At 40.6% G+C, this 288,358-nt stretch overlaps 2 protein-coding genes across 25 annotated transcripts; one reads left to right on the top strand and one right to left on the bottom strand.

Annotated features, from left to right (window-relative positions):
* Window positions 1–106,617: 106,617 nt before the first annotated feature.
* CEP162 (centrosomal protein 162) lies at window positions 106,618–191,914 on the top strand. 15 transcript variants are annotated; one of them, XR_011522560.1, is made up of 29 exons: window positions 106,620–106,894; window positions 107,957–108,072; window positions 112,349–112,463; window positions 115,365–115,511; window positions 115,847–116,030; window positions 118,056–118,123; window positions 123,611–123,729; window positions 125,589–125,619; window positions 131,556–131,672; window positions 137,430–137,624; window positions 138,494–138,575; window positions 142,607–142,889; window positions 143,764–144,025; window positions 151,466–151,599; window positions 151,867–152,094; window positions 152,628–152,768; window positions 155,060–155,172; window positions 157,053–157,158; window positions 162,916–163,042; window positions 164,267–164,430; window positions 165,168–165,272; window positions 168,419–168,631; window positions 171,993–172,440; window positions 172,525–172,642; window positions 175,432–175,573; window positions 178,326–178,424; window positions 187,141–187,275; window positions 190,457–190,761; window positions 190,967–191,914. XR_011522560.1 is itself a non-coding variant. In XM_070559152.1 (29 exons), the coding sequence occupies exons 2-28, from the start codon at window positions 108,016–108,018 to the stop codon at window positions 190,664–190,666; spliced, it is 4,143 nt and encodes a 1,380-aa protein (XP_070415253.1). In that variant the 5' UTR covers window positions 106,620–106,894; window positions 107,957–108,015; the 3' UTR covers window positions 190,667–190,705; window positions 190,967–191,914. The 15 variants fall into 15 exon arrangements, 11 of the variants coding, with proteins under 11 accessions (XP_070415254.1, XP_008512132.2, XP_070415253.1 ...); XR_011522562.1 differs by adding an exon at window positions 184,926–185,024 and having other exon boundaries at window positions 190,457–191,914; XM_070559152.1 differs by having other exon boundaries at window positions 190,457–190,705.
* Window positions 191,915–203,731: 11,817 nt separating this feature from the next.
* Window positions 203,732–248,862, bottom strand: MRAP2 (melanocortin 2 receptor accessory protein 2). 10 transcript variants are annotated; one of them, XM_070559146.1, is made up of 6 exons: window positions 246,927–247,067; window positions 246,088–246,304; window positions 245,400–245,487; window positions 230,534–230,667; window positions 214,676–214,775; window positions 203,732–205,260 (listed from the first exon to the last, which is right to left on the bottom strand). In XM_070559146.1, exons 3-6 carry the CDS (start codon window positions 245,402–245,404, stop codon window positions 204,867–204,869), a joined length of 633 nt encoding a protein of 210 aa, XP_070415247.1. In that variant the 5' UTR covers window positions 245,405–245,487; window positions 246,088–246,304; window positions 246,927–247,067; the 3' UTR covers window positions 203,732–204,866. The 10 variants fall into 10 exon arrangements, with proteins under 10 accessions (XP_070415247.1, XP_070415244.1, XP_070415245.1 ...); XM_070559143.1 differs by lacking the exon at window positions 245,400–245,487; XM_070559144.1 differs by lacking the exon at window positions 245,400–245,487 and having other exon boundaries at window positions 246,088–246,300; window positions 246,927–247,025.
* Between the last annotated feature and the right edge of the window lie 39,496 nt (window positions 248,863–288,358).

The following is a 288,358-nucleotide window of genomic DNA, read 5'->3' as shown; positions in this document are numbered from 1 at the left end:
CATATTTAAACTCTGCCTCTCAGTTTCCACGGAATCATGTGTTTGCCCATAGGTCTCATTAAATACAAGGAAGGGCAGTGGTGCAGTTTCAAAACGCTCTGGGGGAACAGACCGTCTACATAAAAGGGTGGTCCAAGAGCCCTTACACTAATTTGCTGGCTTACTGTTTTTTCTTTTCAATATACAGAGGAATTTTCTATAAAGAAACAAGATAAGTGGAAAATATATGCAAAGTGATCTATAGCAAAAAAGAATGATGCGTACATTAACAAGAGAAAAAAGAAATCTTTCTGTTACAAATCAGTTCCTTTAAAATCAGCTCTCAAAAAAAAAATTCTTGCACGAACTCTCATTGCTTGATTTGATTTAGAAATAAATGAATCGTTCATAATAATTCCTGGTCTTACCACCAAGAGCCTAGTCGAGGGGGAAATTCAAGAACATGGATAGATGCAAAGTCAGAATTGTCAAACCTGCTGCCCGAAGGTTAATTGAACTGTCTTTAGTAAAGCCCAAAAAGAAAATGAAAGTGCATCTACTTCCGTACTGTGGAAAGGGTTAAAACACTGGACTTCTAAGTGAACAGGATATGAATTTAAAAGTCTATTCTGAGGGATAAGGCTAGGAAGCAATTAACACCAGGTAAACCAGGCAAATTAGAGTGGATATCAGGGCATTTGGGGTTCCATTTTTCATAGGTGCAGTATAGATATTTTGGCTGGTCTCCTAAATACCTTTCAATTTCACTGCCATCAGTCTGCTGAGACCAAGGTCAGACTGTAAAATCAATCATGATGAATATTAACCAGGGCACACTCTGCTAAAGCCAGCCCATCAACAGAATGATCAGAAACACAAATCAAGTAGCAAGCCTAAGATTTCACTTGTGCATCACAGGAACGGCTGCTGTGTTTGCATCTCAACTAATACAGTCTGTTTCAAAGGCGAAATTAACAGTGGCATTCCCAAGACTCTCGGAATCATACTCGGCTCTGATGCATCAAGTCACACCTCTTGGGCTCTCTCCGCTTTTAGTTTCTCCCTCCTTTTCCTTGTCAGGCACGCTCATATACATACTGCGCCTTACCCATCCAATCACCAGGTACTACAAAATAACATGTCGTTAGTGTTTTCATAGGGAAAATTATTTCGCACAGAAATCCTCTCTGTGCTAGACACACATTTTAATTTTAACTCAGTTTGTGGTTTTGGTTTTTGTGCACTATTTTTCGTGATTACTTTGGGGACAAATCCTCAAAGGGAATTTTCAAGATTTTTCAAGATTGGTGGGCAAGGGGGATCTACCTATGCCCCTTTCTTCACATTTAAGCTTCTACCCTTAAAAACGGCATTTTCTCTGGGAGTGTCAGACAGAAATAGAGAAGGGGCATTTCCTCCCCTCTTTCTGCCTTCCTGTACTTCTGAGAGACTGAATATATGAATGGACAACGCTCAGACCATGTATAAAAGTAGAACTCTGACCCAACCTACAGCCACATTCCCAGGAAACCAACTCCTTTATCTATCATAACCAGCCAGGAAGGCAGCCTGCTGTAGTCAGACTTGTAGCAAGTCAACTGTTAGCCCTAGGAACAATCCAGGAAAGCAAACAATAACCCCCATAAAAATGAACCCCAAATGGCCAGGACTTGATGAATAACTGACAGCTTCCCTAATTTTTGTCCCTGCCTCCAGTTTTGTCCCTGCCTCCAGTTTAGCAGAAAGCCAAATATGCACCCCTAACCAATCACATGGAATGCCTACCTCAATGTGCCCATGTCAGTAGCCTCCAATCAGGACATGCCTGAAGCTTTCCCTGTTTTCCACTATAAATCTTTCCCACTCCTCTGCTTTCCTTCAAGTCTCTGCCAAAAAGCAAGTGATAGTGTTGACTCCCTTGCTATAGCAAGCTCTGAATCAATAGCCTTTGCTTGTTCTCCTCTGATTGGCCTTGGTTTATTTCCACACTTCCAGCAAAGAGCTGCTAATCTGAGCGTCCAATTGGTGTCTTGGATAAAACACATTTTTCCAGTCTTTTTGGCAGTAACTAAATTTGTACAAAAGTTAATATGATCTGCACTCATTTCCCTTTTTCTCCTGCATGTATCCTCCATTTACCAAAACCTCAGAGTGAAGGAGAAGGTTATTAGCATCCCCAATCTCAACTCATTGTCTTGCCACATGGAGTTCACTGGATATAGGTGCAGGCACTAGCATTTGGGGGCCCAAATATCCAGTGGGGAGAACAAAGCTCTTTCACTTGATATCAAAGGTATAGCACCATAGGCCTACTTGGCTTTAGACAAAGGCTACAGCAGCTGGCTTTGGCTCCCATGGGCTGAAGTGGTTTGTAGTATGGCCACAACTGGTGTTGTAAGATGGCATTAAATTAGCAGACCTTGAATGCCAGAACAGATGTCTAAATTTTGCAAGAATTTCAGGGCACCAGTGTTTGAGATTTGGGACCTTTAAATGGTTGCTATCAAGCATTTCACATGCCTGGTGGCATTTGGCAGCTCTTGGATTCATTCTGTTCTTCACAGGCTTCTGGGGTACTCAATGCTCTGACTCCACCATACGTTCTCAAGCTAATGTAAGATTATTTATTACATAAATGCTAATCTAGATCATGGGTTTGACCAAGTGAGGAGATGGACTTCATCAATGAACCATATAAGAAAAATAGGAATCCTTATTACAAAATATATGTATTATACTTTGGGATAAGGTATAAAAAAAATCTGTATAATTTTTTTGGTTGTATAATATTACAAACTCAGAGCTAAGAAGAAAATTTAAAATGTGTATACCAGAAAACTGTTTCTAGGAACCAGAGAATTGGGGAAGAAGATGATCAGTTTTTAAAACAGGATTTTTAGTCTTTCTATCATAGAAGGAATGATGAGGATATAAAAGAAGAAAGAGGGGACAGCCTGGTGGCATAGCCATTAAGTTTGCACTCTCTGCTTCTGAGGCCTGGAGTTCACCAGTTCAGATTCTGAGTGTGGACCTACACACTGCTCATCAAGTCATGCTGTGGTGGCATCCCACATAAAAGAAATAGAAGGACTTGCAACTAGAATATACAACTATGCACTGGGGCTTTGGGGAGGGAAAAAAAAGGAAGATTGGCAACAGATGTTAGCTCAGGGCCAGTCTTTCTCACCAAAAAGCATACCTTAAAATAAAAGAAAGAAGAAAGAGAGAAAGAAAGAAAGAAAAAGAAAGGAGGGAGGAAGGGAGGAAAGGAGGGAAAGACAGACACACTGACTTACCTAGAGGAAGAGAATTTTACTCAGGAAAAAAAGCTGAATGCTTAGAAGCCAAGCTAAACAGATATGGAAAATAAAAAGAAAATATACTCCCGACATAACAAATTTTAGAGCTAGAGAATGAATCAGTACTGGATCTAGGTCAGGAAGTGTAACAGGACTTTAGTGCAGGAACCTGACTGACAAAAATCTGGGGACCCTGTGGAACATTCCTTGGAGTGTAGGTTTCTTGGGCCAAGGGTGTAGGTGGAGTAGCCAGCCCTTTGAATGAAACTCAGAGAGATGCCTGGTATACCACAGCTACAGGAATTGGAGCCTGTGGTCACGAAACAGAAACTCTACTCATGTCACCGCTGGAGTTCCCAGAAACACAAAAGGAAAAAGAAAATTAAGTGGCTTTAAATATGTAAATGAGTACTAAGGAGAAGAAGACAGCCTTGGACTCAATAAGGAGGTTGCCACTAATTTATAGGAAGACAAGCTTGTCTCAAATGCCTCTTTTTGAAGTAAGATGAATGCATAGAGTCACATTTAACTTAACGATGGAATTTCCCCCAAATTCAAACAGATTTGAATTTCCAGGTCATGAACTCAGAAGACTAGAACAAACTGATTAATTGATCCTGTGGTAAGGCTGAAAGATTTTTTCCTTTTTTCTCTTACTATTGTTTGGAAAAGACTTTTGTTGCAAGAGTTACATTGGCTTTAAAGTGTGTGGTCATGGGTTTACTATATATATATTTGTTGTATTGATCTTTGGAACTTTGAAAAACCCAAACTGTTGCAATACAGAGTAGGATTCACCTTTGAAGATGCTGAAGGAAAGGCCTCTGCAGTCGTACTGCCACCTAATTTAGTTTACGCCGTAAGTGCCAGAGGCACCAGGTGTCTGAATGGGATGGGATGATCTTCATTCATGGGCACATTCAGCAAATATTTACTGAAGACATACAATGTGTTCAGTGCCAAGAATTATTCTAAATTCTGTAGATAAAACAGTGAGCAAAAACACAGTTTTTGGAAAGACAGACGTTAACTAAATAACTACCCAATGAATGTTTTCTTTCCAATGGAAATAAGCATTCTAAAGGGAAGAAACATCTGCGATGCAAAAGGTTTTAACAAGAGAATCTTCATCAAGGAAAGCTCTCCTACAGAAATACCATGAGCTGCCACCAGCAGGAAGAGTAAAATTTAACTACCGTTAAAGGGAGAAGAAGAGCTTTCCAGAAAGACAGAAACTGCTACAGCGAGGGCCTGAGATTCTGAGATTCCAAGATATGGATAAACCAGTGTAGGGGAATGCAAAGAGTGAGATAGAGATGGTGAGACATGAAGCTGAGAGAGAAGCACAGGTGAGACCATGTAGGGCCTCAGGGGCTATGTTATAGATTTTAATCTTTATCTTAAGAGCATTATAAAGCCATTGACAGGGTTCAAGCAATGAGGTGACAGGATCAGATTTGTTTCTAAAAACTTTATTCCAAAAATACAACAGGCTAGGGATACAGGAAGAGAAGATACAGGAGGATAGAGTGTCAAAATAGTACAGGTGAGTGTTGAAAGAAGCTTGGACTAAGGTGTTGAATGGAGATAAATTGGTGAATTTTAAAGTTTTAAAGAATAACAGTTGACAGGACTTGATTATAGATTTGAGGTAAGAATGTGGAAGGTACCCAAGATTACTCCTTGGTTCCTGACTTACGTAATTGAAGAGGTGGGCACTGGTGCAGTTCACTGAGACAGGGAACAGTGTAAAGAGAGGGAGCTTGGAGGCAGATCATACTTTCAATTTTGAATTTAAGGAATCTTTGATATATCTAAGTAGATATGCCAGATTGTCATGAAATATGAGTCACAAGCTCAGATGAGAGGTTTCTACTTGAGAAATAAATTTGCAACTTATAGTTGTATTATTTATGAGGCAAAAGTCAAGCCACAGGCATGAATGAAATTGCCTAAGGAGAAATTATATAGTGGGAGAAGGGGCTGTGGAACTGAGACTCAGGGAATTCTAGCACCTAATGTCCAGAGAAGGAAGGATGAGCCTTCAAGGTGACTGAGAAGGAGGGCCCAGAGACGGAAGAGGAGAACCGAAGGGAATCCACCTCCCCAGTATTCACTCCTCCTCAGAAGAGGGACATCTGATTGTGAAACTTAAAGTTCTTAAAGATTCATCTTCATGGTGTGAGGGGGTTTCAAATAAAGATGGTGTTTCAAGTAGAAAGTTGACTCTAGTTTCAAATGTTTCTGGTAGATTACGTGAGATGAGGATTGAAAACTGCCCTTTGGATGTAGTGTTATGGAGGTCCAGGCGGAGGCGTTTAAATCAATGGGATAATGAGAAGTAAGACAGATGGGAGTTGGTTGAGAGGTGACAAAATTAGACAATGAATTTAGACCACTTTTTCAAGAAATTTTGCTGTGTAGGGAAAAACACAGATAATTTGGGAGCTGGAGGAACACGTGTGTGTGTGCATGCACATGTGTTAATGGGAGGCACCTCACCAATTTACCTCTTATCGTGAAGGGAAAGTGTTGACTATACAGAAAAGAGAGAGTAATTAGCAATTCAAGGCAGAAAGTGTCTGACTCTAAAGCATGGTTGAAGGAATTAGGTGGGAGAGAAAGAAAGATAGATAGATAGATAGATAGATAGATAGATAGGTAGGTAGACACAAAGAGAGAGAGAGAGAGAACACAATTTGCAAGAAATATGAGGTGATGGTACAGACGAGGCCAGAGGTTTGGTGTGAAAAGTTGAGGGAATCTCACCACGTAATGTCTTTGATTTTTTCTGTGAAGAAGATAAACTTTTCTACAAAGACAGGAAGTTCTGGTCTGATACTTAGCAAAATAGAAAATTGGAGAGGTAATCTGGAAAATACAAAATTGGGGAGGTGGGAATTTTGGATGATGATTTACAGCAAAGGGCATTTCATTCTGTTGTTTGAGCTTGCTGTGAGGTATCTGAAGAGCTTTGCTGAGTATTTTAACAGAGCGTTATTTGAAAGGAGAAGTGCCATACAGGATGAATTTTGGGTCCAGAGTGCAAGAGGTTAGCATAAAAGTCCTTCTCTGACCCACTTCAAAGTCTCTGGGACAATAGCTGAATTATCTATCCATTGGCTTAGAACATAAGGAGCAGAGCTAGAATCACTGGAATTGAACCACTTATATGGGCCAGGACTCACCTCCAAAATTCTGACCTCTTCTTTAAGAAGACAGTGAGATCCTAAATTTATACTAAGTTTGGCTGGAGAAAGAAGACCAAAAAAAAAGGTTTGAGCAGTGTAGAGAAATTGGGGAAATAAACATTTATGACCTTCTTCTTGTGGTTCTCCATCAGCCCATAGAGGAGGGGATTTCTATCTCCTCTTTTACTGCAGGGGAACATTTGGATGGAGTTCCCTTTCTTTTCCCCATGTCCACCTATACTCACTGATGCCCTGGGAGAGGGTCTTGTCTGCTAAAGCTTGATGTCCATTGGGCCCCATTTCAGTGCACGTGATCCCAAGGAAAAATGCATCCTCTTCTCTCTTTGTATCAGCTTCTCTGCCTGGATCCAGGGAATAAGTCAGGAGGGGCTGCCCCAAGCACTCTCTTGTCTTCAGTTCAGTGTCAATGTTATAGCAGCCTCACTTAGGCCTCCTGGGTTCCACCAAATCTTTGTATTGGAGTGTTAGGTAATTACCCTGCCCATATTTGTATAATTGTTTTCTCCTCATTTGGCTAATTATCTTTGTGAATTCCACTGGTCAATGCTCCTAAGTGGGGAACCCTTATATTCTACACTGAGAGATTCAATAATAACTTCTTAGAATAAAGGTAAAACAAAAATATTGGGACTAGAAGGGATCTTCAAAAGCATCTATTGGGAGAGTGACATCAGAGACATGGCGGAGTCAGCAGTTTCCTTGTCTCTCCCCCTTTGAACTACAACTAAATAGACATTCATTAGTCAATGGAAGATACTCACACAGCATCTCAGGATGCCTGAGATACCCGCATTGCTATACATCTGAAGGTGGATGGACTACCCCTGGGGAGGAGGTGGAGATAGGTGAGAACTCTCTGGCCCCCAGACAGCCCAGTACCCATGAGCTACTCTCTCCTGGCTGAAGTGCTCATAGCACCACCACAGCCCCAAGGGTGGGCGTGTGCCTTACTACAACTGTGGAAACAGGTGACTGTACTCATGAGCCCCCCGTGATTGCTCTTTGGACCAGTGGGAAAATCCACAGTCCCACTGCAGCCCCAGGGAGTGACTCAGGCTCAGACTTGGTAGGGAGGCCCCGCCCACAAAGCACAAAGGCTGGTGCAACCTAGGAGCAAATGCAGCATGGCTGGGTGAGGAAACTGCCGACTGGCTTAAATGCCCATAGCTCTGCTACGGCCCCGAGGGGGCAAGTGAGATCCAGCAGGACCACGGGAGTGGGTGGTGACAATCTGAGCCCCAGTGTGATCACTCCTGGGTCCAGTGGGAAAATCCTTGTCCCATGGTGGCCCCAGGGGAGGCTCAGCTCGGCCCCAGTGGGGAGGCCCTGCCCACCAAGCACAAAGGCTGGTGCGACCTAGGAGCAGGCATGGTGTGGCTGGGCAAGCAAACCACTGGCTGCCTTAAATGCCCATAGTTCTGCTGTGGCTCCAAAGGGGAAAGTGAGAACCAGTGGGACTGCAGGAGTGGGCAGGGACAGCCTTCAGCACTAACATGATCTCTCCTAGGTCCAGTGGGAAAGTCCACATTCCCACTGTGGCCCCAGGAAGTGACTTGGGCTGCATCCCAGTTGGGAGGCCCCGTCCACCAAACTCAAAGTCTAGTGCAACCTAGGAACAGACAGCGATATATCTGCAGCCTGGGCAAAAGTGCCCCCAGCTACCATAAATGTCCACAGTAGCATGGCAGCCCTGAAGAGGCAGTATGACTGGTGGGACTGTGGAAGAAGGTGACAGCAGCCTTGAGGCCCTGTGTGATCACTCTCTTGACCAGTGGGAGAGTCCAGAAGCCCACCACAGTTGCAGGGAGTGGCACTGGCTCAGACTCAGTGGGGAGGCCCCAACCAACAAGCACAACAGCTGGTACAACCTAAGATCAGATGGCGGGGAACTGCAAGTCTGAGTGAACAAGCTCCTGGCTGTCTCAAAAGGCCATAACACCATTGCAGTCCCTAAGGGGGGATTATGTCTAGGTGGGTGTGTGGGAGCAGGTGGCAGCAACCCAGAGCCCTCATGTGATTTTTCCCACAGTTGATGGGAGACCCCACAGGACCACTGCCGTCTCAAAGACTGTCCCAGGCTGGGTCAGGAACAGCTGACGGGGATCCTGGTGGGTGCAGATTACACATCTCCTGCCCCCTCCCCTCCTGTGGCAGCAAGTGGAAGCAGTAACTGAACTCTATCTCTATGTGGAGGCACAAATCGAAACCATCAAGCAGTATGAAAAAATAAATTAAATCTCCAGAGCAGAAGGAAAATGATAAATACCCAGAAAACAATCCTGAAGACACAGAAATCTACAACCCAAATGACAAAGAATTCAAAATAGCTATCATTAAAAAACTCAATGAGTTAAAAGAGAATATAGATAAACAATGAGTTCAGGAGATATGTCACAAAAGAGCTGGAAACTATAAAGAAGAACAAATCAGAAATGTTGGAGATGAAAAACACAATAGATGAGATAAAGAAAAACCTGGACTCTCCAAAAAGTAGGGCTGATAATATGGAGGACAGAAATAGCAGTCTGGAGGATAGGAATATAGAAATGCTTCAGATAGAGGAGGAGAGAGAACAAAGACTAAAAAGAAATGAAGAAACTCTCCAAGAAATATCTGACTCAATTATGAAATGCAACATAAGGATTATAGGTGTCCAAAAGGGAGAAGAGAAGGATAATAGAGCAGAAAGCTTATTCAAAGAAATAATAGCTGAGAACATCCCAAACCTGGGGAGGGAGCTGGAAATCCATGTGACAGAAGCTAATATATCTCCAAACTTTATCAATGTAAAAAGACCAACTCCAAAGCATATAGTAGTAAAGCTGGCAAAAGTCAATGACAAAGAAAAAATATTAAGGGCAACAAGGCAGAAGAAAATAACCTACAAATGAACCCCTATCAGACTGTCAGCAGATTTCTCAGCAGGAACCTTACAGGCTAGAGAGGATAGAGTGGAATGATATATTCAAAATTCTGAAAGACAAAAACTTTAAGCCAAGAACACTCTATCCAGCAAAAATATCCTTGAAATATGATGGAGAAATAAAAACTTTCCCAGATAAACAAAAGTTAAGGGAGTTCATTGCCACAAGACCCACCCTACAAGAAATCCTCAGGAAGGCCATATACCTGAAAAATAACAAAAAGGAAATGGGTTACAAAACCCTTAGCAAGGAGATAAATAGATAGACAAAATCAGAAAATTGCAGCTCTCCATCAGAACAGGTTAGCAAATGCTTAATTATAACATTAAAGATGAAGGTAAGGAAAACAGCAAGAATAAATATAATCTTGTCATTTTAACCACAAACTGATGACACAAGACAGAAGATGTGACAGTAACAACTTAGAGGGGAAAAGGAAAGGGATGAAACTGGCTTAGTCTAAGGAAATAAGTGGCTATCATAAAATGGACTATCTCGTCTAAGAGATGTTTTATACAAAACCACATGGTAACCACTAAACAAATAATTAGAACAGAGGCACAAATTATAAGTAAGGAGAAAACTAAGAAAAGCAGCATAGAAAAATACCTAAATGAATTGGTAGTCTGAAATACATGGGATGAGAAACAAAGAAAGTGCAGAAGAACCAGAAAACGAGTGATAAAATGGAAGCATTAGGTCCCCACATTTCAATAATCACTATAAATGTGAATGGGTTTAATTCTCCAATCAAAAGACACAGAGTGGCAGGATGGATTAAAAAACAAGACCCAACAATATGCTGACTCCAGGGTACACACTTCAGGCCCAAAGATAAACACAGACTCAGAGTGAAGGGATGGAAGATGACACTCCAAGCTAACAGCACACAAAATAAAGTAGGTGTTGCCACACTTCTATCAGACAAAGTAGACTTCAAGACAAAACAGGTAAAGAGAGACAAAGAGGTGCAGTATATAATGATAAAAGGGACACTCCAGCAAGAAGACATAACACTTGTAAATATATATGCACCCAATACAGGAGCACCAAAGAACATAAAACAACTATTAACAAAACTAAAAGGAGATATCAAGAACAATACAATAATAGGGGACCTAAACACCCCACTTACACCAATAGATAGATTATCCAGACAGAAAATCAACAAGGAAATTGTAGAATTAAATGAAAACCTAGCCCAGATGGACTTAATAGATATATATAGAACACTCCATCCAAAAACAGCAGGTCACACATTCTTCTCAAGTGCATATGGAACATTCTCAAGGATAGACCATATGTTGGGAAACAAAGCAATCCTCAACAAATTTAAGAGAACTGAAATAATATCAAGCATCTTTCCTGACCATAATGCTATGAAACTAGAAATCAATTACAAGAAAAAAGCTGGGAAAGGGGCAAAGATGTGGAGATTAAACAACATGCTACTGAACAAACAATGGATCATTAAAGAAATCAAAGGAGAAATCAAATATTATCTGGAGACAAATGAAAATGAAAAGACACCATACCAACTCATTTTGGATGCAGCAAAAGAAATCCTAAGAGAGAAATTCATTGCAATAGAGGCTCACCTCAACAAACAAGAAAAATTTCAAATAAGCAATCTCAAACTACAACTAACAGAATTAGAGAAAGAAGAACAAACAATGAAAAAGTCAGTTGAAGGAAGGAAGTAATAAAAATTAGAGCAGAAATAAATGAAATCAAAACAAAAAATAGAAAGGATCAATGAAACAAAGAGCTGGTTCTTCAAGAAAATAAACAAAATTGGCAAACTCTTAGCCAGGTTCACTAAGAAAAAAAGAGAGAAGACTCTAAAAAACAAAATAATAAGTGAAAGAGGAGAAATTACAATGGATACCACAGAAATACAAAAGATTATAAGAGAATACTATGAAAAACTATATGCCAACAAATTGGAAAACCTAGAAGAAATGGATAAATTCTTAGACTCTTACAACCTCCCAAAACTGAATCAAGAAGAAATAGAGAATCTGAATAGACCAATCACATGTAAAAAGATTGAAACAGTAATAAAAAACCTCCCCAAAAATAAAAGTCCAGGGCTGGCCTGGTGGCGCAGTGGTTAAGTGCACACATTCTGCTTTGGCGGCCCAGGGTTCGCCAGTTCAGATCCCAGGTGCGGACATGGCACCACTTGGCACACCATGCTGTGGTAGGCGTCCCACATATAAAGTGGAGGAAGATGGGCATGGATGTTAGCTCGGGGCCAGTCTTCCCTGGGAAAAAGAGGATTGGCAGCAGTTAGCTCATGGCTAATCTTCCTCAAAAAAGTTTAAAAAAATTAAAAAAATAAAAGTCCAGGACCAAACGGCTTCTCTGGAGAATTCTACCAAACATTCAAAGAAGATTTAATATCTATTCTATTCCAGAAAACTGAGGAAGATGGAACACTTCCTAACACATTCTATGAGGCTAACATGACGCTGATACCAAAGCCAGACAAGGACAACACAAAGAAGGAAAATTATAAGCCAATATCTCTAGATGCAAGACGAACATAAATGCAAAAATCCTCAACAGAATATTGGCAAACCAAATACAGCAATACATTGAAAAGATCATACACCATGATCAAGTGGGATTTATACCAGGGACACAGGGATGGTTCAACATCCACAAGTCAATCAATGTGATATACCTCATTAAGAAAATGAGGAACAAAAACCACATGATCATCTCAATAGACACAGAGAAAGCATTTGACAAGATCCAACATCCATTTATGATAAAAAGTCTCAATAAAATGGGTATGGAAGGAAAGTACCTCAACATGATAAAGGTCATATATGACAAACCCACTGCTAACATCATACTCAGTGTGGAAAAACTGAAAGCCATCCCTTGAGAACAGGAACAAGACAAGAGTGCCCACTCTCACCACTCTTATTCAACATAGTACTGGAGGTTTTGGCCAGAGCAATTAGGCAAGAAAAAGAAATAAAAGGAATCCAAATAGGCAATGAAGAAGTAAAACTTTCACTTTTTGCAAACAACAGGATTTTACTATAGAAAACCCTAAAAAATCAATCAGAAAGCTACTAGAAATGATCAACAATCTCAGCAAAGTTGCAAGGTACAAAATCAACTTACATAAATCAGTTGCATTTCTATACTCTAATAAAGAACTAACAGAAAGAGAACTCAAGAACACAATCCCATTCACAATCACAACGAAAAGAATAAAATATCTTGGAATAAATTTAACCAAGGAAGTGAAAGACATATACAATGAAAACTACAAGTTTCCTGAGAGAAATTGATGATGAAGTAAAGAGATGGAAAGACATTCCATGCACGTGGATTGGAAGAATAAACATAGTAAAATGTCCATACTACCCAAAGCAATCTACAGATTCAATGCAATCCCAATTACATTCTTCACTGAAATAGAACAAAGAATCCTAAAATTCATATGGGGCAACAAAAGATCCTGAATTGTTAAAGCAATCCTGAGAAAAAAGAATAAAGCTGGAGGCATCACAATCCCTGACTTCAAAATACGCTACAAAGTTATAGTAATCAAAACAGCATGATACTGGTAGAAAAACAGGCACATTCATCAGTGGAACAGAACCAAAAGCCCAGAATTAAAACCTCACATCTATGAACGGCTAATCTTCAACAAAGCCACTGAGAACATACAATGGAGACAGGAAAGTCTCTTCAACAAATGGTGTTGGGGAAACTGGACGGCCAAATGTAAAAGAATGAAAGTAGACCATTCTCTTACACCATTCACAAAAATAAACTCAACTGGATCAAAGACTTAAAGGTAAGACCTGAAACCATAAGACTTCTAGAAGAAAATATAGGCAGTACACTCTTTGACATCATTCTTAAAAGGATCTTTTCAGATATCATGTCTTCTTGGACAAGGGAAACAATAGAAAGAATAAACAAGTGGGACTTCATCAGACTAAAGAGCTTCTGCAAGGCAAGGGAAAACAGGATTGAAATGAAAAGACAACTCACCAACTGGGAAAAAATATTTGCAAATCATATATCTGACAAAGGCTTAATCTCCATAATATATAAAGAACTCACACAACTCAACAACAAAAAATAAAACAACCCTATCAAAAATTGAGCAGGGGATATGAACAGATATTTCTCCAAAGAAGACATACAGATGGCTAATAGGCACATGAAAAGATGTTCATCATCACTGATGGTCAGGGAAATGCAAATCAAAACTACACAAGATATCACTTTACACCCGTTAAAATGGCTATAAACACTAAGAGAAAAAAGTAACAAATGTTGGAGAGGTTGTGGAGAAAAAGGAACCCTCGTACACTGTTGATGGGAATGCAAACTGGTACAGCCACCATGGAAAACAGTATGGAGATTTCTCAAAAACTTAAAAATAGAAATACGATATGACCCAGCCATCCCACTACTGGGTACCTATCCAAAGAACTTGAAATCAGGAAATCAAAGATACTTATGCACCCCTATGTTCATTGCAGCATTATTCACAATAGCCAAGACATGTAATCAACCCAAGTGCCCATCTACTGATGACTGGATAGAGAAGATATGGTATATAAATACAATGGAATACTACTCAGCCATAAAAAATGGCAAAAATCATCCCGTTCACAACAACATGGACGGACCTTGAGGGTATTATGTTAAGCGAAATAAGCCAGATAGAGAAAGACAAACACTGTATGATTCCATTCATATGTGGAACATAAACAAATGGACAAAGAGAACAGACTAGTGGTTACTAGGAAGAAGGAGGGGGGGTGGGCACAAAGGGTGAAGGGGTGCACCTATAAGATGACTGACAAATAATGATGTACAACTGAAATTTCACAATATTGTAAACTGTCATAACCTCAATTAAAAAAATGAAAAGAAAAAGGAGGGGGAAAAAGCAGCTATTCAAAATTCCTCGTTTTATGAGGAAATTGAGGTCCAGAGAAATTAAGTGCTTTCCCAAGGCACTGAGCTGGTAAATGGGAGATATGAAATTAGTGGTCATTATATTAAGGGATTTTACTATTGGACAGACCTGAGTTTGAAACTATCTTTATCCCTTAGTCACTGTAGAATCTTGGGCAAGTTGCTTAACCTCTCTGACACTAATTTTCCTTTTTCTATAAAGTGGGAATTATAAATACCTGCCTTATAGGACTATTGTGAGGAATAAATGAGATAATATTCAAAGCTTTTAGGCAATGTATGGCATATAGTAATTTATCACTTCAAAATAGTTGTTCGTGCTAAAAATAGCATCATCTCTATCATCACCACCATCTCCTGATTGTTGTCACAAGTCCCAGTCCACTCCACCATGCTGATTCTCGTGAGATTCATACTGTCACTACAATTTTTAGAGGGAAGGGTCAGATGACACTGACACAAGTAAAAGAAGGTAGAATATTTTATTTATAATTAATTTATTTGATTTTTGTTCCCACAAGTAAGAAAAAAAGGGAACTTAGATCTAATATTGTACAGTCTTTCCATAGGATAGATAAGGAATATTAATTTGAGATACTTATTCAAAGTTATTAGGGTTAATTAACTGCAAAGCCAAAACGACAACTCCATGTTCCCAAGCTAAATTTTTTTTGCTTTTCCTTTTATTATAATAAATATTTTATTTCAGAATAAGCTTTACAGAAAAATTATAAAGATAGTACAGACAGTTTCCATATACCACATACCCAAGTTCCCTTATTATTAACATCTTACATCAGTATGGTACATTCATCATAATCCATGAGCCAATATTGATTTTATTATTATTAATTGAAGTCCATCCATACCTTATTCAGGTTTCCTTAGTTTTTACCTAGTATCCTCGTTCTGTTCCAGGATCCCATTCAGGAAACCTATGGCTACTCTTGGCCATGGCAGATTCTCAGACTTTCCTTGCTTTTGATGACCTTGATAGTTTTGAGGAGTACCGGTCAGGCATTTTGTAGAAAACCCTTCATTTTGGATTTATTTGATGTTTTCCTCATAATTTGACTGAAGTTACGGGTTTGGGGGAGTAAGGCCACAAAATTAAAGTGCCCTTCTCATCACATAATATCCAGGGCACATACTAAACACACGCCTTATCACTGTTGATGTTGATCTTGGTCACTTGGGTGAGGTGGTGTTTGTCAGGCTTCTCCACTGTAAAGTTACTCTTTTTCCACTTTTCTTAATGTACTGCTTTGAAAGAAGTCACTATATGCAGCCCTCACTTAAGGACTGAGGAGTTATGCTCCACGTCCTTGAAGGGACAGTATCTACATAGATTATTTAGAATTATTTTGTCTATTCTTCTCCATTTATTTGCCTACTTGATAATTTCTTTATGTCAGTGTGGACACATAGATATTTATTTTATGCTTGGGTTATAATCCAATATATTTCTTTTCTTTCTCAAATTATTCCAGTGTTGGCCATTGGGAGCTTTTACAGTTGGTTCCTGCGTCCCTTTGACACACTCCCATCATTGTGGATTTCTTTTTCTGAGCACTTCCTTACTTCCAGGCACTACAAGATGCTCCAGTTCATCTTGTATATTTTCCAGTTAATTTTTCCCTTCACATCTCACAACATTAATATTGTGTTTTTATCTAATACTATTATCCCAGCAGACTTCAAACAAGTTACCAAAATAAGGGATTTACTCCAATTCCCAAGAAAATTTTAACTGCACATCTGGTAACCAATAGGATAAATAAAAAACAACAAAACAACAAGAAAATCATGAACGCACTCCAAAGATATGCCAATAATTGTGTAAGTATCCAGAAGATATGAGATACAGGCAGCATCCTTTCCAAAAATATGGATCCTTGAAATTCTGTTTCCATATGGTTGACTAGAAATTCTGACAGACCTTTCTTCTAAGAAGAACTTAAAATGCTGGATAATTTCTAAAGTATCTTTTTAAATGCATCTATAATTTGTCAAGGAATTAAGACATTTTCAGACTCTAATAACTAAGGGAATGAAGGAACCCAGAGCTACTAGCCAAGAACTAAGAACAGCCTGCATCCTGAGGCTGATCCAAAGTTAACTTGAGTGTCAGTTTTTAAGGCTTACCAAGCTATAGAAGACAAGAGATAAAGGCCAGGGCCCACACACCATATATGTAGTTGATGCCTGAAAGGCATCATCCATGTTATGGTGAGCTATAAATAAACACATCCTTCTCCTGTTCCCCAAGAAACAGCAAGGGAAATTGTGTCAGGTGTTGGTGCTGGGAGAGGAGAAAAAATAAACTCTCTTTAAAATTTGTCACTACAAGCTTGCCTTTCATGGTTATAGCCTAAATTCACTCTACCTTGAAGATAGGAAGAACCTCAAACCCAGAGTTCAGTTTAATGTGATTCCAAGTTGGTGGTATCCCCAGGTGACTAGCTGAACAAATATAAATCATCCCTGGAGAATTCCACCTTCAAACTAGTCCTCAGAAGGATTTACTCAGATGAAATTCCAAGGAATTGAAATTCACAATTTAATAAAATTCCTAACAGGTACAAGGAAATAAGATACCATGAACAACCCAAAACACCATCAGCTATTGGTATCACCAGGCAAATTATAAGTTAAGTATGTTCTATATGTTTAGCAAAATAAAGTGGGAGGTTTTAAAAAATGTGAATGAGGAGAAAGAGACTTTAAAAATGATCAAACAGTTGTTTAAAAAGCAGTAGAACTTCAAAAAATAAAAATATAATTATTAGAATTAAAACAATGGAAAAGTTCAACAGAGATTAAATATATCTGAAGAATGAATGAAGAAAAATACAAACCTAAAAAATGTCTATAATGCAGCAGAGAATGACAGAGCCAAACAGAGATGAAAGTCAGGGAAGACAGAAGGAGAAGTTCAGACAGTTCCCAAAGGGAAGTGATCAAGAACAGAGAACAAGTCACATTTGAATAGATAATGGCTGAGAATTTTCCACAATTGATTTCTCATCCAATCTTCTTATCCAGGAGGCCTAAAAGCCCAAGACAAGATGAATATAAAGAAACCCACGCCTAGACACATCATGATGAAAATACACAATAGCAAAAGCAAAAGAAGTGTAAAAGGAGCCAGAGATAAAAGTCAGTTCACCTAAAAGGAAACAACAATTGGTCGATGAAATGACTTCCCAAAAACAACAGAAGGAAAAACATAGTGGATTTGTATCTTCAGTATGCTGAGAAAAAATAAGTATATACCTAGAGTTGTACATTCAACAACATATATTTCAAGAATAATGTATAAAGACATTTTCAAACAAATATAAATTGAGAAAGTTTGCCACCAACAGACACTCAATAAGGAATTTCTAAAGGATGTACCCTCAGGCAGAGAGAAAGTAATCACAGAGGATCTGAGATGCAAGAAAAAAGAATGATGTGCAAAGAAAATGGCAACTAGGAGGATAAATCATCAAGTGTTGAGTAATGATCTCTTGCAAGGATGAGGTGAAGAATAGACGTAAAATACATGCCACCAATAGCATGTAAGCCTGCAGACAGGTGATTGGAGTTCCAGTGTTCTGGGGGGCCTGGTCGTATTCAGGCGTGGATATAGATACTGATTAATTTTAGACTTTGATAAGTTGAGTATGCAAGCTAAAATGATTTGGATAATCAATCAGAATACCAATATTGCATTTAATTTCCCAACAAATAAAAGACATAGAATAAGGAAAAATATTCCATCAATCCAAAAGAAAACAAGAAAAAATTACAGAAGAAAGAGAAAGATGAGAGAAAAGATGGGAGAAAAGGAAGTAGAAAATAAGATGATAATACTAATCCAAATTTATCAGTAATGACAATAAGTGCAAAAATACTAATTGTTCCAACTAATTCAATGGAATCAAAAGACGGAACATATAATAGCATCAAAAATATAAATGTCCCAGGAATAAATCTAGCAAGATACGTATAAGAGCTTTATGGAGAGATTCATAAAATTTTATTGAAATACATTAAATAAGACTGTAAATGGAGAGATAGGCCTTATTCACAGAAATAAATTGATTATGTATGTGTGTGTGTATATATATATATACAAACATATAAACAATATGTGTTTGTGTGTATATATATAAATATACGTAAATAATTTATGTATATATAAATTGTGGGAAGATAAATATGGAATACTGTGCAGCAACTAAAAGCAACAATTTTTAATTCCTTACAACAACACAGATGAATCTCAGGACATAGGTTGAGTGAAAGACAATTTACAGATATGTAATATATCATTTAGGGATACAAAAATATGTTGAAATATATAAAGATAAGTGAGGAAATAAAAAACAAAAACTTCAGAATGGTGATTACCCTCTGAGAGAGACGAGAGGAGGATAGACAGGAAGAGTGCATGGGTGACCTTGAAGAAAATGGTAACCTTCTGTACCTTAATCTGAATGGGAGCATACAAGTGTTCAATGTATCATCCCCCTTCACACCCCATAAATATTTTATTAAAATTTTTTTTGCTTCTTAATTGTCTTATTAAACAGTCAAACAATCTCCTAAACACACACACACACACTCCAATCCTGCTACGGACCAGTTGCCCCACTGCATATATATACCTCATCTGACTCCTGAGGTGCAGCATGACCAGAGTTTATGAGCAAAGTTTAGATCAGTATGAGGGAAAACTAGTAAAAGTTGCTACAGACCACCAGCTTTTGTAATCTACTATTCTTGTTACATTTCTTGTTGCTTAGAATAACATTTGTCAAAATCACATTTTCTAACGTACTCTGGAAATAGTGTTCTCTTTTCAATGAACACTCATATGAAGGCCTATTTCAGTCATGTGCATTGTATTCTTTGCTCTTCCATCACTACAATTTAAAAATATATTTTAATATCTAGTAGAGTAAGGGCATTATTATCAGTCTTAGGTTTTCCTGACTATTAATACGTCTAGATGATCTTCAAAATCATAACAAGTGTAAGCATTGTTATTTTTTATTAAGATTGCATTAAATTTATAAAATAATTTATAAATAACCTATGTATCATGTTTCCAAGAAGAATCAAGAAATATGTCTCCATGTATTAGGATTTCTTGTTATATCATTCTATAGTTTACTAACTTTTTTTATAGTTCCCATAATTCTTTCAGAAGCTATTTCAAGGTATTTTCTGTTTTGTTGCTATTTAGAATACCACATTTTTAATATCCTCTAACTGGTTGTTTTTGCAATATAAGAAATATTATTTGTATTTATTGTATGTCTGATAATTTTACTTAAAATTCTTATTATTTATTGGATTTTTTAATTCATTTTTTGTTTTTGCTAAGTGTATAATTATATAGTGAATCAAAGATGTAATCAACTTTCCAGTTACAAAATCTCATTTAATTTCACATCTAATTTCATTGGTCAGATATTTAGGAAACTACTAAATAATAATAATGATCATGAGCATCATATTCCTCATGCTAATAGAAATGTCTCTACTATTTCACCATTAAATATGGTGGTGTTACCTGTTGGACTAAGGTAGATATTCTGCACCAAGACATATTCTAGTTTTTTAACTTTTAAAATCAGGAATGGATATTAAATGATGCCAAATGCCTTCTCAAAAATCTATTGCAATTATCTCATAGATATTCTTATCAGACCTATCGATGGAATATATTAACAATTTTTTTAATGTTAAGCCCTCTGTGCATTCCTAAGGAAAAACTTGATGGGTTGGAGTGACTCATTCTTTATAATTTTAACATTTGCCACTCTTTATAGTAAATTATCTTTTTTTCTTAATGTCTTCTCTGAGTAATGGGATTAGGAGATTTTTTCTTCCTCCCCAAAACCCCAGTACATAGTTGTATATTCTAGTTATAAGCCCTTCTAGTTCTATGGAAGCTGCCACCAGAGCACAGCTACTGGCAGCAGTGGGGTTCCACACCTGGGAACCAAGCCCAGGGGGCTGAGGTGGAGCATGCCGAACCTTAGCCACTAAGCCATCAGGGCTGGCTCTTCAATGATTTTTAAAAGAATATACCATCAATTGAAAAAAATTCTACGCCCGCTACTTTTTTGAAGCAGTCACCTACTAGTTAGAATTTTCTTTCATAGTTGATGGTCTATTCAAATATTTTACATCCATAATCTTTTAGTATTCTAAAACAAGATCACTTGTTTTATCAAGATTTTCAACTGCCTAAGTATATCAAAGAAGTAGGCATCGTATACTCTTATTTTGTAAATATGTTTGTCTCCCATTCCTTTATTATATTTGCCATATATTTTTCTATGTTATTTCTTGCTCGTCTGTCTCTATTTTTTTAAAAAAAATCAATACCTGTGCTGTTTCAACAGTTAACCAGTGTGACAAATCAGTTCCCCTAAATTTTTCTACCCTAAAATACTTTTTAATGTCTGGATAGTTAAGAGTTCAGAATGGTAAATTCGATGAGATGTTTTTACTGCTCAAATGATACAACTTGTTATTAAGCTAAGCATGCAAACAGCTGTTAGCACACCAATCTGGACTAGCTACAATCTCTAGGACAATTAATCCACTGTTATTTATAAACAACACATCTATTAACTTTATCACAACCAGGAGACCGACTACACTGTCAGATCTCATAGATCAACATTTTGGATTGTTGAAAAGAAAAGTAATAGCTGGAAACTCTGGTATTAAAACAGGCAGTGGAAATCTAGGTATAATTGAAAAATGATCAAAATTCTTCACCAACTAAACCAAGTATACAACACGTCGAGTTTGAAATTATTGTCCTGTCACGAATTTCTCTGACAGTGGCCACAGGTGGCACAGAGCTGCAACCACAAACAGCTAACATTTGAGTGCTTACTGTGTGCCAGGCATTTCACTAAGTGCTATTTAATTGCCACAAAATCCCTGCGAAAAAAGTACTATTATTATAGGTGGAGATTGAGGGTTAGGTTAATTAACTTATCCAAGGTCAGACAGTTCTAAGTGACAGTTTTGGATTTGAATCCAAATTTACCTTTCAATAATATTCACTGAGTACCTACTGTATGCCAAGACTTGTGCTAGGTATCGGGTATCCAGAGGGGACTAAGACAGACAAGCCTCCTATTTTTGTGTAGTTCTTATTCTAGCAGAGGAAAACAGATATTAAGTAACAGGTAAATATTTATATACACTTATAGTAATATAATTATTTCAGAAAATGAGAGTGCTATGAATATCTACCTCAGACATAGTCATTTAAAACGTAGAGAATGAACAGGAATGCAAATCCTTGATTAAACTAGCCCTTCTGAAGAGTTCAAAGGTACAGAGCTACTGAAAACAGAGGTTTTATTGCTTAAAAAAGGAGACTGAAAATATCTTAGGGTAGCAATATTGGTTTAAATCATCTCCTAGAAACTGTTAACATCGTTATCAAAGGAAAAAGAAAAAGGACTGGCCTGGTGGTATGGTGATTGGGTTCACATACTCCGCTTCAGTGGTCCAGGGTTCATGGGTTCATATCCTGGACACGGACCTACACCACCACTTGTCAGCCATGCTGTGGCAGAATCCCATGCACAAAGTAGAGGAAGATTGGCACAGATGTTTGCTCAGGGCCAAGCTCCCTCACCAAAAACAAAAAAAGGGAAAAAGAAAAAAGATACCGGGATGGCCTCCTGAAACTCTTTAGTCCTGAGGGGCTTAGCAAAACCTCCATAGTCTGGTCTGCTCATTTGGGGCTACTTTCCCCTCCCCCTCCCTGTTCCCTGTCTCAACACCTCATTTATCACTTCACAATAGTTCATCCAAGAGACGATGAGCACAAAAATGGTTCTGGCAAGCTTTCCTGGCAAGGTGAGGGTGGAAAAATAATTTAGCCATTGATGTCCAAGGAAGTCAGGAGTTCGGAATGACTCTGGTAAGAACTTAAGGAACTTAAGATTTCCATCTCAGCCTCAGAACTTGGGGGTGAACTTCCTCAATCCACAATGAAGCCCTATTTCTTGCCGGTTATTGAAGTGCTTTCCCCTGTCAATCAACATCACTTTGGTTGAACGTAAGCCATGTGGATTTCATCAGGACCATTATTTTAAACAGAATCTCAAGGAAACTGTTCTGTTTGGGTTTAGAACACATACACTCTATGTTCTTGTAAAGAGTGACCCTCTGATAGAGGTGTGTATAAGAAGAGAAATTTGTTTTATGATCTCTGGCTCTTCCATTGTTGAAAGCAAAATGGTAACAACTGCAGTAATAATTTACGCTTAATGTGGAAACGATTTCTCATTGTATGCTCCTTTCACAGCACAAAGACAGAGGCCGCCGCTGCCATTGTCTAGCAGGGAGAAGAATATGTTTGGTTTCCCCTCAAAGTAGCTTAGTTTCTAGTGAGAAATAACTGAGTTTTACTAACATTTGGTTTTGAGATTCTTTTCTTGATGTATGGGATGCCAGAATGCCTTCCACCACTCGCTCAGCAGCACAAAACCCCAGTGAACTTCTCCTAAGAGAGGGCACACTTTAGGCTTTCTGTGAGTCTTCGCATAATTCTGAGGTGACGCCCACTTTCTAATTTAAGGGAATTGTTAGTCTGTCTAGATAAATCAAGACTGACCAACAAACGTTAGCATAAACATACGCATTCATTTATTCACTTGTTCCCTATTTCCAAAACTGATTTAAGCCAGTTTAAAATAAAAATATCAGAAAACATTGTGACACTGGCCTTGGTATGCTTCTAGTTCACTTTTATTCAATCCATAGTACTTGATTTCAGAGAACGAGCGGTTTTCTTTTTTCTGAATGATGTCATCTGTTTTCTTCTTAAACTCAATTTACTTAATTTACTAAATGTGTATTACCTTCACATCTTTCAAAAATAAAATAAACAATAAGAGGTCACACAATGAAAAGCCTAGCTCTTACCCCTGTCCCATACTCCCTATTTCTCTCTTTCTACTTTCCTAATGGGAACCATTCTTAGGAATTTTCTTAGGTATCCTTTGTGAGTTTCCTTATACCTGTTCAGCATGTACATAAATTACATACATGTATATGTACATATGTGTATGTATGCACACACACATACATACTTACATAAAATCTTTTTTACACTTTATACCCAGTTTCATGCCTTGCCTTTTTCTTCACACAAGTATCTTGGAGGTCTTCCTTCAGTACATAAGAGAGTGACATCATTCTTTTTTAAATTCAGTTATATCCTATTACATGGGTGTCCTCTAATTTATTGAACTAGTCTCCTTTAAATGAACATTATGTGGCCAGGTCAATACCCATAACTTTCTATTTTCATGTATTTTACATAGTTTATGCATGTATAATTTTGATAGCTATTGCTGAGTTGCTTTCTGTAAATGTTTATCAATTGACACTACCTCCAACAGGTGTGAGCGGGCATATTTCCCCACAGCCTCACCAATCATGCAGTGTCGATCTTCTACTGGATTGTCAATCTGGGTCTTTTTCTTGATGATTTCTAGGAACTCTTAATATATTAGGGAGTTCAGCATTTGTTTCTGCGATAAGAATTGTGTATTTTTCTCTTATATATATATTTCTCCTATAACTTCTTGGGACCCATTTGTGCTCAGCATGGACAAATTCACTGTATGCCTTTACATATTTGAGCCTGAGTCCTTGAAATATTGAGATATTCAGAGAAGAGAAATCCTGGTTGCATAGTCAGTGCTCTTTAATTTGGCAGGTTCCAGAAATGATAGTCTAAAAGCAAAGCACCTCAGCACCTACTATTGTTGCCAGATAAAATATACTTACCTGAAAATGAGTAGTACCTGTCAGCCAGTCTCCTGTACTGTTAGAGATTCTTATAAACAAAATTCAATAACAGTTAACAACTTAAAAGGAAATCCCTAAGTTTTGGTTTTAGATTTTTTTTAAATTTTTGTTTTGTTTTGTTTGTGTCTTTTTGGTGAAAACACCAAGACTGGGGAGAAATACACCATAAGGAAAGTGAGAAGAAATTTCAAAATAAACAAATAAAAATACAGCAAATTGATAAATTTGCTTAAAACAGTTTCTTCTATATTGAAACCTCACTAATCATGTGTTTCCAGGCTCATTAACAAGACTGACACTTGTTGAGGACCGACACTGAGGGACAGGTATGAGGGTGGGATGTTTGGGGCTATTTCTACTAAAGGCATGGTTACTTGATGCATAAGGGGAGCAGTGAGATGGATATCCTGGAAAATAGAGCAGAGAGTCGGCAGCTTGAAGGAAGTCAATGCTGCATATGTAAAAGAGATGACACGGAAGAGGTGAGACAGACATTGATAAGGGTAGAGGATAAAGAGAACAACAGGTAACTAGATTCCAGCTAGTTTAGGATGGTGTAAGGAATCAGCCCGGTGAACACAGAGAGTCTGTGCGGTCTGCGGGTCACCTACGACAAGCAGGCAGTGTTTCTGCTGAGCCCAGAGTAGGCCCTTTAGAGCTGTGCTGGGAAAACAAGTTCAGACCACCTGGGCGAGGGCTGGTCTCAATTACAGGAAAGTCTGAATTAGAGAACATTTTAAATAAAATGCAATTTTTATGTTCTCAAGTATATTCAAAAGCATGGGTTTCTCTAAACGTATAGAACAATCCATTCTCTTCCACAGAATAATCCTATTTACCCTCCTAATTTGCCTAAAATTCTTCATAGATAGGACATAAACTAATTGTAGTCCCTGCCCTGACCAAATGAGCAAAGACATTTTCTTAATGAAGCTCATTGACCGAGGTTTCCCCGAGTCTGGCTCCCTCGTGCTCCCTCTCTCATTCTGAAAGGCAGCTCGAGTCTGTTTCTATTTCTAAGTCTACCATCCTCTTCTATAAACTCAGGTTGCTGTGGTGGGGCCTCCCAGGACAGAGTATACCTGGAGTGCCGTAAAGAGTGGAGAGGATGGATGCTCAGTTAGACAAGGAGTCAGAGCAGTCTGTGACATCAGCATTTATTAGACTCCTATGCTGGCCGTCTCCTCCTGGCTGCCTGGAATTGAAATTCCCTATGGCTGGAAATGACTTCCCCAGATGTTGTTCTTCCAGAATCCCTAAAGTCAGGTGCTGCTTTGATTCAGGGGGCTCAGGAAATAAATAGTTTTGAAGCACCTTCTAGTAGGGGGAACCCCTTTTCGCCTCCTTTCATCGAGGAGAGTGGGAGTAGGCAATTCTGCTGAGGCTGATCAGAAACACTGGAGCCACCGGCTGGCAAAAAAGCATCCTTTTGTGTCCCAGCTCTGATTGGTAGGAGCTATCTGGAGATGCCACTGAGAAAGACTCCGAAGCATGCTCAACACCTGTGGGAAGGTGTGCCAGGATGGAAGGAATGTCTGCCACGGACATTGAGGGGAAGTGGCAGAACGTGGGCCAGTTATGTGTCGTTACGAGTCACAATTGCTCCGCAAATTACCTTCTGAAAAATTCTTAATGAGCAACTAGCTGCTCTTCTGGTTGTAAAAAAAAGAATGAGACTCTAGTATTTACACAGAAACAAAATGGTAAGGAGTTATATTCTATTGGGAAGGTGTCTGTCCACCTTGGAAGAGGGCTCTGATTTTGAGGGAAGAAACATTGCGACTTGGCACATACCTAGAGAGGCAATGTTTGATTAAAAGAGAGAAAAAAAAAATCCTCGTTTATAGATCCTTGGTGAAAAGAGGAAGAAAAGAAATCTAAAGGAAGGGTAATTTTTTTAGTTGCTAAAGTTAAGGAAGCTTGTAGCAAGCCAAAAGGCTTAAATGTGGTAGCAGTTGGTGATAATTATGTGGAAAATCCACAGAGCAGAAAGCAAGGAGCTCCCTAGCCCCACACGGTGCCTCTGTCTCTCGTTGCCGCCATTTGAGGAGCTGTGCAAATGTTTACTCAATGGTTTCTCACCTCTGTGCAGTTTCCATTTCCTCTTGGTGCTGCTCTTTATTCACGTAACTCATATGACTTAATAAAAGAATGAATAAAAATATTGTAATTTTCAAAAACTGGCAAACCTTAACAAAAATTGGTACTTGATCCGTGAGGGCATCAAGCTTTTAAATTAGTACCTGGGCCTCCGGTCTCTGAATGATTCCATTTAAGTTCTGCACCACCACTTCAACCCACAGCTGCTGCATGGGTCCAGTTGGTGTGGATTCTACTCCAACAACAACACCGCACCACCAGAGACTTGGCCCGAACGTTCCTACCACACGGCATCAGTGGCAAGAGGCAGTTCCCTTGCCAGTCAGGACGACTGACAAATCACTGGATGTTTTTCCACACATTGGGCCAAACAGTGCATTCAGTTACTCAGAAATCGTGGACGCTTCAACACACGGTGTTATGAAAGGAAAAAAAAAGGTATATCAAGCGTCTTTTTTCATTTTAGGTTCTCGTTTGTTCTTTTGCATTCCTTTAGCATTTCAACATGTTTTGCAGTGTGCAGCAGGAGAAGGAAGCGAGAGAAACAGGCAGAGACATCCCCTGGATGCTGGAATCCATTATTGCTGAGTCAGCTGCACGATGCCAGAAGTGGGTCAAACTCAAACCAATCACAGTCTGGTAGTTAGAGCCAGGACTGAGTCTGAAGACCTGGAAAGTGGTAACAAGACTCATGGCAGAGAAAAAGGGCTCTGCTGAGATCCGCAGAGCAGGCTTGAGAGAGATGGGGGAAAAGGGCGAGGTAAAAGAAAGGAGAAGCAGGAGATAGAGTCACAAATGTGTGTTTGTTTTACCGGGATGTTCCAAGGGTGTTGAGTGATTCCAGGTGTTTGGGTTTTGCTAATTACTTCTAAGCTTTTGCTTTTCTCTGGAAATTTGAAAGCACAATCTTCGAAGTTTACAAGGAAAAAAATGCTTAAATACTTTAAATCTTCCTAAACGCTAGGTTTCTTTAAGCTTGCAAATTAAATGTGTGCCCTGGAGTCTGATAGTGTCAAATGCTGCTTCTCCATCAAAAAGCATGGGGGAGCTCTTGAACATCGCTCACCCTCTCCACAGCTAAACCCCGATGAGTGTGCTGTGATGTCTGGGTGACCAAAGACTCCCCAAGCTACCTTCTGTACCTCCAAACCAGATACATAGCCCTGAGCTTGACTCATAGAACCTAAAACTTTTTGGAGCTTCAAAGATTTACCAAGAATTTTATTTGGCCACTACTTTAAGGTTTTGCTTATAGATTTAGATAGTTCATTTCATAGTTCAATTCTAAGTCAAATCAGATAAAGTAAGAAGGTGTCTATCATAGTGTCTGCTCATAAGAGATGCTAAATATGCCTGTTATGGCCTTAATTACCACAATGCTGATTATTTTGTGAAAAATCTGGTGCAGCTTGACAAGTCATCAGTACATCAGTTTCCTAATTTGAGACTGGAGTTGTTTTTTTAAACAGCCTGTCATGCTCATAGACTTGGCTCAAAAACAAATGCCAGCCTATATAGCAGACAGACCCATCCAGTGCTATTCAACCTCAGCAATCTAAACTCACGCCATGTTGTATGTAGCTGGCTGACCCCATGAACCAGAGTCAGGGTTTGAAAATGGTGAGGCAGTGATAAGCGACCACAAGCCCCACCCACTGTGGCCCTCTCCCCTGACCAATTGTATCAGAATTGTCTCAGGATTGAGACACCTCTTGGGATAAAACACAAAATAAATAGAATTAGAACAGTGTTGATGACTGCTTCTATGCAGATATGTTGCCTGAATTTGGGAAGACCAAATGAGAGCCAAATAGCAATGGGAGTGGAGGCGTCTGGATACCTGAGGGTTGTCCCCTCACAGGGAAAGGAAACTTGTACATGACCTGCCCTGCGGTGGAGCCCAAAGGAAAAGGGCAGAGGGGCCCCAGGTATAGAGCCTGGCTTAGACTCTCTGAAGATGCACAAATGTGGCCACTGAAAGGGTCGTCTCCACTCTACTTGGTAACACTTTGGGACTCAAGGAGCCTTGCTTTAGGACTGCTAAATGAAAGCACACATGGGGGCCTTTCCCCTCTTCACATTCAGCAACCTCCCAGAGCTGTCAGCAGGGATCTCTCCCTGTGCTGGGGGCTCTACCTGCCAGAGACAGCAGCACCTGTGCCAGCAGTTTTCAGGCTTAGCTCACACTGAGAGCAGCAGAGCCTCCTCTGAGTCACTCCCAGTAATGTGGCAACAGAAAGGGACAACCCAGACCAATTCTAGAGGCACTTAACACCCCTCTTAGAACCCCCAGAAATACTCTGGGAAGAGTTTAGAGAGGGGGAGAGTTCTCATGAAATAGGATCTTTGGGGTTACAAGTGGTGGAAACCCAACTCAAACTGGTTTAAATCAAAGATTTACTGGCTCAAATAATGAGTAATTGAAGAAGATGGTGTTGACTTCAAGTATGGCTGGTGTGGGGGACTGGAATTGGCCACTCCAAGATATGTCTGTTTAGCATGAGGATTATTTTGGACTAGTTACTTTCAAAAACTTCAGACATGAGAAAAACTCTGAAAAGTAGAATTTACTTAAAGGAAATCTCCATCTGTAAAGATATCTCCTCCTCTATACCAGGAAGAAGGGAGGATGACCTTATCTTTAGAAATTCTTAATCAATATGGAAGTCAAGGACTTAAATCTGCATAATAACCTTACCCTTGTTTACTGTGCTTTTCTGGTAATGTCCCATAACTGACTTACCCCACCCCCAATATCCTCCTTTGTCTTTAGCTGAGGATGGTATTTAAGGTAAGAGCTTCCACCATTTTGGCAAGTTACTCAGTTTTTCTGGGTCTCTCCCATGTATACACGTTATAAAGCTTTGTTTAATTTTCTCCTGTTATCCTCTCTCATGTGAATTTAATTCATTGTCCAGCCGGAAGGACCCAGACTGGGTAGAGGAAATATTTTCCTCCTCTACACTGGATTCAGTTTCAGATGATGTCTTTCTCTGTGTCTCTGTGTCTATCTCTGTTTCTGTTTCTTTCTATATATATCTCTCTGTCTCTCTCCTCCCTCTCAGTTCTGCCTTTCATCAAGAAGTTTTTCCATGTAGCCAAAAATAACCACCAGGTTCATATCATCTTTGGTTCACATCATCTTTGTAGCCAGTGTTCGTGAAAAAGAGTACAACCTCCCAGTGTCCACATCAATTTTCAGAAGGACTCAAATGTGCCTAGATTGTGTAATTTGCCCATCCCAGAGCCAATTATCATGGCCAGGGGTTTGAAGCACTCTGATTCTCCAGCCTGACTCAGGATGCCTACTCCATTCTTACTTACTAAGAGGTAGCTCATGCCTGTCAGTTGACAGTGCCCAGGACGGAAAGGGGTACTTCTTAAAAGACCAGAAAAGGATCACTGGAGGGAGATGTCACCAAGATGGCAGAGTGAGTAGTCTTCTTTGTCTCTCCCCCTTCGAATCTACAACTAATTGGACATTCATCGGTTTACAAAGGATATCCATATAGCATCTCAGGACCCCTGAGAGACCCGTGCTGCTATACATCGGAAGGCAGATAGACTTCCCCCCAGGAGGAGGTGGAGATAGGTGAAAACTCTCTGACCCCCGACCCCCAGACAGACTAGTACCTGCAAGCAGCTTTCTTCCAGTGGACTACCATAGCATTACCATGCACCCAAGGCAGGAGTGTGCACACTGGTGGAGCAACAGTGGAAACAGGTGACTACAGCCCTACCTAAGCCCCCCACAATTACACCTAAGCCCAGGGGGAAAATCTAGGGTCCCACACCGATGGCAGGGAAAGCCTCTACTCACCACTAGCGGAGGGGCCCTGTCCAGCATTCAGAACGCTGGGAGGCTCCTGAGGAGGAGGAGGATCCTGGGCAGGGCAGCAGCCCGCCAGCCACCACTGGACTCACAGACTCCAGCTGTGTCCCAGAGGGGGCAAGGGGCACCCAGGGATCCTGTGGGAGTGTTCGGGGGCTGGGTGGAGCTCCGGCGGCCTGGCTCCATGGCCCGGGGGAAACTCTATGGTCCCACAGCAGCCTCAGCGAAAGCCTCTGCACAGCACTAGTGGAGAGGCCCCGACCAGCAATCACAAGGCTGGAAGGCCCTGGGGCAAAAGTAGCACAGCTAGGTGAGCTAACCACAGACTGCAGAAGATACCCATAGCTCTGCTGTGACCTATAGTGGACAAGTGAGATTTTGTGGGCTCTGACAGTGACAGAGCTGTGATTATAAGTGATCCTGCTCCTGGCCACTGGGAAAGCCCATAACACCACTGGAACTCCAAGGAGGGAGCACGTCTAGGTGGTCTGCAACAGTAGGCACCAGCAGCCTGAAGCCCCCTTGCAATTGCCTCCACAGCTGACGAGGGTCCCCCACAGGACCACTATGACTACGAGGAGGGGCCCAGGTCCAGTCAGCAACAGCTGACAGGGTTCCCTGTCAGTGCAGTCTAAACAGCTGCAAGCCCCCCACACACCAGTAGAAACAAGTGGAAGCAGTAGCTAAACTCTATGTCTATGCAGAGGCACAAATCCATGCCATCAAGCAGTATGAAAAAATATATTAAATCTCCAGAACAGAAGGAAAATGATGAGTACCCAGAAGACAATCCCAAAGACAATGAAATCTATAACCTAAATGACGATGACTTCAAAACAGCCATTATTAAAAAATTCAACGAGGGGCCGGCTCCATGGCCGAGTGGTTAAGTTCGCAAGCTCCGCTGTGGCAGCCTAGGGTTTGGATCCTGGGCACGGACATGGCACTGCTCGTCAGGCCAAGTTGAGGCGGCATCCCACATCCCACAACTAGAAGGACCTGCAACTAAGATATACAACTATGTACTGGGGGGGTAGGGTGGCAAATAAAGCAGAAAAAAAAAAAAGGTTGGCAACAGTTGTTAGCCCAGGTGCCAATCCTTAAAAAAAAAAATAAAGGAAGATTGGTAACAGTTGTTAACCTAGGTGCCAATCTTTAAAAAAAAAAACTCAACAAGTTAAAAGAGAATACAGATAAACAACTCAACGAGTTCAGGAGCTATGTCACAAAAGAGCTTGATACTATAAAGAAGAACCAATCAGAAACCGGAGATGAAGAACACAGTGGAGGAGATTAAGAAAAATCTGGACTCTCTGAACAGTAGAGTCAATAATATGGAGGACAGAATTAGCAATTTGGAAGATAGGAATATAGAAATGCTACAGATAGAGGAGAGAGAATTAAGACTAAAAAGAAATGAAGAAACCCTCCGAGAATTATCCGACTCAATTAGGAGATGCAACATAAGGATTATAGGTATACCAGAGGGATAAGAGAAGGAGAAGGGGGCAGAAGGCCTGTTCAAAGAAATAATAGTTGAGAACTTTCCAAACTTGGGAAGAGAGATGAAACTTCACGTGACAGAAGCCAATAGATCTCCAAACTTTATCAATGTAAGAAGACCAACTCCAAGGCATATAATAGTGAAGCTAGCAAAAGTCAATGACAAAGAGAAAATACTAAAGTCAGCCAGGCAGAAGAAAATAACCTACAAAGGAACCCCCATAAGGCTATCAGCAGATTTCTCATCAGATACCTTACAGGCTAGAAGAGAGTGGAATGACATATTCAAAACCCTGAAGGACAAAAACCTGCAGCCAAGAATACTCTACCCAGTGAAAATATCCTTCAAATACGATGGAGAAATAAAAACTTTCCCAGATAAACAAAAGTTAAGGGAGTTCATTGCCACAAGCCCTCCTCTTCAAGAAATGCTCAGGAAGACACTCATACCTGAAAAATCAAAAAAAAGGAAAGGGGTTACAAAATGCAGAGCAAAGGAAATAAGTAGAAGGACAATAACAGAAAGTAGCAGCTCTCCATCAGAACAGGTTAGCAAAAGTTAAATAAAACATTAAAGATAAAAGGACGGGAAACACCAAGAACAAATATAATCCTATCATTTTAACCACAAACTCACAACACAAGAAGGAAGAGGAAAAATATCTGACAATAACAACCTAGAAGGGGAAGAGAAAAGGGATGGAACGTTTTAATTCAAGGAAATAACAAGCTATCAGAAAATGGACTATCCCATCTATGAGATGTTTTATACAAACCACCTGGTAACCACTAAACAAATAACAAGAATAAAGACACAAGTTACAAATAAGAAGAAAGCCATTACAGAAATTTACCTACCTGAATTAGTAATCCAAAAATCATGAGACGAGAAACAAAGGACGTGCAAGAGAACCGGAAAACAAGTGATGAAATGGCAGCGGTAGGCCCCCAAATTTCAATAATCACTCTAAATGTAAATAGATTGAACTCTCCAATCAAAAGACACAGAGTGGCAGGATGGATCAAAGAACATGACCCAACAATATGCTGCCTCTGGGAAACACACCTCAGCCCCAAAGAGAAACACAGACTCAGAGTGAAGGGATGGAAGACAATACTCCAAGCTAATAATGAACAAAAGAAAGCAGGTGTCGCCATACTTATATCAGACAAAGTAGACTTCAAAGCAAAACAGATAAAGAGAGACAAAGAGGGGCTGTTTATAATGATAAAAGGGACACTCCACCAAGATGACATAACACTTATAAATATATACGCACCCAACACAGGAGCACCAAAATTTGTAAAGCAACTCTTAACAAAACTAAAAGGAGACATCAACAACAATACAATAATAGTAGGGGACCTCAACACCCCACTGACACCAATGGATAGATCATCCAGACAGAAAATCAACAAGGAAATTATATAATTAAATGAAATATTAGACCAGATGGACTTAATAGATATATATAGAACACTTCATCCAAAAACAGCAGGTCACACATTCTTCTCAAGTGTGCCTGGAACATTCTCAAGGATAGACCATATCTTGGGAAACAAAGCAAGCGTCAATAAATTCAAGAGGGTTGAAATAATATCGAGCATCTTTTCTGATCATAATGCTATGAAACTAGTAATCAACTACAAGAATGAAGCTGGGAAAGGGGCAAAAATGTGGAGACTAAACAACACACTACTGAACAAACAATGGATTATTGAAGAAATCAAAGAAGATATCAAATATTATCTGGAGACAAATGAAAATGAAAACACACCATACCAATTCATTTGGGACACAGCAAAAGCAGTCCTAAGAGGGAAATCCATTGCAATACAGGCTCACCTCAATAAACAAGAAAAATCTCACATAAGCAACCTCAAATGACATCTAACAGAATTATAAATAGAAGAACCAAGTCCAAAATCAGTTGAAGGAGGGAAATAATGGAAATTAGAGCAGAAATAAATGATATTGAAACAAAAAAGACAGTAGAAAGGATCAATGAAACAAAGAGTTGGTTCTTTGAAAAAATTAACAAAATCGACAAACCCTTAGCCAGACTCACTAAGGAAAAAAAAGAGAAGTCTCAAGTAAATAAAATTAGAAATGAGGGAGGAGAAATCACAACGGATACCAAAGAAATACGAGGGATCATAAGAGAATACTATGAAAAACTATATGCCAACAAATTGAACAACCTAGAAGAAATGGATAAATTCTTAGACTCTTACAACCTCCCCAAACTGAATCAGGAAGAAATAGAGAATCTGAATAGACCAATCACAACTAAAGAAATTGAAACAGTAATCAAAAACCTCCCCAAAAATAAGAGTCCAGGACCAGACGGCTTCTCTGGAGAATTCTACCAAACATTCCAAGAAGATTTAATGCCTATGCTTCTCAAACTATTCCAGAAAATTGAGGAAGATGGAGCACTCCCTAACACATTCTATGAAGCCAACATCACCTTGATCCCAAAACCTGACAAGGACAACACAAAGAAGAAAAACTACAGGCCAATATCACTGATGAACAAAAATGCAAAAATCCTCAACAACATTCTGGCAAACCAAATGCAGCAATACATCAAAAAGATTATACACTATGATCAAGTGGGATTTATACCAGGGACACAGGGATGGTTCAATATCCACAAGTCAATCAACGTGATACACTACATTCACAAAATGAGAAACAAAAACCACATGATCATCTCAATACATGCAGAGAAAGCATTTGACAAGATCCAACATCCATTTATGATAAAAACCCTCAATAAAATGGGTATAGAAGGAAAATACCAAACATAATAAAGGCCATATATGACAAACCCACAGCCAACAACATACTCAACGGACAAAAACTGAAAGCCATCTCCCTGAGAACAGGAGCAAGACAAGGGTGTCTACTTTCACCACTCTTATTCAACATAGTACTGGAGGTGTTGGCCAGAGCAATTCGGCAGGAAAAAGAAATAAAAGGAATCCATATAGGCAACGAAGAAGTAAAACTCTCACTGTTCGCAGATGACATGATCTTATATACAGAAAACCCCAAAGAATCCAGAGGAAAACTATTAGAAACAATCAACAGCTACAGCAAAGTTGCAGAATATAAAATCAACATATACAAATCAGTAGCATTTCTATACGCTAACAAGGAACTAATAGAAAAAGAACTCAAGAACTCAATCCCATTCACAATCGCAACAAAAAGAATAAAATACCTTGGGATAAATTTAACCAAGGAAGTGAAAGATCTATACAACAAAAACTACAAGACTTTCTTGAAAGAAATTGATGACGACATAAAGAGATGGAAAGACATTCCATGCACATGGACTGGAAGAATAAACATAGTTAAAATGTCCATTCTACCTAAAGCAATCTACAGATTCAACGCTATCCCAATCAGAATCCCAATGACATTCTTTACAGAAATTGAACAAAGAATCCTAAAATTCATATGGGGCAACAAAAGACCCCGAATTGCTAAAGCAATCCTGAGAAAGAAGAACACAGGTGGAGGCATCACAATCCCTGACTTCAAAACATACTACAAATCTACAGTAATCCAAACAGCATGGTACTGGTACAAAAACAGGTGCACAGATCAGTGGAATAGAATTGAAAGCCCAGAAATAAAACCACACATCTGTGTACAGCTAATCTTCAACAAAGGAGCTGAGGGCCTACAATGGAGGAAAGAAAGTCTCCTTAACAAATAATGCTGGGAAAACTGGACAGCCACATGTAAAAGAATGAAACTAGACCATTCTGTTTCACCATTCACAAAAATAAACTCAAAATGGATCAAAGACCTAAAGATTAGGCCTGAAACAATACATCTTCTAGAAGAGAATATAGGCAGTACACTCTTTGACATCAGTTTCAAAAGAATCTTTTCAGACACCATAACTCCTCAGACTAGGGAAACAATAGAAAAATTAAACAAATGGGACTTCATCAGACTAAAGAGCTTCTTCAAGGCAAGGGAAAACAGGACTGAAACAAAAAAACAGCCCACTAATTGGGAAAAAATATTTACAAGTTATTTATCTGACAAAGGGTTAATCTCCATAATATATAAAGAACTCACACAGCTTAACAACAAAAAAATCAAACATCCCAATCAAAAAATGGGCAGGGGACACGAACAGACATTTCTCCAAAGAAGATACATGGATGGCCAATAGACACATGAAAAGATGCTCATCATCACTAATCATCAGGGAAATGCAAATCAAAACTACACTAAGATATCACCTTACACCTGTTAGAATGACAAAAATATCCAAAACCAAGAGTGACAAATGTTGGAGAGGTTGTGGAGAAAAAGGAACCCTCATACACTGTTGGTGGGAATGCAAACAGGTGCAGCCACTATGGAAAACAGTATGGAGATTTCTCAAAAAGTTAAAAATAGAAATACCTTATGACCCAGCCATCCCACTACTGGGTATCCATCCTAAGAACCTGAAATCAGCAATTCCAAAAGTCCCATGCACCCCTATGTTCATTGCAGCATTATTTAAAATAGCCAAGACATGGAACCAACCTAAGTGCCCAGCAACTGACGATTGGATAAAGAAGATACAGTATATATATACAATGGAATACTACTCAGCCATAAAAAGGACAAAATCGTCTCATTCACAACAACATGGATGGACCTTGAGGGTATTATGTTAAGTGAAATAAGCCAGACAGAGAAAGACGAACTCTATATGACTCCACTCATAGGTGGAAGTTAACATATAGACAAAGAGAACTGATCGGTGGTTACCAGAGGAAAGAGGGGGTGGGGGGAGGGCACAAAGGGTGAAGGGGTGTACCTACAACATGACTAACAATAATGTACAACTGAAATTTCACAAGGTTGTAAACTATCATAATCTTAGAAAAAAAAGACCAGAAAGGGCCACTTTCCAAAAAAGAGAAGACCAAAAAGTTATCAATGACCTTTGTACTGGATAAGCAGATTGGGGCTTGGAGCTAGACAATTACAGATTAACTGCTAAGATAACATCAACAACAAATCTGAGTACATTTGAGATATATTTTATTGTCATCTTTGAGCAATTTTCACTATCTCATTGCTAACAGTTATCCTAGTTCAGGCCCCCAAGCAGCATCTGCTAGGGTTGTCTCTAGATCCATTTTTTTTTTTAATTTATGAATTTACCAAAGCACACCTGGATTGAATAGACACGTCTATTTTATTTTCCTGATTATGAGTAATGAAACAGTAAGCTGGCCTCCTTGCTGGTCCTTAGTAGGAAAAGCAGCTTCTACTTCAGGGCTACTCCCTCTGCTGGGATCACTCTTCCCCAGTTATCCACATGGATAACTCACACCTTCTTCAGGTCTGTGCTCATCCTGACCATCCATTTACAACTGTGAGTTACCCTATTCACCTCTGCCTACCTCTACATTCTGCTCTACTTATTCTTTCTTTCTGTAGCACTTATTACTGTATGAAACATTATAAAAATTACCTACTTATTATTTCCCTTTTATAATGTTTGATCCTCAATCATATGCAAGCTCCAAAGGACAGGGCTCTCTGTTTGCTCTATCCCAAGCACTCACAATGGTACCTGGCACAAAACAGATGCCCAGTCAACATCTTGTCAATGAACGAATGCCCCCAAAGCACCAAAAGCATAAGCAGACTGTTGTCAAAATTTTGAAGATTTTAGTACAATGCAAATAACAATGTCTAACTAAATATTAGATATATGTTCCAAAAATTCATTAAGCATTTCCTGACCATAGGGAATTTCTCTCCTTAGACCACAGCTTATTGCCCTCAGCATGGACTTCTTTTTTTAAGCCTTCTTTTTTCTCTCTCCTTCCTCTTCTCTGCTTTAGGAAAACTCCCAGAAATCTACAGGTTTTCCTCTCTATTGGGAAGAAAAATTCAGTCCTCTCTTTTCTCACCTACTCAACTATGATACGCCCAGGAGACCTTATCTGTGTCAGCCAGAAGAGTCCATCAAGAAATATGACGGTGTTTCCCAATAAAAGAATCCCCCAACTCTGAGATGACACTGCCCCTCCCCAGACTGTGGAGTGAGTAGTGAGGTTTTTGCTCTCAATAGAACTTTCTTCTGCTGCTTACATTGATATATCAAAAAATGTCAATATCAAAATAGTAACCTCAATGTGGAAGACTTAATGATGATTTTTGCTTTCTTCTTTTTGCTTATCTTATTTTCTCCTTTTTCAAAAATAAACATGTAGTACTTGTGTGATAAGGAAAATATTTTTAAATTATTCTGCTCTGTAATATGAGTGTGCACATCTAGTAAGTGAGCAAGTAGCTCTTGAGACATCTTAGTCAAAGATAATGTAGGTAGAGCCTATGTCTTCTGATCATAGACAGGGAAGGATGGAAGGAGCATTTGCCAAGGTTCTGGTCAAGATTAAGTAGCAGAGACTTCCCTCTTTAAGCAATTAGAAAGCTAAACAAAACATATGAATTAGTGGTTTTCAAACAGTGGGCAACAGGCAGCACAGGACAATGATCCTTGGGGAAAGGAAAACAAATGTGGTGAGCCCTACACCAGATGGAAATAACAGGAGCCTGGAAGAGAGTTAGGGAGAGTTTCCAGGCCACAGAGCAGAGAGGGGAGGCTCAGACAGAGCCTATCAGTTTCCCTGAGTTTAAGATACAGACTTGAGGATTTGGGGCAACCAAGGCGGATAGAAGGGCAGAGTACTAGAAAGTGGAGAGCTTCATGGAGAGGAGCGAGTTTCATGGAAAGGAGAGACCTGCACAGAGAGACAGCCAGAGGGCTGCACAGAGTTCCCCTGGGTTTTCAGCTGAATTCTGGTCAGCACATGTATGAGAAAACTGCATGATACTGGCGAAAGAACTGCAGAAAAGAAACAAGCAGAACAATACTTAGAGCTCATCCACGTTGGGGAGAGTTTGTGCTCCCATCAGCCATAGAAAAAGCTTCATAACACACAAGGAATCAGGGTGAGTACTCAGAAAGATGTTGCCTCAGTAGTGGGTAAGATCAGCTCTAGACTAAATGCTATTCTTTTTCCACCTAACAAAGGGTAAAAGCATGCCTTGAAAGGATCACACTGTTTCCAAGTAACTTAACCAAATCCTAGAACAAAGCTCAAGAATATTTAAAGAAATAGGAAAATATCCAGCACCCAACAAGGTAACATTGACAATGTCTGTCATGCAATAAAAAATTGCCACAGAGGCAAAGAAGCAAAAGAATGTAAGTCATTACTCAAAGAAAAATCAGTCAATAGAAATAGACTCAGAAATTACATAGATGACTGAATTAGTCAGCAAAGGCATTAAAATAGTTATTACAAATATATTCCATATGTTAAAAATGATAGAGGAAAACATAAGCATGATAAGGAGAGACTTGGGAGATTATTAAAAAAAGACCAAAATCAAAATTCCAGAGTTGAAAATGACTGGATGGGATTAACAGTAGATTAGACAGTGTAGAAGACAAGGTTAATAAACATGAGAACAGAGAAATAGAAAATACCCAAAACGAAGCACACAGAGAAGAGAGACTAAAAAATACAGAGAGAGAGAGCATCAGGGAACCGTTGAACAGCAACTTCAAGCAGCCTAATATATATGTAATTGGAGTCCCCAAGAAGAGGAGAGACAGAGAAATATTTGCAATAATAATGATTGAACTATTTCCAAATTTAATGAAATCTACAAATCCAGAGATTCAAAAAGCTCAATGAACCTCACTCATAAGAACAGTGAAGAAAACTATACCAAGTCAAATAATAATCTAATTGCTTAACCAACAATAAAGAGAACATCTTAAAAGCATCTGGAAGACATACTATGTGCAGAGGAACAAGGATGACAGCCAACTTCTCATCAGAAGCATTGCAAACTAGAAAACAACGGGTCAATATCTTTAAAGAACTAAAAGACAAAATTGTTGACTTACAATTCTATACACAGCAAAATATCTTTCAGAAATAAAGCTGAAATAAAGATTTTCTTTCAGACATACAAGAGCTTATAGAATTCACCAGAAGATCTTAAACACACCCAGAAAAATGGAAACGAAGTTCTTCAGGCAGAGGACATTGAGACCAAATGGAAATCTGGGTCTGCAGAGAGGAATGAAGAACACTGGTGTGGGAAACATGGCAATATACACATACTTTTTTTTGAGAAAAAAGCATTTATGAGATATCAAATATATATGACAGTTTAGGATCCTTTAATCAGCTATTAGTGACCTCATTCTACCGGAGACATACAGATAAAAGCTGTGGCTGCTTGGTAATTATGAGTGAGCTTCACTTTCTGGCCTTGGATATTTTCCCGTGTCTGTGCAACAGAGCAAGTACATATTGACTCCAGGCACCTCCTGTCTGTGGAGTCCCCTTGCTCACCCTCAGCTCTGGTCCTCATAAACACACAGTCAGCAGGCAAGGTTGATATGGCAGAAAGACAAGATATACCCCAGGATTCAGGTAACGAGGTCTTTCCACCCAATGGATCCTATCCTAAGTGTTTAACCCACTCCATCTCTTGCTGCTTGTTTCTTGCTATACGTTTTAAATGGACTCAATGTACTGTCTGATTCAGACATTTTCTTTTGATTGGTCAGTCTTTCTGTGTCTGGTCAGTGAGGCTACAGCAACATCAGGGAATTTCCCACTGTACCATGTTCAGAGGTTCATTTGAGGGGAAAACATTGAGAGAGTGGAGGTTTTCTCTCTGTATTAATTCATTTTGCCTCTGACCCATCAAGCATTGAAATCATTTTTCATCAAGGTAGTCAACTTTTTTCCAAAGATATTCTATCTGATTTGTCAGACGAATTCCTCACTGGGAAGACATTTTCTATGATGAACTGATCTTTTCATGGGCTATGCTTAGATCATTGGCCTTGAAAACAGAAAATTCTAGGTTCAAACCTTACCTATTTTCTCTAGCTCCAACTACTAAAGTTCTCCAAAACTCATTATTTGGAAATCTATTAGAAATCTAGGTTTCTCAGATATAGAAATCTATGGAACGAGAATTCAAATTCCCTTTTTTGTCAAGTTGTTGTAATCATTAAATGACTTAAGATGTTTCTAGTGCCCGGTATGGAGCTTAACACATAATAAGTAACCAACAACCATTCACTCTGTTTTTCTTCTTTCCCCTCCCTCTGCCTTTGCATTTCTGCTGAGCAGCTATTTCCTCGCTTTCATTTTAGCTCCAGAAATGGGGCACAGCAACCCCCGCCTGCATGCCATCTGTGTCATCTTCTGTCTCCAATTTGCTCCTTCTTCCACTCTGGGATGCTTCTGTTGGAGGGCACCGCCCTCCACAGCCTCTGCCCAGGCAGAAAGCCATTTTTGTGGTCCACACACTTGTTTACTAAGAGCTCTGAGAAAATGCCACGGCCCACACTCTCTGCTCTTCCTGGCTTCATTCTCATCCTCTTCTCCCTCTACTACTGAACCAGTTACAGTTTGTCTAAGGTGGGAATCAAAGGTCCATTACAGCCCAGGCCGGTGAAACAACTGTAGGGAAAGAAGTGATAGTTGAGGACCCTGTAGTCAGTTATTTCAGCATCCCTGTGAGAAGATTTTCTAAAACTTCAAATGCTTTGGCTGCTCCCATGCAATCTATCCAAAGAAACTCCCCGCCCTGTTTCTACTGAAGTCAAAGATTTATAGGAAATGTTGTTGCAACCCTATCCAGAGTGGAGAAGCTGCTTACAGAAGGTCAGAGCCACCCTGTGATTCAGTGAACCAAGACTCAAAGTCAAGAAGGCTTCCCCTCTTTCTCTAATTGGGCTTGTCACCTCTAGTACATCCTTTTTCTTTTCTTGTATCTAGTACCACTCTTGCTCCACTAGATAACTGCCTGTCATTTTTTATATTGAGTTTACCCTTCCACATTAACTGTGTAACATCTTTGGCAATTAATTCTCAGGTCGGGAAGCCTATAAACTGAATTTTTCACTTTCTCAGCTTTTTTTCCTTCTCTTCAAATAAACCTGTGTTTGTGAGCCACATTTCAGAATGGCCTACATTGCCTCTAGAAAGGGGGTTAGATGAACTAGGAATGCACTCAGACCTAATGAGGTCTGTAGTCGATCCTCAATTCAGCATATTCGTGACGGAGTGTGGTAGACAAAGCTCCTGGGCCTAGAAAGGAGGTTAATTGCTCACAGTTCTTGTACACCTACCCAGCTCTCTCTGTCCTTTTTTTCCTATGCAGAGAGGAGGCAGGCACATAGCAGGAAAACAAAGATGAGACAAAACAGCGGACCTTCCACAACTGCCTTCCCCACTCTTTTTTTTTTTTTTCCTTCAAGGAAGATTAGCACTGAGCCAACATCTGTCACCAATCCTTCTCTTTTTGCTGAGGAAGATTGGCCCTGAGCTAACATCCATCTTCTTCCATTTTATATGTGGGATGCCCACCACAGCATGGCTTGATAAGACGTGCGTAGGTCTGCACCCAGCATCTGACTGCCAAAGCAGAGCGGTGGAACTTAACCATTCTGCCACCAGGCCAACCCCTGTCTTTCCCTACTCTTACGGAGACATACGACCCCAGGGTTTGAAAGCCAGAGTGTATAAATTAGCTCTAGAATCAGATCATCGTTTTGGCAAACTAAATCACTCAAACTCCCACTACCGATTTCAGAGAGCCAACTCCAGGCTGTCATGGCAATGGTGATGTTGTTATCAACGTTAGCCCATCAAAACTAGTATCTATATGTATTTTTTAATAGGCAGAGTTTTAAGTTTCTAAACTGTTAAAAATTAATACTCATGACTTTTCAAGGTGAGGCTACAACATTGGTCAGAAAGAGGATAAGAAGGGAGAAATTCGTTTTGTAAGTGCATCCTTCATATTCGACAGCCATGCTAGGAGCCAACTGCTTTTAGTTGCTTTCTGTTTCTTTTCCTCAGGGAAAGAATAAAGACCAATAAAGGATGCTTGAGAATCAGGAGAATTCATTGTTCTAGTCTGTGTTACTAGAAGGGAAAATTACCAAGAGTGAGAGACATCTTATAATTGTACAGCTAAAAGAAGATTGAGATTTTTTCCTTAATCTCTGCGTAGACTCCATTTTCCCATTTTATAGACCTAGAGTAATGTTCTCTCAGCTTCCAACAACTGGAGGACAAGTTGGGAGAGACCAGTATAGCTCTGGCATATATGACAAAGTACAACAAAGTATTTTAAGGGAAAACTGTTCTAAGACAAATGAAAAATTGCAATAAGCCTGCAAAAAAAAGTTATTTGAATAAGATAATTCAAAGGCTGAAACATGCTGGCTCAGGGATTTCCTTTTTTTCTTCAAATAAAGTTGGTTTTTCTTAATTCCCTTGACATTCGAATAAAATTCTCAAAGCTAAGAAGGGTTCACGGGCCAAACCTGGAAAATTGTGTGAAACAAGAGCATTCAGCTGCTTGGAGGTTTTCAATAAAAAGATTAAAAATGTAAGTCTTTTTTCAATGTATTGATTTTTTTGTTTAGTATGTTTCTGTATTACTTTTCAACACACATGAAAGTACTATAAGCTTTCTCTTTTCTTTGAGGTAATTTACGGTCTCTAACACTTTCAGCTGGCGTTTAGGCACATTTTATTTTAAAGCTTAATTTCTTACGAGAGTTTTAGAGGTTTTTAAAGGTTAAACCTCTAAAGGTGTTTGTTTGTACAAACAATGTGGTGAGAAAAGTAATTCTCACAAAATATAGTTAATCTTAGACTTCTTTTGAGGTCTTGGAAGAAAAGCATAACTTTGTAATAGACTTGACAAATTATTATTATTTCTAGCCACTTTTCAGGTCTTGTACAGCTGGTAGTGTCCATTCTATATCCAAACTATATCATTTCATTTTAAAGGCATTTTGAGTTGGAATCCAAGACACGTTTCCTGAAGAAAGGGTTTCCTTTTGAGTGACTTTTCCTCACAATCCCGCACATCTCTTCCCATGGCCCTCAGCCCGCACTTCCCTGGGTGAGGGCCCTCTGTCAGGAGCCAGGCAGCGGTGATTCTGATCACTCAGTGTTTCACATGGCCTTCTCTTTAAGAAAATCTAGCTTCTCCACAGTGAAAGGAAAGTCAAATTCAAGGTTCCACATTCTATTGCGATATTTCATTTTAAATGATAAAACATGGTATTCTTTTTCTTTTAATGAGAAAAAAATTACAGAAAAAGTAAGCACATAACTTAGAGGCAAGACAATTATAGCCATTTAAAAATAATAAACCACATATGTGTAACAAACAGAAATGTCAGCTATACTTCTTTTTGTGGGTAGATATTCATTTTTTAACTTGGTTCTGAATTCCAAATCGCTTTCAATATGCTTGTATTGCTTTTATAATGAAAAACACTAATAAAACTTCCAAATAAATATTAACCTAAGGAGTTAACTATTAAACTTCCTTAAGTTTTTGTTACAATTTTTTGTTCACGATTCAGATGCAGCAAAACATATCAATTTATATTAACAAACGTGAAATTCTCTAAAGTTCTTTCCGGTATTTTATTCTTCAACTTAGCTAAGACTTGTAAGGATAAAAACTTTATTTTACATAAACAGGAATACTAGCCTTCTGACATCATTGAGGAAAGGAAGAGCCTCTCTAAGAAGAAAATATCCAGCGGCATCTGAAGAGCAGAGCTGGATACCGGAGATGCTCGCCATGTCCCATGGGAAACGCATTCTCCCAAGAACACAGGCTGGATGGGGTTGCTACAAGTCATCCTAGCTGCCTCCTAACTGTTGTTGGAAATATCAGAAGCAGCCCAGGCATTTTTCCCATTTGCCCCACTGATCTGCTCAAACAGGAGGAATACGATATCCATTATCCATGAGGATACCAGCTCTGTCACTGCTGTCTCTCTAATGACCAGAAAAGAGCCTGACATTAGAATATACTCTATAAACACATTTTTAATGAATCAATGACATTGAAGAAACATGCAGTATTTTTTCTTTTTTTTTTGAGGAAGATTAGCCCTGAGCTAACTGCTGCCAATCCTCCTCTTTTTGCTGAGGAAGACTGACCCTGAGCTAACATCCATGCCCATCTTCCTCTAGTTTATATGTGGGACGCCTACCACAGCATGGTGCGCCAAGCCGTGCCATGTCCGCACCTGGGATCTGAACCGGTGAACCTTGGGCGGCTGAAGCAGAATGTGCGAACTTAACTGCTGCACCACCGGGCCAGCCCCAACACGTGGTATTTTACTCAGGGTTTTTTGGGGGTTTGCTGTTTTTTGTCTATTTATACAAATCACAAAGTAAACTTTCTTAGGGGCAACAAAATGATCTTCTCATTATCTAGTACAATATTGGTACATAACTAATTTTAAGGAACGTCCAAAGTTCTGAAGTTGTATGATAATACTATGGAAATTGGCAGTATAGTATAGCAGCTAAAAGTGTAGACACAGGGGGCCAGCCCTGTGGCCTAGTGGTTAAGTTCTGCATGCTTTGCTTCAGCGGCTGGGGATTCAATTCCTGGGCACAGACCTACACCACTGGTCAGCAGCCATGCAGTGGTGGCAACCCACATACAAAATAGAGGAATATTGGCACAGATGTTAGCTCAGGGACAATCTTCCTCAAGCAAAAGTGTAGACACAGGGACCCAGAATGCCTGGTTTCAAATCCCAGCTCCATCCTATGAGTTATGTGACATTCAGGCAGGTAACCTAACTTCTCTTTTAAGATGGAGACAGTAACAGCATCTACCTTACATGGTAGTTGCAAGAATTAAATAAGTTAAAACACCAAAAATGCTTAGAACAAGCCAAGCACATAGTAAGTATGACATAAATGTCTTCTGTATTATTATTAATTTTAATATTTAGCGAAGGTTTGAAGTCTTCTAAGCAACTCTAGCTTCTAGGTTTTTTTAGTTCATTTACTCTCAGAAAAACACAACTTCCTGTTTCTAAGGAAGGAAAAAAGCTTTTAAAAGTTATAAAAAGACTCAAAGGCTTCTTGGACATCAAATAGCTCTTACAAAACAACGTTTTGATGAGTTAAGTGTAAAGGAATCAAAAACATACGGATTAAATTTCCTTTATAATACACATGGGCTTAAAATGAAGAGAAAAGTGCTTAGCAAAACACACTCTGGGTTTCCTAAATCCAAAACATTGAAAAACACTTCAAGACGTTCTGCAGACCCACAACAGAACCAGGTCCCCCATCCACAGTTAAAATCCCACTCATCTGGACCACGGAGCTCCAAACTGGTCCACAGCTTGTCATCTGTTTATCTTTCTCAAAGAGCAGCCTTTCCCTGATTTATGAGGAAGTGTGTCGCACTGCAGAAGCACTACGTAAGCAGATTATACATTAGAAGGCACAGATAGGTTATCATCTGCATATGATTTTCATTTTAATATTTTATTGAAGATCTGTAACTATGCATGTGAATGCAATAATACATGTTGAATATACCAAAACTAAGATGCAGACAAACGTCTTATAATAAGTTGGTATTATATTTTTCTGTTTGCAACAGTAAGTTGCAAGTGACTAAGAGGCAACTTGGACATTTGAAAGTATTACTCTGGATCAAATAATAGTCTAAAAGTTATTTTCAGCATAAAAATACATTTTCCTAAGATAATTTTCACTTTGAGAGTCTTGATACCACTCTGTGTGTTATCAGGGTTGGAAAACATGTGATTGCCTGACCTGGACACTCTTTCCCTCAGGGATTAAGTCGATGACATGTTCTGTGGCTCTAATTTAAGAAAACAAAACAATTTCAAGATTTAGATTTCTTCTGAAATAAATAATTTTCTACACTGAACCTCTTTACAGGCCTTCATTGAGGAGCAAAGAAATGCAGGCTGTGAAATCAACCGATAACCCAGAACAGCAGACAGGAATCAAAAACCAGTGCTTGTAGTAATGACCTGGTCACATCTAAAGAAGTAATTTTTTAATAACACAGCAAACACAATGACCACTTATCTTTTCCTGGTAAGCCTGCTTCACTTGAGTATTTCCTGTAATAACCTGGATCCAGTATCATAGGACTTAATGTGTCAGTTAATAAGTCTCTCTGCAAACAAAATATTAAGATAAAATAGAAAAGGATCTAATGTTTCTGAATGTATCTTAAATTGAGATTGGAGGGCGGCAAAGCTAACTTAAAACATATTTCTCTATTTTGAAATGTATTCCTTTTAAATTTTTTTCTATTTTTTCCTTAATAACTTAGCTAAAAAGACACTGGTCTCAAAAGTATTTCTCCCTGTTTAAAAGCAATGTGGGTGGCCCCCTCCTTTAGGGACTGTCAGATTCTCTGTGAGTAGGAAGTTTGCTACAAATAGAACAATCTTAAGAACAAAAATGTTGATCTGATGTGTCCATATGGTGTCTCACACTTAGAACTAATTAAAAATTTGATAAAATCAGACACTAATTTGCTTTCATTGGTTTTGCAGAAATGTCATGGAAGAACTCAGAATAGGACCTATTCTATCCCCACAATCCCCTACCCCTGCTCTGGTTTGCCTAAAACTCTTCTTTTTGATGAACTCAGAATCAGATTTCCTGCAGGCAGGTTATCTTGGCTCATGAGAGACTAGGAGGCCTTTGATCAGTCAGGGAAAGTGTCTCAGTGACAGAATAAAAATAACCACTCTGAAAGTAAAGTTTATGATGACCCATTACACTTTATTTACATTTTGATTTCTTATGGCCAAAGAGATAACCTATCACTGCTGTCTACATTTTTGCTGTAGTAAAACGTGGCAAAATTTTCAAAAATTTCAATCTTTAGACAGAAGGACCAGTTGAAACTAGAGAAAAGACCACATTATAGATTATTTTCAAGAAAATGCATCTGAATTCATTTAAATATTTTAAAGTTACTCAGAATAATGTAATAAAGTTACCTATACTTCAGCAATTGTTTTGTCTGTGTTTATTATTGTTCACATGTAAATGAGAATTTCTGAAATAATTAATATATAATGCAAAATGAATAATCATGCCAACTGTTCTTTAATAGTATAAACATTTCCCAGAAATCTTGATTATGACATTAATCATCTAAGAAAGAGGTAAGTAAGGAAAAAATTCAGCCCAGCCACTAGGTAAACCACCTAAAGGATCAAATAAATGAAAATCAAGCTGATGAAGCCTTAATACAATTAACAAATGTTATTCAAAGGAAATGACCACAGGTGCTCAATACTTGACCTATTTCATATCTCATGAACTGAATCGACTTTTAAAATCAGCAGCTATAAGAACATCTGTGTCTCTGACTACTTATTGTCATCCAGATACGCAAGTAGAATGATTATTTGATCACATAGAGATATTTTAAAGCATAATAGCACTCATCAAAATAAAATCTGTAGGTTTAGCATGTCTGTTGACAAAGATTCTAATTAACCTCCTTTCTCTCGTGGAAGCTGATGAAACTGACTATAGGTTTGCTTATTCATCAAACATGTACTGAAGATCCAGTAGGTTAGACATACAGGAATCTAAGAGAAATAAGATGCCACAGTTTAACCATAGGTTGTAATTTATTTAAAATTAAGACATAGAGCCTGAAAAATTACAGTCAAAGGAGACCTCAGAGATCATTAATCCAACCCAGAGCCGTCAGAAGATTTGTCCAAATTAAGTGTCACTTGGTGTGTTTAAACATTAGAAAAGAATGATGCATAATTTGTGCTCTTTTGACATGTATGTAAAGTCTAGTGCACTAGTTTACATAGCCGCCATTTATAATTTCATTGCCTCATAATTGTCTATGCTGTTCTTTGGCTCAAAATACATTTGTTTTCTGTTTTCTTTGAGCAAAATCTTTGTCTGAACATCCAGTTTGGAATTGTGCTAATTAAATCAAGGCTATGTGATGATTCTTGTTTGGACCGTCCATTTGGTTATGTGCCATCGTCTTAAGCTGACCAGGCATCTCATAAATACAGTTGAAGTAATATAGGCAAGACATCACAGCTAAATCCAACAAAATCCATTAGCTTTGCTTGGAAAACTACTCAGGCTAAATATCCTATTGAAAGTGAATCTGTAGGCAAAAGGCAGACCTTGTTGATAGCTAGGCAAAATTACTCAATGATCATTCAAGGATCATCCATTTTTTTCTCTCTCTCTCAATCATCTCCATATCAGCCGGCCTTGCAGCAGCAGCTGAAGTGACATCCATTCTCTGCTCATGTTCAGCTGCGTATAACCATTTTGAAGAAGATATTAGTCATGAATGACCATAAGACCCTGTTAGTTGGCCTCTGCCTTCTTCCACAGAACCCCAATTTTATTCAGAGATTCATTACTTAGGGAGGATGATCTTATAAGCAGCTGAACGATGAATCTGCATTAGTTTAAGCCAGTCGTTGTTTTCCCATTTCCCTTGCCGATGATTAACGTGGCCATGGCTGTGTAAGAGGAAGTCTATTGGCATATATCTGGGAAAGGTTTCTGTAGCTGGATGGTTAGCTGACCCCACAGTTTAATTTTCCCCTTCCACAGCATGTTTCCGGGAAACAGTGCCCATCCAGGCTCTATATTCCCAATCCCCTTTTTCAGACATAGGATGATATGATTAGTTCTAGCCAATGGAATGTAATCAGAAGGCCAAGGTAGTCACATATGCAATTCTTCCCCATTCTTCTGCAAACTTCAATGTCATGTATGCAGATGGTAGCTTCATATAGCTCTCCAGTTTGAGGAGGGTTGTCCAGAAATATCTGCATAGGACTTTGCATGAATGAGAAATCTTATTGTGTGAAGCTACTTTTGTAAATCCTACTTCTTATTCAAAGGCCAAAGAAAAGGCATGTCATAGAAGAAAGAGTAAAGCTATCTCGTCTTAAATCAAGTTTCATAGATGTTTTACTCTGGGTACTTTTTCACTCTGGGCTTTGGTTTCTTCGTCAGTAAAATGCCAGGGCCAGGACCACTGTTCTTTAAACCTCCTACAGGCATCACATGCTACCTTCTAGGACACCAGTGCATCAGTTATCTGTTGCCACAATACAGCAAGAGGAGAGGGTACTGACGATCTGCACATAACGCCAGGGCCAAGAGTTCTGGGGAGGACTGTTTCTAGGCATAGTGACCATGTATGTCTTGGGGACCAAGGCTGCACGTATGCTAACTGGAAGCTGTGACATTGGGAGCCTGAGTCCATTTGGCCTGGGACACCAATACCTGAGCTTAAGCTGGCAAAAAGAGAGCCCCTCTTGCATGAACCCCAAAGAAGTGCAGGATGAACAGTTCCAGCAAACACAGCCCTGCAAATGGCTTCTGAGCTACATCAGTTTCACCATTTACATCAGCTCTCCACTATAGAAAACTCAAAAACAACGACAGAGAAAAACTAGGCCCATAGCAGGGCTGCCTTGACACAGGAGGTTTGGGACATTGCCTTTGAAAGTCATGCCTACTCTCCCTGTACGAAGCCAGTAGGGAAGAAGAATGCCTTACAGGCCAGGGTGCAGAGCAGCGTAAGTAGTGGTGGGTTCCTCGGGACCATCTGGGCTGGAGAAGCCCAGGAAAAGGACTGGATTTTCTGCAAGTCAGGGTAGATGAAGGCTTAGCAGTCATTATAATTTAACCTAAAAATAAACGTGATCTTATTTTGTAAGCCAAGCTTATGAAGTGGAACATGCCAAGTATAGTATTGTGACCTTTCTTTTTGAAGTTTACAATACTGGACAGTTTTTCCTAGAACATAAAGCTGTTTGGACATAAAATATCTTCTTTTTAAATAAGGTGTGGGTAATTAGATTGAATAAAATTAGACCTATTATATACCTAGTATAAAGTGACTTGATTAGTGATAAAGAATAAATTAAATAGGACACTGCCAAGTAAAAAACCACCATCTGGGGGCCGGCCCCATGGCATAGTGATTAAGTTCAGCAGGCTCCGCTTCAGTTATCCAAGTTTGCAGGTTCAGATCCCAGGCACAGACATACACCACTCATCAGCCATGCTGTGACAGTGACCCACATATAGAGTAGAGGAGGATTGGCACAGATGTTAGCTTTGGGCTAATCCTCCTCAGCAAAAAAAAAAGCACCAAAAAACAAAAAGAGAAACAACCATCTGTGATAATACTGAACACTTTTAGAAATTAAATAACTATCTTAAAACAACCAAATGTACCTCATTGTTGTCAGATAAAATCTAATTAAAATATGTCTAATTTACCTAAGGTTAAGGTCTGTCAGTTCTATGGTTCTATTCATACAATATTCTTTATAAAGCATGTAAATATTGATCAACTTCCAAGAGGGTTACGTTTTAAATCCCTTCAGTTAGCTTTTACTCACCATATCCTGGACCATGAGGATTAATAGCGACCTGGGAAATGCAGTGTCGGGGCCGGGGGCGGAAGCCTTGTTGAAGTGTGCTGAGGAATGAAGGCAGGTGAAGAGGGGGGATCCTAAGCTGACTGGTTATGAGAGCCACAACCTTGGTTCCTCTGCCCCTTTCTAATGTCTGAATGAAATAATATATGTGACTAGAATATATGCATATGAAGCCATATGTGTGTGTATATATATATGTATATACATACATGCATGCATTTTTTTCACACTCCTTACGTGATTAGACATTGCCATATTGCCATGGCTCACCATAGGGGAGAAGTAATTCAACTATGTTTCCATGTGATTACCTCATAGATCGGCTCTAGAGACTTAAGTAAATGAGAATATTTCAAAATATTATTAGATTAGCAGGATTGGTTACATAAAGGCTCATATAAAATTAGACTCATTACCTGAAATCTACTCCTAAGTACTTCAAATACTTCCTCTGAAATTTGCTTATACTATTCATTAATGTAGAAGAACTTGTTTTTAGATATTTCACTAAACTCTCACCAAATCTTTGCAGGTACCTTTTGAGACACTTTCAGTCACCTCATGATCTCACCTTTTACTCCAGCCACTGCTAAACCAAGTGGTTCCACACAGTTTTTGACCAGCTTTACAAGATGCTGTAATCAGACAGCATCCTGCATCATCAATAGGATACATCTCTTCTTGCCCAAGGTTTCTCTGAGTCTGGCTTGTGATGCTCAGGGGAATCCACTCTGCATTTACACATGCACACCTCAGTAGTGAGGGGACTTACACTGGGGGTCCACTCCTCATCAATGGGGGACAGGGCAGACATAGAAATACTTGGTTCTTACACCATCCAGAAAGACAGTGCTGAGATGTCTTTCATAAAGCTTGGTGAAAGGTCCCAGCCCCAGTTAGCTGCCTGTAATGTAAATGTCTCCATAACACACCCTTACATTGGTTTCCCTCTTTCCCTGTCCTGCACGCTTACTCCGTGGGATCACTTTCAGATCAACTACCTGCAGCAAGACTTTGCTTAAGGTCCTGCCTTCAGAATTCCATTTTTTTAATTGGAATATATTTCTATTTTTTTTACATTTTTTATTTAGTCTCAATTAAAGATGCAGTAAAAATCAACTTGTAATGAAATACGTGAGGATGTTGGGAAACTCACACTGGTGTTGGCAACAAAGTCTTTGGATCTTCCCAAACCTCCAGATAGAAAAATAGAAAGCAATTAGATAGCAAAGTCAAAAATCTCATGAACAACATTTCTGAAAATACTAGGCAAGATATTCCCACAAACCCCAAAGCACGTGCAGGTGGATGCAAACTACCAACAGGCACAAAATATGAATGCTACCACCATCTTTGTGGAGAAAGCAGAGGGACACAACAAAGCATCTGATAAATCTGCGAAAATAAGGAAAAGGTATCTTGGAAAGTGTAGCAAGTCAGGTGCAGAAGAGAACCTGGCCTTGGGCAGAGTTTGGCCCCCTCCATTAGCGTTGAGTGCAATCTACCCCCAACCCTGTGAACTCTCAAAAGCGACCAGGCAGATCCTCTTCAGGACAGGGCTTCACAAGCGAGCAGAAACTGCTGGGAGTGGAATAAAAATTGAGCAAGATAGGAAAAATGGAGAAAACAGGAAGAAAAGATTCAGATAAAGTACAGGAGGGGAAAAGAGCCAAGAAACCTCAGAAAGCAAGCCACCATATTTTCTAGCCACATGAAAACGACCGAAGAGAGTGCTCTCTAAAGATGGAAGAACCATCAGAACCAGGCCTCCTTCTAAAGTTCCTGAAAACTAAACTCAGATAAAGATAAACAACAGAAAACTATTAAGATCTACCCCCATACTAAGTTACTATAAGAAAAAAAGAATAAGAAGTAGAATCAGAGTCCTATAAATAAAGACAGCATTCTGGAAACATGCTCAGAAAAACCAGATCAAAATTGTAATGTGGCATTTCAAAATGAGCTAAAAGACAGTAAGAAAATGACACAAGATGTGAAAGATCAACATAAATCAGAATTAGAAACATTCAGAAATTAGGTGAGAGAATTAAAGAAAATAATTGAAAATACAGGAAAAATATAATTTTAGAAATGAAGACTAAAATAGAAGAATCATGAAGGTGAGTAAACACAACAAAAAATGCTTTAAAAGAAATAAGTGAAGAGGATGGAACTTTTGAAAAGCAAAAGTAAATGAAGAAGGAGGCGGAAGGGAGAGTAATCGTTGGATGGGCACAGAATTTCAATATGAGATGAGGAAAAAGTTCCAGAGACGGATGGTGGTGCTGGTTGCACAACAATGTGAACGTACTTAATGTCACTGAATCGTACACTTGAAAATGGTTCAATGGTATATTGCGTGTTATGTATATTGTATCTCAATTTTAAAAAGTAAATGAAGAAAGAAATTAAAAGGTGTAAGAGAAAAAGAGGTGACAAATACTGATAACAGTAAAAAAGTTTCTGAAAAAGAAAAAGTAATGCAAGAAAATGAACAAATACAAGCATTAAAGTTCAAGAAAACTTTCCTGAAGTTAAAAAAACTGAAACGTGTTAAAAGATCACATGTACCTCAGAATATTGACCCAGAACAACCAATATCTACACATAATTTAGCAAAATGAAGGGACTTTTAAAAACAAGGGAAAAACTCCTTCTTGCGTCTTTGCAGAAATAGCACATGAATTATATGGGTAAAAAATAGGTTATCACTGGACTTTTTGACAGCAGCACATTATACCAGAAAAAAAATGAAGCAATATATTTAAGACACTCAAGGGAAGAGAAGGTAAAATGTTCAAAGACCATAGACAACCTGTGGTCAACATGCAGAATCTCAGGGAATACCATTCTCATAGGTCTTTCCTTCGGAATTTGCTAGAGAATGAGCTTCAGACAGCTGAAATGACTAAAAGGACACTGACATCAGGACAGGGGGGTGAGCATGAAATGCACTGTTACTTATAGAACTAAGATTTAATGAGAAAGGTATCATAGACTATAAAGAGCATATAATAGAATATATAATCTGAAAATATAGATACAATACAATCATAAGAAAAGGTCAGGGAGAATAGGGAGAGCATATTGGAAACAAATCTAACTGCTTTCGGCAATCATAATGGTGATCTAATATAAATGTTATTCTGAGCATGTCGCATGTGTAACATGGGATAAAGAAAGGGAGTAATGCCAGGACGTTCTTATTCTCTCATCCCCTACATCCTTGAAAACCAAGGTTTTCAGTGTAGGCAGAAGTTTCAGTTGTAATGTAGAAAACGTAAAGTACACTATAGTTCAGTCTTGCCCGTTTTTAAAGACATGACATATCTTTATGTCTCTTTTAATCTACAGATTCCTCAGTCATTCTTTTCTTTTTCTTACAGTATATCTGTGACGAACTCAGGGCATTTGACCTGTCCAAAGTCAACAGTATTTGAATTGGAAATTCAAATTGAATTGAATTGAAAGTCCTGTATTTGAATTGGAAATACTAAAATGAATTCTCTGAAAAGGCCTAGAAACAATGACAAACCCACCTCCAATGAGTGATCCTAGAGCCTAGACTGTCGTCTTTATCTATCATTTCCTATTAAAAGACACCAGGGCTTCTTAGAGAAATTGCTGATTTGGAGCAAGAAACGTACAAGATGACTTGAAATATCTTGACATATGAGAAAGCAAGGAAAGACCATTCTATAATGTCAGAAGACTTTGGAGCCAACTTAAAGAAGCTTCCACTGGCCAAAAATAGGACAGTGAGTATCAAGGATAAAAATCACAATTAGTTGAAACCCATCGAACATATATATGTATATTTATATATACACACACACACGTATACATGTTGTAATGATACTTAAAATAAACTAATTGAATTGTTTACCTCCTGAGAATAACAGAGAGCCACTTCATTATCCTGAAAATTGTGTAAATAAAAGAATCGAACATTTATACTGCCTCTTTTATATGAACTATACCATTGAGTAACTAAATAGATGAGGGAAAGCATCTCCTTATAAAATTATGCCAATTAATAAATGAAAAAGGAGTGATAGAATTAGTACAGTACCTTCCCTGCAACCCCAATAAATTAATATATCTAAGCTTTGAGCGTCAACTGCTGTAAACTCTAAAAAGAGCAAAATTCAGACATTATATGTCCCCTGATGAAAACCAGTATTGCCAAAGGAATCGAACCTGAGTCTAGTTGAGTGTCTGGATCCAGCTGCCAATCTGCAGGAAATACAAAGGACAGAGGAACAAGTTGAACTGCACCATGAGTATGCAGCTAGCAAAATCTGGACTTGACTTTGGACAGGTCAAATGCCCTGAGTTCGTCACAGATATACTGTAAGAAAAAGAAAAGAATGACTGAGGAATCTGTAGATTAAAAGAGACATAAAGATATGTCATGTCTTTAAAAACGGGCAAGACTGAACTATAGTGTCTAAAGATGCTCACTTGGACAACAAAACCATAAGGAAATGCAAGAAGTGCTTATTCTACACATGAGGATCATGGTTACTTTTGGAGAGGGGTACTGTGATTGGTATAGGTCCTTGGAGGTAATTCTGGAGAGGCCGCTGTATTAGTTAGGGTTCTCTAGGAGATGATGGAGATATATAGGCTCACACAGTTATGGAGGCTGAGAAGTCCCACAATCTGTCGTCTGCAAGCTGGAGACCCAGGAAAGCCAGTGGTGTGATCCAGTCTGAGTCCGAAGGTTTGAAAACCAGAGGAGCTGATGGGGTAATTCTCAGTCCAAGGGTTGGAGAAGATGAGATGAGATGTCCGGCTCAATAAGCAGGCAGGAGAAAAGAGGCAAATACCTCCTTCCTCCACTTTTTGTTCTATTGAGACACTCAATGGATTGGATAATGCTCACCCACACTGGGGAGGGCAATCTAATCTACCGAGCCCATGGATTCAAATGTAATCTCATCCAGAAACACCCTCATAGACACACCAATAAACAGTCTTAACTGGGCACCCTATGGCCAGTCAAGTTAACACATAAAATTAACCATCACAACTGTCAAGGTTCTATTTCTTAAAATGAGTTGTGAGGGCCAGCCCTGTGGCAGAGGGGTTAAATTCGCACACTCCGCTTCAGTGGCCCAGGGTGTCACTGGTTCGGATCCTGGGCACAGACCTAGCACCGCTCATCAAGTCATGCTGAGGCAGCGTCCCACGTAGCAGAACTAGAAGGATCTACAACTAGAATACACAACTATGTACTGAGGGGGCTTTGGGGAGAAGAAGAAAAAATTAAAATGAGTTGTGGTCTCAAGGCTGTTTGTCTTATAATAATTTTTCTAAGCTATATATTTGTTTTGTGTGTTTTTCTGCACCTGTGTTTTATTTTACAATAAAAGGTAATTAAATAAATAAAATACAAGCATATCCCATATCAAATATAATTTATATATCTACATGAAATTACATTTTATAAGGAGGAATATTTTTTAAGTGATTCATGTGTAATATTCCAATCTGCTGCACAGAGCCCAGTGTTCTTAATATAATAGAGAAAATATTATTAATAAATAACCTCTTTAAAGATATAAGCAGTGTCTTGAACATCCTTTATGTTATCCCATGAACCTAGCACAGTGGTGAGAATTATAACAGGTACCATTTATTGAGAGTTTGCCATCTGGTAGGCACTATGCCAATTGCTCTGCATAAATTATTTCATTTAATCCTCCTACGACCTTAAAAATAGTGGCTGTAATTATCTTGAAGAATATTCCAGATAAGGATACTGAGGCTTAGAGAGCTAAAGCCTAATGCTTGAGACCCCCCAACTGTAAGCGGCACAGCTGGGATTTGAACCCTGGCTGGCTGACTCTGGATTAAGTTCTCCCTCCAGAGCAGGTGTGCAACAAATACTTGTCTAACTGAGTTTTTAAAAAATGCATTTTGCCTATCACTTTCTGTTTATTGCATCATTCTGGATATTGAAAAATCAGACAATTGCATTTTTGTTTGAGTTAAATACATTATATCAAATTAATGTAAATAATACATTATATAAAATTAATCGAACACAATACATCAAATCAACATTTGGTAATTTTCACAAAGCATCATAATCTCATGTACAGTGAATTTTTAGGGCTTGGTAGTCATAACAAAAAAAGTAAGAAAAGAAGCTCAGCCTCAGATTTATAATCCTTAGGAAAATCACTTAATCTCCCAGAACCTGCTTCCTCATCAGCTGCCTTCAATTTCCCAGTGAGACTCTTAATTAACACTAAATTAACAAAATGAAATGTACTAAAAGGGTGCTTAGAAGATTCAATGATCATGTTGATCATTTTTCAAATTTTTTAAAGTGCTTAAAACATTAAAAATAAAATATTCTGTTTTGGTTGCATGCTATACGTTGTTTTAGTGTCTATGAATCTTTGACACAGGTGATTTTCATAGTTTTAACTAAGTGAATACAAGAAGTCAATATTATATCGAAAAAATAATGTAATTATTTTTATAAGTTAATTAACGTGTAACTTTTGAGACATAGCATCTTATAAAATTATTCTACTCAAAACAGCACTTACGTCATCCACTTTAACCTCAGGCGTTCTAAGAATAATTCATATAGAATATTGGATAATAAACTATCCAGAAGAATGAAGACTTGAAATACCCTCATTTGCAGTTGTTTAAAGATAAGGGAAGTTGAGTATTACTGGAAAAGGTAACCCAAAAACTATGAATGTAAACACCTGAACTAACCTCAATAATAAATGTCTGATGCTTTTATAAGAGGGAGAAAGAGTGGAACAGAGAAAGGGAGAGGGAGAAAACACGGGTAAGAAAAATTCCATTCAACTAAGAGCCGCAACTGGATTGAGTTGACATTGCAATATCTGAATTTCAGTAGAATATTTAATAAAATCGATTTGATAAAATCGAACATGGAACATTATGTTCCAGAACCTCACTACTTTTAAGGACACTTTACGTTATGCAATTAAGCTTTGGAATCTACATAAATATCAAATGGTCTTCATTTCACATTGAGGTATTTATGGTCACTTTACATGTTTGCTGTTACATATATTGTTACTAACCTCATTAGAAACAAATTCTTTTCTGTTGTTATCATTTGTATTGGGTTATACCTGATAACGTCCTATGTGAATTTTGTTACTGTTGTTGTTTCCAGATTCTGGATCAGTTTAAAAATTCCCTTACCCTATAATATCAATCTACTATTCTGGGACACCTTTTTCTTTGTCCTCCTTTTCTTTCTTCCTGCCTTCCTTTCCTTCCATCATCCATTGAACAAATAATTATTGACTGCCTAAGGAATCCCAAACCCTATACTAGAAAAATACAGCATGATTCGGCCTTCATGTTGCTTAAACTAGAAGGGGCTATAAAGACACAGGTGAACATCATAGAATGTGATATTGACATAATAGAAATAAGCATTGGATGATTTGGGGGCACATGGAAGAAGCACTGAGCTCAGACTGGTAGGGCAAGTGGAGAATGACACACGTCTTTGAACAACATCTCCATCAACAGTGAGTGGAACTGTCTCAAAACCAGTAGATAGAATCAAAATTTTTCCCACAGGATTGTCTGCAACCAGACCCATTTCATTCCACGGCCCCCAACTCATTGCTCTTCCGAGCCCGTCTCCCCTATTTAAAGCACCACTTAAAAAATGTTGCCCTTAGAGGACTAAGATCAGGAAACTGACAGTTCACAAAGCAGTCTGCTGGCACCAGGGCTCAAAAAAAACAGTCCCTAAAAGCAGAGGCTCCACTCTTCAGCCCAAGCACAAGTTGTTATAATTCCTTTCTGCCTTCTGTGCTTATATAATACAGGCCTTCTTCAATTACAAGACACTTTGAAGATCTCACCTTCTCCCATTACTTGTCTTCTACATAAAATGCCCACAGATGTGAGTCTGTTAGAATGTGTGAGAACTGCAGTTGATAATTTACAAACCAATACAACTTCCTAAGATGTGAAATTTGTTAGGATTCAGTGGCGGCATTGAAAGAGGACACCTTGTTGCAGGAGCACCCCCTACTGGCCACGAGGGGTGTTGTAAAACTGGAGGTGGAAGCTGACAGGCCTGGAAACAGTATTCAACGCTTACCATCTCATAACAAGTATTTAATGAGTGATATTCTGTGATACAAGAGGACTGAGATTATATGTCAAGTGGCCAAAGCAATTATCTTATTTTTTTATTTTAAAAACTAATACATTTAATAATGTGACCTCTTCTAGAACAACAATCACGAAAGGAACTTGTGGTTTGGTGGAATTCAAGTATCGTGGAGGTGTTTGGTTTTGTTTCTTCTCTAAATGTAGTCAAATCAGGTTATGTACCAAGTGAGCAAAAATAGAAAAACACAAAGGAACACCTAAATAGGCCACATTCTTGCAGGGGAGACTCAATATTATGAAATTGCCAGTTGCCCCAGATACAATTAACAATCAAAGCCAAAGAAATCACAAAAGCACTAGAAGAAAATGTAGGATGACATTTTTATAACTCTAGGAGGGGGTAGGCTTTCCTAAACCAAATGTAAAGTGACCCACAGTTTCTAGCTTTGAGAAATAGATATTATCTTACAACTTACACGATATTTAACATATGCATAGTTTATTTCCCCCTGCTTGGTTTGATCTCTCTATCCCTGCTGTTAACACTTATTTTGCTGTTCTTGACTGGGCAACTTTTGGGGGTTTTTTTGAGATAGGGAAAAGTGAGGCAGATGGAAACGAATTTAGTTGGCTAATAAGTGTGGAGCCACGGACATAGTTTCAGGAGTTCAGAGGCATGAACTGTCCCTTCAAATACTTGGACTTTCTCACACTACAGTAGTCCCCCCTAATCCACAGCGGATACATTCCAAGCCCCCCAGTGGATGCCTGGAACCACGAAGATAATACCTTCTTCACAATTTCACAGATAGAAGATTCATTCTTACCATCGACCTTAGCAATCTTGCCATACAATTTTTTTTCTTTCCTTATTAAGTTGAGAACCTTCACCTTTTCACTTAAAGGAAACACTTTATGGCTTCTCTTTGGCATATCTGAATTGCCAGCATCTCTACTCTTGTCCTTTGGGGTCATTATTAAGTAAAATAAGGGTTACTTCAACACAAGCACTGCAATATATTGACAGTGGATCTGATAACCAGGACAGCTACTAAGCAACTAACAGGTGGGTAGTGTAAACAGCATGGATATGCTAGACAAAGGAATGTTTCATGCTGTGGGTGGGACAGAGTGGGACGGCTCGAGATTTCATCACGCTACTCAGAACAGTGCACAATTTAAAATTTATGAATTATTTCTGGAATTTTCCATTTAATATTTTCTGACCATGGTTGACCATGGGTAACTGAAACCATGGAGAGGGAAACCACGAATAAGGGGGACTCTAGTTCAAAACTCACAGATGCTCACTGGAGCACCTAGGTGTTTGAGGCTTGCTTTGAACAGAGACATACTTCAGAGATTTTATGAGTTTAATTGCACCGCCATAAGGCAAATTTCACAATAAAGCAAGCCACACAAATTTTTTGGTTTCCTAGTGCATATAAAAATTGTGTTTACACTATACTTTAGTCTTTTAAGTGTGCAATAGCATTATGTCTAAAAATCAATGTATATGCTTTAATTTAAAAATACTTTATTGCTAAAAAATGCTAACCATCATCTGAGCCTGGAGTGAGTCATAATGTTTTTTGCTGGTGGAGGGTTTTGTGAAAAATGCAATAACTGTGAAGCATCGTAAAGTGAAAAGGTGGAATGAAACAAAATATGCGTGTACTCTATTTTTCCCCCAAAAACTTATATCCCGGTCCAGAAAACCTACCAAAAATAAAGCGAGGAGTAGAGACCGTATCCTCTTCATTTCTAGAAAGGGAACAGGTGAGAGGTAAAGAGCTCTGGCTGCCAGAAAACTCACTTTAAAGCTAATGTGAACAGGCACATTAATGACCATACTAATCTGCAGAAGGGCACTTAAGACGCCACTGTCAGAACTGGGTAAGGAATCTGTTGAAGAAGCCACTGCCCACAATTTAACGTTCCAGTAATCGCTCCATAAAAGGACCCCTGAGCCACCATGTGAAGGAAATGGTCTAGACAGCCACGCTCCAAAAAAGTGCCATTGTGTGTGTAGCAGATTGAGTTTACACCCTACCCCTGATTCACAAAGGGGAGCCAGCGTGCCAGTGGGCCGTGGGCCAGGATGTGGGTGGTTAAGTCAGCACTCTTGGAGGGAGCAACGTTCTTCTGGGAACTGCATCAGCATCCCAGCTGATCAACAAATGCAGAAGTTTTGAATGAAGTTACACAACAAGATGAGTTGGACGTGCTCTTTCCAATGTGTAAAGGGTGAGCTTCATCAAATTTAAAAATTTTACCAGACTTTCAAATTTCCAGGCAATTCTGAGTAACTGTCAATATCTTCTGTGAGAGTTACATGGAATTATACATGGGAAATCTGTGACTACGCCTACACTACTGTATTTTCAAAACTACCTGCATGATTTGATCGCACTTGCTTAACTCTGACTACATTCCACTTATTCAGATGAGAGGATAGGAAATGGGCATAGTAATAAATCTAGATGTTGCTAGTGGATTTGTAATACATTAGAAAAAGGAGTCTCTTGCCCAAAACAATTCTTTTTAATTCATTACAAAAGAACCTTAAATCCCATCTCTTTCATGAAGAATTTCACTGCTTAATTTAAAAAAGTTGGGGGCTGGCCCCGTGGCCGAGTGGTTAAGTTTGGGCGCTCCGCTGCAGGAGACCCAGTGCTTCGTTGGTTCAAATCCTGGGCGCGGACATGGCACTGCTCATCAAGCCACGCTGAGGCAGTGTCCCACATGCCACAACTAGAAGGACCCACAACGAAGAATATACAACTATGTACCGGGGGGCTTTGGGGAGAAAAAGGAAAAATAAAATATTTAAAAACAAATAAATAAATAAATAAATAAAAAAGTTGGTAATTTCACCAAGAGCCCAAGCTGTTCAAATTCATTTCCCATGGTTATCTATTTACTTAACACTTAAGGAGATAAATTATTTGCCTATGATTAATATAAGTGCTTCTATATTCAAGGTGTTTAATCTCATAATTTCCCTTATATTTTTCATGTTGCAGCCTAGATTTTAAAAAAGAAAATCATTAAAAAATGTTTGTGACAAAAATTTCCCCCAAATTTACCTTTTTCCAGCTTTGACGGGAATAACGCTGCTATCGTGAGACTCGCTAACGCGAAGTTCTTCTGCCGATCAGGACACACACGGGATTAAACAAAAGATCTTGATTTGATTCCAGTGAGGTGCGTGTCGGGCATCTAACCTATAGAATTGTAAGGTAAGGAATTGTTTTAAGTGGTAATTTATTACAGCAACAATAGAAAATGAACACTAATACTTGCAAAATCCAGGGCCCTTGGTCACAGAGCTAAAACAGATACCCCAGGCCCGAGACTCAGGGGAGCTGAGGCAGACCCAGGGGCATGCAGAGCAGTCTTCAGGCCCAGCCGCTGCTTTGTGTCAGCCGGGGTCAGCAGATCAGCTGACTCTGTGTGTGTCTGAGTGTGAGCCACAAAATAACTCTTGCTTCCATATCTCCCAAGATTCTCTCCCGTGGCCCCTGTCATACAAGAAAGAGGATTCTGGGAAATTTAGTTCAGCCCAGCCAAACTGACATGTTACAAAGCTATTTTATAGGTTTTCTATGCCAGTGACTTCACCTCTGATTTTCCTTCCTTCCTTCTCTTTGAGGAAATTAATATCAAACTAATTGATTTTGAAATGTTACCTTAAAATGTTTAAATGCAGTCAGATTTTTTTTAGAAATAGAAAAATAGCTAAAGAAAATATTCCCCATGACTTTAGAGTACTATGCGTAAGTCTTAATATGTGTTTTACGTACAAATTTACATATTTAATAACTTAGAAAAGGTGCACTTTGTCTAAAGTAACAACAGGTTCCTGACTGAGATTCCTGCAGTTTCATAATGAGCCTTTTAGAAAATGCAAGGTTTCCTGCAAATCATCACTACTATAAAAATTTGTATTCAGAGATGCAATGTGTCTGCATTCCAACACGGGAAAATGGGTCAAGGTATAAAGGGCAGAGAGCATATTTAGGTTCTAGCCCCCTCTGCACTCTGTCTGAGCTGAGTGGGCATATAAGAAAATCACCTGATTTCTCTGAAATTTAATTGCCTCGTCTGCAAAACGGGAGTGATCTCTTCAGTTGCCTTCAATTGCAGGAAACATAACTTTGAATTATCTATGACCTTCTGAAGTCGAAAGGTATGAAATGGAGAGAATTGTCGCTATGAGATGGTTGTTCAGAACAGATTTCTTAACTCCTTGATATAATCAGCCTCCATCCATGAAGAAAACAGCCAGAAAAGTGACTAGATAGACAGTAGCCATCAAAATCTGTTTTTTGAAGAAATTCACTGAGAGGAACAGTAAAATCTCTGGACATACTAAGGTTGCAGTCCCTCTCTTTGGGGCAATCATAAGCCTTTGGAACACGTGGAAAGGAAACTGACCTTACCCTGGGAAATACTGTACCCTGGTAAATAGCATAGCAGCATTAAAAAAACCACAGGGACACAGCAGATCAAGACAGCGAAGCTTCGAATCTCCATTGTTTTACGACCATTGAGTAGCGACCTCAATCAGGTGTGTCCTTTTCTGATCCACAACCCTCAAACAGCAAATTTTGACTGTAAAATGTATTAAGAATTCAACTTATTTGCCATATGTGCTATCCGAAAGAGAGCAGAAAAAAAAAAAAAACCTGCTGTGAAAACATTTTTAAAAAGTTTGACCACATTAAAAGAGTAAGACACAAAAGGACAAAAGGATAATGATTTTTTTCCCCGAAACTCCCGGCCTGAACATGAGTCCCCCTTACCAGATGGCTAACCCAGCCAGGGAAGGCAGCCAAGTTGATTTCAAATGTGAGGGTGATTTTTTATTTAAATGAAAGATAGAAACTGTCTCAACTTCATTATATCTAGGAGGGGAGCTCAAGTGTTCAGCATGTGGGTCTGGTTTGAGTAAAAGTTTGTCTTTTGTGAAGAGAAATCACATGTAATCCCAGGCAGTGGCCTGAACCATTTGCTAATACTAATTGTTGTTGGTTGAAAGCGGAGTGGGAGATGGTTCAGTCTTCCCTGGCAGAAACCTGATCTGTGGAAATGCACTTCACAGGAACCCTGATGAGGTTTGCAGCTGGCAGGAGAGTATGACACTGCGGCCACAGGCGTCTCCATCTTCCCTTTGGCAACAGAATCAAGGCTCACATGGAACAACCCTGGGAGTTAGCTGATGGCTCAAAAATCAGATCTGGCATTCTTCCCTCCCCGCCCCCCCACCCCTAGCCCATGATTTGACAACAGAAACTGAAGTGGGTACATGTGCCATTTCTAACAACATATATTCTCAAAAAATTGTTATTTAATGATGTGGCTATTTTGATCCATGATTAATATAAGTACATTTAAGATAATAACATTGGCAAGTTCAGAAACCACCAAGTAAGGCCAGATGTGTAAACTGACAATGTTTTAATTTAAACACCAGCATCAAGTTGAAAGGTCTCTTATTATATGAGTCAAGTCACAGAGAATCCATATACAAATTACGCGTACCTGTTATTCCCGGAACCTAGAAATAATTGCCTTTAAAAATTACTATGCACTAATCTATACATCATCAAGATAAGTGGATTTTGTTAATTAAAACATTGAATTATAAAAGTGAACTTTTGATTTTATGACAACGTTTGAGAATCCAGTTACATTCTATAAGCCATAATATAAATTATTTTACACTTTAAGTTGTGTAGGACCTGTAAAATTGTTGCTAAATTACTGTTACATTCCTTCTGATTTAGCTTTTGTTCACTAACACCTAGAAATTTCTGCCCCCGTCAACACTGCAGGAACTCTGCATGAATCTGTCCTTTCAGTTTTATTGGACATTACCATGGCAGCTTCCAGAAAATGGATAAAGGTGCCCAAGCAAAGTTCATTAGGGAGAACCAACACATGATATGAATAGATATTGTAAATTTAATTTTTTTTTTTTTTTTGAGGAAGATTAGCCCTGAGCTAACATCTGCTGCCAATCCTCCTCTTTTTACTGAGGAAGACTGGCGCTGAGCTAACATTCGTGCTCATCTTCCTCTACTTTATACGCGGGACGCCTACCGCAGCATGGTTTGCCAAGAGGTGCTATGTCCGCACCTGGGATCCGAACCGGCGAACGCCGGGCTGCCGAAGCGGAACCTGCGAACTTATCTGCTGCGCCATCGGGCCGGCCCTCAAATAGAAACTCTAAATGTACTTTAGAGAATAGAGATTGACACATGTCCCCACTCCTCATATATTTATTAGCATTTGTTTAATAACTATAAAAACCTGCATATGGTTTTTTCATTTAAGAGAAAAATACTGTTCTTTCAAGTTAGTGTTCTTTTTTACAGTATGTTTTAAAGAAATTATATTATGTAAATTTTATGTAGAAATACGTTGTTTTTAGGCAATTTTATGGAAAAGGCTCCTTGATTTGTCTCTGGGTTCTGTTGTTGTTTTTTTTGAGGAAGATTAGCCCTGAGCTCACTGCTGCCAATCCTCCTCAGGCTGGCCCTGAGCTAACATCCGTCCCCATCTTCCTCTACTTTATATGTGGGACGCCTGCCCCAGCATGGCATGCCAAGCAGTGCCACGTCCGCACCTGGGATCTGAACCAGCGAATGCTGGGCTGCCGAAGCGGAACTTGCGCACTTAACCGCTGCACCACCAAGCCTGCCCCTATTTTGTTTTTAAATCCTTAGTAGAGGCTGGAGTAGATAGACAAAAGTAATGGTCTGCTATATCGAAGAATGGAAGCCAGCTCCCTGGCTTCTAATCCCCATCCAAGATAAAAATTTATCCTCCACTGAGTCCCTCAAGATGTATGTTCCAGTTTCTCCAGCTACAAAACAGCACTATTATCAAATATTTACTATGATGTTCCCCTCTTCCTTTCACCCATACACACCTGAACACATGTTCCACATCCCGTCTGTTGCTCCTCACCTGCCCCCATCCTCCAGCCCCGCTAGGCTCAGCCTGTCTCCTAGAGCATGACACACTTGAAGGTAGCCCCTAGGACCCAGCACAGGGTCTGACGCGTGATTTAAATGAGTTGAGTTGATGAACTGGACCTTGCTGTTTCATATAATAGCTATTCCTCTCTCATAGACCAGTGCTTCTCACACTGGGCTGGGAAGTGGAATCACTTGGGGAGCTTCAAGAAATGCTGGTGCCTGGGCCCCACTTCCTGAGATCCTGATTTAATCTGTCGGGGATGTGACCTGAGCTGCAAAGCGTTTTAAGGCTCCCCAGGTGGTTCTAATGAGGAAGAGAGTGAGAATCACTCTAATGGCCAGGTCCTTCACAAATTGAGAAATGCTCCAAGCAATCTCATGTGGATTGGCTCACTGCAATGCCTTAGGTTATACTGAACAGATAGTTATTTTCCATCCCTCTATGGTCTCATTCCCTGCTCTTTTGGAACAAGCAAAGTGACTACTCCTTAGTTATTGGCTGCTAAACCAGTATTTAAATCAATGCATCATTGAATGCCCCCCAAACTTTCAATGGGATGCATTTAGACTGTATTTGAAGTTGGGTTTGAGCAACTTTTCTTCTAGAAAAAAATCATTTACAAGCCCGGGCCCAGGGGACACAGGGAACATAATTTGCAACTCTCACTTACTGCCTCTGATCTCTCGAGGACTTTCATGCCAGTAGTCTGAAAAATGTTTGTCTGCCCTAGAAAACACACACACACACAAACATAAACACAAACCCACAAACATCGTGCTAATATAACTTAACAGAGTGAGACCACACAGAGATGTTTTGGGAAGCCATTTTTACAAATAAACTGGCATGATTCTTGAATCAATAGATAGTATTTCTCTGAGCTCACTGGGCTTGTGCACCAGAGTGACATGAACTCCTAGTCAGCTGGAGGATAACAGCCGAGCCCCTTAGCATGGCTCACAAGATCCTCTGCATTCTGGCTCCTGCCTACCGCCTTCTCCATTCCTAACCAGCCCCTCACTGTCCCCTTCTCCCCTCACTCTCCACTGTCAGCACTTCCTACTCACAATGCCATCACGCCGTGAACGTGTGGCCAATGCTGCACTAATCCCGCTGTGCTGCCATGACTTATGCACAGCCTTGTCTCCATCACTAGACTGTGAACCTCTTGTGGGGCAATCCTGCATCTTGACTCTTTTTATCTCTAACCCCTGGAAGAGAGCAGAGGCCTGGAAGACCTTTCACCTGTTGACTACACTCCAAAGTCCATGCTCTTTCTAGGACCTTTTCCAAGACCAGTCAGAGAAGGTTTGGATGTAGATAATGGTCCTAATCAACCACGGCCATGGGAGTGCCTTGAATATCCAGGCCTTGAGTCAGCGTGTTAAATAATTCAAAGAAAGAAAAGAACAACATGACTATTTGTGTTTTCAGACAGTGCCAATATATTAAAATAGCTGAAGTTAATTTATATGATTAAGTTTGGCATTGTTTTAAACACTTTCTTGGTGGAGGAATATTAAAGGATCACCATCTTTATATTTGAATCTTCTTTGAAAACTGTTTGGTATTGATCTGTTCCATCTCTTTCATTTCTGCCAGAGAAGGAAAACTAGCATACACGTCAAGGTTTACCCTGAAAGTACTCAGGCCGTTATCTCATTGTGGATTCTCTTGTAGTCATCCAGCTTGACTAATTTATCTTGAATTGCAGTCAGGTGGGTTTTTGGGTTTTTTTTACTTATAATTACTCACTTGCAAACAATTTGTACCACAAGCAGCTACTTAGCACCCCCACCCTCATGTGTGACAGAGACTGCGAGTTGACCACCACAGCTCTTTCTTTTCCTTTCCTTTCCTTTTCCTTTTCCTTTTCCTGTGGTCACTTGATGCTAGCCAATGCTACATGCGTAGAAGTGATGTGAGCCCGTTTCCAGGCTGGCCCATAGAAATTGCCAGTGCACATCCTACAATGGCATTTTTCGTTTCCTCTTTGACTGGCTTAATGCAAATGGTGAAGACAGGCAGAGCCATAAGAGGGAAAGAAGCTGCGTCACTGAAACACCTCTTAGAGGACAGCTGCCTGCAGGGCTTCATGTGACCGTGAATAAGCACTACACTTCTGCAGTGTTAAGCAACTGAGATTTGGGGGTATGTCAGTTACAGTGAGAATAATAACCTGGCCCTGGGTCCCTTTTGTTGGAGCCACACAGTACTGATGCAGAAATGGACCTGCAGGTGCCTCTGGCATCTGGGAGAATCAGCACCTTGAGCCCTCACTGCTCCCCCTCGGGGAACTGGTTACCCACCAGGGCAGCACCCACCACCACAGTCTCTCCCTAGTTCCTGTCCCCTTGCCCTGCCCCATCAGTGGAGCTGATCACTGTAGGAGCCCCTCTTTACTCATTCTGCTTCAGAGTTTAATGGTGGTCAGTGGGTGGGCAGAGGATAAAGAGAACATTTTTGAGCATCCACTAAGTATAGGTACTGTACTACATACATTATGTCATCTTACACATCACAAAACCCCATGAGGTACGTATCATTATCCCCACTCTACATAAGGGGAAACTAAAAACTCACGCAAGGTTACCAGCTTGTAGTGGCAGAATCTACATACACACTGGTCTTCTGACTAGAAAGCCAGTAATGGTTCCACTCACCACGGAGCCCTCCTGCACTGACATCCCCCCATCCTGCTTCCCAGTCTCGGGGGCTCCTTTGGAGGGAGCACCTCTAGGAAGGGCAGTGTGGGAGCCTCTCTGTGGAAGACAAGTCATTCCACAGAGACCAGAGTGGGTGGAGGATGTGTTACTGGCCTCCTCATTTAAAACTTGGAACACATTTTTCCATGGAAAAAATATTATGCAGAGACGTTCTACTTTTTAAAAATGTATGCAAAAGCACTTTGCAAGCCTTCAAGAAGTATATAATATGCCTATAAGGAATTACTACTCTGCAGTACATTAGCACTATAATTCTGACACTTTCTGGATTAAATAGCCTTTTGTGAGGTAGTTGGAGAATTTAACCACTGACTGTTACGTTGTCTCAAAGGAAAAATACATTCCAATAGCCAAACTGACTTACAACAGACATTTGGAACCCAACCCCTTCGTAAACTGAGAACTGCCTGGATTAACATGAAGAGGACATATCATCACCATCTTCATCAAGTATTATTTATTAATAGCAGTGCGTGGGGTGAAGGCTTCAGGGTAAAGGAAAAAAGAAGTAAAGTGTTAATCTAATTTCTTTAATGGCCACAATTCCACATCCCCGCTTGTGAATGAACTCAAACTGTTTCAAAACATCCCTCTCATCTTTCTCTTTACTTCCTTCCCCTCATTTTGCACGTATCTTTTACTCTCCTTTCTTTTTATTTTCGTCTTGCCATTCCATTTTTGTCGAACACATTTACTCAACATTTATTCTTGCACTGAACAAACTCTTTCCAGGGCTCACTATATTCTCAGACTCTGTGATAGAGTCGAGAAATACCAAGATGAGCACAACACAGGTCTCAGAAAACGCCCAACCAGTGGGAGAGATGAGCCGATAAATAAATACAGTTCTGTCTAGTGTGATAAAGACAAAAAGACACGGAGGGAGGAAAGAGGAGTTGTTTGGGCAGAGGTTAAGGAGCAATTCCAGTCCCTTTTCGCTCACCTCCACCTGTGTGCCCTTTTCCCTGCCACACCAGTTTAAACCTTCAGTACTTCTCTTCTGAGCTACTCTACAATCATCCCAACCAGTTTCCTGGCCTCTGCCTCTCCCCATGGTAATCCAATGAATATATTGCTGCCAGAAACTTGTTCCTTTGGGACAACTCCAATTATATAGTGCCCCCTCCTTATCTCACTGATACTTTTCGCTCTCAGAATTTTATAAGCCATCATTCACATTGCATTTGGAGGCACTCCGTGGCTATCTCTGTAGCCCATCCCTACACAGAGCTCCCTTATTAGTTAGTCAAATTGAACTGCATGTTATTCCCCAAACATGCCTCCCCTTCCTTATGCTCTTCTGTCTTCCTATACAGTGTTCTTCAAATCACTAGCATGAAATTATATGCATCCTTCAATACTCTGCTCAAAGGCCACTTACCTGCAGAGCATTCCCTAATCCCTTCAGCTATGGATCCTTTGTTGCTTGTTTGCAAGAAGGAACCCAAGTTTGCCGAACATCTTTCATATCAGGCAGAGTGCTGGGAAGTTTTCATGGGCTATTCTATTTAGCGTTCACAACATCCCTGTGAAGGAACTGTCAGTTTCCCCACTTCTCAGATAAGGAAAGCAAGGCTCTGAGAGGTAACGTATTGTGCTCTAGGTAAGGAAGCAGCAGAGCCGAATTTGAACCCGCGTACATCCGGACTTCAAAGCCCATGTTTGTCTCTTTCCATCAAGCCTTGTTGCCTCCTTTGCTATTTCTCTTAGAGCATCAGCCTTGAAAAATGATTTGTGTACCATCCATGTCTTTATAATATTGTGGATGCTTTCAGGTTGAAAACTTAGTCTTAAACATCTTTGCATACCAGACAGCCTACAGCCATGCATGGAAAAGTAGAAACTTAAATAATGTGACATTGATGTGAAAGTGCCCCATCATCATGACATTGAGGGAGTTGAATCCACAAGCCCCTATCTTGCTTCCATATGCAACTTAACTCATCAGTAAACAGCCATGGATCATATGTCCACAGACACATTAATACAAAGAATCAGATATGGGATTCTCGGCACCCTAATTCTTTAAAGAGATTCTAAGCAGAGCGGAAATGAGAGAAATTGGCCCTTGGTATTTGCATCTGGCAAAATTTGAGAAGAAAAGGATAGTGAGTGTCAGCAAATACTGAAAATGCTTTGTTTATTTGCTTAGATATTCAAAATGAGGTACTGGCCAAATTTGTGGACCCAAGTACAAGACTGAGACACAAGCAAGTGTTTCTTCTCAGGCAATAATATCTTCTAATACCATCTGGAAACTTACACCAGTTAAGAAGGAAACTAATATGCCTTTTTTTCTTTCTTTCTAAGACCTCAAAGCTTGTAAATCTAGGATCTGTTGGGGAGGGAAAAGAGGAGAGTTCCAAAAATAGGGGCCCTTCATAAAACCCAAGCCCCCTGGCAACCAAGACTTCAGATCGCAGAGGCCGTCAGAGATCGTGTTTATACTGATCTCAGCGACTCAGGAACAAAGCCGAGGTTGCTGCTATCTCTGTTCACACTGAAAGAGCTTCATTGTGACCAGTTTAGAGTCAGTCCAACCCTGTAAATTACTAGGATATTTTTATTGATGCCATGAAAATGTACCCTCGTTTCTCTATTGTCACAAAAGCATGTTGTTGAAACACTTAAAATATCTTGGCACACTTTAAAAGCGCTTTTTACAAAAGAGACATGAAATTAATGGTGCATTTCAGTCAACACGTCCCTCACAGTAATTTCTTTCCCCTTCCTCAGAGCCACAGAATAAAACAAAGTGAGTCCAAACAAGACCTCTGAACATTTCTCTGATGGTAGTAACATCTGGGTAGTCGGGAACGGCAATCAGCTTTACAATCTCCTCTCATACCCTAATGTACACATGAACAGCATTAAGCTGGTTTTATCATCACATTTCAATTCTCAGTGAAGTTTTAATCACCAACCCCTAGAATGTCATTTTTTTGAGGGAGTGTTGTTGTTTACTGCCCACTTTTTTTGGCTGCCCAAATCTTTCTCTTGGCGATCTGCAGCCTGCTCCTTTCCCTGGCCCCATTCGGAAAGCTTCAGATCCAACGTGACTGCTCAACACCCCATCGGCATCATTTTCTTGAACCCTAAGTTATCCCAACCACACGACAGTTTCCAGCCATCAGGCACATAATCTTAGTTGCGCATTAGCCTGGAAATGGGCCTTTCCCTGCCTTGGGTTATCTTATCCACAACATGTGCAACTATTACCTCATTCATCCTTGTGCTGGATCCAGAGATTAACCCCCAAACTGTCATGATAAATGTACAATTTAAAAAATAGTCAGTTTCCTCAAACTTTATTTTGTCAGTCTTGTTTTAAATTTCATCCCGTTATGATGTGGCTACTAGAACTTGCCATCTTTTATGCTGTCTCATTTCCAAATGTTGAAGCCAAATATGATGTCATATGTCCTAGTAGCACAGCACTTATCTGAAGGAAAAAGCATACCCAGAGCTTTTTCTAATGTTTTTATTTGTTATAATAACACACATTGCACAAGCTGGAAAATGTATTTTTAAGGGAAACCAATGATATAGGCTTTAACCTTTAACTATGGAAAAGACTCTTTAAAATTTTCAAAAGAAAGATAAATTCTGTTCCTTAGACAGATTAGGCATTGACTGGCAGAGGTTGTTTTGTGAGCGTTCAATATTAGCAAAATGACTCCATTTGCTAGTCAAGCAGCAGTTTTATCATAAGCATCATGCAGGTATTATGGAAAATGTTAAAAAGTGAGAGATTGTAGGGATACTGGCCCTGTGGCCTAGTGGTTAAGTTCAGTGTGCTCCACTTTAGCAGCCCAGGTTTGGTTCCCAGGCACAGACCTACACCACTCATCAGCGCCCATGCTGTGACAGCAACCCACATACAAAATAGAGGAAGATTATCACTAATGCTAGCTCAAAGTAAATCTTCTGTAGCAAAAAAAATAATAATAATAAAGTGAGAGATTGTGTTCACAGCCACAGGAATTTAATATTTAATTTTTTTCTGAAAAGGAAAATAACACTAAGATTCTCCCATTTTCTAATTAGTCCCAGTGGAATCATATTTAGATGGCATAAATGGAAGATGGTGTCATGGGAAACAGAAGACCAGGGCATGGAACTAGTAGTATGATACTGGCAAGTCTCTTACTTTTCCTATTTATTAGAGATAATCTGCTCTATCTCAAAGTGCTTAAGGACGATTAAACAAATAATTCACGCCAAATTGCTTTGAAACTATCAAGTACTACACAAATATATAGTACCATCTCTGCCAATTTGTAGTCCCCACTCTTAACTTTTGTGTGTGTGTGTGAGGAAGATTGGCCCCGGCTAACATCTGACGCCAATCTTCCTCTATTTCACGTGGGATGCCGCCACAAGCATGGCTTGACGAGCAGTACTAGGTCCACACCCAGGATCCGAACCTGCAAACCCTGGGTCACTGAAGCAGAGAGCACCAACTTAACCACTACGCCACCAGGCTGGCCCCCAACTGTTAATTTTTAAACTGATCAGAGTTGGTGCTCTGTGCTCCATTTGCACTTTGTATATCCTTCTTTCCCAGCACTGACCACACTCCACAGTAACCGTGTCTGTGTGACTATCCCTCCTACCAGCCGGCAAGCTCCTTCAATTCATCTTCACAGCTCTGGTGCCAAGGGTAGTCATGGTATATGTCTGTTGACCCATTTACTGGCTAAATGAATACTTATATAGGGCTCCCCATCTTTCGCTAATTCATTTCTCATTTTCCTTCTTTCCATTAAAGCCTAAAGCTCTGGCCTTTGCCTCATTACTATACTGTACACAAAGAATAATGTTAATTTTTATTCTGCCTCCCAAAACGTCCTCTACTGTTAGTTTTCTGTGCAGTTTTCCCTTTGGCCAAGAAGAGAGAATCTACCGTAACAGAAGCTACCACAAGCTAGAAATTTCTTTGAAGTCTTAGGAATTACTCTTTAAAATTCAAGAAAATTTTGAATGGGAATCCATGGTAAACTGAATTTATTTAATAAAAATATTTTTCTCATAAATATTTGGGTAGAATTGCTGCTCCAGAAAAATGAACCTGTGCATTCAAATACCCAATAGTTCTCAATCTTGGCTGTACAAAAGCACAGAAATAATCTATACTAAAGGTTTTACTGCGAGCCAGCCCCATGGCCAAGTGGTTAAGTTCCCACATTCTGCTTTGGTGGCCCAGGTTCAAATTCTGGGTACGGACCTGCATACTGCTCATCAGGCCATTGTGGCAGCATCCCACATCGAAGAACTAGAAGAACCTGCAACTAGGATGATATACAACTGTGTACTGGGCCTTTGGGGAGGAAAAAAAAAGTTTTATTAATAGTTTAAGATTAAGGAGGAAATTTGACCTCACAAGTAAAGATAATTTAACTGTATAATCTGAAGCTACCATTACCACCAAATAAAGGAACTAAAAAGTCCAGATAATATTAAGTAAGCTTTTTTTTGATCTTCTAGGGAGGTGTTTGTTTGTTTGTTTAATGCAGTGTCCAATCCCGCTCTCGCATTCTCATTTAATTAGTCTGTTGTTAGGCCTCATAACAGTGTTTTTTCCAAGCTGCCAAGACGCTTCTCTTGCGCAGCCGGGTGGAGAACTCCTGAAGTTCATTCAGAACTGAGAAGCACAGGAGGCAGCACCACCTAAGAACCTGGGACTGCGGAACAAGCATCTTCTAGGAGTTAAACACCAAAATAGCAATGCAAAGTGGCAGAGCGCATACACCTTTCTTAGAGAGATAGATGGCTCTGAGACACAGACTCTACTGTACCTGATTATGGGTGTGGATATGGCCAAAGAAAGGATCACCAATGGAAGCATGCAAAAGAGAATCAGAAAGATCAATATCGACAGAATGACCACAGCACCGTTCCAGGGAGAGGATCTGTCCTGCAAGTATACCCTGCAGTGGAGGAGGCAACATCGCCCCTGAGGCAGGCACACGAGTCTTAGATTCAAAGTGACCTCTGGCTAAATCCCAGCTCTATCACTTAGCTGTGTCATCTTATGTGTCACTTAACCTCTCTGATCTTCATATTCTCATCTATTAAGCAGTTTTGTCATTTACAAATGTAAATCCATGGAAATTAGCACAATGCCTGACATAGTAATAGCTCAATACCGGTGGTTATTATTTTTATTATTACTATTATTAGCTATTGTAGGTTGATGACACAGTTATTCAAATCACTCAATTAACATTCTTTCCTTTGTTTTCCTGCTTACCAAGCAACTTTCTAATTACAACTTTGCTTCCTGTAAAGAGTCGTCTATTGGGAAAGAGTATAATGATCCATGGCTGGTATACTGAATAGCTCTATTTCTGGTCATAAATTAATAAATTAGAATTCCTGTTTCTATACATCAGTCTTTTGTGAGTGTGATTACTGAGCTCCCTATAATACAATTACTTATACTTATTTTAAAATCAAATGTTTTAGCTTTACTCTAATGTTGAGTACCATCCCCTGGGATGTGGAAACCCTACCAGGGACCCCTACAATGCTGTGTGGCCTGTCCCAGGCAGTGACCATTCTCATTCTAGTTGCCTGCTTCTCTAAACTGCAATGCAGGGACTTAGAGAAAAATAATTATTTTCTATTATTCTTTTTTTTCAGTTATATCCTCAGGTTTCTCACTAATAAAATGAGGATAACAAATAGAGTTTGTAATGGATTAAATAAAGTAATAAATATGAAAGTACTTTGCAAACTTCAGAGCAGTGTTAAGTGTTGCTTATTTATTCAATGCATTTAAAATATTTGTTGGGTGCCTACTACATGCTAGGCACTGTTCTAGGCATGGAGCAGTAAATGGAACAGAGCCCTCACTCTGATGGGAAGAGATAAATAATAAACAAGTAAATAGATCATTGGAGTGTGATGGTGAAAGTACTGTGAAGAAAAATGAATCAAGTTCAGAGGGATGTAGAGTGGGGAAATGGGAAGGCTGACCAATGAGATCATTTGATCAGAGAGCTGGAAGGAGTGAGAGAGGGAGCCAAGCAGATAAATAGGCAAAGGGGAAGACAAGTGCAAAGGCCCTGGGGTGGGCAGGGAGGGAAGGCAGCATGATCGTAACTAAGGGTCTTTCTAGGACAAGACTGAAACAAGATTCACCTACATTCAAGAGGAAATCTGTATCTTCCCGAGAATTTTATGGCAGTAGGGCCCTCTAGAAGAGAGCAGGAAAGGGACTGAGATGGTGGCAAAGGGACTTGGGTTGGAGATGTGACTGATGACACTGTGCACTGAATCTGAGGAAACAGCCAGAGTTGGAGAAGAGACGCACACCAGATAAAGCCACAGGTTACTTGAATCTCTCTTCTCCCTTTCTCACATCAATGTCACTCCCGTCCCGAGACCACTGGACCTTCATCCTGGGGAGGTAAAAATCTCAATGTCAGGAGAGTAGTGCAAATGGTCTCAAGCAGCAAGAAAGGGGAGGGAGGGAGAACACAAGAGGAAGGACATTCCAGCTGATTGTCGCAGAAAGAGAAGAGAATTCTTGGCTAATGGGCTGCAGGTAGCTGCTCCTGTGTGGACGCTCATCTTTAACGCATGTAAGTTGCAAGCTATCTGAATTATGATTTTTGAGAGGATTTTTCTGCAGTTTTTTGGGGGAAGAGGGGAATTTCTTACAAATTAATCTTTAATTCCGTCTTGGTGTACTTTTTAATCTCCATGCTGAAGAGTACAAACAGCATTTTCTTATCCTAATATGAAGAATCACTCACAGAATTCGATTCCATTTTGTGAACTTCAGTAGCTCTTTCTGAGTGATGTATGAACCATTTGAAATATTTTTTCTAGAAATATCATTGAATATGTTTCATTTCCACGTAAGAAACAGCTGAAGGATTCCACGCATACTTTCTTATATATTATTCGCAGAATTTTATGTTAACTTTTACACATCGAAAGGCCATGGGCGTCTACATATTGACGTACAACACTCTCCACATGCAAAAAGAATAACATTATCCACGAGGAAACATTTTTTAAAAAAGCAAGTTTTGTACATGTGTGTCTTCAGTGGCTGTGTTCCTGTTTTCGTCATCTTTGATTCTGGCTGAGAGAAAGAAGGTAATGCTGATGGAATTTCCAGGTATCTCTCAGTTGTCCCTTTTGAGTCATATGCCCTTTACAGACTTTGATGGATACTACGGCCCTTTTCTCTCACAATTAACAGACACAAAATTTTGCATTCAGTTTCAAGGGTTTATGGACTTACTGAAGTCTAGCTGTTTCCTACAGACCCAAGGTTAGTAACTTCTGCTGTCACAGATTTCAGCATCTGACCGTGGTGGGCTTGTGCTTCCTATCACAACAGAGCCAGATGCACATGACTTAACTTATTTGCGTCTGCTGGATTCAATCTGCGGGTGAAATTACATTAATCTCTCTTGTTAAAGAGGGAAGACTAGGCACTCAATACACGAGCCGATTCCTCCTAGGAGAGACATAGGTTTGGGAGTACAAAGCTTATGGTGCCCATGAATCTGGAAAACAGTGTAAACTAGCAGCGGCCATATTGACGATCTGTGCATTTGTACTCACAGAACAACAGGAAGTGTAGTTCTAATGTGTGTTTCATTATATTTGATCATTGTAATCCCCCAAATTGACAGGAAACCCCATAACATAAAAATATTACATCTACATAGGCAGTTGTTCAAATTTTGAAGAAATTGAAATATATACAATTTGAATGTGAGAAGCCTGGAATATCCTGCCTTTTCCCTTTAACCCACTGCCATAGGAACAGCGTGATGCTTTCTGCACGGGTCCCTACTGTAGCTTCTTATCTTATAAGTAGCTAGGTCTGAAGAGATATAGTTAGAACTAGAGAAAAGACTATTTCTGAGAGTATGGATTTTTACTTCCTGCCAAGCATTCTATTCTCATACACTCTTGTGACCCTATGGAAATGGGAATCATGAAAATATTTTCTGACTTGGGGGTTAATCTATAGTTCACTTTCTCCAGTGTGCTCCACCAAAGACCAGATGGGATACTAAAACGAACTAGGTTCCAACTACAAAGCACCCTTATAGCCTGAGGCAGGGGAAGGCATTACAAATATGTGTGCTATGTGGAAGTCCCAGCGGGACTTCACAGAGCCTGTCTGAAGGCGCATGTCCACTCTGGGAAGCAAACCACTCTGAAATTCCCAATTCACTCTGACCACTGACCCTGCAGCATGGGTAAGGAGGCCAATTGGAACCACGTGTGGGGGCCACAGCTCTGGGCGGGCTGCAGTGCCCTTGCCATGCTGCCTTACAGTCGGGTCCCAGAGCCTTCCCAGCTCCATGCTTGAGGAAGCAGCTCTCTAAAGGCGTTGACTTAGCCTTCTCAGAAAAAGCATACCTCTTGTAATGGGGAACACCAGCTTTGGCTTCACTCAGTCCTAGACAGAATTCTGGCTCTACCACTTTCTAGCTGCATGACTTTGGGCAAGTGACTGTATCTCGGAGCTTCTTGCATCCTCGCCTATAAGAGGGATATTTGTGCCTATCTAGAGGGGTATTACAAATATTAACAGATTAGAGCCGTATAGAGAAGCAAGCTGGTGCAGCGGAGAAGAGCTCTACATTCTGTCAGCTCCAGTTTCCTCATCGGCAAAGTGGAAATCACAAAATACTTACCTAATAGGGTCCTGGCAAGGATTCAGTGCGTTAATATGCATAAAGGGCTTCAGCCAGAGTTTGACACATATTAAATGCTCAACAAGTGTTCACATGATTGGATAATGCACATATAACATTGAGCAGAATGTTATGGTAAAGTTGGAGCTCAAAAATAGCAATATTGTTTTCCTTCTGTTTTCTCCCTAAACACAGTATGAAGGGAAACTGTAATATTTATGTCTGTTGTCCTATAGGCAAACTCACTACATTTAGTGTGCTCAAAGCTCTCTCTTTTAAAATGCCATAAAACTTCATATACTGTATCCGAACTGTCTCTACCAAACTCAGTCTGTGCCAGTTCCCCAAATTTTCTGGTAATATAAAGGACAGGCTGAGTTAAACAGATTTAGTGAAAGCTAAAGGAAAATGCGCAAGGAGGGACTGTGAGTCCAGGATCAAAGGTCCTGACAGTATTTGGTAATCTCTACCAAACATACTCTGATACTTCCTGAAAATCTCAACAAGAAAAAACAATGTTTTCCAAAAAAAAATCTTTTTCTAGCGGCCAAAGGAAAGATTTGTATAGTATTTTACTCAAAACAGCAGTGTTCATTCTGCAGCTAGGGTACTTTAAAGAGGAGAAAGCCCAATTGTGCGCACTGCCATGAAAATGATTCCAGGTGCAACGAGCATTCAAGATTTATATAACTCAGTTCTTAATTTATTTCCTTAATCCACACGATATTTCCCAGCTTCTCAATTGTCAGCCACATGTTTTTCAATAAAGGCCATGGTGGCACCAAACTTCCAAAAGTTTGATGCTGTGAGTGTGTTTCCTGAGTGCCCAATCTAAAAGGTAGTATTTTTAATAATCATTTCTCTTGTGATATTTCCAGAGGAAAAAGTCTGTTTAAAGCCGAACCTTGGTCTTCTGCATAGAACTGGTAAATGTGCACATAGTTACTAGAAAGCGAGATTTTCAAACTCTGATGTTAATTTCACTCCCCATGTTTTAGGCCACAGCAAGGAACAGCCCTGGAATTGATAAGCAGCTCTCTCATGGGTGTGATGCATGGAGAATGGGGAGAAGGTAGCTAATTAAAATCAAAATCCATTGCAATCTCAATATAGAAGCATTCTTAGAAAAAAATTATGATATAGGAATATTACCCAATGGGCAGTATGCTCTTATCATCTATGTAATGAGGAAAAACAATACAAATCTGTGTAGGTAATCACAAGAAGAAGATCTGTAATGTAACAAGTTTCAGTGAACAGAAGTTCAAACTCGGTTGTTGAAAATCAATCTTTTGACACATAGAAATAAGCTTTTATCAATCAGAAGTTCTATTTTTACACCTGCCTGCTTGTACTTCTTTATTTCTTGCAGACAATCAAGTAAGGAGAGATGACTATGCAAACAGGTAGAAAAATTTCTTTTACACTTGTTTTAAATTATATCCATAAAAAATAAACTAGCTAAAAGTTCAACCAGATTGACACTATTAACGTGTTCATCTAAGAGGTCTGAGTAAGAATTCACTAGATTGGAAAGGTAATTTGTGAAAGTTTTATTTGAAAAACAATGACATAAATTCCCACTTTTAATTTTAAACATTAATTTATAACATCCTCCCTTAAAATAGCAGAATCTATTCTTTACCATGAGTTACCACTGAAAATTCCAGAGGAAGGCCTTTTGTTACCTTCTTTGTGGTGTTTTAGAGCCCTTGGAAATATAAGCAGCAGTCATCTCTCATTGTGCAACCTGTAATGACAATTTATTTTTTAGGATGAAACATCCATCTGAGCAACTTTTCACACGCTGTGTATGTGGTGTTCGTGTCAACATCAGGCAGAACAAACATGGCTTGTGAGCAGAAGTTAAATGATAGATAAATCATTTCAGGAGCAACGTACGTAAAACTCTCTACTTTTCGTGTATATTAATGTCTTGGTGCTGTCTTTATTTTTGCTACAGCTTACGTTCTTTTTTTTTTCTTTTTAATATGATTCCTAGCGTTTTGATGTCATATGTTTTGCCTTATTCCACCATTTGGAGTACAGGTGTGCCACTGTGTTTTTGATGGAGTGTTGCTATTCTAGAAAGGTCCATCCAAAACACAGCCCCACACATGTAACCCGAACCTGAAGATGAGTCAGCCATCAGCCATTGTGCCTTCGCTTGGGTACTTAACAGAACTCCTCACGTAGCTCAACAAAATACTGAATTAGTAACACACACAATCGTTAAGGGATAATACTGAACTTTAAAAGACCTTGGTCTTTCCGTATGAATTTTCAAAAAATAAATTTGTTTTAAAATTCTGTGTGCATTTTACTGGAATTATAGTTAGTGCTTTTAGATTGCAAAGTCTTTCCTTAGTGAATAAACCCGCACACGCATGCCTTATACCACCTCAAAAATGGGAACATTCCACAAGACTGGTTAAATGATTTTCTGAATCAGAACAAGAAGTTTGAGAGAATTTCTTGCAATGGAAATATTCCCTAAAGTGCTGGTCAAGACTCTGTGGATCCTGACAAACACAAGATCAAATTCTTACTTCTTTGACAATGTTTCAGTTTCTTCTCACACTAAGGAAATAACCACATTCAGAAAGCTTGCAACAACAAAGAGAACAGCCCTGTTTTTAGGCTTAATCTGGGTATTATTTTCAAGACACACTTTGGAGAGAGTCTTTGAGTGCTCTGTCGGAGCCTTGTCTCCCAGTGTTTATTTCTCGTACTGATACAGTTCAGAGGTGATTAGTGAAAAAGACGCTGAAAGAAAGGGAATCAATGAGAGGACAGGTGTCATGTTCTTTGTGCTCTTGTTCAGAGCTTGCACAGCCAACTCCATGGTGGCAAATTTGGCACTATGTGGGTGGCTGCCCGACTTCAAATGCTCAGCTGCTCTGGCTCCTAGGGCACTGACAGACTGTCTCCTCCCCTTCAGAACCACCCGATGATGAGTCTCTGACCCTTTAAACAAAAAGACTGAGACCATATGCTGAATTTTAAAAGTGCTATCTAAAGATACAAGGACTTTATGAAGAGTATTCGTGCGTCACTCTGCTGCATGGGGTTGGCTCATTCTATTGTTTTCCTTGTTAGAAACCACCTTCCAGTCTGTATCTTTTAACAGAAGGATAGCCACAGACTAACAGAAGTTTAAAGTCAGGGGAACTTATAAACCATCTAGCGCAAACGTCTTGGAGGATCAGAAGGATAAGGTGTGGGAAAACACTTTGCAAACTGAAAATTCTCTCAAAAAGTAATGCATTTTATTTTGAAGATGGGGAAACTGAGGACTAGAGAGCTCTGACTTATCCACTGTATTCTAGGCTGATAGATAACTGCATAATCAGTTTTAACACTTTCATACAAAGTTTTAATTACAAAAGTCATACAAAGTTTAAAACTAGGTCATGAGTTCCATGACTTCTATTTTGAATGCATATTTTGAGGGAGGAATTCACGACTGTTTAGTGCAAATAGTCTATCTTACAAGCAATACTTGAAACTTCAAACAGAAACGCCGTCGATCACAGAATCTGGCCTAATGGAAGCGCAAGTGAGGAGCCAACATTGTATATTTCGCAGGACAGATAGAAGCACTTTGTTGAGGTGTTTTCTTTAGGTAAAAATGAGAGTACGATGTAAAATGTTGTATAAGAATCTACTATCAGAAGTCTCCCAATGCTTTTGTCTAGGAGTATCTACAATCTGAAAAGCAGAAAAGCATATGTAGGTGGCTGCCAGAGTGAGGTCATCGGATTGCCAAGTCTGACTCAAGGATCCCTAAACTAGCAGCGCCACAGTGGCACTGAGGAGCAAGCTCCAGGTCCCATTCCCAATGGCACTGCATAAGGAGGCACAGGAAAGAGACAGAACTGCCAAACGGGCTCAGACCAAATAGACCAAGCCATTGATCTCAGACCAAGCGCTCGATGCTGTGGTGTCGGGGAAGCTGGGAGCATCTCTAGGTCTACACTCTGGGGCATCCTCTGAGGTTTGAAGGCCTGAAGGTGAAATAATTGTTCATTTATTTCTGGCTGCCCCATAGCATCCACACTGTCACAGAACCTGGGACTGTACACGAAAGACCAGCATGTCCACCGGGAACAGCTCAAAGAGGTCCAGCTAACAAGGGGGAATCTGGCAGAGTCACAGTTCTTCCTGGGATCTTGGCTGAGCCTGCCATGCTGTTTCCTTATCCTCTTAAAAGCTCTGAATTCTTCCCAGACCTCTGCACAGAGTGTGGGATTCCCCAGCCCAAGAGTGCTCTAGATCCTCCACTGGAACCCTCTCCCACGTCTGCCAAGGTGCCTCTCAGCTGCTCATAACCAGTTAAAGAAGAATCAGGGCATTGATATGTGAAGAGAGAAGCTGAGAAGCTCAGCAAGAAAAAGGAAGGAAGTGTAGCAGAGTTGACGTTCCTCGTACCTAAGAAACAAATGAAATGCCTTACTCTAATTTTACTCTTTTTAGCTTCACAGTTTTAACCATGAGCATCAGCAATATAGAAAGAAGGAAATGGGTAAGAATTTGGAGTGATTTTCAAGTTATCAAATAAATGTGACACATGAGACAATCCCCCCATCTTAAACAGTGAGCCTGAAATACAGGGCACTTTGGTGACTTCCCAAGCCCCAAAGATGCCAGATGTCCACTCCCTTGTATTTCAGGACTCAGGCCCCTTTTATTTGTTTTCTTTTACAAAGTGGTGATGCTGAGGAGGGGACGCATAACGTTGCTTACACAGTAGCTCTGTCAAAGCTACTGATGACAACTGTCAGCACACGGGCCGCCCCACCTGCCCAGTTAGATTCTGCGTCCTACTCGCCAAGCTAAAATCTGGCAAACCTAGGAATCCAGTGACAGAACTGGGGAGAGAATTTCCATCCACACTTACTCCTGTAATTCTCCTCCATTTTAATAACTGAGAGAAAAGGCTGCCTTAAATCACTGCAATATCATATTGGGAAATCTAAAACAAATATCCACTTTTACAACTTAAATTTCGTCCTGATTTACCTTCTAAGCTAATGAGAGGGATGAAAACTGGTTAATACAGAGCACAAATGTTACTAGAGAGCGAGTATCTCTCTCTCAGTGGGGTGCTTAGGATAAACATACATTCACATACTGTTTATTATACTTCAAAAATTAAAAAAAAAGTTTTGTATGGGGAAAATTTTTCTAGCTGTATTTGGAGAGTGACCTGAGATGTGGGAAAGTTGTCTATTGCTTATGTTATTTTTTTCACCCACTTTTGAATTCTTTGAGGCTACATTTCCCCCGAGTTCAGCAGAGATTGCCACCCACCTTGGCTCTTCCTGCCTCTGCCCCGACAGAACCTCTTTGTTGTTTTATCTAATCAGATTCAGAGGCCCTGCTATGGTTGGCTCGCTTGGATTTTTCAAGGAGGTTATATTTCTTATTTCCCAGGCTTCAGAAGAACTAAAAATAACTGGGTGAAAATCTGAAAGGCAAAGCTGCTCTATGTGCCAGCGTTATAAGCAGATAGGATCAGGCTTAATCAAAAGACCGCGTATCTGCATCCTTCTGTGACGATGAAAGCAAACGTGTATCTGATATCAGTTTGGTAGCTAGAGCTTCTAATCTGTTTTATGTCCGTGTTTAATAGACTGATTTGTTTTCTTATTTGCCCATTAAAAATACCCATGTGAACACCTATGCTGCCACGGCCATCTTAAAAATGAAACTGTCCTTAGTTTATGTATGGCCTGCGCCTTTGTGCACCTAATATTTAAAAGAAACAAACAAACAAGTAGAATAAATTTAATAGCACCGACAGAAGGTGTTCTATTGGAATGGCCATCACTATTTATATACGCATAGCCACTTTCTGCATTTTAGTTTCATGCTAATTCTTTTACCACTTGGTGTAGAAGCTCTTCCAACAACCTGAATAGTGTGTGGCCCTGAGACTCATTATGAAGGATTTGCTAATCAAGACAAGTGGTCCTCTTTCCCTGAGGCTTTACTGGCAGAAAAATCCATCTCTATACTTTCAAAAGACGGATTATGCCCATGAAACATGGGTGAGGGGACATCTGTCATACATGAAAGATAAAATATATCTGGCTTTGCCTTTTCATGTTTTATTTTTTAGGGCCATAAAAAATTAAGAGACTAAGTCAGGAGAAAAAGTTCAAAAAAGGAGTTTGTACCATTCACTCTGCTAGGGCGTCAGAGGAGATATAGGATTTCAGTTCTGAACTTACAAATATGTGAAACTAGAGATTACGAAAATAAATATTTAGCCGTATTCCTAGTTGTCTTTTTGCAAAGTTTAACAGTTTCATACTGAATTAAAAGCAAACAGTGGTAAATTAAGAACTTTGTTCAAACTGCTTTCTTTGTCACGTTCACAGCGATAATCTCTCTTTACAAAACCAACCAGTAAAAACCAATAAGGCTCTCTAAGATAACACTAAAAAATGACATTGTTATCAGAAAGCACTTACATGCAATGTGGAAATTTTAATGAGCAATTCATCTTAAACATAACAAATGAATATACATAACATATAAATAGCTGACTTCAGTCATCAGGTTTGCCAGACAAACTGTTTCATATATTAGCTAAGCCCCAATTGATAAGTCAGAATAATAAAACTGACTTAAGTTGGGGGGTAGGGGAGAAATGAGTAAGACCATCAGCATACAGGAACAGGAGGGGTATTATTCCCAAAGTCTTTTGAGTTTTCCATACTGGATCACAAAAATTGTTGGCAGAGATTCTGGGTTCTCTATGTCATTTTTGCAAAAATCTTTCTAATTCTGGCCATTTTTAACCTCCATTCAAGGCAAGGATCATCTCTACCCTATTCACAGCTCCTCTCCAGAGCCAACCAGCCACTGGTGCTGACAAAATATTTGTTGAATAAACGAATGAAGGAATGAATGTCTGGTCTCACTTCCACTGACTTATCTTAAATAAGAAATATGAGAAACATGCAAAACTTTTTGATAACATTGATGATAACATTTTACTTTTCCTCTCACTGTAAAATTTTTTTCCAATCTAAAACTTTGCGAAGGATGAAATAGAAAATTTAAGCCATTATCTGCAAAACAGGCCTTCCGTTACTAAATAGTCATTCCATGCAGTTTTGTTTAAGAGAAAGAAAGGATGAATGGATTAGCGAGGAGCAGGAAATTTCTTTGAGGAACTTTCTGTGTCTGATATAAAGTGGGATGAAGAAAAGAGCATATGGTACATAAAGGTCACAGGCAACTGATAAAATACCACAGTATTTTATGAAAGTGAAAATGGTCAACATCTGCATTATTTTGCCTTGTCCAATAGGCCTTGTGCTTACTTTGATTCCAAAAGCTTGTTCTGCTGAGAAATGCTTTTAAAACATAAAAGTTTGTGCCAACCATGCTGGGTGTTTGGAAGCAAAAGGCAGAAACACTTTTGCACCATATTTCCAAAGGTCCACCCTTGCCACCCTTGCTCACAGAATGTTAGTTGGGAATATCTTAAAAATATTTATGCAACTCAAGTCATTTTTAAATGGGATCTTGCACACACATAGTTTTAAAAAATATTTTATATCCATAATAAATGGAAGCTATACTTCCCCATACATATTAAATGATTTCCCACATTCAACATCCCTCTCATCTGTGTATAAGGACATATCTCTTCTGTAATACATATGTGCACACAGGAGAAATCAATTTTGAATGAAAAAGATGAAGAGAACAAAGTGGAAGCCACTTCAAAGGGCATGTGCTAAGTATACCCATTTTAAATATCTAGGAAAATAGAAAGACCCATTTTCTTAATTATTTACCAACGCAAAGTATATTATCAACATCATCTTGTATTTTAACAGTCCTGAAAGATAAGTATTATTGTTGTTTCCATCTTACTGATAAAGAAGTTAATGCTCAAGGAGGTGAAGTAACTTGAAACCTAAGCCACATAGCACTAAATAGCATTAATAAGATTTTGGCCTTGTTCTGGTCACAGAGCCATTGTTCTTTCCAAAACAGTCCGGTGGTTTTTAAGCTGTGTTCCACATGTAGCAGGGCATTTTTGACTGGATACTGATGGCTTAGCTATCCCCCTACTCTCACGCACACATTCATATGTAAGCACACACATGCGCGCACACCTTTACAAACATACCTATTTGATTTCACTTATTTGCTTTTGTTTTTTATCAGGATGAGAGACAGTAAAAGAAAGGAAAGGTGGGAAGGATGGTATGGTATCTGTTCCCATATGGACCAGCAGGCTGGATTTATTTAAAAGGCAATGGCTATAGGCAAATGGAAATGTTCAAATGTGTTTGGGCTGCGGAGAAAGGTATGTCAGAGTGTGGGAGGGAAGACCCTTATGCCCACCTGTGTTGGACACCCAGCATTGTTCTGGCACCCAGGTCAGGGAGCTTTGGGAGTGCTCTGAGACAGTACGCTTGGTATAGACTTTGGTGTTGTAGCAGTGGCAGTGTGTAGCTCTTCCACACGGCATTGCAAGCAGCTACCTGAGACAAACAGGAGCCAGGGCAGCAGAAGAGAAACAAGGCAAACTCATTGGTAAGGAACTGGGGGACACTGGAGGGAGGCTGTGGATCTACTGTTATAGATCCACATATGTGGATCCACATACGTATCCATACTTAATTACACCCAGAGCCTTAGGATTCTAAGGAGGTGGCTCAAGGGCCGTCTTGGGAATTGTGGAGGAGGCCCAGCAGGTGGGAGTCCTGGCCTCTGTGCCTGTTTCAACAACAGTCTCTCTATTTTCAAATGTTTTATAAATTGGCGTTCCATGCAACATGTCACTTGAAAAAATATTCTACTACGTATGAGGGTTCCGTTTTCTCCACATCCTCTCTAACATTTGTTATTTCTTGTCTTGTTAATTGTAGCCATTCTGACGGGTGTGAGATGATATCTCACTGTAGTTCTGATTTGCATTTCCCTAATAATTAGTGAGGTTGAACATCTTTTTGTGTGCCTGTTGGCCATCTGTGCATATTTGGAAAAACTGTCTGTTCATATCCTCTGCCCATTTTTTGACTGGGTCGTTTGTTTTCTCGTTGTTGAGTTGTATGAGTTCTTTATACATTTTGGAAACTAACTTTTTGTCAGATATATGATTTGCAAATATTTTCTCCCAGTTGGTGGGTTGTCTTTTTGTTTCGTTCATCATTTCCTTTGCCTTGCAGAAGCTTTTTAGCCTGATGTAGTCCCATTTGTTTATTTTTTCTTTTGTTTCCCTTGTCTGAGTAGAGATGGTATTTGAAAAGATGCTGCTAAGACTGGTGTCAAAGAGTGTACCGCCTATATTTTCTTCTGGGAGTTTTATGGTTTCAGGTCTTACATTCAAGGCTTTAATCCATTTTGAGTTAATTCTTGTATATGGTGTAAGATAATAGTCTACTTCCATTCTTTTGCATGTGGCTGTCCAGTTTTCCCAACTCCATTTATTGAAGAGATTTCTCTTTCTCCATTGAATGTTCTTGGCTCTTTTGTTGAAGATTAGCTGTCCATAGATGTGTGGTTTTATTTCTGGACTTTCAATTGTGTTCCATTGACCTACAAACTGGTGCAGCCACTATGGAAAATGGTATGGAGATTTTTCAAAAAATTGAAAATAGAAATATCATGCGATCCAGCTATCCCACTAATGGGTATTTATCCAAAGAATATGAAATCAACAATCCAAAGAGATTTGTGCACCTCTATGTTCATTGCAGCATTATTCACAACAGCCAAGACATGGAAGCAACCCAAGTGCCCATCAACAGATGAATGGATAAAGAAGATGTGGCATGTATACACAATGGGATACTACTCAGTCGTAAAAAAGACAAAATTGTGCCATTTGCAACAACATGTACAGCCCTTGAGGGTATTACGCTAAATGAAATAGACAGACAGAAAGACAAACACCGTATGACATCACTCATATGTGGAAGGTGAAGAAACACGTGGATAAAGAGAACATATTAGTGGTCACCAGATGAGAAGTGGGTAGATGGAGGACGAAAAGGGTAAAGGGGCACATATGTATGGTGACAGATAAAAACTAGACTATTGACGGTGAACACAAAGCAGTCTATACAGAAACTAATATATAATAATTTAAATATGAAATTTACACAATGTTATAAACCAATATGACCTCAATAAAATAATTTTAAGAAATAACCTGCTTCTTTACGAATGTAAATTACAAAACTAGACCATAGTACCTCTCTTTTTTCCAATTAAAATTTTAGTTTCGATGCCCTTTCACAAGTTATGCAACAAAATAACTGGTAACGGATGAAAGAAGTTTTAAAGTAACTTTGAGAGTGGTTGCTGTTGACATTCCTGAGGATGTTACCTTTAGCCAGCTGTCTACCTACCTATCTCTCTCAAACATGCTTCATCTACTCTGAACACATAAAAGGCCATCCATATCTTTCCATTCCTCACTTCTCCACTCAAATCCAGTTCTGCGTATGCACCTGGCTGCTGGATATCTCCAACTGCACCTTAAATTCAGTAATTCAATGTTTCCAAAACCTCTTTAGCTTACTCAGTCAATGGCCCCATCATCCATCTATCCATCCAAACATCTAAGCTAGAAGACTCAGAGCCATCAACTTCTCTCTCTACCCTACTCCATAAGTCACCCAAACCAATGTATTTAGCTTCTGGAAAATCTCTCAAATCCTCTTTCATTCTTTCTCACTGCCACTTTCTTTTAAAACTCTCATTATTTCTTGCCTGACCATCACAGAAGTCTTCTGCCTGGACTTCTTGTCTTCATTGTCCTCCTTACAAATCTCAACACAGACAACAGAATTATCTTTTAAAAATACAAATATGATTATATAATTCCCCTATTATTTATTTATTTATTTATTTATTTTTGCTGAGGAAGATTAGCCCTGAGCTGACATCTGTGCCAATCTTCCTCCACTTTATATGTGGGTCGCCACCACAGCATGGCTGACTAGTGGTGTCAGTCCATGCCTGGGGTTCCAAACCCGCAAACTTGGTCCACTGAAGTGGAGTGCACCAAAATTAAGCACTATACTATGGCACCAGCCCACATTCCTCTATTTTAAAGACTTAAATGTGAAAAAAAATTAGCATGGCATACAAGACCCTTCATATTCTCTCCTAACTTTCTCAACTCAAATGTGAACACTGTTAACCTAAACAGGGTTATTAGTTGCAGGAATTATGGCTGATAAAACAGAAAAGGAATTTATGACAGTGTGTATTGACTAGCTCACAGAAATCTTGGGAAGGTTGAAGAACCAGACTCAGAAAAGGCAGGAAGAAAGGGAGCCTAAGAAGACAGCCACAGCCAAACGCAGACTATAGAACCAAGACAGTTGAGACTGCCATTACTGCCACCACAAAACAATAGTCTTGTGCTTTATGCCACCACTGCTGCTCTCTCTTGGCACTGTCTTTGGACACCGGCCCCACAGCCACTGCTCCTGGAAACTGCAACCCCAATGATGCTGTTAACATCAGAAGGATTCTCCACTCAATGTTTTTCTGCTTCCGTTGCTTCATCCGACTGGTAGAGCCTAAGTTAGATATCCATTCCTTGCCAAGACATGGGGAGGTGGTAAGGGTTGCAAAAACAAGAGGGAGACTTTTCAGCTTCATAGAGAGAGGCTAGCCATAGAAAGTGGAATCAGATGCTGGACAACAGAAAATCGACAGAGGTACAATCTATGGTTCAGCTACTCGGGCTCTGCAACATTCTCCACGAAGACATGCTCCTTTTGCCTCTTTAAACATCCTGGTCTCAGTGTTTGAAAGGATGGTTCCCTGTTTTCTAACAAGGGAGCACCTATCTACCCCTGGTCTAACGTCACCTCCTCTGTGAAGCATTGGCTTGTGCCTCACAAAGCTAGTGCTTCTTTTGTTTGTCGTCACCACAGTTTCTTGTAGCACTTCTCAGGGGTGTTGTAATTATGATGTCATTCCCATCTCAACAGTGAGTTCCTCTTGGCAGAGACTATGTCTTTGATCTCTGTGCCTTCAGAGCCAGGCATCATGAGGACAAAATATGTCCTCAGTAAAGTGTGTTGAATAATTTTTGTGGCTCTCCTGGGGAGAATGTGTTGGAGTCTATGGGTGATCTATGGATGACCACTGGAAGATGCTGGCCTCCACTGTCAGTAGCAGAAGCGCCATCTTCCTTGCCCAGTGACAGGACTGACAGTTCCAAGAACTTTACAAGACAACTGCAAGCTGGAAGATGCTCCTGGCATGAACACTTACCATCACCCTCGTAATCAGCACAATTCCATTCTCAGTGCTAGCATTCATTACGGCGTGGCCTTTGCACACTACTGAGGTTACATCCGTACCAAAGCTCACGAAAGGTTGCTTTATTACCTAAACTAGTTATAAGCTGAGTAGCAGAGCAATCTTGTGAAAAGTTTTCCATTTCTTCATAAATGAAAGCTAAAGCAATTTCAAAAGTATTCAAATCCTGTTGAGTTAACTCATACACATGAAAATTTATATCGTCTTCCCTGGGCTATGAAGACGTGAAAGAGCCCATTGTCTCCACCTAGATGTCAGACTGCGAAGGAGACAAAAGTGTTTACTCTTTAATGTTGCACATGTCAGTACAACAATATAAAATTTGAAGATGTTCAACTTTTATTATAGTTGTTAAATTTCTAAAAACAAATTTCATGCTCGGTAGTTAATTTTTTGATCAAGAACATAATAGAAGATTGTAACATACTCTTTACACTATTAATATTAACTGAGAGGTAACAGAAAGCATTTGTAAACAATGTTCATTTGTCTTAGAAATAAGATTTTTAGTTGATATCCACTTACATGCTGGCATAAAAGCAATATGATTCTTCAAGAAACAGCGTTGTCAGTTGTCAGCTGGATGCCTGTTGGAAGCACAGAGAACTACTGCTCCATAGGAGTTTGAGAGAGAGTGGTCACAACACACGGTGATTATTCCACCAACGTGCACCAAAAGGCAGTCAAAATAGCTAACTGGAAAGAGAAGTGATACAATAGTTGAAATGGGAAAATTGTGTGAGGAATAAATAGACATCAGTTCAGGAGGAAATGTAATCATTCTCTTATGGTAACTGTCAGTGATATATTGTTTTTACACATATGCAAGCTTATTTTTTCATCACTCAACTTACAGCTTTCATCAGTGTGCCTGGGAAGGGTGGCATTCCAGCAACCCTCAGAAATTTATTTTGATAGAATTTTTTTTTTGAGGAAGATTAGCCCTGAGCTAACATCCACCACCAATCCTCCTCTTTTTGCTGAGGAAGATTGGCCCTAAGCTAACATCCATGCCCATCTTCCTCTACTTTATATGTGGGACACCTGCCTCAGCATGACTTGGTAAGCAGTGCTAGGTCTGTGCCTGGGATCCAAACCAGCAAAGCCTGGGCCACCAAAGTGGAGCATGAGAACTTAACTGCTGTGCTACTGGGCTAGCCCGTATTTTGATAGAATTTCTAATCTTGGTTTTTGAGAACCTTTCTATTCCATATAGTCATGCTTGGGGTTCTGTCATAATATGTCCTGCCAGTGTAGGTGTGAGCACTATTTTTATGAAATTATTAAAGTGTGTTATTTGTCTTTTCCCTACTTCTATCTCTTTGCATTCCGATCTTCACCCTGGGCCCCTGCATTTGGTCCCGTACACCAAGAAAGCAAATAGTACATGAGTTTCCAGCCTTACGAAGAAATATTTAGATTCACCATGACCAAGATAAAGAAACAACAATGGAAGGAGGACGTTTTGTTAAAAGTCTCACCTACATATCCACACTCCCTATTTTAATATTTGTATATTTTATTATTAGAGCATTATTACTTTGGATCCTTTCCACAACATGGAATCTTTATTATAAACATATAGTAACTGACTTTGTTTTCTTTTAAGCTATAAATATCCTTAAAACTTTGCTGATTGTTCAGTCACCCTGTAGATTTTTAAAATTTAAAACCATCACATTAGGACTGCCCACGGAATAGCTAAAACACGTGAAATGCAACCATGTTAGCAATAACTTCTCAGAAAATTAAAGGTTTCATTGCTTTTATTTCTTTTGGTTGTAAATGTATTCTTAAATAGAAATTAAACAGATAACTTTAATTTTTATCTCTGGTAATTTATTTCTTCCCAAAAAATCTTAATAAAACATTTTAAAAATGGAAACAAGGATAGTGCATCCTTGCATGTCTCATGTATTACTTTGTACTTTCCCTTTTTCAAACTTCAAAAAAGACTATGCTTCCACTGCAAATAGTTAGAAAAATATAATACAGTACAAAGAAAATTAATCAAATATTAATTTGATTGATTAATTAATTAAAATTATCTGCTCCTCAGCCCAGATAATTTTCACGTATAGCCTATGCATTTTTTCTATGAGATCATATGCATATGTTTTTAACAAAATTTGAATTATAAATTCTAAATTTGATATTTGAAATTCTATCATATCCTAAGATTTTTAACTTTAAAGACTAGGAAACATTTCAAAATTTAAAAAGAAACAGAAAATAAAATAGCCTTTTGTTCTTGAAGAGTTGCCAGAACTAAAAATGTAAAACAAGCTCAGAATAGCCGTATGTTCTGGTTGTGTTATTCAGACCTTAAAAGACTGTTGATCTGAGCCAAAAGCAGACAATTCTCTTCTAGTGTTCAGATGCTACCTTCTCAGGAGCCTGTTGCTAACTGGTTTTCATTCCGTTTCCTTCCAGCCCTGCCAGCCCTGCTTCCCCTACCTGTCTGACTCCCCAGGCTGCGCTCGGCAGCAGAGGGCTGGGAGTTCTCAGACCATCCAGCTTAACCCTCCATGATGGTAGACATCTCTGGTCATTTGCCAGCCATGTTCCTGATGTCAAAACAACCCACTAGATGTTTTGGTTCAAACAAAATATATTTTTGATGGTGACGTTTTCAAGCTCCGTAAAGGGTCCACCTCCATAGTTGAAACCATAGCTGGAACTCCCATGAGAGGCCTTCCCCCTACATCAGCCTATGGCCTCTTCTTAGATTTACACACAAAAATGTCTTTCAAAAATCCAAGGTTAACGTTAATAATGTTAATATGTGACTTTATTTCTTCTTTATTTCTTGCAGTGTTTACGTTACATATTTTTAAATAAAAATTCAATTTCAACTAAAATTAAATCAAATTTATCTCCTTTAAAAAAGCAGCAAGAACTCAGAAACAACCTTGAAATATGGAGGTGATAATCTCATGGGTTTTATTCTTTTTTAAAAAAAAAATAAAACATTAATACCTCTCTTCTTGGGGAGAAAAAGAAGTGGGGAACATAAATCCTGCATCTTTACCTATGTATTACAAAATAACTTTTCAGAGTAGCTGAACAGCCTAAATGTGTGTGTGTGTGTGTGTGTCTGTGTGTGTGTGTGTGTGTGTCTGTGTGTGTGTGGTTTTTTTTACAAAGTACTATTGCAAAGTAAGATTTTCTTTTTTTTTAAGATTGGCCCTCAGCTAACATCTGTTGCCAATCTTTCTTTTTTTTTTCCTCTTCTTCTCCCCAAAGCCCCCCCAGTACATAGTTGTATATTCTAGTTGTACGTCCCTCTGGTTCTGCTATGTGGGATGCCGCCTCAGCGTGGCTTGATGAGAGGTGCTAGGTCTGCGCCCAGGATCCGAACTGGTGAAACCCTGGGCCACCGTAGTGGAGTGCACAAACTTAACCAATGGGCCACAGGGCTGGCCCCAATGTGTTTATTTTTATAAGAGGAAGGAAATAAAACTGCTGAAGAAAGTTACTTTAAGTTACATTAACTTATGAGAAAAATAGCAAATCTTCTTCAGGCTTCTCAAAAACATTAAGACAGGTACTTTATCACAAAAGTCATCATCAGAGGTCATCCTCATTCTAACAACAGTGAGGAGCCCTGTGCTAGAGCAGTAAGCAATTGTCAAGATTTTTTATTTGCTCTGAGCCCTTCAGAATTATAACACAAAATGAAATGATTTTCCCGTTGATGCAATATTTATCCAGATTAAAAGAAACAACTTATTCATCCATTTACTAGACCCTGGGAGGGGAGACAACATGTGGGTTAACTCTGAGCAATTGCTGAGCTGATGCAGGAAGTTCTACAATTCCCACATCTCTTGTTGTACTACCCTAGACATTTGGTTATCTTTATTATCATTGAAATTAGAAAACGTAATAATGGATCACCACATTTATACAGTAATTCTAGTTACTCCTGCCTAGAAATGATGTGCTTACCCATGCTCAGGCCAAAGGACAATCCCTCTAACTTACATACAAGGGTGGACTACAAGGTGGTGGGGGCGGGGGTGAGGGAGCATTAGCCCCATACATATGACACCCATTCAGGAAGTATTAACCCTTAGAAAAGTTTTAAGCTATATCTTAATCCATTAGATGATAAGTTGGTACAAAGAGACAAAAAAAACAATAGTTTCAACAACTAGCTACTTAACACCTACTTGTGCAAAACATTGGTATGATACAAAAACTTAAAACACAACACCCACCCTCAAAGAGTTTATGATCTGGTAGAAGAAAAGGGAAAGAGAAAGAGCAGGCATTCAATAAATAAATAATAAAAATTTTAAAACATAAGTCCATAAGATAACCTTTCTACTAGTGATATATGCAAAGAAGAACCGTTGTTTCCAACTTGAAGTATCAGAAGGTCACTGAAGGCTTGGGTTTAAGCTTGAAATAAATCTAAACTGGATGTTCTTTTGTTCCTTTGCAATTTTCCCAAAGTTAATAAGGCAGTGGTGTTATAGAACTAAGGCCACTCTCAGTGTCCTTGATTATTGAATGTGGAATAATGCAGATGGTGGATTATTCAGGATTTTTTCTCCTTTGGCTTTCACCGTGAGAACCAGCTCATTGCTCATTAAAACCTCCTGCAGAAGGCAACCCAGGGAGGGATGGAGATGAAATTCATTTTGGAACTTGTTAGAAGCATTGGTGAAAGGTTTGGTGGAATTGTAGAAACAGTCTTTTTATATTTTCTTTTTCTTTCAAAGAAACCTTGTTTTCCATCAATGAGATTTATATGGTGACTAGAAAATGGTACATGTGCTTTGACTTTCCGGATAAAGGAGTTCTTCAAAGAAGGACTTCAAGAAAAAAAAAATCAAAATTTTCTCCCCTTTCATATCAAATATTAATTTATACTTTTCTTTTTAAGATTGATTACACAACCAAGAACAAACAAGACATATAGTAAAATATTTCTCAACTAACAGAACACATCAGTATTTATACAAGTAGCAGAATCTACTTGCATGTTAAAATTGATGGACCCTATATTTAGCAATAAATCAAGCAAGTGTGAGTGACAAAAAGTCTAAAACTAATTTTTGAAAAACCCAAAGAATGACTTTAGAATAGTTATTACTATTTATAAAGGAGCAAAAATTAAAATAATAAAAGCTGTGGTGAAGATTTCTGAAGCTCCGGATTCTAATTGGCTTCCTCCCAACCACAACACACCCATGGTCCTTGTATGTAAAGAGTGATTTCAGATGGGAGTAGGCCACGCATATGAGCAGTATGGAGGCTTCCAGAACTTGCGAGCCACTGGAAGATTAGAGAGTAAACCCAGTAAGATGGAAGTGACTCAAAAAACAGGACAGAAGTGAGGAGAGGGTCGGACAACTGTAAGACCTTAGTGAAGACTAAGGTTTGGCTATTTACACAAATAATCCATAAAAATGGATTCCTCTATTAGTCACTGAGTTGTGTTTTTATTTTTTTAAGGTTTTTTGATAGCTGTGATGACCCTGGGGCTCCAAGAGACAAACAAAATGTCTTTCTATACTCTAGATTGGAAAAACGGAGCATACAATAATGGTGATAATAAAAGGTATCAAATGATTATTTACCACATACTCTATATGAAATGCTCTATGAATAACAACACAATAGTTAACATTATGATGTACAAGGCACTGTTCAAAATTTTTACCTGTTTCAACTCATTTATTCCTCATAACACTATGGTGTAGATACTACTGTTGTACCTGTTGAATCAATGAGGCGTTGGGGATGGATGATGACACATTTTAATCTAAATTTCTCATGTAAGTCAAATATAATTTCTCTCAACCAAGCCCCCAACCTGCAGGGGTTCCTTTCGCCCACTGGTGGCTCCTTTGGCTGCCCAGACCCAGAGCTGCTGAGAGGCAGCACAGGTGCCTATACGTGCTGGTAACGTGGGACTCCAGCTTCAGTGGAAAGGATTTTGATTGTCCGATGTCAAAACATGTGCCACCGTATTTTTTTATCCTCATTGTTTTTTGTTAATTGTGGTAAAATACATACAACATAAAATTTATCATCTTAACTTTTTTAAGTGTACAGTTCAGCCGTGTTAAATGCATTCATATTATTATGTAACCAATCTCCAGAACTCTTTCAAATCTTGCAAAACTGAAATTCCACACCCGTTAAATAACCCACAGACCCACCATTTTACTTTCTTTCTCTATAAACTTGACTATTCTAGATACTTTATATAAATGGAATCACAGAATACTTGTCTTTTTGTGACTCATTTCATGTGCTACAGAATTTTTGAAAACAGAAAAAATTACGCTAATGCAAAAATATTAACAATCATTTCATTAGGAGGTTTTTTATTATTACAATGACAACTGATGACTTGTGTGTTTCTATAACCCAAGGGCAAATGATTTTAACTTATTGGCTTTTTGCATTTCTAATAATTTACCTAGAGCAAGAAAAGTTTTAAATCAACACGCACTACCTATGATAACCAAGGTACATATTAATAGTAGACATTTAAAATAAAATTTATTATTATTGACATATTTTTCATTGTCAGTTTTTCAGATGCAAAGTTTATGACACACTTCACTGTTTTATGAAGTATATCTTATGTTTACTAAGGGATATGTTCCTAGACACTTCTAAGCTTAGTTTTATGTATTTCTTTTCTTTTTTTTAACAAGTGGAATACTTTTGTCAATTATAGACTCCTCAAATCTAGCTGAAATTAAATACATATATTTCCAAGACAAGTAGTCATCAATACTTGGTACTTTAAATTTTATTCTTAAGCTAAAAATTGAGAGCACCAAAACCAAGTAATACCCTGATGTTTTCGTAACCCACTAGATAATTTTATCCTTAAAAATTTTTTCCTTTCTTTACAAATGACATTAAGTAGATTGTGATTTTTCTTTTTCACAAAGGCTTCTAAGAATGTTACAGTTCAAAATTCAAGATTACGTTTATTTTCAACAAAGCTCAAATTTTCTCTTCTAAATTGTCCTTTCATGACCTCTCATGGTGAAAGTATAAACTGACATTACAAACACCAACAGAAATAATGCCACAAATACCATTTATCTTGTTATTGAAGAACCTTTCCCTTCTTTTCATATTTATTCATCTTGAGAATGTAAGAGTATCAATTAGCAACAATAGAGAGAGAATGTTGGATAATTTCATACTAATTTAAAGCATAAAAAATGCCATCTTACTCACAGTCTGTAAATCTCTAAATATATGTGTGTACTTTTTATAGCAGAATGAACATTTTAATGATATAGCAACTTACCATTATAGCTACTACCTCTCAAATGTAAATTGAATAAAGAATAATGTTTGGAAAAGTTGAAAAAATTATTTTAATTTACAAAATCATCACTTTTCTCTATTCTCTGTACATATGAATAATGAAGCATAATTGTATATTAAGATCTGTATTATTTGTATTTATTCATTATTTAAAATTAGTTAATCAGATTACTGTCTCAGCCTGAGTTCCTCTCAAAAAAGTTTCCTCACAGGTAATTTACCTGGGAATATGATTCCAGAGAATAACAAACTAGGTCATAAAAACAAGAAAGAAGGAAAAGCTAAAATAAGGATGCATTATCAAAATGACTATGGCTATGGACAACCTGTGCTGGATTCCATAGGCCTTCTGAGAAGTCTTAATGAAATCCATGAAATAAAAAGAAGAAAGATATTTCCACGGGCTCCCATCCCCCATGGGTAAAGGTGACCCCTTAGACTTCGACTACTGCATAACCGCTTGTAGGTTGCACATGTGTGGCAACTCATTGGGTGTTCCACACTTCTATGTCAGAAAAATTCCAGAGAAGGAAGCAAGAGGCTCATGTCTTGACCAGAGGTGAGGCACTCTCTGGTTGCACCTGTGGGAAGCTGGTCAAAGACTGTGAGAACAAGTTGTAGAAAACAATGACTGAAGTAAGATGTGGGGTTGAGAGCGTTTAAAGTGACACACAAGTGGTATCTGATACAGTAGAACCTTTGCACTACCCAGATCCACCCTCTCTTTCCATTAACTCCAACCTGTCTCCTCCAAGGTGCTGGCCACTGCAATCTCTGCAAGAAGGTTCGTGAAAGTAGCTGCAGCCCCTGTTGCTGCAGCTGGTCCCAAAGCCTTATCGATTGTCATCATCTCTCTTCTCCACTACCCATTCTCAGTTTTTCTCACCTTTGGCCAGCATCTCAGCTGAACTGAGGTTGCTTCCTGGTAGAGTGACCCAGACTGTCTTCTCCTGGGTTTCACCATTATCACCTGGCACAAAACTCCAGGAGATGCACCAATCAAGTTCCTGGATATTCTCCCAGTCTCCATTATATAACAGTGACCCAGGCTCTTTATGTTAATAAGGGTAGATTAATCTTGCAAATATATTAACATATTATTCCCTTTTGCTTGGTGATCCAGGAATGAGGAGCCCAATCACTGAAATGAGGAGCCCAAAGTGACCAGGTGATAGTCATGGTCTGTGGAACTCTTCTACTTTGTCCTCTGGTGGAAGTGTTCTCCCCCCTGGGAACCAGGACCTCGAATCCAGCAGAGTCTAAGGTTTCACGGACAAGATCATAAACTTTTAAAATGGGTTTCTAAGAGTAATGGTGAAAGGGGCCAATTGTACTTTCACTCCTTGGTGCCTGAAGGGACACAGCACCACATGTCAGCCATTGATACAGCACGTATATCTCATCTTTTCCCAACCTGGAACTTTAGCTGAACCTTCATCAAGCCATTCCACTATTGTATTAGGTCACCTGCTTCTGCGTGATGAGCTATACAGTAATACGGTATCTAGTAGGATCCTATGGTCATGCACAAATCCTTGTCATAAATTAATCTCTGAGAAAAGGCAATGTTGTGGGGGCCTCCATACCAACAGGTAAGGCATTCTGCAAGCCCTCAGTTAGTTGTGCTGGCGGGGGCTCTGCTAGCAGAGAATGCAAATTCATCACCATAGTAGGTTTTAATTCCAGACAGGATGAATTATCGCCATCTCCAGGGTAGAAGGAATCCAATAAATGGCTGATATTAAATAGCTGGCAGGTCTCCTTGAGGGATGATATCATATCAAAGACTCAGCATCAGTTTTTATTGCTGACAAGTTGGGCATTCAGAAAGGGGCAGTAGCTAGATAAGCATTAGGGAGAGGGAGCCCATTCTGTTGTGTCCACAAATAGCCTTCTTTCCGGCCATGGTGTCATGTCTGTTTCATAGGCCAAATGTCTGAACAGTGGAGTCTCTAAAGATTAAGGAGAGAGTATAGCTCCCATCCTCAGGGCAAACTAACCTGTCTGCTTAGTTGTTGAGTACTTTCTATTCTAAGAATGCTCTTTGGTGGACGTTCACAAGAGACACAATGATCTGCATGCTATGTGCCCACTCCCATAGATCCAGACACATGCCTCTTCCCCAGATTTCCTTGTCTCTGGTCTTTCTGACCTTGCTTTATCAAGGTCCCTGACCAAAAAGCCAAGTAATTTGTCACCGCCCAGCAGTCTATGTCTATTCATACCTCAGGGACTTCTACTTCCACATAAAGTAATTGATGGAGTGTTCTGCTTGGAGCTCTTCCCACAGGGAGGATTTCCCTTCACCACATTCCATCTGGGATAACTGTGAGTGCAGCAGCAGTGGGACAACAGTCCATTTATGGCTGGCATCAATCCATCACGCTAACCCACATGTGAACAAGGCCAGAGTTTTCTCTTTTGTCAGTTGGCACAGATATTTCTAGCTACCATCAGATCTGCTGGGTCTTATGGCCTAAACTTCTGGCAAGCTTGTACAACTGCCTAGAACTGCTGCAGACGCTTCCATAGCTCTGGGTAAAATTCAGGTCCAATAAATGGGTTGGTACAGTATTCCTAAGTGTGGGATGTGCTATCGCTGAAATCTAAAGAGGCCCACCAAGCAATCTGCCTCTTTCTGGGTGCTGGATTCCAGTGTATAACGATTTGTTCTTTATCTTTTTGGTCCCAGCATATCCCAAATGATAGGTCACTTAAAACTTCACCAATGTGGCAGTACCTTAAAATTTTTTGAGGTTTATCTCCTACCCTTTGGTTTGCATGTGCCCAAATAGGGCAGCTAGAATAATTTCTTCGTGATGCTATCAATACAGTCAACCATAATGGTGTTCTGTGAAATGTTAAGACAATCCAGGTTCTTACAGATTACACTCTGACAGAGTACAGGGGAGTTGATGCACCCATGGGGGAAACAGTGGATGTCAACTGTTTTCCTGCCTAGGTGCAGGCCAACTGCTTTTGATGCTTATTCCAAAGAGAATTTAAAATAGCATATTTGTCAGATTAGTAGTGGCATACTAAATGCTACGAACTGTGTTAATCTCTTCCGGTTAAAAATATATATCTGACATGGCAGCTGATTTGGTGTTAGCACTTGCTTAATTTTACTATTGTCACCCAAGATCTATCTGTTCTTTTGTAGGAGCCAAACAGATTGAAGAAGGATATGCAGAGTTCCCTACCAATGCATTCTTGAAGTCTTTAAACAGTCGTGCTAACTTCTGCCGTTCCTCCTAGGAAGTGATACTGTTTCTGATTTACTCACTTGGATGCAGATGGGATATTTTCAGGGGCTTCTACTTGGCTCTTCCTACCATAATGGCTCCACAGATCAGGGAACCAACATAAGAGTTCCTCCAGTTACAAAGCATACTTGAGAATTTTATATATCCCGATCATTGATTTGGGGACTGAGGAAACTATCACAGGGTGGGCCACAGACCCATTGTATCCTCTGTAAGACATACTTGGGCTAGAATTCTAATTTTTACCTGGCCTCCGTATGCCCCCAATCTAACTGGAAGACCATGATGGCATTTCAGGTCTTCTGGCATCAGTGTCAGCTCATACCCCTTATCTATCTGTCTTTGAAAAGTCTAAGGGTCCTTCTTTCCAATTTTCACCTGGCCTCCATATGCCCCTAATCTAACTAGACGACCATGGTGGCTTTTCTTGTCCTCTGACATTAGTGTCAGCTCATACTTTTTATCCAAAGTCCTCACAAAGTCTAACTTTTCTTCTTTATTCAATGTAGTGTTACCCTGGTAAATTACCATAGGACCCTTTGTGGAAGGAAAGGGAGAATGTCTATAGTTATCCTGGTGACATTACAGGGTCATTCCTCAAGGGCACACACCCACCCTTTTAACCAATGAGATTTGGATCTGTGAAATTATATAAATCTAAAAATTGGGCAAGCTATTTGGATTTTCCATTGTGACAGCTGACGTTAGTATTCTCCTCCCTATATCTCTTTCTTTGTTACGTACACACACAGACACAAGTCAAGTAATCACCCAATCAGCTGTCTAATCAACCATTTGTCTAATCCCTCAAAACACCATGGTTTATTAGCCATTGCCACAGATTCCTTCAGGTCAAGGCAACCTGCTTGCTACTACAGACTTCTGCCCATTTCAGTAGTTACAACCATCTTACCTCTGATTTTCTGTATTGCTACATGGGCTCTGCCTTTCAGAAATCCCATAACCCCATTGACTAGTTTCACAGCAGCATCTCCTGTTAATAACTCTGAACTGTAGAGGACAGACATCACCAGGTTTTTTCAGGGATATTGATGTCCCCCTCACCAATGAATTCCTTATTGTCTCACCGAAAGGAATGTCCTGTGAGTCTTCCCAGGGAACAAACTCACATGATAGGTTCTAGATATCACATAACAAATTCACTCTAACATTCCCATCTCCATGAGCCTTCTGACGTCTTACTTAATATTATGCCAAAGCAATTTCAGCATCTTGACCTCATTTTCCTATTGACCATTATCACATTTGGCCTTCAAGGAAACATCCCAGCAGCATATTAGGACCAGCTCCAGGTGTTCTTGTTGGATATTAAACCCCAATTTATGAGTGAGTCTTCCCATGTCAATGAATTCTTCCCTATGCAACCTTATTTTATTCCCCCTACCAGTTCGATACTCTCAATATCCACTCCTATGTGTGTTCTCTGGTTTATTTTAGTATATTTAATGTAGGACCTGCAATTCCTGTAAGTCATTTCCTTCTGGGGAAAGGATTATATTTCCCTGCTCATGTTTCTGAGATATGACCCAAGTTACTGGCATGGAGACAATGAGTGATGGCAGGGCTGGATCCTGAAGAGGACAAGCATCAACTTGTGAGTTGCCTTCCTCATTTGAGAGTCTCTTAGTCTTTTCAGGGTCTCCAGGCAATAGGAGGATGCTCTCCTTTAGCAAGAAGAGTGGCTGCTTTTCCGAGTGTGGAGATTTCAGGGAAATCTGAGAGTTCAAGGTTCCCAGACTCATCCACCCAAATGCTCATATTCCAGGTTTCAGGATTGCATTGTTTTCTACCAGGGCTCTAACTCAGGACACCCAAACTTGCCGTGGTTTCAGTCTCCATTGCACTTACACTGTCCTCACAATTTGATTTGGGCCTGACTTTCACCACAGACTCTCCTGCTACCACAGGAAATGATAATCACCTCAAATCTGATAGAGGCCCTTAGCATTTATAATGTGACTTGAGTTGATTTTGCCTGACCTGATCCAGTCATTTTTTAATTTTTAAGCATCCAAAGAAATCAATAACACCCAGCCATCTCTACAATCCTTATAATTACCACTGCTGACAGACCATTCAAGTATACCAGTGAGTGTATGAGTCAACTTATCACCCTTCACCTGTACCTCTGCCCAGCCAACCTCATGTGAGAACCTTAGTAGCTGCATGCCACTGGTTATCACCACCCCATTTCCCATTAACAGTGGGGTCTTCATTGCCATCTGACTGGTGAATTGCACAATTACCAAACCCATCCTAATGGTCTGCTTTCCAGGGCTAATGCTGATACTAGCTATCTTTTCCATGGTTCCCCTGAAAACAGAACACAAGACATAGATCTGCATGAGAGCTTTTTATTCAGGAATGGTGACCATTTAGCAGTAGTGATGAACAAGGAGAATGACATTAAGAAGAATGGAAAGCCAATTTGAAAATGTGTTATCAAGTTGGTCACTGTTGTGAACAAATAGTTCTGGATCACACAAGACATTCTGAGAAGTCTTATGGAATGTGTATCAATTCTGTATCCCTGAGGTCAAAAGAGGGAACCATTTATTCATCAGCTCCAAATCCCCTTGATCAAGGATGGATCCACAGAGGTTAACTCCCCCACACTTCCAAGTTGCAAGTGTTGAGTGCTGAATGGATTCCCCCAGGGATCAGAAAGCAAGAGGTCCACACTACAGACTCAAGGCAGGCACACAGTTGAGTTACACCTATGTGAAGCTAGTCAAAACCTGAGTGGAAGTGGTCCTAGCAGCTGTAGCTTGAGTAAAAGATGAGGCCAAGAAGATCTGAGGCTAATGTCTACGTACAGATTAATGTGAAAGAGGCCTAATTTGTAAGAAGCTTACTAGTAGGGATGGGTGAGAAAGCAACCTACTAAGCTATGGAATTGGAATCTATCATCTTGTACCTATACCAAACAAGGCACAACAAACATCTTGAGACTTACACATATACATTACCTATATGTCACTAAACAAGGGAAAAAATATGGAGAGACATCCAATGCTGAGAGAAGGGATTGAGATATAGCATCCTCATCCTCACCATTTGACACGGCATATATGAATCCCCTTTCCATGAGCCACATGGAGAGCTGGGAAAGTAACAGGTCTTGAGCCATCTTGTTAATATTCTACCCAAGAGGTGTACTTGTCCAGGACACTCCAGTAGTAAGAGAAGGCAGAATAGGAGGTGTAGGGCACAGATTGCTTATGATGAAAGCTTGGGGAGGGGATGATTGAAAAATTGAGCCAGAACTAGATTCCGTCCTTAGGGAACTATGCAGGGACCTCTGAAGAATCCACACTTTCATCTGACATGAGCCAACATTTCGATGCCTGACCCAAGCAGGGCACTAGAACCAGTCATCTGGCTATATAGCCAGCCTGAGAACTGGAGACAGCCAGTGAGCAGAAGACTGTGATTTCACTTCATGAAGAAAAGAGACATCTGCCCCGCCAAAATGCTCCTCCCCATCCCTCTAGACTTTAAAAGAGGGAGGAGGAAGATTTGTGTAAAAAGTGGTCCATGCTCCCTTCTCGATTCCAAGCCTCTCCAAATACAAAGACAACTATGAATTAGTTAAGAAGTTTCTCTTTTTAAACTGTGTTGACTAGGTTTTAATATCTAGATATTATTAAAAATTCATGGAATCTAAAATTTGTCTAAGATGATAAGGAGAGGAATAAAGCACTTAACAGGAGCACTTCAAAGGAGTGATCATTAAAAATAAAACAACTTCGTGTTTATACCGCAAGGAATTCAAGTGTCTCAGAAAACTGGTTGTAGTCCAGCCTGTTGGGTGATTTTGTCAAGCTATATTCAATGGCTGCAGGAGTATTTTGTTAGGTAGGCGTGCTCCAAGGGCATCGGGGCAAACCAGATGACAGTATTTGCAAAAGACCATTGGAAGGATGATAGAATGGAAGCTGGATAAGAAAGTGAAAATAATAAGGCCTGAATTCTGCTTCAGTCACCATGCTTTGAGCAAGTTACGCAACATCTCTGCTTCAATTTTCTCACCTGTAAAATGAGGATAATAACTTCACAGAGACTCTGTGCGTCTTTTCACATGGATTCCTTCCGACTGAAAACTGCCTCTCTCCTCCTCAGTAACTCTTGCCACCTTCTACTCATCCTTTCGGTGGTTTAGGTTTCAATTTAGACTTCGTTTCCTCCAGAAAGTCTTCTCTATCCTTCAAGGGGGTGAGGTGACCTCTAATATCTTCCAACCACAGCCTACTTCTCCTTTTATAGCAGTTGTCACACAGAATTGCAATTATCCAATCACTTGTCTGTCTGCTCCGCTAGACTTTGTTAGCACGGGAATTATGACTGTCTTGTCCATTTAGCACATATTAGAAACAAAAATATAAACTGAATCGAATTAACTTGTAGATTTTAAGGATTAAGTGACATAATGCATGTGAAGCTTCTATCAGTTCAAGTGCTCAATAAAGAGTGGCTTTAAGAAATCTCTATTATTGTTCAAATTTTTATCGCAGGGCACAGCTCCTGGCACGTACACATCCATGTTTCAGTGAACTCTTGCTGAATGAAAAGTTCAGGCCGGAGATGATGAGGTAGGTCCTTAACCTACGTCTGCCAGCAGCAATCCTTTCTTTCAGCTTTTACTTTCACTATCCTAAACGCCGTCTTCTGAAACTCCAACTTGTGTTCTTTTTTTTTTTTTAGAGGAAGAAATAGTAAAAATAAAGTAAAAACCAAGAAAGTAATTGCAAGATCCCGCTACAGAATGGGGGTAAAGGAGAGGTGGCGGGAAACCGTAGAGATGCTGTGAGGTGAGTAGCCGGTTGAGCTGTGTGATGTGTATTTTCAATGCCTTGCCCACTAGATGGTGGAACAGAGTCCCTCTGCTGACAACAGAGCTCTTTCTCACAGGTTTGAGTTTCTCTCACAACGCCCACATGGCTGTGCACGTGGAGGAAACCCAATAAATTACATTTTTTCTAAACTGCCTAAAAAGCGGCGAGCTGAAACGACAAGGATGGGGAAAATTAGGAAGAGAAGATGAGAAGCGCGGAAATGCAAGGACTAGGGGAGCTAAACTACATTTCCCAGGAAGCCACGGGCTTGGCCTACAACCCCCATCATGCCTGAGCTCGGGGTCTCGTGACCCAGTCCTGCGGGCATCTTCTGCCAGGAGCGCAGACAACGCCCTGGGGTCTCTGCTGGTGCTGCAGCGACGACCCTTACTCCCCAGGTTACCGCAGCCGCTATTCCCCCCTCGCTCGTAGTCGCAGAGACACTAACCGTTGTCCCTCCGGGTCCACGAGCCACGTGACCCGCCGAGTCATGTGACTCCGCAGCCCGGCGGCTGAAGTCTGTTACCCTGGCAACTCCTGGGCCCCGCAGACCTTCTGGGAAAGCGCGGAATTCAGAAGCGAAGGTAGGTGAGGCGTGGGCCCTTGCTTCGCACTCGGTTCACCGCGGCTGGGCTGTCCTCAGACCCGCTCCTCAGGGCTTTAGTGTCCCCGGTCACTCCCCTCCTCTACCCGGCCTCCGCGGCAAGGGAGTCTTTGTCTTCCCGCCAGCTCCGGAGCCCGCGGAGCTGAGGACCCTTTAGTGGCAGTCGCCTCTGACCAAGAATTTGGGGCCAAGACCTCAAGCGCACATGTCCTGATGTAATCAGAAATGCTAAGGAGGGCAGGAGGTGTTTATTCTGCGGGATGGGTAGAGTATTGTCCGAGTCTCCACGGGCACCCTCTCCGGCCTCTGCAAACGAAGCTGCGGTGTGAGCGGCCTCAAGGAGTTTCCATGCGGAAGCTGGGGCAGATTGAAGTTGATTTCTTAGAGGGGCAGGCGAGAGCTTGGCGTTGCAAGTCACTATTGCAGAGTCTTTGTTGGTCCTCTCTCGCTCCAAAAGAAACAATTCGTTCTGATTGGTATACTCCATTAACTTTATTTTAGGTAGATTCTGAGTCTTAATACATTTGTGTGTATCTGGAAATGTCTCCATGTCTGGAAGCAGCCTATTTTGCAAAACTGTTCAGATGGATTGATAGATAACTAGCTGAATGAGAAGGCGGTGCAAACTCTGTCCTGTGCCTTGCAAAGAAAAAATGGTCTTTTGGATTCGCTAATTTATAATTTTTAAGATTCCTTGAGAGGACCTGGTTTGTTTAAGGGATGTTAAATAATACACGCACACACACACACACACACACACACACACTAATATGTGTAGACTTGGGAAATATTGTGGAGGCCACCGTTTAACAATAGGATGTTAACAATGAAAATGTAATTCTGGACCCTAAGTAAAAGGCAGACTGTGAAAGCCTTTCCAAATTAGTTTTATTAATGAATTAGGAATCTCTTGTCCAGCTTACTGGTCAATAACTGTGCATACATACCGAATCATAAGAGAAATGTCTGAGGTTTAAGTCTGGTGGTTTTCAGATGTGATATGAGTTTCCTCAAAAGATGTTTATCATCTCTTGTTATTTAGGGTTTCCAGTGTTGTAAATATTTTGGAATGTTTACTTTGGGAAGTGAAAATTATAGATCATGGCTCTCTATTCCAAAGAAGAGTTGGATGAAGAGTTTGAACAGTTCATGAAAGAGGTAAGTTTATATTTTTAAAAGATATATTATAAATTTGTTTCATGAGAAACTCATCCTTCAATTCTTTCACCTCTCAAGATACAATGAGCCCATCACCAAGCTGTGTCAACTCTGCCTCCAGAATCTCTCCCTCATCCCTCTCGTTCTCTTCTTTTTCACTGCCGCCATCCTAGTCCAGGACACCATCGTCGCACCTGGGCTACTGCAGTAGTTCCCAAGGCCTTTCCCAGCATTCCCTCCACACCGCAGCCGGCATGGTCTGTTACATAAATCAGACTCTGTTCCTCCGCAATGTAAAACACTGTTGGCCTTCCATCACATGTAGAATAAAATCTAAACTCCTTCCGGTGGTTTACAAAGCCCTGGATGATCTTGTTCGTGTCTGCTTCACTGACTTTGTGCCACTCTTTCACCTCATCCACTGATGCTACTGTGGCCTTTTTTCTCCCCCAGACACGCCAAGCTCATTTCACATTAGGAGCTTTGCACTAGCTGTCCCTTCTGCCAATAGTGCTGTTCCTCCGTTCTTCACCTGGCTGGTGAAGATCTCATCTTAAATATCACTACCTCAAAGAGCTTTTTTTTCTGTTTGTCCAGTAAATAAGTAACCACCAAGTCACTTCTTAGTATACCATGTGTTTAATCCTCTATGTAGCACTTAGTACCACGCGTTATTTTACTTGTGTACGTCTGCTTTCTGCCTCCCATTATAAGAATGTGTGGTCTGTGATGTGGTGACTGTGTCTTCATTGCTGCACCTGCAGTACCTAATAGACGCTTAATAAATATTTGCTGAATGAATGAATTAGAGGGTTACATCATGTCCTATGTATTTATAGAAATGGAGAGGCCTTGCAGGGCATTCAGGAGAGTCACATTTTAAATTATTATGGCAATGTTCTTGTTCATAAAGGGAGTTTGAGTGAGATGTAGTAGAAAGAACCTGAGTTGCAGTATCTAACAGGAAAAATAATGCCTACACTTTGTAGGATTGTTGTAAAGATTAAAAGAAAGCATCTACCAATTGCCAGGATGTAGTAGATACTCAGGATATGAGTCTCACTTCCCATTTGAAAAACTGATTTTTTTATATCAAATATGGGCACATTTTGAAAATTAAATTTATAGGGAGTATTTTCATTGTAAAAGATAAAAAGCAGTACAGGTCAGTTTTTTTCCTTTTACCCCTCATTTGCCACCCCTTCAACACTCTCCCTTTCCTTCTCTTTCTCTCCCTCCCTCCCTCTTTCTTTCATATTCAACCTCAACTCATAAAAGCTCTTATCTCATGCTAGAGATTTAGATAAGACAGTGTCTCATTTTTAACAATGAAAACCATGATTTTAAAGTCATGCTGACTTCTTTGGTCATTTTGATAAATTATTATTGAAGCAGTTTGTTCAAACATGTGGTTTATATATCCCAGTTTTTAAGGAGATTGTTGGGACCAGATTTTTTTTTTCTGCTTTATTGAGATATCACATACCATACAGTTCACCCATTTAAAGTGTACAATTTGGTGGTTTTTAGTATATTCACAGTTACGCAACCATCACCACAATCACTTTTAGAACGTTTTCATCACCTAAAAAGAAACACTGTACTCATTAGCAGTTATGCCCTTCTGCTGCCTTAAGCTCCACTAATCTGCTTTCTCTCTCTGAAGATATGCCTATTATAGATATTTCATAGAAATGGAATTGTACAGTTTGTGGTCTTTTATGACCGGCTTTTTCCACCTAACATAACGTTTTCAAGGTCCATCCATGTCATAGTATCTGTCGGTACTTCGTTTATTTTCATAGCTGAATAATACTCCCTTGAGTTCTTTCCACTTTCTGGCAATTATGAATACTGCTGCTATGAACAATTGTGTACAAGTTTTTGTGTGGATGTATGTTTTCATTTCTCTTATGCATATACCTAGTAGTGGAAATGGTGGGTCATATGGTGACTGTTTAACCTTTTGAGGAACGGCCAGACTGTTTTCTGTGTGGCTGTGCCATTTTACACTCGCACCAGCCATGTATTAGTATATTAGGCTTCCAATTTTTCCATATCCTGCCCAGTACTGTTATCGTCTGGGGACCAGCTTTTTGTTTTTTGTTTTGTTTTTAATGATGGTAGTCTGGAAAGCAGTGTGGAAGATTGTTGAAAGTGGAGTACCTACTATGTATTAGACGTAGGGTGTGCACTCTCCATTTCTTTTTCTGAGCTTTGCCACAGCCCGGCAAGGTCAGTGGTACCGTAACTGTTTTTAACAGGTGAATAAACTGAAAAAAGAGGGGCAATTTTCTGTAAGCAACAAAGTTAGCCTGTTTTGAAGCTGAAATTTCAGCTCAGATCTGTGTGGCCCCAAAAACCTATTGTCCTTCTTCCACACTATTATGTGGCCATGAGGTTTAGGAGGAGTGGACCAAATCTGAGGCAGGTTAGCAGAATCTGACAAACAGTGAGATGTAGAGAGGAAAGAAAAGTAGAACATTTCAAGGTGACGGTGAAGTTCAGAGACTGAAGGGAAGGTGAAACAGCTAAAATTTAGATGGGACGAATATCTTTTCTTCCCTCCTCCCTTCTTCCTGCTTGATTGTCCGGGAAGATGAGTTCTTTTAGAACATTTAAAAATTGACGTTCTTACAAGTCATTGAGGTAGAGTTGTTTGGTTGGCACGTGGAAATGTGTGTTGTCATCTTGGAAGTTTAAAAGTTCACCCAGATAACGTTGTCCTCACTGGCGGACTACACAGTGTAGTGGAAAGTGGACAGGTTTTAGTCAGAGAGACCTCAGTTGGAATCCAGTTCTGTAACACTAACAGTGGCAACTCGGGCAGGTTGCTTAACCCCTCTGAGCTTGTTTCTCCATCAGTAAATCTCTGCTGGATTGCTTAAAGATTGAGATAATCTGAATATAGATCCCGACATAGAGCAGGCATGGAACAAATGTTGGTTTCTTCCCCAGAGAAGGTGTGTGGAATGAGGATAAAAGGGACCATGAGCATGGTCCTGGGGCAGTCTTGAGTTAAAAAAGTGGGCAAAAGAGCCAAGAGCTGTTAAAATAGATGGATGGGAAGGTCACAGAACTGAAGAGTAATCTGGAGGAAGTGATGCTGTGAAGTCAAAGGTAGAGAGTTTCAAGAAGCAAGAGTTGGTCACTGTATCAAATTCCGTGATGTGATCAGGGAAGATAACTGACAGTGATCCCTTATTTGTGGCATTTAGGAGCCTTTGCTGCCTGGAGGAGAGCTGTTTGGACGGGAAGCAGATTTTCAGGGGCTGAGCAGTAACTCGAGAAGTTGGTATATAAAGGAAAAGTGATAAAGAGGTAGAGTGAAAAGGAGGCAGGAATAGGGAACTTTTCCTGTTTGTTTTTGTTTTGCTTTGCTTTATTTTTTAAAGTAGAGTAGACTTGAGTGTTCATTCTTCGAGTCCACCGTTGTGCCAGGTGCTGTGCTGAGCCCTGGGGATGCAGTGATGAGCAGGTTTATAATCCGAGAGAAGGAGGGAGATGGGAGAGGGGAGGGAGTGAAGATACGGAGATGAAATGGGGTAACCGAGGAGCAAGAGCCTGGGGAGGCGGGAAGCGACGCTGTGCGGGTTCTCCTTGGAGCGGAGGAGGGAATGTCTCTTGAGGGAGAGCAGTGTCTCCACAGGTGAGTTTCATGGTGGAGTGAGGGGAAGGAGGGTGGTTTTTGACCGAAGGTCTCTATTTTCTCAGTAAAGAGAGAGGCCAAGTTAATGGCTGAGAGTGAGGGTGGTAGATTAGGGTTAGAGTAGGGGATTTAGGATTGTAGTAAAATTTGGACCTGAAGAGTAGAAACGTTTATTAATAGGGGCAAAATACTAATTTCTCAGGTAGACGCCTGCAACTCAATTCCTCCTGGTGTTAGAATTCTGTATTCTTCTATAGTGGTGCTAGGTAGTTTTGCTCAATCGTGTTTTATTCTTAGACCCTAGAGAATGTCTAGAAAGAAGATTGTATCCTTCTTTTTTTTTCCTTTCCTGATTATGTTTCTTGATCAAGTTTTCTTTATTTCTTTGTTATTGATGTTTTTCTCCCTGGTTAGTTTACTTGTTTAATTCTGGATAAGAAATTGATATTCAGAGGTGTATGCTTGATTTTTAAGTTATTTTGGCCGCATAAGTTTAGAAATATGAATTTATACGTTTATTGCTAAGAACATATGGGTGATAGCTGAACTGTAGGAGGACTAAGAAACATTTTCAGTGATGAATATGGGATTCTTGAATTTAAATTCAATAGCTTATATCTGATTCAGCTTTCAGATGATTCTTTTGAGAATTCAAACAAAACACCTAGACAACCTAAAAACGAAGTGAAGAAGAAAGATACAGTGCCCTGGTGGATGGCTGAAGGTGATTTTGAAGACCGCGGTAAATATCGCTGATTAATTTCAGATTATTTGACCACAAGGGGTCAGTCAAGACTTTTAATTCTGGATTTTGTTACGTACTATAAATATATAAAGAAAATGGTACTAATAGTGTGGATTTTTGAAGTATGGATTGATTTTTATCTTTTTATTATGTAATTGAGAATCTGTTTCTGCATTATCAGGTTATTTTACATTGAGATAATTTATATTTATTCAAATTAAGATGGTGAATAATATGAGTGTATTTATATATTATCATGTTCAATGGTAAATTGATTTAAGGTGATTTATTAAAATATTCTGACAATGTATTAATGTCATTGCGTTGGAAAGATTTTAACAAATCTATAGATTTTGGTGTCACAGTCTGTTAACAGCTGTAAAAATAATTTTTTGCCATATTGGTAAAGAACTCATTATTGCTTCTGTCTGGCACCTGTGTCTACCTTTCGAAACCAGAACTATTCCTCGTCACATCTTTACCAATGGACAATCACTCTCTGGAGTGTTTTCTTAGGTATATCTACTATGTTTAATTCTGCCATATTCTTAAGGAACCCCAGACTCCCTCTCCTAAGTTCCTATGTTTGCTCTATTTGTGAATCATTAAGCACCATTTTATAAACTGATAGGATTTCTACATCTCTTCTCTAGGGGAAAAATTTACCCATAGCTTTTGTTTTTTCCCGTAAAATGAGCCCGAATTCCTTAATGTGACCTTAAGGCTCTGCAGAATCTTCCTGGAGCCCTCCTTCCAGCCTAATGTGCTCCAGCCACTCTCAGTTATTCCTTGTCTCCAGGGAACACCACTGGCTCCATGCCTGTGTGCATTAATTCGTCCTTTCTTTTCAGTGGAATGCCTTCCCTCTCATCCTTCTTGTCTAGTAAAGCTTGGCATTACTTCTTTTTGCAATCCCTCCATAACTCTCCTAGCTCCCTTGTCAACACAATTATTGTCTCCTTTATTTTGAAGTCAGAACACCGAAACAGTACTTACACTTTGTGCTGATAGTCATGACCTATAGGGCCACTCCTGAAGTTGGGAGCTTTGTGAGGGCAACAAACACTTCTTTTTCTTTGTACCCCTGACCCTCAACAGTAAATAATAAATGTGTTTAATAAATGTTTTAGAGTAAAATTGATCGTCACTTCTCTGTTCTTCTTAAAACTGTACAATAAGGAATTGCCTTATTGAAAAATTTAGTGTGTTTTTCATAAACCCCCAAACCATGCAGTAATGCTAAAATGCTTTGCATGTGAAGAATTCTTTTTTAGAATCTTTCCCCTCTTGGTGCTTGAAAAACAATATTATATGATGAAGTAATGTTAGAATTGTTGACAAAAATTTGAGATTTAATTAGCATTAAAGTCTCTTTTCTAGAAAGTAATGAATCAGGAATGGAATGTGCCAACTCACTTTAAGGGAAAGACTAGATCGTGGACCAACACTTGAATGTAACCAGACTAAGGGTATTAATAATTTTTTTAAAAGAATATATCAATCAGAAGTGGATTTGATTAGTAAAGGATAAAAGGATACTGAAGAAGCAAACTTTGACAGTGTCCGTTTAAAACAGGAGAAAGGGTTTCTTTGCCCACGGGTGTCACCTGGTCCCTGGTTCAATCACAGACACTTGTTGAGTTCGTTACGTTCTGAGTACTAGGCACTAGTATAGAAAGGCAGGATAGGAGTCCTGCCATCGAGAGCGTAGAAGCTTCTAAGGGACAACTGAACACCCTCTTGAAGAGAGGAACGCATTACCAGTCTTAGACAGGTAAACAACATTGAGCTACTTGAACCTTATCGTTTTGCTTTCTCTTTCAGTTGCTGGAAGGATAAACTGTTTTGCTTACAGAGTGAAACCATCTAATCCTCCTAGTGGTTGTAGTCTTCATTATAAATAACTAAATTGGATCTTGGTTTCAGTTATATTAGTCTGTCCTGAGCTTGATTAGTGTGGGTCACATCCCTGAGGCTAGCCACCACAGCACCCAACCTTAGCATGCACGTTTCCATTTCAAGTATCTATAGATGTATCTCTTGACTTTCTGTAGCTGTATGGAAGTTATTATTTGAGGCATTAAAACCATTCTTCACACAAGGCCATGAAATAAATTGATTCTGAACCCTTCCAAGAGGACACAAATTAAGAAATTAAAATCAGAATTTGTAACTTCTTAATAAGGCTTCCTTCTAAACAAAAGTGCTATTTTTCTAATCTTAATATTTATATCACACAATATAGTTATTTACTTTTTCCACGTATTTATCAGTTTTTTACAACAAATATAGACTTAGGGTAAAGAAATTTCGATCTTGCGTAGCTTTTCCGGTGTTTTTGGAATAAAGAGCAAAACTCCACCCCCAGCCTATGAGAATGAGCAGGGTCTAACCATTGACTCCTGCTCTGGGCTTATTTCTGCCCCGACGACCCTTGCTCTCTAGCTCTAGATCCAATCTCAGTGGTCTTTCTGCATCCTCAGATGTGGCCTGCCCCTCCCATTGTTGACCCTTGTACCTCCTCCTGCCCCTGCCTGGAATTGTCTCCCTTTCCCAGTTTACATAGTTGTTTCCTACCCTTCCTTCACGTAAGGCAGGAGATATTCTTTAAGGTGCCGTGGTATACTGTATTAATTACTTGTGCTTCAAAATAGTTTTTAAAAATTGTCTCATTATGCAAATTTTTGAAATGTTCCATTTAATAAGATGCACTGCAATCAAATAGAATTGTAATTTTTCTTTTGTGAATTTTTGGTCTGATGGAGTTTTATTTAATAGACCAGATTTATTTTGTAGCTACTATCCACAAAATTAGTGTAACAGTACTACTGTGTTGGCATAGTGGTCAAAACAATTTTCTTAACGTAAATATCCAACTTTATGAAATCCCATCTCTAGGGCTGCATGGAACAAATGTAAGCTATTTGAAAACAAAGAGGACTTCTCAGCCAGTTATGGAAATGGAAGAGGAGTCTGTTGAGAGGATTCAGCTTCTTAAGAGCAGTGGAACCTCTATCTTGAGCATTGACAGCTTAGAAACAAATGGTAAGATATGTCAGGGCTATGAGTTGACAGGTTAATCAGTATGCTTATAATCAGCATTTTGTAAAAAATTAACTCATAATTGTCTTGGAGCCTCCTTTACTGAACCATGTAGACAGATTTCATACCTTCCTGGAATGTTTAGAATTATACCTCTCGAGAAACTTTATAACCTTACATATTGATAATAAACATAAATGTATATTTGGTGGGTGAGAGATTAAGTAAAGTGTGTCTTAAATTTTTAAAAATTTTGCTATATAATGTAAATGAATACATCATTGAAATTTTATCAAAATTCTGTATGTTAATAAAATATGTTGATACTTTCCATTTAGAGATAGTAGTTTCTGAGCTCAACCATAGTGTTCTCGGTTTGGGATTGGACACATTAGAAGAACAAGAGGAAAAAGAGCAGTTTTTTGCCAGGCTTGAGAAAGGCTTAACGTCTTCCATCGATTATTCAAGATTAAATAAGGAATTGGATTCTAATGACTCCACACATTTTAAAGCTTTACATAGGTAATGTAAATACGATATAAATTACACGTTAAGTGATTTTTGTGATTTTCTGTATTTTTGAAGGCTGGGGTATGCATGGACTTAAATGGGTAAATATTATAACAGGCAAAATTTACAGCTTATTTTTAACTCTATTTTCTGGGCATTATTTTGGTCAGGGTTTTTCTTATATATAAGCAGAGTGTGTTGATTTGTATTCGAGAGCCCACTCTGCCTCCAGATCTGAAATGTCGTGTCTGAGATACTCTTGAGACTAGGAGCACATTACCCAAAAGACCTTACTAGGAGAGTAATTTATTAAGTGATTTTCCACAGTAAGGTAATAAGAGTCCAGGTAGCGATTATAAACTCAGGAAAAAGGAACAGAAAGGGAAGGGGAACCGGGGAGCAAAGACAGGTTTGGTCTGTGTCCTGCCTTTTTGTTTGGTTGACCCTAATGGTTATCAGGAAGCCTCATGTTTCCTGGAAATTCTGCTAATTGAGTTGGTCCTCTGAAGTATGGTAGACCTTTGACATTCTCAAGACCTTTGTGAAACCTGATATCTTTAGTTTTCTCAGTTTCAGTTTTCCATTTAATTTTTTAAATTATAAATGGAAGTCAGATTACAATTTTCAGATTTTAAGAACACCAAATTATAATTAAATTAAGGGTCAAGAGAATCATAACCTGTCATTGGTTGGAGTGCCTAATCTCCTCAAGATGCTTAGTTTCTTATAGACCATGGACAAAGCAGCGACTGTCCGTGAACTGTGTAGGGTCTGAGGTTTTTTACCCACCCTACGTGCAGGCTGACAAATTAGCCTGCCGGTTTTCTGGGTGCTGACAAGAGACACACAATTCCTGAGTCAGAAACAGAGGACTTTATTTCTTCTCACAAGACCAGTACTCGCATGTCACGTTTATTTGCCTCAGTTCTCCGTGTCCCCAAGGCCCATGGGGGCAACACAAAGGGTCCATGATGGCTGTCTGGACATGTGCTTGGGGGCTTTACAGGAGAGGTTCACTGAGCTTGGGGAGCCTGTTCGCATATAGTAAGTGGAAACAGGCCGGTTCTTTGTCTGGGCGGAAACATTGCCTCCTCTCTCGAGGTTGCTCACTGCAAACACAGCCCTGAGAAATGACCGAGGAAAGAGCTGTCCGTGCCTGTCATTCTTGGCATCCCCAGCAGGGACGTGCAGCGACACTCAGGGCTGTGCTGATGGCCTCTAAAGTGACAATGCAGATTAAGTTTACAGAGGTTTGTTGGTCACGAGCTTTTGCCCCTTTGCAACATAACATTTTCTGATTTCTTAACAGTATTCTTAACTACTGATATTTATGCTCCAGAACAGACTAGTTAGAGTACAACATAGTACAGAGTATGCAATGGTAAATGTTTGCTGCTATTATTATTAGTATTATCGTAGTTTTATAATTTCTTGGATCTGCTAATGGTCTCACTAAAGACAGGGTTGATGGGCTGAAAGGTAGAACTGATTCCTTGGTTTGAAAGAAAGCAGAATATGAACTAATAGCCCCAAAATAAACAGAACTTGCTTAATCTTCTTTGTCACCTCGCTGAGTTTTCCTTGGTTTAAGGCTCCTATGCTGCTTGCATTTCAGGATTAAATTGCCGTTAGCATGTAAATGCTGACTGACCCCACATTTGTTTCTGGCCTCCATGTAGACTTCACTGGTTCTCATAGCTTGAGGTCAGTTCCTCATCTTTAGTGTAGAAAGGACATTTGGGTCCCGAGACATGTAAATGCACATATTTATGTATAAAATTGTTCATATTTGTGTAATAAGCTAAAGTAATATGGCATTTTTTTCCTTTTTATTACCTTGGCAGCTACGATTAAGCTTTGAGGAACCTTTATTTTCAAAACGTTTTCATTACAGCCCCCAAATTTTTAACTTTCAATAGAACAAGGGTACTTGAAAAGAAATATATAATATCAGAGATTTTTAAAAAATATATACAAAGGATTGCATGGAAATGTATTATTAACATGTGATAGTAAATTAAGTAAATATTTTTCCAGTAATCAAGTCAATATAGAACGAACTGAAGATAAGTGTGAGAATGAATCGAAACATGAAGAACTGGCAGGTAATTTCAATGGTTTTTAAATTTGCAATATTTGAAAAGATAACATAGCTTTTAATAAAGACATTGATAAGAGAAGGGTAATTAAAATTTTTAATTAAATTTGATTAAATTTTTAAAAATAATTAAAAAAATAAAAGGAAAATCATGTTGTCTTGGAAAGGGCTTTGAACAGGTAGAGTGAATCGCCTGTGTTACAATCTGAGCTACCGAGAGATGTTGAAAGTGCAGTACCGCCTCGTTTCTTGGGATTGGGCAGGGGAACAATAGGGAAGACAGAAAAAAGGATTTTTGTGCTAAGACCAGGGGAATGTGTGGAGCCGGGACAAATGCCTCCAAAGCATGATTGGGGAGGTATATCTTCTTCTATCTTTTGACTTTTAATGTGTGTTTTTATATTTAAAATGGTTTTCTTGTAGATAGCGTATAACTGGGTTTGGCTTTTTTAATCTGATCTGACGATCTCTGACTTTTAATTGAAGTGTTTCTGCCCTTTACAAAGATATTTATTGGTACAGTTATTTACTGTTTTGCCATTTGTTTTTTGATCTTTCCATCTTTCTGTTGTTGTTATTTCTTTTTGTTCTGCGTTCTGTTGGATTATTTATAGCATTCCGTTTTATTCCTTTTAGCTTGTTAGTTACACCTCTTTGTCCTATTTTTTTACTTAGTTGCCCTATGATTCACAGTATTTTTATCTTAGTAGAGTATACTTTCAGATATCATTATACCACTTTATATGTCTTAACAACAGTAAACCCCCCAACCTTTTTGCTATTTTTGTCATGTATTTTTCTTCTATGTATTTTAAAAACCTCACAATGCATTATTGCTGTTGTTTTAATAGGTGATTATCGTTTAAAAATTTTTAAAGAGATAAAAATTTATGTAAAATTTATTTTTATCCAATTATAGGGGAGGAAGACATATCCTCTACCTGCTGGGTCCTTCTATCTGGGCTACAAATTAAATTCACATGAGACAGAATGACAGGAGACAATCAAAGAAAGCTTTATAACATGTATACATGGAAGACACTCAGGAAAACTGAACAACTCGCCAAAATGGCAGAGCCTCTCATCTTAAATACCACCTTCAGCTAAAGGCAAAGGAGGATGTTAGGGGTAGTGGTTTGGGATTTCAAGGGGAGGAAGGCAATTCACCATTGCCTCACCAGCACAGCAATTCATGCAGCAGTTGATGAACACAGTAGGTAGCAGGTCTTTGGTCTTGAGCTGGGTGGTCACAGCAGGTCAGCAATCAATCCATAGGCTAGGGAGAGATGCTTATCCTTAAGGAAATGCCAACACGGGGGAAGTGTTACGTCTTTCTTTATCTTTTTTTTTTGAGGAACGTTAGCCCTGAACTAACATCTGCTGCCAATTCTCGTCTTTTTTTGCTGAGGAAGATTGGCCCTGAGCTAACATCCGTGTCCATCTTCCTCTACTTTATATGTGGGACGCCTACCACAGCATGGCTTGATAAGCGGTGCATAGGTCTGCACCCAAGATCCAAACCTGTGAACCCTGGGCTGCCAAAGTGGAGCATGCGATCTTAACCACTGCGTCACCAGGCCAGCCCCACATCTTTCTTTATCTTAAGGGGCATTGTCCTTGTCTTTGGGACATGGTAAATGCTTAAAGCAGATATACGATGCATGCTCAACAGCCACGTCAGACCCATTTGGAAAAACAAGGTCAGGCCAAATCAGTTTTACACTGAATGTCTTCCTCATATACCCCAATGTATCCTATTGCTTGCCATTTATTTATCACTCTGTTTTCAAGATTTTCTTTTTATCTTTTTTTGGGGGGGAGCAGTTTGATTATGATGTATGTTGGTGTGCTTTTCTTGTATTTATCCTGTTTGGAGCTGGTTGAGCATCATTGATCTGTGAGTTTATAGTTTTTGTCAAAATCAAAAAGTGTTTTGGCCATTAATTCTTCACATATCATCTCTGCTGCCCATTGCACTCTGCCCTAATTGCAAGTATGTTAGAAAGCTAAATTTTGTCCCACGGGTCACTAAGATTGTTCCATTTCTTGAAGCTTTGTTCCTGTCTGTGCTTCAGTTTTTTATTGCTGTGTCTTCAAGTTCACTGATCTTTTTTTCGTTTCTTTAATCTTCTGTTACTTCATTGAATTTTTTTTTTCTTTTTCTAGAAGTTCCTTTTGGATCTTTTTTTGTCTCTTTACTATCTTTCCTTATTATGTTCATTTTTTTTTCACGTCCTCAACAGTGAGCATATTCTGGTAATCCTGGCATTTGTTCATTTCTAGGTCTCTTTCTGTTGACTTCTTTTTCTGCTAGCTACGGGTCACTTTTTCCTCCTGGAAGTCTAGTGATTTTTTGTTGGGTATGGGATATTGTGGATTTTTACATTGTTAAGTATCTGAATTTTGTTTTCTCCTCTTAACGAGTGTTGAGCTTTGTTCTGGTGGATAGTTAATCCTTTTCTTACGCTTTGTCGGGGGATGTCTAGAGGAGTCTTTATGCTAGGTGCACTTTAACCCTTCTGCTAAGGCACAGCTCTTCCGAGGTTTCCACTGAACGCCCCTGCTGATCAATGAGGACTTTTTCCGCCCAGACTGGTCAGAGCTGCAAAGTCTCCCTGCCCTGTGTGAACGCCAGGAACTGTCTGCCCTGCAGCTTCCCAGTCACTTTGCTCAAACTACACATACATGGCTTAGTATTCAGCACAGGCTCAAGGGCACCCTTATACAGGTTTCTAGAGCTCTGTTTCTACATGGGTACTTCCTCTCTTTGTCACTGTTCTGCAGCTTCTAATCCCTCAGCCTGTGTGAACTCTTATCTCTGTCTCAGCAGTGAGACTGGCCTGATCCCTACCCCAGTGCTTAGCACTCCAGAATGGACGTACCTTCAGGGAATTGGAGGGCTCAGCTCACTTGGTTATCTTTCCTTAGGAATCACCTTTTTGTGCTGCCACTTGTCTGATATCTGAAAACAGTTGTTTCATGTATTTTGACTAATTTACTAATTGTTTACAGAGTCCTTGAACTTCATCATGGTAGAGGAGAAGGCCCTCTACATTGCGTGATACTTAAATTAATATTTGCAGCTACATTTTCCAACAAAGAATAAAAAATGTCTCCAAAAAGGATCTTTTACATTTAATATTGTTTATTTTATCTGAATTTTTATAATATTTTTTATGCAAATAATATTTTCAAATTTACAAGGGTGGGGAATATAACAATAGAAATAATACCTTGAATATGTAACATTTTCCTGCCATAAAGGTCAGAGCACTACAGATTAATATTCTCATTTTTCAAAACAATATAGAAGAGCCTTGATATTACTGTCTCTGATAGTTCTCATATGAGAACCACCTTCTCAGTTTGGTTTTACTCTTTCATTTTTGTATCAACTTAATTTGCCTCGATGTTTCTTTCTGAAATCTCTGATATGTTGTTTTCCTTCTATTTCTTGTCTTATCTATTTCATTTCTCTCTGTATCTACCAATGACTTTTCCTCTTACTTCAAACCTATTTTATTCATGACAAATTCCTGAGGCAGGGGTTGGTCATTCATATGTTGGACAGTAGTATTTCCCTATAGACTATGCTATTACTTTACTAAATGCAAATTACAAAATGTAGTTTTGAAAAGTGCATGTTGATTAGCACTTTTCCCAATAAGAAATAATATTTGGCTTTATTAACTTTGGTTCAGATTAAGTGTAGTACTAGCTTTAATAATACTGACAGACAACTACTACTGTGAACATAATAGCTAACGCTTATATATAGTGCATATTATATATCAGCTGCTGTTCTCAATGAACTTTCTCTTAATCTTTTCAGCAACCATTTGAGATAAGTACTATTATCATCCTCACTTTACATACGGTAAGAGTAAGGCAAAGAGAATTTGTGACCTGACAGTTCTGCTGCTGAAAGTAGTAGAAGCAAGTGGTGAACCCAGGCCTTCTAGCTCCCAGTCGTGCTTTTAAGCACGGTGCTGTACTACCTGACCTGTTTCTTATGCTCCTCTTTGCAGTCACACGAACTAAATCCCCTTCCATTGATTTCAGGTAGTTCCCAAATCCCAAGTAGTTGTCTAAGTTCATTGTCATACCCTCCCGTATCTCCTCTCTCCTTGCTTGTCATCTTTTCTTAAGTAAATCTAATCCGTGAGGTTACTTAAAATTCAGTGATTCCCACCTAGAATATTAAAGTCTTAATCATTTTGTATTGGTCCTAGCACCTAGAAGTATGTCTAATACAAAGTGACTTCTCAGTAACTGTTTTGTGGATTTAATTATGTCTATTGATGTTTAGAAAATGCCAGTGTTCTTTCTTATATGGAGGAGAAAGAAGGTGAGCGTCTTAGCCTGAGAATATAGATATTAACGTAGTTAACCAACTAACCTAACTTAGCCACTAAGTTACAATACCTGTGCTGTTCTGACCTCGTATTCCTTGTGAACTGAAATTGAGATATTTCTGTGGGCTGATCTCACTGGAAGCATCTCTAACTTCCATGCCCTCTCAGATTCATCCCCAGACTTCCAGTATTAATTACACTCAGGTTGTCCGCTCCCTTCTAAGAGAAGACTAAAAGACAGCCTTTCCAGAAGCAGCCTCGCAAGTACTTGTGCCATCCTTCTTACAACAGGCCATCCTGATTCTGAATGTGATCTAATTTTTGAAATACAAATAAGACTGTTTGCTTCTGGAATGATTGATTCCACTCTGAAAAGGCTGTCCCGCTTCTACAGCCCACAGATCTCAGTCAATCCTTTGATTTAAGGGCTATAATCAAGTTCAAAGTTGATGAAAAGATCCTGGCCACATAGTCCTTGCTCCGCCTTCCCCATAAGTCCTCTGATGGCATCTTGTTAACAGGGACACACCTTCCCGTTCTGTTGCAAAGTCATTGAGCTATAATTTGAGACTTCCTGGGAAGAACCCAGGACTGGGAAACAGTGAAGGTCATACAGGGCCAGTATTTGCTAAGGGAGGTGTCGGAGATAGACCTGTCCGAAGTACTGTTTAAGGCTTTCAGTAGAGATAGCTACAGAGGCCTCAAGAATCAGCTTAACAAAATAAGCAAAATCCAGCCTTGTTAGGAGTTTCAAGATTTCACAAAAGTGCTGCTTTTTTTAAGTAAGCAATTTGAGATTTTTGTCTTTGAAGAGCAAATATTAAAGTTTGTTTTAAAAATGATATAAAATCTTTTGGTCAGCTCTAGAAATTTTTAGTTGGCTAATATAAAAGATTAAAAGTATAAAACTCTTATACCATTTGAAAATATAAAAAACCAAAATGACCTAAGATAGTCTTATGAATTGAATTCTCATTAAATCTTTGCAAAAAAAAGTCTTCTCTAAAGATATCTTTATGTTAATATTTCAATAAATTATTCTGAGTCAGACTTCTTCCGTTGGAAATTAACAGTATTTTCCTGGAATTTGACTTCTTTGACAATGTGATCCTTGTATTTTTTTAAATTATTTTCTTCAGAAAATTACAGTGATGATTTTGAAGATGAGGAGGATATTGATGCACCTTTACCTACTAAAGATGGAGAGACTAATTGCAAAGAAAATCCCATATCAGAAAAAACAAAAGCACCCAAACAGGTATACATCAGTTATATATTTGACAGTTTAGAAACTTATTTCATTACCTTAGCTGACAGCATCTGAAAAGCTTGAAATATGAGGAGTCCTTCATAGTCTTGCTCATTGCTGTAACGTTCTAGGTCTCTTTAACACCCAGTTAGACATTCTTACCTGAGGATGTCGATTTATTATAAGTCTTAATGAAATATCATGGCAATTGATGATTTTCTAAAGGATTTCTTTTGGCAAGTAATCTCCTTAAGTTAAGCTTTAGAAATTGGAAACTTAATTAAAATCTCAAATCTAATTTTTAAACAGGTATATTAAATTACACTTTTCTTGAGTAGGTCTTGTCCTTGAAGTACAATAAATATCCCTCCTTGTTACTTGTGCTAGTATAGTAACATTACTGTGTGAAACTTCCTTGGCTAAGATCATGAATTAAATTGTTCCATTCACATTCAATGTTACTATACTCTAATTTTTTCGTTTCTCAGTTTTTACTGAGACTGGTTAAGGGTACACAGGATGTTGGCTGCCTGATGGAACTTACCCTTGAGCTATCTAATAGTAACTAGTAGGACAATTGCTGTTTGTTATATTGATCTGTATCTGGACATAGTCACTTTTGGGATTGTGTGTGAGGGCTAGATGTTTTGAATATGTGTGAAACCATAAACTCTAAAAAGAAGTGAGGAACACTTTCTAGCTATTAATAAATACTCTTACTTTTGAATTTACCTAGTACTTTGTCCTTGGGGGTGTGTGTCACACAGGTTAGGTGGAGAAACAAGATGCCCTTAGGAATACATGAAGATTAATGAGTGTGATCTGATGAATAGCCTTAGAAATTTAATGAGATTTATACTTGGAATATGGCAATTACAATATTTTATGAAAAATAAATATTTTATGAAAAATACAGTATTTTATGAAGAGTAAATAAATGTGTAGCAATGTGTCAACCTAAATGTTGAAGCCTAGTAGGGAGTTGTCTGGGTAAGGATCTAAATAGGAAGGAAATAAAGCTCTGTTATTGTGGCATCATCCTAGATACTGCCTTAATAAGCAAGTAGAGAATATAGGTGACACTAATTAGAGTACTTATTCTAAGGAAGGTATAATACTGATGGATTTCAATCATCTTGCCATTTGGTGACCTGCCTTTTTGAAAATTTTGTCTCAAAATATTGATGGAACAATGACTACGTTATATTTATCATTAATTTTTAGCAATAAGGGAAAAACGATTGGTGATGTTATAATAGCTGGAATCTTACATGAATTATACATGTTATCCTGGAGTTCAAAAGTAGGAGAACTTCTGGGCCCAGCCCAGTACCATAGGGTTTAAGTTCGCACACTCCGCTCTCTTGGCCTGGGATTTGCCGGTTTGGATCCCGGGTGCAGAATTACACACCACTTATCAAGCCATGCTGTGGTGGGCATCCCACATATAAAGTAGAGGAAGATGGGCATGGATATTAGCTCAGGGCCAATCTTCCTCAGCAAAAAGAGGAGGATCGGTGGTGGACGTTAGCTCTGGGCTAATCTTCCTCAAAAAAAAAAGTTTCTGAGTAAGGTAGATGAGCAGATGGCATCTAGATACTTTAAAGAAGGCTTATAAAGGCCTAAATTAAGTTCTGGTAATTGCAAGCCTTCTGAAGAGACTTTTAAATGTTCTCTTGCAGCTATGATCTCTAGTCTTGTACAGTGATTGGTGAATGAGGGTGATGAAAGAAACCTACAAGGCATATTTCCTTATCTTTTTATAATGGAGTAAAGTGTTAACTTTCAAATTTTGTTACTATTTCCATTGTGGTCCTTTTACAAAACTTTGGTTTCAAATCATATGATCACTTTCTTCTTTTAATTAGGAAGAAGAGAAAACTGGCATGCTGGCTAATGGTAAATATTATGTATATTCATATATATTAGTTGGCAAAAAGTTGATCTGTTCAGATTGCATCTAAATGATTCCAAATATGTCACCATCTGTCTTTGTTTTTTGATATCTCTAATGAAGGTTCACAGCTTTTCTCCATAATATATCCCTCATGACTATCTTGAATCTTTCCTGTTATATTTAAGGATATTTCTTTTTTAAAAGCCCAGGGCCACATGGCTTCATGGGTGAAGTCTACTAAAAATTCAAAGAATTGATACCAATCCTTCTTAAACTCTTCCAAAATATAGAAGAAGAAGAAGAAATAATTCCAAACTCATTCTGTGAGGCCAGGATCACCCTGATACCAAAACCGAAGAAAGACACTTCATGAAAAGAAAACTACAAGAAAATAATCCCATTTAAAATAGCATCAAAAAACATAAAATACTTAGAAATAAATTTAACCAAGGAGGCAAAAGACCTGTACACTGACAACTGTAAGACATTGTTGAAAGAAATTGAAGCAGACACAAATGGAAAGATATTCCATGTTTGTGGCTTGAAAGAATTAATATTGTTAAAATGTCCGTACTACCCAAAGTGATCTACAGATTCAGTGTAATCTCTATCAACATTCCAGTGGCATTTCTCACAGGTAGAAAAAAAAATCTTATAATTCATATGGAACCACAAAAGACCCGGAATAGCCAAAGCAATCTTGAGAAAGAGGAACAAAGCTGGAGGCATCATACTTCTTGTTTTTAAACTATGTTACCAAGCTATAGTCATCAAAACAGTCTGGTATTGGCATTAAAAACAGACCCATAGAGGGGCCAGCCCCATGGCCTAGTGGTTAATTTCAGTGTACTCTGCTTCAGTAGCCCAGGTTCAGTTCCCAGGCACCGACCTATACCGCTTATTGGCACCCATGTTGTGGCGGCAGCCCACATACAAAATAGAGGAGGATCGGCATGGATGTTACCCAAGGGTTAATCTTCCTCGGCAAAAACCAAACAAAAATCCAGAAACAGATCAATTGAACAGAATAGAGAGCCCAGAAATAAACCCATGCATATATGGTCAATTAACTTTTGACAAAGGTGCCAAGAATATACAGGAAAGGATAGTCTCCTTAATAAATGGTGTTTGGAACATTGAGCCACACACATGGAAAAGATGAGACTTGACCGCTATCTTACACCATACAGAAAAATCAACTCAAAATAGGTAAAAGCTTGAACATAACACCTGAAACTGTAAAACTCCTAGAAGAATACATAGGGCATAATCTCCTTGATGTTATACTTGGCAATGATTTTTTGGATTTGACACCAAAAGAAAATGCAACAAAAGCAAAAATATGTGGGATTATGTCAAACTCTAAAGCTTCTGCACAGCAAAGGGTACTACCAACAAAATGGAAAGACAACTTGGGGCTGGCCCTGTGGCCAAGTGGTTAAGCTCGCATGCTCTGCTTCGGCGGCACAGGGTTTTGCTGGTTTGGATCCTGGGCGTGGACATGGCACCACTTATCAAGCCGTGCTGAGGTGGCGCCTCACATAGCACAACCAGAATGACCTACAACTAGAATATACAACTATGTACTAGGGGGCTTTGGGGAGAAAAAGAAGAAGGGGAAAAAAAGAAGATTGGCAACAGATGTTAGCTAAGGTACCAATCTTTAAAAAAAAAAAAAAGACAACCTGTGGAATAGGAGAAAATATTTACAAACTACATCTCTGATAGGCCATTAATATACAAAATATGCAAGGAACTCATACAACTCAGTAGCAATAAACCGAATAACCCAGTTAAAAAAATGAGCAAAGGATCTAAATAGACATTTTTCCAAAGAAGATGTACAAATGGCCTACAAGTATCTGGAAAGATGCTCAGCTTCACTCATCATCAGGGAAATGCACATTGAGATATCTTCTCACACCTGTTAGGAAGGCTGTTCTTAAAAAGACACATAACAAATGCTGGCAAGGGTGTGGAGAAAAGGGAACCCCTGTACACTGTTAGTTGGAATGTAAACTGGCACAGACACTGTGGAAAATAGTATGGAGTTTCCTCAAAAAATTAGGACTGAACTAGTGCATGATCCAGCATTCCCCCTCTGGGTGTATATCCAAAGGAAAGAAAATCATCTTGAAGAGATATCTATACTTCCGTGTTCATTGCAGCATTATTCACCATAGCCAAGCTATGGAAACAGCCTAAGTATCTGTTGATAGATGACTAAATAAAGAAAATGTGTATCTATATATAATGGTCTATTATTTAGCCTTAAAAAAGAAATAATCCTGCCCTGTGTGACAACATGGACGAATCTGGAGGGCATTGTGCTAAGTGAAATGAGCCACACAGAGAAAGACAAATACTATGTAGTACCACTTACATGCAGAATCTAAAAGCACAAAGTCGAACTCATAGAAACAGAGTAGAATGGTGGTTTCCAGGAGCTGGGAGAGTGGTGGGGGGAAATAGGAAATGGTTGGTAAAAGGCTACAAACTTTCAACTATAAGATGAATAAGGTCTGAGGATCTAATGTATAATGTGGTGACCGTAGTTAATACTGTATTGTTTAATTGAAGTTTGCTAAGAGAGTAAAACTTAAATGTTCTCACCCAAAAAAAGAAGTAAATATGTGAGTTGACAGACGTATTAATTAACTTGATTTTGGAAATCCTTTCACAATGTATATGTATGTAAAATCATTAAATATGTTACAATTTTATTTGTCAGTTATACCTCAGTAAAGCTGGGGGAAAAAAAAAAGATGGTTAATTGACAAAAGAAAATGTGATTTACAGAGTCCCAATCAGTGGTATGTTGATATATGTTTAACAACCAGATAATGGAAAAAATGAAAAGGCCCTAAGTTCTAGAGCTTACCCATTTATATGGTGTAAATCCTTCCATCTTAGTTGATTTCAAGATAGCAACATGATGAAACAGTATGAAGATATTATTCAGATAAAAATACAGATAAAATTGATGTGAATTACCTGAAAGTAGATAGTAGTAAATGTAGTAAGGTAATTAAGAAGTGAAAAAAAGGAAAACTGCAGGCCAATATCCCTGATGAATACAGTTCGAAAATTCTTTATAAAATACTAGCAAACTGAATTCAACAGCTCATTAAAAGGATCCTACACCGTAATCAAGTGGGATTTATCCCTGCGACGCAAGGATGGTTCGACATATGCAGATCGGTCAGCGTGATAAAATGGGTTAACAAAATAAAAAGCCACATGATCATCTTAATATACACAGAAAAAGCGTTTGATAAAGTTCAACATTCGTTCATAATTAAAACTTTCAACAAAATAGAACTTCCCTTAACACAATAAAGGCCATATATGACAGGCCCACAACTAACATAATCAACGGGGGAAAACAGAGCTTTCCTTCTGAGATCCGGTACACGGCAAGGGTGCCCGAGCTCCCACTTCTATTCAACATAGTACTGGAGGTCCTAGCCAGGGCGTTTAGACAAGAAAAAGAAGGAGAAGGCATCCAGATCGGAAAGGAAGAAGTAAAATTATCTCTGTTTGCAGATGCGATGATCATACGTGCAGAAAACCCTAAAGACACAGCAGAAAACTGTTAGAACTAGTAAACAAATTCATCATAGTTGCAGGATACAAAGCCAGCATGCAAAAATCAATCTTGTTTCGATATACAAACAACAAACTATCTGAAAAGGAAATCAAGAAAAACAATCCCATTCACAATAGCAACAAAAAGAGTGAAGTGCACGGGAGTAAACCTAACCAAAGAGGTGAAAGACTTGCACGTTGAAAATTATAAAACACTGAGGAAGGAAATTAAAGAAGACAGATTAATGGAAAGGCATCCTATGTTCGTGAATTGGAGGAATTCCTGTTTTTTAAATGTCATCCTATTCAAAGTATGGATCTACAACCTGCAGATCTGCTGTGCAGTCCCTATCAAAATCCCAGTGGCATTCTCTACAGAAACAGATAAAACAATCCTAAAATTCATAGGGAATTACAAAAGACCCCAAATAGCCAAGGCAGTGTGGAGCAAGAAGAAAAAGACTGGAAGCATCACACTCCCTGGTTTCAAAAATATATTGAAAAGCCACAGTAATCAAAATAGTATGGTATTGGCATAAAAACACATATAGACCAATAGAACAGAATAGAGAACCCAGAAATAAATCCATGCATGTGTGGTCAACTGATCTTCAGCAAGGGTGCCAAGAATATAAAGTGGGGAAAGAATAATCTCTTCAGTAAATGATGTTTGCAAAACTGGATATCCACGTGCAGAAGAATGAAATTGGACCCTTATCTCACATCATGTACAAAAGTCAACTCAGAATGGATTAAAAACTTTTAAGACCTGAAACTGTAAAACTACCAGAAGAAAACAGGAAAAAACCTTCTTGACATTGCCCTAGGCAATGATTTATTTGATATGACCCCAAAAGCATAGGCAACAAAAGCAAAAATAGACAAATGGGATTACATCAAACTAAAAAGCTTCTGCATAGTAAAAGGAACAATGGAGTGAGAAGGCAGCCTACAGAATGGGAGAAAATATTTTTAAACTATATGTCTGTTAAGGTATTAATATCCTAAATATATAAGGAACTCATGCAACTCAATAGCGAAAAGCAAATAACCCAATTAAAAAATGGGCACAGGACCTGAATAGACATTTTACAAAGAAGACATACAAATGGGCAGAAGGTATATGAAAAGATGTTCAACTTCACTAATCATCAATGAAAAGCAAGTCAAAACCACAATGAGATATCACTTCGTACCTGTTAGACTGACTCTTATCACAAAGACGAAGGAAAACAAGTGTTGGCAAGGATTTGGACAAAAGGGAACCCTTCTGCACTGTTGGTGGAAATGTAAACTGCTACAGTCACTATGAAAAACAGTGTGGAGGTTACTAAAAAACTTTAAAATAGAACTGTCTTACTATCCAGCAATTCCGCTTCTGGATATATATCTCTTAAGAGATATCTGTATTCCCATGTTCATTTTGGCATTATTCCCAATAGCCAAAATAGGGACACAATCTAAATGTCTGTCAACAGATGAATGGATCAAGAAAATGTGGTGTGTATATATATATATGTGGGCTTTATCCAAATATATATGTATTATTCAGCCTTAAAAAAGAAGGGAATTCTGCCATTTGCAACAACATAGATGAACGTGGAGGGCATAGAGTGAAAAAGCCAGATGCAGAAAGGCAAATACTGCATGATCTCACTTACATGTAGAATCTAAAAATGTCAAATTTATAGAAACGTAGATTAGAATGACGGTTACCAGAGGCTGGGAGGGTGGGATATGGGGAGATGTTGGTTAAGGGTACAAAGTTTCAGTTATGCAAGATACATAAGTTCTGGAAGTCTAGTGTACAACAGTGTGACTATATTAACAAAAGTATGTTGTGTACTTGAAATTTGCTAAGAGGGGAGTTCTTAAGTTTTCTCACCACACACCCAAGAAAAGGTAACTATGCAAGGTGATGTGTGTTCATTTGCTTGATCGTGATGAATATTTCACAATGTATGCATATATCAAATCTTCAAGTGTACACCTTAAATGTATACAATTTTAATTGTCAACTATACCTCAATAAAGTTGGGGGAAAAAATAATATTCAATTTTGTTATTTTCTCAGGCCCTTTGCCCTCCACCTATAAAGATACGTTAGGCCTGTATAAGCACAGATATGTGTGTTGATGTAAGCCTACTCTCTTGCATGTAAGAAGAAGATCATGCTTGTTATAGATAATTTTATTATTTACTGAATATGTATTATACAACATATATAAAATATATATATAATAAACGTTTGCTTTTATATGGGTTGCATATGATTAAGATATTTTCTTAAATTAAAGGAACCATAAAAATATCTCTACATCCTCATATCTTTTCTGTTACGTTGTTCCAGTCGTGCTGCTTGATTCGTTAGAGTCTGTTGCAGAGGTCAACCTTGATGAACAGGATGGAGCAGCAACTAAGCCACAGGCCCTGCCGGAAGGGACTGATCATGAAATGACAGGAACAGGTAAAAATGTTTGAAAAACTCACTGTTCTCTAATTATGTAATGTTTTATGACTAATTGACTTTATTTCTAGGGAAAAATATGTATAATAACTATGCTGACAATAAAATTTTAAAGCTTTCCTTTTCTACCATATTTAACTTAAATAATCTGAACTTGTTAATGGTGACACTTAATGTTAGTAGACCAAGTAAAATGTGTTCTTAAATAAATACTTATTAATAAGTGAAGAAATGCTGTTGATACAAAGTGGAGCATGCTAGGTGAATATTAACTAATTTTTTGTCCCCTCCAGAGTATTCAGTTAAATTTGCCATGTGTAGGAGAAATGAGACTTAGGTCTTATGGTGCTTTTCCATACTTGCCTCCAGGCAGGAAAAAGCTAGATCACATGCCCAAATTCTGAAATGCCTAGGACCACGTAGACTTTACTAAAGGGTGTAAAGGTCTTTAAGACACTGCCTTTTAAAACATTTTTAACCCGGTGGAATCCTTATCTCCGAGTGAAATCTTATGTTGTACTCTCTATATAGATAAAAATGGTATTTTATTGGTATAAATATAAATGTTTACATTTGTAACATTTACTTCTACAGTTAGAGCAATAATGGTCTTTTGAAATCAGAAGTTATAGATATTTCTTATATTCTCATATCACCTTTAGACTTCCAATGTGTTTGTATATTTTGTTTTTGTTGTAAAATATAAAAATATTCTTCATTTACCACATAAATAGTTGCAAATGGGAACTTGTTAATCAGCTTGTTGGTCTTAGTTGACCAGTATTGTCAGTTAAACCAATGCAGACACTTGGAAAAAACAGCAATGGAAATGATAAATTACTCACCAACTCTAAACATCTGCTTGCATTTTATTTTTGTTTTTTATTTCTTTTTGCTTTGCTTTTTTACTGAAGTATAGTATGCCTATGGAAAAGTTCGTGTATCATAATTGTGCAAATTGATGAATTTGCAAATACTGAAGAACCCACGTAACCAGCAACCAGATCAAAAAACAAAACTCGACCCAAACCATGAAGTCCACTCAGATCTCTTATTTATGATCACTGCTGTTCCAGGAGTCACCACCACCATCCTGACTTGTTTCATCCACTTCCATATTAAAATATAAATATAAAAGTCAAAAAGTTAGAACAGAATTTTCCCATCAAGACGTGTTACTCACTTTCTGGTGGTTATCCAGCTGAGTGTTCCATCATGATGAAAGCGTGTGCTGGCACACGTTCATGTCTTACTGCTGCTTGTCTAAGTACACATCGCACATGTGCCATGATAGTGGCGCCACTGGTTTTCAGTAAGCAGACGTGAATTCTTTTAAAAGACTCATGTGGAGCCACAGCTTTGCTCATCCGTGACACATTATAGGAAATTCATATATGTGCAGGATGGCCAGAGAAACTGTATTCTAAGATATGCCTGAAAACAAAGCAGCAGGCAAAAGTTAGCACTCTGATGAGCTTCAGAGTATTACACTTCCGTAAGTGGCACATTTGAGTGTGCAGATTAACTCCTATTGTGGTTTTATATTATAAGTTTGCAAGTTTATAAGTTTGTATTATTTAGTTATCTATTATAAGTTTTATAGCACGATTTAAGATGAAGTTTCAATCAAACATTTGTGGAACCCATAATTTTCTCTGAAACACTCTGATTTTATAAAATACAGTATGAAAAACCACTTCTGTAGTTTATAAGAAAAATTCCGAAATAAGAAAATATTGCTGAAAGTAAAACTTCTACTAAGATGATCCAAGCAGTTATATAAAGTTAGAGTTTTCTCGTGTTATTTCTTAAATGTTCTTGACTCTGAAATATTTTGATGAATCAGTTACTGTCAGATAGTAGAGTATGAACTGATTGTCATGTAGACTGTGATTTGTCTTCCCAGCCGTGCCCGTTATCAGCTGGGTGACACTGGACAGTTAATGCTCCTAAGCCTGTTTCCTCCTCTTTAAAATAAGACCTTGCGATGGTCACCTGAGGCAATGTCTAGTGCCTGGTACATTGAGATTCAACAAGCAGTAGCAACTCTGTGGTTAATATTACATAGTACAATAGTAATAGTACGTAATTAACTCTCTGTTAACAGTCCAAGTTATAGTAAAGAACCTGAAGGGACACGGTATAAATGCTTATTGGCTGTGGGGTATTGTTTACCTAGAAATTCAAAAATACTCTTGAAAATCTTTAAATCAGCACCTGAACTTGGTGTAAGAACTGAAAAGATCAGTGGAGTGTTCTTGTTTTGTGTTACCATGTTTGTTCCAGTATTAAGCAGGCTCAGATTAGGTGATATGTTGTCAAAGATCTTTTTTAATAATATTATTTGTGAAATTCTTTGTGCTTTATTGTAGTAAAAAGATTGGTAACTATAACAAAGAGGTTTTCGTAACACCAGGCCAGATGTAGCCTTTTGCTTGTTTCCGTTTGTCTCACAGGCAAGTACCCTTCTGAGCTGAGGCTGCATGACTGCAGCCGTCACAGGATGAGAGTATTGCTCCACAGCTAGACTCTTGCCTCTGCCAAGTAGGATCTGACACTTCTCAGCTTTCTAAAGTGGAAAAATTTAGGGAGCTTTTGACTATAGTAATATATAAAATAACTACATAGAGTACTCTTTTTAATATAAAAGCAGAGAAATCAGCCCTTTACTTTTCTTTCCATAAAATGCTTGCCAAGGGGCCAGCCCCATGGCATAGTGGTTAAGTTGAACGTGTTCTCCTTCAGTGGCCTGGGTTTGCAGGTTCAGATACTGGAAGCAGACCTATACCACTCATTGGCCATGCTGTGGCGGCAACCCATGTGTAAAATAGAGGAAGATTGGCACAGGTCTTAGCTCAGGGCTAACCTTCCTCAGCAAAAAGAAAGAAAAAAAAAAATGCTTGGTAAAAGTTAACTTTTATGACCCTGGAATTTTAATGTCACTTGACTTAGTGACTCAAGTTAGGCGAAAAGTACCTTTCCCCTGCTCTGTTTTCTGAGCAGCCCCTAATACCTCTCTGTCCTCCATTTCTAATTTCTAACATTTAGGTCATTTGTTTTTCTGCATGTTTGCTCTGCTGTTGCTTTAAAGCCTGGCACCTTTGTTGTGACACCTCACACCTGGTAAATTAGGTATGCACATTCAGTACAGCTGTTTACCATTGGGGTCATTTCTTTATAACTCAGCAGATACTTAAGCATCCTGGTATTTCCACAGAGAAGAGAAAATGCCATGTGCCTTTTTCCTTCATAAGATTAATCCTTTTCCTCAGTCATGGATAAGTTAGAGGAGTGTTAGGTTTACCTTGTCAACGAAAATAATCCATAACCAATCTATACATGAAAATTTGGGAGAGTTTATTCTGAGCTAAAGTGTGAGGACCATGGTCCAGGGCCTTTCTTCCCAAAGGAAGAAAGGGCACCAAAGAAGTGAGGTATACAGAGTGGTTATGTACCCCCAACCAGGATGTTTCACATAGGGTTGAAATGTCCCTTTTACAGTAGTCATGAGACTGCTCTACCAGCACAGCGATTGATGGAAACAGCAGGTAGGGGGTCTGCTATCCTGGCAGGTGTAGCAGGAAGCAAGTCTGTTGTCTGGAGCTGGGCGGTCACAGGCAAGCGCAGCAGTCAGTTTCTAGCCTAGGGAAAGATGCTTAATACTTAAGGAAATGCCAACGTTGGGAGGGGGAGGGAAGTTGCACCTTCATCTCAAGGGCCTTTGTTCTTGCCATGGGGAATGTCTAAAGCAGATATACAATGCATGCTCAATGGCCTCGGTCAGGCCCTTTTGGAAAAACTAGGCCAGGCCGAATTAGGTTTACACCAAATGGCTTCCTCATATACTCCAATATATCCTATTGCTTGCCATTTCTATTTGTCAACCTTAACAGGCAAGATCTTTTTCTCCAAGTCCTGTTGGAAAATCTCTGCCTTATAACTGTAGTGATTCTAATGGTTAGTTAGAATCCTCCACTTTTTTTTTTTAAGTATGCTTTTTTTGGTGAGGAAGATTGACCCTGAGCCAACATCTGTTGCCAATCTTTCTCTTTTTTTTTTCTCCCCAAAGCCCCAGTACATAGTCGTATATCCTAGTTGTAAGTCATTCTAGTTTTTCTATATGGGATGCTGCCACAGCATGGCTTGATGAGCAGTATGTAGGTCCATACCTAGGATCCAAACTGACAAATCCTGGCCTGCCAAAGTGGAGTGTACAAACTTCACCACTAAGCCACGGGGCCGGCCTCTCCCCGACTTTTTCATTTTTAATTTATTTAAGCTAAGCTATTAGTTATTGGGCATGCTCCAAATAGCAGTGGTGACCTGAAGCATGAGATAGAAAGATATCCCATGTAAGGCGTTCTTACACAGTCTTATATGGGTCACTTGACTACCTCTTATCTTTAGAGTTGAGAATAGCCCCTTGGAATTGTACAACTTGCAGTTTATAGAGAGGGAGATGAGTGTGTATGTACCACTTTACTTTTAAGCATTAATTACTTAATCATGGGTATCAAGAGAAGAAGAGACGTCACCCTATTTCTCTTTTTTTTCCACTCTTCTATGTCTCCTTTATTCTTTAATTTTCAAAATTCCACTGTTAGTAATAAAGTTACAAAGTGAGTAAGAAAATACTCATAAAAATCTTAGATCATTGTTGTCTAAGTTTCTTTGAATTCTTTTTTCCGGGATTTATTTATCCGTTGGTGGCAGGAGGAGGAAATTAATGGAAAGGAAGAAGGAATAATGACATCAGGTTTTCTATTTTGGATGACTGGGTGCATAGTGATGCCATTAGTTAAAATAAAAATCTGGTAGATAGAACAAGTTTTGTTGTTATAATAATATAATAATAAAAGTGAATACAGTTGGGGATATGTTAGATGTGATTTACTTATAGAACAATCTAAATGTCTGTTAGAGAGTTTAATATTCAGAAAATAGATAAGGACAAAAGACATAGATTTGGGAGTCATGAGCATATGGGTAATACCTGGAGCTAAGGGTCTTGATGAAATTAGGCCAAAAAAATAAATAAGTGAGAGGGTTTAAAAAAGAGGGCTAAAGATGGAGCCCTGAGGTGAACCATTTACCATGAGAGATGGGGAAGTAGCCGTTAGAATGGTGGGAAAAACAAGGAGAAGAAGGGATGCGGAAGAAATGGTTCCCAGCAAGAGGCCAGTGTTAAGTGTCTCACAGTGTTGAAGAAAAGTGAAGACAGCTGGAGTTGGCCATTAGGAAATTGCTTTTGATTATAGCAGCTTTAGCAGGATGTGGGGACACATACTGGATTGCAAAGTTAGAGGAGTGACTTTCAGTTGAAGAAACGCAGGCTGCAAGATGCTTGGTGGCTCAGGTGAGCAGAGAGAGGGAGAGAGAGAGAGTGGTAGTGGTGAGGGAGAGACAGTCCTTGAAGTGGTTGTGTCAGTTTGGGAAATTTAGGAATAGTCTTATCCAATGCAGAGAGCTTAATCAGGGGTAGCGGGGAAAGAAGGCAATAACTAGTGGAGACAGATTTTACAGTTACCACATCAGGACACATCTCAGCTTGCTGAAAAGAGTTATTGAGGCCTCCTCTGATTTCATGCTGGTAGGCTATAGCTATGTGTTACCTATGTTTGTATTTAACCCTATCTTTGTAATGTCCCTATTGTCCTACAGCCTTGTCCACCATTCCTAACAGACTAAGGGGTGGTATTAGTGTTTTATATTTCTCATGTGTTTGTATAATTATACTGGAGAGTACATTTATGTCAGCAGGTGTTTCTTATGGACAAAGCAATAGTGACATTGAAGCTCTACATCAGGCTTATCATCATATAGCTCATTCTTTGGGAGATGCAGATGAACAAAGAACTGAGAGAAATGCAGTAGAAAATAGCAAGAGCTCAGTGAAAGATCGTCCTCAAGAAAATGAAGGGTCCTCTAGAAACATCTCTACTACGGAATCTGGTAACAGCTTATTTACTTGAGACTCTCTCTGAACAGTGTTCATTTTAGTGTAATTTAAATACAATTTGCTGTAATGCTTGTTTCTCAATCTCTGAATTTTTTTAAAGAGTTTGTTCAAATGAAATCTGGGAATCATTGGTTTAACTATAAAGTTAGAGCTAAACATGGGATAAAATTTCACTTCCTCCTCCAGTATGCTTTGACCAAATTAAGACATCACTTAAGGGGCCAGCCGAGTGGTGCAGTGGTTAAGTTTGCAAATGCCGCTTCTCGGCGGCCCGGGGTCTGCCAGTTCGGATCCTGGGTGCGGACATGGCACTGCTTGGCAAAAAGCCATGCTGTGGTAGGCATCCCACGTATAAAGTAGAGGAAGATGGGCACGGATGTTAGCTCAGGGCCAGTCTTCCTCAGCAAAAAGAGGAGGATTGGCAGTAGTTAACTCAGGGCTAATCTTCCTCAAAAAAAAACCCAAAAATAACAAAAAAAAGGCATCACTTAAGTGTTTTCATATTTTTTACTCTTTTCCATGTACACCTATTGAAGTTACTTTTTAAATAGAGAACAGCATTTTGGGATCAACTAAATACATAATTAGCAAATGTGTGTGTCTGTGTGTGTGTCTGTGAATACACACATACACATATGTGAGATGTATCTATACAGCTAATATATAGATATATATTTCAAATATAAATATCACAGGAGGTTTTCTTGGTAAGCAAGTGTTTAGTGGGAATCCGGGTTTATTGTATATGCCATTTTGTTACCTATGTCAATCAGAGAAAACCTAATTTTGATTGTGTTAGACTTTAAGTTAAACAATTTACCTAAGGTTTTTGGTTACTATTTTAACTTTTTTCCCCTCTTAGATCTGCCCACCGTGGAAGAACTGATGAGACCTATCAGAATCGATTCCTTTCGGGTCAGTGGTTTTGATTTACAGCCTGTCAGGTATGAGGTTTTGGAATGGGTTGTGCGGGTTGTTTGTTTATTCTTTTTGTCACTGGAAACTTGTAGACTCGTGTGTTCTACGTAATCCTTCCTGGTGAAGGATTAGTGGGTAGCTTGTATGAGTCTGCCTGTGAGTCACTGCTCTCCTCTTTTGATATTAGCACTTACTCAATTAGTTCATCAAAATACTTTTAATGCTAAAAAAAAATGGGTGTTATTAAAAAGGTTGCTGTCATTAGGTAGTCTTAAAGCTTTTCAATGGAAAATACAATCCCCTCAGCTTTAAATAGCTTGGGGACAGTTGATTCCAATGGTGAGAGAAAATGTGAATTTTATTCTGTGTATATGAGTCATGGATTTGCTTATTTCTAAACCAGTTAGTTTTGCACTTAGTCACAGACTGGCCATCATCTCTCAGAGTGAGTTCTTTGGTCACAAGAGAAATGGGCTTTGTGAAAATAATCCAGCTCCAGTACATTTTAGTGGAAGCTTGTGGGGCCTCACTGTCATTCTCCAACACACGGAGTAGCACATCACAATAACCTTGTCATAAGACAACTTTGCATTTCTGTAGCATTTAGAGTCACATCCATTATCTCTTGTGATCCTCGTAACAAGTAGGACAGGCATCTTTATCCACATCGTTCAAGTGATGAATCTGAGGTGAACTCAATTTAGTGGGGGAGCTCTTACAAGAATCAGCTGATGATGATGATGAAGATAATGATAACAGCTAACATTTTATCACATGCTTACTGTAGGCCAGGTACTGTACAAAGTTCTTTTACATACACTATTTCATTCAATCTTATAGCAACTCCATGATGCATACTCCATTATTATCCCCATTTCATAGGTAAGAAAACTGAGCCTTAAAGAGGTTAAATAAATTGCCCAAGGTCGTATAGCTATAACCAGGGCACACAGGAAGTCCATGTGCTTATTAACCACTTACATGGTTAGATCTTTGATGTCCATGAAATATTTCTGTGAAAAGCCTATCATCCATTCGTGCATTCATTCATCCATTTATGTTTACAGCAGACATATTTTGAGCCCCTTCTTGTACCACATCCTCATTGTGTAAATCCACTTCCAGTGATTCCTTGGCCTTCTTTCTGCATTTGTACTAGTTCAACAAAAATGATTCAGTGACGCTGACACTAAAACCCATCTACTTGAATGCTAAGTCTAGTATTCATCCACTGGTCTGTAGTGCTAGTTATTATTTTTAAAGAGCAGATTGTGTTCACTTGTCGTTACTGTTTGGGGCTATCTTAGTGTTACTGAAGAGGTCTTCTACTACATCTTGTGTCTTTGTTGGCATAGGTGGAACCATTTTAGTCATGAATTCTAAAATATAGATTTTTGCATTTGTGTTTAAAAGCTGAAAATAAGTATACTTGCATTAAAGGCATAACAGTAATTATAGAAATATCAGTAGTCTAAACTAATACATATATCCAAAAACTCTTTAGTAAAGTGTTGGGTAAATGATCCTAGTTGGTGTAACAGATGATTCTTGAAATTTTCGTAGCTTAACGTCATCACAAATTTATTTCTTGCTCACATGATAATCCATGTGTGGCAGTGGGGGTGGGAGGGTCTCTGCTAACCAGTTGATAAGGAAAAAAAAGATGGTTTAACATACTTTCTCTTAACTGCCTCAACGCAGAAGTATTACATCGCTTCAGCTCACATTCTGTGGTAAGAACCAGCACGTGTAGCTAACGAGATCCAAGAGGGCTGGGAAGTGTGGTTGTCTGTGGGCCCAGGAAGAAAAATAAATGAGTTGGGTAGCATCTAGCCACTCTCTACCAGAATCTACCCTTCTAATAGCCGAATATCCATTTCATTCTTCTTCATACAAAGACCCACTCACCCCCTCCCCAAAGCAAACAGCGCAAAGTCCCATTCAGGCCTGTATCCATCTGAAAGGCCGGGATTTCCAGATGAAGCGTGGTCCTCTCCATCAGCTTTGAATGTGGCTCCTCATTGTCTACTAATCAATGAATTAAAAAGACAAGTTATATGGTTCCTCACCGCCAGCAAGTATGTAATGGTGGAACTGCAACAAATACTCCCATTCAGAAAGGAGAAGTATAAGGAAAATACCACAGTCAGTGATGCAAGTTTGAAATCCACTGCAAAGACCTTTTAAAGACTCCCCACCTTGCACCGAGGGATTTTCCTTAATTAGGCCATTATTCTGCTCTTAGGAAGGAACTGCCTTATAGATATATCGTTCCACATAGCTCCTGGTGCTACTTCTTAGAGGACTTGTCTTATATTTTATCGCCCTTGGCCAGAGCTGAAGTGGGTTTTTGGCGGGGGGTATGCCCATCTTGGAGGATGTACTCCTTTCTCAGTCCACTTTCTGCCTTTAGGTGGTTTTAACACTCCCACTCACTGGCTTTTTTAAAAAAATATGTTGTAGTTTCTTTGGCATTATAGTTCCTTTAAAAAGTTTAGTAGGCTTCTGATCTATCTGGTTCGAGTCAGTCCCATGTGACAGTAACTACACTTAAAGTTCTTTGCTGAACACAGGCTTTAAATCTGCTTTATGCCTTTGCTTCCTTATTCCTCTGGGTTTTTTCTCTCAATTTAATTGCAGTTGTCTGGATAATCTAGAGAACAATAACCTTAAGTGTGACGATGACACTTTTAATATGATCTTTGCCAAGGGACTGACTCATTCTTTTCAACTGAAAACTCGCATGAAATCTTGCTTTTTCATAGCATTTTTTAATGCCAGATCTTAGTATTTGAGTCTACACACAGAGAGAGGACCCAAGAGGCCCTGACTTTCTAATTTCTCTCTCTTCCCTTTGATTTCTTCTTACAAACTGGCCCCTTCTATCTTGAGCTCATCTCTTTGTTATAATATCTTGTCAAAAGTAGCCAGTAGTAGCCAGCACTTAAAGACTCCCTGTCTCTCTGGCCATTTCTCTTAGTGCCCCAGACTCAGTAGGCATGTGGTCTGTCGATAAACTCTTGTGGGTGACAGTTTAGCAAATGTTTTGCCACCATAAAACATGGGTTGCCACCTCTCCAGTGTCTAGTTTCAGTTTCCTTGCCACCCGAAACCCAACCACTGAGCCAATGACACATATGTTAGGTTCTTGTCACCATAGCATTCACATTCTACAGAACTACTAATTCACCCCATCTAAATGCAAGGTGACAAGGAAAGGTAGTTTAGTTGGTACACAGCAGGAGCAGGAAACGGTTTCAGTGAGCATCTAACCAGGTTCTGCTACCATGAAGAAGGAAGGAACTATTATATATTCTGATGATTCCATCTACTTTAGAAGTTTCTAACAGTTACTGAGAAACCAGTCTACCTTATATGAAAATGGTAGCCTCTAAAACTTTCCTTTTATTTTATAAATTACAAAATTAAATGACCTAATTGACCATGATTAAGTAGTTGGAAATAATGATATCCGTATTTCTGAAGCTCCCATAATATGCTGATGTTTAACCACATTTAGAACATTTCCTTAAGGAATATTTCCCATATTTTTGAAATCTAATGCTTTGAAATGTTAGATTGCATTTAAGTGTTTAAAACCACAGAAATTATTTTATTTCAAAATTTTAATGATTTTTCTGTTTTACTTTAAAATTTTTCTTATACTGTGATGAAACTTTTGCTTTTTAATACTTATGTTCTATATCTCATTGTCATAAATTGTGATTACTTCTTTAGTTCTTTCTAGAAATGTATAAAATGTTTTTTTCTGCCTTAAATGCATGTTGACTTCATAAGATGTTATGGATAAGAGATATATTACAAAGGTTTATTTAGAAATTCGTATTTTATTTTTTCTTAGACAAATGTAATCTCAGTCTTGTTTGGCTTTCCTTTGAAGTAAGCCTCAGGGTGAGCCATGTAATCTCTTATATTAAATAAATAAATAAAAGATAAATAAATATATATATATAGTGTGTGTGTGTATATTTATGTTAAAATTTATATTTGAGGTGTCAGATAAGGTTTATTCTCTGTGTCCTGTTTTGTTTTATAGCTATAAGAAACTGGCTGATAGTAAAGACACTGAATTTGTAAGCCCTTTAACCCTTAAGATGAATCCAAATGTTATGTCTCAAGAGCCACGAAATGTAAACCAGTTTTTTGATAAAAATGAAGAGAATGTGGTTTTACAAAAGACAGCAAATGAAGGTATAGAAAATAGCTGTCCAAGAGTAAATGCTACAGAAGAACAAGTAGATAAAATGTACCTTGATATTTTAAGGAAAAAACTGTCTGTTGGTCCTTCATTATTACCGCAGGATGACAAAATAAAGAAAGTAAGTGTTTATGATCTACGTTAATTTGACTTATTGATAAATGAAGTTATATAAAGTTATATAAGTACTGTTGATAAGCATGTACTTCTTAAGCTAGTGGGAATTTTTACATGCTAACCTCCACATAAATCCTGGGTATTTGTGACAAATATTTATTACAACACCCTGCAGTCCCCAAATTCAAAAATACCATTCTAGCATTAGCTTTCTTTTAGAAGGCATTCTTTACATTTTTCATTTTTTTAGTAAACATAGTCCAGAATTTGAGTAGTATAAGAAAATAAAGTTTATTCATCATTCTAGTGCTTTTTATTGTCTTTCTTGCAAAAATACGTAAGTTGACATTTTATATAAATGCTATTAGCAATTGTTGAGAAACTTATATTTTGCTGTTCCTTTTTCCTCTTTTCTTGATCTATTTTGATTCATAGTTTTTGTGATCCCAATCTTCAATTTTTATTTTGCAATTTGGAATTATGTGCTTGCCATAAACCAGCTCCAATTATTTATGGAATAAGACAAGGTATCAATAAATTTTTATCTTGAGAAATCTGAAGGAGAAAAAAAGATTTTGTGTCCTTTCGAGTATGTTCTTCCCTTCTCCTCTCCATGTTCACTCTAGTAATTATGCATCTTGCTTTCTGGCAAGCGTTTTTTGTTTTATTTTGCTTTGTTTTATTCCCAACTTTGAAGATGTGCTTCAAAATACTAAAATGTAGATGAATTAGACTTGGAAAACTTTAGTGTAGTGGTTTGCCGTCTACAAACTATGTTATTTAGTCATCACTCTGGTTTTGCCATCTGTTAAATCTTCATTTACAGCCATAGCTGAAGTTCACTTAAGTTCTAAAGAGTGTGTACTTGTTCTGCACAGACTTTTAAATCTCAGCTCAGTTCTGAAGAAGAAGGAGCTGTGCTTGGTAAACAGCTGCCATACAAGAAGGCCAGAAGTGCACCTCCTTTACTTAAAAGAAAACCCCAGAGTGGACTGTACGCTTCAGTCAGGAGCTCAGGCTACGGCAAATCCAGCTCACCGTTCAAGACACTTTCTACTCTGGAAAAGAAAACTTCAAAGGATGTTATGAAAAGCAAAAACTTGAGATCCATTCCCGCCTCAAGTCAAGTGAGGAAAAAAGGTAATCATATACTCTTCATAATGGAATTCTGGGCATATAGTGTCTTATTTTGCTTTTCTTGTTCTCTCCTTTCCCTGATTCCTTCTCTCCTTCTTTGAGCTTTCCTTATTCATAGAAAGAAATTAATCTTAAGGTACTACATTCCATTTCTGAAAGATTCACCTTGCAGGAGGTTTTCCATCATTAGTTCTAGGCTTTCATGAGATTCGTAAAGTATAGGAAGTGAATATATGATAGGAGAGTCAAACCACTCCTCCTGTCGTTGGCTTTGTAATATCCGAAATGTTGACCAGAGAAGAGCTAGAAATTCAGAATGCAAGTGGAAGCCTACAAGTGAAGGTTGATGTAGAGATTATCTGGGTCCTCTTATTTTCATTGTAGCCTTGGAGAGGCAGGATGTTTTATGTATGACCTAATGTATATTGTTATATATCACACTGCCTCTGTTGGTGATTTCCTAATGTAGTCGTTTATATTAACAGTAGGAAAGTCATTTGTATCAACGTTAGAAGCCCATGAAGCTATTAGAAGAAATAGAAATGTTCAGGTCAGATCAACATTTCTGCTGCCTTGAGACTCCAGTGGGGAAGGGAGAGTAATGGAGCCAGAAGCATTTGTCCTCCCCTTTGTGATTACATTGAATGGGTGACCAATTTCACCATTTTTGGATGGTGATAGTTGTCAGAGGAGAACTACCTTCGTTGGAAAATTTGTTTCTAGTTTAAAGTGTCTTCCCTTGCCTTTCCCTACAACTTTCCAAGACCACTTTGACTCTGTTTGAAGTTCTTGAGGCATTACAGGCTCTCTCCTCCTGTCTCTGTGGGTGTGTTTGCTGCAGCAGCCTGTGCACATAGGCTGGAAAGGCTGGGGCTGATGTCTGGCAGAGTGGAGGAGGACAGCAGTAGGCTGCTTATTCTGGCGAGGCAGGAGTGGGAGTCTCCGGGGTTAATACAAGCATCCTTTCCTCCTATTCTTCACCTGGGAACTTCTAATCCCTTCCCCTAAGAAGTCTTTTGTGTTCTCTTATTTTCTCATTTTTCTGTGGAACATCTGCTTGTGATGTTATCTGCTCATTGTTATTAATAATTAATTGCTTATTGGATCTAGTGCTTAATATTAAGAAAAAAACACTTGGAATGTTTCTCAACTTTGTAATTATCAAGAGGAGTGAAAATTTTTCATTGATGTTGTAAGAGTATTCATTCTGTGCTTTTGGGAGCAGGAAAGTGAAATTTTGGTTTTTGGTGTTGTAGGGTTTTTTGCTGAGGAGGATTGCCCTCAGCTAACGTCTGTTGCCGATCCTCCTCTTTTTTTTTTTCCTTTCTTCTTCTCCCCAAAGCGCCCCAGCATAGTTGTATATTCTAGTTGTAGGTCCTTCTGGTTGTGCTATGTGGGACGCCACCTCCTCATGGCATGATGAGTGGTACCATGTCCATGCCCAGGATCTGAACTGGCAAGACCCTGGGCCACCAAAGCAGAGCATGTGAACTTAACCACTTGGCCACAGGGCCGGCCCCAATCCTCCTCTTTTTTTGCTTGAGGAAGGTTAGCCCTGACCTAACATCTGTGCCAGTGTTCCTCTATTTTTTGGTATGTGGGACACCTCCACAGTATGGCTGGTGAGTGGGGTAGGTCTGCACCCAGGGCCCGAACCTGTGAACCCAGGCCACTGGAGTGGAACGCATGGAACTTTAACCACTAAGCCACCGGGCCAGGCCCTGAAATTTTGTTTTTAATATTACTTATTATGTTTATTTTAGATAAATTAATCCCCAACATTTTTGAAGTTTACTTTATCTGAATTCATTCATTTAACAAATATTTTTCGAGCACCTACCTTGGTCCAGGCACTAGAGGCCCTTGGGATACATCAGTAAACAGAGTGGGCAAAGATACCTCCCCTCCCCCATCTTTGTGGAACTTTCATCGATGAGGAGAGACAGACATTGAACAACAAGCATAATAAGTAAATGATGTTATATGCTAACGAAAAATAAAAAGTAGAGCAAGGGTGTCAGTGGTGGAGTGCGGCAGGTCACAGTTTTAAATAAGACGGACAGAGTAGGCCTCACTGAGAAGGAGCCGCTTGAACAAAGACTTGTGGGAGGTAAGGGAATTGGCTCTGTGGATGTCTAGGGGAAGCATATCCTGGAAAGATGAAACAGCCAGTGCAAAAGTCCTAAAGTTGGGAAGAACACCTGGCATGTTCAGGGAACAGTATAGAAGCCTGTAGGGCTAGAGCAGAGTAAGCAAAGTGGGTGGCAGGAGATGAGATCAGCGAGTCAAAAGGGCAGGCACATAGAGGTTTTTCTAGGGCATTTTAAAGACTTCTTAGGCTTTTACTCTGAGTGAAAAAGGCGAGCTGCTGGAAAGTTTTGAGATGGGAGTGACCTTACCTGGCTTATCCTTTAGACAATTTCTCTGGCTGCTATGTCATAGATCACAGACATATAAGTATATACACATACCATAGGGGGCGTCAGAAGAAGCACAGAGACCAGATGGAAGGTGATTTTAGGGGTCCAGGCTAAAAGGGCTGGAACCAGGATGGTGGCGGTGGAGGTAATAAGAAGTGGTTGGATAAGGATGTATTTAGAGATAGAACCAAAAATCCAAAAGATTGGTTTTGGATTTGAAAGAGGAGTTGTGGATGGTGCCAGAGTTTTTGGCTGAAACATCTGGAACAGCGGAGTTACTCTCCAGCTGGAATGGGGAACGCTGTGATGGAGTAGATTTGCGTCAGGAGTTCAGTTGTTGAGGTGATAATTTTAAGATATCTGTTCTACATGCAAGTGGAGATGGCAAGGAGGCAGATCTAAAAGTGTGGCATTCGAGAAGGAGACATGGGTTGTAGAGAGCATTTGAGAGATCTTTTAAGCCATGAAACTGACAAGGATTATCAAGAGTGAGCATAGCTAGAGGAAGAAAGCAAACCAAGGCTCACCCCTGGGCATGCTAACCTTAGGAAGTCAGGGAGAAGAAGAGTAATCTGCAAAGAGGGTGGAGTGAGGTTGGAGGAACCTGAGTAGTGGGGGCCTAAAAGTCAGGTGAAGAAAGGGTATAAAGGGGAATCCATCTGCTCTGTCAGTTGCTGCCGAGGGAGGAAGAAAGCTGAGGACTGACCACTGACCTTTGGGCTTAGCAAGGAGAAGGTCATCAGTAAATTGGATGTGCAGTTTCCATGGATACATGGCTGTAAAAGGCAAATTGAGTGGGAACAGGAAGAGTGGAATTGGATGCTTCAAGTTATAGACCATCCTGGGAAAAAGGGTGTAAAAGGCAGGGAGAAAATGGAGCAGTAGCTGGCATGGAAGTGGAGTCAAGAGAAGCCTTTTGTTTCACTTTGGTTTGTTTTTAATGGGAGAAATAATAGTATGAATAATAGTATGTTATGCTTTTTGGAACAATTTAGTAGACAGGAAAAAATTCACATTGGAAACAGGGCGAAGAATTGCTAGAGCAATGTCCTTGAGTAGAGGAGCTGTGATGGGGGCTAGTGTACATGGAAGGGTGGCTTTAGATAGGAACATGGACAGTTCATCTGTGGAAGCAGATAGGAACAGGGAGGATGTGGGTACAGATACTGGTATGTGGGTAGAGGTGGTGAGAGAATGGATAATTTCTTCTGACAGCTTCCGTTTTTTCTGAGAAATAAAACAGTGTCATTAGATGGCAGGGAGGATGGGGCGGGTGTTGGAGGAGAGAAGAGAAGATGTGAAATAGCCATCCAGGAGGGTTAGACTGCCAGCAGAAGGAAGAGTCTACTTGAACTCAGTAATCGTGAATTTAAATTGAGACAAGGCAGTGTGTGTGTGTGTGTGTGTTTGTGTCTCTGTGTGTATTTGTGTGTGCATGGCCATGTTGTGGTGCATGATTGTAGGCATTGGGTGGTTGTATTGGATTCACTAAGGGGAGTATTTTTTGCCAAATGAGTACAGTAAACTGAGAGAGGAGCAAGAAGGGAGCTAATGATGCATGTGGAATTTACGTTGAGTAATTTAAGTTTCTTGAAGGAAGAAAGGAAATCAAGGGGTGTGGTACAGTAGGAAACAGGTAGGATCCACAGAGTCCCATTGGGGTCAAAAGATTGTTGGAATCCAGGTCGCAGAGGGTGTGAGGTGGGAGACAGGATTGATAGACAGTAAATCCCTAAGACTGTGTGCTCCTAGTAATAGAAGAAGACCTGGAGGTGCCAGTGGAGTGAGGAGCTGAGGCGGAGAGGAGTATTAGGAGCCAAAAGCCAGGGGCTTGAAAGGACCACCTCTGATTGTATTGAAATTACTAAGAAGGAAGACGGAATGTCACAGTGGGTAGAATAGAAATGAGGGTGATGTAGAGGTTGATAGATGAAGGCAACAATATTTTTATAAGTATTTTTCCCTATTTCAAAATTTTGTAGTATTTGTGACTACCAAAATAAAAATAAAACACATCACAAAAATTTATATTAAAGTATGATAAACTATGACTTTCTATATTTATACTGAGCTACTTTTTCTCATTAGGCTATCTATTAAGTATGATTTTTTATCTCAGTCTTTTTATTGAAAAATTGCCCAGAGAAATTTTAGTTTTATTCAGAAGAACCGTAATTCCTTTACCAAGGTTGTTGCTTGTCACAGGTTGGGTTCTCTGAGAAGCAGACTGAGATGGAGGTTAGTGCACGGAAAGTCTAAAGAATGCACTTGGGACCAACCTTGGTTAAGATGGAACAGAAGCCCAGCAGCTGGGGCTTACCCACATAAAAGGCTTCTCTTTTTCATGTAGCAAAGAGATCAGGGATCAGCACTTTAGAGCTGGTGCAGCTGTGCAAGGAACCAGATCCCTTCTTTCCTACTGCACAATTCTAAGCCTGTGACTTGTCTTCATCATCGTAAGATGGCTGCTTGAGCTCCAGCCTCTGTCATGAGGAAAGGTGAAAGGTTAAAGGGCCATGCTGGTTAAATCCTCAGCATCTTAATCAGGAAAGTATACTTTCCTGGAAGCCCCAAGTAGGAGAATTTTGCTTTCATCTTATTGGCCAGAACTGATCTTGCAGCCCCCCCAATTTGCATGGAATCCAGGAGCTGAGTATTTTTAACTGAGCACATTGCTGCCTGGGGCAGAATTTCTAGTTTTGTTTTTTTGTTGTTTTTTTTTTTTTTGAGGAAGATTAGCCCTGAGCTAACATGTGCCGCCAATCCTCCTCTTTTTGCTGAGGAAGGCTGGCCCTGAGCTGACGTCCATGCCCATCTTCCTCTATTTTATATGTGGGACGCTTACCACAGCGTGGCTTTTGCCAAGCAGTGCTATGCCCGCAACCAGGATCCGAACCGGCGGCGAATCCCGGGCCTCCGAAGCGGAATGTGGGAACTTAACTGCTGTGCCACCTGGCCGGCCCCTAGGAGGAAGAGATTGACAGTCAGCAGTACCTGCCACGTAGTGGTTTTCCTTTTCTTTGACTATATTTTCTGTTTTTATTTTTAGACTAATAATTTTATTGTCATGAAAGGGATAGTTACTCATTATTTAAATTCAGAAATACAGAAAAGTAAAAAGAAGAAAGCAGTAATTTAGACAGAAACAATTGACGTCGTGCTGGGTAAGCATCGTTCCAGGCCTGTCACTCTGTGGGTACTTAAGCAGAGAGAAGGAAGTGTGGATGAGTAGATGGAAGGGAGAAGAACATGCCTCTTTCCCATTTTTGTTTCTTTTTACTTGTTCAGGATACATTTATTCTATTTTCTCTGCAACTGCAGTCCCCTTAGCATTTGAGGAGTGAATGCTCTACACCAGTCCCTAAGCCACAGCTGCTTCATTTGGAAATTGTTTTGATTGGTTTCTTATTTGACTGAATTTTCTTTCAAGAAGGGCTCATGGATTCCAAATTCTGCACTCTTTTCATGTTTGAATTTTATATCCAGGCAAATTTTGTACCATGTGTAAAGGGAAAAGATACTGTCCATGTACCTTTATTGAAAATAATCACTTAGAGAAATCAAAAATAAGAACTTGGGAAGGGAGAATTCTGCCATAAAGCCCTGGCTGCCCGCAGCTGGAACAGGAGCCGCCTGCCGCTCTTGGCTGACATGTCCTAGGGAGAATCGGTGTCAGCCGAGCATACCCCATTCGTCAGCCGTGTAGTGGCCCTCCAGTGATTGGAAAGGATTGATGTCTGCTCTTCCAGCGACTCAAATGATTTCTTTATGAATGTTGTAAGAAATTTCTCCAGAAAACCTTCTACATCAAACAGTCCAATTAAACATGGTAACTACTCTATAAGGAAAACCTCATGCCTGGAAAAAAGATTGAAAGGAAGCCTTTGGGTGAGGTACTGTTGGTAACTTGTTTCTTCTTTTGACTTTTCTGTATTTTCCAAATCTTTAATAACCATGTATTTCACTTTCAGTGAGAAAGTAGATTTTACATTTAAAAAGTTAGCATCTTGAAGAAATTACGTTGAAAATAGAAATTTCAAATTCTCCCTGTACCTCTAAGGCAATCAGATAAACATTTACTCAGTGTTCAGCTCAGAACCTGTAAGCATTTGAATATGGGCCTCATGATGTCTTCTAGGTATTTCCCTTAAATGTTTTTTTATTATTTACTGAATAATTTATTGGCCTTAGAATTATTTCTACTGGTTGTGGATTTACAAGCTACCTTAAAAACTGAAAATTTGACCAGAATATACAGTTATCACATTTTTTTCTAATTTCATATATATTATCAGGATATTATAGCAGTTAATTTTATACTTTTTAAATCAAACTCAGACTAGCTGTTATAAAATTTCCCTGCAATTTGTATGGTTCCACTGAATACTATAATATCTTGATATACACTACTTATAAAAAGTGTGCTTTGAAAGCACGCTTAATCTGAATTAAAATGCTTCATAAAGTTATCAGCTGCTCTTTGGTTCATCATTTAGATATTCTTACTTGTTATTGCTGTGACCATTTAAAAGAATAATTTATTTAAAAGTAGTCAAGCCCATGGGCCTGCCCGGCGGCTTAGTGGTTGAGTTTGTGCACTCTGCTTCGGTGGCCTGGAGTTCGCCACTTCAGGTGCTGGGTGCAGACCTACGCAGCGCTTATCGAGGCAGGCATCCCACATGTGAAAGAGAGGAAGATGGGCACAATGTTAACTCAGCCAATCTTCCTGGAAAAAAAAAAAAAGATGGAGTAAAGCCTGAAATTATCCTAATCCACATTCTCCTCCCATTCCCTTAGCTCCGTTCATCATTAGACATGCGTCTTGGGTCAGTCTGTCTTCCGTGTCAAACTGAGGGGAATGTTGATTATAGTTAGCAGCTCTGAGTGCAGAGAAGCTGCTGTGTTACTGTTAGACATCAGCCTTTATCTTAGTGTTCCCATTGTATTCATACTTAATGTTACAGAATTGCTGAATACACATTCAACTTTCTTTGCATTTTTATTCATTGTTTACAATATTTAGAAATCTTATCTGAAACAAAACTCATCAAGTCTTCAGCTTTGGGTAAACCAGATCCCAAAACTGGAAGCTGCCTGGCTACTCCTGAGAAACCTGAAGATCCCACAGAAACTGATTCCTGTGTTCAGTTTCACAATGTAAGTATTGAATTTCAAAACAATATTCATAATGTTTTTATGTTCTAAAAGCATATTAAAACTAAATTGTACATAATGAAATATAGTATATGAAATTTATCTTGCTTCAAGAGTGATAGCTTAATCACTCTTATTGAACACTTATTTTCGATTATAGTAGAACATTATTAACCATGTCATTTTTATTCTTTCTGGGTTTTTTTAACCACCTGTGTTCAAATCATTTATGTAAATCTGCTGTAATGAAGTAATGCTTTTCCTTAAAAGGGTTCTTCAGGATGTCATGGTGGGAACAAGGAGATAGAATTAATTATGTTTAAAAGAGTTCAGGAAGCAGAGGAAAAGTGGAGGGGTGCACAAGCCCTAATTGAGCAAATTAAAGTCACGTTCTCTGAAAAAGAGAGAGAGTTGGAAGATAAGATGGAAGAACTAAAGAGACAACAAGAAAAGGAACTCTTCAAACTGAGTCAAGACAATTACATTCTTCAAGCCAAGGTACTAGACACACTGTCCTATTTTTCCTTTTGTTGATTGAAAAAGAACTTGTACTCCCTGCTAAATGCATTGTTATCCTTCTTTCCTGGAGCTGTTTGGCTTGATGTATTTGCTCTATAACACCTGAATGTAGTTCCCGGAGTGCCTCCTTAACGAAGACCCTAAGTCAAACTCCCTGGGGGAAAATGTCAGAATTTAAATTGGCTCATTTTGAGAGCTTTCTACTGTTAGCAGTCCCCTTTTTAAAACGAATCCCTTAGTTCACAGTGACCTTCAAAGAAGACAGAGTTTCAGAAGGAACTGCTATAGAAGGCCTGGATTCGGAGAGTGATACTGTGTAGCATTTCTGAGTCACTTCCATCACCAGAACCATCAGCGTAGAGCATCAGGAATGATTGAGCCGTAGCAGTGTTATGTTCATTCTAGCGTGGTTACAAGATGGTTTTAGGTCTGTCCATTTTGAGTTTTCTATTGTTCTTCCTCCTTTCATCATTTCCTTCCCCAAATAAAACAATCTCTGCATCTTCTCAAAGTTAAATAGCTTTGAAGAAACAAACAAAAAACAAAGGTGGTTACATTTTGGAGAAACAACTGATCCTGTCACTGAAGAAAAATTGAAGCAAATCCAAAAGGAAATACAAGAACAAGAGACACTTCTTCAAGGATATCAACAGGTAGGGTGATTCTTCAGCGCAGCCGAAGTTTGTTCTTGAGATCCTTTGATTGTAAAAGTAAGGCATGTTAAAATATTTCTGTGCTCATTTAACTGGTAATGGGAATTCTGGCAAATGTGAAGAAGTAATAATATGACTAGTCTGCACATTTCTCATGGCAGAATTAAATTGGCTAAGAGCATGGGTTCTGGATTCAAAGAATCTGGTTTTTGTGTTAGCTCCACCACCTGCTTTGTGACCTTGGGCGGATCATGTCTCTAATCCAGTTTCTGCATCTGTGAGATGAGGATGATGATAATAGTGTCTCACAAGATGATTGTGAAAGTAAAATAAGATGGCGCAAACCAAGCTCTCAGCGCCTGGCGCTAGTAACCAGTTAATGAATGTTGCTTCGTATTATTTTTAATAGCCATGTGCCTTAGAAACTGTCTTCTTTTTCTTTAGTTTTCTATAATGCTATTCAGTAGATAATATTGGCTAGTTTGCTGGTATATTCAGAAATATGAATCTGAAATCAATGGCCAGTGCCCTCGGAGTGAAAAAAATTTGAATTAAATGAGAGAAAATCAGTGTGTCCTGCAGAAAGCAGACATTTGCAACGTGTGATAGAATCTTGCTGATGTTGACCTGACAGCCAGCCAGGACAGGATCAGTGACCTCCAGCAGGAGATTTCATCTTAGTGTCCTCCCTCACTCCCTTTTTTTCTCACTTCCCTCCCCTTTCCTCCTCTTCCATTACCTTGTCCTCTTTTTACAACCATCCCCTAAGCATTGAGCCTGCCAGTAACACATATTGTCATCCAGGGACGTCCAGAGAAAGCATTGCCACGTCAGTGATTACGGTGTCCACTACAAATGGAACAGCACTGATTTTGCAGGGCACACTGCCATAGAGTTGTGACACCCTTCCAAACCCTTCACCCACCATTCTCATCTGGCTGTATAGAGTGTGGGTTTTAAGGAGCATTTCACAGACCCATAAGTATGCTAATAACTACCCCCTCCCACAAAAGTAACACAAAATTTATGTATTTATGTACATATTTATGTATTTCTCTGAGTTTCATTAGTTCTGCAGCTGTTTAAGCACAGACCATCTGCCAGGCACTAGGCCAGACACAGTGAGATGGTCCTTGGTTTTCATTAGATCCTCGAAGCTCCTTGGTTTTCATCAGTTTCTCAATTTTAAAGAGGTTAGTAAGCCACAGTACCTAAGCCCAGATTGGTACCTTCTCCCCCTGATCTCACTGTTTGAGTCACATTTAGCTCCAGCCTGACAGTGAAATGGGTCTGGTCTCTGCTCTGCCCTGTCTTACGCTTTCACGAACACCCAGTCTCTAACTCCCTCCTCACAGAAGCTTTCAAAGACAAGCATAGATGTCCATTGTGGCTACGTCCAACTACCTCATCACGGGAAGCCAGGAAAAAAACAGAAAAAAGAGAGTGCAAACAGGCCTGCTGGGTCTTTCTGCCCCTGGTCCATGTACTCAGGATGTGGTTATTCCTGCAGCCACTCGCCAGCTTACTCCTGTGAAATGTGGTGCATTATTGTGACATTAGGTTCTTTGGCTTTGGGAGTTTTTTGCAACTCTTTTTTTGGTGAAGAAGATTATCTCTAAACTAACTTCTGTTGCCAGTCTCCCTGTTTTTTTGCTTGAGGAAGATTGGCCCTGAGCTAACATCTGTGCCAGTCTTCCTCTATTTTATGTGTGGGTTGTTGCCACAGCATGACTTGATGAGTGGTGTAGGTTTGCGCCCGGGATCTGAACCCACTAACCCAGGCTGCCGAGGCAGAGTGCACCAACCTTAGCCACTACACCACCTGGCTAGCCCCACAACTGTTTTTTTCAAGTAAGCATTTTGAGCATTTTGAAAGGAATTGTTTTATAAAGAGTTTGAAAAAGATTTTGCTTACTCAAAAACTGAAGCAATTTAAATTAAAAATGTTTTGGTGCTGGCCCAGTTGCGTAGTGGTTAAGTTTGTGCACTCTGCTTCCACAACCCAGGGTTTGCAGGCCTAGATCCCAGGCGCAAACCTATACACTGCTCATCAAGATGCTGTGGCAGCATCTCACATACAAAATAGAGGCAGACTGGCATAGATGTTAGCTCAGGGACAATCTTCCTCAAGCAAAAAGAGGAAGATTGACAATGGATGTTAGGTCAGGGACAATCTTTCTCACCAAAATTATATATATTTAAAGGATGTATCTGTTGTGAACATACATATTTATGTTATCCAGGTACTAGTGACTTTTAACTAAAATGTAAATTTCTATTTATAAAAATAGGAAAATGAAAGATTGTATAATCAAGTGAAGCATCTCCAAGAACAAAACAAGAAAAATGAGGAGCGAATGTTCAAGGAAAACCAGAATTTATTCAGCGAGTTAGCTTCCTTAAAGTAAGTCTTTTTTAAATTCTTAAAATCAGATACACTTAGACTATTTCTAAGTATTTTATTGGTATATTAGTAATACATTTATTTTTACTTAGAAATGAAAAAATTTTTACACTGATTTATAGTTTTGTAACATATTTTTATTATTCAATGGGTTTTTCCTTTGGTGTTAGATGACTAGTACATACTTTAGTATTTCAACATTAATATTTGAGTTTGACATCAGTTTAGGAGGTTGAATAGATGATATTCCTCTTGATCGATCATTAAGCTTGAGATGCTTAACCATTTCCTAAGGAACCATATGATTAATAATACTAAAAGATATCGTACACTATCACTTAATGTCTTAGGTCAGGTTTGGTAGAGGTAGAGTGTGAGGTGGGAATCTTTGTAGAGGTGATTTCCTGGAGGATGATGCTCAGGAGAAGGGGGAGCAAGAGACACAAGATGGCAGCTGGGGGGAGGTAAGTAAGAAGAGGCCTCAGCTGGAAGTTGGCTTCCTTCTGCGCTCACCAGGATGCCTGGGAGAGCAGATTGCACCACAGGGTTGGTCTCTGGTTGAGGCAGCCTTTTGTTGTACCCCTAAGCCAGCCAGTCACTGGCTGAGGTGTCCCCAGGAAGCGGCTGGGGGCTGTCCTCTGGGGGCAGGGGCTGCTGTTTGGCTAAGGGCGCGTCTCCAGAGGAGAGCTGGTGAGTTGTTAGCAAGCAGCGCTCAGCATGGCAGGCTGATGGAGCACCAGCACCTAGTTAGGAATCATTTTTTAGACTGTTTAAGATCTTTTGGGTGTTCCACATCCAGCTTAAAACATATTAAGTGAAAAAGCTGAACCCACAAACATGGGCAAGTTAGAGTACTATCTTCCTTTAGAAAATGACTACCAGCTGTGCATCCTTTAATATAAACACCTAATGACTCAGGACTGCTATCAGAAGAAGCCTCTTTGGCCGTGAATGTCATGAATTAGTTATGTTTATTCAGATACCTTTTGTATTTCCTTGTTAGATAACGTAGGGTGTAAGAGGCAGGGCTGCTGCTAGCTCATACTGATCTTCATGCAAAATAGAAACAGGCACACCTTATTGCAGACAAAACTAGAAGGTACACAGCTTGGCAAGCAAGGGCACTTTTGTGTAAATTAGGGGAAAAAATGCCTGTTCTCCCGATGAGTGTGACCCCAGGCCAATTGTGATAATCTGCACAGTTCTGATGCATGAAAACATTTACATCCGCTTTCTTTCCAGATGCTTCAATAAAGTATTTTAAAATATCACATCTTATATTGCCTGGCTTTTAAAAGAGAAGATCTACTCCAGGATCTCAAACTGAAGCTCTCAATGAACTTTCACAATGAAATAAGTGATTTGTTTAGTATATTAGGGGCAGATGATCTTATATGGATTCCTAAACTCCTTGTATAATGTCTCTGGAAAAACAGGAAAATTGATTCTAAAGTCCAAATAGTAGACTGTGTTTTCTTTCATTTGTCAGTTTCCATCTGTATGATTGGCGATCTCTGTCTCAGAAAAGAGTCTAGAATGACATGTAAAGGGATGCACAACACCACAGGGAAGTTGCAGCACATCTTTCTGGGACATTGATTTTTTCTATGAGAATTGGGAGAAAATATTTTTATATTACAAATAAGCCAATAATCTTAGGGTTTTAATTCTTTTAGATTAAACATAAGCATTTCCCTTGAAGTATACTTCTTTAAGTATTTTAATATTTTAATCTTTAGATTAAATATACTTTCTCTTTTCAATGACTCACATAGTTCCAACATCCACTAGAGTTTTAATTTTTAAGAATTGAATATTTTGCAATGAAAGGTGTACTTGTAAAAAGAAAAAAAAATCTTTTTATTTTCAAAATAAATCAGAGAACAGATGCACAAAAGTCGTTTCCTGTCTCAAGGAGTTGACGATCCAGAGCCCAGTAGAAACCAGAATTTTACAGATCTGTTAGCGGAACTACGGGCGGCACAGGTAAGTTGCAGAGGGCTTTTAACTTTTAGCAATAATAAAGATTACTAAAAAGATTCCCATATGTAAAAAAATGTCTGTTTTTGTGATTTATGAATAAATAAGATCTATTTATAAATTTCATACCATTTAAAAATTAAGGAACATCTAAGATTAGCATTTAGCATACATGTGACCTTAATCTAGAGAAAATGACATAATACTGGTTTTAGGTGGCATCGTCTTTATAATCCAGCCTTTCATCAGGCATTGATCACATGGAGCCATGTCAGAGGCAGAACCTTATTAGGGCATGTATACCTTTTTTCAAACAAATTCCTCATTGGAAATGTACAGCTAAAAAAGGAAGATAATTTGAAGATGATTGTTCACCCTAAAAAGTTAGTTGACTTTTACCCAAAAGCCAATGGGTAAAATGTCTTAAGTGGAATGTGCACTTCAGGAGGCAAAGACTGTATCTACAGAATATTTATATCTCACATACCTACCAAAGACGTGAAATGCAGTAGCTGCTCCATTTTTCATTATTTTTTCATTATTTTCATTATTTTCATTATTTTTCTTGAATTGTTCTTGAATTATTTTTCTTGAATTGTATTATAAATAATATGGCTTAGAATTTTCTAAAGCAGTATTTATCAATTGGAGAAATTTTGGAATATTGGGCAGGTTAATTCTATTTTAAGCAGAACAATCCCATGTATTACATGATTTTTATCATCCCTGTGCTCAGGAACTGTGTGCTCAAAGCAGCCACCGTCATTGTAACAATCAAAACCACTGCCACATTTCCACACATCCCTGCGGGAGAGCAGTTAATTCTTCCACTCCCTCCCAATAAGAACCAGAGCACTAGGGCCAGCCCAGTGGTGTCGTGGTTGAGTTCCTACGTTCTGCTTCAGCAGCCTGGGGTTCACGGGTTCAGATCCCGGCCACAGACCTACACACCACTCATCAGGCTATGCTGTGGTAGCGTCCCATGTATAAAATAGAGGAAGGTTGGCACAGATGTTAGCTCAGCAGCAATCTTCCTCAGGCAGAAAAGGATTGGCACAGATGTTAGCTCAGCAGCAGTCTTCCTCAAGCAAAAAGTGGGAGATTGGCAATGGATGTTAGTTCAGGGACAATCTTCCTCACCAAAAAAGAAAAGGAACCATAACACTAAACTAAAAAGCCCTTCCAATCTACAATCACGTGTTGCTTAATGACAGGGAAATGTTCTGAGAAATGTGTTGTGTTGTGTGAACATCATACTGTACTTACACAAACCTAGATGATACAGCCTACTCCACACCTTGGCTGTATGGCATTAATCTTATGGGACCACTGTCGTATATGTGGTCCATTGTTGACCAAAATGTCATTATGTAGCGTATGACTGTGTTTGAATGATTATGTAAATTAGAAAAATTCCAATTACATAGCACTTTTTAATAAGAAATTTATTATATAGAGGTGGGTTACGTAGAAATCTAAGCATACCATAGTTTAATAACTGATGTTTAACAGGTTTTTGTAGTATATAAAAATGCAGCTTCAAATATGAACCCGTTAGGGAACTTTCTTCAGATACATATGTAAATGTGTGTACAGAATGTTTAAGTAGATAGGTAGGCAAAAAGATAGAAAGAAAGAATGGATGATTGCATGCCCATCTTATTAGTAGGCTTCAAAACTTAACAAGTTAAAAGAGAAATTAATATTGCTCATATTTTATGAAGGCTTAGAAAAGCGTGAAGGTTTCAAGCATAGCATTAGCTTCATTCAAAGGCTATTATTAGTGGCCTTTTAGAAGTGCTGTTTTGAACATATTTTGCTGACAAATAGGAAACTAAAATTGCCACTAAAAATACTGGAAAATGCTGAATAAAATATAATAAACATCTTATAAATGCATAACCAAGCTCTCAAGAAAGTGAGGGAGCTCTCTAGGGGCCGAAATGAAGAAGGATACAAACCTAGCAGGAAACCTCTGCTCCTAGGCCGCCAGCTCAGGAACCGTGGGGCTTGAGCTTTAAGCCCAGCGGAGATGACAGGACACCAGGCCTTCACAGGGCCGTGTCCTTCAGTAAAACAGTGGACTAGGAAGGAATCCACCCACCTTATAAGGGGCCGAGATATCAAGAGAGCTTTTCTGTCTTGATCTTTAGAAAGGGAGGGGAGAATGTCTGTTCTGCCCAGGGCTCGTGCCTTACTGGTTGTTAATATATATGTCATCCTTCTGCTTCCACTGGTGTTTTAGTGTTTGAATTGATGCTACCTGCAAGGGTTGGTCATGCTCAAACAAAAAAATTCCATAAACTTGGTCCTGAGTCAATGATAACCTCTAGTGTATTCAGAAGAAATAAATGCAAAACAGCTTTTAGAAGGATACACCTAAGGGGCTGGCCCCATGGCCAAGTGTTTAAAGTTTCATGTGCTCCGCTTCTGTGGCCTGGGATCGCGGGTTCGGATCCCAAGCATGGACCTACTCCACTTATCTGCCATGCCATGGAGGCATCCCACGTACGAAAAATAGAGGAGGATTGGCATGGGTGTTAGCTCAGGCCTAATCTTCCATAAGTGAAAAAAGAAGAGGATTAAGAACAGATGTTAGTTCAGGGAGAATCTTCCTCAACCAAAAAAAAAAGAGAGAAGTATACATTCTGAACCCAGCTCACACAGTATTCCTACAGATAAAATTCCACTGATGATATGCACACACTGCAAAATTACAAAACCCAGAGAAACAATCCACCATGAGCAGGTGTGGGACGGTTTAATAAACAGCAAGATTAGAACCCCTATAAAATTATTGAATAGACCATAAAATAAATTGACTTAAAATGATTATATAAAATAAATGAGAAAATATGAGGAGAGAACAAAACAGACTAGGCAAATTCAGAGAAAAATAAACAGAGCTCTGAAATAAAATATATTCCTGGAAATTAAAAACTAAGTAGAAAAGTTAAATAAATGATCAAACAAACACAGCTAAGAAAATAATTAATAAACCAGAAGATAGATATAAGGAACTTATAGTGAAACAGAAAAATAGAGAATGAAAAATATCAGATGTATGAGGTACTAAAGTATATATTTAAGTATTTTTAAAACATAATGGCTGAGAATGTTCTCAAAATGATAAAAAGAGATGAATTCTGAAGTTCAGGAAGCACAGTGGATCCTGCTGAGGATAAATAGGTAAAAATCTACATCTGTGCCCATCATGGTGAAACTACCAAAGGCAAGCCAAACCTTAAAAAAAAATTTTTTTAAACCCCAGTGTTAGTTTAAGATAATAGTAAAAATTCTTTGGGGATTTGTTTATTCGTGCAAATACTGAAAGATGGAATGTAGATATTCCTTTATTTTCATTCATTTATGATATTCTGATTTTAAATAGTTTTAGAGTAAAAACTATTCATACTGGGATAAATCTGTAATATAATAATATCCATAATTGTGTCCAGTCTAATTTGTACCTTAAAAATTAATGTCAGTTAGTGTAGTCTTAAAGTGGAGTTGGTTCTTTATAAGCTATGGATGGACGCATTGTAAAAGTGAGGGTCCTGAGCCCTTTCCTCTTAGCATCCCGGCGGGGGAGGGGAATGAGGCTGATCACAGCTCATTCATTCAGTCAGCCTCTATCCAGCACCTGCTATGTGCCAGGTACTCATCCTGGTGTTGGAAAAACAGTAGGTAAAAAAGACAGGCGTGGACCTTGCATGGTAGGATGCATTCTAGTGGGGAAGACAGAAAATCAGTAAACTAATTAAATAATTACACACAGAGGTAAGTTCTTTAAAGAAAACAAAAATAGAGAATAATGGTAGGTGGGGCAGGGGCAAGGCAGCATTCATTGGAGGCACTCGCTGAGAAAGTGACGTCTGAGGTAAGAGCTGAAGAGAAGCAGCTCAGCATGTAGAGGTCGAGCCTTCCAACCAGGGGAGAGTCAGGAATGGGCTTGTTACTTTCCAGAAGCAGAGGCTTCTGAGGCAGAAGTGGGTGAGTAAGGACAAGAGTGGTGGAGGATCCCGTCAGAGCGGCAGGCAGAGACCCTCTGAGTGTCTACACAGTGGCTCACAAGGAAGGGGAGTCCTTGCCAGCCAAAGCACTGTGCCCACAGATGGATGTGGGACACTCTGGCTTCATGAGGGTGGGAGGTCTCAGTCCCTGGACAGATGCAAGCATAGAGTGGACATCCATTTAAGCAGCAACTGCCTGACTGAACTCAGGATGTTTAAAGTTCCTTTGACTTCTAAAATCCTGGAATTCCGTGAAGTAGATGCTGCTAGAGAGCATTTCTAAATTGATTGAATTAATTAAGCAAAGGGTATGTGCAGGAGGATACCTGAGTGTTCAAAAACTTGAAGAAACTCAGTGCTCTCCTGAAAAGACATCTACAGAGGATTAAACAGGGAATGTTGTAGTTCCATCTGTGACACAGCCGGAGACCAGGATTATACAGTGCTTTCAGAATGGATTTATTTTCTTTGTAAGACTGATTTAGATTGGAAGGTAGTGCGATACAGAATTTGTAAGAATTTTTATTTTGAAACTTAGCTATACCAAGTGTACTGCCATGAGTCGAAGAGTTTCTTCAGCAATTATGAGTTCAGTTCGATGTGCATTTAATGAGTACCTGCCACACGCTTGGTGCCGTAAAGCAAACAGGTAGTAAAAGTCAGTCTTGGTCCCCATAGAGCTTTCAGCCTAATAAAGAGAGGAGTTGTGTACACAAATCAGTGTCATATGAAACAAAGTAATAAATGCCATTCTAGAGGTGCAGTGGAGGTGTGTGGGAACGTAGAGGAGGGATTATCAGGAATAGCCTTATTTGAACTAAGCTTTGAAGGGTAAGTATGGTTTTATCAAGCAGATGAATGGGGGTTATTGAGAGTAGTATAGAATGGAGGGCATATTGAGAATTCATTAGACGTTTTTTGGTGTGTCAAACATTTTTTCTGCAAACATGATACAAGGGTTAGCAAAATAAAGCCCTACTGTCAAGTAACTAGGTAGTATGTCATGTGGTGATGAGTGTTGTGAGGAGAGAATAAAGCAACATACCTGGGCCAGGATGGGGGTTGACATTTTAGAAAGAGTCATCAGGGAAGCCTTCCTGGGGCTCCATTTGAGCAGGAAAATGAAGTGAAGGAGCAGGCCTCCTGGCCCTCTGGGGGCAGAGTGCCGTGGGCAAAGGAAACAGTGCAAACACCTTGGGGTAGGAGATCTCGGTCCCTGTTCTCAGTGAACAGCCAGGAGGTCCCTGCACTGGAGTCAAGTGACAGGAGAGGATTTGTAGTAGATGCGGTCAGAGCCGTGGGCAAGGCTGGCTGTGTGATACTGAGGGTCATGGGAACGACTTTGGGTTTGCCCTGGGAGGGATGGGAGCCACCAGAGAGTTTCCGACAGAGGAGTGATAGCAAACTGAGTCTTTTGTAAAACACTTCCTCCAGCTGCTGTGAGGACAACAGACTGTAGGTGCTGAGGGTGGAAGAGGCCGACTAGTTAGGAGGTCATTGCAGTAGTCCAGGAGAAGTTAGAACAGTAGACTAGAAGGTCTTTAAGGCTGTGCTGAGTCAGAGGATTAAAACTGCTTCTAGTAGGCTAGGGGGAGCTAGTAATAATTTGGGGCGAGGGGGAGTGATCAAATTAGAGCTAAAATTTAGGAAAAATGATTAGCAGTATTTATGATGGATCGGATGAGAGAGACTATACCACAATTTATTGTGGTTAGAAATAATCTGCTTTTCTATTTCTATGAATATCAAGAAAGAAAAAAACAGTTTATTGGAAGACATCAAAAGGCTGAAGCAAGACAGACAAGCTCTTGAAGTAGACTTGGAAAAAATGAGGAAAGAGAGAGACCAAGCCAAGGATCAGATTGCTTATGCCACAGGTAAAACACTGAGCTGAAACAGTGTACCTTCATACGTATAACTGTTCTCATTGAATTTGAGTAATGCCAATTGGAGAGTATAATCAAAATGCTGTTCCTTGAAGTACATTCTAATTTTAGAAACTTTTTGTAATTATTAATAGATATGTGCATTGGATTGGTTTTAGCAGGAAGAATTGCACGATCAAGAAAATCAAGGATTACTTTGAATTCGTGGCAGTCTGTGTTTAATTGTTTCCATGGCTGTCATCCCAGAGAGACTGTGACCTCCCTGAGGACATGGTCTGTCTTTCTACCCTGAGTCTGAAATGTCAGCTCTCAGATATTTACCAAATGAACAAGTAACAATGCACTATGTTTGTCAAAACATGAGGATAAATATGGCCTTCCCCATCAGGGAGAACAAAGGAAAGTAAGAATGCAGAGAGGCTTAATAGTAAGAAATTACAAATAAATCTGAGATGGAGTGCTAAATCAGGGTTTCAGGGAGGAGTGGCGTTGAGCTGGGTCCTGGCAGGTGGTAAGATGCAGGAGTGAAGGAATGAGGGAGGCTGCTGAGGTGTGTTTCGTGAGCATGTTTCTGAGTGCGTCTATGGATTGGAGCTCAGGCTGGCAGAACACAGGGCTGGAAGGGTAGCTCAGAGGAGCACTTGTTTGCCAACGTCAGCATCTTTCCTCTGACATAGTATGATCTTCAGTGTAAGATATGTACAATAAAATCCACTCGCCTGTTTGTAAGAAAATTACTTTCCTCATCTGTAACACAGAATAATAATAGTAGTACCCCTCGTATAAGTTTATGTTAAATAAAATCATGCATAGTAAGCACTCTTTTAATGTTTAAAGTAGCCATTGCTACTTTTTAATAGAATTGTAGAAATTCTTCATTTTTATCTCTTCAATCCAACATTTATTTTTCCATGCAAACGACTTTACTTACTTTTATATTGAAAGTCAGTGAGAAAACAATTGATTTATCAAAAATTTCTACATAGCCCACTTTGCTACAAGTTTGAGGATTTGGACTGTGAACACAGTCTTCATCTCTGTTTAATAATAGATTAAACTAGACACTACCTTGCATACATGAGCTGTTTTTGCCTCTTGTGTTTTCATAATGCTCTCATTAGATAGACATTGGTTTTCATTTAAAATCTTTTAAATGAGTTTATTTTCATATTTTGAAAAATTACAATTAAGTTATTGAGTTACTTTGTCTTATAGGTGAAAAATTATATGAAATAAAAATTTTACAAGAAACACATAAACAAGAAATCAGTCGTCTGCAAAAAAGATTGCAGTGGTATGCTGAAAATCAGGAACTTCTGGATAAAGATGCAATTCGGCTTAAAGAAGCAAATGAAGAAATTGAGAAGCTCAAACTTGAGGTAATAAGTCCTTTCAGAATGTATTCTGTAGATGGACCGTATTGTCTTCAACCATCAGTTCTTCTTAACCTTTTAAGTGTCATTGAATCAATACTCTAAACACTTAATTAAAATAACTGTTTTGGATTTGGTTTGCTTTTAGATGTAGTCTGTTGTCAGTTAGACTGAGAATAAATCCAGGCTCCTTGTCACCTGTCAGGTCCCCATGTGGTCTGAACCCTGCCAGCCTCTCTGTGCCACACCCCCAGGAGTCCCTCTCCGCCAGGCACACCAGGCGTCCTCTGATTCTTGACGTGCTGAGCTTATTCCATCTGTTGCCTTAGCCTAGATTGCTTTGGCCTTGGCTTCCCATGTCTCACTCGTTAAGTCTCAGCTCAAGTTTCTACTCCTCAGAGAGATGTCTCCTGACCTTCTTTCCTAACGTAGCTACCAGTCCCACTCCCTCTGACTCTTTCTTCCCATTCCTTCACTCTGTTTTATTTTCTTCATAGCACCTGTCACTCTCTGAAGTTATTTACTTATTGATTTGCTTTATTAGCTTATCAGCTGTCTTCTGCTAGAGCTTAAGCACCAGGAGAGCCGGGACATGGCTGGTCTTGTTCGCCATCATGTGGCCAGCACAGTGCCATATCTGGGAATTCATAAATGAATGAATGCACCACCACTGTGCTTCCCTCCTGGGGTTTCTCTGGTATGCTTTAAATATGCTTTTTAACATGTTCTTCTCTTATTGATAGGTTGAGAAACTGAAAGCTGAATCTGGAAGTCCATCTATTCAGCAGAAGATACGTTTAAAAGATAGAGCAGCTGATGCCAAAAAAATTCAGGATCTAGAGCGACAAGTATGTGTTCAGGGTAAATTTTCCTTAAGGTATTTTATATATAGTACAGTTTTGTTTTCTCTTGTTTCAGGAGTTCCTACAAAATGTAGTCAACCTGGAAATTCTTTTTTTTGTTCATTTATCTTATTATGGAACTGCCCCTACTTTAAAAATACTTGATACACAGTATTTAAAGTAACCTTAATAAAAGTAGTAAACAGCATCATTGTATATAATCTACAGCTTTATGCATAAAGAATTTTTAGACTAATGTGCTTCATTAGATGGTAGACTGGTGAAAGGTTATTCTGCATCCCAGCTCTATTAGACATCTTGGAGGAAGGAAGCAGAATGTTGAAACTCTGAGTGTGGAGTTAGGATTCCTTCTCCCACGGAAAGATACGTGAGAGAGGAGTACAGATCGAGATCCCTGAGTTGGCAGCATATTCGTAGTGCTTGGGAAGTATCACAAAATACCCTGGAAACGAAACATTCAGCCTCCTAAAGAGCTGGCCATAATTTTGAGCTCTTGCTCTCTGGTTTAGGCTTAGAAATGTTCATTTCATGGTCAGTGTGGCTGGGAGACCTCTCAAAAATCATGTAGTGATGCTTATTAGGATAAAGATTTTCATTTAAGTAGTTGTTTTGTGGGGTGGAATGTTAATTAACTTTTTCCTTCTGTATTTAAGACTTTCTGTAATTTAGAATTTGTATTCATAACTAGATAAATTAAGAATTTCCAGCCCTGTTCATAAGGGAGCATGATTCTGTAGTCAAGTCATGACGCTTGAACATAGAGCTATTATTCTATCACAAACCCAAAGCTGTGAGGTCATCACTGGGCTGAATATTATCTAAGTTTTATGGGTAGAAGGAAAACTAAGCAAAAAATTAACTTTGCTACTTTTACAGGACCTGTTGCTATATTAAAAGGTATGATTTGGTAGTTTGGTTCAGAGGCCAGGAAAGGAACAGGACAGAGGTTATTCAGAGAGCTAGAAATACCCTGAAATAACTGTAGTCCAGGATTGCTTGGCTTTTCTTCAGCGCTTAAGATTTAGATTAGCCAACATAGAAGCCAGCCAGAATGGTGAGAGAGAGCAAAGGAACTGCTTCTCCGCTACGTGACCTAGAGAAGCAACGTAGAGCTGAATCTATGAGTGAGAAACAAAGCATGCTTCAAAAGCAAAGTTGACTTGAAATAGGTGATGAGTATTGAGCAGAAATAGAACGTTTTATAAAAGTAACTTCCCTCTTTGATTAACACTTTAATTAAAAATTTATTGGTTTATCATCTAAGATTGTCTTTGTAAAATATTACCCATTAGTAGTAGTTTGTATAGTTTGCTGCATGTACATTTCAGATTGTATTAATTTTGTTCCCATGAATATTTCCGTCCTAATGATTTCAAACCTTAATATGTAGTTTATAATCAAGGTATATAATAATATATTAAGAATCATTTTGGAGCCATATTCTGAAATAGAGGAGTTATACAGTAAAACATCTCCTTTTCTAAATAGCACGTAAGTAAAAATGGGGCTAATTAGATGTATGTTGTAATGAAAATTTCAGATTATGTGCGATTGTTCATGCTTTTATTTAGTGGAATATTCCACAGTTTAATTTCCAGTGAGAATTTTTTTAAAAATTTACTTTGTATGACAGCCACACTGGTATCAGAGACCAAAGAATAATATTAAAAAACAAAATTAAAGAAGAATAAATAAAATCTAATTTTCCTCCAAAAATGTAACATAACAGGGTATCAAAATTTCTTAAAATTTTAAATGAATGCATTAATTGTAGATGTTAAAACAAATTCATTTTAAAAAATCTAGATCTTCTGTTTTAATAGATGTGGTATATATGTGTAAGTATATACCTTTATATGCTTACATCTAATTCAAATAATTAGATTTTTAATACCAAAGGAAGCAAAGCTTTGAAAATTTTGGAGATGAAAGAAATGATTAATATTTGTATCTGGACGTTTCCCAGTTTATGGTGCTTCTGTCAATGCACAAGCAGTCTTCATGAGTGGAAATACTTGCTGTTAAACTTTGCAAACCATGTGACCCTTAAATTCCTCGTGTGAGCAGTGTTCAGTCTGTAAAAACAGGACTCTGAGCATGCTCAGAGGCTAGTAAACTGTTCAGCAAAGAATTTAGTGTTTTAATGTATGTTTTTCGAAGGTATCTTAACCATAATACCTTTAACAAAAGCAGGTATATACACATATGTATATAGAACATGAATCTCTCATTTCTGTGGACTCTGGTGCCATTCTTTATTACAGAAAGAACACATAATATGTTACTTTTTTATAGACTAAATGCCATCTAATCCTCCTTGCTTCCTCATTGAAAGAAGTCATTTTACAGTAGATTCCACTTCACTTCACTTGGAGGGGGCTGGGGTAGGGTGGAGATTGTTGCAGGCAGGGGCCAGTGCTTAGGAAGCTGTATGTTTATTGTGAAAAGTTCACACATTCATGTGCATATAAGTAATTTGTCAGTCAGTAGATAATATTAGTACTATCATCTGAGGGGGTCTGTGGAAAAAAGGGAAGGGAAAGAGCTTTGTCCTCAAAAAGATTGGCTATTGCCAAGATCCATTTCAAATGAATGTAAGAGGATTTCTGTAAATTAACCAGTACTGAATTAGACATTATATATAGGGTTTTCTTTTTGTTTTTGGGGGTTTTTTTTGCTGAGGAAAATTCGCCCTGAGCTAACTTCCATTGCCACTCCTCCTCTTTTTTTTCTTTTTTCCCTTTGGGGAGGATCAACCCTAAGCTAACATCTGTGCCGGTTTTCCTCTATTCTGTATGTGGGTCACCTCCACAGCATGGCTAGTGAGTGGAGTAGGTCCATGCCCAGGATCCAGACCTGCAAACCTGGGCTGTCAAAGCAGAGTGCACGGAACTTTAACCACTTAGCCTTGGGGCCAGGCTCGTATATAGGATTTTTTAATCAGATAATCTAGGGATATAAAATTTGAAATCAATTTGTGCTTCTGTGCATTTGATTCAGTCTTCAGATGTGATATAAACATCTCTTTGAAATCTACACATAACTTATGTAACATAATCTAAGTTGATACATTAAGCTGCTTAATTTTAATCTATTTCTGACCTTACATATATACAAAAATATTTTAATAGGTTAAGGAAATGGAGGGAATTCTAAAGAGAAGACATCCCAATTCTTTACCTGCTTTAATATTGGCTGCATCAGCAGCTACTGATACAGTGGATAGAAATACAGTGGAATTTATGGAAAAAAGGATAAAAAAGCTAGAAGCTGATCTGGAGGGCAAAGATGAAGAAGCAAAGAAAAGCCTTCGTACCATGGAACAGCAGTTTCAGAAAATGAAGGTAAGTGCCGGGTAGCCGTGGAGACGGGGCTCAGAGATGGACCCTGGGGCTGGGGGCTGCTTAGATCTCATTTTAACAAATAGCTCTAAACATCCTTTCCCACCAGTGTCAACAGATGCAAAGGAAACCTCGATCAGTCCTATTTTTTTGTCCTCCTTCAGCAGTGTCTTACTTCAGACATGGAATAATCAAGCACAGGATAATCTTTACATAAGTCCTTCTCAGTGATACTAGAATCTGTGGAAATTAAGTCATGAAAGGCAGTATAAAACATCTCCGATAGATGTTCAATATGAAATTTTTAAAAAATTACCAGGGTTGAAAATATTTTTCTGAAATTTACCTAGACAAGGGAGAGGGAATGAGACAGAAGAATATGTTTTTTGGGGTAGAGCAGGGGCCAGGGCAGCATTTGCTGAAAATGTCTTATTTTCCAAGTTTTCTGATCCTTCATCAGGAATGAATCAGAAAGTACAAGTGTCACTATGATGAAGTATGAAACAGGACATGATTTAAAAACTTATTGAGCACATGGTTCCTGCAGTAATTCATGCTCCATGCTTTCACAGACATTGTACTTCATCCTGCATAATCCTTCCAGTCACCTGTGAGAAGTAGATGTTTTTACCCTCTTTTACGGATGAGGGAACTGACATATTCACAATTTAGCTGTATTGCCCAAGGTTCTGCCGCTGGTGAGCAACAGCAGGAGGCCTCAGACCCTATGCCACTGCTTCTAGGAAGCAGAGCTCACTCCTCACAGAGTACTGTCCTGAGAGAAGCAACAAATGATAGAATATTAGATTCCAGAAATAGTAAAAGTTTGAAAACCTAGAAATACATTGTCCTGCTAGTTAAGGTCATATCGCGGAGTTTGGGTTTCTTTACTCCACCCACTTTTTTTGAATCTCTCAGCCCCCTACCTAGTTCACTTTCTTCTCTTACTATCCTAAATTCCAAGGTGTAGTCCTCCTTTAACCACCCAGTTTTCAGCCACCCTTAACTTGCTCGCCCCCTTCCCCAGTTACCCATGTCCTTCTCCACTCCTCCACTCACTCAGCTTTGTGCTTCTGAAGGAAATTGCACAGTGTGAGAGTAGGGCCACCATAGGTGTGCGGATGTCCAGTCTCATGAATTCCTTCAGTGCTGCTTGACAAGCCTGTCGCACATGGCTGATCAGTTCTTTCTTCCATTCCCCTAAGCGTCAACTCCAGACCTTCCATCAGGTTCATCTTGCCCCCACCCCTGACCCACTCTACTTTTAGCAGACTCGCCGCCTGCGTATGGGAGACTGGAGCATAATGGAAAACACACAGGCTTTGGAGTCAGCCCAAGCTTGAGACTGGGCCCATTTTCACCATTATAGCTTCATGACTTTGCTCCAGTTACTTAACCTCTCTGAGCTCAGTGTCCTCATGTGTCAGAGAGAGGTGGTGATAACTGACTGACTGCCAGTTATGCCGTTTTTACTCCTAAGTTTCTTTCAATTCCTCTGTTCCTTTTCATCACCATGTGGCTCTACTACCATCATTCATAAGAAATTTAGAATAGCTTGGATTACTGTCGTAACCTCCTGACTAGTCTACACATGTTCACTTCACCCCATCCTCTAATCAGGTCCTGACACTAAAGTCAAAAATGTATTTTCATACTTCTGTGTCTTATACACACACTTACACGCCTTTGCTTATACTCCTCAATAACTTCCTGTTCCTCTTAGGATAAATATACAGCCTGTAAATCCATGGATGGCCAGGCCCCTCGTTTCTCTCCAGTGTCTTCTCACACCATGCTTCCTCTGTGCAGTCATACTGACCTTTTTCTCTGAATTGCCGTGTGTCCTACAGTCACAAAAATTTCTGTACTCTGTTGCTGCTGTTGGTGTGCTCTGCCCTCCTCCTTCACAGTTATGGTGCTCCTGCCCTTCAGCTCTCGGCCCAAGCACGGCTTCCCCAGTGAAGCCTTCCCTGGACTCCGTGTAGGCAGAGTCCCTCTATAAGCACTGGAGCCCCATGTGCCTCTCCTTCCTTGCACCCACCATATTTACAGCCATTTTGATTGGATCATTAGTGATCTCTCTCCCCATCCAGCTTCTGGACTTCATGTTGGCTGGCACTGTTCTGCTCTCACTCAATGTTGTAGTCCATGATTCAGCAGGGTGCCTGGCACAGAGTAGATGCTCAATAAGTATTTTAATTACTTAATCCCCACTTCAAAGGATATCAGAAGGATTGAGTGGCAGAATTGTGTGGAGCCCTAGTACCATTCCTGAAGTGTAGCAAACACTCATTAAATGATTATAACAATTACAGTTATTATTAATATTTCACTGACCAAATAGTGGCATGAGTTCCAACCCCCTGCTCCATTTTTATATATCTATATCTACCCGTGGGTTTTCCTTTTTGCAATCTCAACCCCATCCCACTCCTGTCCCTGCTCACTTCCTCCCCTCATTTCTGATTGCCAGTACACACCAAGCTTTCACCTGCCTTCGCATGTGCTCTTCCTACTTCTAGAATGTCCCTGCTTTCACTTATCCACAGTTTCCCACTCATTCCTCAAGGCTGAAGTTAAATGGAACTTAAACGTGCTCCCTCTGTGCATCTTCCGCTGGACCTCCAGACACAATTGGGTGCCTTGCCCCCTCTACACCACGTTCATAGGCCCATCACCGCAGTTACCTAGCACGTTGAAACTGTTGCCGTGTCGCTCTCTTCACCAGGCTGGGAACTGTTTAAAGGCGAGAACTGAGTTTCTTTTTCTCTGGAAACCAGCATACAGTTGTAACTCAATGAATATTCATTGACTGAATGAACAAACACTATCATCGGTCCCGCCCTCCAGAGTAAGCCATTCAGGTTATTTCGTTTACATACTAAAGGTCCAGTATATAAACCCCAAGCAGACTTACTTTCTCTGAGTTTTCTAAATTGGTGTTAGAAAGTTGAAAATGCGCTATTTCTTAAAGACTTCAGTACCCCCAGTTGCTTTCCCTCTTTATCCTCCAAGAGTATATAGTTTGTTAATTTGCATAGAGAAGGGTACACAATAACTGCTTTGATTGTGAGGTTTAAAATTAAGTTTTAGGGTGTACAAAAACGTGTAATTGAACATTTATGGAGCAGTATATTCATTATGAATTATACAACATATGTTGAGAATATGTAATGTTATGCTCTTCAAAGATTAGGACTTCAATACATATGACTGACTCAAGGAACACAGAGTGGAGGCATCAGAGTACGTAATGAGTACCTGAATGAAGAACTAGGTAGGACCTGGTAGCGTGCAGGGCTACGTTATTTCAGTAATGAAATGGTTAGCAGTGGTTTGGCATTACATGGATTCTTTTTCTCAGATTCAGTATGAACAGAGACTGGAGGAGCAGGAGCAGCTTCTTGCCTGCAAATTAAAGGAAGCACCCCAGAGCCAGCATGACAGCTCCTGCAGGGTTAAAGTGCTAGAGAAGGAACTCAGCGACCTTAAGGAAGCCCATCAACTCACTGTAAGAAACCTTGAAGCTGAAATAGATGTTCTCAAACATCGGAATGCTGAGTTAGAACTCAAAAATGACAAAGATGGTCAAGATTTCCAGTCTCTAGAATTCCAGGTGGAACAGGCTCATGCGAAAGCTAAACTGGTGAGACTCAATGAGGAGCTGGCTGCCAAGGGGAGAGAAGTACAAGACCTGTCGAAGACTGTGGAGAGGCTGCAGAAGGAGAGAAAAATGATGCTGTCTAACCAGAACTCTAAGGGGAGAGAGGAAATGACTGCAAAAAGGGTGAAGAAAGATGTTTTGCACCCAGGTAAAAGAAATGCTGCCTCTTTCTCTGGAACCCAGGGTGGCAAGCTTTACCAACCACATACTTTTACTGATTCCCGTATTTCAGAGGTTTTAGAAGAAAACTACAGATTGAAAAATGAACTGGAGAGATTAACTGTGGAGAGGAATGAGCTGAAGATGAAATCTGAAGTAGCCATGAACCAATTTGAAAATTCTGTGAAAAGGTAAAACATGAATTTGTAAATATATGGGGACATAAAAAGATAAAAATTTCAAACTTACAAAGTAGATTTCCTCTGGATAATTGGTTAGACCCTGAACTGAATTCATAACCACATTCTAAGAAATCGCATTACGTTGTGAAGCATAGATGTGTTTCAGAGTGGGATCCTCTACCTGTTGGAAGCCCAGATCCCGATGAACCTGAATCTCCACGTCAACCCAAACCATCTCCTTGGGCTGACATCCTCTTTTTCTGAATAAATCTTCAAACTAATCATGTGATCACACCCATTCATGCTTTGAAGAACTGTTATACTCGTCATTTCTTTCTCAGAATCTCTGAGTGCTGTCTACTGTCTCTTTCGTCTGAGCCTCCTGACGGGCTCATATCTTTGTCACCTGATCAACCCTCGTTCTAGTCCTCTCTCTGTCAGTACCAGTTTTCCACAAGAAGCCTCCTCTTCTCCTTCCCCCTCAGTTCCTCTCAAATATGCCTCATCCTCCTCCCCACTCTTGAACCTGGCCTTTCAGTAATGACCTTTCCCAGACCAGTGGAGTTTTCCCTACCCTCACTTTCCCTGGCATCATGACTGCGCTGCCTTTCCCGAAGTGCTTCCTCCCTTACCCTCCGTGACTTGGCCCCTCTGACCGAACTCCTTTTCTGTTCCTTTTCACTGACCCCTCTTCATTTGCCCTCCCTGAAAATCTGAATTTCTGCCAAAGTTGTTTTTAGCTCTCTGTCTATTCTCTGTCCTTTCTCCATTGCTAAACTCATCCATTCTTATGGCTTCTATGAACCGTAACTTCTAGATTTACTTTTTAAGCCTTGTTCTTAGATGTTAAGTCTGAGCTCAGGTGTCAAATCTACAACTATTTGTTGGATTGTTTCTCTTGGAATCAGTAGTATCTCAAATTTTATCTCTTTTTTACCCATTAACTAGCTCCTCTTCCCAACTTCCTCATCTCTGTCTATGATCATGTATTTTCAGTTGCCTGGCCCAGCTTTACCTCCTTTACTCCTTGCGTTCACAGTCTCTGGGTTGCTTCCTTATAGGTATTTCTTAGTTTGCTTCCTTCCTTAGTGTAGTGCAGCCTACCTGCTTTCCTAGACGTTGTTCCCAACCTGATGTCCCGATTGTAGTTTCTGCCTCCCCCAATCATCGTGCTTAAAAACATTAGTATTCTTTAATTCATCCTGTGTCTGAGTCACTCTGCCCTCCACTGACTCCCAACTTCCTCAAGTATCAAGACAAATTTCTCTACCTGGCCTCAGGTCCTCTCCCCGTTCTAATACGAGTCAGTGGGCCTCACTTGAATTTCTTCACTGTCTTTTGCTCATTCATATTTCGAGTCCTACCTCTTCCACAAAATATTCCCTAGAGCTTCCCAGGAAGTGGCCTGCTCCCGCCTCCACTTCCTGTGGAACTCACGCACCAAGAAAGCACTGATCATACGCCGCCTTAGAGCTCCTTGAGGATGGATGTGAGGTGCACTTCCATCCTTTTACACCCTGGTGTAGGTGCAGAATGAGCATAGGAAGCACCTCGCAAACGCTTGGTGACTGATTGGCAGCCGCGTCTGATTGAGTCGTCATGGTAACCGTGTTGCTTCCAAGCTGAAACCGTGTTTCTTTAGTTCTGAATGTGATAGGAGCAGTGAAGTTATTGGGAGAGAATCACATTCTTTCCTAGAAATAATGTAAAATTTAAATTTTTCCTATAAATTTTCCTATATATGTTTATTATTTTTTAGTATCCTTACTCTGTTTCTCAGACAGCTCTGGGTCTGAGAAGTGAGGGGTAACCTTGTCTCGTCCCAGATTTAGGCTGTTTTCACAATACTTCACTTATATCATGGGTGCTTTCGATTTTCTGCTTTTCCCAGGCCCTAATCATGCTGTTTCCATGAAGAAATATTCATGTAGTCAAAGAAGCAACTGATGTGTTTGTTTGTAGTTTGAGAATTGCCACGTTAATAAGTATCAACAGTGATTTATTAAATATCTACTTTGAGTAAAATCCTGTCTTTTTTAATAATTTTTACAGTAAGAGGAAATATTTATCTGTAAGAAATGTATCAAGTCTCTAGTCATAACTTTACCATTTACTAAACTGCCTCTGAATGCATAAATTTTGTCACAGCGACAAATGAATAGTCTCTCACACTTGAGGGTCCAAATTAATTAGGTTCAGATTACCCTGTGTCCTAAGAATTATGTAAAGATCATTTTATGCTCACAACATGCAGTGAGGCCTGGAGTCCTGTGCATGGCCCAAGACCTGGTGAATGTCGCCTAGACACAAAACATTAAGATTATAAAGGAAACAGCTGTGATTTCCCAAATCAGAACCTGGGCAGGACATCTGAGATTATCTTAAAGGGTAAAATGACAGGCCCTTGGCTTTGAATCCATCAGAACGTGTGGAACCTTTGATTCCCTCAGAAAGTGCAGCCCCAGGCGAGGAGTCGAGTGGAAGGCCCAGACTTTGGGGTTCAACTGTACTGGGCTCTAACCCCAGCCCTGCAGCTTGTTGACCTGGGACCCTGGATACATCACTCTTTCCTAAATGCAAGTTTGCCTTATAAAATTCCGTACGTAATAGTGAGTTGGTGGCGTGGTCGTAAGAACTCAAGGCGATGACATATAGAGCGCCTCGCACAGTACACTGGATATTGGTGCCCCCTCTCCTTTCACTTAAGTTCCAGTCTGCTTACACTTTTTTTGTGCTAACTCTGAATTAGAGGTTGAAGAGCCACGTTTACGTGTGGTTTTCTGTCATTTTCCCTGTAGGGTCAAGGAAGACACCGCAGCACACATCACATCTCTCAAAGCAGCTCATCAGAGGGAAATAGAGAAGCTCCTTTGCCAAAATGCAGTAGAAAATTCCTCTTCCAAAGTAGCGGAACTAAATCGTAAAATAGCAACTCAAGAGGTAGATGACTTTAACAAACTTTCTTTGAGTTTAATGTGATTTTTTTTTTCAGGACTGTTAACAGAACATTAATTTGGAGATATTTTAACCTTGCTTTCTGAGGTTGGTGTTAGAAATGGGGAATTATCGTTGGCTTGATTTTTTTAATAGGAGAGGATACCATCAGCACATGTTTAACTATTGCGTTTGAAAATTATAGCTCAAATTAGGTGTTTTTACAGTTTTGTCCCTATGTTTCTCATATAGACCTTCCTCTAAGTAGGTTGTAATGCGTGCTTGAGGGGTGTGTCTAACATGACTGGGACCTTGTGCTTGAACTTGAATGTTGAACCATCCCTCTCCACCCCAAGTCCCAACTGACAAGTAATTATCCTAGTCATTCTTCTTGCCCTCTTTTCATTCATTAAACAAGTAGTGATTTAGGGTCTATAGACAGTCAGGCACTGGGGATAAAGTAATGAACAGAGAGAGACACAGCTCTAGCCAGTACAAAGCACAGTCTTCTAAGAATTATGACCCAGTGTGCTGACAGCTCATCCGCCTTTCCCCAAATGTGTCTTCCTTCCTGGATAAGTGTGTGTGTGCTTGGAATATCTATGGATACCAGCTGTGGTGGCCCATCTTCTGTGGTGTCCACAGGTTGAAAAAACAGCATTAAAATAGAACTTTTATCTGCAACTTACTTTCCAAATTGTGTATCCAAAATAAAGAAAAAGCTAATATGGCAAAATGTTAGTAGTCAGTAAATCAAGTCAAAGAATATACGAATGTTCATTGTGCTCTTCATCTTTTCTATGGGTTTTAATTTTTAAAAGCAAGCTGAGGGGACAGCCTAGTGGCCTAGTGGTTAAGTTTGCACCTTCTGCATCGGCAGCCTGGATTCACAGATTTGGATACTGGGTACAGACCTACACCACTCGTCAGCCATGCTGTAGCAGTGACCCACATGTAACACAGATGTTAGCTCGGGGTGAGTCTTCCTCAGCAAAAAAAAAAAAATGCAAGCTGAGGGTGAAAAACTTCAAGAAATAATTATGTCATCACTTTTCCCACCTGTAATTCTTTTTTTTTTTTTTTTTTGAGGAAGATTAGCCCTGAGTAACCACTGCCAGTCCTCCTCTTTTTGCTGAGGAAGCCTGGCCCTGAGCTAACATCTGTGCCCATCTTCTTCTACTTTATATGTGGGACGCCTACCACAGCATGGCGTGCCAAGCGGTGCCATGTCCGCACCTGGGATCTGAACCGGTGAACCCCAGGCTGCCGATAAGCAGAACGTGCGAACTTAACCACTGCGCCACCGGGCTGGCCCCTTCCCACCTATAATTCTTTAATAACATCTTAATTAAAACAAATCTCTCAATTGGGGAAAGTTTTACTATGGACTGGATATTAGATATTATGAAATTTTTGTAAATTTTCTTAGGTGTAAAATACAGTGATTTTGTGAGAGATGCCCCTATTATAAGGAGATCCATGTTGAAGTAATGGAGTATTTAAGTGTCAAGTGTAATGAGGTCTGTAATTTAATTTCAGATAGCATAGGAACAAAGAACTAGGGGCCAGCCCAGTGGTGTAGTGGTTAGGTTCATGTCCTCTGCTTTGGCAGCCTGTGTGGTTCACAGGTTTGAATCCTGGGCATGAACCTAGCACCGCTCATCAAGCCACATTGTGGCAGCGTCCCACATAAAGTAGAGGAAGATTGGCACAGATTTTGGCTCAGCAACAATCTTCTTCAGGCAAAGAGAGGAAGAGTGGCAGTAGATGTTAGCTCAGGGCCAGTCTTCCTCACAAAGAAAAAAAAAAGAATCAAGATCAAGCTGGTAAAAAAAAAAAAAACGGAAACAAAGAACTTTAACTGTTTCAATACTTTAATGAAAAAGATTTAAAGTACTTTTTAAAAGTAACCATTCATATAGCCTTGCAGATAACCTCTCTGGCTTTCTTCCCCCAGAGAAGGGGGATGTCAGTGGACAATGTAAATATTATATCAAGTGATATTATAGTATGGAGCAGTCTGAAAGAGGTGGGAAGAGTGGTGTCATTATGCCACAGTGCCATAAATGTGTTATTTTCCTAGAGTTCTAAATGGAATATGGTAAAATTGTGAAATAAATGGAAGCCAGCATAGTCTGATTGTTAAAACAGTAAAAGTAAAGCATTAAAGATAAGAGATGTCAATTTTTTCTAAGTTTTCACAGTTTCTTGGTGGTAGTATTTGTTCATGTATTTCAGTTTCTTTGTCTAAAAATATGACTCACATTTATTTCACAGATATTCTTGGGCTATTTAGTTAATGGCTCTTTAATAAAAACTATTCTGCTTAATCACTAAGTATAAAGATAATATTGACCACTTTCTTCAAAATGCTTAGACTTCGTAGATTAAAAGATATTTTACTTTTGTTACTTTATAGATTGAAAGGTACTTTTAATTTTAATACAAAGATATTTTTGGGGCCTCCAGAAGTAAAATACTAGAGATAAAGAGTCCAAGTGGTTATAGTCATTAGTTTGTAATATGTGTGGTATTTTATGTTAAATGTTGAAAGAAAATAACGAGCTTATCAATGATTTTAATTTATTCAGTGAATTTAATTCCTGTGGCAATTTACTTCTGTGTTAGAATTTGGTAATTTTAAAATATCAGGATCCTTTTTATTTTTTAGTACAAACGAAAGTCATTAGTTGGCTTTCTTTTTCAAATATGTTCAAGGAAAAGCTTTATTAACTCCATACTTCTAACATTTTCCTAGGTACTTATAAAACATTTCCAAAATCAAGTTAATGAGCTGCAGGGTAAACAAGAGTCTCTTGTAGTTTCTCAAGTTCGAGAAGAAATCCTACAGAAAGAGGTAAGAAATAGCCAAAACGTTGGTTAACATAAGCTTTTCTTAGCCATTTCAATCATGTTCATATTTCTGTGTAAACTTTTTAACTTAAATGTACAAATAGACATAACTTGAATTTATCACACCAAGAAAATATTAATAACTTGTTTATGGAAACTCTGTTTTCCTCAGATGAGGCTCAAATATTAAGTAATTGATATGTTTTTATTTGTTGTTGAGATTTTCTGGGCAGGGGAAAAATGGGGGGTTGGTTCTTTTGTTTGATTTTTTAGAAGGTAAAATTGGATGGTTAAGGCCATTTCTGCATTAAGTACTAAGACTTTTTAATTTGGTTAAGAAATAGGTAAACAACCATGACAGTGATGCTGATCACCAAGAACAATATCGTTCTAAGAAACAGATCTTTCTGGAAACTCACCATTTTTATTACTCTAAATCCTTTTGATTCTAGAAAGTGTGGAAATACCAGAGAGGCTGTGTATTCCATTCTTTGAAGCATGTACACCATTTTTTATTATTCATCATTTATTAAATCACACAAGCAAAACATAACTAATTGCGTTATGAAAAGATAAATGTAAAAACACTTACAAAATTATGCGACTGTCAAATTAAAAAGATGTTGTTGTAGTGGTTGAAAGACTGTAGTTGAGCCTCGTGCGTTCATTTCAGTGTTTACGGTGTACATAGGCAGTAAGTCTACAGAACCTCACGGACCTGAAGTAAAATCTTTAGGAAAAGCAATATAGTGTATGTTAATTTTTGCAAGATAAAGGACAAAGTCAGTTTTAGTCAAGTTACAGTGTTCTTAGTTTAAGAATAGCTAAAATATTTTGAATATAGAAAAGCTGCAACACGTGATTTTTAAGCCTATTTATTGGAAAACTAAGTAAAGCCCTCCATCCCTTGAATAAAAGTGATGACAATCTGTCTTTTATTATGGAGTCTTTTTTTTTTTTTGGAGGAAGATTAGCCCTGAGCTAACATCCGCTGCCAGTCCTCCTCTTTTTGCTGAGGAAGACTGGCTCTGAGCTAACATCCATGCCCATCTGCCTCTACTTTATACCTGGGATGCCTGCCACAGCATGGCTTGACAACCCATGCATAGGTCCACACCCAGGATCCGAACCGGCAAACCCCTGGCCGCCGGAGTAGAATGTGCGAACTTAACCACTGCACCACCGGGCCAGCCCCTGGAGTCTATTTTTAATGGCTGTTTTAACAGGGCTAATTTATTCCCACTACTGATACCCTTCCAAGGGCCCTGCCAGTTGTCCTGTGTGTTATAAGCATTTCCTTTCGGGCTGGTGGGAACATGAACCATTCCCAGCCCTCTTCGAGCTCCAGGAATTGTTCGGGCTGCTGTTTCCCTCGGCTTCGAAACTGCCTCCCAGCAACAAACCAGGCTTTCGTGGAGCTCCTCTTGTTTGGTTCCCTTCTCGTGAACCGCAGTGCTGTTAGCCAGTGGCGGCAAAGTTGTTTCTTAGACTGTCTGACTCCTGGTTGTATAAGATGGGAGGGTCAATCCCAGTCTCTTTTACTCTGTCATGGCCACGAATGAAAGCACGCTGGACATTTTACAACAGTGGTAAACTCTGTATTGTTTCGTGACGGCTTATTTGTTTTTAAAGTAATTTTATAGAGCCATACACAGACTGAGTGACAATTTCGAATTTTTCAACATAGTTCAGCTCATTGGGAAGTGAACGGTCTCCCACCCAGCGTGTTAATGATGGAAACCGCAGAGGATTTTTCTGTCCTCTGCATTTTGCTCATGCCTTTGTAACCTAAAATGTTTTCAAACCACATCTCTTTAAAATTCTATCTGTGGCAATTCTAATGTGGCAATGAAAACCTTATCAAGCCTCTCGTGTGTCTTCATCCAGTTGATGCTGACTCAGGCATGTATTCCTCAAATCTTTTGTTTTTTTAATACTCTAATGAGAAAGTTAATCTTTCATGTTTTAGCACTCGTCACAGACTTTGTCTTCTTATTTTTCCACTCCTAGTTGACACCAGCAGTATTCTGTTCATTTGTTTCCTTGTTCCCTGACATTAGAGAAAGGACTTGAATCTCTCCTCAGACTCCCTAGAGACGACTGAGAGGCCTGAGGCTGGTTTTATGTTCTGCAGTTGGTATATGCAGCTTACCAGTCCTAGACTCTTTTTCATCAGTGGGATTTTATTTCATTTTGTTTTTTTAATCTGTACGATATTCTATAAAAATTTTAGAAATCATTCAAGAGTGTTCTCTAGTATGAGCCCAGGGATTATTGTGGCCACTTATAAAAAATATCAAAATTTCTATTGTTATTTATCTCAATTAATTCTACAGCTACCTGCTGTTATTTTATGAATGAATAGTGGAATGATCATGAGGTTAATGATAAAGTCTGGGTTTAAATTCTCCATTTGCCACTCTAAGGTTCACCAGCAGCTTCAAGGAAACATTTAGAGTCACACAGTGACTATAGGCACACTTGGTACTCTGGATCCAGGCCAGGAAACAGCATGACAGCGAGGCAGCAGGCATTTCTCATTAGTGCAGGTAATTCGCACAGCAGTCCACACAGCTGTCCAGGAGATAGCACAGGTGCAAGGGAGTAAGACTCAAACACCTGGCAGGTGGAGGAACCACACAGGCTTAGAGGCCCCACGCTCCACAAGAATCAGTGTCTCTTATAATAACACATGCGCGGTGGTTCCCGCAAGGACATGCCCAGTACAAGGGTCACCACACTCGGGAGAGTCCAAACTTATCACTTCCCACCATGTACTTCAGTTCATGAAAAGTTGTCCAAGCCTGGATGATTCCACCAATCAGAGGGCATTGTTACCACAAGTACTGTGCCTGGTACACAGCTGACATCCATCTTTATCAAGGGGAGAACAACGCTAGAAAGTTAATTGAACCCAGTCAGTTTCTCATTTAGAAAGAATTGTGTTTACCCTTTACCCACAGCTACTTGCTAGTCTTTTTAAACTCTCTCAGCCTCTGTTTTTTTAGCTGTTAAATGGAATAAGATCTTCCTAGCATTCTTCATTCATTAATTTGTTTAATAAATACTTAGTAAGTGTTGGTCACTATGATAGGCTTTTGGGATATAGTAATAAATAAAACACCTGAAGGTCTTGCCCTCAAGGAGCTGCCATTCTGGTGGGTGGGACAGGAAAACAATGAAATAATCAGATGCGTATAGACCCAAGTGTCCCCCAGCTAACTCCGTTTGCACCAGAACTGAATCACATGCCCACCTCCAAACCAGTTATTGCCGGGGGAGCTGGACAGCAGTGTTGTAATGGACTTAAACCAATCAGAATCCACCTGAGTCTCATGAACACCTGAACCAGATTAGGGCCCTGCCAGCACAGGAATGACTCTTTAAAAGGCAATGCCCAGGCCTAGAGGTTGAGTTCAGCATGCTGTGCTTCAGCAGCCCGGGTTCAGTTCCTGGGCACAGACCTACACCACTCGCTGGCAACTATGACACACAGTGACCCACATACAAGATAGAGGAAGACTGGCACAGATGTCAGCTCAGGGTGAAGTTTCCTCAAGCAGAAAGAGGAAGATTGGCAACAGATGTTAGCTCAGGGTCTTCCTCAGCAAAAAAAAGGCAACTCCCAGTATCTCCTTCAGTGCTAGATTCCGTTAGAACCTAGGCCTCTGAATTAAGTGCTCACAACTACTAGCCATTCCTCCCTCCTCACATTTTAGTTACTGATGTTACAGTTTACATATCTTTCATATTGTATAAGTAATAACCAATTATCATAGTTATGTTTACTCATTTGGTTTTTAACTTTAAACTAGAGTTATAAGTGAATTACACACCACAGTTACCATATTACAGAATCTAACTTTGACAGTGTATTTACCATTACCAGTAAGTTTTATGCCATCTTTGTATGTTTTTACAATGTTAATTACTATCCTTTTTTTCCCACTCAAAGAACTCCTTTTAGCATTTTTTGTAAGGCAGATCTTGTGGTGATGAACTCCCTTAGCTTTTGTTTGTCTGAGGAAGTCTTTATCTCTCCTTCATTTCTGTAGGACAGCTTTGCCGGGTAGAGAATTCTTAGTTGACACTTTTTTCTTTCAATATTTTGAATATATCATTTCATTCCCTCCTGGCCAGAAATATTTCTGTTGAGAAATCTGCCAGTAGTCTTATAGGGGTTTCCTTGTGTGTAATTTCTCTCTCTTCTCTTTCTGCTTTCAGAATTCTTTGTCTTTGACTTTTGACAAAATAGAGTCTGTCTCACTGTGGCCCTTTTCAGCTTCAACCTATTTGAGGGGTCCTTTGGGCCTCATGGATCTGGATGTCCATTTCTCTCTCCAGGTTTGGGAAGTTTTAGCCAATATTGCTTTAAATGTACTTTCTGCCCCTCTCTTTTTCTCTTCTCCTTTTGGGATTACCATAATGTAGATGTTGTTTCTTTTGATTATGTCCCATAAGTCATATAGGTTTTCTTCAGTCTTTTCATCCTTTTTTCTTTTTGCTCCACTGACTAGATAATTTCAAATGTTCTGTCTTCTAGATCATGGATTCTTCTGCATGGTTGAGTCTAACTTTGAAGTTCTCTATTGAATTCTTCAGTGCAGTCATTGTATTTTTCAGTTCAGATTTCTCATTGGTTTTTTTGGATGGTTTCTGTTTCTTTATTGAACTCATTTTATTCATTCATTGTTTTCCTAATTTCATTTAGTTGTCTTTATCTATGTTCTTATAGTTCACTAAACTTCTTCAAGAAGGTTATTCTGAATTCTTTGTCTGACAGTTCATAGATCTCCCTTTCTTTAGGGTAACTGACTGGAACTTTATTAGTTTTCTTTGGTGGTGTTGTGTTTACTAGATTTTCTGATTCTTGATTCCTTATGTTGGTATCTGCGTATTTGGTCTCCTCTTCCAGACTTTACAAGTTCGCTTCAGCGAAGACAGTTCTTCACTAGTCAGCTCACTTTGGGCTTCTGGATATGTCTGCGGGTAATGTCCTTGGCTCAGGGGGCTTTCTGTCAGGGTCTGTTTTTGATCAAGGCCACTGCCTGAGCTCTGAGGTGGGCGGAAGGGCTGTGTCGCTGGCTGAGAACAGTTGGGCAGGACTTCTGGCTCGGTTCCCTGCCCGAGCAAGGCTGTAGCATGGGCTCGGTGGTGGCCTATGTCCTCTGGTCAGGCCTGTTAGATGCTCGGGACTGGGTACTTACTCAGCAGTAGGTGGGCCTGTGAATTCACTTCCCTGCCTTAGCAGGCAGCAGGACAGGCCCCAAGGCCTGCACAGCTCATTGTTTGGGGACCCAAATCAGGCAAGACTACACCTGAATTCTCTGGCCAGACGGGGCTGCTGATTTTGCTCTGTAGACGGGGAGAGCGACAGTGCTGTCTGTTCAAGTGCCGCTGTAAGCAGGACTGTAGGTGAGCTCCGCAGTTCCCGTGTGCTCTGGTAAGGTTCCCTGGTCAGACAGGCTGAAGGCTGTGTTCAGCAATGGGCAGGGCTACAAATGAGTTTCCCTCCACAGGTGCAGCAGGAGAACCAGCTCCAAGGCCACTAAGGCTCTTTGTTTGTGATCTTAGCTCAAGCTAACCAGTGTCCCAAAGTCCCCTGCTGGAAAGACCACTGACTTTGCTCTGCAGGCTATCAGTTCTGCCTGCCAGACTCTCTGCTCTAGCATTGCTGGCCTACACAGCTTTCCAGACGTTCTGGTCAGGTGGGCATGGGAGCTTCACTCAGCAGTAGGTGGGGCTGTGACTCAGTTTCCCTTCCTGGACAGGGGCAGACCAGGCTCCAGGGCTGGAAAATCTCTTCGTTTGAGGACCCGAGTCAGGCAGGCTGTACCACCAGCTTGGTTCTGCAGATGAGCATCACCACTGGGTGGGATCTGCAGGTAGGAACTCAGTCCACCGAGATCCAACTGCTGGTTGTTGCAAGCCCCTCCCCGCTTCTGACAGTCAGATTCCCAGTAGTTGAACCCCACCGGCTCCCCTGCAGTCCCTGTGGGGCGAGACCAGAGTAGGGTCTCCCTGGAAGTGACCCACAATGCTAGGGGAGCTAGATGTCACCCTGGGCTCTCTTTACCCACTGGAGGAAGTGTAGGCTCAGGAGAGACCTCTCAGCAGGGTGCTGGGCCGGCCTGGGGGAGGGGCAGTGCGGGCAGCTGTAGCTGCTCCTCTCACCCTTCTAATGCAGTCTGCCTTGGTCTCTGTGGTGCAGGGGGTGCTCCGGCCTCACCCCCATATTCTAGGATTCTCTCAGTGGTGTCTTGTTCTTGAATAATTGGTGGTAGTTCTTCTTGCGAGGGGGACTGAAATCAGGAATAACCTATGTTGCCATCTTGGTGACATCACTCATCCAGTCAGTATATATCTTTATTAGCACTTTTATTATACCATTTTATAATAGAAGAGTCATAATAGTAATAATCATAGTTATCATTTATTAAGTGTTTATATGTCCTAGACACTGTGATTAGTATGAGGTTCTCACCATATTCTTTCCATTTTATAGATGAAGAAATTGATGCTAAGAAAAATGAAATAACTTGCCCGAGGTTACCAAGCAACATATAGAAGTACCAGCATTAGAACCCGGGGTTTCTGACTGCAGGTCCCAGGCTCTTAATTACTAATTATTTTACCAATCCCCTATCATTGGACATTCAGGTTGTTTCCAGTTTCTTCTATGGTATTCAAGTAGCAGAATGCATTTTTGATCTTGTATCTTCACTTATGTATCCACTTACCCGCATAGGATAAACTCATTAAAATACAAGGATTTTTAAAAAATAGATATTCAACTTTAATTATACTCTTAAAAAGATGCTTTTAAATAGGTACAAATGAAGGGAAGTTTTCTCTACTCTTTGTCTAGAACCAATTTTATGAATCTATGTAATTTACAAATGAATGTTTCTTTAATCATCGCAAAGTGAATTCAAAATGCACGAGTAATTGTTACACATCTACTCTTTGCCATGCACAACTCCATGTGCTGAGAATGCTGAGAGGAACAAGGCAGACAAAATCCCTCCTCTCGTGGAGCTTGTGTTTTATTTGGGGAATCAGACAATAAACAAATGTTAAGATTTGCTAAATAAAATTAGCTGAGACAACATCTGTAAAGTACTTAGCAGAGTGCTTAGCACGTGATAATGTCATGACTCACTGCTGCTTGTCCTTCAAAACTCCATTCACACCGGGTGCCTCAGGTCAGGAATCCTGCAGCCACCTCCCCTTGAAATTGGGTGCCGCTTGCCTTCACCTCCCTGCTCGCTGGGCATGTGGAGCACACGTGTTAAGTCCTCATTCGCTGCCCCGGGACTTGCTGGCTCCATCCCAGCAGTGGTACCTGTGGGTCACAGGACAGGACTGGCTGGAAGTGTTGTCTGATGACAAACTCACGTTTTTCTGTCATTAACAAGTTTACAGAAGTTGGAAGTGATGTTTGACCATTGCGTGTATGGCTCTGCCTCTGACAACTCTCTTAGTTCACTAATTATTGTTTTGTATATATGTGGTGTTGTGTTATTGGGGTTTTTGCTTTTTTTTTTTAATAGTTTTTAGTAATCATTTTTTTGAGACATTAGATTTTGTGCCCAGCGCCTGTCGCCACAGCATGTTCTGTAAGGCCCTCCCTGACCTTCCTGCAGGTCATACAGTTAAAGTCTGCACATTTCTTTGGTCACTGATGACATAATAGAGATGTTCCAAATTTAAAATATTTAGATTTCCTCTGATTTAATTTGCTTGTATTTTCACGTTTTTAAAACTAATTTAAGAGGAGTTGGGTTTTTTTTTTGTTTTTTAGTATTATCAGTGTTATTATTAGCTACTGGGTATTTCCATATAAAACATGAATGAATTTAATTTTATCTATTTTCATTTGCCTTTTTATTATTTGCCTTTTGATGTTAACAATTAGCAAATTATCATAATTATATGGCATAAAGAATATGCAAGAGTTGTTTCACCAAGCCCAATAATGAAGGTCCCTGAAATCCCCTCCATCTTATTCCCTGGTGCCGTAAAAATATTACCATTTTCTCTAAATGTATTATTTAATCCTAGAAGTAATCACCCTATTAACAAGTACTTTGTAGCAAAGCTGAACACACCAAAGAAAGTGTCCGACTTCATTTTGAGCACCATACCCAGCCTGGCGTATGTGGGAGGGAGAACGTGGTCCAGTCATGTGAAGCATTTTGGAATGTGCAGTTCAGTTCATGAGGCAGAGCTCGGATGACAACCCTTTACTTCCTGGACATAGGGGATGAAAGCTATTAATTATTTTAACATCTCAGTATACCTTTGTTGTTAACAAGATGCCCCTTATCTAGAGAAATTTTATACAAAGAAGATGTGAACATTCTTGCTTCTTAAGACTACCCGCTAGGGCTGGCCCGGTGACTGAGTGGTTAAGTTTGTGAGTTCCACTTCAGTGGCCACAGTTTCACCGGTTCGGATCCTGAGCACAGACATGGCACCACTCATCAGGCCATGCTGAGGTGCTGTCCCACATGCCACAACTAGAACGACCCACAACTAAAATATACAACTATGTACTGGGGGGGCTTTGGGGAGGAAAAGAAGAAGAAGGAAAAAAAGATTGGCAACAGATGTTAGCTCAGATGCCCATCTTAAGGGAAAAAAAAAACTACCCCTATTAAAAATGAATTATTCCCTCATGATCATAGTTTTTCATTTACTTCATTATTCAATTTTAGATCACAAAACTCTTGGAAGAATTGAGAGAAGCCAAACAAAACCATACACCAGAGATGAAACATTTTATGGGCTTAGAAAAGAAAATTAGACAGATGGAAATGAGACATGAGCAAAGGGAGCAGGAACTTCAACAGGTAAGTAGTAAATCACATTTACATATTTGTATATTTCTTCACTTTTAAATTCCTCCTGTTTGCTATGGTTTTGTCATCCCTAGCAAAACTTACTTCTTAAAGTGTTTCCATTGTATTTTGATCTTTTTAAAAGTAAATGTATAGCTTTTAAGAGAAAATGAGATGTGAAGATTGAAGCCTTATATCTGGAGAAATAGAAAAACAGCTTGTATCATGTTCTTAATTATTGATAGGTGCCTAAGAAGTTAGGCGTTTTACTCTGGGAACAACCTTCTGTATTTCAGTCATTTCAACAAATGTTTATAAGAAATAGATTTATATTAAAATGTGATCATTTAAAATAGTATATGTCTTGCATTAGTACCATCATGATTACTAAACTTAATCACAAACAGGTAAATTAATAGAAATTAAAAATGGCAGAAGTAAGGGCGTGGTGTGTTTCTGGTCAGTTGCTGGTGCTGATATTTAGCTTTGCTTGAATGGCGTATTAGTTAGCTTGAACTGCCACAACAAAAGTGTCCTAGACGGGCTGGGCTAGAGAACAGAAAGTAACTTCTCACAGTTCTGGAAGCTAGAGGTCCAAGACCAAGGTACCAGCTGATTCAGTTTCTGGTGCGAGCTCTCTTACTGGTTTGCAGACGGCCTTCCCGTGGTGTATGTGCTGCAGGGGGAGGGAGGGAGGGTAGAGAGAAAGAGGGCCCTCTGAGGCCTCTTCTTATAAGGATGACTATCTACTCCGATTGGAGCCCAACCCTTATGACCTCGTTAGCCTGCATTAGTTCCTTATTCCAAATACAGCCACCTCATGGGTTAGGGCTTCAGCATGTGAATGGAGGCATGGGGATACAAACAGTCTGAAATAGTATACATTCATATATTCTTTGAAAAAAATACGACATACATGGAAAGCATTATAGTTGACCTAGTGCCAGAGATACCCTTGCTCTCTTTAGTCATATCAAGATTCTAGCTCTTTATCATCATAGGAACCAAGAAATGTGAAAGGGAAGACAGATTAATTTCTCATTCTTTCTCTTAGACTTTTATTTGTGGACTTCTCTTAAAAACAGATGTATACCAAGAAACCATCAGCCATAGCAGAAGTAAGGCATCCTAGTGTATCACCATTTCACCACAGCCTACCCATATGTGCCATCTTATAATCCCTGTTCTAAAGCATGTTTGTAAGTTGTTGATAAATATGTCTAACATTAGCTTCCTTGTTATAGGCACATACTATATTAGAGTCTTATGACAAATAATTTATAGTCTTCTTATAAACAAATGTGATTAATAAGTTATGTATGTATATTTGTTGAAAACTTCTATATATTATTTCAATATGATTTATAAAATTTGACTTTTATTTGCTTAGGCAAAACTGTAGTAGGACATTTAGGACAGCCTCGATTTGTAGAGGTGATAGGTTTCAGTTTTATGTACAGTATGGTAAAATGCTCAGTTAGGATGTCATCAAGATGGTGACATAGGTCATTCCCCACTCCAGTCCCCCTCACAAAAAGACCAACTCGCAACTATCCATAGACACGACACAATTATGAAAATCCCAGAACAAAGGGGTGAGGCTGAAGCACCTCCTTGGACAACAGAGACTGAAAAGGACTGCATTAGAAGGGTAAGAAGGACCACCATACTGATGGCATCGCTCCTCCCCCAGGCTGCAACAGCACCACACCGAGAGGCTCCCTGAGGCCTACAGTTTCCCTGGTGGGAAAAGAGCCCCACATGGACATCCAGTTACCCTACCATGTGGGTCACTTCCCAGAAGGCCCACTTGGGTCTTGCCTCATGGGGATTTCAAGGGGAATCTGCGGGGCTTGACCACTCGAGATCAGATTGTGACAGAGAAGAGGGACAGGACTTACAGCAGTCAGATGTTGGCACACCCATTTCCTCCTTGAAGCATTGCCCAAGTAGAGATACCAGCCAGTGGCTGTGCCCATCTGCAGAACCAAGATAGTGGCCCTGTCCAGCCAGGGAACTCGGTGCACAGTTCTGCCTGACTCAGGACCCCAACAAAGAACTGGCCTTGGAGCCTGTTTTGCCACCCTGCTTGGCCAGGGAAACTAATTTATAGCCCCGTCTACTGCTGAAAACCAGGAAACCTAACCAGGGTACACGAGAAGCTGTGCAGCCCATTGTACAGCCCCATTTACAGGAGCACTCGAGCAGAAACCCCAGCCGCCAGCTACGCCTGTCTGCGGAGTTAAGCTACTGGCTTAGTGGCCCCATCTTGCCAGGGAACTTGGTTCCCCGTTCTGCCTGATTCAAGTTCCAAGACAAAGAGCTATGCTGGCTTTGGGACCTGTTCTGCTGCCCTGCCAGGGAAAGGAAGCTAATTCATAACCCCATCGACTGCTGAGTATAGTACCCAGTCCAACCCGACTAGAACGCCTGACCAGAGAATCCAGGCAACTGCGGAGTCCATCTCATAGCTGCAGTTGGGCAGGGAGCCCAGCCACTAATCCTGTCCAACCGTTCCCAGCCAGCAGGCGCCCCCACGGACGTCAAAGCTCAGGCAGTGGCCTCACCCAAAAAGGAGACTCCGATAGAAAGTCCCACCCCGCCAAGGACACTACCAGCTGACCTGTCCAGAACACAGGCTGAGCTGACTGGCAGAGGACTGTCTGCCAGAGCAAGCCTGTCAAGTCTGGAAGCAGAGCCCGCTTACTCAGACACACGTCACCAACGTAAAATTCCGGATCCTGAACACTCAGGTGCACGAGAGAAAGCTCCATGTGGTGTGCAGTTCATTGCTGACATGTTGTGCATTCACACTGTCTTGGTTGCATCTCAAGTACTGTTCTTAAGAGGAACAGCATTTTGGGGATGTTTGGACTCATACCAAGGGATTAGAAATTGTGATGCTTTAAGTAGTACTATTTTTTTTATTTACAGGTTTAAAAAAGACTGTACAGGTCCCTGACCCCCATCAGAATTACAAGCTAAATGTCCCACGTCTTACCCTCTTCACCTGCAAGCCTGTTTGTTGATACACTGAGCTGTTCCGTGAGGCTGCACTCTGTCTCCCTCCCCCGACATGCGGGCGCCAGTTTACCATGGTCAACATTGCCCCGCTTTAGCCCTTTGAGATTGTCAAATGTTCTTCACCCCCACTATGAACTGTAACAGTGAAATGGAATTCTTTTATTTGCAGATAATACAGCAAACACGCCAAGTAGTAGAAAATGAGCAAAACAAAGAAATTGAGAAATGGAAAAGACTCGCCCAGTTGAAGAATCGCGAGCTGGACAAGTTCCGCACAGAATTAGACTCCATATTAGATGTTCTCCGAGAGCTGCACCGGCAGGGGGTGGTCGTGCCCGTTGCTCTTGCGGATGAAGTGAATGCACCAGACTGTTACTAGAAACTCGGATTTCATGGGACTTCACCAACAGGCCTGAAGGTGGATGAGGTTCTGTCGCTGGCAGCATTTCAAAATAAATTGTCCTTCCTTAACCAGTAAGGAAAAAAAAAGATTCATTATGGTGTATTTTACTGAAAATCATTAACCAAGTCGCATTTTAAATAGTTTAAGGAAAAGTCCCTTAATGTCAGATGATTAGAACTAGTGAGATCTCACTTCTGTGCTAGATATGGAAAGTAAGGAAAATGGCGCATACTCTCCACTGTTGACCAAGTGTTCATTCTTAATTCTTGGTGCCAGAGAAACAGCTGCTCTTTCTCCTGGAGATGCAGAGCAATGTGAGCACAGCGGCGTGGACACTCTCATCGACAGTCACCTGAGTCGTAGAGCTTCCACCATGGTGCAGACGAGACGTGTAACTTCTGTATAAGTGGACATTGAACTCTCGTGTTCTCCCAGATTTCCGCTCCTACCTCTAGGTGCCTCATTTTTGCACCTGATATAAGGTGCAAAGTATATTTCATAAGTAATAGGGAAATTTGAGTTATTCATTTTCTTAATCTAATAGGATTTTTACTTTATTTAAAAGTAATATATGTTCATTAGAAAAAAATTAAAAGCGTGCATAACAGTAGCCTGATTGTTATTTTATTTTACTAATTCCCATTTTCAAAAGCAGATAGTGAGTAGATAAGATACTGGTAAGTTAAAGCTGTAGCCACTTTCTTTTCAAATGTTCTAGCCCACAGCTGTCCTGTAGTAGTATAATGTGAGCTACATGTAATTTTAATTTTCTAGTAGCCACATTTAAAAAGATAAAAAATAAATTAATTTTGCTGATTTATGTAATCTAATGTATGTAAAATATCAATATAAAAATTGAGTTTTTACGTTCTTCTTTTCATACTAAGTCTTCAAAATCTGGTATATGTTACATTTACAGCACATCTCAATTTGGACTAGCCACATTCCAAGTGCTCAATGACCACGTGCCAATAAGTGCAGTTGTCGAATACTACTTACAAAATGAAATCGTTTGCAAAGGACAGGGGAAACAGACCTTAGTGAAAATACGGGTAACAAATACGAAATGTGGAAATTGTTATATACAAGGAATGCAATTAAAGTCTTAATGTCCAGCATTTTTTAATGTCCTTTTCCTAAGAGAGTAGAAAAAGCATTAATTATAGTTTGCTATTTTTTTATGTGAAAGATTTTAAGTTATAATACAAACTATTTTGGTTATTATTTGTGCTTTTGTGTATTTATTTTCTGTCTGCAAACCTCTTAACTTACAGCTGCACCCATCCTTCCTTTGTCCTTTTGACTGACTCTCCATCCATGGCCGTTCATCCCAAGCACAGACATGGCTGATTCTGAAACACAAGCAGGTGCAGATATCAAATAGATTATTACTTACAGCAAAAGTGCATCCTATTTTGATGAGGATTCTATATTCTATTTTGGAATAAGCTGTGCACATAGCAGGTCTTCAGTTCTATTTACAGATTAAAGGTCCATAAATTCTGTCAGAAGTAGTAGCTACAATTAAAGGCCTCAGGAGCCGCACCCCATTCCTTAATCACTGCCCTAAGCGTTCAGGATGATAGCACAGAGAGAGACATCAATAGGCTGCCATGCATAGGAAGGCTTTTATGAAGATTTAAGTTCTGGAAATTAGCAATCCTCTCCTACCAATTCCATCCTCCTCACAATGTCATAAGGCACCCGCATCCACAGGATTTCCCTTCAGGAACTTTATCGGGGTATATGGCTTGCTGCTGTCACCACTGCCTTTGTGCAGAGATTTCTGATCGGATCTACTACTTGTGAGCCCACAGCATTCTGTTACTATTATCTACCATCAACCCTGAGAAATCTAGGCTTTCGTATTAGGGTCCCATTCCATATTGCAGCAATTCTAAATTTGTGACTAAATGCCAAGAAGGTGAAAACAGATATTCCTCTTTATCACCCATACCTACTAAGGACTCTAATTAGGTGGGTCCTAGAGCCGCAGGCACGCAAGAGGTAATCTTACTTGGAATAAGATAGACACTTTGTAGTTACATGGCTGTTCAGTGGCCATCCTGCTTTGAACAGCTCCTTAGCAATGAATGGTGGGAAGAGTGACACTGGAAAGTTTTCTTTTCCGTCTAAGTTACTGATAATTCTGTTCTAGTACTTGAACCCATTAATATAGCCTTCCCTTTCAGTTTCCATAGAAGAGTCTTTAATGAAAAGCACACGTATTCCTTCTCAGCACCTGTCCAGCTTGATAGGGATTAAGTCTAATTAGGTCCCTATTCCTAATTAACCTATTCTCCCCTCTAGTCTAAACCATAGATCCATTTTTCTCTCTCCAGGTTTACTGAAAGTTTCAATCACAACCACCTAAATAGTACAAATAGAGGGAAACATACTCTTTTCCACCTACACCTACTTTATAGGATTGTGGTAAGAAATCTGTTGGTTGAGGGGCAGTATTAATCACAGGGGAAGTCAATCCTATAGGAGAGGGAGAGGCATTGGGTTTCATTAGTAGAATAAAATGAGTTGTTAGTAAATTCAGGAACAAGAGAAATGGACTAGACTTTTTGGAGAAGCAGGAGAAAAAGTAGGGTAATTGTACCAGATATGCGTTCCTGAGCACGAAAGTGAAGAGACAAGAACACGGCAGGGGTCTGTCCCCGTGCAGCTAGTCTCAGTAAACCCGCCGTGCTCTTGAACTCTCTTGGTGGCCCTGCCAGTGGTCCCCACTTTAGGGTAATGATAGTGCGATGAGAAAGTCCTGATGCAGAGGACAGATAGTAGAAGTAGAGCTGCACACAGCCTGTGTAACTCCCTGGAGAAAAGTCTGGAAGGGATTTTTGGAAAGGACTTGTGAGGTAGGCAGAAGTGAAGTTATAAGGGAAAGAGTATTTATAAAAGGGTTGAATTCAGCCTCGTGTTGGAGAAGACTGAGGGGAATGAGGCATCTTGTTTTTTTCTCCCACCAGCTCCAGGCATTCAGAGTAAGCAAGCACACATTTGCATGCCCATGTCTTCTGACCTGATGTGCTCAGGATCGTGGCTGTGTGCAGGGAGCCCTAATGAGAGCAGGCAGGTGCTCACTCCCCTGGCTTGGGGTCAGAGTCTTCAGGGCAGTCCAGCCCCTCAGACACAGTAGGAGCTTAGTAAATTAATCACCTTTTATCCTTCGACCTCCATCTACAAGTACAACCCTCGCCTCCCTCCAATCCCCAGAGACCATACCCATTCTCATACTCAGCACAACTACCACAACCAGCAGGATGAGAGCCTAACTCTGGATGGATGTACATCTCTACCTTTCCTCTCTCCCCAGTGCCAGGCCCTATTTCCAGTTCCTGCCAGAATTGCCCACTGTCATAAAAGTCAACGTGTTTGAAACCAGCTCCTTATTTTTCTCCCTGACACCAGCTGCCCACTCCCCTGGGTTTCAGCATTCTCCAATCAGTTCTAAACTTTGAGGTATTCTCGACTGTCTTAGTCAATTGTGGCTGCTATAAGAAATTACCTTAGATTGGATGACTTGAACAATAATGATTTCTGACAGTTCTCGAGGCTGGGAGTCCAAAAGCAAGGCGCCTGGCTTGAAGATGACTGTCTTCTCAGCGTACCCTCACATAGCAGAAAACAGAAGCAAGCTCCCTTGGGGTTCTTACAAGGGCACTAATCCCACTGATAAGGCCCTGACGACGTCGTCCAATCCTGATTATGTCCCCAAACCCCCACCTCCCAATACCTCACACTGGGGGATAGGGTTTCAACATAGAAGTTTTGAGGGGACACAAACGTTCAGTCCACACATTGACTAACTCTCCCTGCCATGGATGGAGTCCTCAAACCTGTAGCCAATTTTTTCAAATAAGGTTTATATCTATCCGTCCCTTTCCATTCCCATAGCCACCACCACTGGAGCCCTGCCACCATTTTTCTCCTGACTTTTCTGGTAGAGGTTTAATTGATTCCTCTCCGCCAGTGCTCTCCTCACTCCAGATAGCCTGCAGAAAGCATTGCCGGCTAGTTCTTCCTAAACTCTGCTTGGTGCATACACCTCCCCACTCTCCCCTGCTGTGTTTTGGGTGTAAACGTCAGAACCCTTACCTTACCCTTCAGGGCACTGGTCAGTCTGACCCCAGCCTTCATCACCACACTCATTCCAGATCTCTGGTCTCTTACACAAATCCTCCCTATATTGGTTTTCTGTTAGTGCTGCAACAAATTCTCCCAAACTTAATGACTTAAAACAACACAGATTTATCCTCTTAGAGTTCTGTAGTGGAAGGCCCGACACAGTTCTCGTTGGGCTAAAATCAAGGTATCATCAGGGCTGTGTTCCTTCTGGAAGTTCTGGGAGACAGTGTTTCCTTGCTTTTCCAGCGTCTAGAGGCCTCCCCCATTCCGTGGTTTGTGTCCCCCTTCCTGCATCTTCAGAGCCAGCAACCTTGCATCTCTGAGCATTCCTCCATGCTCACATCTCCCTCTGACTCTAAACTCGGCTGGGCAAGCTGCTCTGCTTTGTACGACTCAGGCTAGATTGGGCCCACCTGGACAATCCAGGCTACTCTTCCCACTTCCCCGTCTCAAGTCCTTAATCACATCTGCAAAGTCCCTTTTGCTGTGTACAGCACCATTTTCACAGACGGCTACCCTTGGAGGGTGGGGAGGGAGCATTATTCTGCCTACGACACTTCCTTCATTCAAACCAATGTACTAAGCTAACCACACCATCTATCCTCCCACCTTTGCTGTGTCCTCCTCCTTTCCGTTTGATCCTGTGCCTGTCACTTCTTTTGTTCACCAAACCAGGTTTTCATGATCACATTCTTCTCTCTGGAACGTGTATTCTTCATAATGTCTTATTATTGTTCTCATTCTATACATACACACACACACACACACACACACACACTGTCACATACACATCCCCTGTCCATCTCTTTATTTCCTTAGAATCTTCTAGAGAAATCAATTCCATGATGATAATGGTGATGATGATGATATTGACAATGACGACACAGGCCTCTCAGGGACTCTGACAAAGAGGGAATCATTGCAAAGCTGCCACAGAAATAGGCTTAAAGGCAAATAACTGCTATCATGTTTAGTGGAATCGACTAATAGTTATTTGTTTTTTAAATTTTATATCGCCATATTTAAGATTTTAATGTGAATTTTCTTTAACCACTAAGCAAGATTCTATTTTAAGACAAAAATCTGAGAGCATTTCTGTCTTCTAACAAATTGTCTACTAGCCTTTTGTAAGATGATGCTTTAATAAAGATTACTACTGAGTTGCAAATAAACAGGATTCATATAATCTCACCAGATGTAATGAATGTGGAAAGACTAAGGAAGAAAAGCACAAAGCCATTCCTAAGTGCCTTGAACTTCAAATTGCTCACAGGAGAAACTGTTACCCAAGGTGAGTATCACACCGACGTAATGCCTGAGTGTGATGAGGAAGCTGACTCCCCTTCTCATGTAGGTATGCTGCTCACTTGTTAGGCGCTAAAACAACTTCCTCACTGTATTTGTTCCTAGTAAGTATGGAACAGTTTAGGCTCTACACAAAGCAGGCTAAACATCTTCCCGTGCTGCCAGATCACTGGGCTGGATTTCCCCCACAGGAAGAACAGGATTATACTCCACACAAAAACTCCCCTGAGACCAGGCAGTCGCAGGGCAAGGGGTAACTGCAGCTCCCCACAGTGGGGAGCTAGTGTAGGACTGGAGGGGACCATGGAAACAGAGTCGGTCTGAGAGGACATACTACTGCCTTGGTAGCCAAAGACATCATGGATATCTGTAAGGATATAGTATTCTCCCAAGAGTTCAAGGAGGAGGGAGTATGTGAACAATAAATAGATTAAGACACAGCTGCATATAATTATCACAAGTCAATTAGAGTATGTTTTGGTATTTGGAAAATTATTATCCCATTATTCTTTGAAAGTGCAGTAGTACCAATAGAAATAATAAAGACTGAGAGATCTTGGAGATAAAAAACAATAGAATAAACCATTCCAAGTCTGTTGGATTCCTTGACAAAATGCAGGAAACAAGCTAGATGTCTTCAGCAGACCCCTCTTAATGCAAGACTCACTCCTGCAAAGTATAAAACTAGCGTTTTCAGCAGACAGAGGGAACAAGTCAAGGTTCCTGATCTTGAGAGGTGCACAGTATGGCAGGAAGGATCAGACAAGTACATATAGCCAAATATGGACGAATGCAGTGAAAGTCTTAGGAAGTGTGAATCGAGCCCAGAAGAGAAATTCCTTTCACCTAGAATCTGGAAAGCCTTTCTAGAAAACGTGGCTTTGGAGATGGATCTTAAGGGGCCGAATTTTGGCAGAATAGGATGTAAGGAAGGGAGTTAAAAGACTAATTCTAAGATTCATATGGAAATAGAAAGGACCCCACATAGGCAAAACAACTTTGAACAAGAAGAATGAAGTTGAGGACATACACTATCTGATTTCTAGACTTTCTATAAAGCTACAGTAATCAAGAAGTATGATATTGGTGTAAAATAGGCAAAAAGAACAATGGGACAGAATAGAATGTCCAGAACTAAACCAACACCCTTAGGGACAACTGATTTTCAATAAGGGTGCAAAAACAATTCAGTGGAGAAAGGATCTTCTCAACAAACAGTGCTGGAACAATTAGATACCCATATGCAAGAAAATGAACTCTGATCCATACCTCACAACATACACAAAACTTAACTCAAAATGGATCATGGACCTTAATAGAAAATCCAAAACTATAAAACTTCAAGAAAAAAGTATAGGATTAAACCTTTATGACCGTGGGTTCAGCAACGATTTCTTTGCTATGACATCAAAAATATTGCCTATTTTAAAAAGAAATTTATAAATTTAACTTTATCAAAACAAACTTCTGCTTTTCAAAGACACTGTTAAGCAAATGAAAAGACAAGCCACGGACTGAGAGAAACTATTTGCGGATCATATATTTGATAAAGGATTTATATCCAGATTAAACTCTCAAAACACAATAATAAAACAAATACCCCAATAAAACAATGAGCCAAAGACTTGAAAAACACTTCACCAAAGATAGACAGATGGAAAATAAGCATATGGAAAGATGCTGAATACCATTAATCATTAGGGAAATGCAATTGAAAACTGCAATGTGATACTACTACATGCACATATTAGATGGATAAAATTAAAAGGACCAACCTTACAAAGTGTTGGCAAGGAAGCAGAGCAATCAGAATTCATATACATGTGAGGAATTTAGATACAACCATTTTGAAAAACTGCGTATCAGTTTCTTAAAGAGGTAAACACCTATCTACCATACGACGCAGACCTTTGTTTCCCAGGAGCTTAAGAAAATAAAGGCATATGTCCGTAGAAAGACTTATAAACAAATATTCATAGTGGTTTTATTTATAATAGACAAAATTATAAATAACCCAAAAGTCCATCAACAAGTAAATGGACAAATTAGGGTATATTCATACAGTGAAACGCTATTCAGCAATACAAAGGAATGAACTGATACATACAACGACATGGATGAATCTCAAAATAATTATGCTGAATCAAATTAACTAGACAAAACAGAGTAAATACTTCATGGTTCTATTAATATAAATATCTTGAAGATGCAAACAGTGTACAGTGAGGGAAAGCAGATCAGTGGTTTCCAGGAGGTGGGTTGGGGAGGGAGGGATTACCAAAGAACATGAGAAAACTTCTGTGGGTGATGGATATGTTCATTATTTTGATTGAGGTGATAGTTTCTTGGGTGTATATATGTGTCAAAATGTATTAGATTGTACACTTTACATATGTAAAAATTATTTTGTCAAGCATACCTCAAAGTCATTTTAAAAGATGCAATTCAGTCCTGACCCCCTCAGTGCCTGACTGGAGTGAGATGCTCGGCCCCTCGCCCTGTCTGCCTTACAGGAGGGAGGAGACTTCTCTTGTGGGAGATAGCATCATATGCAGTGTCAATGGATTTCTCATTCACAATGTCTGCCAAATAATAAAAAATGTCTAGACATGCAAAGCATCAAGGCTATATGATTGATAATATGAGAATACAAAACATTAGACAATAGATGCAAACCAATAAAGACTATAAAATAATTACTTTTAATATGTTTAAGAAAATAGAGGAAGTGATAAAGAAAACAGATGAACAGATCAAGATTTTCACCAGAGAAATTACTGGAATGTGTTTTTAAGAAGAATCAAACAGACACCCTAGAACTGAAGCTTTCAGTTCTGGAAACATGGTGAACTGAGCTAATTTGGATCCCTTTTAAGTAAAATGTTTAATAATGCTGGATAAAATACAACAACAGCAAAAATAACACAGAGCTAACGATGAAGGAAAGAGAAGCTCCCAGGTGACAACAATGAAGAGGAAACTTACAGCCAGAATGGAAGCTTGTGAGCTGATGCCGCGCCACCCTGGAGGGAAGGGGTTTAATCTGCAGAGTGAATGGGGTTATAATATCCATTCAGGGAAAAGGGTTCATAGCAGAAGGAGGGACTCTCGCACTTTACTGAGACCCCTGCATAAAAGTCATTGGAAGGGCTGCCTCCTCAGTGAAAGGGAGCCTCGAAGAACTCTAGGCACTGGCACAGCAGAGGGACAAGGAAACTGGTGCTGCCAGAGTCTCGAGGGAAGAACGGTCTCCCTTACAACATCTACACTCCATGCTCATGCTTCATTCACGTGGATGTGGGATCCCGATTTACATATGCTGCAGGAGTCCCTAAGGAAAAAAAATAACAGAATTCCAGGTTGGTCAAATCATTTAAGGCCTAAGGACAAGCAGCACACATTTGCTCTCCAGGGAAACTATAAACCAGGGTGCATGGGAGGGTCACAGGAAAAATAATGCTTGCTGAGGAGAAGCTCACACAACTCTACACACACACACGCCCCTGAGAACTGTCAGAAAGAATTAACCGTAAGTAAGAAGTAGCAAACCTAAAAAACTCCAGGATAACTAGTATTCCAGAGCCTAAAATTATGAAGCAATCTAAAAGAGAGCATAAAATAAGTATGGCCGAACCATTTTTAAAAATAAAATGAATCATAGAAAATGTAGTGAAAAAAAGAACAGATTGATTTTTTTAAAGAACCAAACAGAAAATATGGGAAAAAAAAAAAGATAACAATTAATATATAAAATTCAATAGGTGAGTTAAACAACAAACTTTAACTTTCAATATCTAGGATGTTCTTTAAAATTCAAGAGTAATCTCTAATATACGTGTTTAAAAAAAGAATAAAAACAAAGGAGCCAGAATGGAGCATGTAGACTAGGCCAGCCGCTAGTCTAAGTGCTTTATATATTTTATCACTTAATGCTCACAGACTTTGAGGTGGATATTATCCCTTTCTGTGTATGAGGAAACTGAGTGTCACAGAAATTAGGTATCCTGGTTAAGACTGCGCAGTTCTCAGGCGATGCAGTCAAGCCCAGATAGAGTATCTCTGGAACCCGTGCTCTTGACCATGACTGCATGGTACAAAGCAGGAAAGGAGAAATGCAGAGCAAAGTAAACTGAAACTACAAAATAGAATGCTGGAAATGAAACATGACCAGTAATCGCAATACGTTTAGATGGAATAAACTCACAAGTTAAAAGATAGATTTACAGATTTCATTTGTTTACCCGAAACAAAGCAAAATCAAAGCTTAAAACAGATTGAAAGTTAAAAAGAATGACATAAAGAGGCCAAAAGTTAGAGACAGAAAAAAGATATACTAGATAAACACTAACCAAGAGAAAGGGAATCATTCAAGCCTTCCACAGGTTCACTATTTCCTTGAAACCCAGCTTGGTCTGCCACATACTCGCTCTGCCTGAGCAAAATACTGAAGCTCCCAGAGCCTTAGTTCTCTCACCTGTATAAGAGATATAAGAAACAGTCCCTCCCTCCCCAGAGTCCGTTTTTATTGACTGCCTACTGTGTTTCAGGCACTGGTCTAGCCACTTGGGATCTACAAGCGAACAAAATAAAGATCCCTGCCCTTGGAGGGCTTACATTCTAGTAGGAGGAGCAGAAAATAAACTACAGATACAATAATCATGTAAATTGCACAGTACGCTAGAAGGTGGTAAGTGCTGTAGAGAAAGACAAACAGGGTGAACAGGGAGATGGGGTGCTGGGGTGGGATGAGGCCATGCAGGTTCCCAGTGGAAAGAGGATGGCCAGTGTACACCTCCTTAAGAACATTGAGGAGCGAGGTATTATTTTGCTAGGGCTCCCGTAACAGAGTACTACAACTGGGTGATTTAAACAACAGAAATGTATCGTGTCATAGTTCTGGAACTAGAAGTCTGAAATCCAGATGTCGGCAGGGTTGGTTTCTCCGAGCACTGTGAGGGGGGACTCTCCCAGGCCTCTCTCTCCATCTCTTGACGTCATCTTCCTTCTAGGCATGTCTCTGTATCCAAATTTCCCCCTTTCATGAAGATATAAGTCATAGTGGATTAGGGCCCACCCTAACGACCTCATCTTAACTGATTACATCTGCAACAACCCTGTTTCCAAATAGGGTCACATTCGGAGGTATTGGGGTTAGGACTTCAACATATGAATCTGGGAGGGGAATACAATTTGACCCATGATGGGGGCATCTGAGGAAAGACTTGAGGGAGTGGGCCGTGTGGGTATCTAGGGGAAGAGTGTTCCAGACGGAGAGACCAGCAGGGCAACAGCCCTGAGATGGGTGCATGTCTGATGTTTTCAGGGGACAGCAGGAGGCCAGTGTGGCTAGAGCAGAGTCAGTCAGGCAGAGAACAGATTAAATCAGCTGGGTGCCCGGCGGGGAGGAAAGCTTTGAGATCATTGTAAGGACTCCAGCTTCCTCCCTGAGTGAAACGGGAAGCCATTGCAGGGTTTTGAGCAGAGAAGGAAACTGACAAGTTATATTTAAAAGGATTGTTTAAGCCTCTGTGTTGAGAGTTCTCACAGTAGGATTACAAAAGTTAACTTAGCATGCTGCTTAGTGCCAAACAGTGTCACTAGTAACAGTGTCACCTGTTACTGTTTATAAAAGTGTGCTGGTAGTGTTCCATCCAGCTTCCTTTACTATCCAGTGGGTTATTCCCTGCTGCTGCTGGGGCGGTTGGCCCACTAGTGCCCCCTTCCCTAGAGAATTGCCCTTAATCAAAGCAGAAGCCACCTTATGCTGACTGGCTTGGAGTTACAAAAGGTCATGCCCTTGCCTCAAGAGGGAATGACTCTGTGGTGTAATTTGTGCCTATTGTCTAATGGAATGAATACATGTCACACACTGAGGAAACTCACAATGTTCTTGAGAATGTTACACCAGCAGAAACACTGCTAACTTGGGCTTTAAGGGCAGAGAGAGGACAAGATGAAAGAAGTCTGTCAGACTCCCGAAATTCTACATGCAGGAAACGGGTTAATAAACCACTTAGTTATTCTACCCTTCAAGAGAAAAGAAGGATGATTTCAAGGGTAGAGCTACAGGCCCAGAGGGAAGCCACAGGCCACAGAGGATTGCTTCCAGGCCTTGAAACATAATGGAGTTAGCCCGGTTGAATTTTGAAATTGCTTGGCATTGGTGACATCCCTTTTTAACAGGAATGTGTATAACTGGTATCCTACACTTGTCCCACCATTGCATTTTGAGAACAAATGACTTGTTTTCTAGTTTTACGGTCCGCAGATAGAGAATTTTTCCCTGGGTTGGATCATACCCAGGGTCTCACCCCTACCTGACTTAGACGATTAAGATGATGAGATGTGGGACTTTTGAGCTGATAAGATTCAGACTATATATAATGGACTTTGAGTTGATGCTGTAATAATTGAGTCTTTGAAGGATGTTGGGATGAGGTGAATGTATTTTGCACGTAGGACGGACATGAATCTTTGGGGCCAAAGGGAAGACTGTGGTAGGCTAATGGCCCCCCAAACATGTCCATGAGCTAATCCCTCGCACCTGTGAAGATGTTACCTTACGTGGCCAAAAGGACTTTGCAGATGTTATCAAGTTAAGGATCTTGAGATTGGCGATGATCATGGGTAACCCAATATAATCACTAGGGTCCTCATGAGAGAGACAGGATGGTCAGAGGTAGAGATGTAAAGTAGAAGCAGAGGTGGCAGAGATACAGGGTCATGAGCCAAGGAGTGTGAGCAGCCTCTGGAAGCTGGAAAAGGCAAGGAAATAGATTCTTCCTTGGAGCCTCCAGATGGAACACAGCCCTGATGACACCTTGATTTTAGCCCACTGACACTGATTTTGGATTTCTGCCCTCTAGAACTATAAGAGAATAAATCTGTGTTGCTTTAAGCCACTAAGTTTGCGGTACTTTGTTACAACAGGGATAGGAAATAAATTCAGGAACCAACATGAACATGAAGCACCTGCTGCCTGCTGTGCTGTAATGAAGTTCCTTATCTCTGACCCAGGAGTCTTGTGTCCTCTGCCGGCATGCACAAAACTGTGCCAGGCTGACTTGTTAGCTTGCAAGGTGGGGTAAAATCCTAGACCCTTCCCAGTTCTTGACATTTAGTTAACAAAAATGATGGTATAGTCATGGATATTTTTCCAACTTTTAAATATCCTTCATTCTTCAGACTAATAAATCTACTTCTAAATAAGATACCACTTAAATAGCTTTGAATCTTAATAAGAAATAGCCCATGGTTTTATTTGATTACTTAAATCATGAATAATAATATTAGTAAAAGTTAATAAAATCAGCATTCTTTAATGAAAATAGTATCTATTTGCAAGAATGTGGGTTAATTACAAGAAATATTCCATGCTTTGTTCTACTGTTCAGAGTCTTAAAGAATAATATTTTCCTCAAAAGAGATTATAGGAAAGGGATTACTTTGGGTGGAATAATTCCTAAATGAAATTTGGTGCATTACTCAGACCACGGGGATCGTAGGGATGATAGAAATTACGAGGTGTCAAAAACATGGAATCGTTTCTAAAGGAAATGAAAAAATTGATGTCTGAAAACAAAAGACAAGAGAAAATTCCTGTGCATTCAAATACATTTATTATTTAGCTTAAGCAAGACAGGTGGTGAACAAATTCACAATGAAAATGCCACCGCGAGTTTAGCAGCTGGTCATGCAACTGACTCTGTGCAAAAAGTTGTTTCCAACACCAGTGTGCAGGTTTAACTCTGTGTTGCACCAGGCCACCCTGAATATGTGTTGGTGGGTTATTTACAGCCCATTCACCATCTCAGCTCAGAGCCCACACACTAGCCGCATAACCATCACCTACACATCTGCCAAGTAAATAGACAGCATGGCAAATAGCACTTTTCTTGTTCAGTAGCCAATGGCACAGCAGTGTAACCAAACATAGATACACCAGCACAGGGACACAGAAGGACCTCCCCTCACTCAGCTGACAACCTTCCCTACATTTTTTGGGGACAGTGCCATGCAATGTATCATTGACCGGTACTCCTGGGGGGGCCGTCCCCAGGTCTGAGCATGGGTGGCTGGAGATCCTCAGAAGAGCTGTTTCAGCTCAACCAACAGAAATGTTGGCCACAGTGTCTGTGTGAGATGAGTCTCCAGACATCCTGGTAGACACTCAGGCCCCTATAGAAAGCTTGGCTCAGTTAAGGGTTGAGTGGAAGGTCAGACATGGGGGATTCTACAAGAGATAGGAGGCAGTGCCCTAGTTTATACTGCTTTAGGTGGATCCCAGCCTTGTCTGGATGCAAAGTTGTAAATTCACAAACTATGAGAGCTGGCATGGATCATCTACTCCAGACTCCTCACTTACAGGTAAAATGTGGCAGCCCAGAGAGGTAAAGCGACTTGCTAAGGTGGAGCATGGTAGCAGCAGGGCCAGACTGGAACAGTATGCCAACCCCCATTCAAGATCACTGACACCAAGTATGTGGCCAAATTTTTCAACAAGGAAGATGAGACAGTCTAAATACTTTAATCCAAAAAAAGCCCCAAGTGCGTTTAAAGACATAAATCTCAGCTTAATCAGCTCTCCTCTGAGGGGCTCTCTTCTCTCTCTGTCTTTCTCCCTCTCTCTCTCTCTCTCTCGCCCACACAGACACACACACAATTTTGGTGAATGGAGATTTCTCACGATACAGACAAAACCCACATCTTCCAAAAGACACTTTACGGAGCTTGTTTCTCAATCCAGGTCTTTGTATGAGGTCTGGGAAACTGGCTTATTTTCAAGAACAATAGGTGGTTCTGAAATCAGAAGATCATCCTCCCCAAAGGAGGAGTTCTGGTCCGTGTTCACGAAGTTGGGAATGTCAAACTTCATGAGCCTGTTCAGCTCCTCCTCTGGCCGCCCACTGCTTCTGATGGCTTCCTGGAGTGGAACATTGCTGTCGAGGAGTGTGGTCTCGTGACAAGCTTTGGCCCTGTCCAAGTGTTCCACTTCATTGATGTAGCAGTGAAAGAGAGACCTGGACTCCTCGTTGCCCTGGCGAGAAAACACCTTATCTGGCTCCAGAGGTCTTCCGAACTCTGACACAAAGCTGTTCATTCTGAATCTCTTCTCCGAAGACTCTGCATTGCTAGAAAGGAAAGGAAAAGAAAAGACTGCTTACATTCCAGCTCATTCACCTGCAGAATCATAGTTCTGGGCATGTAGGGCAGGCCGGCATATTTCCTCTGATTATCTATTGAGTGCAGGTCCTTGTACAGAACATGCAGACAAACATCAGAAGTGAGAGACATCACTTCTGAACACGTACGAATAAACCCAAGGCAAACCTCAAGATGAGGACCCCTGGACAGTCCCAAGAAGAGACAGCTTGCTGAGGAATCCCCTGATATTCTGCATCATACACTCGTGTTCCTCAGCGGGATTCTCGGATCATCAGCATCAGAATTACTTGAAATGCTTCTTAGAATACAGAATCCTGGGTCACAGACCCTCAGAACTTCTGGAGGTGTGGCCAGTAATCTGTATTTCATAGAATCCCTAAGGATCACTACTCATGCTCAAGTTTAGAACCACTGACCCACATCAGGCAGGCCTGAACAAAAATAGTGCTATCTCACAGGGTCGAGTTACATATTTGTTAGAGCATTGTCCTATCGATTTATCTCACTCGATTCTCAAAACTGACCGGTGCCGTCACTTCAGGCAAGAATTACTCTACCCATTTTACAGATGTATAAGGTAAGGCAAGGAGCAGTCAGAGTGCCCACTTGAGTCACACCACCAGTTAGGAATAGGAGTGGGAATAAAACCCAGGTTCCTAATTCCTCGTTCCATTTAGTGTGGAACAAATGAGCAATTCAATGGTAATAAATCAGTGAGTGAATGAATAACATAACTCTCAACTAGTCCCACAAGTGAAGGAAAGAAAGAGCGTGGATAAATTGAATAACCTAATATCCCATCTAATCACCAGATTTATGTAAATTTATGTTAAGGTTGCTCATACATAGGTAGCAAGTCCTTAAGAGCAAGAACCATGTTTGAACACGTTTTCAAATCCGGAACAGAATCTGACGAAAATTAGGCTCCAGAGTCTGTATTCAAAGAGTGTTATCTCAGGGATTTCAGTTCTTAAGTCTCTTCCTTCCCATCCCATCACTCAGGATAAGGTGCTGATGACCAAGCTGCCACGGGGCAGGGGGCTTGGATCAATTTACAGGTCTGGAAAACCTCCAGATTATCAAGAGTCACTTGGATCTCAGACGTCAGTAATCCCAGAAGCTTTGCAATCCAGACAGCTGAGGGACTGTGATAGCAGCTCTGTCTCCTACCACAATTACCTGGGTGACATCAGACAGGGAATTCCTCTCGGAAGCCTGAGCTTTTCCTTTTAGTAATAAGCTGGTTAACAAATCTCATCGCCCGCTGTGCAAACGTGATGTGAAGATAATGATGCACACAAGAGTACAACAGTCACTAGGTCACCAACTCAGAATTCAGAGAAAAATCACTTTGGAGAGACTCTGACGACCTCTGCTTTAATGCAAATTTAAGCAGTCTTATCTTTCAGTGAGTGATTTTCTTCCCCTAATTGTCACTTCACTCAGGTTTAAAAGACGTTTGAGAACAGGAATGAGTGTGCCAGCAACCTGTGACCTAATAAACTGAAATGTCACCTAGGAAAAAGGGGATTAACGTGTTTGGAAAAAGCATGATTAAGATTGCTGGGGCAGGCCCGGCCCCATGGCAGAGTGGTTAGGGTTCGGCATGCTCCGCTTCGATGGCCCCGTTCATGGGTTCGGATCCCGGGCACGGACCTGCTCTACTCATCAGTGATGCTGTGGAGGCAGCCCACGTGCAAGATGGAGGAGGATTGGCATGGATGTTAGCTCAGGGCTAGTCTTCCTCAAGCAAAAAAAGAGCAGGGTTGGCAACGGATGTTAGCTCAGGGTGAATCTTCCTCACCAAAAAAAAAAAGATTCCTGGGGCCTCTTCCATTCCCCATCCAGGGCTAAGGAGCTCTAAGTGATAGTTTTTCTGCCTGCCTGGGGCTTCACCTGAGTATAAAAGACCCAGAAACCCAACTGTGTGCAGCACTTCATCCATATCACAGGCTACGTTTTCCAGCATTCAGAACTGGGTCCATTAACCATCCTTGCAGAAGAATGCAGGCACAGAAGACCAACGGAGTTTTGTCCCTTCCCAGGGCACAGCCAAGGCGGTGGACATTCAGGCCCCTATGAGCTGCCCTCCTGCTCCACCTTGCTTCCCCTGACCTTTCTCCTGATGACCTCTTGGTGTGATAACCGTGGATTTGTCTGACTCGCCATCCCTGAGAACAAGGGGAAAGGTCACCTTTGTATTCTTCGAGTCTGGTAAACATTAAATGCTCAACAGATCATCCTTTTATTCCTATTTTCTTTCCTTGACTGATAAACTATAGGACCTGTATGTGAAAAACTGTGATCCTGGACACAGCTTGCTTCAATTCAGTTTCCATTCATCTTACCATTGGGTAAAATTTACATACTGAAATCCATAGGTCTTAAATATAAAATTCAATGTGTTTTTATTAATGTATATACCCATGTAACCACCACCCCAATCAAGATACAGAATATTTCCTTCATCCTACAAAGTTTCCTTCCATTCAATTTCCACCCCCTTTAGGCAACACTGCTCTGATTTCTATTTCCGTTGATTAGCTTTCCCTGTTCTTGAACTTCCAGTCAATTTCCACCTCCTATAGGCCATCTGTTTTGAGTTTTATCACCACAGACTAGTTTAGCCGGCTCTTGAAATTTATACAAATGGAATCATACGATATACAGCCTTCTGAGCCTCGATGCTTTTGTTCAGTATAACGTTTTTGAGATTCATCCATGTTGTTGGATGTAACAGTAGTTTATTCTTTTTCTTGCTCAGTAATATTCCATCATATGAATACACTACAATTTATTTATTCATTCTGCTGCTGAAGGGCATTTGGGTTTTTCCAGTTTGGGGGTTGTTGTGTGTAAAGCTGCTATGAACATTCTTGAACGGTCTCTCTGTAGGGACGTGTTTCTTTTGCTGTTGCGTAAATCCCTAAGAGTAGACTTACTGGGTCACAGAGTAGATGTATGCTTAACTTTATAAGAAACTGCAAAGTTTTCCAATGTGGTTGTGCCATTTTCCACTCTTACCACAATGGATGAGAGCTACAGCTGTTTCACAACCCTGTCAACATTTGGCGTTGTCAGTCTTTCTCAGCATTCAGAATTGCTTATTCTGGTAGAAACTTGAAGCTTGAAATCACATGTTTCACTTATTTAAGCATTTGTATTCCTTATTTTCAGCTTGATATAAGAAATGCAATTTGGACTTAACCTATCGATTGCAACATCACCGAATTCCACCAGCCAGAATAGAAAGACTGTCCAGACTCTTCTGATTCTTGGTCTTGTCTTCTCATTACAGGTTGTGTTGTTATTCTCTCCACCTGTGGAATTTTCCATATTGAACAGAGAGCCTCTAACATGAAGATCCATGTCTTCCTCTGGCGTCTGCACTGATTGTCATTTACTCCCATGACAATCCCCTGCTCGCAAACCTTGACTCCCCAAACTCTTCTGCGTGATGTTTCCGACCTTCCACTCACATCACCTGGCCTTTCCAGTGTCCTCTCCCACTGGTCCCCTCACTAACCCTACAGTCTAGCCACATGGGACCTGACTGTCCCCCCATACACTCAGGACTGTCCCTCCCTGTGCCTTGTCTTATACTGTTCCTTCTACCTGATGGGCCCTTCCACCTCTCTCTGTCTATCAAAATCAAATACCTTCTTCACTGTCCAACTCAAATGTCACTGCCTTCCTAGAGGTCTGATCTCCCAATGGGAAGGAATCTGTCCCTCCTCCGTGTTCCTCCCATGTTGTACCGACTTTCTCTTACAGGATGCGTCCCTTCCTGCCTCGTGTCAGAGCGATTTGTCTAGGGTCTTTTCTCTCCTAAATAATGCTGTGCTATATTTCGTTCATCTCTGCCTCCCTCAAAGGGGCTCATAGTCATTAGACCCTCAGTGAGTGTACAGCTCATCTGCGGTGAACAGCTGTATCTGCAGGTGGTCCAAGGCCCTGGTTCCTGGAAGAGGCACAGCCACCCCCAGGGTTTAGGAAAGCGCTTCTTTCTGTGTGACTCAAAAGACAAATCAGACCAGGAGGACAGACCCCTTTGCATTTGCAGGGGGAAACACCTGCAATGCTCTGGATTACTCCCCTAGGAATTTTCCAGATTTATGACTAGTTTTTACAAATGCAGTACCTGCTGCTTTGCTAAGAGTCTTAGCATGCCCACAACTGTCCTCAGGTTTGCCCCACTCATGAAAAGCAGTGGGCAGTCCAACTGACGGCACCTGGTATTTCCAGAAGTCACTTCCACTGGACTTTTAAAGATGCGTAAGCTAAACAAAGACCTACTAAGAATGAAACCTTCATTCATTAACAATCAGTGAGAAAATAATAATAACCACTCATGTTGGAGCCTTAGCCCATGCTGAGAGCTTTATCTCATGTAACAAGCCCTGACAGAGGGCTGATCGAACCCTCCCCTCTGGAAGCGCCTTTGGTTGCTTTGGTTGGCACTTCTGACTTACCAGGAAGATGTCAGTCTCTCTAGAGCAAGGAACAGGCCACTATCCTGGAACAGCCCTCAGCACAGTTCCAGGCAACGTGTAGCTGCGTACCCCATAAACACTCTTAATTGACGGGGAATTAAAAGCAACTCCTGAACAAAGGTGTTGAATTGAATCGAATTGAATCCGATACATAAAATAGTCAGATTTTCTACCTGTTGACAGTGGTAGATGTCTCGGAATGACAGGACTTCCTCAGGAACCACTCACCAGATCTGCACTTTGCCAGCCAGCTCCTGTGGCATCGGTCATTATCACAGACCTCGAGCTCTGCCATTTTCCTGCTCTTAGCTTTTCGGTGCCCTGTACCCATCTTTAGTGAGTGGCTATTCTGGTAAATTGCACTTCAAGGTAAAACGTAATTTCCGTTTTTACAAGGTCATGAGCAATCCCGCACTTACCCCTAAATGAAGAGCATCTCCACCTGGACAAGGTGCACTTAGCAAAGGCTACAAAAGGAGAGCATTCGAGGTATATAATGTCTGCAACTTGATACTTTTTTTAAGAACTCCATTATATTCAACATAAAAATGGGATCCAAGCCTTTCCCATTACTCTCTCTGGCAGATTTATGAAAATGGGGCTAAAATGCTTTAACAAGACAGCAGATGGAGTAAATGGCTCTTTAGCTGAGAAAGCAGGGGGAAATGGTTCTTTTATCTTCATGGTCCATAAAGGATCCAGGTAAGAGGGATTTTTTCCCCCTCACAACAGCAAATAGTTCATGGGAAAAATAATCCCCATTAAAGCTGTTTCTTGGGCCTAAAAGCTTTTAAGAAAGGTGATGTCAGCTTTATAACAGTCTCTCTCTCTCTGCAACATACTTTACTAGTGCTCACCAATATCTGGTTCTCTCCTCCTTCTGGGTACACAGATGACCCTTCCCAGCCTGGGCTCTCTGGTGGGTGTGGCTGGTTCTGCCCAATGAGCTGTGAGAGGAAGGGATGTGGGCCACGTCCGGGCTGAAGGACAGAAGGGCAGGTGTGAGATCTCCATGTGTTCTCTTCCCCGTCACAGTAGCCCAGGAGGCCGAGTGGTGGAGACAGTGCAGCTACAATTGGAGAAGCTTCTGTCCACCCCTTGCTGACCCTCAGCAAACACTCAGCTTGAGCAAGAAATAAACCTGTGCTGTGTTAGACTGAGATTTGGGGAGTTGTTTGTTACTGTCTCATGCCCCAGTCCGACTATTACACTGTCCTTCTCTTAACAGAAGCCATTGAGTAGTCAGTGACTCCAAAATTGAATTTCTTATGCCAGTATTATCCCAAGTTGAGAACTTCAGGGAAAAAACCTGCTCATTTTGTCGTGCTGTCATTGGCTCTGTGCTGTTGAATGGGTCTCAACTCCCGCCATCCAACACTGGTAAATGGAGGTCCAGCCAGGGAAGGCAAATACATGTTCTCTCTCAGGTAAGCTGGGAGTGATTCCTGATCGCTGCCTGGAGTAGTGTTTTGAAAACGACTCTGAGGCAAAGTCTTGGCTACGCAGGTAAGATCACGCAGTCGGTTAGTGACGTGCATTGTGGGCACAGGGCCTGGGGGCACAAGTTGTGGTATCTGCCATCCTTGTGTCTTACTACTTTCAAAGGGATGCACATACTCGTTCCGTGTGTCAGCAATGATGAGATCCTCGAGAGCCATTCAGCCCTGCCCTGAGATGCCTCCATGGAGAAAAGGATAGAATTAAGTGGTAGATTCAGCACGAGTCCATTTTGATTTCTGCTCACAAACTTGATCAGGTATCTTAACCAGAACGCTGGAGCCATATTCCAGAAGGATGCTGCCTGATACCCTACTGGCGGAAGGAACTATCCTTCATGACAAACTACCCAGAGAGCCTGATATAAAAGCAGTCAGAATTCAGAGGTGTCAGTCTTTCCAACCCACCACCAAGATTCTCTACTTAACCTCCTTTCTAAAGTCATCCTACTGTTTCACTGAGAGACACACCAAGTTGAAGCTGGGGTAGAATGAGGCAAGTAGAATTTTGACAAGTGTAGGTACAACGTGAATGCTGAGGTCCTGGCTGTCCCAGGGGAGGATGGGTTTCTTCTTCTTCTCTCTCCCACTCTTTACCAAACCCTTCAGCTCTCACCAGGTCCCCCACCAGCAACGAAGGGCTGGCCTAATACTCACTGAGCGCCATGTGAGCCCCGCGTAAGGCAGCAGCCCCACAGGCATTTGCTCATTTAACCTTTACACTAATCCTAGGAGGCAGATACTACTTATTTCTGTAAATGAGGACTCTCAAGCATAGAGAGATCAGGAATCCAGGCAAAGGCTCAGTAAGTAAATCTGGAAACGTGTGACTCCAGAGCCCATGCTTGGTCCAGTCTGTGGTAAAGGAAAACAAATCTGATTGCTTGCTAATATCTTTGGTTCAACAGAAGGAGATTAAAAGCTACTGATATGAGATTATGTAATGTCATGCTAATAAGGAGCTTCCGAGTGAAAGACGCTTTAGGCTGAGGCCTGGCTCCACCGCTTTTACCTGCGAGGCTTCAGACAAGTGATTCAGCCTCACTTTTCTTGTCTGTGAAGTGGGAACACTTACAGGATTTACTTCATCTTCCCGGGAGGACTCAGTGGGATTAGACATATAAAGTGATTAGTAGATCCTGGAATACGGTAAACATTAAAAACAAGGCTCTTATTATTATTCTCAGTGATTTATCATTCTCTCTTGCATGCCTATTTATCACAGGCAACCTTAAAATTGGTTGTTCTATGTTGAATTTGGCCAAATGGAAAAAATGATGTCTATTTTAGAGAAAATTCTTGCCAAATAAATGTCAAGTTTACTAAGTTCTAAAAGCCTTTTTAACTGATCCATTTAGGGATTTTTCCACATGTCTGTTTCTTTTGGTTTTCTCTTATAATATACTACAACCCAATTCCATATCTTACACTGCCTCGGACTCAAAAAAAGCATTTAAAGTGGCCCTGAGGGCTGATCCACTATTCCATTGAAAGTGAAAAAAGGCTAGACTTTCTCCTTACCCTCATTAACAGCATGTAGAGTTACAGTGACCTCCATTCTTTGATTGAGATTATTCAGAACCGCCATCAAAAGAGAAACCATCTAGCAGTAGGACTGAACTGCAGACTGAAAGAGTGGAGATGAAGTCTCAGCTACCCAGGGTCACCATGACACATTAAGGGGAGAGAGAGATTTATTTAAAGGAGTTGGTTCATGTGATTGTGGAGGCTGGCAAGTCCAAAATCTGCAGGAATGAGTTTCAAGCCAAAAGGAATTTGGCAAGCCTTTTGCTGTTTCTAGGAAGGCCTTCCACTGATTGGATGAGGCCCACCCACATTATGGAGGATCATGTGCTTTACTCACAGTCCACTGATTTAAATGTTATACATTTAAATATACTATACATCTTTATAGTGGCTTTTTAGTGGCTGTTAAAGAGATTCTTCACCATACGTCTCCATGTGCTTCAGTAAAACGGTATTTTCCTTTCATTTAAAATGTGTTTAATTTTTTTTTCCAGACCTGAATGTCTGCAAATAGCTGAATGATGGGCAGCACCGTTCCCTTTACCCAGGTAGCTGTTATAGTTCAAGCGTAGGCTGAAGACCGAACAACAGATGCTGGAGACTGTATGACGAGATACAGCAATGAGAATGCTGCTGCCAGGCTGCGAGGGCTAAGTGAGATCCCAGATGTGAAATATTAGGGTTTGTGCTCAAGTTCTTCCTGGATCACTTCCCACCCTTCCCCATCCTGCTCTGTGCCCCAGGAAACTGACCTTTGATGGAGGCTCTGACTGCCGGCTGTGTCGTTCTGTTCGGCCCATGGGGAGCAGTGGTGGAAGACGCAGAGGACGGAGGAAACTTAGGTGTGGGTATTTATTTTGAAGCTCCCTTCCTGAGAGGTCACATTGGGCTAGCTGTGCTCCTCGACCCAAGGTCACGACTCCTCTCAGCCACCCTGTCTGCAGAACTCCTGGCTTCCAGAGAGGGCCCCCTTCAGATCCAGACTGGTATCCACTCCTCAGTGCCGCTAGCCCTGGGGTCCTGCGCTATCCTGCAGGGATGTCCTCTTCCCTCGACACAAACTGTGAATAATCCCTTTCTCGAAAGCTCTTCTAATTACCTAATTTGAGTGTGTTGTTGCCTACTGGGACCATCTAATAAGGCATCCAACATACATTATTTTTCCCTTTTTTTGAAATTTTGGGATTAAAAAAAATTCTCTAAAACATTTCTGAGTTTTTTGCAAACCATAACTGAATCCATACATTTTGATGTTACTCAGCATTCTTTAAGCATCCGTGTAATAATTTCCTCCATAAATCCAAAGCCCAACACAAATGTTCTTTATCATGCCATGAGAATTATATAATCCTTAGTGTTTCCACTTTGATCCTAGTTTCAAGGAAACTCAGTGTTGAATTCAGTGATTATTGTCAATAATTAATTTAGTCAAATATCCAGTAACAACTATTTCTCTGCTCCTTGAAATGTTTTTTAAAAATAGTTTTCATCCTATTTTTGCTATTGTCTTTTGTCACTGTTTTTAGTCTGGCAAGTCATGTAAATCCTTTTGGGACTAAGAAGAAAATACATCCTAATTAATAAATATTTCAATGTAAAAATCAGGCCTGATCAGCATTAAGACTATAGAAAAGGACCAAAAAACCCAGATTCACAAGAGTCCACTTGGAAACAAGCCCCACAGGCAAGAGGCAAAGTGCCAGGCAGAAGGCAGATCCCACCCCACAGGCGCCTGGGTCCAGACAGCAAATCCCTAGCCAGCCCCATCTCTCCCCCACTGGAAGAAAACCCAGCCCTGGACACTATTTTTGATTCTTTGGTTCCCTGTGGGGCTTAAGAGACATTTAGGAACAGCCCAAACTTACTCTTGGTGTGGGGCTCCTGTCTTGGTCAGCAAGGTCAGCACAAAAAACATGAAAATCACAAAGACCGCAAGACCGACCCAAAATCCAATCACGATGGAATCTGCAAGACAGTTAATAGTGGGATTAGTATTTCACAGTAGCTCAAAACTGGAGCACTCAGGGCATCTGAGCTTTTTGGGAAATGAAATGAGAAAGGGTGTCAACAATCTTATGAGAAAATCTTGACTCATCAGTCAACTGGGGACAGTTAAGATGTAGGGAATGAGAGAGAGGGAAGAACCTGTGTCACCTCTGGGTTTCTGTGTCAGATAACACTAAGACTTCAGCCTTATTGACTCTTGGTTTCCATATCCCAGTGAAGGAACCTAGGACAGAGCAGGGGCCATCTAGGTCCTCAAGATTCCACTGAAGTGTCTTGAGTTAGAAAATACTGTTTTTAGCAGAGACTGTTACATGAAGTTTAAAGTGAATTCTGATTCAAACCAACCCAATTTTCTATTTCCACTTACATGCATGCTGGAATAACTCAGGTCCTCATTACCCCTTGCTGGGAACATACAAATGGGCCCCTGAGTGCTCTCCGTCTTCTCTCTTTCCCTGTGCTTGATCTCTGTGCGAACCGCTTTATCACAGCTCTGATAATGCAGCTCTTTTATGAAAAACTCTTCAACAAAAATAGACCTGACCTTTTCCAGATTAAAAGAGATTCCATAAGTAAAGCATTTTCTACAACATCTGGCATCTGAGAAGAAGGTACCCCCCATTTCCGGCTATTATTGTTAAAATTACCATTTCCTCCCAGTTTATCCCTCTTTAAAATCCATGTTTCCAATTGGACTAGAGGACACTGTGTCCCTGTATTTTCCTCAACTCTCAGCCATAGCTTCCTAACATCCACATCTTTCCAGGGGCTCTTACCTTTACCTGGTTGGAACAACTTTCCCCAGCCTAGAGCCTTCAAAGCCCATTCCTTACACCGTCTCCTTTACAAAGCCTGGACTAATGTCCCCAACGAATGCGCTCTCTCCCTCCCTTGAACCCCCCGCCATTTTTGTCTGTAATTCTCTACATGGGCCCTTCCTGGATCCTGTCTTGGGTAACAGTCATGTGTGTATGTCTCTGAGACAGGGATGAGACTGGAATGTCTGCAGAAACTGGTTCACACACAGGAGGGTCTCCAATCTGGGGGACCCAACAGAGTTGAATTACTTTACGTCTTCTGATCTATTCTACAAAGTTTATCTATGTGGGAATACCATGAGGATGCTTAGCAATTTTTTAAAAATAAACAATGGGAGCTTATACATTAAATGTGTTTAAATACAAAGCATTAGTCTAACTAAATTATGTATATGTAGCACTTTTTCTAAAGCAAAGCAATCATATTAGCAATTTACTCTGCATAATTCATACTTTCGTTCTATACCTCTTATTGCCTAGAAGTTAACAACTTTTACGCAAGAACATTTATTCAGCACTCTGGATGCAAAATTCATGTATCTTTCCTGGGGTTGAGAGTTCCAAAGCAATAGAATTTGTAGACTTTGTCTTATAAAATAATGGAAATGAGGCCTAAAAAAGACATAAGGACAAGTGCCAAAAAAATACGTGTACATAAGTACAACTAATGTAACTATAACATCTCAACTTTGAAGGCACAGAGTGTGGACAACCATTGGACAGATCACAACAGTTCAGCACACTGTACTGCATCAGCTGCCTACACAGCAAAAGCAGATTCTCAAATGACACACCAGTGTGAAGTCCTCAATCGAGAATTTAATCTAGACGTGTGGATTCACACTGGGAGGTGTTCTCAGGAAGACAGCTGTCACGTTGCAGAGGGCAGCTGGATCCCCATCAGTCCTCCAGTTCCCTCTCCCAGGGCGGGCAGCAGTGGGGGAGGGATACCTTTAACCCAGACCCATCCCTGCCCTCTACTCTTCTATGGCACCAGGGAGCTGACCAGAAAGCAGCAATAATGTGGGGCATGGGAGGGTCACAGCCCCCAGAGAAGTCATGGTGGAGCAGAGGGGGAGGAGGATAAATTCCCCTCAACCTGACCTCTAATGAATGTAATGAAACAAGAGAGCTGAAGGCTGACAGCTACACACTTTTCACAGGTATGATCTTTTTCTCCATATATTATTTTTTCCACTCTAGGGTAGGGCCACAGCAACTACCCTACACACTCCTGCTCCTCTCCACCTCCAGAGAATAAATAGTGGCCTTTCTATCTCATGGTTATATTTAAAAAACAAGGGTTAATACTTAGTTTGAAAGAGAGAGTTCAGGACACCAGAGCCAGCACTGTCCTCACACCGCTTCTGGTTCCTAAGGCATTAGCATCAGTTTTGTGGTATGTATTCCTGGCAAGGAGGCAACAGTGATGTTCTACTGAGTTCTACCTCTTTTACTTGTCCCTACTGTGCTCCCAATGACACGTCTTAACTCCAAGCCTTTGCAAGCCCTAGCTCTGCTTCTCATCTTGATGACCTGGCTTCTTGCTGACTCATCCGTGCACGTAACTGGCATGATCCGCAAGTTGGCATAGGACAAAAGTATGGAATGTGGCCACGACTGATGGCCCAGAACCAGAGGATGCTCCTTCAGTCTTTTCTCAACACTGCAGCCAGAGGGGCCCTGCTAAAATGTAAACATGTCCCCTCATTGACTCATAGGCTTTTGCTTCTGCTTTTCTAAGAACATCCTGTCTCAGCCAGCCAAGCCGTTCACAAATGTCCCGTTTCTCTCCTTCCCTTTATAGCAAAATTTTTGAGAGATTTGTCTGTACATACTGTCTCCCAATTCCTCTCCTCTCATTTTTTCTTGAACCAATTCCATCAGCCATTCACTCCCACTGCTCCACTAAAATTGCTTTTAAAATCATTGCCAGTCACTTCTACCTTGTAAATGCAACAGTCAAGTCTCAGTTCTCAACTCACTTTTCCTAACAGTAGGATTTGACACAAACCATTGTCTCATCCTTGAAATCCTTTCTTCACCTGGCTTCCAGGAAATCATAACTGCCCAGTTTTCTTCCTAGTTTTCTGTACATTCCACTCAGGCTCCTTTGCTGCCCAATTTCTAAATGCTGGTGTGCCCCAGGGCTCAGTTCTTGGACCTCTTCAGCTTTCTCTACACTCATTCATTCAACTCCTGGGTTTGAATACCATTTATATGCTGATGACTCTGAAATTTACACCTTCACTGCACACCTCTCCCCCCATGGCCCGGATGTCTGCTAGGTCACAATTTAACAGGTCCAAAAGTGAGCTCCTGGTGTTCCTGAGGTCCCCATAGCCTCCCCCATCTCAGTGAATGGCACTTCGTCCTGCCAATTACTCAGATCACAGACCTTCAAATCATCCTAGCCTCTTCTCTTTCTCTTATACCCTATGCCAATCCATTGACAAATCCTGTCAGAACTATCTTTAAAAAAAATCCAGAATTTATGTACTTCTCACCACTCCACTGCCCCCACCATGTTCCAAGCCACATCATCAGCTGCCTGGACTACTGCAGTAGCCCCCTGGCTGGTCTCTGCTTGCAATCTCTCCCCGTCTTTCCCCAGCTGCAGAGTGGTCTTATTGAAACCTAAGCCAGATGCCACTCCTCTGGCCCAAAGCCTCAAATGATTTCTCAGAGAAAAAGTCAAAGTCCTCAGCATGACCTCGAAGGCCCTGGTGCCCTCTTCCTCACTACCTGCCTTCGTCTCCTGCTGCTCTGCCTCTTACTCACTCCCCTGGCACCATGCTGCCTCCTAGTTGTTCCTGGCATGTTCCATTTCACTCTTGCCATGGAGCATTTTCTGGAACGTTCTTCCCCAGATATATTATAGCTCAATCTCTCACTTCCTTAGATTTTTTTCTCAAATTTCTTATTCTCAGTAAAGCCTTCCGTGGCCACTCTATCTATATTTTCAGCTCCACACTCCACGTTTCCTTTCTCTGCTTTACTTTTCCTTTTTCACCACCATCTGGCAAATTTTGTTTCTTTAACTTATTTCTGGTCTGTCTCTCCCATTAGAATGCATGATCAAGAAGAGGAGGTATTTTTGTCTTCTCTGTTCATTGTTGAATCTCCAGTGCTTAACATAGGGCTGCGCACAACAGATGCTCAACAAATATGTGCTGAAAGAATGAATATCCATTCTGTCGGCACCACACTGTGTCAGATATATGTCCACTTCTTATACATTATAAGGTTGAGTACCAGATTCAAAACCGAGGGCAAAAAGAGAATTCACAATGACAATCAGAGGTTGTTTCTCAGATGAGAGACCTACGATGGTCGGAATCTAAATTTCAGGAGGCAGAAGGACTTAGTCTAACTAAAGATGGAGCTACTGTTGCCAAGCATGATGTGTTACAAGTTAAGCAAATGCAGGTAACTGTTACAGTCATTTCTGTCCCAGTAAGCGCTTCCCCTTGAAATGTCTGGCTTCTATTATTTTGAACCTGCACCTAACTGACTTTGAATTTTTCTCTGCAAAACAAGGAGACACACTTGAAGGTCAGAATCACGGCATCTCAAAATGGAAGAGACTATACCACTGCATATAGACCAACAGTTGACTTCAATTTTTTTATTTTCCTGTATGTCTGGGGCAGGGTTTTGTTTTTTGTTTGGTTGTTTGTTTTTTGGTTTGGTTTTTATTCCTTTCTACATGTCTCATATATTGTCAGGCTCCTGAAGCGAAGGGCCTCTACTTTAATCGGATCTCTTCCATCAGAACAGTAAGGATTCACACAGGCATTTTTGTTTTGTCCTAGTGCGAATGTTAAAACTAACGAAAATACTCTTTATTAATAATATAGTAGGACAAGTAAGTATGTAATGTGTCACACTTCTGCCTACATTTTGCAGGAATTTTTTACAGCTTTAATCATTTCTAGAATGCAATATGCTCAAAAAAGATTTTTAATTGTCTCTGGAAATGTATCAACCAAAATTACAGCAGCAGGCCTGTCTCCTCTGTCCCTGAAACTAAGAAAATGAGATAGGAGCAAACTGACACAAAGACAAGATTTGTCACCGAGCTATCAATCCCATATTACAAGGAAATATATGGCAATTTGCCCAGAATTTCCACTAAAATTCTTAACAAGCAAGTGTTCTTCTGTAAAGATTGTCCAGAAAAACAATGAATTAAAGAATTAAAGTAAATTAAGGAGGGTGATTTCACACCCTGACTGCAACAGCCTTCCATCAGATGATCGATGACAACATATCCTAATGGATTCCATGAGCTTTTTTTATTTCCACAAAGAACTACCGAGCAGACATCAATAAAAGTATCAGTGAAAGCATTTAATTATTACTGTTCACTTCAGGGCTAAAGGATAGGTTTAGTAAATGATTTTTTAAGGAACAAAAAGAGAAAGCCCTCTAGCTAGGAAATGAGTAACTCTGAAGCCCTTTACAGCCCCGCTGATGGAGACCAGAAGCTGGGAACCAGCTGGAGTACCACTGCCTGGTCCCTTTAAATGCTTGGCCAGATGCCCCACCACCACCACTAGGAAACAGTGGCATCTGGGCTCTTAGGACCCACATATGAAGCCTGGGCTCCTGCGGTTCTTCCTGCAACAGGGAATGGGGACAAAGGCCAAACCACGCAATTAGCTGGAAAGGGGAGTGGAACAACATGGAGATTTAGGAGACTCCTGAGTGCCTCTCCTCCCATGGACACACCAGATGTACAGATACAGATGGAGTAATTCCCTCTGAAAAAGACCCAGAAACTAGCTGAGCGACTCCTACACATCTGGCAAATGAGAAAATATCCACAGTGAAATGGGTAGGAAAGGCTGGGACACACTGTTGTCATAAATTCCACCCCTGGCACAATGCCATACAATCAGGAGGGAGCCCCCAACTCCCACCACCTACCCGAGGAGTGAAGAATTTGGACCACACATCCAAAGGCCCAACTTTTAAGACTCCCACCAGAGAGGCCCCCAAAACATCTAGCTCTGAAAGCCAATGGGGCTTGTGTCCACGAGAACCCTAAGACTACAGCAAACAAAGAAAGAGTTCTTAATGGACATGCAAACTCTCACCATAGCCACCCTGCCCCCGGACCCAGGGCTCAGCACAGAGAGAGCAGGCAGGAACACCCATCTCCCACCTCTCCCTAAAAGAGGTGTGTCTGCGTACTTAAAAGATGCTGCCTGACGCTTCTATTTAGCAAGCATCTAGGGCTAGATACATCCTCTCCAGAGATCAGGGAAGCCTGCAGACACCTCCCCCACCTACTCTTTCCAGCCTCCTCCAATAATAAAATCAAGTTGCCACTGTCTCCATGGAAGAAGCTTGTACACAGGTCTGGCACCCCAGCTTTTGTGGCTGCTGCCCGAGAGATGGGACATGGACCTCCTGGCTGACAGCCAGTGGAGCTGGCACTCATGAGTCCCACAAGACTGCAGCAAACAAAGACGCAGGTTTGTTTTTTTTTTTATTGAGGTCACAGTGGTCTGAAACATCATATAAATTTCAGGGGTACATCATTGTATTTCAGCTTCTGTGTAGACTACATCATATTCACCACAAAAAAACTCTAGTTTCCATCCATCACCATACAAATATCCCCCTTTACCCTTTGCAACCTCCCCCTATCCCTGCCCCTCTGGTAACCACTAATCTGTTCCCTATATCTTGTGTTTGTTTGTTGTTTTCTTATTATTGTTTTATCTTCCACATGTGAGTAAAATAATACAGTATTTGTCTTTCTCTGTCTGACGTACTTCACTTAGCATAATACCCTCGAAGTCCACCCGTGTTGTTACAAATGGCAAATTTCATCATTTTTATACTTGAGTAGTATTCCATTGTATGTGTATATACACACAACATCTTCTTTATCCACTCATCCATTGATGGGCACTTAGGCTGTTTCCAAGTCTTGGCTATTGTGAATAATGATGTGATGAACATAGGGGTGCAAAGATCTTTTTGAATTAGTGTTTTCATGTTCTTTGGATAAATACCCAGAAGTGGAATAGCTGGATCAAATGGTAGTTCTCTTTTTAATTTTTCGAGGGACTCTATACTATTTTCCATAGTGGCTGCACCAGTTTGCATTCACACCGGTAGTGTATGAGGGTTCTCTTTTCTCCAACTTCATTCTTTTTTGTCTTTTTAATAATAGCCTTTCTGATGGGCATAAGGTGCTATCATATTGTAGTTTTGATTTGCGTTTCCCTAATAATTAGTGACATTGATATTTTTTCATGTGCCTGTTGGCTGTTTGCATATCTTCTTTGGAAAAATGTCTGTTCAAATCCTCTGCCCACTCTTCAATCAATTTGGTTTTTTTGCTGCTGATTTATATGAGTTCTTTATATATTTTGCATATTAACCCCTTATCAGATACATGGTTTGCAAATATCTCTCCAACTGTTAGGTTGTCTTTTTGTTTTGTTGATGGTTTCCTTTGCCATATGGAAGCTTTTTAGTTTGAGGTAGTCCCTTTTGTTTATTTTTTCATTTGTTTCCCTTGCCTGAGGAGACATTTCCAAAAAGATAGTGCTAAGACTGATGTTGAAGAGTGTACTGTCTATGTTTTCTTCTAGAAATTTCATGATTTCAGTTCTTATATTCAAGTATTTAATCCACTTTGAGTTAATTTTTGTGTAAGGTGTAAGATAATGGGCTTTCATTCTTTGGCATGTGGCTGTCCAGTTTTCCCAACACCATTTATTGAAGACTTTCCTTTCTCCATTGTATGTCTTGGCTCCTTTGTAAAAAAGTTAGCTGTTGGCTCCTTTGTCAAAAAGTTAGCTGTCCATAGATGTGTGGGTTTATTTCTGAGCTCTCAATTCTGTTCCATTGATCTATGTGTCTCTTTTTGTGCCAGTACCGTGCCATTTTGATTACTATAGCTTTGTAGTGTACTTTGAAATCAGGGAGTGTGATGCCTCCAGCTTTGTTCTTTCTTCTCAAGATTGCTTTTGCTTTGCAAGGTCTTTCATTGTTCCATATAAATTTTAGGATTCTTTGTTCTACTTTTGTGAAAAATGTTGTCGGGATTTTGATAGAGATTGCTTTGAATTTGTAGATTGCTTTAGGTAATATGGACATTTTAACTATGTTTATTCTTCCAATCCATGAGCATGGAATATCTTCCCATTTCTTTGTGTCTTTATTTCTTTCAACAATTTTTTTATAGTTTTGAGTGTACAGATCTATCATCTCCTTTATTAAATGTATTCCTAGATATTTTATTCTTTTTGTTGCAATTGTAAATGGGATTGTATTCTTGATTTCTATTTCTGCAATGTTGTTATTAGCGTACAGAAATGCAACTGATTTTTGTATGTTGATTTTTTATCCTGCAACTTTACTGTATTCATTTATCATTTTTAATAGAGTTTTGGTGGATTCCTTAGGGGTTTGTACATATAAAATCATGTCATCTGCAAACAGTGACAGTTTGACTCCTTCCTTTTCAATCTGGATCCATTTTATTTCTTTTTCTTGTCTAATTGCTCTGCCTAGGACTTCCAATATTATGTTGAATAAGCGTGGTGAAAGTCAGCATCCTTGTCTTATTCTTGTCCTTAGGGGGATAGCTTTCAAGATTTCACCATTGAGTATAATTTAGCTGTAGGTTTGTCACATATGGGCTCTATTATGTTGAGGTACTTTCCTTCTATACCCATTTAATTCAGAGTTTTTATCATAAATGGATGCTGAATCTTGTCAAATGCTTCCTCTGCATCTATTGAGATGATAATGTTATTTTTATGCTTTGTTTTTGTTAAAGTAACATATCATGTTGAATTGTGAATGTTGAACCATCATTGCTTCCCTGGAATAAATCCCACTGGATCCTGGTATATGATCCTTTTACTGTATTGTTGTATTCAATTTGCTAATATTTTATTGAGGATTTTTGCATCTATGTTCATCAGTGATACTGACCTGTAATTTTCTTTTTTTGTTTGTCCTTGTCTAGTTTTGGTATCAGAGTAATGCTTACCTCATAAAATGAGTTAGGAAGTATTCCCTTCTCTTCAATTTTTTGGAACAGTTTGAGAAGGACAGGTATTAAATCTTCCCTGAATGTTTGGTAGAATTCACCACAGAAGCTGTCTGATCATGGACTTTTGGTTTGGGGGAGTTTTTGATTAATGTTTCAATCTCCTTATTAGTGACTGGTCTATTCAGATTCTCTATTTATTCTTGAGTCAGTTTTGGGAGGTTGTATGATTCTAAGAATTTATCCATTTCTTCTGGGTTATCAAATTTGTTGGCATATAGTTTTTCATAGTATTCTAATTCTTGGTATTTCTATGGTAGCCATTGTAATTTCTCCTCTTTCACTCCTGATCTTATTTATTTGAGCTTTCTTTTTTTCTTAGTGAATCTAGCTAAGGGTTTGTCAATTTAGGTTATCTTTTCAGAGAACCAGCTCTTAGTTTCACTGCTGTTTTCTATTGTCTTTTTAGTCTCTATTTCATTTATTTCCACTTTGATTTTTATTATTTCCTTCCTTCTACTGATTTGGGGCTTTGTTTGTTTTCTTTTTCTAGTTCCTTTAGCTGCAGTGTTAAATTGTTTGAGATTTTTCTTGTGTCTTCAGGTAGGCCTGTATTGCAATAAACTTCCCTCTTAGTACCACTTTTGCTATATCCCATAAATTTTGGTATGTTGTATTTTCATTTTCATTTGTCTCCAGGTATTTTTCTGTTTCTCTTTTGATTTCTTCATTGACCCAATAGTTGTTCAATAGCATTTTGTTTAATCTCCACATATTTGTCACTTTTCCAGCTTTCGTCTTGTAGTTGATTTCTGGTTTCATACCCTTGTGGTCAGAAAAGATGCTTCATATGATTTCAATCTTCTTAAATTTATTGAGACTTGTTTTGTGGCCTAATATGTGATCCATCCTAGAGAATTTTCCATGTGTATTCAAAAAGAATGTGTATTCCCACCACATTTTTGGATGGAATGTTCTGTATATATCTATTAAGTCCATGTGGTCTATGTGTCATTTAAGGCCAATGTTTCCTTATTTATCTTCTCTCTGGATGATCTATCCATTGATGTAGGTGGGGTGCTGCAGTCCCCTACTATTATTGTCTTACTGTCAATTTCTCCTTTTATGTCTATTAATATTTGCTTTATGTATTTAGGTGCTCCTATGTTAGGCACGTAGATATTTACAAGTGTTAGCCTCTTGCTATATTGTTCCTTTTATCATTATGTAATGCCTTTCTTTGTTTCTTGTTACAGTTTTTATTTAAAGTCTATTTTGTCTGATATAAGTATCGCTACCCCAGCTTTCTTTTCATTTCTATTTGCATGTTTCACTCCCTTCACTTCCAGTCTGTGAATGTCTCTAGATCTGAAGTGTATCTCTTGTATGCAGCATATATATGAGTCTTGTTTTTTCACCCATTCAGCCACCCTATGTCTTTTGATTGAAGCCTTTAGTTCATTTTCAGTTAAATTGCTTTTGATAGGTATGTAATTATTGCCATTTGTTACTTGTTTTCTACATGTTTTTGTAGTTCTTCTCTGTTCCTTTCTTCTTCTCTTGCTCTCTTTCCTTGTGATTTGATGACTTTCTTTAGTGTTATGTTTGGGTTCCTTTATCTTTAATTTGTGTGTATTTATTATAAGACTTTGGTTTGTGGTTACCATGAGGTTCATATTTAACAACCTATGCATATAGCAGTTTATCTTAAGCTGATACTCTCTTAAGTTTGACCACATTCTAAAAGTCCTACGCTCTTACTCCTCTCCCATGTTTTATGTGTTTGACATCATAGATTACCTCTCTAATTTTGTGTATCCCTTAACCTCTTACTGTAGATACAGATGCTTTTAGTACTGTCATCTTTTGACCTTCACACTAGTTTTATAAGTAGTTGCCCTTACTATATATTTGCTTTTACCACCAATACTTTTTCTTTGATAATTTATCATTTCTATTTGTGGTCTTTTCTTTTCCACTTAAAAAAGTCTGTTTAACATTTCTTGTAAGGCAAGCTTAGTGGTGATGAGCTCCTTTATTTTTTGCTTGTCTGGAAAAATCTATGTCTCCTTTCATTCTGAATGATAACCTTGCTGAGTAGAGTATTCTTGGTTGTAGGTTTTCTTCCTTTCAGTGCTTTGAATATATTGTACCACTCCCTTCTAGCCTGTATAGTTTCTGCTGAAAAGTCAGCTCATAGTCTTATGGGAGTTCCCTTGTACATAACTTCTTGTATTTCTCTTAGAGCTTTTAAGATTCTCTCTCATCTTTAAGTCTTGATGTTTTCATTATAATGTGTCCTGGTGTGGGCCTCTTTGGGTTTATCTTGTTTGGTACTCTCCGTTCTTCCTGTATCTGGATGTCTGTTTCCTTCCCCAGGTTAGAGGAGTTTTCAGCTGTTATTTCTTCAAATAAGTTCTCTCTCTTCCCTTTGTCTCTGTCTTCTCTCTCTGGGAAACTATAATGCAAATGTTAGATAGCTTGATGTTGTCCCTGTCCTTAACCTGTCCTTGCTTTTTTTAAAATTCTTTTTCTTTTTTCTGTTCAGCTTGGGTGATTTCCTCTTCTCTGTCATCCAGATTGCTGATCCGTTCTGTGTCATCTATTCTACTGTTGATTCCCTCTAGTGAATTTTTCATTACAATTATTGTATTCTTCACCTCTGATTGGTTCTTTTTTATATTTTCTAACTCTTTGTTGAAGTTTTCACTGCGTTCATCTATTCCTCTCCTGAGTTCAGTGAGCTCTCTGTGTGACCGTTACTTTGTATTCTTTATCAGGTAAATTATCTTTGTTTCATTTAGTTCTTTTTCTGAAGATTTTCCCTGTTGTTTTATTTGAAACATATTCCTCTGTCTCCTCATTTTGCCTACTTCTCTGTGCTTATTTACATGTATTAGGTGGATCAGCTGTGTCTCCTGATCTTGGAAATGTAACCTTATGTAGGACATGTCTTATGGGGCCCAGCAGCGTGCTCCCCTCTCTTCATCCATGCCGAGTGCTCCAGGAGTGTCCCCTGTGTGGCTGTGTGTGTCCTTCTGTTGTGGTGGGCATGCAGGTAGGTGAGGCTGGGCTCCAAGCCAGCTGGTTGCAAGGCCCAGCCACATGAAGCTGCTGCAGGCATGCTATTGGCTGGGGCAGGCCCCAGTGTGGCTGGTTTCAAAGCTTGATGGCACACAACTGCTGTGGGTTTGCTAGTGAGTGGGTCAGGCACCCAGTGTGGCTGGTTGCAGGGGCAGCAGCACATGACTTCTGCTAGCTCACTGGTGGGCAGGGCAAGCCCCCAGTGCGGCTGGCTGTGCATTCCAGCAGTGCACAAGTGCCTCAGGCACATTGGTGAGTGGGGAAGACGCCCAAGAAGGTGGCATGTGACCGTTTCAGTTGCACTGGTGGGCAGGGCAGGTCCCCTGTGTGACTGGTTGTGAAGCCTGGCAGTGCGAGACTGCTGTAGGCTCACTGGGGGCTGCCTGTGCTGCCCGGCTACACACAACTGTCTGGGTGCACTAGTGGGTGGGGCAGGCTCCTGCACTAAGAGGCAAGAGGGAGAATTCTAAAATGGCAACTGCCAGTGTTGGCATCAGTGTGGCTGAACTACGTCACAAAAATGGCAGCTGCTAGTCCCTAGACGAGGGTCCAAGACACCTCTTGCTTCTCCAGGAGGTGCTCCAAGCTTAACAAGTGAGTCTCTTTTACCAATGGACTATGCACTTTTCTATCTGGTGTTTTTGTGCTGGTTTCCGGATTGAGTGAGGCTGTGCACGGGCCCTTTAAGAGCAAGTTTGCTTTTCCTAAAGTTCTATAATTTTCCTGGGTGTATTTCCTATTGGTTTTCAAAGCCAGGTGTTTTGGGGTCTCCTCTCTTCTGTGCTGAACTCAGGGCTGGGGTGCCTAATGAAGAGCTGGAATCCCCAAAGCTCCGTACCTCTGAGATGGCTCGACTGTGATCACCGGGGCTAGGTGTGGGTTTTCTCAGCAAGACTGTATCTCTGCCTCTTCCACCCCTGCGGTGTTCCTTGTTGTGGAGGTCCTTTTCATCCTCTTTCCAGACCTCCCTCAGAGGACATTATTCCACATATAATTGTAGATTTGTTGCATCCATGGGAGGAGGCAAGCTTAGGATCCTCCTCTGTCACCAGCTTCCAAACTCCTCAAGAAGCAGTTCTTAAGAAGCACGAGAACACTCTTCCATGCTATACGCCAGGCCCAGCACAAAGGGAGCAGGCACAACATCTACCTCCCAGTTTCTCCCTGGAAGGGGTTTAACGACATACTCTCCCAGCTGCTGCCTGAGGGTCCAGCTTCTAATCAGACTGCATCGGCGCTGACCATGATCCTGACCTTTGGGACACAGACAGCTCTTAACACACCCTCAACTCCTGGTAGCCACTAAGAACAAGGAAGGTTGCTTGGACAATCATAAAAGTTTGAGAGACAACTAGGAGCTCAGGCTGGGCTGAATGACAAGGTTCATCTCCTACACGGGACAACTCTGTAAGACTGGGAGAGGTTGCTATTTTATCTAGTGCACAGAAATCGACACAGAGAATCAAGGAAAATGAAGAAAAAGAGGAATAAGTTCCAAACAAATAAACAAGATGAATCTCCACAAAGAGATCTTAACTAAATAGAGATAAGTGATTTACCTGATAGAAAGGCATAAACATGGGGGGGGCGGTAAGCGCCTTGACATCAGTCTTGGCAATCAATGATTTTTTGGATTTGACACCAAAAGTAAAGGCAACAAAAGCAAAAATAAACAAGTGGGACTACACCAAACTAAAAAGCTTCTGCACAGCAAAATAAACCATCAACAAAATGAAAAGGCAACTTATGGAATGGGAAAAATATTTTCAAATCATATATCTGATAAGGGGTTAGTATCCAAAATATACAAGGAACTCATACAACTCAATAGCAAAAAAAAAAAAAAACCGTAATTAAAAAATGGGCAAAGGACCTGAATAGATATTTTTCCAGGGAAGACAGACAAATGGCCAACAGGTATGTGTAAAGATGCACAATATCACTCATCATCAGGGAAATGCAAACCAAACCCACAATGAGATATCCCCTCACACCTGTTAGAATGGCTTTATCAAAAAGACAAGAGATAACAAATGCTGGTAAGGATGTGGAGAAAAGGAAACCCTTGTGTACTATTGGTGTGAATGTAAACTGGTACAGACAGTATGGAAAATAGTACGGAGGTTCCTCAAGAAATTAAAAGTAGAACTACCATATGATCCAGCTATTCCCAATTCTGGAAATATATCCAAAGTAAATGAAACCATTATCTTGAAGAGATATCTATAGTCCCATGTTCATTGCAGCATTATTTACAATAGCCAAGACATGGAAACAACCTAAGTGTCCATCAATGGATGAACGGATCAAGAAAATATGAAAGCCATATATATAGTGGGATATTATTCAGCCCTTAAGAAGAGGGAAATCCTGCCATTTATGACAACCTGTATGAACCTGGGGGGCATTATGCTAAGTGAAATAAGCCAGACAGAGAAAGACAAATACTGCATGTATCACTTATATGTGGAATCTAATAAAAACACAAACCAACACATAGAAACAGGGTAGAAAAGTGGTTGCCAGGGGCTAGTGGTGAGGGAAATAGGGAAAGTTTGGTCAAAGGGTACAAACTTTCAGTTATAAGATGAATAAGGTCTGAGGATCTAACATATAACGTGCTGAGTATAGTTGATAACACTGTATTGTATAAATGAAATTTGCAGCAGAGTACAACTTAAACATTCTTACCAAAAAAAATAAAATAAAGGGAAATATCTGAGATAATGGATTGTTCTCTCAAAGTGGGGAATCCTTTCACGATGTAAACATCTATCAAATCATCACTTTGTACATTTTAAATATATTCCAATTTTATTTGTCCATTACACCTCAATAAAGCTGAAAGAAAATAGACAGTCCTCCTTGCAAGGGAGCAGAAAGTGGGTGTGAGGGATCCTGAACGCCAAGACACGTCAGAGTGGCAGCGGCCAGGAAATACTACAGGAGTGAAAGCACTTCCTTTGCCACATTTGCATCTCCATTCTAATCTCTTTCATATTTCCTATTAATCTGAATCAGTTAAGAACCTAAAATTTTTGTAGTGCTGCGGATGTTCATTCTGAAACAACCAAACATCTCTGGAGTATTTACAGGTAACACGACAGGACAAGGGAGGGGGCAGCAGCTCCCGTTTATTACGTCAACTCTACTTAAGAAAACAAAGATGCCTCAATGTTGGCTGGTCAGCATTCAGTTACGACTGGAGTTGAACAGTAACTTTTCACAGGATTCTATTTCCTTGCTTTGTGCTGGATCATTTATCACTCCAATAACATGAAACACAATTCATGCCTATAACACTGAGTTAGGAATGATCGCAGGCTATTCTCGTCCGTTTTTATGAACACACAGATCGACTGTTCTCCACGGCTCCAGAAAACCAACGAAGCTGAAAGAATGCCATTGACCAAGTGTTACAAAAAAAGGTTCTTCAAATAAGAGTGCCAGATTTTATTTTGCACACATTTTTGATAATCCAAATTTTCAAACAGTTTGGAAGAGCTGGAATCGTTAATGCTTTAAGAAAATACTGCAATTTGAGAATGACATTGATTCATATTTCCCCACTAAGGGAATCTTTCGAGTTCTTCATCGCTCAGAATCACCAAGGCCCTCTTGTAACGCCATCCCTGAGTAATCAGCCTATGTTTTGTTGTCTGGGGCTTGAGGGGGTAGAGGACAGTGTTCTGTGAAAAAGATAGAATGTTCAGGAAAAGTAATCACTGGGGATTTCACAGGTTTAGGCAAATGCATATTATGCTCACAATGGGGAATTGTATAAGACTTACATTTATGAGCCTTCAGTCCTTCAAAGGAAACTGGTCCGATCTCATAATACTCATATTCCCAGGTGTAATCAGAATTAGATGCGGATTGCTGGGACGTTCTGTTAGAAATTAACCTCTGGGCAGACATCTCCACCCTGCACAAACGGAGAAAGGCAAGTGCAGAACCGTTAATTCATCCAGGATGGCACAGGGACTCTCATTGCTCTTGACCACATTCAGGAGTCGAGCAGGCAAAGTCCTCAGGGAGGTCTTATCAACCAAGTCAGGGAGGGGCCCTCACTGGCTGTCTGCACTTCCTACCATGTGGCCATTATTTCCTTTTCTCTCTCCACTAGACTAGAATGTATTTGAAATCAGACACCATGTCTTCTTTTCCTGTTGTCCCCAGAACTTAACCCAGTGCCTACCACATAATCAACTTTCAATAACTGATGGAAGAAGGAAGGGAGACAACACATCACAAAGCCTGAGCTTACAACTTCAGCCTCACCACCAATAACTGCATGAGTATGTAAGGAGCCTAGAGAGAATAAATAAAATCAGTGTCAGAAGTGAACTAGCTCAGTATCTACCTATTGAGCACCTACAATGCAACAATAAAGACATGCAACCTTAGTCTAATGAAATGGGGTGGAAAAAAGAGAAATGAGCAACAAAAATCATATAATACGAGAAGATCCTCAATGGAAGTCCAAATCTTGCCCAGTTTGCTCCTGAAATTTGTCCTATTTTCAGGATGTCTCAAGTATATTCTTTGTGATGATTTTAGATTAAAAAACTCTGACTTCTGGGGCCAGCCTGGTGACATACTGGTTAAGTTCACACGCTCCGCTTTGGCGGTCCAAGTTTTGCAGGTTCAGATCCCAGGCGTGGACCTAGCACTGCTCGTCAAGCCACGCTGTGGCGGCATCTTACATAAAATGGAGGAAGATTGGCACAGATATCAGCTCAGCAACAATCTTCCTCAAGCAAAAAAAAGAGGAAGACTGGCAACAGATGTAGGTCAGAGCCAATCTTCCTCACACAAACACACACACACAACTCTGGCTTCTTTGAGAGAAGAGGTTGCACTGAGCAGCATGGATGCAAAAGGTGACAAGTCAATAGAGCCAGTATTCAACACTGAGCATCTACTGTATGCGAGACACTGTACATTGTGGGACAAAGGAGCTGCTTGAGAGACAGCCCCAGACCTTCCCTTACAATGGAGAAAGAATACAAATTGACAAATAACAGTAATATACGGGGAAACTTCAAAGAAATACCAACCAAAACCAAGAATCACTGAGCAGTCACCACCACTGGGTCCCACCTGCCAAGAGCTTTCTGAAGTTCCCCCTCTCCCACTCCCCCACAGGTTAGTATCACTCAGCACACAGAGCACAACCCCCAGGGAAACTGAGGCAAAAATCACTACCACCCCCTCTGCCCCAAAGCATGAGTCTCACCTTTCCCTCTTCCCTTCTCCCCCACCCCCAGCCCTGGACCCCGCAGAAACAGATCCAAACCCTTTCGCATCATGTTGTTTAAAAGATGGTGTGCTCTGATCCAGAGATGCATGCCAGTATCAGAACTGGACTGTGACTCTGAGTGCCCCACCAGACCAAGCATTCCTCCAAATGAAAGCAACAGTTCTCACATGGGAAAGAAAGCTACACAAATTTTAAGGAAAGCTGACCTTTAAGTAAGTTTTCAGCTACCGTTCTAACACCAGCACTAAAATAACATAAAACCATTACCATGGTATCACCTTTGGCGTTTCTAGTGTTTGAACAAGAGATTATTTCCTCAAGAGATTATTTCCTTCAATGATGAAATAAATTTCCTCAGGAAATGAAAATTAACAACGCCAACCCAAGAAGCACTATCCTCACTCATGAGCCCTTCTCCAGAAGAAAAGAATTGTGTGGGAGAGAAGTAGCTCTTCCGTTAGAGGGTTTAGAGATAATGGTAGATTAGGATAAACGTAGGTTCTGTTTGAGAATGGTAAGAATTTCACACCATGCAGGAAGAAAAGGCGCTGGATCTGAAGTTGGAAGACCAGGGTCTTCGCCTTTGCTCTGCCTCCAGTTGCTATGTGGCCAGGCAAGACACTCATCTCTCCAGCCACACTTTCCTCATCTGCAGCAGTGATCATCCTGACTGGCTGAGGATGTTGCTATCAGGAAACAATTCTGGCTATGGTCACTAGTAGCCACCATCATTACCCACTTGGCCCACTTCTCCAGCCTCCTACCTGGTTTTTCTGCTTCTACTCTTATTAACCTATTGTGATCCATCCTCCACACATCGGCCAACGATCTTTTTAAAAGACAAATTGCCCTTGTTACTCCTTTGCTTAATACTTTTAGGTTTCCCATTACTCTAAGGACAAAGTCCAAAATCCTTAACATGTCCTACAAGGTCGTGACTTGGGCCGTGCTCTTTCCTCTTCTCTGCCTCGTACCCCATCTACGGGCACTTGCATTTCTTGCAGTTCCTCAAATACTTAATGCTCTCTGTGACCTGCACACGTGCTGGTCACCCCCCAGGAGTGTTCCTCCCAACAACCCCACCCTCACCCACTCCTCTTTCCCTGCCTTCTCCCGTCATCTACAGCGGAGTTGGCAAATCCGGCCCACCGCCTGTTTTTGAACACCCTGCAAGTGAAGAATGTTTTTACATTTTTTAATAGTTGAAAACAATCAAAAGGATGGTATTTCATATGACATGAGGAAATTATATGAAATTCCAGTATCAGAGTCCATAAATAAAGTCTTATTGGAACACAGCCACCCTTGTTTGTTTTGTATTTTTATGGCTTCTCTGGTGTTAGAACAACAAAGCTGAGCAGCTGCAACAGAGATAGTACGGTCCAAAAAGCATAAAATATTTACTTTCTGTTATTTTACAGAAAGTTTGCCAACACCTCCAGAGCCATGGGAAAAAAATGATCTAAATGAAGATGATAACAGTACTTATTTTCACGGAGTTGCTGTAAGGATTAAATGTGATGTTGCATGAAATGTGAGGAGCCAGGACCCAGGTTAAGATCAGTAACCAGCAGCCAGCACTACTATTATAAGCTAAGAAATCTGAGTCTGGGATGGAAAAGCCCAGGCTTGTTCTTCAGACATCACCAACTCCCCTAACAGCCAATTCCTATCAAATTCACCATGTGGTTCATTGATCTACGTGCTCTAGACAAATGACTAAAATAACAATAAAAAAATAACTCAAAAGACATTTGTTTAGATGGTTTAAAAATTATAATAAGAAACACGTATATCGTGGGACTCAAGCTGCTCCATCAAGTGATAAATATGGCAATAATCTCTCTTTTTTTAAGGAAAATAAGATAAAGTCTGATTAGATCCTATTATTTTTATCGGAAATCAGCATTACAACCAATGTAATAAGCAGAGCAGAGAGAGGCTCTAGGCTTCATCTTGCACCAAAATGGATAACAGAAAAACAGCACAAGTACATAAAACAATGAAGAAGATAAAGATGGGAGAGTGTTTTGCATTCTCTGCCTGAGCAGCACTCCCACAGCTATGCTGTGCCCCATGTCGGCATGCAGTGGTGACCCCTGTCTGTGGCTGCCCAGGCCCACAGGACTGCAGGTCTTCTCGCTACTCTCTCAGGCCAGAAAGAAGCATTCCCACCACCCTCACTGGCCCGGCCAGGAACAGCAAATAAAATCTATCTGTAAAGGAGTTAGGTATGAAGAAATATCAACCCCTCACTTACCATAGAGAATGTTTTTTCATTCCTTCTTTTTCGCTCCCTTACACTATTTCTGTTCATCTATATGAACTATTTGGAGACGGATGGAGACCAAAAGGGAATGAAAGTCATGCATGCACAGCTCCTGACAGTGGAAAGACCATCCTTTAGGAGAAGAGGAAAGCCCTGAGAAACACCTGGAGACAAGAGTGAGTGATAACAGAGCCAGCCTAGCCGAGGTTCTCCGGGGAAGCAGAATGAAATGCTGGACGGCCTCTCCCGGAGCAGAAACCATCTTAGCAGCCTGCAATAAAAGGCTTCTGTTTTCACTGGCTATCTCCTCTCACCTCTTGAATCCGAAAGATAGGTCTGGAGGACAGAACCTCTGGCCTCTCCTTTCAAGCAGTCACCTAGCACCCTTGGAAAACTCCATGAGGCTATATTTTTTCCTCCAAGTTTCAAATTAATCAGCTTGGGCCATCAAATGCACAAGGACCAAGAACAACCAAAAGGCTGTAGAAAGCATTTTGTATAACACCCATAATTGAAGCCCAGGGTTGCCTTTCTGAGCTTTGCAGAAGCAGAGCTGGCACCGTTTCGCCATTTAGAAACTGCCAGCATGTCTGGGTGGCAGCCCCCAGAGTCTGATATTCTCACCACAGCGAGGAATGTCTGGGCCATAACACACAGGGAGGGAGAGCCGGTCTGGCACCAGGGCTTCCTCATAGTGGGGATGAGGAGGGCTGCGGAAAAGCAGGCAGCTGCTCGCTCCTGAGCACAGCAGACAGGAAATGCAGAGCTGGGGGAACAGCTGCCTTCTGCGCCTCCGCTGCTCCTGAGCATCTCTGGGGAGATTTTCTCAATGTCGGATTTCTTCATAATGTTAGCATCATTAAAAATAACTTGTTCCAGAGGAAATATATCCTAAACAAGCTTCCTGGAACAGCGCAGAGAGACTAATTGCTCTTTTGAGCAGTTGAAAGCACCCTTGCCAACAAAAAAGAGAATGAAAAACTATGCCTACACCTCAAAGCCACACGCGGAAAGGCAGCTTATCTTTTCCAGGTGTACATGAGGCAGGTTAAGCCAGCTTACGAGGCTGGGGGTGGGAGGGAAGACCTCAACCCCAAATAGAGAAAGCGTGATTAGCTGGCCCCAGACACTGTCACGTCTGCCTAAACATCACCCCTTCTCCCATCCATGTTCCCAACACTTTCATCCTTTCTGCTGGCTGTTCAATCCTCCTCCAACCCAGCTTCCCACGCACTCCTGGGAACCCTCTTTCCTTCTTAAAGACAAGTCAAGAATTCTCTCCACCTCCTGGAATTTGGGGAGCTGTACGGGACATGGAACCTTCTGTGCAGTGAATAAAGGCTCTTCATCAATATCCTCGGTGGGTTATGATGGGTACACATTCCAAGGGGGCTGTTTCCTCGGAATCGGACAATCTTTCTTTCCAGGTTAAGGGGTAAACATCAGCAGATGAGTTTTCTAAGTGACCAGCAACTCAGGCACAGGACCAGCACATTAAGATCCAAAAGATGCCCACAGATCCTGAAAAATGAGCATGCAGACACATACACATGCACACAACCGACAGCACAGCCAGAAAGGCACTCCAAGAAGCTGCCAGCAGACGCCACAGATCCAAAGACCCAGGGTGACCAGCCTCTATGCAGAAAGAAGACCTAAGGACCCATTTAGATTTGAGATCAAAATTCCCAATTGCAGGCATTCTGTCACCTCTCTCTTTAATCCTGTAACTTCAAAAGTGGGCATGCCACCCGGGACACCAACCTCTGTTCTGGCCTAGGCCATAAAGGTCTCATTAGCTACCTGCTCTTATGTCTTTCTTCCTCCTATTCCTTGGAACAACTGTCCCCAGCACACCACAGAGAAGTCACCCTCTTGACCCATCACCCAATCTCTCTCCAGCAAAGACATCTGAGAAACCAAAGGTAAAGTCTGGCCGGGCCGTGCTCTCGAGTCTCAGGAGCCCAAGGTCGGAATTTCTGAACCACAGCATTAGAAGCTTAATTCCCTCATTGCAAAGAGGGGTGCCCAGCACTCAAACCACAACTGATGGTGCACCCAGCTTACCAGCATCTAGGTGGGCAGGAGCACACAGAAATCAAATGAGATACTGCATAATTATGAGTCGGGCTTATGGTGGGACCAGCTAGCTGGATATTCCTAAAGCACTTCTGGAGGCAACAAATCCAGCAAGGAATCATGCTTGACCATCTAAAATCAGATCTTCACCGTGCACCACAGTACAGACTATGAGAGGACTGCACGGACCAAACCTCTAGGGCCTTCTCTTTCCTCCGCTCTCTCTTCCCCAAGTACTAACCAGACAGGGGCCTCCTCTGCTTTGCTCACTGCTATATTTCCAGCAATGTGCACGAGGCCTGGCTCATAGCAGACACACAATAAATACTTGTTGAATCAGTTTCTCATAATGTGGAGAAGCACAAAATTATCTTGTTTCACTCTCTTTCTCAACCCTGACCCTGGGAGCAGAGTTCTCCCATTCTAACAGAGACTTCAACTGAAGATTGAGAAGAATATCATGCCCACACAGGGAAAAAACACCCCAAAAGGAAGTTATAAAACCTCTGCTGGAGAGGATTTCCCAAGAGATGAAACATGGCTCCAAGATATGTGTTGGGGGGCCCCTGGCCGCCACACTGCAGCCCCAACTCTGCAGATGTAGGAAGCTGGGTTTTCATGGTCCTCCGGGGGTGAGGAAGCCCTGATGAGCTGAGTCACGCTGACCAAGCATAGAAGAATGATTTATAGCCAGATCATCAATTTGTTGAATTACAATGAGGAATAAAATGTCCAAGCAGATCAGAGCACATGTTTTACACTGTCTGGGGAACAAAATTTAAGATCAGAAGATTAGCTGGTGAATGTGGACTTAGGGCAAAGGAGTTATGTAACACGATAAAACAGAGCTCTACTCCTCTACCCCGCTACGCATGTGTCAGGATGCTGTGCTGTTTGTCTTGTACCCCAATACGAACGCCCTGTTGCGGGCACAAAGTGAGGCTGCTCCCATGGTAGAGTTGGGGTCCTCACCACAGAAATGTCATAGGGTTAACTCCTGTCTCTTTCTGGACCTTGCTTTTCTTGGTCTGGACTTCAACAATTTCTAGGGATGTTGAGGACACCGGTAGAATCTCAAGTTGATCACCCCAGCACAGTTAGGTTTTCTCGGTCCCATTGCTGTCTATTTATTTTTGCTCTATTCTTGAGCCTTCAGTAAAAGTATGTTTAAAAGTACTAGAGTCAAAGAACCAACTCTCAAAAAGCAGTGCATCATGAGATACCATTGCACATCCAGTGGATGATTATTATAAAAAAGCAAACAAAACAACAAGCATTAGCAAGGATGTAGAGAAATTGGAACCCTTGTGTACTGCTGGTGGGAATGTAAACTGATGTAGCTGCTGTAATTATAAGACAGTATAGCAGTTCCTCAAAAATTTAAGCACGTACTACCTTATGATTCCACCTCTGGGTGTACACCCAAAAGAACTGAAGGCAGGGACTCCAACAGGTATGTACACTAAGGTCCATAGCAGCATTATTGACAATAGCCAAAGAGTGGAAGCAATTCAAATGTACACTAGCAGACGAATGAATAAACCAAATGTAGTATGCACATGCAACGGAATATTATTAGCCTTCAAAAGGAAGGAGATTCTGACACTTGTTACAACATGGATGAACCTTCAAAACATTATACTAAGTGAAATAAGCCAGACACACAAAGACAAATAGTGCATGATTCCTCTCATATGATGTACTTGAGTAGTCAAATTCATAGAGACAGAAAGTAGAATGATGGCTGCCAAGGGCTGGGAGAATGAGGGAATGGGGGTTATTGTTTAAGGGATACAGAGTTTCACTTTGGGATGATAAAAAAGTTCTGGAGATGGATAGTGGTGATGGTTGCACAACAATGTGAATGTACTTAATGTCACTGCATTGTACACTTAATGCTTTTTTTTTTTACAGGGAAAGATTCACCCTAACAACTGTTGCCAATCTTCCTCTTTTTCTTTTCTCCCCAAAGCCCCAGTGCATGGTTGGACATCCTAGTTGTAAGTCTTTCTAGTTCTTCTATGTGAGCCACCGCCATAGCATGGCAACTGACAGACGGGTGGTTTGGTTCCGTGACCCGGAAATGTACCTGGGCCACCAAAGTGGTAATAGTGCCAAACTTTAACCACTAGTTCATCAGGGCTGGCCCTGTGTTGTACACTTAAAAATGGCAAATTTTATGTTATGTATATTTTATCAAAATAAAAAATAATTCTAAAAAGTTTTTAAAGTAAAAATAATAAAAATCAGCACTTCCCGACCAATGTCCTTGGTGGGGAGTGGGCGTCGTGGAGGGTAATTGAGAGCTCCTCAAAGCAAAAGACTACCCCACGGGACAAAAGATGGTGCTGGGACACGCAGGCACCCTCCCCACATGGGGCCTTCCTCATGGCCAGTCTTCAAGGACCCAGCCCCTGTGGTGATTCCTTGCCACATAAAAAGAATACTCTGTGTATGCTGTGAGGAACCACCCTTCTCTACGCCAGGGAGAAGCTTGAAGAATACTGTTCTGTGCCAGCCACGGTCCTTTCACCCTGACTAGTCCTGGAAACACACTGACTGTGTCCCAAACTCTCCTTTGGATAAGCTCCACCTTCCGTTGTCCCTGTCATTAGCCCAGCTCATTTCAGCATAAGTCCATTACAAGGCATCAGTCCAAAGCTTCCAGGGCCTTCTCATGGATTCCATTTAAAGTCACTTGCTTCCCAATGACAAAGAGGAAGTGCCTTAATCTCACAGAACTGGCTCCAGTCTCTGGGGAGTGTTTTTTGGAGACCAGGGAGATCTCATGGACCTGGAAAATAGGGTTGCTGACATTTTTATTTTACCAAGTAAAGGAAATTTTAAAAAATAACTACTATTAACAATTATCATTTCATAGACAAAAGGTCATATTAAACACCCTCCAATCAGTCATGAAATAATCTCCAAGAAAGGAGAGGGGCAGCCTGACATCAATCTATTCCCAGCAAGCAGATACTTCCGTGCAGGTCTGCATTATGTTACCTCTGCCCACTGCCTTCACATACTAGCCACTGAAATGGCTTAAATATTCACTCCTCTGAAAGCAAAGGAAAAGGACTGAAAGAAATGTACATGGTGAAATTCCCTTCCAGATCTAAGATTCTGTAACTTAATAAATACTAGGTTGCTTTCCAGTTGCATCACAAACTCAATAGTGTATGTCTATTTGTAAAAATCGTGTGTGTGCATGTGTATGTTTGTTGTTATTCTTATATCTTGTCAAGTTGGCTCCAACTCCCGACCTATGAGTGAGTGATATCCACAATGTGTGTGTGTATCTCTATAGTGAAATACAGATATGGTGCTGTTATGGGCTGAACTGTGTCCCCGCAACATGCATATATTGAAGCCCAAGCCCCCAGTACCTCAGAATGTGGCTGTATTTGGAGACAGGGCCTTGAAAGAGGTGATTAAGGCGAAATGAGGTCATATGGGTGGGCCCTAATCCAATCTGACTAGTGTCCTTATAAGAAGAGGAGACGAGGACACACAGAGAGACCTCAGGGGCACCTGTGCACAGAGGAACGACCATGTGAAGAGGCAGCAAGAGGACGGCCATCTGCAAGCCAAGGAGAGAGGCCTGGAACAGATTCCTCCCTCACAGCCTCAGAGGAGACCAACCCTGCCGACACCCTGACCTTCGACTTCCAGTCTCCAGACCATGAGAAAATGCATTTCTGTCGTTTAAGCCACCCCGGCTTTGGTATTTTGTTATGGCAGCCCTCGCAAACTAACTCAGCTGCTGAAATTAATTTTTACAAACCAGTGTTCTCTTTGAGGAATTAATTAAATAAACTGTCCTAGAAAGGCCATTAAAAATGACCTACTATACCAACCACTCCTATCGTCACTAACCCACAAATATATTTTTGGAAAGAAAACCATTTTCCAAATGCCATTAATCTATCCCACCAAACGCCATCTTCAACAAATAGATTTATTACGTTCTTATCAACATGTCCTTCAGGGAGGAAGAACACTAGTTTTGAACATGCTAAAATTAGTATGAGTCAATTCAGCCCAACAAGGATATTCGAACACTGTGATTCAACTATAAGAGATTGAGTGGGGTCTGAAAGGTCAAGGCCTGTACCCTCAAAGAATTCAGGCTTGTATTTGGAATCATGTTCTCCCCTGCTGAACTTTACCCTCTCAAACACACACACACACACACACACACACACACACACACACAGGTTAGGGAGCAACAAGAGCCTGATGACACAAACAGACAACAGGTGCAACAGGGTCATGAAGAAAAGGATGGCTCATAATGGCACAGAAACCTGGGAGAGGCCCTCAAAGATGGTCCTCTGAGCCTTTGCCTGCTCCATTCCACCTGCCAGCCCGGTCTGCCATTCCTCTCTCTCCTTTCCTGCCTACCTCTGCGAGCAGAGCTCAGTTACCACCTCCCCCACGGAGTCCTGTCCAGCGATTTCAGCCCACGAGGACTTTCTCTTTTTTCTCAAATCCCATCGCCTGATCACTGGAATCTCTCATTTGAATAAGAAGACAGCACAAACCAGACTCCCTAAGGATCAGACTGCCTCTCACTGGACCCTCACACTGATTCATCCAGCTGCTGTTAGAAAACATCAACTCACTGCCCGGTGAATTTCCATTTTAACGGTACTAGGAAAACAACGCCCTGTCCATTTTAATTAGTGGAGTGTTGAAACACTGGGCACAGTGAGACTAAGGAGAAAGAGACTGGCCTTTCTTAAAACACCTTGAGGATGATTTGGCAAACGAGCCTGCTTTGTATTTATTGCTCCTGGTATCTGTCTCGGGTAGCACACACCATTCTTTACAGCCCTGAGCCGAACCATTCTTTTCACAAACAAGCAAGGAGAAGGACGGGGTATTTCAATCTCTGTTCCACAGAAAAGGAAATTTAAACTAACACAGCGGTTTATTTAAGAGCTCGAGACAGAGCTGCGGGAAAGCTGCACTTTCTAATGATCATCTTGTCCTCTCAGGTCTGGATTTCTTAAACCAGGGTGTGTGGCTTCTAGTTCCTCCGCCTAGCCCACCCACTGCCACCTTAGGACAGTCCCTGATCACAAGCAAACGAGAGCTCCGTGGAGGAGGGCAGCTAAGGCTCCAGGCACCCCGGGGCCTCCTCAACATGCAGGGAGGGCCCGGCCAGAAGAGAGCCAGAGGGGGCCTTGTAAAGCGAGGGGCAGAAAGTAGGTCCCCCCTGTGCTTGCCTAGGACTGACGAGGCCAAATAGCCACCAAAGTCTTGGGCCCACCTGGCTCATCTTCCTGGAGCAGCAATTGTAAGAAAAGACCTGGAGGATTTACTTTTTTTATATCAAATAACTACAGATCTGGTACAGAGTAAACTGCAAATATTAAACGAATGGTCAAGATAAACATATACTTGCTTCTGGCAGCCGTGGCCTCTGCTTTGGTCTCCCACAGCTATGGGTTAACTCTCCTCTCTGACCGAGGTAAACTAGGGGAAATTTTAAAGAGGAACTGGTAGGAATATAGTAGGTTTACATGATAGAGTTTCTGGAACTTGAGATCTTCATCTTTAGTTTCTTTCCTTTTTTTTTTTTTTTTTTTACGCAAGATAGAATTATATTTTCTGGGACGATTCACGCGAAGGTTTGGAGAAAAACAGGTGATGTTTACAACCACATATCCTCATTCATCCCCTAATTTTCCTTCTTGATCAACCAGGCAACTTCGGAGCCAACCGGTCAGAAGCAGCTCCCTGGGCCGCCCACCTTCGGCGTTAGCTGTTTTTGCTGTCACCAGGGATGAGGAAAATGAATGACAAACACACCTCTGAAGAGAATAAGAATTTGAAGTTTGTAAATTATTTTCACTTAAAGGGTTATAAAATTTACTAATGTTCTCTAGTCAGGCAAAAATGCCACAGACTTGAGCAACAATTAAACCCAGACTTTAACCTCCACAATTTTAGCATCTCATTAAGAGATTCTCACCTTCCACTTTCTACCTTCCCACCTCAGCAGCACCATCACGGATTAAAAAGAATCACATTTGCGCGGAGGGAGAAGCAAAGATGTATTCTTCTCTCTTTCCAATGGGACCATGCACTGCTTATACTCCAGTCAAGAAAAAAAATAACCACTTTGACTCTGAAATAAGCCAGAAACAACATGGCCACTCTGCCCTGAAGTTGGTCCCCAAAATAACAAAACCTTGAACACGTCTCATAAGCCTGGCCTCCCTAAGAAAAGATCAGTTTTTTCCCTCTTTGCTAGTGGATGTCTGAAGATAAGTCATGGCTTTGGGGAATATGACAACCGTGTGAGAAAGCCGTTCTCCACTATGAACAACGGACTAACGTACACTTGAGAACTCTGGTCACTTTATGGGGTGTTTCCCTGCAAGTATTTATTACATGTTCATCTGATGAGCCAGTCTTCTGAAGCCCAACGCCCTTGGACTCGGGGCAAGTAAACATTTTCTTTCCTTTTCTAAATGCTGCTACCCCCGAGTCTTCCTTTGCCTGAAGTATGTGTAACATCAAGCAAGCAGGCTGCTAATCTGGAATATTTCAACCCAAGCACATATAACCCATGTTCTGAGCCAGCACAACTGGGGGACTCCGTCAAATGCCAATCTTATTTTTCTCGTCCACTGCCTCTTAAAATGCATCCAGTGAGGCCATCTTCCCTGGCCTCAGACGAACACCTGAGCAGATCCCATGGCTTTTCTGCTGAAGTAACCATTTCAAAGTCCCTAAAGAATTAAAATGCCCAGCCTGGAAATAAAGAAACTCCAACCTAGTTACACCATCAAATCTGTCGCCCCATCCCAGCCGGCCCCTGCCGTGAGCTGGTCTCCTGCACGGACTTGGGGATGGTTGGCCTCTTTTCTCCTCCTCCACCTCATGCCCAGCCGCTGGTCAGTTTCTCACCTCTCCAAGATCAAAGCAGGAGGACGAGGGCGAGACAGTATTGACTATCTTCAAACACTCTCCTTGTGGGTGCTTCCGTGACACTCATTCTCCCTTATCTGACTGCTCACTCCTACCTTAGCCTCTGAATTTCTGGAAACTCTAGCTGCTGGGCTGAACTTAGAGCAGCTCCAGGCCAGCCCTCTCTCCCACGTGGCCCCACTGGTCCCCAGGAAATCCTCAGGCATCCTTTGCCCCGACGAACTCTGGGAAGGCAGGTGATGCTGTTGCCCCGGCCACCACGTGAGCCGCAAATGCAGGAAACACATGTACAGCTCACCGAGTGGTCCCATGAAAGCCCCCTCACTAGCCTCAGGATGAAGGAATTGATGACAGACCTCGCCGAAGAAACCTCTCTAATAAAACCTCCCCTCTCAATCCTCATATTCTTGAAGGGGCCAGTGGGGTTTGTGAGTTATGGAAAAGTTCTCAAATATCTCCCTTGAAATTTCTACCTGGTAGTCTAGCACCTTCCTGTGGAATTTCACATAACTTGAATGTGTGCCTCAGTAAATTTAGTGCCCTATTTACACATACACACACATAAATGCTCACGACAGATGATTAATTTCCAATTATTTTTACTCATATATCTAATAAAATTGAGGAATTTGAGCATTGACAGGGGCACTCAGGGAAATAAATTCAACAGATCCCTCACCCGGTGGGGAATCTTCTCCCCAGTCCTGACGGGAGGTCACCCAGCACTGGCTTGACCTGCCACCAGGAACAAACCTACTTCCTCTTCCTCAGACATCTCAGGACTGGCCTCCTTACCGGCCGCGGTTAAACCCTCATTGCTCCTCACATGGTCGGGTGTTCAGACTCTCCTCAGCCAGGTCACCTCCCTCTGGATACCCTGAAGTTGGGCCTTGTCCTCTATACAGGGGCCGCCAGACTTGAGGCTGAGTACAGTGGACCCTGGGCTCCTGTGATGGAAACGCCACAGGGTGGGGGCAGACGGCAGTGGTTAAGGGCCCAGGTTCTAATCCCAGTTCTACTTACTGGCTACATAACCTTGGACAGAGTACTTAACCCCGTGTGCCTTCACTACTTCACTGGGTTGTTATAGGGATTGAGATAAAATTGTGAAGCACTCCTAAGTATGCCTGGCACATGGTAAGCACCATACATATGTCTGTGAAAAAAGGCAACCCAAGTTTGCTATTGAATGGCTGCTTCACACTACGGCTCCTTCAGGGCGCAGTGGGCCATGGAAACCCCCAGGCTTTTCCTTTCACATGAACTGCTGCTCAGCGGGGACCCCCCAGCCTTTACACCTTTAATTGACTCTCTGAAGCTAAATGCAGAACTAGACCTTCAACCCTACTGTGAGCTCAACATTCAGTATTATTATCTCTTGTCCAGACATAAAAGGGGCCTCAAAGAGTATTCTCCCAGACCTGTAGTTGCCACAACTCTGATAAATGTCCCTTCCATGTCTTTCTCCTGATGAACGACCCACGGAGGTGCAGGGGCGGGGACAGACCTTGTATGTCCACTCTCCCCCCATCTTCTCCTTAGGGACAGCATGAGACTTTGTACAATGCCTCTGCACAGGCAGGACACACTGTAGACTGGCCATGATGGGGGAGGAGGTGGTCAGTGACTGAAATGTTTGTAGGTCCCTAGCTTTGGGAACTTCCATTTGTAAAACCTAAACAATGACAGCCACCCAGCTGTGAGGACTAAAGGAGACTGTGCAGTGGAAGGCACCTAGTCAGGTACTGTCACACGGAAGACATTAAAATGTCAACAATAAAGGATTCACAGATGAATTTCGATTGGCAAAATACTTCAGCATCTGTGGCCTAGAAACATGGCGGGGGGGGGGGGGAAGGCTACATTTTCCAGAATGTGCTGATAATATAAATTGCAAGATAAAAAATGACCCCCATTGTGAGCAGAGTGGAGTTAGCCTAGGGACGGCCACAATAGGTCTGCACATCCACCCAGAGGTCGCAGGAAAAACAACACACACAGGTCACAAAACGATAGTTACCCTTGCACATACAATGCACTCGAATGTTTTCTCTCCCCTTCTATTGAATTTCATGTTTTACAAAATGCTGGTGCAACTCACCACATTGATATCTTTCCCCTAATGAGTCATAACCCACATTTGAAAAACAATGGATATGGCATGCCCCAATCTCCAGCCCAGGAGGGTGCTAGAAAAGAGAAAGAAGTTAGTTTGGCATAAATTGTCTTATAAATCGTTTCCTGGTAGTTGTGAGCTGTCTTCTTTAAGAATTTCTTCTGGAATGTGGCCAGGATTCACATCTCCCTCGTTTGAAAAGTCTGCTGGCTCTGCTCTCATCTCTCTCGCCTGCTCTAGCCTGCATGTCGTTTGGGCTTTGAACGTCCAGCCCAGTTTCAGGCTTCAAGACCCTCTTAACCAAGTTTGGGCTGGCCACGTCATTTTGAAAAGAAAGCAATCCACGGGGAGCAACTCATCCTCCTCCAGTCACCTCTTAATATCACCTCCTTTTCCATAAACCCTGGATGTTCTTCCTGATCAGAATAAAACTCCCCGTTGTGGGCTCCCCAGCTCATGGTGGCCTCTCCCGTCTGGACCTTATCCTTGCAGGCCCAGGCCACTTCCCTACCTGCATGCCTGGTGATGCGCCCCATGTGACGTACCTGAGGGACACCAGCCTCACAGAAGCCCCCACCCCCACTAGTGTTAAGTGGGGCATTCAGCTTGGAAAACTTAGTTAATATCTCAACTAAATTTTCTTCACGTGTAAACTGGAAGTACCACCACTTACCTTCGAGTTTTCATGAGAATTAATTTCTCTACAGGAGCTCCCTTCTCTCCCCCGGAGGAGCACAGACACTTTCCCCCAAGCTCCTTTCGCTTTCAGAGCACCATCGAGCGTTTCCTTGTCGTCAGATTAAATCCAGAGTATTATCGGGACTCCCCATGTCATCTAGACTGCGGCGGAAACCACGCCTCAAAACAAGTTCCTAACGAGGCGACTCTGTCTTTCTCAATTAATTACACAGAAAGGATGGACATGGGAGAGAAACAAAACCGTTATTTCTCTCTAATCAGTAAAATGGCCTGCGGGCATGTTCCCCAGGGCAAACAAAATGAATTGACGACTGTCAGGGCAGGGATCCTTCTGAGAACGCTGGTCCCCGCAGGAGGCGCGCGCCCGGAGCCGGAGGACTGCGTTTCGCCTGGCCCGGCAGCATCCCCGCGCCGCAAGGGCTCTCTCGTTGCGGGCACAGCGGTGCCGGGCGGACCAGAGCAGGACAGTCTCCTCCCGGGCGGGCGGAGGTGTGACCCGACCCTCCCAGCCGAGAGGGGGGACCCACCCCAGCTCCAGCGCCGCCGCTTCCCGCCCTTCTGGACGCGCTCTGGCGGTACGCGCACATCGGCCGGCTGCGAGGAAGGTTTTAAACTTGGGTACCTTCCCCGGGGTCCCCGCCCTTCCCCCGGGCCCCCTGGATCCTCAGTTCTCCCCTTCCCGCTCCATCCAACAAAAAACGCAAACTGAAAACTGCCCCCAAACCCGAGCAAGCCCGGCCCGGCGCCGCGCGACCCCCGCGCCCTGCCCTGCGCGGCGCCCGGCGCCCCGCCGCCCGTCCCGCCCGCGCTCACCGGCTGCCGCCCCGCCTCGGGCGCCGCTCCCCGAGGTGCGTGAGCTGCTGCCTCCGCGGCCGCCCGGCCCGGCTCTCGGCTCCCGGCTCCCGGCGCTGCGCGCGGTGCGGCGGGGACGCGCGCTCCCGCCCGATCGCCCGGCCGCGGGGCCCTCGCGAGCCCGGGGGCGCCGAGGCGGGAGGAGGCGGCGAGCTTGGCCGAGCCCCCTCCTGCTCCCGCGGGCCTGGCTCCATCTGGAGAGGAGCCCGCCGTGAGCAAAGGGAAAGGGAGTCGGAGAGAATTCTCTGCCCTCCCGGGCTCTACAGTGGGTCCCTCAGTCCAACTTTGGTGACAGGAGCTCCGGAGCTGAGCGGGAGGGAATGGGGCAGCATGACCAAGATGTATGAAAAATCCTCAGCCTTGGGTTCAAGTTCAATAAGGCCAGCGTGCTCCATCATGTGCTACTTCAGTTATCACCTCAATTTAGTTCCTCCTCCTATCGCCTTGTACAGGTGCCAATGGACAGTCAAATGTCCCCCGAACAGGGTCCCAAAAGGAGGGACTAGGACCGGGCCAGGAGTGGTTTCAAGTTAGCCGAGGGGGCTCACTACTCCCTTCCGGTAAATATTTGAGTCCTTATTCCAGGCCCGACGCTGATCCGGCGCTGCGCACACAGCCTCCTGGAACTTACATTCCAGAGACGGGCAATATACGTAACCAAGAGGTAAAATATGTAGCTATGCCACGGCGATAGGCGCTGTAGAGAAAAAGTAAGTCAGGAAGAGGACAGAGCATGCTGAGGGTGGGGGTGCCATTTTAAATCAGGTGGTGGGAGATGGCCCCACCGTGCAGATGGCTTTTGAGTAAAGAACTGAGGATGAGAGAGTACATCATGCTGGTACCTGGGGAAAAGGCACTTGCTGGTTCCCCACACTGAGATGTGCTTTATTTTATGCGTCATTTCTTTTACTACTCACAGGCACCAAATTAGGCAGTATTATTACCATTTCCATTTTCCAGAGGAGGACACTGTAGCTTAGAGGTGTTAAATGAATTGTCCAAGGTCATATATTGGTGAAGGGAGGAGCCTGCCTTCAAGCTCAGGGAGCTGGCACCCCAAAGCCCTTGCTTAGCCGCCACTGTCCTGCAGTGAGGGAAATGCGGCAACAGTAGAAGACACGCAGGCTGCTGGTGGTGTGATTAACTCAATCTCCTGGTGCCAGAAAAGGATTCCTGGAAACGACATCTGATTCATTGATTTTTTTTATTTAAAGCTAGTTCATCGTTACATGTAAAGTGAAATATTTTGCAAACCATCTTTTCAACGGTGTGTACATTCCTCAGCCTCATCCACAGGCAGTTTAATTCTAAATGACAGAATCTGACCATCTGTGATGAGACTCGGTCGTCCTCTCATTCTCCGCATTGATTCCCGTTGCACATTCCCGTCCATGAGGATGCCATCCATCACCCCCTGTGCAGTAGAGCCTGTACCGCATGTTGGCAAGGCGAGGAGAAACCAGTCAGAGAGAGAGACAGAACCGCTGCTGCAGGGAGGCAACAGTATAAAGAGGCCAGTCTCTGCCTTGGCTGTCAGAATCCTATCTTTTGGGCAGAGTGCCAATGGTTCATGAGTCAGAGAACAGGCCACATTGTACTGTATAGAAAAGGCCGCCAACTGTCAGTTTCAGAGGCTGAAACTGCAGCATCCAGTGGGAGCAACATCATCAACAGGATGGCAGAGCTCCCATTTCTCTCCTAGGTAACTCTGCCTCTCCACGGCTGCATCAGCTCCCTTCTTCCCTCCCCCGTACCAGCAATGTCCTCCTACCTTTCCTTCAAGGTCCATCTCAAATGCCACTTCTTCCAGGAAACCTTCCTCACTGCCCCAGCCTCAAATGAGCTCTTATTCTAAAATCTGATATCTCTCTTATGGCACCTGTCATTTTAGAGTTTAACTTTAGCACGGGCTCCTCCTCTGCCTCTGTAAGCCTGCTTAGCTCCTCCGTAGGCTGCATTCTATTTAATTCCTCCGCAGGTCCTAGCATACTGCCTTGCAAGCTGTGCACATTTTACGAGTTTCTGCTGTTGTCGTTGTTAATAAATAAATCGATAAGAACACAGCTTCATTGTCCTTTAATTTTGTTTTTTCATTCCCAAATACCTTTCAAGCTCACAGAAATTTAGTGATCAGACTTAGTTATACATAGCTATAGCTGCTGTTTGTCAGTATAAATTGACTACAGTTTACTTGGAGTAAATTCTGTTTGCCCCATTCTGAAATTGGAAAACCGAGATTTAAGAATAATTTCCCCAAGGTCACAACACTAGTCATTCAGAGAGCCAAGATTTAAACCCAGGACTGTCTGACTTCAAAGTGCGCGCTCTTCACTACAACCTCATCCGCTCCTCACTCACTCATTCATTCATGCGTGCGTTCATCTGAGCATTCAACAAACATTTATATTTACTGTGCTAGCTCTGCACCAGGCACTGTGAAAATAGCAATGATTAAAACACAGTTATTGTCCTTAAAACTGCTTGCAATCTAGTAGAATCGACAGACAAGTTAGGAAAAATCAGATGTTAGCATTATAAATCTTATGAAAGAGATGCATAGAGGCCCTAGAGGAACACTTTTTTTACCCTAGGTGAGGACAATAAGGATTCACTGAGAAGACAGAATGTAACCTTAATTTTGGAGGACATATAGTAGTTTCTTAGAATGATAATGAAGAAAAGCATACGGCAGGCATATGCAAAAATATGGAAGCATGGAAGGAAACAATGCATTCAGACAATGGTTGCGATACTTCAGGAGGGCTGCAGCATGGCGGGAGCAGTTTTGAGATGAGGCTGGGAAGGTAAGCAGAGCCAAACCACATGGGGCCCATAGGTTAGCTTCCTAGAGTCGATTACACCCTGAAAGTGTCTAAAATCGTGGATGCCTGTGTACGTGAACTTTTCACAGGAGAGGTTTGATAGCTTCAGTCAAACTCTCAAAGCGGCTGACTGATCTGGGCTGGGAGGTGAGGGAGTCAGTTTCCCTTATCACAGCCTGCTGCCCAGTCCATGGACACCCCCAAGGGATTGCAACATCAGCCAGGATGCACTGGATACCCAGAGTGGGTGCGGGGCTCGCCCCTGCCAAATCACCTCCAAATGTGCAGGGGTGCTGCTGGCCCTAGGCAAGGATGGCTGGACCCTGACTGGCCCAGCTCCCCAACCCAGGTCCCCTCTAGGGGCAAAGGGAGGGCATAGCTGGGTAGCTGGCAGGCCAGGAGGCAGGGAGCTGGCAGCTGAGAACATGTCTCAGGGAGGCAGCAGAAGGCAGGACCATAGTGAGCCAAGACTCAGCCCTCAGTGCATGCTGCATTGCCCCACCAGACTTCACTTGCTGTTATGGGCAGAATTGTGGTCGCCAGTTTCCCATGATGAAGCCCTAACCCCCAGTACCTCAGAATGTGGCTGTATTTGGAGACAGGGCCTTTAAAGAGATGATTAAGGTGAAATGAGGTCATACGAGTGGGCCCTAATTCAATATGACTAGTGTCCTTATATGAAGAGGAGACAAGGACACACAGACAGACGTCAGGGGTACCTGGGCACACAGGAATGACCTTGTGAAGAGGCAGCAAGCGGGCAGCCATCAGCAAGCCAAGGAGAGAGGCCTGGAACAGATGCCTCGCTCACAGCCTCAGAGGAGACCAACCCTGCTGACACCCTGACCTTGGACTTCCAGTCTCCACACCTTGAGAAAATGCATTTCTGTTGTTTAAGCATTCCAGTCTGCGATATTTTGTTATGGCAGCCCTAGAAGACTACTAGATTTACAAAACACAAATTCAAAATTCAAAGTTAAAATTTTGAAGAATTTCAATATGGTGGCCACAGAGCATCAAATCTCAAATGAGGGCCCTCCTAAGTGTGGAGTCCTGTGCCACTGCACTGGTCACATGCCCATGAAGCCAGGTCTTGGGAACATGGGAGTGGCGATCTGAAGATGACGTGGGATGCGTCAGTGGATAGATGTGGTTGAGGCTGTGGGAATGGGTGAGATTGCTCCCTCGGAACATGGAGCGAAAAGACCAGAGAAGAGAAGAGGACTGGTATCAGAAGCTCAGAACACAAATATGGAAGGAAGACAGAGAAAGGGCAACTAGTGAAATAGGGGGTGAACAAGAGAAGGTGGAATCTGATGGAGAAACGCGCAGTAGTGTCTAAGGCCCCAGGTCATGTGATTAAGAACGGAAGCCCATGGGCCTTTGCATGCAGGTCCCATGGTGGGAACTGAGGCCAGATGGCTGCTAGTTAAGGAGAAAGGACAGCAATTACAAGCTACTCCTCTAAGGAGGCTGGGGAGGGGGAAGTGGGTGGGCCTGCTGAGGACCTTCGTGCAAGCTTATGAAGACCCGGGAGACCAGGAGACTGAGATCCAGCCCACACTCTGTCGCCAAGGCTGCATCCGCCTACAGGAAGAGCTGACAGAAGGGTTTCTAACAGAGGCACTAAGGGCCCAGCCTCGAACAATACAGCTGCAGTGGAGCCCTTCTCATTTGTCTATTTACTGTCCGAGTCACCTTGCTACCTCCATGACAGCAGCAACTGTTCTGTCTCCACCAGCACCAGCCGTGGTCCCTGGACATAGTAGGCACAGTCACAAATGCTGAGTAAATGAATGGGATGCAGAGTGAAGGGAAAGGTTGTGTTTGTTTTGTTTTGTGTTTATTCATTTATTTCAGATGAAAGAGACTGAAACATGTTTATTGATTGAGATCAAGGACCCAGAAAGAAGAGAAGTTGAAGACAGAGTTGAGACAGGAAATAATTGATGAAATAAGATACAAGAGAATAGAGCAAGAAAATAAATCAAGATAACTGCTGCAGGCAAAGAAAAAAAAAAACTGTCTGAATCATCCTTTGGGAAATTCAATCATTTATCCATTCAATGGTGAGTACTTTGCTTTATCCTGGACCCTACCAGGGATGGGGAACTTTAGAGAAGGGGAGGATGCAGACAGAAGAAAACATGAGATATTCCCTTCCTACTGTTCAAGATGACATCATCTAGATTAGAAATTGCTCATGGAAAGAGATTAAAAAAAACAATGAAACATAGCAAGGGTGTTCCCAAGTGTCTGAGTAATAAAGAAAGGTTTGGAAACAGAATGAACTGGGCGACAAACCTGAAGGCATCAGGAAAATCTGCGGCAGAGGCAGAGAGAAGACAGGGAGAAGGGAGCAGAGAGTAAATAAGGGATGTGAGCTCTGGCACAGCCTGCTGGCAAGGGGCCTGCTGGCAGCTTTCAGCATCTGGAAGTCAGGGGCTCGGTGTTGGCCCAAGACCTGGACAGCTCCATTTATTTTCCTGTTGATTAGGACCCATACCAGGGGGCCCAGCAGGAAGCAGTAAAATCCAGATCCGTCTGAGAGAAGGACGCATCCCTGATAGCTAATGTGCCTGGATGAGGAACACTTGGCAGTGTTTCAGTGAGTCCAATAAGGAGGCAAGCAGCAACTGGAGAAAATGATGAGAAAGAAAAATGGACGTTGTTTTCAGATGTTAAAATGTGTAGCACAACAGAGTTACTTCTCCAGCTCGATTGTTTTCTTCAAAGAATAGGATAATCTATCATCAATCCAAATCGAAGGCAAAAATCACACGCGCACACACACACACACACACAGGGACACAGGCACTCCACTACGAAAGTCATCCAAGAGCAGAAAGCACAGCTCACTTCAATCATCCTACTGTTCAGATAAGTTTCAGAAAATAAATAGGAGGTGGGTGTTCAGAAATCCCGAGGCTTCGAAGAGGTGAGGAGCGCAGGCACAGCTGGTCATGTTCTAGTGGTGAAGCTCTCGCACGTCATTAACGGCAGCAGCTGTCACCTGTCTTCCTAGCGGGTATGAGAATTGTCACCTTTTTCTTTCTCACTCTTTGCAGAAACTGGATTTCAGTGCCTTGGCTTTTTACTGTTGCTCTTTTCAAATTAGCAGAATTCTTCCTGAGTATATGTAAACTGCTCTCCCTTGCCAGCTGTTCCCTTCTATTCCATGGAGCAAACGCACACCAGGGAAGGCCACACTCATGCACGTGCACGCACAGGGCCCCTCCTCATGAGATCCATCCCATTCCTTCCCTTCCAACGTGCAAGCATTCGCCTGGAGCTTCCCCCTTGCTGTCCATCCTATTGCTCCTCCGACAGTGCTGCACAGACTTCCACCCACAGAGCGTGGCACCAGGCAGACAAAACATCTAATGTGTTTTAGTTCATGTTTGGCATTTAATCAGGAAGATGGAGCTGTGAGTCACTCTGAAATGTCAACTCGAATATATTTTACACCGCCAGAGAGAGACACAGCGTACCAGGGAGAAACTACAGCCTCGCGGTGATAACTTACAGCCCTAAGGCTCTGACACTCAAATATTTCTTTTCTTCAAAATCAGATTTGTGCATTTTGGAGTGAATTTCTGGTGGCTTCTTATTTGTTTACTATCTCACAATAACGAGGGGCTTCAGTTTATTGGCTCTGGGCTCAGCGACTCTGACAGCAAATGGAAAGAAGAGACTGGCTTGTCCTGGCTCCTTGCTCCTTATTATTCCTTAGACTGTATCACAGCCAAAATCAGGCAGGCAGGGATTATTCCAAAATTGAAAAACACATTGACTCCAGCTCTGATATTGGAGGTTACAGCCACGTGGGTATCCCACGCACATTCAAGCCTCTCTCCTCATGCCTAGCTCCCTGCATGGCAACCCTACCAGTGAGGGCAGGATGATGTCTCGCAACCCTGCATGGCTTCATTTCCCATCGAGTCCCCTTTTCTTTTCCTGGTCCCTTTGCCTCAGGGGAATTTTGTTCTCACCTTCTTTACATGAAGGATTTCATTCTCTGGTTTCAGTTCATGACCAAACTAGAGTATCCTTGCCATCATAGAACACAAACTGACTCAGATGCAGTCCCCAAAATGCCATGGCTTACATGGGAGCCTGCCACCACCTGCCTTCACTGAATTCCTGCAGGCTCCTGAGCACTGCTGGTCCAGACCTGTCCAGTGTATTCCATACCCTCCTTGTTTCTCCCTCATCTCCCAGGAATATCAGGTAGTCTGGCTCCTGGTAGGGAGGCTGACAGTACCTCTCAGCCACAGTACTATTCCCCCCGGCTCCCTTCCCCTCCAGCCTTCCTTGATGACTCACAATTTTATGCACACACACACATACACAATTTCAGTCCATTGCAATTTTACAATTTTCCCAGAGTAGAAGCCAATAATACTCAGGGCACTGACTCCACGCCATGCCAAGTGGTTTGTAGACATCACGTTTAATCCTTACGACAGCCCTATGAAATAGCTGCTGTTATTATTGCTATCCCCAATTCACAGATAAGGAAACTAAGGCTAAACAAGACAGGAATAGGCCTCTACGTGCTGAAAGCATTCAGCATGTTCTGCCTCTCCTCACATTATCACTAATACTCTTCTTAATATTTCTGGCTCCACTGAAGGGCATGTCTCTATTTTACAGAAACTGACTCAATGTGAAGAAGACGAAAAATAATGAGGAAGAGGAGGGGGAGATATGTGTGTATCTAGGTATGTGTGTTTGTGTATAAAATCTCAGAAAGAAATGTTGAAATAAATGTAAAAGAATTTAAATTTTTATTATTTTATTTATCTTTTTGCTTGAGGAAGATTTGCCCTGAGCTAACATCTGTGCCAATCTTCGTCAATTTTATGTATTTTATGTGGGATGCCGCCACAGCATGGCTTGATGAGTGGTGTAGGTCTGTGCCTGGGATCTGAACTCGTGAATCTGGGCCACCAAAGCAGAGCATACAAACTTAACCACTATACCACGGGACTGGCTCCTATATTTTTATTATTTTAAAAGTAGCATCAGCACTTTGTAGAAAACTGAAAAGAAGAAAAGAAAATCATCTTATAACTTCACTACCACAAAACTACCAATGATAGTATTTTGCATTAAGACTTTAAGACTTGTAAAACATGGCTGTTTACAAAGTAATCATGTGGTACCTATACATTTGTGTATTGATTTTTTCACTAAATCTTGTTATATTGTAAGCATTTTTAATTTTTCTATTTTTATTATGTAATCTTTATAAGCATTATCTTTTAATAGCTATAATATTTCATTGAGTAGGTGCCACAATTTAACTATCTCCTTATTGATAGACACAGGTAGATTCCAGCTTTTCCTACTATGAGTTCTGCTCCAAAGATATTTGCATTTATCTTCTATAACGTCAGATGTGACAAAACTCACAGCAGTTATTCTCTCTGTACTTTAATATTGATTTTATACTTGCACACATTTTTTAGATGTCCACCAATAGATGGTGCCAGCAATGTACACCTTCGCAATAACCTGCTGTGGGTACCAGCAGACATATACTAGTGAAAGTTTTTGTTTAAAAATTCTAAATTTCTACTTGTCTCGTTAAGAAATAAAGTTATTAAGCACCCTGAATTTATAAATGAGAAATCACTCAACTCAGCTCGGACATGAGAAATCTGAGGGCCGGGAGAGATGACAACCATCTTTAAATATTTGAAGGTGGAGGGGCTGGGGGAGAATTGTCTGTGTCCTCAGGTGCAGGCAGGGTTCAGCTGAGCGAGGGCAACTGCTGCCAAGTGGCCTGGAGAGCTCTCCCGTGGTGGCTGTGATCTGGAATAGGCTGGATAGGCCCCTAGACCTAAAGTAGAAGAGGATATATATATACACATATACATATGGATGCACACATATATGACATAAATGTCATATATATTTATAAATATACATAACACATTTATATGTTATAGGAAATGTATGAGACAGGGAATAATCAGTGGAAGGGAAAGGACGTCAGGTGAAATCAATTTGAAACTCACATCTCTCTTGGCAAATGGGAAAACCTGCAAACATTCAGGGAAGAGAGCTCCAGACTCACGGGTGTCTGTCTTGGCAAAACAATTACTCACCTTTGTTCATTTATGAAAAAAATCTTAAAAATCAATTAACATAATGAAGTTGTTCCATGGGATCCAAGCAATTAAGGTGAGGCAATGCAACAGGCGATGGGAGCACAGGGTCTGAGTTAGAGACCTAGATTCGAATCTCTGTTCTGCCGCTAACTTGCTCTGTGCTTCAGTTTCTTCATCTGCAAAGTAGGGATAAACACTGTGTCTAGGATTGTTGCAACCGGAAGAAGATCACTAGGTGAAGCGCTTAGGACAGCATCTGTCACAGAGTAAATACTCATCACCGGGCAGCACCTGTTGTTCTGGTTCCGCATGATGTTAACAGCAATCACATGGCCACAGTCTGTGCCTTGTGGAGAAAGGACAAGATTTTGAGTCTGGGCTTTGGAGTTTGAGTCCAAAAGTAAGTAATTTTGTTCTCTGAGCAAGTCCATGAATCTGTTTATGCTGCTTTTGGTAACAAAGCATCAGTCATCCAGTCTTTAGAAGTAACAGCTAATTTTGTTTCAATTCCAGAGTCACACAAAAAGTGGAATCCAGGATGGCCTTCTTCAAAGGAGCATCACGGCAAGATGTGAACAAGTGTTGCCTCAAAGGGGCTTTCCATGAAACTGGCACATCTCCCAGGGAGAAGACGCAGCTGCTCTCTGTGGTCCTCGAAGAAGAGAGAGTCTAGGTGAGTATTAAGACGATAAAGGGATGGAATTTAGAAACCCAAGTGGAGATGTCATTCCCATCAAACAGACTTCTCTCAAACTCACAATAAAGGGCTTTCATTATAAACTGCTCTTTGAATCCGAATTCATCTAAACCTATCAGAGCAGGGATGGTGACACCAAATACTGCCAAGTCTTGCCAAATGGATGGAATGTTTGAATAAAAGGAGTCAATCAAGCCAGACAACCGTGCCCAGTAGGAATGCAGATATTTTCCAGGCGGCGTGTGGATGGGTGGTTCCTGGGCGCTCATCCCTTCATCCTGCCGCCAGCTCTGCCTCTTAGTAACCCCACCACTTGAGTCTTTATGGTCCACCTTTGTCCCCAGACTTCCCAAGTTTTTAAATTTTCTACCCATTTTCTCTTGCTTTCATTTTGATCCCTCTGGGCGCAGCCTTGGTGAGATACCTGCCTGAAAAGATCCCAGAGTTCACAAAGCACTTCTTAGTCATGGCGGAGGGAGAACCGGTTTCCCTCACTCCTCCTGAGAGCATTCTGCTGGAGCTCTCGGATGACCCAGTGAGCAGCGTGTCACCGGATGAAGTTCAGACGGTGAAGGTGCATGTGGGTGCTTAGTCACCGAAAGTTACCTGTGGAGTGTAGATGAGAAGCTGAGCTGTCAGGGTCCTTCCAGGACCAGGTGAAATCATTTAACTCAAAGATCAGACACACTAAGCAAGGCATGTCTGTAGACAGCAATTAAACTGTTTGGAAACCAGTCCTTCCCTCCAGCTTCTGAAGAAAACTCAGGGCTTGTAGTGCTGATTAGAGAGCAGAGTTTCTGCCAGACGCTAATGGATGTTCCCCCAGATTTTAGGAGAAGAATGAAAACCAAATCATCAAAGAGCAATCAGCTGGGGCTCCTCTGCAGATGTCTCCTTGGGCAGGAGAGGTTCAGCTCTACACCAGATGGAAGGTTAAATCACCAACTCACGCAGCCTTAAATCCCACGTAGACATCAGGGATTTCTGCATTCTCCAAGAAGACATGAAATATAGAACATCTGCAACAGAATGAGAGAGCTCTTCAGGTATATGCACAGCAACCTCCTCATCTTCCTTCCCCCAGAGACAATTGTTTCTATTTAACAACATTTATACATCATTTACTGATATAAGCACTTCATAAAGATTAACTCATTCCATCCCCATTACAACCACATGAAGGAGGACAGGTGTTATTACTATCTTCGTTCCCATTTCACCGATGAGGAGACTGAGGCACAGTGGGTTTAAATAACTTGCCCAAGGACACACAGCTTGCCTGATTCAAATCTAGAGTCTGCTCCAGAATCTATGCTTTCATCCACTCTACTATGCTGCCTTAATAAATATTTTAATGACAAAATTTAAAAGCACTTAATTTATTCTCTGTCTTAAAATATACCTTCTCTATCTAAAAAGATATGTAGGGGAGGAAGACATTTTCTCTACCCACTGTGGGTTCTTCTGGCCTGAGAACGAATTAAATTCACATGAGACAGAATAACAGGAGAAAGTTAAACCAAGCTTTATAACATGTACACATGGGAGAGGCTCAGGCAAACTGAGCAACTCGCCAAAATGGCTGAAGCCCCCACCTTAAATATCATCTTCAGCTAAAGACAAAGGAGGATGTTGGGGGTGGGGGGAGTCAGTTATAGGAGATTACCAGACAAGCACAGTAAACAGGAGTAAGATTATTATGCAGATTTAAGTCCTTGCCTTCTGTATTGATAAGAGTTTCTAGAGATAAAGTCATCCCCCCTTCTTCCTGGTACAGAGAGGGAGACACTTTTACAGATGGAGAATTCCTTTACAATGTAAATGTCTCTTACGAAGGGTAAGTAAATTCTACTTTTCAGTTGCTTTCCTGTCTGAAGTTTATTAAAAGTAACCAGCCCCAAATAATCCTCATGCCAAAGAGACATATCTTGGGGTGGCCAATTCCAGGCCCCCACAGATACATGCATAGAAACTTCGGCATATGGGTTGGGAGCCTCCAGCAGAAAGTGGGCAGAGAAGATTCACAGGATGGTGGACAAGGTGGACAACTGATGCTTTGATTCAATCATCTTGCCAAGACCCAGAAAATTCCCTCTCATCCCAGTTCGGCCTCCATCGATAGGGTCTGAGTGGAGGGTCCCACCTGTTCCCTGTTCCCTGTTCTGTATCCAGACTCCCCAATTATTGTTGCTCACTGGATGCCAAATAACCCTCCCAAGATCCCTTAGACATTCATTCCAGAAACTCCTTCCATGTGCCAAACCTGTACTTGGCATGAAGAATAATTGAGAGCATCTCCCAGGTGAGTGAAAACGTAAGAATGCTACTGGAAGTATAATAAAAATGGCCCTGGAAAGCCCTGATATTAATGCAAGTTGATCCAGCACATATCAGATTCATCACACATTTATTCTGTTTCTCTAGTACCACTTTTATTTTATTTATCCCGCTAAGGACATGATTCATCCCACTTTTACTGAGCATCAGTGCTAGACACTATGATAGTATAAATCAAAACAAGCAGGATTAACTGCTCTCTGTTCCTGGCCATGTACTAGGTTCCGGGGGTTATTAGTGAACAAGATAAACTCAGCCCCTGCTTCACAAAACATACAGGCTTTGGAGAAGGCTGCCCATAAAAAAGTAGTTACCTCTGCAAGTATAAATTATAAAAAATTCTAAGTTATGTTTCTGAGTTTGACTTTGTCAATGCTGAGACTCCCTGATCTGGAGTTACGTTCTCAGGAGCAACTTCTCCAGCCCCACAATTCCTCAGTTTAGAACTTTTGGAACTTACATGATATTGAGCACTAGGTAATTGAGTGGTAATTTCTGGAGTGGGTATTGCTAGGTGGAGAGAGACTCAGTAGTTAGACGGCAGTGTCGGGGCGCAGTACATTAGGACATTCTCAGTGGGGAAGGATTCTTTCCACCAAAGGTCCTAGAGAGATAAAAAGTCAGCCATGGCCAGAGCACACTTGAGGGGAGCGAACCCTTCTTTAGATGTCAAGCCCCAAAGATTCAGTACATAAACTCAGTAACTGGAGCAGATTTAAATTTTTTTTTTTTTTAAGACAGAGACTTAGTAATAAGAGCCATGAGCAAAAGGCAGAAATTAATTCAGTACAGATGGTGAAGACAAGACCACAGGGACACACGCATGAGGCCAGACTGTTCTGCAACCCAGACAACTTCCTTTGTTAAGTTATTATCGTTCTCTTAAGAATAAGAAGTGGCAGTTGGTACCAGGACCCACCCTGCAGACTTTGAAGATCGTGTTACTTAAGTATAATGAACCTACATATTCTTTTTAGAGAGAATGGACTCGCATTTCTCTCTGTAATCTTCATAAACGTCTGTATGTGCTCCTGGAGAAGCTGGGCCCTTCCTAAGCAGAATGAAACACACTAGGGAAGCAGAGCCCCTAATTGCTGTTTAAGCCTTCTTTACCAGGGTCATGTTCCTGTTCCAGCTTCACCCAGCTGCAAGGGGCACGTGTTTTGGAGACGGAGCATCTCATCCCGCAAACATCTTTCTCTTTACTTTCAGCTCCTGTATTTCCTCTCAGAAGCAAAATGGTCAATCCCATAGGCTTAAGCATTGCGTATGGTTAGCATTTCATTTTCATGCTCTCCAGGCAAAGCCCCAGGACCTTTTGGAAGACTTCATTCATTTAATAGATACTTACTGACATGTGTCTAAGTCTGCACAGGAAATGACAAATGTGCCAACCAGTGTGATAGGGCATTTCTAACGAAAGGATCTCTCCCGGTGGAGGATCTCAATGCCCTAAATAGTGTGCAAAGAAGCCCTTGGCACGGCTGTGGGCTGATGACTGCAAGCGTCTGTCTAAGGAAAAGCTTTAGGGGCCTCTGTGCTCAGTGGCCCTGGCAGGCCTTCCGCATGTGGTTAAACAAGTCCCAGGGCAGTATGAACCATTACATCTGCTCCTCTGGGACAACAGCAGGAGTTTGAAAGGGGGTAGGTAGGGAGATCTGAGCAGTGCCCTGTGGTAACCACAGAGCAACTGTCAGAGACGTGTGCCAAGAGCAAAGTTCTGAGATGCTCCCTTAGGCGAGTGAAGTAAGGCCGGTCAAAGCCAACACCACAGGGCAATGCAGCGCACAAAACCAGCAACCACGCCCTCACGCTCCGGAGCTGGCAGGGTTGCTCTCTAAACAGGCCAACTCTCTCCCACCCTCTGCAAAAATCAGTTGTCCTAACGACAATTTGGTTAAATTATTGTCACCGTATGACCAGTCCTGGGATCCAGAATTACGTACAGGCAAAGTATTGATAAATGAGATGTGTTAAGAGACCACAGGACCTTGAAAGAAAAAGCAATTGTGGGCTCAGAAGTTGTTTTTATGTCATTTCCATTTCAGAAGTGAGATCTCAAGAAGACATATTAAAACAAAACAAAACAAAAAAAAAAGCCCCTCCATTCTAGTGGACACATGAAGGCTTTAATTCACGGTGGGTAAGAAAGAAATATGGGTAAGGAAAAGATGGTCAACAAATGCCTCCTTTCCAATGCTGGTGGACGTACAGATAAGGATTGGGAAGGCAAAACCTAAAACCATGCAACTGATTACATAGCCTTTGATTAATTTGGGGTTGAGGATTCCAGAAGGTCACTCGGTTTACAGACTGCCTCCCAAACTGAAGAGTGTCCACAGCTCACCCAATATCACCCAACACAATGGTTCCACCAAATTCCCCTACAGCTATAACACTGGCACTTTTATATCCTAGCAGAAAAGTACATTTCTGAGCTCACACCTGTTTATCCTAAGCGTTACCCTGGGATTCCATGTGTCTCTTTAGAACTGAATCTGAGGCCCCTAGAACAAAAAGAAAGGGGAAAACTTCAATCATGATTTTTAATGCTGTGATTCAAAGCACTAGTGTATCCTTTGAGAGAACCACAAAGATAGCAGGAAGCACAGGTTCACAAAAGTACATCGGGTGGCAATAGAGGAAAGCCATTTTATATCAATTACAAAAGCTTGAAAAAACATTATTTTAAACCTCTCCATTGGGTAACTTCTGGCTTCTGTCATTGCTCAAGTTGACCTTGCTTGTCCTAAGCCACACACCTTGCAATGCCCAAGTAATACCAATTGTTTCCTTCTAGCCAATTAATAACTGTGTTTAACTCAACTAACAGCAAGTGACCCTAATGTCCAGGAGAGCTGAGTCCACTGCCTCATTTTCTGATGCCCAGAAATACAGGCTCCCAGCAACCGGGCTCTCTGAATGAATAAAGGAAAAGGAAAACTGCGAAAGAAGTTTTACTCTTTTACTTTCATGCTTTTGCCAAATTTTAAGGGCTTTATCATAAAAATCACAACAAATGAAGGAAATTCTGCCTACGGTTCTAAATGACTACCAAAACCAGTCTCAGTTTTTATTTCTAAAGAGAAAAGTGATTTCAAGTCTTTATGTGTATTTGTGTTCCCTTTCTAAGCCCAAGACTGAGGAAATAGGAGTTTAGGAAGGAAACTCAGAACAAAAGCAGGAAAAAAAATCTTACTTAAAAGAAGCTTGAAGCTGACTTAAATTTTGTTTAGCTTTTTAGAAAACTATTTTCGCCAGCACCTCTTTGGTTTGGAGAAAGCAAGCCTGATCGCGGGGAGAGTAGGAATTTCACCAAGGAAGTTATAAGACTACTTGTCTGAGCAAAACCAAGATCTGACCCAGAATATCTTGCCGGAGTCACCCCCTAAATGGCACCCACACATTAGTTCCTGCTTCTACTGGTGAAGCTTCACCTGTATTTTTGTTTTATAGTCTTTTCTAACCGAAGTTGAAAGCATCATTGATGGCATGGTGTGGCTCTAACAAGTGAAGAAATGAGTGGTGAGGTTGCAGAAAACAGGAAGCGATTGTTTGTGATCACATAGGCTTTGAAGGTCCATCTGTAGGACGCCATAATTTTGCTCAGTGGATTACTTTTCCTAGGGCCGTTGTAACAAAGTCTCACAAACTTGGTGTCTTAAAACAACAGAAATTTATTTCCTCACAGTTCTGCAAACTAGAAGTCCAAAATCAAAGTGAGGGCAAGTTTGGTTCTCTCTGGAGAGCTCTGAGGGAGTATCGGTTCCTGCCTTTCTCCTACCTCTAGTGGTTGCTGGTAATCTTGCATTTCTTGGCTTATAGACACGTTGCTCGAATCTGCCTCCATCGTCACATGGTGCTCCTCCCTGCCTGTTTGTGTCTCTGTTTTCTCTTCTTATAAGGATGCTAGTCCTATTGGATAAGAGGCCCACTCTACTCCGGTATGACTTCATCTTAACTTACATCTTAATTACATCTGCAAAGACTCTATTTCCAAATAAGGTCACATTCACAGATACCAGGGGTTAGGACTTCAACATATTTTTTGTGGGATATAATTCAACTCACAACAGACAGGAATTTTTTTTTTTCTGATTTCAACAAAAATGACTAAAGGGCAAGAAACCATTTTGTAGACCTATTCTACCCTAAAAATGTAAATCTTTGGCTTAACTTGTGAGATTGGATGTCAGCAAGTTGTGTGTATACAGAAGGCCAAAATTGAGCAAGATGCTTTTAAAAGAGACCCTTTGGGCTCATTAAAATAATCCATCTGAGTTGCTACACTTGAGTAGTCTCTAGAAGTATCCTATTTGAAGTTGACTTCTAGCATCCAGACTTATCATGTATGATAAGACACCAAAATTTAGGGTGTTGAAGTTTATGCAACTCAAGTATTGAATGCTTACACAGGGGATCCAAAGCTGAAGTCCTACTGTGGGAGTTTCCTACATGACCCACCAAACTTGGACCATTTCCAATAGAATTCCATGACAAGACTGCTTGGAAAGTTGTTTTTCTGATTCCAAAATAGTAACAGGAGAATTGCTTTAGCAGCAGTTCCACTGAAATGGGCTGCATTGTGTGTTGTTCCCATCATCTTTGGAGGGGTCCTGGCCAGGAGCACCTTATCTTTGACATTAAAGTTAAGACAGCCGAACCTTTTAATGAAGCAAGCCAATTAGCCAGCTTTGAGAAGAAGGCACAATAGAAAGAAATTTTCAAGCTGATGTGACTGACTCCTCCGTTTTCACCTATTGGAATTAAATGTATGAAGCTTTTAACACGGAAAAATTGTAAATGCCATGAAATCAGCACCTACATAGTAATTGCTTTCACTTCCACAATTTTCCCCAACATTCTACAATGAAAATTTTCAAGTAGAATTAAAAAAATTTTATAGTGAACATCACCTAGATTCTATCACTAGCATTTCCCTACACTTGCTTCTCATATATCTATCCATTGGCCCAACCCTCTATCCACCTATCTATCTTGTTTTTATGCATTTTAAAGTAAATTACAGATGTCGGTACATATCCTCCTAAATACTTCAGCATGCATATCGTTAACTAGAGATTTCCACAACTTTTCGAGCTGTGGAACAGGCCACATAAACTCTGCGACATTTATGGAGAACTGCATAGCACCTCTGTGAGGATATTTCATTTCATGGTAAGTGTCCACCTAGCATATTTTTCCTGAGCCTTTCAGTGACTATCTCAAATGCAAGACAAGCATGATTCTAAAGTTTATATTAAGATACTTTATTAACAAAACATAAAAAATCCATCAAGCCATCTTGTTCACAACTATTGGCACAACATCCCTCCCTGGGCATATAAACAAGAACTTGGGTTGGTATTGCTTCAGAATTCAGGTCTCGCGGGCTTCCAGCTGTCTGCTAACTACGCTGAACGTGCTGACTTCAGTTCTCTCCAAAGACTACAGTCATTGTGTCTCTGCCAGGGCATCTCTCACACTGCTTCCTCTACTACAGTCCTCTTTCAAACACAAGTTTAGACTCTAGGTGTCACCAATAAAATTCCATACAGCATAACCTCATGTTTTATTAATATTTGTCAAACACTATCTTTCTATTGAAAAGAAAGCACCCTTGCCCCATCTATTTTCAGGGGCCACTGTGCATTGCAGGGATTGCCTCCCTAATATAGCCCTGTTCTGACAGAAAAAGGTTCAAGTAAAACACAGACTTTCATTGATTAAGTGGAGGGAGATAACAAGGACAGGAAGCCATTCGTGAACTTAAAAAATTAATGAAGCAATCATCTCACTATAGGAAGACCAGAAGACAGAAATGCGAGAACTTGGTGAAGAGATGGCAAAGCAATAGGAGGAGACGAAACATGAGCTGGTGGAAACTAGCAGAGAATTGGAAGGGAAAAGTCATAGAAATATGGCAAGGTTGGCAGAAGCACAAATCAAATAAAATAGACAACGTAAAGTAATCAAAATAAAAGAGAAATTGATTTCTTTACAAGTTGAAAAGAATTAGAAAGAAAATTAGAAAGAAACAGGCAAAGGAAATCCAACTCATGGTTAGAATTACCAAATAAGGAAAGAAAAAAGACTTAAACATATCGGATCAGAGGAACAGAAACAAAATGGTAAACATTAGACACTCCAGCAACAGAGAAATTGCAAACGTTACATGCCCGGCAGTATAAATGTGGATTAACTATCACAAATGAAAATGGGAAGGTGGAAAAATGGGGGGAGGAAGAGTAAGTACAATGATCTATAATATATCCGAATCAAAGGATATCATTTAAAGCTGTAAAATGAAGTAACATAAATACAAGCATATATAAATGGTACAAAGATAAATTAAACAAATATATTGTTGACCAAAATTGGGGGATGCAGGGAGGGAGTGGCAGATGTGAAAATAAGTTTTTTTTTATTATTTGCATATACTAAGGAAAAATGATACTGTCTCTAAGGGTATTATATATCTACAATTACACAAGTAATCACAAAATAAAAACATTGTTTCCTAAATAACAGATGAATCATTCAAAACATAAAGTAATGTGAAGAAAACAGAGTGAAATACTTTCTGAAAACTATAAAACCAGCAAATATAAATAATAGAATTAAGATGTGATAATAAATATAACTGGACTTATCTATTAAAAGAAAAAGAACTGTAGACTAGATCAAAAAGTAAAACACAATTGCAAGCTGTGTGTAAAACTCACCTAAAACAAAGTGATTCGGAAAGATTGAAAATAAAAGCATGGGAGAAGTTATACCAGGTAAATATAAAGCAAAAGAAAGCAGGAGTCCCAATCGTAATATCAGAATAGATGGAGTACAGAAAAAGAACATTAAATGAGACAATAAAAAGGCATTTTGTAATCTTAAAACTTGCAGTTAATGATGAATATATGACAGCTATAAACATTCACTTAAGTACAAAATAACATTGCATAAATTTTCCTAAATCTGAAAATACAGGAAATATCAGAAAGGTTAACAAAACCATGTTTCTAGTAGGAGACTTTAATTGATCTCTCAGTCGATGAGAGATAAACAGGCAAAAAAGACAAGTAAGGATATAGAAGACCTAAATAACTAAATTAAGGAGAGAGATAAATTAATAAATATTCAAAAGATAGAAAATAGAGACTACAGCTTCTTGTCAAGCATCCTTGGTACAGCCGCTGAAATTGACCAGACCAGGCTACAGAGAAAATCCCAATTAAATTCTCTATGGTAATGAGCCAAGAAAATGAATGCCTTCCCATTTGTTCAAGTCTTGTTTTTCCTTCAGGGGAATTTTATCATTTGCTTCACATAGGTTTTTGCCTTATTTTTTCCCTTGATATTTTATCTTATTAATAGGCTCTTTCATTCCATTATGTTGTTATACTGACTATATATATGCATATATATAAAAAATATATATGTGTGTATATATATATATATATATGTATTTCTGAATATCAGTTTTGTACTATGCTCCTTTACTGAATGATGGAACGTGTTTCAGCTGATTTTTGTTGCTGTATGCCAGGAAACTGCAGTAACGTCACAGCGCCCTGTAGTCCTAGCAAGGTGGCTGGCAGGGGGAACTGGAGGTCCCTGCAAAGACCCATAGCAGCTGAAGCCCACTTCTCAGCCTTCGCTGCTGGAAGAAAACATCATTTCTGCCTTCTTTCCACCTTCCAAAACCTCACAGGCACGGATTTTATTCACACTGTTAATTGCTTCCAGAGGGGGATAAGGAGTCTAGTAAATGTACTTTCCAGCTCCCAACCCCATTTATACAGGAGAGGGCATAGCGGGGTGGGAAGGGATGTGGGTTGCCAAAAAATATTTTTTAAAAAGAGTATCCAGCACGAATATAAAATATATAACAAGTTCATAAAGATGTCAATAAAATACAGAAAAATGGCCAAAGGATATAAACAGTTCACAGAAAAATAAGCAAAGGTATGAATAAAGAGTTCATAGCAAAGGGTGCCTATTTAATGCTTCTTAAATGTATGAAGGATGTTCACACTCACTTACAATAAGACAAATAAATGCAAATTGAAAGTACCCCTAGATTTCAGTTTTCACTGTTTGACTGGAAACCTCACGAAGTTGACAACACACTGTATTGGCCAGTGTGTGGGGAAAGAGCAACTCTTGATATACTGTAGTGGGAGGGGGCAATTTGTCATATCTATCAAAATTACAATTGCATATTTATATATTGCATGTAACACAGAAATTCCACTTCCAAGAATTTATCCTCCAGATATATTTACACGTGTGAAATTGTAATAGCAAACCTCTACACACAACCTAAGTGTCCATCAATGGGGGGTTGGTTAAACAAATTATGGTACCGTAATTCAATGGATTATTATGCACCTTAAAAGAGAATAAAGAAAAGCTTTGTGACCTGCTTTGGAAATATTTTCAAGACATTAAGTGAAAAATACAAGGCGCAGAACTTCATGAAGAGAAACCTAAAATTTGTTTTAAAAAAGAGGAAAAGTCATAAATATTGCATCAGTTTTTATATGCTAAAATTTCTGGAAAGGCAAATAGAGAACTAACAGTGTTTATCTTCGAGAGGAGACAGTAAGAAATGGGCAGATGGAGGACAGGGTGAGAAAAATACTGTTGGGTTTTATGGTTGAATTATATAAACGTGTTGCCGAGTCAAAAATAAATAGATGATGTTTTTATTGAAGAAGATTGGAGGAGGAAAAGAACTTGGCAGAAATTCAGAGGAATGTTACAAAGGCAATATCAAAGACTTGAGAAGAAGCTCCAGGAGGAATGCGGAGTGAATCTGTGTCATTCATCTCAGACAAGAGAAAACCGGAGGTGATAGAACAGAACTCCTACGTGTACGATGGCTACTAGCCATTGGCCATCTTCCCTGAAAACAGGAGGCAATAGAGTTCAAATACGAATTGTTTAGCTTGAATATTCAAATAAGACTATGAATATAGGACTAGGTTATCAAAAGAATGTGTAGACTTGGGGCTGGCCCCATGGCGTAGTGGTTAAGTTCCACGTGCTCTGCTTCGGTGGCCCAAGTTCACAGGTTCAGATCCCAGGCCCGGACCTACACCACTTGTCAGCCATGTTGTGGTGGCAACCCACATTTAAAGTGAGGAAGAGTGGCACAGATGTTAGCTCAGGGCTAATCTTCCTCAAGCAAAAAAAGAGGAAGATTGGCAACAGATGTTAGCTCAGGGCTAATCTTCCTCAACAAAAAAAATAATAATTTTAAAAAAGAATATATAGACTTGCCTTTTCTGAAGCCAACCACCCCTTGAAATACAAAACTCTCAGTTTTCTCACTTGCTTAAATATCCTTCACTGACTTTTGGTCCAATTGCTTTAGAACAGTGGCAAAGCCCCTGATAGTCGGCACCAGCCTACCTTTTAACCTAGGGCCGTCACTAGGTTCTATCTGCTTCCCTTCTTCCACACAATATATTCTCACCTCCAGCCTGCTTATAACTACCCGTTTTTAAAACCTGTGCATTTTTCTTTGCTGATGCTGGTCTCACTTCCTGGAAATTCCTTCTGCTTATCTTCCTAGAGAGTTCCTACTCACTCCTGAGACCCAGCAGGGAACACCTTTGTGAAATGGTTTTGGAACCCTCCCTAGTTATGGCATAATTTGCTGCACCCTCCTTTGCTTTCCCAGGCCAAATGCCCACATCTCTGTACCTCATTGTTCATTAGGCCACATGACGATTAGTGGAATAGAGGTTTGGTGCCCCATTAAAATTGGCAGATGTCAGATGCTATCTTTTTATCCTCAGAAACCAATATGGTGGCTTGTAGCTAGCACAGTACCTGGCACAAATTATGCTGACTGCATGGAGAGTGAAGTATAAAAACATGATTGGGAATGAGAAAATCCAGGCACTCATTCTGTGCTTCTATATTTCAAACACTTTGAGGAAATGGAATGATTACTAGTCGGCTCTACTATATTTACAACGTCAGGGACAAAATCCAAGACAATCCTTGGGGTATACTGACTAGATGCTGAAGGCATCGGAATGTATTCCATTTCAAAGGACTCACAGTGGGCTCGCCATCTATGCAATGGTACAATGGGGAGTATAAATGTGCTTGGAAAGTGGAACTCCGTCAACTCTGTCGTACTTGAAGGAGATGATAATTTGGGTGTGTGTTTTCTGATAACGTGTATTTAAAACTTCCAAACGTAATGTACTACTAATTTATTTTGGCTTATTTCCTTAAGGATAAAAAGAAGAAAAAACTCACAAATGCTTCTACCTTGACTTCACCAACACCACATCTCCAAACATAAAATGAACAGAAATAGGACCTCTTTATGAAGCCTTGCTATTGGAAATGGGTCTCTTACATGTAAGAAAAATATTCTTTAACTTATGCTTTGTCAAAAGGTTCATCAAATTCAATCTCAAGTTCATATTTTACATCCAAAGGTTTGTTCAAACATCCAAGTCCCTATGCAATCATTTTATCTATATTTATTAGCCATAATTATATACATATCCAAAATTATCCATAATTATCATAAATGATCACACCATTTATTTGAAAAATGAATCAACCAGAAACACTTCTGCCTTCTTCCAGTCCAATTTCATAGTGAATCGACACAAGAGAAGTGGACTGAAACTCTCTGGAGTCAGGCCTAACGGGGCTGAACTTCCAGTTCAGTCGCACCGTTGCACCTCGGCAAGTATTCATCTTCACTAAACCTTTGTTCCCCCGCCTATAAAAGAGGAGTAATAATAACTACAGCATGCTCGTAGAGAGCTTTGAATTATGAAGGACATAGAAATTGGCAGCACGTCGTGCCTAGCACATAACAGGTTTTCAATAAGTTGTGAGGGTTTTTTTTTACTCATGGTTCCATCTGCCAATCACTATTTTCTTCTTCTTATTGTGGTTTCCTTAGCCTGGAGCACCATTGCTCATCCCTACCTTACCCTAATCAGCTCCTTAAATACCAGTGTCAGCTCCTCTCAGAAAACTTCCTGATCCCCTCCCACTTCTCCAGGCCAGTCAGGCACCCTGGAACGTTCTACCCTAACATTTTGGGCCTCCCTCTGTCACTGCCCTTATTAAACTGCAAGATAGTATTTATGACTTGTCCATCTCCCTTACTTCAGTGTAAGTGCCTTGAGAAGACAGACCATGTCTTCATCTGCATTGTCTTAGTATCTTTGCTTCTAGCATTAGTCTGCATTTAGAAGGGGGAAAAAAATAAGGGATCTTAAAATACTTTAATTCAGACAGCTAAAATTAGATGAAATTATAGGTGTTAATGGTATTTTGATTAAGAATTCAGAGGGAAGTGTCCTATTATGCCAAATATTTAAAATTTTCAATGTTCTGAGTTAGTCATCACTTTTCTCAAAAAATAAAAGTACTTTTCTGTCAATCTAAAGAACCTCAGATTCTGGGGCTAGCGGAGGTTTTTTTGTTTGACTACCATATAAGTAAAACAAAATGTCACCTCTGCCGGAAGCAAATTCAAGCACATCATGAACAATGTCCATAAAATACCTCTGTAACATCGAAAGTTCATAACAGTGTCTCAACAAATCTATAGACGAATAAAGAGTGAAGAAGACAACCTCTGTTTTAGGTGAAGTTAAGGAAAGTTTGGGAGAAAGTTTAAAAAGGTTCAGTAATGAGCATTTGCAAGCTGATTCTATGTATTTAGTTCTCTGGTGAACTACGTTAGAGAACAAAGTAACGCTGGTTCCAGAAAGAAGCTGGAAATATGCGAGAATCCTCAATATCTCCCCCTTCAAATCTCTCTTCCCACCCAAACGTTTCATTAGTTAAGATCAATTTAATTAACGAGAACATCTTTCAAAACGGAAAATACCACTGTGAGATGGGGAGAGGAACAAGTGAAGGAACCATTTCAATACTAGAATCAAGCGCTCCATCAGAATTAGAAGCACACCTTGCTGATTAAGGGCGGCGGCACTCACACTAGAAGGGAAGGAAAACGCCTGGGTCTGAGAGGGTCGGACTCGTACCCTCACTCTTTGTGCTTTTGGCGCAGAACAGTGTATCCAGACTTTGTTAGTGAAGGAATCTGGAGAGGCACTCTACTTTAAAGCCAGGAAAGCTGGTTTTCAAACCAAACGCATGAAGATACCTAAAATAACTCATATAGTTTTTAACACAAACAAGTAAACAGAGAAAAAAAGATTTTTTATTTATAAGTACCTCGCAATATCTAAGGAGGAAGGATTTTGGTAAATGAAGGATTTTGTTCACTGGGGAGGAGGTGAAAGGCTCTGAGCTCTGAGATGTGAACCGGCCTCCCCACCAAGCCTTCGGTGGAATGTCCTTTTCTCACCAACGCTTAAGGGAGAAGCTTTTTATTTAGGGAATGAGGAGGTCCTCTGAGTTCTGCTCCACGACAGTCATGGGGTGAGGACGAAAGCTGTCCCCAGGGCCCAGTCACATCTGTCTCACACAATTATTTCAGTCTTTGAGTTTGATTTAAACTCCAAAGGGCATCAACTAATTTCATCATTGATAGAGCTGAAAGGAAAAGACAAACTAACCCCCACCAACATGGGCTATACATCCTGCAGGGGTGTGCTCTTGCTAACTGGTCAAAAACAGTCATCTTATGGGCCGGCCGGTGGTACAGCAGTTAAGATCGCACTCTGCTTCAGCAGCTGCGGTGTGCTGGCCCATCCCTGGTGAGGACCCACGCACCGCTTGTCAAGCCATGCTGTGGCAGGAGTCCCACGTGTAAAGCAAAGGAAGATGGGCACGGATGTTAGCTCAGGGCTAATATTCCTAAAAAAAGAAAAAAAACAGTCATGTCACTTGAAGTCAATAATCATAAACTTTTTAGAAATCATTGAAATCGAGTTTATTGGGCCATGCTGTCACAATCTCAGCTGGAACATCTATACTGACAGAACTGTAAATATCTCCCTTTGAAATCACAACAGTCCAATAAAGAGCGTCTCTGTAGTAAAATCCTCTCTCCTGGCTGAGGAAATTGGTTGCCATGGTAACAGAGTTACAGCAGCAAGTGGAGGGAAATCATTTTTCATCCCCAGCACAATGCCTTCCTCTTTCACAAAATAATACCAACACTCACAAAAAAGAAAATCCCTAATAGTGGACACTCTAGAACTCACAGATACAACCTCTCACTTGCTCCACTCATCCATCTTCCCACACTACCCCATCACCTGATCCCTATCAAAAATGTTTTTTTGATTCATCCTGCCCCTTGTTACAGATCTCCCTTCTCTTTGGACTGATTGGCTAGTGGCAGCGTCATTCCATAGTTCTTCACAAATGTTCACAGGCAGCAAGGAGCCAGGACAGTAACATACGCAATGCCCCATTCGTCTACACTCGGAGTCCATTTACAAACAAATCCAGCTGGATCCTTACCTGTGAAGGTAAATGTGTCACCTTCCCCTCCAAACCAACCTTCCTTCCCAACTTCCTCCTTTCATCTCAAGGTGGGGCCACTTTCCCTAGCCCAGTATTCATAACTCTGGAGTTACTTTTTATTCTCCATGTCTTCTGTTTTCCAGGTCCCACCAGCTGCTCAGTTATTCAGATACTTTGTCATGTTGCTTGATTTCAAGTCTTCCTCCGCCCTCTCTAGCAACGTTTCAAATGCAGAAACTTTATGACATACACTTCATGTACTAATCGCTCTCCTGGCATCATATGCTTTCTACTTTCATTTTGCCTCTGACCTATTTTCTCACCCTCTTATCTTAATGCAGAAGTCCGAAAACATTTTTCTTCTCTCAGCCTTGAAAAACAGAGAACTCCTTGTAGGGCAAGACCTGCCCTTGTTGAGGAAATGATCTGAATCAGAATCAGCTGCTTTTGAGTAGAAGCTCAGCCTGAAGGGCCTGAAAGTGGGCGGAACTCTTGTGCATGCTGCGAGGGGAAGAATTTGTCTGTTGCTCAGCAGAAGAGGCAGGAGGCAGGAGCCAGCAAGATGGCAGAAGGCTTTGCACCTGGGGTTCCCAAAACTTTAGTGAAGTGAGCAAAATCACAAAATGCCTGGTGAAAGCAGATTTTGGTTTCGGTTTCGGTTATTTTGTGAGGGTTTTCTGTGTGTGGCAACTGGTCAAAGTGTTTTGCTTGTCATCCAGACTGATGTGGAAGGACTTAGGCAGCCAGTTATCTCCTTCAGGCAGACAGGGAGCTGGGAAAAAAATCATGAATAAATGAATAGTCAAAAATTCTCAAAACCTTAGAAGGGTTCTGGATTTCCATTTGTCACGGTCTGAGTGTTGGATGTGTGTTTATACATAAATATCTGAAGAATAGGAGGTCCTGGCAGATATAAAGCTTACATTTAAATTTTACTAAACTTATGTAATTTTATAACTTGCCTTTAATCCCTTCTGGCCCAAGGGAGAGCATAAAACCAAATAAATAAAATTTAAAGAATGTGAAATAAGGACACGATTTATGTATTGTGATTATAACCTTATAAAACTATTCATAGGAAAAAATTAAGGAAATATACTAAAATATCAATCAACTATGTTTTGTAGTTGAATTATGGGTAACTTTCTCTTTTCCCTTTTTCAAACATTCTGTAATATGGTTATATTACTTTAGTTTTACATTTTAAGTAGGTAATTATGAAGCTATATAGTAATATGAGGAACTGTTCATGATAGAACAGTAAGTTTAAAAATAAGAACTGTAATACTTTGGTACGTCTGCAACAATGTAAAATAAAAATACAATACATGTAGACAAGAGGTAGAAGGAATATTAAAAATTATCACAGTGAAAAGTTGGGGCTGGCCCGGTGGCATAGCAGTTAAGTTTGCATGTTCCGCTTCGGCAGCCCAGGGTTCGCTGGTTCAGATCCCGGCTGCGGACATAGCACCACTTGGCACACCATGCTGTGGTAGGCATCCCACATATAAAGTAGGGGAAGATGGGTATGGATGTTAGCTCAGGGCCAGTCTTCCTCAGCAAAAAGAGAAGGATTAGCAGCAGATGTTAGCTCAGAGATAATCTTTGTCAAAAAAAAAAAAAAAATTATCACAGTGATTTTTCTGCGAAGCAGATTCTGAGACTGAGTTGGGGTCAAGATGTTTATCAGGGAGCCCTTAGGATCAACACCTGTGGAAGGAACGAAGTAGAAGCAGGGTGGGCAGAGGGAGACGTCTAGCTGACTGGTCCACAGAGTTGTCCCCCATTGGACCAGAATCCCTATCCTGCATACTCCCATCCCACTCAGTCCTTGGATGGGCCATTTCAGGAGAGGTGGCCTTGGGAGAGGCAGTTCTCTGCCTGCAGGGACCTCCATCTGAAGGATATCTGCTGACAACACTCCTAGTACTGAGCCAACAATTCCTTCCTCCAAGGGAGATCCGAGTCACACATGTCCCTGTCTGGGATAAAAATGAAAACATTTTGGATAGAATGGTAGGATAAAATGTCATTCAGAAACATTTTTTTGTAAAAATCACTTAATTTTGCTGCATCAAATTTTTATTTCTATAAAATGGGGATTTTAATAGTACCCATTTCATAGCATGGTTGCAAGAATTAAATAAGGTAACAATTGCAAAGCACAATTCCTGGCATTAAGTGCTCAATATCATTATTGTTCTTTGTTCTTAACTTTTCCTGACTTACACCACGCTGAGGAGCTGATGCTCTTCTTTTCATTCCAGTGTAATAGTGCCAAACCACCTTTTTTCGCACCTGCCCCTTATCATTCTGCTCTCTGGCATTGAAAATGTTGTGATGCTGGAGTCACGCCAGTCATCTTGTGAGCATTCAATGAGAAGCAAGAGGACAACAGGCCAACATTCTAAGGATGGTGAAGCCAAAGAACAAATAGTCTGGGTCTTTAATGGCATTTTTGAGATGCCAAACAACCCTGAGACCACCTACTTCTTGGATTCTTATGAAGTAAACAACAAATATCTTCATGATTTAAGCGACTCTTAGTTGGGCTTTGTTACTTGCAGCTAAAAACATTTCTAACTAGTATTTAGGCAAGTAGGGAGAGATGGAAGGTTGGGAGGAAAGAAATACATAAAGTTTGTAAGCTGGCTTGAGTTCTGTAAGTTGGGAGAGTTACGAGAATATGGAAACAATAAATATAGCAATGATGAGATCACTTCTGACTGTGTCTGTTTCAAACTTACCCATGGTTTAATTTTCTGCATACCTCCCTGCTCATGATACAAAACAAATTAATCCCTCCTTTGCCTCTAAGCTATGCGGAGCAGGTGTGTCGGGGAAGAACGGATACTAATGAGATTTTCTGTTTGTTGGTGTATACCAGTGTGGCCGTCAAAAAACAACCAAAAAACCCTTCGTTCAGCACAGTGAGACTTCTAGACCTTTTATAAGAAGACCTGCATCCTGATACTTCCAATATTACCTATAATTCTAAATGTAAGCTATTTATCCTCTTTATCATTCAGCAGGAATGATCCCTGTGGAGCAGTGGGAAGATGCTTTAATCTCCATTCTTAGGAGAGCTTGTCAATATGACTCACCCAGTGACTGGCTGTGGAACATGGGGGAAGAAATTCAGTGGCATAGTGGTTAAGTTCTCTTGCTCCACTTCGGCAGCCTGGGGTTTGCAGGTTCGGATCCCAGGCTTGGCCCTAGCACCACTTGTCAAGCCGTGCTGTGGTGGCATCCCACATAAAATGAAATAAAGGAAGACTGGCACAGACGTTAGCTCAGCGACAATGACTGCACACTTGTCCTGGTGAAATGATTTCTCAGTTCATAGCTGAGGTCCTTGCTCTTCTCTGCTGGAGTTATGCTTCTCTTCCGGGTCTCAACACTTTCCAGCTCCGACATCCTGGCACGTCTTTCCAGACCTGTCTTTTGGCTGCTTACACGATTGTGCGTTTATCTTAGACTCATCAAGTGTCATGCAACGAAGCCCACACATATAATGTCCATGTTGCCTGACTCTACTAGAAGGATCTGTCTGCTGCTTTATCTCAGCACATTAAGTGAGTCCAGAACCATGAGGAGGGGCCTGGGACAGCTGGCAAGAGCAGCACCACAAAGGCTCACTGTGAATAGAATGCTCCCATGTGCAGGCCAGCTTTGCCCTCTTTTGTTCCCTCGAGCCCTCTGCTCAGCAGAAATGCCTCAGGAGCGCCCAGCATCACCCACAAGTTAATCAGGTGCAGTCCTTCCCTTCAGGGTGCCTGCAAGGCAGGACATCAGATTAGGTGATCAGAGCAGATGAAAGGCCTGCACCAGCACAACCTCGCAAACCCCGGACAGACGCATCGAATGCATAATAGACTATGAGTTACTTTTTAACCCCAAGCCAAAGAACTTGGCATAGAAGGGACCAATTTTAATCTGGTCTAATAAAGGATAATAGTTGGCAGAGAGACAAAGGGATTCCCTCTAACTTATATATTCTGTGAATTGGTAGCAGAAACAAAGCTGCAGGACGCTTCAGCCCAGATTACAGACTATTCTTAGCATTCGCTTCATGGTCTAAAGCGGGGAGGGACAACATTGGGCAGTGTTTCCCAAAGTGTGGGCTCAGAGCCTTTTCTCCCAGAATCACCAGCAGGGCTTAGTTAAAACATAATTTTGGGGACTCCATCCCAGACTACATCAGAATCTCTGGGGGAGCAGGGATGCTGGGAGTGTGTACTATTTTAACCAGATCCCCAAATTTGAGACCCAAAGATGTAGGGAACATGGAATTGTACTAATGTCATCTGTGTTTCCCAAATGTGCCTGGAGCCCTGAGGATCTTGCTAAACAGACTCCCAGGCCCCTCCCTCACAGGTTCAGTTGGTCTGAGGCCCGGCCCCCGAATCTGTGTGTTTAACAAGTGTCCCAAGGGACTGTTGTGATGGGGCAAGTTTGGGGAATTCCGATAGGAGATAATTGCTTAAAGCCCATCTCAGTTAGGCTCTGTAAAAATCAAGCTGGCGTTCATTGAGTCCTTACCATGAACTGCTCTGCCAAGCATCTTCCTAAGTTAGCTCGCCTCGAAGTAGTCTTATGAGGTCGGTAGTGTCACGATCCCTGTTTTATGGAGGAGGAAAATGAGAGAGAAAAAGAAACTTGAGGTCACACAGCTGGTGAGTGGTGGAGACAGAATTTGAAGTCCAGTCAAAGGAGCCGAAGATCCTTGCCCTTTCCCCCGGGCCTGCCGTCTCCTTTACATGCCCGACAGCTGCCAGAGCCGAGTGGATTTTCTCCCATAAAACACCGGAGACAGTCTCCTCTATGTGGTTTTTCGTAACCCGTGCCTCCCTCTCTGGAGATGACTTGGCAACCACTGACCTATCTGCTGTCTGTCACTATTGATTAGTTTGCATTTTCTAACATTTTATATAAATGGAATCATACAGTAAGTACACTTTTTGTCAGGCTTCTTTCATTCAATAAAATTATTTTGAGATTCAATCCAGGTTGTTGTGTGTATTAACAGTTAGTTCCCCTTATTGCTGAGTACTATTCCATTACGGATATACCAAAATTGTTGACCCATTTTTCTGTTGATGGGCATTTATGTTGTTTCCAGTTTGAGCTGTTATAAATAAAGCTGCTATGAACATTTATTCACAAATCTTTGTGTGGATATGCTTTCATTTCTCCTGGGTAAATAGCTAGGAGAGGAGCGGTGGGGTCATGTAGTAGACGGACATTTTTATTCTCAAGAAACTGCCAAACTCTTTTCCAAAGTGGTGGTACCGTTTACATCCCCACCAGCAGTATATGAGAATTCTGTTCCTCCACATCTCACCAACACCTGGTATGGTCAGCCTTTTTAATTTTAGCCATTCTCATAGATGCTTCGGGGTATCTCATTGTGATTTTAATTTGCCCTTCCCTAATGACTAATGATGCTAAGCATCTTTTCATGTTCTTCTCATTCATATATCATCTTCTTTGGTGATACTTTTGTTCAAATCATTTGCCCATTTTTTTAATAGCATGTTTTCTTTTTTTATTTAATTATTTTACTGAGGTCATAGTGGTTTATAACATTGTATAATTTCAGGTGTACATTATTATTGATCAGTTTCTGTACAGACTATGTGGTACTCACCATCAATAATCTACTTTTTATCCATCACTATATATATGTGCCCGTTTACCCCTTTTGCCCCTCCACCCCCTTCCCCTCTGGTAACCACTAATCTGCTCTCTTTATCCATGTGTTGGTTTATCTTCCACATACAAGTGAAATCATACAGTATTTGTCTTTCTCTATCTGGCTTATTTCACTTAACAAAATACTCTCAAGGTCCATCCATGTCATTGTAAATGAGATGATATTGTCTTTTTTATGGCTGCGTAGTATTCCATTATATATATATACACACCACATCTTCTTTATCCATTCATCAGTTGATCAGCACTTGCTTCTACATCCTGGCTATTGAGAATAATGCTGCAATGAAATAGGGGTGCATAAATCTCTTTGTATTGTTGATTTCATGTTCTTTGGATAAATACCCAGCAGTGAGATAGCTGGATCTTATGGTAGTTCTATTTTAGTTTTTTGAGAAATCTCCATACTGTTTTCCACTGTGGCTGCACCAGTTTACATTCCCATCCGCAGTGTATGAGGGTTCCCTTTGCTCCACATTCTCTCTAACATTTGTTACTTTTTGTCTTGTTAATTATAGCTGTTCTGACAGATGTAAGGGGATAACTCATTGTAATTTTGATTTTTATTTATCTAATAATAAGTGATGTTGAACATCTTTTCATGTGCCTGTTGGCCATCTGTATATCTTTGGAAAAATGTTTAGTCATATCTTCTGCCCATTTTTTGATTTGGCTATTTTGTTGTTGTTGTTGAGTTGTATGAATTCTTTATATATTTTAGAAATTAACCTCTTATTGGATATATAATTTGCAAATATTTTCTCCCAGTTGGTGGGTTGTCTTTTTGTTTTGTTCATTGTTTCCTTTGCCTTGCAGAAGCTTTTTAGTCTGACATACTCCCATTTGTTTATTTTTTCTTTTGTTCTCCTTGCCTGAGTAGACATGGTATTTGAAAAGATGCTGCTAAGACCGATGTCAAAGAGTGTGCTGCCTATCTTTTCTTCTAGGAGTTTTATGGTTTCAGGTCTTACATTCAAATCTTTAATGCATTTTGAGTTGATTTTTGTGTATGGTGTAAGATAATGGCCTACTTTCATTCTTTTGCATGTGGCTGTCCAGTTTTCCCAACACCATTTATTGAAGAGACTTTCCTTTCTCCATTGTATGTTCTTCGCTCCTTTGTCGAAGATTAGCTGTCCAGAGATGTATTGTTTTATTTCTGGTCTTTCAATTCTGTTCCATTGATCTGTGTGTCTGTCTTTGTGCCAGTACCATTCTGTTTTGATTACTATAGCTTTGTAGAATATTTTGAAGTCAGAGATTGTGGTGCCTGAAGGTTGTTCTTTTTTCTCGTTTGCTTTGACTATTCAGGGTCTTTTGTCATTCCATATAAATTTTAGGATTCTTTGTTCTATTTCCGTGAAGAACGTCATTGTGATTCTGATTGGGATTACATTGAATCTGTAGATTGCTTTAGGTAATATGGACATTTTAACTATGTTTATTCTTCTAATCCATGAGCATGGAATATCTTTTCACCTTTCTCTGCTTTTTTCTTGTAGTTGATTTCTAGTTTAATAGCGTTATGATCAGAAAAGATGCTTGATATTATTTCAACTCTCTTGTATTTATTGATGTTTGCTTTGGTTCCCAAAATATGGTCAATCCTTGAGAATGTTCCATGTGCACTTGAGAAGAATGTGTAACCTGCTGTTTTTGGATGAAGTGTTCTATATATATCTATTAAGTCCATCTGGTCTAATTTTTCATTTAATTCTATTATTTCCTTGTTGATTTTCTGTCTGGATGTTCTGTCCATTGGTGTTAATGGTGTGTTGAGGTCCCCTACTATTATTGTATTGTTGTTGATGTCTTCTTTTAGTTCTCTTAAGAGTTGCTTTACAAATTTTGGTGCTCCTGTGTTGGGTGCGTATATATTTATAAGTGTTATGTCTTCTTGGTGGAGAGTCCCTTTTATCATTATATACTGTCCCTCTTTATCTTTCTTTGTCTGTTTTGCTTTGAAATCTACCTTGTCTGATATTAGTATAGCGACACCTGCTTTCTTTTGTTCATTATTAGCTTGGAGTATTGTTCTCCATCCCTTCACTCTGAGTCTGTGTTTGTCTTTGGGGCTGAGGTGTGTTTCCTGGAGGCAGCATATTGTTGGATCTTGTTCTTTGATCCATCCTGCCACTCTGTGTCTTTTGATTGGGGAGTTCAATCCATTTACATTTAGAGTGATTATTGAGACGTGGGGGCCTACCACTACCATTTTGTGTCTTGTTTTCCGGTTTTCTTCAGTTTCCTTTGTTTCTCGTCCCATGGTTTAATCTGTTCTGATGTAGAGCTGCTACTCTCTGTTGTTGTCCTTCTACTTATCTCCTCTGCTCTTGGTTTTGTAGCCCCTTTGCATGGAATATCTTTTCAATTCTTTATGTCTTCTTTGATTTCTTTCAACAATGTCTTATAGTTTTCAGTTTATAGATCTTTCACCTCTTTGGTTAAATTTATTCCTAGTTATTTTATTCTTTTTGTTGTGATTGTAAATGAGATTGTATTCTTACTTCTCTTTCTGCTAGTTCCTTAATAGTGTATAGGATGCAATTGATTTTGTAGACTGATTTTGTACCCTGCAACTTTGCTATACTTGTTGATTATTTACAAGAGTTTTCAGATGGATTCTTTAGACTTTTCTATATAGAACCATCTTGTCTGAAAACAGTAAGAGTTTTACTTCTTCCTTTTCAATTTGGATTCTTTTTATTTCTTTTTCTTGCCTAATTGCCTTGTCCACAACCTCCAGTATTATGTTGAATAGGAGTGGTGAGAGGAGGCACCCTTGTCTTGTTCCTGTTCTAGAGGTATGATTTTCCATTTTTCACTATTAAGTATGATGTTGGCTGTGGGTTTGTCATATATGGCCTATATTATGTTGAGGTACATTCCTTCTATTCCCATTTTATTGAGAATTTTTATCATAAATGGATATTGGATCTTGTCAATGTTTTCTCTGCATCTATTGAGATGATCATGTGATTTTTATTCCTTGTTTTGTTAATGTGGTGTATCACACTAATTGATTTGCAGATGTTGAGACAGGCCTGTGTTCAGCATATAAATCCTACTGGGTCATGCTGTATGATCCTTTTAATCCATTGCTGTATTTGATTTGCTAATATTTTGTTGAGGATTTTTGCATCTATGTTCATCAGCGATATTGGTCTGTAATTTTCCTTCTTTGTGTTGTTGTTGTCTGGTTTTGGTATCAGGGTAATGTTGGACTCATAGAATGAGTTATGAAGTGTTCCATCTTCTTCAGTTTTTTGGAATAGTTTGAGAAGGATAGGTATTAACTCATCTTTGAATGTTTGGTAGAGTTCTCCAGAGAAGCCATTGGGTCTTGGACTTTTGTTTTTTGGGAGGTTTTTGATTGTGTTTTTCAATCTCTTTACCTGTGATTGGTCTATTCAGATTCTTTATTTCTTTTTTATTCAGTTTTGGGAGGTTGTATGAATCTCAGAATTTACCCATTTCTTCTAGGTTGGCATTATGTTGGCATATAGTTTTTCCTAGAATTCCCCTATAAGCTTTTGTATTTCTGTGGTATCTGTTGTAATTTCTCCTCTTTCATTTTAATTTATTGATTTGTGCCTTCTCTCTTCTTTCCTTAGTGAGTTTGGCTAAGGGTTTGTCAATTTTGTTTATCTTCTCAAAGAACCAGCTCTTAGTTTCACTGATCCTTTCTACTGTTTTTTTTTAAGTCTCTATTTCATTTATTTCCACTTTAATTTTTATTATTTCTCTTCCTCTTCCAATTTTGGGCTTTGTTTGTTCTTTTTCTAGTTCTGTTAGGTGTAGTTTAAGATTATTTATTAGAGACTTTTCTTGTTTGCTGAGGTGGGCCTGTATTGCTATAAATTTCCCTTTTATAACCACTTTTGCTGCATCCCATAAGAGTTGGTATGTTGTATTTTCATTTTCATCTGTCTCTATGCATTTTTTGATTTCTTCATTGAGCCAATGGTTGTTCAGTAGCATGATGTTTAATCTACACATATTTGTGCCTTTCCCAGCTTTTTTCTTGTAGTTGATTTCTCGTTTCATAGCATTGTGGTCAGAAAAGATGTTCAATATGGTTTCAATCTTCTTAAATTTATTGAGACTTGCCTTGTTTCCCAACATACGGTCTATCTCTGAGAATGTTCCATGTGCACTTGAGAAGAATGTGTATTCTGCTGTTTTTGGATGGAATGCTCTCTATATCTCTATTAAGTCCATTTCGTCTAGTGTTTCATTTAAGGCCACTGTTTCCTTGTTAACTGTCTATCTGGGTGATCTATCCATTGATGTAAGTGGAGTGTTGAGGTCCCCTACTTTTATTGTTGCTGTCAATTTCTCCCTTTAGGTCTGTTAGTGATTGTTTCATATACTTTGGTGTTCCTATATTATGTGCATATATATTCATAAGTGTTGTGTCTTCTTGGTGGAATGTCCCTTTTATCATTATATAGTGTGCCTCTTTGTCTCTTGTTGTCTTTTTTATCTCAAAGTCTGCATTGTCTGATACTTGTATGGCAACACCTGCTTTCTTTTGCTTGCCATGTGCTTGGAGTATTGTCTTCCATCCCTTCACTCTGAGCCTATGTTTGTCTTTAGAGCTGAGATGTATTTCCTGGAGGCAACATATTGTTGGGTCTTGTTTTTGAATCCATCCAGCCACTCTGTGTCTTTTGATTGGAGAATTCAATCCATTTACATTTAGAGTCATTATTGATATATGAGGGCTTAATACTGTCATTTTATCTCCTGTTTTCCAAGTGTTCTATATTTCCATTGTCTCTCTTCCTTTGTATTTCTGACTGCCATTTAAGTTTCATGGTTTTCTGTGATGGTTTTCTGAGTTTTCTCTTTACTAATGATTTGTGGCCCTGTTCTGACTTTTTGTTTAGTGGTTACCATGAGGTTTGTATAAAAGGTCTCATAAATGAGAGAGTCCTTTTTCTGAATGCCTCTTATCTCCATTAGCCTAAGCAGTTCTAGCCCTCTCCTTTTCCCCTTCTGAGTTATTGTTGTCACAAATTATCATTTTTTGTACTGTCAATTTGTGACTAAATTAAAGTATTTATAATTATGGTTGATGCTTTCTTTCCCTTTATCTTTTATGTTATAATTAATTGTTTGCTAGCCTATTCTGATAGAGAGCTGCAATTTTCTGATTTTCTTTGTCTTTTAACTCCTTGCCTCCCAAAGCTTTGTAAACCTTTGCCTTTTTGTTACAGGTAGGAGGGCTTCCTTCATCATTTCTTATAAGGGAGGTCTAGTGGTGATGAACTCCCTCAGCTTTTGTTTATCTGGGAAAGCTGTTATTTCTCCATCATATTTGAAGGATAGTTTCACTGGATAGAGTATTCTTGGCTGAAAGTTTTTGTCTTTCAGTATTTTGAATATATCATTCCACTCTCTCCTAGCCTGTAAGATTTCTGCTGAGAAATCCACTGAAAGCCTGACAAGGGTTTCTTTGTAGCTTATTTTCTTCTGCCTTGCTGCCCTTAATATTTTTTTCTTCGTCATTGACTTGCCAGTTTTAACATTACCTGCCTTGGAGAGGGTCTTTTTGCATTGATGTAATTAGAAGTTCCGTTGGCTTCATGCACTTTTAAATCCAGTTCTTTCCCCAGGTTTGGGCAGTTCTCAGCTATTATTTCTTTGAACAATCTCTCTGCTCCTTTCTCCCTCACATCTCCCTCTGGGATACCTATAACCTTATATTCCTTTCCCTAATTGAGTCAGATATTTCTTGAAGAATTTCATAATTTTTTAAAAATCTGAGTTCTCTCTCCTCCTCTACCTGAAATATTTCTGTATTTCTGTCCTCTAATTCCATAATTCTGTCCTCCATAACATCAGCCTCCATTTTCTATGGTCTCTAGATTATTTTTTATCTTGTTAATTGTGTTCTTCATATCCAGAATTTCTGTTTGGTTTTTTTTTAGAGTTTTAATCTCTTTGGTGAAATACTACTTCTGCTCATTAATTTCATTCCTGAGCTCATCAAACTGTCTTTCTGAGTTTTCTTGTAACTCATTGAGTTTCTTTATGATGACTATTTCAAATTCTCTGTCATTTAGATTGTAAATTTCTGTGACTTCAAGATTGGTTTCTGGAGACTTGTCGTTTTCCGTCTTCTTTGAAGTGTTAGTGTAGTTTCTCATGGTGTTTGATGAATTGATCCTTTGCCAGCATATTTATGGCAATCTCAGATAACAGATTCCACCTGCCACTGCTTGGGGGGGAGCAGGAGCTGTATTTTCTGATCCTGCCCCATCTTCTGGAAGTTGTGTGGTTGGGGCTGCTCTGCATTTGGTTGGGCTGGCCACAGCTGCTCTGCAGGTTGCACTCATCAGGGCAGGGCCTCTGTGCTGAGTGGGTGGGTTGTGCACCATAGGTGGGGACTCTGTGCTCAGTGGGCAGGCCGCTATCACTTGGACAGGGTTGTTATGTTTGGCAGGGGACCAGCTGAGCTCCTACACTAGGCTGGAGGAGTGCCTTCATTGGGGCTGAGCCACCACTCAGTGGGTCCCGTGGGCTGCTGTGCTTTGTGGGTGGGGCAGCTTCTGAGGGGGGCAGAGTGCCTTCTTACCTATGCTGTGCTCAGCAGGTGGAGCCTTCATGGTAGCTGAGGTGCCACCACCCCATGTAGAATGTTCCCACTAGCAGGGCTTCCATGGGATGGTGGGCACTCCCATGGACTGGGCTATAACTCCAACAGCATTTCTGTGAACTGCCTGCCCCACCTGCTCTTATAGTCAGGCTGGTTGGCCAGTTTGTGAAGATCTATGGCTTGGCTTACTATTGTCATGGATTGTTCACCTATTTCCACTGCCTCCTGGGGATTTAGTCCACGCACCTTCAGATGCACAGCTGTGTGGACCTCACAGATGTCCTGTTGTGCTATGCAGGGAATTCTTTGCTGGTTAATGAATGTCCATTTAGTTACAATTTAGAAGGAAGAGACAAAGGGAACAATTTACTCTGCCATGATGCTGACGTTACCCCCCATGTTTTCTTATTTTTGAGTTTTGAGAGTTCTTTTTACATTCTAGATACAAGTTCTTCATTTATTTTCTGACTCGGAAGTAGTTTCCCCCAGCCTATGGCTTTTCTTTTTATCCTCATGGTCGTTTGTGAAGTCTATTAATCAGAGGAATCAAATCTGCCAGGAGCCTGGGTGTCACAAGCCCATGGCTACAGATGCCAACCCCTATGTGAGAAAAGCCAGAGGAAGCCACAGGATCTCCCTGCAGGTGTGGGTCAATGCCCCAGTGTGGTGTCAGGGTCAAGGAGCGGGGTGGGACAGGGGCAGGCTGTGGGCAGGGGAGACAGGATGGGCATCTGCAGAGGCTCTCATATTATCTTATTTCATTCTCACCCTCAGTCCTAAGAGACAGCCACTGTCACCTTGATTCTACAGCAACTGGCCTAAACTTGCAGAGCCTGCAAGCAGCAAAGCTTACAATCAAACTCTGTATGTCTGAGTACAAAACCCACGTTTGTTTGTGTTTTCACAACACCACCCTGACTCCACCGCAGTCTTGCATGATGTGGGATGGGGTGAGTGGGTAAGATGGCCAAGTTAATCTAACATAGTGCAGTCCAGTGTGTTCACTGAACCCCATCCGTGTGCTTACAACTAAGATTTTCTGAACAATGACAACAACAATATATGTAAGCACCCCCAAGAGGAGTGAACAGTGATTAGTGCTCACTGATTTGGCCAGACAAGAGCTGAGGGGATCCAGTGGATGTTTTTTGACCCCATGGACACAAATGTAGGGTGAGTATATCTGCTCACTGAGCTCCAGAAGCCAGAACAGGGCAAAACAGCCATGCTCCTAGTCTATGCACAGGAGTTACTGCACAAATGAAAGGAAACAGTGCTGCTCAGTGGGTAGGAAATGCGTGGGAGACTGCAAGAAGGATTTAGACAAAGTGACCATGAGGTAGAGCCATAATGACTGATTAGAGGGAATTGGGGAGGATGGCCTCAGCCTTCTGGGGAGGCTGTCAGAGAAGGCGACTGCCAAGTTCTCCTCACTCAAAAGTACATCAAATGCCAGGCAAGAGAGCCTACTGGTGAGACTCAACATTTTCTTATTTTGTTTATGCCCTTAACCCCAAGGGACTGAACTTAGAGGGGACCCTAATGCCTAACGCAGGTGGGCACAGATCACACACACTGTCAGCACCTCTGGCATCACTGGAGTCAAGGGAAGGCAAGAAGGGCCCTAACATTTATTAAGCACCCAACTTACTAAGTTGCAGGTGCTAAGTCACTCTTCACAGCTGCCCCAGAGGCAACATTACAACCTCCTCCTGCTCACCTTTGGGCAGGATGCCCTGCTGCACACTGGATTGCTCACGGTGCCCCTGTTACTACGCTCCAGGAAATGAGTTAGAGTCCCCAGTTTCTGCAGGTTGATGGACTGGTACTTATGTTACCCACTGGCAAATCTGACAGTTCTAGGGTCCTCTCAAACGCTTGTTGAAGACCATGAATATTTTAAGGCCAATTTACTTAGTGGCATTTTCCTATGAATAAAAAATGCTGGATAAAGCATGTGAAAGCTATCTATTTTAAAATATTTGTTCTGCAAAGACTGGGTCCCATCTCTAGGGCATGACAGTTCCATGAGATTTCTTAGGCCTTCGGGTGCTTATTTAAGACAAATTTTCCTTTGTTCCAACTCAGAAGAACATTCTCCTCATTAACAGCTCATAGGAAATTCAACACATGTAAACTCCAGGTTTTCTGGTTTAGACAGGAAAAATAAAGGTTTACAACTGATCCAATTTGAAGTGATTTGCAGCCTCAGGCAACAAGATGTGACTAATTCAAATGTATAATAATTACCTTCTTCTACTGAATGAAATGAACTGCAACCAAAGATCACTCCGCTCTCAGGAGACAAACCTTCCGTAGTCGCCGTTACCGTGTCTGCAAAGTGTACATCAGACAGAAAAGAGGATTAATTATTCCTTTTAAGCAGGGTGACTTTTCCAACTGCACGCAATTTGTAACAATCTAGAATGTTTATTCCCAGTCTGAATTTCTTTTTTCCCTTCTTTGTTTCTCTTTCCTGTTCTGAGAGAAGGCTCTTCTCAGCCGGCTTCCAACCGCCTTTGATACTGTCTATGCGCAGGCGGAGGCATGCTTTCTGTTTGAAAGGCAGTCGTTTCACTTGTCCTAGACCCGGGAATTTTTGTTCCCTGGGGAGGATGGTCCATCTCAAGATGCAGCCAGGCATGACCCGGGGAGGCTGAGGCGTCTGTGATGAGCCGGGACCTGGGTCAGAGAGCTGCTCACTGCGGCCGCCAGGTGCCGGGGCAAGAGGCCCTGGTACCTGGAGACCCCAATCCCACCTCACTGGGAGTCTGTCAAGCCTCTAAAGGAAAAACAAGCTGTGCTGTATTAGTTTTTAATGTATTTAATAAACACTTATAAAGAGCTTACTGTGGCCAGTCAGCATTCTAATCACTTTACAAAGAGCCGTTCACACAGTTCTCACAATTGCGCTGTGAGAAGGAACAAAGGCGCTGACGGGTTAAGAAACACGCCCCAAGTCACCCAGGAAGGAGCCGGTAGAGCAGGCGATCGGCTCCTAGTCAACTCCCTTTATCCCTCCCGGTGCTGCTTCCAAGAAAAGCCCAACTGGACAATGGGCTGCGCCAGCAGTGGGGCAGAGCCAGCCAGCAGCAGGCGGCGCCCGCAAGTCCACGCTCAGTGACGAGGGAAAGGAAATCTGAGAGGAGATGGGGGCAGGGCTCAGGCTGTCAGGCGAGCCCACGTAGGGGCAGGGAAGGAGGCTCTGAACCAGGGATGCCTGACAGGTCACAGCGTTTAAAGTCTCATCCTTGTTTCTAATTTGTCTTATACACATGGCTAAACCTGATCTTCTGACTAGGGAATTATTTCATTCATCCATTTGCTCATTTATTTGTCATTCATTCAACAAACACTTACTGAGTGTGTCATTTGTGCCAGGAACTAAATGCCAGGGGAGAAAACATATCAATAAGCCACAGACTATATACTAACAAATTTAAGATTTAATACTATCCCTAAATGAAAGTAGTCCCTTCCTGAGAAGCCTAATGAATAATTTACGTTCAGAGTTGTTTAAAAATGAAGGATAATTAAAATTGTGAGATAGAAAGGAACAAGTGTGTCCATGATCCAACAGTAATACACATTTAACGTGGAACCTGGTCACTGAACCATTTTGATCAAATGAGTCCATTTTTCTCCATTGCTAAGCCAACATTAAAAATAAA

This window comes from Equus przewalskii, chromosome 9 (assembly GCF_037783145.1).
Source record: "Equus przewalskii isolate Varuska chromosome 9, EquPr2, whole genome shotgun sequence".
NCBI lineage: Eukaryota > Metazoa > Chordata > Mammalia > Perissodactyla > Equidae > Equus > Equus przewalskii.
The sequence above is the reverse complement of the archived record's forward strand: the minus strand, read 5'-3'. Positions and strand labels throughout refer to the sequence as shown.

Bases quoted from the DNA above. Each gene is read 5' to 3' on its own strand.
- CEP162 (XM_070559151.1), top strand. From the start codon at position 108,016: ATGGCTCTCTATTCCAAAGAAGAGTTGGATGAAGAGTTTGAACAGTTC. The intron at 123,730-125,588 runs GTATACATCAGT...TCTTTTAATTAG, and splicing joins AAACAAAAGCACCCAAACAG to GAAGAAGAGAAAACTGGCAT. The intron at 151,600-151,866 runs GTAAGTATTGAA...TTTCCTTAAAAG, and splicing joins CCTGTGTTCAGTTTCACAAT to GGTTCTTCAGGATGTCATGG.
- MRAP2 (XM_070559141.1), bottom strand. From the start codon at position 247,159: ATGGAGCCAGGCCCGCGGGAGCAGGAGGGGGCTCGGCCAAGCTCGCCG. The intron at 214,776-230,533 runs GTAAGTCTTATA...ACTGTCTTGCAG, and splicing joins AGGACTGAAGGCTCATAAAT to ATTCCATCGTGATTGGATTT. The intron at 205,261-214,675 runs GTAAGTTTGGGC...TTTCCTTTCTAG, and splicing joins ACAGGAGCCCCACACCAAGA to CAATGCAGAGTCTTCGGAGA.